General features: G+C 37.1%; 13 protein-coding genes across 19 annotated transcripts; 5 read left to right on the top strand and 8 right to left on the bottom strand.

The window, feature by feature from the left end:
- Nucleotides 1-14,191: 14,191 nt before the first annotated feature.
- Nucleotides 14,192-16,864, bottom strand: LOC132798120 (cell division cycle 7-related protein kinase). The gene has a single exon (XM_060809847.1). The coding sequence runs from the start codon at nt 16,602-16,604 to the stop codon at nt 14,337-14,339; it is 2,268 nt and encodes a 755-aa protein (XP_060665830.1). The 5' UTR covers nt 16,605-16,864; the 3' UTR covers nt 14,192-14,336.
- A 10,083-nt stretch (nt 16,865-26,947) lies between these two features.
- On the bottom strand, nt 26,948-27,822 carry LOC132794364 (transmembrane emp24 domain-containing protein 1). The gene has a single exon (XM_060804774.1). The coding sequence runs from the start codon at nt 27,743-27,745 to the stop codon at nt 27,056-27,058; it is 690 nt and encodes a 229-aa protein (XP_060660757.1). The 5' UTR covers nt 27,746-27,822; the 3' UTR covers nt 26,948-27,055.
- Nucleotides 27,823-41,806: 13,984 nt separating this feature from the next.
- LOC132788337 (uncharacterized) lies at nt 41,807-199,938 on the top strand. 3 transcript variants are annotated; one of them, XR_009632626.1, is made up of 15 exons: nt 41,807-42,274; nt 46,613-47,707; nt 77,870-77,966; nt 131,395-131,469; nt 137,458-138,790; nt 145,930-147,202; nt 149,350-149,448; nt 149,717-149,843; nt 149,936-150,032; nt 159,026-159,158; nt 165,382-165,602; nt 193,637-193,898; nt 195,363-195,438; nt 197,939-198,358; nt 198,415-199,938. XR_009632626.1 is itself a non-coding variant. In XM_060795845.1 (15 exons), the coding sequence occupies exons 6-15, from the start codon at nt 138,074-138,076 to the stop codon at nt 198,165-198,167; spliced, it is 3,234 nt and encodes a 1,077-aa protein (XP_060651828.1). In that variant the 5' UTR covers nt 41,807-42,274; nt 46,613-47,104; nt 47,166-47,707; nt 77,870-77,966; nt 131,395-131,469; nt 137,458-138,073; the 3' UTR covers nt 198,168-199,938. The 3 variants fall into 3 exon arrangements, 2 of the variants coding, with proteins under 2 accessions (XP_060651828.1, XP_060651699.1); XM_060795845.1 differs by having other exon boundaries at nt 46,613-47,104; nt 47,166-47,707; nt 197,939-199,938; XM_060795716.1 differs by having other exon boundaries at nt 197,939-199,938.
- On the bottom strand, nt 105,892-108,685 carry LOC132788763 (aminoacylase-1-like). 3 transcript variants are annotated; one of them, XM_060796362.1, is made up of 7 exons: nt 108,421-108,685; nt 108,175-108,356; nt 107,754-108,098; nt 106,760-106,906; nt 106,415-106,698; nt 106,221-106,357; nt 105,892-106,155 (listed from the first exon to the last, which is right to left on the bottom strand). In XM_060796362.1, exons 2-7 carry the CDS (start codon nt 108,263-108,265, stop codon nt 105,945-105,947), a joined length of 1,215 nt encoding a protein of 404 aa, XP_060652345.1. In that variant the 5' UTR covers nt 108,266-108,356; nt 108,421-108,685; the 3' UTR covers nt 105,892-105,944. The 3 variants fall into 3 exon arrangements, with proteins under 3 accessions (XP_060652345.1, XP_060652516.1, XP_060652433.1); XM_060796533.1 differs by having other exon boundaries at nt 108,175-108,328; XM_060796450.1 differs by having other exon boundaries at nt 108,175-108,275.
- Nucleotides 139,815-140,719, top strand: LOC132789929 (uncharacterized). Its single transcript, XM_060798279.1, has one exon. The coding sequence runs from the start codon at nt 139,992-139,994 to the stop codon at nt 140,544-140,546; it is 555 nt and encodes a 184-aa protein (XP_060654262.1). The 5' UTR covers nt 139,815-139,991; the 3' UTR covers nt 140,547-140,719.
- On the top strand, nt 168,665-172,569 carry LOC132788485 (receptor-type tyrosine-protein phosphatase kappa). 3 transcript variants are annotated; one of them, XM_060796122.1, is made up of 2 exons: nt 168,665-168,970; nt 169,277-172,569. In XM_060796122.1, the coding sequence occupies exon 2, from the start codon at nt 169,385-169,387 to the stop codon at nt 171,473-171,475; it is 2,091 nt and encodes a 696-aa protein (XP_060652105.1). In that variant the 5' UTR covers nt 168,665-168,970; nt 169,277-169,384; the 3' UTR covers nt 171,476-172,569. The 3 variants fall into 3 exon arrangements, with proteins under 3 accessions (XP_060652105.1, XP_060652030.1, XP_060651947.1); XM_060796047.1 differs by having other exon boundaries at nt 169,274-172,569; XM_060795964.1 differs by having other exon boundaries at nt 168,665-172,569.
- A 429-nt stretch (nt 199,939-200,367) lies between the features above and the next one.
- On the top strand, nt 200,368-202,012 carry LOC132788684 (2-oxoglutarate and iron-dependent oxygenase JMJD4 homolog). The gene is made up of 2 exons (XM_060796240.1): nt 200,368-201,132; nt 201,191-202,012. The coding sequence occupies exons 1-2, from the start codon at nt 200,495-200,497 to the stop codon at nt 201,876-201,878; spliced, it is 1,326 nt and encodes a 441-aa protein (XP_060652223.1). The 5' UTR covers nt 200,368-200,494; the 3' UTR covers nt 201,879-202,012.
- A 72-nt stretch (nt 202,013-202,084) lies between these two features.
- LOC132788930 (uncharacterized) lies at nt 202,085-203,198 on the bottom strand. Its single transcript, XM_060796655.1, has 4 exons — nt 202,926-203,198; nt 202,635-202,861; nt 202,403-202,579; nt 202,085-202,350 (listed from the first exon to the last, which is right to left on the bottom strand). The coding sequence occupies exons 1-4, from the start codon at nt 203,190-203,192 to the stop codon at nt 202,098-202,100; spliced, it is 924 nt and encodes a 307-aa protein (XP_060652638.1). The 5' UTR covers nt 203,193-203,198; the 3' UTR covers nt 202,085-202,097.
- A 1,462-nt stretch (nt 203,199-204,660) lies between these two features.
- On the bottom strand, nt 204,661-206,010 carry LOC132789010 (uncharacterized). Its single transcript, XM_060796778.1, has 4 exons — nt 205,683-206,010; nt 205,398-205,624; nt 205,168-205,344; nt 204,661-205,109 (listed from the first exon to the last, which is right to left on the bottom strand). Exons 1-4 carry the CDS (start codon nt 205,884-205,886, stop codon nt 204,857-204,859), a joined length of 861 nt encoding a protein of 286 aa, XP_060652761.1. The 5' UTR covers nt 205,887-206,010; the 3' UTR covers nt 204,661-204,856.
- Nucleotides 206,011-207,622: 1,612 nt separating this feature from the next.
- Nucleotides 207,623-208,983, bottom strand: LOC132795591 (uncharacterized). Its single transcript, XM_060806389.1, has 4 exons — nt 208,644-208,983; nt 208,359-208,585; nt 208,129-208,305; nt 207,623-208,067 (listed from the first exon to the last, which is right to left on the bottom strand). Exons 1-4 carry the CDS (start codon nt 208,845-208,847, stop codon nt 207,815-207,817), a joined length of 861 nt encoding a protein of 286 aa, XP_060662372.1. The 5' UTR covers nt 208,848-208,983; the 3' UTR covers nt 207,623-207,814.
- LOC132795580 (uncharacterized) lies at nt 208,968-210,428 on the bottom strand. The gene is made up of 3 exons (XM_060806379.1): nt 209,815-210,428; nt 209,346-209,752; nt 208,968-209,277 (listed from the first exon to the last, which is right to left on the bottom strand). The coding sequence occupies exons 1-3, from the start codon at nt 210,019-210,021 to the stop codon at nt 209,013-209,015; spliced, it is 879 nt and encodes a 292-aa protein (XP_060662362.1). The 5' UTR covers nt 210,022-210,428; the 3' UTR covers nt 208,968-209,012.
- A 288-nt stretch (nt 210,429-210,716) lies between these two features.
- LOC132795570 (MDS1 and EVI1 complex locus protein EVI1-A) lies at nt 210,717-234,750 on the bottom strand. Its single transcript, XM_060806369.1, has 2 exons — nt 232,669-234,750; nt 210,717-213,066 (listed from the first exon to the last, which is right to left on the bottom strand). The coding sequence occupies exon 2, from the start codon at nt 212,855-212,857 to the stop codon at nt 211,073-211,075; it is 1,785 nt and encodes a 594-aa protein (XP_060662352.1). The 5' UTR covers nt 212,858-213,066; nt 232,669-234,750; the 3' UTR covers nt 210,717-211,072.
- A 10,262-nt stretch (nt 234,751-245,012) lies between these two features.
- On the top strand, nt 245,013-245,492 carry LOC132797769 (uncharacterized). The gene has a single exon (XM_060809551.1). It carries the CDS (start codon nt 245,128-245,130, stop codon nt 245,428-245,430), a length of 303 nt encoding a protein of 100 aa, XP_060665534.1. The 5' UTR covers nt 245,013-245,127; the 3' UTR covers nt 245,431-245,492.
- Nucleotides 245,493-250,924: the final 5,432 nt, after the last annotated feature.

The following is a 250,924-nucleotide window of genomic DNA, read 5'->3' as shown; positions in this document are numbered from 1 at the left end:
ATAATAAATTAATTACTATATTACACATCAATAAAATTATAATGAAAATTTTGAATCTATTAAAATTCTTTTGATGATTTATTTTTCGTTTTTAGAAATTATGATTTTTTTAAAATTAAATTTTCAATATTTAAAAACCACTTAAATGCTTTTTGTGATTTCTTTTTCTTTTTAATAAATAACGATTTTTTTAATAATACCTATTGCATTAATTAGAAAGAATTCGCATTATATATTATTAATTACGCATAAAAAAGCATTCTTATCAAATTTAAAATTTCCCCACATCGCCTTTGATTTCTTTTTTTTATATTTTTGTATTTGTTGAGTATCAAACATTCAATAGTTAACAAAACATTAATTAGGATCATTTCCTTATAAAGTAATATTACATTTTCAATACTCAATCAATTTCTCTTTAGGTGCTGCTTATTAATAAATTTGTCTATTACATATAAAGTTATTTATGCTCTTCCAATATTCCTATTCAATACTCACAGTATTTTCAAGTCGACTCTCTTCTTTTCACGCAGCTGTTTTAGCTTGTTTAAAACTTGGATTTGTATCTAACAGATTGTCACACAGTTGCTGTCAGAGAGCAAAGATTGAACAACAATTCGCATAAATAATTAAACGATGTACTTCTCTATCAGACGTATTTCATAATCAAATTTAATTCAAACTACAATTCAAATTGCATTTTTCTGAAACATTTATATGTTATATGTCCGTTGTCTTCCCATCTGTCTGTCTGGCTAACTGACTGTGAATAACCAAATTAAATTCCCAGCAGAATAGAGTTTGGATTTGATTTCATTCAGAACCTACGAAAAAATTTGCTGCATCAGCATTGAAAAATTTAAAAGTTCCCCACCAAAAAAATAAAGAAAAACACACACAAACAAGGAAAAAGAAAAGCAAACAATCAATTATAAAACTCAGATTGTAAGAAAAACGTTAAAAAACACAAATGGGGAAGTACTAAATGTATATAGAGGTTCACACCTATAGAGTAAGAAAAAAGACACAACTCATGAAAATTAATGAAATTAAGCATTTTCCAAAAGTTTTTTCCACTTTTTTTTTCTTTAACTGAACGAACATAACTGAAAAAGTGAATCAAGTGAATCGGCACTACTTGGATGTGCATTCAATTAGAAGAAATATGTGTGGACGTTGAGAAGAAGCAGAAAATGTTGGCAAAATGATGTGTGGGAAAATACACAACACAGCAGACACAAATCAAAGAAAATTGTGCCACACACACACTCACACAATTCCGACTACTTATTTCCTATTGCTTTACCTATGCCACTTGTTTTCCAACTATTTTAATATGGAAATTGATATGGTTTATACGGACACGGACACGGAGACGGACAGACAAACGACGGAGAGACTCACACATATGAAGCTAAAGCTGAAGCTGAAGCTAGTTGCCTCAGTCAACGGGGCGCGCGCTTATTTATGCATGAAGATGACTTTACATTCCATTGCAAAGGCAACACTTTTACGGTTGTCAGTCCCAACCCGTCTCCGTCCCCATCCCCAGACCCATTCCTGACCGTTCCTCCGCTCGTCTATCTTTCTAGTTTGTTACGGGCTGCTGGACAGCCCTTAAGAGTAAGACTTGTCGATGGGAAAAGAGAAAAAGCGTTAGAGGGGAATCGAGTAAGGGGAATGAGAAAATGGAAAATACCCTGTTAAATATATGTAATAACCAAAGAAACTAATATAAGAAGATATTTTGAAAATAGTTTATAGTAGTTTTTATTTATACATAAAGTTAATACTGAAAATATATATATTTCAACAAAATTAAAAATACATTTTAGGAACATTATTATAAACAGTATACAAAAATGCTTTAAAGTTTAATGAAATAAAGTTAACTACTAATTTTAATATTTATGAAAATAAACGTTAAAGCCCAAAAATGTGATTTCCCTAAAAGAATTGCACTTGAACTAAAATTTTATGGAAATTTTAAAATATATTTAATGTAAAACTATATTTTATGAACATTATTTTAAACAATATTCAAACATACTTTAAAGTTTTATCAAATAAATTGAACTAATTTAAATATATAATGAAAACAAACGTTAAAGCCCAAAAATCTGAATTCTTTAAAAGAATTGCACATAAACTAAAATTTTATTGAAATTTAGAAATATATTTTCTTTAAAAAGATGTATAATGAACAGTATTTTAAACAATATACAAACATACTTTAAAGGTGACTTTACAAATATGTATTCTTATCGTTATTTTAAACAATATACAAACATACTTTAAAGTTTGATCAAACATATTGAACTAATTTAAATATTTTATGAAAATAAACGTTAAAGCCCAAAAATGTGCTTTCCCTAAAAGAATTGCACTTGAACTTAAATTTTATGGAAATTTTAAAATATATTTAATGTAAAACTATATTTTATGAACATTATTTTAAACAATATACAAGCATATTTTAAAGTTTGATCAAACAAATTGAACTAATTTGAATTTTTTGTTAAATATACATCACAAACTTCAAGCATATGCATTATTAAAAGTGATTGCACATAAACTAAAATTATATTGAAATGTGCTATACCCAATTGGCATATTTGTATTATGGGGTATATAAATATTTGACTAGCTTGTTTGTCTTTTCACTGTGTATGCATATATATTTTTGTATATGTTTGTCTGTTTATATCTTTGGGAGCGTCTTGACCTTTTTGTGGTCAAAGTGCACACAAGCATGAATCCCAACTCTATCGTTTGCCTCTTTGACTTTACCTTTACCATGACTACTCTGACTACTCTGACTATGACTATTACTATTACTTTTACCTGTCTATGTTGTAGCTGTATCTGTTTACTCTTGCACTTGGCTCTCTGTTATAACAGGTTTCCTTCATCTTCAATTCGGGTTGCTCAATTTGTTGTGTTCTTTGCTGCATTTTCGACTCTTGTGATAGATGAGTTTAGTTTTCTTTTTCTTCTGTATTTCTTCTTTTCTTTTTTTTTTTTGTTTATGGCTGCCATAAATATTGATTAATATATAGTTTTACATTCGTTGGAATGGGAAGGGGAAGGGGAAAAATGCACTGAGGCAGCTGTCTGTGGCTTCATCAAAACAACTTCATTGCTGCAATTGGCTCACTGTGTGTTTCTTGAATCTAATATCCTTCGTGTCGATGCCTTAGATGTGTTGACCTTTCGACATGGGGGATGTTCCAGTATTTACCCATTTACAGGTGTTTCTACATTTCACACGCTTAAGCCAACATACACTATTGAGGGTCTTCATTTCGGCCTATTTATTGCCTTTCTTAGGACTTCCTTTTTTTGTCTGCCGATCTTTCACAATGAACATTGAACTCTTCATTATACCCCGCAATGATCACCAGCGCAACGAAGGGACTTCGATGTGTATTAAGCCACTTTGCGAGTTATATTTTTGAGGTTTTCATTAATAGTTTTCGTTGGGTTTCCTAATCTTCTTCGTCTTGAAACCTTTTTGGGTCGAGCAGCGTTTGCTGTTAAGCTTCTGGCATAACTCACACTCGACATTCGAGTGCATTTTAATGTTCTTCCTTTGTTTGCTCATTAAATTTCTGAGCTGTAGTTTATTATAAGGATAGTTTCATGTCCAGGGGGGAAGGGGAGTGTGCACTCGAGCATGCACAGCACTTCAAGAGTAATTTAAAATGGTGTGTGTTGATGAAGTCGAATATTAAATATAGTTTACGGTTTCGTCATAAAATAAAATAATTATAATTGCTTGAAATATATGGGTGGCTTAATTGAGAACTGGCGAGAAAATATTATAAATACTCAGCGAAAAATTTATATTTTATGTAGAAAATTTTACAGCTGGTATGAAATGCGTTAACATTTATTTTTTTAAATCTTGTCCAAGCTTCAGTCAGCTTAAATTGTATGTAAATTTCTCAAATTATTTCAGTCTCTGGTTGATTAATTGAGAGAGAGAAGAGTTGAGAAGAGAAGAGAAATAATCAACGGATGATTCATCTTTTATGCAACCAACTTGACAATCATAGTGTTAAATATAATGAATAATTTATATAAATATAAAATGCGTTAATATTATTTATAAGTTTTGTACAACTTCTAATTAGCTTTCCTAATTTATTTCATTTTCTTGTAACTAAATTAACTGTGAGACTTATGTAGAAAGAATTCTAATATACAGCAAAAAATCAATTTGTATACAATTCACTTGACAAAATGCTTTTAAATTATTTAGAAATCATGTCCAACTTTCAGTTTGCATGATTTCCCAAACTATTTCGTTCTTTGGTAGCTTAATTGATAATGAAAAGTGTCGAGAAAGTATTATAAATAGACGCGAGCCTAAGTATTTGCATGAATTATTTTAAATATAATATATGTATAATATATTATGTTGGTACATGTGGTAAAATTATATCGAAATTTATTTCAAATTGAAGTCAGGTTAACTTGTATATAAAATTTCCAAACTATTTCATTCTCTGGTAGCTAAATTTAGAGTGAGAATTGTCAAGAAAATATTACAAATACTTGATAAACATAATATTAAACATAATATAAATTTAATATATGATGGACATATATAAAACTAAAATGATTAAATTAAATTATTAGAAACCATGTCCAAATATTATATAATATAATGTTAAAAATGATACAAATATATAAAATAAAATATATATATTTAGAACATTTAGTCAAGCCGACTTCTATGTAAATTTCTTAAACAATTTTAGTAGTACCTTAATTGACAGAACTATCAAGAAAATGTATAAATAGTTAGCCCTAATTTTATGCTGTCAACTTGACAAGCATAATATTCAACATGACCAATTATAAAATAGGTTCACATTATTTTACAATCATGTTCAAGTTGCAGTCAACTTGTGAGTAATAATAAATTACACAAGCTCGTGGACAATTGGCTTGCTCCACTGTTAATTAATGGCAGACTTGCTTGCAGCTGTCTGTTCATCGATTAGCGGCATGTTCGCGACTTGATCCTTGCCACAGAGCGCGGCCCGAGGACATTTCAGTTAAGCATCATTTGAATTTCAACTGCTATTTGAACTGCTAATTTCAAGCAGCGAGCATATAATTAGTCTGACTCTCTCTCTCTCTGTCTTTCTCTGTACATTATCCTCCCTGGACACGCCCCCTCGCCTAGGCCATGATAAATGAATGTGAGCGGCATTTGCCTTGTTGGCAGCTGCAATCCGGCAGCAGAGACCAAAATTCCAGAGTGCAGAACGCTGCAACTCAATTAAATTGGACGGCATTGGCAGCGGTGTCGTAAATATCCGCTGTTGCATAATTTTCCAACCCCCCCAACCTCCACCCACCCACGCACACACACACAAACACAGTGCTGGCAGAAGTCAGGCGTTTTATAAAATATATTACGCTTGGCATAATAATTCACGCTGGGCACAGGAGCTCGCCTCGACTCTCTCTTGGCTCTTGGACCGTTGCGAAAACTAATTAAAATGGAATGGCCACTGCCAATTAATGTGACTATAAGGTGGCAACAATATGTGGGAAAGTCCTGTGTCCTGTATGGAGGCAGAGGCAGAGGCAGAGGCACACACACCCACACTCACGCTGACGTCAGAGACTATGTACATGAAATGCCCATAATAAATAGTGCGACAGTCTGCCGAATATGGCTCCACTATTTGGGCTCCACTCTTGGCGATGTGTTACACCTGAGTCCTGGCTGGCTAATTTACATGTCGCCCTAATTAAAGTCCGGCCGAAAAAAAAGAAGCTTTATGACTTTTGTGTCGGCCACAAAAGAGGCGTTTTGGATTTCAATAGCACCATTCGGCATATTCACATCCGTTGGGCATTGCTGCTGCACTTGCTCGACTCTAATTAATTGTCTCTCGACTAGCAACCAAAAACGACACCAGCAGACAGAGATACACAGAGATAGAGAGAGAGAGAGAGAGAGAGAGAGAGCGGGGCGATGTGTAGTTGAAGATAGCCAGACAAAAACACAGACACACTGACCCTAATTACGTGTAACGAGTTCATAAATGCGAACCACACGCACCTGTGGCCCACACACACCTGAGAGAGAGAGAGAGAGATGGAGAGAAGGGTGCAGCGTGTTAGCCGGGCCATAAGGAAGCACTGTACACTATGCCACTTGCGGCAAGGATGCGTCAAAGTGACAGAAATTATATTTTGACGCCTTTGTATGGCTCACAAAAAGTGCGTGTTGTTGTTGGCTAATTAAAATTAGATAAGCCAAAAGAATGACAACAAGATGTGATAGTCTAAAATGATGCCATGCAAATGATATTCTCATAAAATATACTCAACAATGAGATTTATATTTTATTTCTGTGGCTCATCATAGCCAACAGCATGAATTCATATTTTACAGGGCATCAACTCGCTTTGTCATTATATATACGTGTGTGTGTGTGTGTGTGTGTGTGTGTGACTGTGACGTGTCGCCAGCTATTGTGATTTAACAGACGCTCCTGCTACCTCGGGTTGTTGTCCTTTTTGGGTTTGTCCAGTTCAGTTAATTAATCTTGCTGTTTGTCCTGTTTGTCACTTGCAGCTCTGGATTACTTTTAATGTTGTTACTGCCACTGTTGTTGTCAATGTTTTGCTGTTGCTTCTGCTGCTGCTATTGTTGTTGTTGTTGCTACTGCTGCCACTATCTCCTGCCTCTTGTCGCTTAATAACAGCTGACGTCATACTGCTTCGCACCCAACACTGACCTCATTTCGAGTCTGTCGAATTAAGCACACAGCAACAGAGGTTTTCGCCTAAAGAACTTTGTGAACTTGCATGACATTTAATAAGGTTGGGTTATCATCTAAATTATAGTCTAAATAATCATCCACTTAGTGTCGGATTTTCGGTAGTGAAATTTCGTTTGCATTTTGTTTACGCAGAAATTCTAATAGGTTTCACTAATCAGCATTTAAGTTCAGTTTGCCATTTACTATAATCATTCATATTTATACAATATAATAAAAGTGCAAATCATATTATTAAATAGTTTGATAATTAATTTGAAAGCAACGTTTGCTTTTTAATATTATGTATAACTATTTTGGGGCATTTCTTTGAATATTTTTGTGAAGCAAATGTTTCAATATTTAATATTTATAACAATAATTTGTAGTTCATTTTTGAGGTTCACACGTAAATATTTGAATCAAGTAAGAAAGCTACAGTGTAATCGACTATGAGATACCCTCTACTCATTTGTACCAAGACCATATGCCAAAAATATACCACAAATCCTAAAATATACCAAAATCTATTTGTGGTTTATTGTACTACATTCAAAATATGCCGTACAGTAGAAAATTGATCAGATTTTCATCTAAATAAAAAAGACCCAATAGCATTTGACGTTTTTAGCCATAAGAAGATAAATAGTTCTAAAACTTTGATCTGATTGCAATGATCAGGAATCATAAATACAGTAGTTTTTATTTTATGTTCCAAAAATAGTGGCTCTAGTTTCAATTTATGCTTGCAATTTGATTTTTGTCGGGTAGCGAAAAATAGGTACCAAATAAAAATAAAAAATAAAACTTTTACCATGTATAAAATTAAATTAAGAATTCATTTTACAGTAATTTAATCTTTAAAAAAGTATTCAACAAAGTTAATAAATTTAATTGTTACTTTAAAAATCCATTCTCTAATCAAAATATAAAAACTTAAATAAATATCAAATATAGATTCATCCGAATTCACTTGGCATCTATTTAAATATTTGGATAAATTACAATTAAATTGTTTTTAAAGATTTGTTAAAGTTCTAGGAGAGTGTGTAAACGTTGTCCTGGCAACAAACACTTTCTTGTCATTCAAGCCAAGTAATTGTTGTTGTTGTTCTCTGTTGCTGATGGCTTAACCGTGGCCCAGCAAGTGTTCTTGCCACTGTTGCTGCACATGCTTTTACACATCAAAGTCACAAATACAAAAAAAAAGAGGAACAAAATAGCGGCAAAAAATGAAAATCGCCAACGTTTCCATTTCATTGCAGCTGTTGGCAATGTTCTCGTTGTTCTTGTTCATGCTTCTGCTGTTCTGTTGTTGTTGTTGTTGCTTTCAACAACAATCACCAAATCTGCCAGCGGAGCGCTTCACCACCTCTGCGCTATCGCAGCTATTGGCAGTGTGTGTGTGTGTGTGTGTGTTGCAGGTGGCAAAGCATAAAACTTCATCATTGTCGCCTTGGCTCACGTGCTCATGTGATGATGTTGCTACTGCTGACTATGATGACTACGCTGATCATGATGATGATGATGGTGATGAGGATGATGGCTATGATACCACAAAAACAGCAGCAGCAGTAGCAACAAAAGCAATATATCATGAGTCCAGCTTTTAGCAAGCTTTTCATAATCAGTGATGCATTGCCAACAGCTCGCAGCTGACAATGTCGACACAACAACGACGACGACGATGCAGGAAAAGCGCGAAAAATGACTGCAATGTTGCCAGCATGACGTTGCTGTAGTTGTTGCTATTGTTGCTGTTGTTGCTGCTGCTGCTGTTGACATAAATCCATATTTTGTACAGCAAATTTCACAATTGGCCACAACAACAGCATGAACACAAGACAAGGGACAGGCAGATAGCAGGCAGATCAGGTGGAAAGTGAGGAAATTGCTAAAAATTTCCAATTAACGTTTAAGTTCAAGAAGTGCATTGCAATGACAGGCAGCAAAACAATCCACAGCACAAATAGACAATAACAACAACAACAACAGCAGCAGCAAAACACAGAGCAAGAGCTTCTAGTGCCATTGCACAAAAGTCGCATAAATCCCATTTGATGCAACAGCGCGTCACGTGAAAGATGACAAAATATTTTGCAGCCGTTTGTGCAACCAACTATGTCTGTGTGGGTGTACATGTATGTGTGTGTGTGTGGATAGTAGAGTGTATGTGCTTGGTTGGTCCATCATTCTTCATTTACTGACCCGACACCAATAACGTTGTCAGCAGCTGGCGCTGGCATCAGCATCAGCAGCATCATCATCAGGTTCATCATCGTTATTATCATCGTTGTCCTCACATCATCATTATCCTACTCATCGATGAATGCTTTTGCCATCGTTGTTGCTGGTGCTCCTTTTGTTGCTCTCCCCGTGGCCAGGGTGATGCTGGTGATGAGCGTGCAAAGATAACCATGACGCATTAACTTGCCTTAACATGGGGTCAGGCCAACGCATGTGGATGGCAAACAAAACGCGACAGGCGGGCAAAAACAAACAGACAAACAAAACGACGGCAAAAGACACAACGCGACAGTCAGATAGATGAACAGTTAGACAGCGCAACAGACAGACTAAGAGAGGGAAAGAGAGAGAGAGTAGAGAGAGATATGAGAGCATGAGCAATGGATAAGTCAACAGTTCAGCGATGTTTTTGGGGTCAGGACATTGCACCGCATGAGCACTTTAAAAGGCTTTTGAATCACAATTGAAGTGTTGCACAACTTGCAGTTGTGGGGAACGCCAAGTCGTGTTGGATAGTTCTCTGATGACACTTTAAGCTAATCGATGACGACTTATGAGCAATCGATTGTAGTTTGAAAAGTTAAGTGGGTTAAGTTGCAGCTTGGACCTCAAAGACTCTTGAGTGATGTGGAGAATAATTGAATACGAGAATACTTAAAAGAATGTAGATATTTAGACTCCATTTAGGGTCATCATAGATAAAAAAACTTAAATAATTATAAATGTAATAATTGATAAATTAATGATTCATTGAAAAAATTCTTTAAAGCAACCAAGTTTATTGATTTTTCTCTACTTTAAAATAAAATAATTGTAGAAGTTTGAATATCTAGTAAACTAAATAAAAAATCATTTAGTATTATATATTGAAAAATTTGGTTTCCTTTGAAATAAAATACTTGCAAAAATAATAATATCTAATAAACTAAATTTATGATTTATTTATGTATTGAAGAATGCAAATTATATAATAATAATAACAAGTTAATGTTAAAGTTACTTGAACTCATATTTTAAGCAATTGGTACAACTTCAACTTGTCTGTGCAAAACAGTTCAAAACAAGTGATAGCTTAAACTTTTAGTAAGTTCTAAAAGTATTGTATAACTAAAATGAAATGAATTTTTTAATTAAAGTGCCTTTTTCAATTGATGACGCTTTAATTATTTGATATGAATTCGTAAACCTTTTTGACTTTAACCCGAAAGTCTTTAAAAAAACAAAGTATTGCCTACATTAGAGCGCAACTAATTACTTAATTACTGTTATCTGCTAGTAAGCGTCTAACAAAACCTCAAAAAAGAGATCCGAGCAAAACCAAAACCACAAAAACAAAAAAAAAAAACGTAAAAATAAATGAGGTAGCCATAGACTGAGGTTACAATAAGCCGCACACACCTGTGGCCAGACTAATCTATCATGTGCCATAAAGCGGCATCCAACGGCGTCGTTGGCCATTTTGAAGCCACAGTCAGCAGCGGAAAGGCGGTAGAGATGACGGTGCCTGTAGCATGAAGGATACACATACATACATATAACACGAGAGGTGGCCACAGTTTTTTGTTACTTTGCTCGGCTGCCTGATAAGCCGCATTGTGTCCGGTGAGCTGCGCACGCGGCTTTTGTGGCTGTGACGCTGCCACAGTATGTGCGAGCAGTGTGTGTGTGTGTGTGTGTGTGTGAGAAATGTTTATGACTCCACGGGGAGCTCGAGAGTCCAGTGAGCACAGATGCTGTGAAAGAATATGAAACTGCTGCTATAAGATGGGAATGGGCAACTGAGACTAAGCCTCAAACGAACTGCTGAAAGCCTTTTGGGCGTGCACACTGTAAGCGTTTGGAAGCGTAGCGTGTGAGTGAGCTGGCGAGTGTTAAAATCCCCGCAAATGGAATTCAGGTGGCGTCTACTTTATTTACGTCACATTGCACAGATAACATGTTGCACAATGTTAAGCGTATGTTAGACGTCATCACAAATGTTAAAAGTGAAGAGCTTTAAAATTCTGATTCTTCATTAGCTTTAAACAGGGACTAAAATCTGAATCATTAGCATAAAATTGTTATAAACTTATTGTAATTTGTATTACTTTTAGTTTTAGAAAAAATTACCAAATTATATATACACAAGTTTTATTCAATCTCTGAATAAAAATCTATTATTAATTTGATTCAAATTATTATTTTACTGAAATAATAAATTGAAATAAATCATAAAGCAATGATTATGGGTTTGTACAGAAGAAGAAAAGAAAAAGCTGCTTACTACCAGCAGCGAAAAGTATACAATATTATTTAATTTCAATATTCCACAGCATCCTTAAAAGTATGCAATAGTTTTATTCGTTAATCGACAAGCAGCTTAACATAATAACATGTTAAAGTATGCAATGATTTTTAATGTATAAGACATTCGAAATTGAACTAATGTAAATATGTAAATATGGTACATATGACTCATATGATATATATAATATATGATTCAGATGTGTTTAATAAAGCCTTGGATTCCTCTGACCCACTATAAATCTAAAGGGACGCTAAAAAGCCTACTAAGAGATGTTGTAGCTCCTGAAATTGAGCTTCCAATAACAGGGGCGTGTGTAGACAATAATGATAATCAGATAGAAGAAGGCGGAGATAATGAATTCGAAATTTTCGGGCAGAGTTCCCCTGGAGTTGTAGAAAGAAGTTTGTGAAGAATAAATTATTAACTGGGCATCAAGGTAGGGAGTTACTAAATAATTTAATTAATTTTGCAGAGATCCAAATCAAATGCGAACTTGCTAAATATATATTTATTAAATAAATTTAACCCAATTTTATGAAATAGAATATTATAATTATTTATTTATTAGTTTTGCAAAAAAATTAAAAAAACAAATAGAAATTTCCGAAACGAATTGAAAAAGACGCAAGAAAGGATGCGCATAAAAACTCGTAAATTACAACGTTGTTAAAATTTGAGGAAGCAAAAAAAAATGTTTTCGTAAAATATTCTAATAAGTAAATAATCGTTTAGCAAAACGATTCGTAGAGTTGCTGCTCGCCTTCTGCTGTTTCACAAATCTTTGATCTCTGTCACGCTGCAGCTCATACGAGTGTTTGTCCTTTAGAAGCGTATCCGTTTGCGATTGCCAAGCTCCTTTCTCCTTGCGCAGTGTATCCAGCTTCCTCTGCATTGTCTGCTTGAAGGTCACCAGTTCCTTCTGCAACGTATCCTTTCTATTCTGCAAGGTCATTCAGCTTCTGCAAGCCATGTGGTTAGCTACATAAGTAAAAGAGCGAAATCAAAGCGGAAAATAAGGCGCAAATTAAAGATTTTGCAAGCCAATATTCATCTTCTGCAGAAGCTAAATGTTGGCTTACAATATCTTTAATTTTCGCCTCATTTTCTGTTTCAAGTTCGCCCTTGCTTATTCAGCTTCAGCTCTTTGTGGTGTTCCTCCTTCAGGTTTTCCAATTGTGCTTGAAGCTCTTCCAATTGTTGCTTGCCAAGTTCTTATCTTTTCTGCGCCAATTTCAGCTTACTTTCGGCATATTTTTGTTTGTTTTTTTCTGTGACTTTTCACAATATTTTCATGTTTATCCAAATCATTTCTATCCACTTTACGTCATTTTTGGCAGCAATTAGTAATAGATCGCCTGGAATATCGCCAAGATTTGTATAGTTATTTGTTGCTAAACTCGTTATGAAAGCTAAAAAGTTTTAAACAATCATTTTACGAGCTAGTAATAATGTCACTCTAAGCAACCCATATTTTACTTTCTTTAGCTCTTTCTGTCTTTCAAAAGTGTCATCGGTGCTATTAAAAATTATGTGCGAATTGACTACAGCATAACTTGGAAGTGAAGAAAAAAAAAATTATTTTGATTTTGTGCTTTTTTTGGGTTAACGCACTTTCAAAACATCCCGCATCGTCACCGTTGACTTTGATATCGTCCTCATCTTTTATCCGACAGACAGACGGACATGGCTATATCGCCTCGGCACTGATCAAGAATATATGTATACTCTTTATAGCGTCATCTACACTATGTAGTTGATGGTGATAATGCATCAATCTATGCATACTATTTACTTTTAATTCGCTGCTTACCGTTGCTAATTTTTTAGGAACACGTTATTTTGGTTAAAATTTTAGATGTTATGCGTAATTTGTTAGTATAAAATAAATTAATAAAAGTAAAAGCGCGTTTAAAGGTAACGCAAATATAATTGTAAAAAATTTTAATGTTAAAATTATTCTAGCGATGTTGCCGGCACAAAATATTGTTTTCGAATGAATGTTGAAAAGTTAGCTTCAGCTTATGGAAAGGAGTCTCATGTTTGACACTAAATTCAAAGGTAAAATGATTGCAAGTTGAAGCTCAAATTTGTGATAGAGTAAACTGAAACTAGACTCAAGTCACTTTGATACTCTTTTGTCTCTTACTCGATGCATATTTCTCTCATGTTCGATAATCTAACGGCGAATGAAGCCGATATAATTTAAGTGCGTCCTATAAGTATCCAATTTATATTGGTAGCTAAAGTTCTTAGAATAAATATCGTAAAAGTATGCTATTATTTTTTCTCAGTTAAAGTTCTGTAACAGAACGGTAGTGTAAGTATGTAAATATGATACATATGAGTATGAAGTTTGGTCTGAATGAGTTCTCCCTAAAATGTTTAACTACTTAATAAATAAAAAAAAATTGTAAATTAATCTCTATTCAATTACACCACACAAAAACATTCAAAACGTCACAACATTCCAGTGCAATAGATGAAAGACCTTTGGGTCAATATTTTGCTGGAACTGTCAACACGATTTATTTTTCGACTTGAATTTGGACCCAAGATTGCACACAAAATCGGCCATAGCTAAGTCGGCCAATTGTGCATTGAGTCATGCACGATGACAACAACAAATATTTGGCTGTCAATAAATGCAAAATTGATAAGAAAACGAAGAAAAATGTGAACAGCCAAGGGGATGAAAGGGGAAAAAACCAATTGGGAAATTGATGTTTGTAAAATATTGTCATAAATATGATAAATCCACAATGAAATTGATTGGCTAAAGGCAAGATTAGAAGACGAGAAAATTCATGACGTCTTATTTTATGGCAAATTTTTTATCAGACAAACGTGAACAGAAAATAATAATCGAAGGTAAAAGAACAAAGCCACCAAATACTCTATTTATATGTATGTAAATGGTATGTTGATGCAAAATTTGAAGAGTTTTGCACTTTACAATAGAATTTTTTGCATTTTTTGGTTGCACACTAGACGATAAACCAATTGTTGTACTAAACTCAAACATTTCCAGCTGTTGTTGCTGCTCCTGCTGTTGCTGTTGCAGCTACTTGTGTTGCGGTACTAGCTGAGGCTGCGACACCTGTGCGGCTGGCCAACTCCGACAGATTGGTTGACTTGGTGCCATTCGGATAGCAGACATATGGCGTCAATGTGCGTGATCCGGCGGATGGCAGCGAGTCCCGTGAACGCTGCTGCTGCTGCTGCTGTTGTTGCTGTTGCTGCTGCCTCTGCTGTTGCAGCTGATGCAATGGCACGCCGCTGGCAATGCGACGATGTTCACCGAAGAACGGATGCTTCAGGGCCTCCTCGGCTGTGATGCGTTTCTGTGGATTCACCTCGAGTAGACGACTCAACAGATCGTAGGCATGATGCGGAAACATATCCAGTTCGTTGTATGTCTCAAGCGCATGACAACTGTGCTTGCAAATGCAATTGAAAGTCGACTGTTCGCAAAGGCGACACAACTCCGTGCTGCCATCGGAGCGACGATGGCGTCGCTGCATTTCCGGTGAGAGGAAATGATTGGCATAGCGGAAGCGCATGCAAACGCGTCGCAAATCGAGGGCCGTCACCTTTTGGGTGATCAACACCAAGCGATCGAGCATAAAAGCGGTTTTGCGCACCTGCAAATCCCCGAAGAGATTCATAATCTCCGAGAGGGCGGCACAATCGTTGGGCGCCTTGAAAAACGGATGCAACGAGGACAGCATTGAGAGCATTATCACACCGGCGGCCCAAACATCAACGGCCGTCGTCTGGTATGGATAACGCAGCAGCACCTCAGGCGGTCGATAGCCTGGTGTGCCTGCCCTGGATGCATGCATCTCCTTTCTGCTGCTATTCGTCGATACCACATAGTTATTGGGATCCACATTACTGTTCATATACCGCAGTCGATTGATCAGCCGCTGCGTGTCCGCCTTCTGGGCAGCCAACTCCCTTTTGGTGGGCTCCGTCAGCAGCAATGTGGACGCCGTCGACGTCATCGACGACTCACCGAAAGCCGCTGTGCCACCGCCTGCGGCACGTATGCGACGCTCTGCATCTGCCTCGTCCTGCAGACTGTTGCCCTCGCGTTGCATCAACTGCTGTTGCGCCGCATCCATGTCACGCATCAGCGCAGCAGCGCCACTCAAATCGGAGGCTTGTATCAGGCTGCCATCGTCGGCCAGTCGTTGGGCCAAACCAAAATCACAGAGGAGAAATTTACCAGTGCGACGATTATACAAAATATTGCTCGGCTTCACATCCCGATGAATGACTTTGAATTTGTGGACATGCTGCAGAGCAACCAGAAGATTGCGCAAATAATCCTTGATCTCGAGCAAACTTAGATTGCGATAGATGTCGTGAAAGCGATCGTGACTCATAAACGGCATCACAAAGGCGACATTATCGTTGTAGCGTATGCAGCAATTGATGCCAATCACATTGTGATCGCCGCCCATGCGAAACATGCATTCCAATTCCCGCAGTATGCGCTCCGGATGATTGGTCGGATTGTGATGCTTGATGGCAAATCGACGACGTTGCGCCTCGGGCAGTTGACGTTCGCGTTGCAAGGTGCCCAGCAGCACGGTGCTAAAGGTGCCGCTGCCAATGCGACAATGCACATCAAAGATTTTGCTAATTTCCGGTATCGATGTCTGCAACTCTTGCAACGCCTCCGTGTTCTTGTCGTGCCCCTGCAACGCGGTCAGCTCCTTGAATTTGATCGTATTGCGTCGCGCCAGACGATTGAGTTTATCGGCTAAATCGTGATTGACACGCTGCACTTGACTCAGCAGCGGCACAATGGACTGAGCTTGTGGTTGCTGCTGTTGTGGCTGCTGCTGCTGCCCAGTTTGTGGCACACAATAACGATTAAAGCCAGCTGCATTTGTGCTTCTGCCGCCCTCGTGGCGTTCGCGCTCTCGATGTGCTCCTGGGTCCTTGAGCGTCACCTGACGCAGTCCAAAATGTTGGCTTGATTTGTTCAAACTCCGGTTATTCGTGTGACTTGTGGTGGCTCCCACAGCTGTTTCCATTCCCACTCCCACTCCAGTTGTTGCAGTTGCCACATTTGAGATCGAACCGTGCTTTAACTTGCTCTCCATTGCCACAAGCTTGGCTTGCAATGGATTCGATAGCGATTTTGTTGACTGATTGTTATTAAAGAGATACGAGGCATGTGTATGACTATGATGCTGTTGCTGTTGTTTTTGTTGGTGATGTGAATGCTGCAACTTCTTGTCCATCTTATCAAAGAAGAATTTTGTTAACATTTGCTCGTTCCATCTACAGCGTCTTGCGTCTTTTTTCCCACCCCTGAGCTGAGGAGGGACTCTATTCCACTAATTTCTTTGACGAGAACGGCAATAAATCGATTTTTGTTTTTTTTGTGGATGGGTTTAGATAAGCAACTTGGCGCTTACCACCAAAAAAACAAAAACACGTTAATTTCGTACTGAATTTGTGTGTTCAATTTTGTGCTAGAAAATGTAGTTTTTTTTTAAATGGTCAAGGAATTGATTCAGAAAACAAATACTACACTTTAATGTTTTTGACAAGAAATACAGAGGCAGCATATGAAATTTATCTGATTGAGAGTGATGAGCTACACTTAAATCTATTGCAAAAACAAAGCTATTGCTAAATTTTTTAATCATATTGTCATTTAACTATATTTTTCGGAGTTTAAAAGTCAACAAATTACAGCTTAAATTACAACTTTTATTCTTAGTAAAGCTTAAAAGTTGGGAACGTTAATTTATAGGAGATTGAAGTTTTATAATTTTCGATAAAAATAAAAATCGTGCTAAGATCAAGAAAAACTTCTTGGATCTAACAAAAATAATGTCAAAGTTGAAACTAAAAGATAAATTCTTAAATCAAAAAACCTACAATATTTCTAGACTAGTTCTTCTCAAAATTGAAAATTATATTTTTAGTTCTAGAACAAAAAATATCATAATTAAACATAGAAACCTAAATCTCAAATCAAGATCTACCGTTGATTAACAATTTTTATAAATATTAATATTAAATCTTGCCTTTTTATTTTCCTAATCTATAACTTAAAAAAAGTGATTATAATCTATCAATAAATTGAAGCACCATATATTCAGTCAATAAATTAATTTCATATCTGATCAATCGATAAATTCTCAGGGGAATTTCCCACAATTTATTTGCTGCACATCTCGCTTTCTATAGCACTTTTTTTCCTCGACATCTCTATGTCCGTTCTGTGTCGGTGTCCTTTATCAATATAGTCCCTGTCCATTCCTCACTGTACTATATTTAAGTACTTTTACGACAACTGTTCGCATTCTGTCATTTAAGAAGAGTCCACATACAAAAAGAAAGAGAGAGAGAGAGATGTGCCATCAAAATGGGCAACGATTGCGGCAGCTGTGTGCTGTGAATGACGCCATCTCGCGGCAACTTTTGCATGCAATTTACCGTTACAGAGAGACGACACTTAAACTGTCGCCAGTTCCCTGAAAAGTTCCTCACTTCCTTTCCTCTCTCTCGTTGTTTCCCTTGGTGTCCATGTCAACATCAGATGCCAGCCCACTTGTTATTCACTTGATGCTCAAACTTTCAGAGCGGCAACAGCTGCCGTTTTGTTTGCCACGCCCCCATGCATCGTCGCCGCCCTTCTTCGCCCAGGACTATGTAGTTTCCCTTTGCCACGTTTTTTTTGCCGTGTGCCGTTTATTAGTTTTCTTGATTATTTTGTTTTCTTTATTCCAGCCAAGTTTGCGCAATGAATATATTAAAATATCGTTTCAATAAAGAAACTGTTTGATAAAAGGTGACAGGGCAAAAGCCATTGGCAAGCTTATTAAATTTCTATTAATCAAAATGGCCAAAAAGCACTTTTTTCCCGCACTTAATGCGAATTCAATGAAAGTTTGAAGTGCAAATTGCAAAACTGAAGGGAATTACGACTTCATTCTATTGCCTTGTTTATGCCTTAACACTGAATTCCACCAAGTGCTCGAGAAGCTTCAGCTTCAGCTTCAAATTCAACTTCAGCTTCAGTTTCGACTTCAAGTCAAGTTTCTGCTTGAAAACAATTGTCGATTGCGCTTGGCTGCGTTTGCCGAAGAGACCATAGAGCACAATCCCGGCAAAGAGGAACACTTGACTGCGACTTTTGACTGCCACTTCCGAGGCGACTGCTCGACTTGGCCGCAACCCGAAAAAGGCAAACTTCATCAAAGTCTTTTGACCAAATTTCCTTGGCGTCCTCTCAGCAACAACAACAACGAAGTTTTGCGCGAACTAGTAAACAGAAAGTTTTTGGGCCAATTGTGAATTGGATTTGTACAACAGACACTGGGCGCTATAATAGACACGCCCCCGAAAACTGCACAAATTGAGAAACAGCAACTTAGAAATACAATTAAGCCGAAAACGAATTAGCCAAGCGCTGACCTACGAAAAACAAATGGCAAGTGTGGGCGAACTGTCTGAAAGTTGAAGTTTTCTCAAGCTCAAGTTTCGTGATTGTTTTGTGGCTTTATATATGTGGGAATATACAATTAAATGCAGTCATTAACAATTTGTGCTCTATGTTTTAATTAGTTTAAATAGACAAAAGTTTAGATAAGATAGGAGATAAGTGTGTGCAACAAATTTATATAGATATTAGGTTGGCCAAAAAGTCTTGCGGTATTTCCGATAGGTGTCTTTGCAAGCGCGTAGTTCTAGTTCTATTTATCGAATCGGTTCATGCGATACCTTTTTGGAAAGCTCTTTTCCCGCGCTAACACGTGTTTGATTTATTGTTGTTTGTCTTGAGTCGTTCGTGAGTTATAGCGTCACAAACATGGAGCAAAATAAAGAGAAAATACGGCATATTTTACAGTACTACTACGATAAAGGCAAAAATGCAACTCATGCTGCCAATAAAATTTGTGCAGTTTATGGACCCGATACAGTTTCCATTTCCACCGCACAACGATGGTTTCAACGTTTTCGTTCTGGTGCGGAGGTGGTCGAAGATGCGCCACGGTCCGGAAGGTCTGTCGTCGAAAATTGCGATAAAATCGCCGAATTGATCGAAAGAGATCGGCATAGTAGCACCCGTAGCATCGGCCAAGAGCTTGGCATGAGTCATCAAACCGTTTTAAACCATTTGAAGAAGCTTGGATAAAAAAAAAAAAAAGCTAGATGTATGGGTGCCACACGACTTGACGCAAAAAAAAACATTTTTGGCCGTATGGATGCATGCGAATCGCTTCTGAATCGCAATAAAATCGACCCGTTTTTGAAGCGGATGGTGACTGGCGATGAAAAGTGGATCACTTTCGATAACGTGAAGCGCAAACGGTCGTGGTCGAAAAGCGGTGAAGCTGCCCAGACGGTGGCCAAGCTTGGATTGACGGCCAGGAAGGTTCTTCTGTGTGTTTGGTGGGATTGGCAGGGAATCATCCACTATGAGCTGCTCTCCTATGGCCAAACGCTCAATTCGGATCTGTACTGCCAACAACTGGACCGCTTGAATGCAGCACTCAAGCAGAAGAGGCCATCTTTGGTCAACAGAGGCCGAATTGTCTTCCATCAGGACAACGCCAGGCCACACACATCTTTGGTGACGCGCCAGAAGCTCCGGGAGTTCGGATGGGAGGTTCTATTGCATCCACCGTATAGTCCGGATCTCGCACCAAGTGATTACCACCTATTTCTGTCCATGGCGAACGACCTTGGTAGTCGGAAATTGGCCACAAGAGAGTCCTGTGAAAATTGGCTCTCCGAATTTTTTGCCAATAGAAAAGCGAGCTTCTATAAGAGGGGCATTATGAAGTTGGCATCTCGTTGGGAACTCGTCATCGAACAAAACGGCGCATATTTGACTTAAATCGCATTATTCTAACCAATTTTATGAACAATTGAAAATTCAATAAAAATACCGCAAGACTTTTTGGCCAACCTAATATAAGATATTTACACTTTGATTTAAATAGCTTAGATTTTAAAGATACAAGCTACCTACAGAATAGAACTTTATAACTTTATGTCTGCAAGAAATGAATGTAACAGGCAGAAGGAGCCATCTCCCCCATAAAATATTACATATATATTATTGATCGACGTCTGTCCGTCTGAAATACTTTATCTCAGTGACTGTTAGAGATGTAACGCAAATTCGAATAACATGCGTAATTTCTTTGCAAACATTAGAAGCAACATAATTATTGTAACTTTTGTTTATTGTTATGTAACATTAGATTTATATGAAAAGCGACGGAGGCATATTTGTAGGACATACGATTTAAACTAGATGATTTATGTAATAGGCAAAGTGAGTCAATAACTTTCACTATACCTTTGATAACTTCATTGGCAACTTGTTCCATTTATGTTTAAATTTCTGCAATACTTATTAATGAACATGAGTTGAAGTCAAGTTTTCATGATTATATTCTAAAGGTACTGTCCGCAATTAACTCCAATAAACACTACATACAATGCTTGTGTCTTCTCTGCATGTAGTCTTAATTTGTCAGGAAGTCCTTTTTAAAGCACAACTGAGCCACTTTTCTAGTTTCTCTCCATGGATATTTGACTGACCAAAAAAGTCGGTCAGCCTTTTGTCCACCCAACATTACACTTGTCAATCACAATCTGCATTTTGTGTGGCGTTCTTTGGCAGTTTCTTGTACTTTCTCTGTTTCTTTGCCTTAAGCCAACACATCCTGCGCTCAGCCATGTGTGGCTGCCACATTCGACTCGTTGCATGTTGATTGTTTTGCCATTTTGTGGTTGCCTTCGAGTAACCGAACCTGCCACGTCAGGGGTGGACAGCAAAGTCGAAGTGGGGAGATTGTGTTATTGTTGGTTGCGGTGTCCATTGCCTCGACCGCAGGCAAAACCAAAAAAGGAGAGGAGATTTGACCACGCGACGTTCACGTGCTCGGTGCATTAAAGACTCAAGGATATTTGGTAAACTGGCTCTGTGGACAATTCATGCCTTTGGCTAAGCACTTTGTAGTCAGACCGTCAGTCAGTCTTTCATTCGCTGGGCTTCTTTTGCCGCTGTCTTTCATTTCCTGTGCACACCTTTAATTGTAGCAAGACTTTACAGCGGCTTCCAGGGATAATCTCGTACAAATCGCGCTCAAATTTGCTGCTCACACACACACACACACACACACACACACACAGACATTAAACAAGCCACACAAATGCGCCGCGAAAGGAAACTTTATTTTATCGTCAAACGAAGCAACTTTTAAGCGGCACAATGGCAGGACATTGGCAGCTATAAAGCACCGAGATAAACAGATTTATTGTACTTAAGTACGCACAAGGACGAAGGACAAAGGACACTCCCGACTGGTAGCTTTCGTGTTTATAGATTTTCGACGACACTAAGCGACCTCAATTAGCGGCCGGATGCGGGTGTGCAACGGAAATTAGGCGAATAAAAGGCTAGACAAGGACACAGCAACGACTACGACTACGACTACAATCAAGGACCCAAAAGCTGCACTAAGCCAACACAACTTTTCGGGAGACTGCACTACAAGTTGTCGCGTTCCACAGTCGTTTACTCCCTCCAGCACATTGTGGCAAGGATAACGGCGGCAGTGGCGTCGCCACTAAGACGAAATTAACCGCAAATGAAGACAACGTCGAGATGAGTTTGAGTATTTACCTCCTTCAAATGGCACTCATCGAAGTTCCTTGACTCGCGGGACAGGTGAAAAGTTCATTTTGCTTTTTGCTCGCGAATTCGAATTGCCGCTTGGCGGGAAGGCGGAAAGGCGAAGAGTACAGCAAGAAAGTCGCGACGACACTCTGTGCAAGTGGTGGCCATGGGCAACCGCAATGCGCTTAGCTTTCCACAGTTACTTGGCTTGGCTTGGTCTCTCCCCTTCCAAAATAGTACTATAAGTATAGCTAGCTAGTGCACCCTTCGCCAATGTGGCCTTGGTTAAGCTGGTCGCTCGGTTGGAGCTTAAGCAAAGCAAGTCTTTATGGCTTTATTTGTTGTAAGCACTGTTTTGTGGCTTATTAAATTGGTACACCATCCGGTTTGATTGGATTTGCAGCTGGCATTCACTTTCTATCCATGGTTTTCAGTTTGCTCCTCTTTTCGTTGTATTCAATTTAGCCGAGATGATTGAGATCTTAATCAGGTCATGTTTTAATATGAAGCATTTGCTAAAATAGCGCATTTTTATTTCCCTTCAAAAATAATTTATAAAAAAACAATAATAAAAAATTAATTAAAATTTCGATTAAAATAAAATTAAATAAGAAAAATAAAACTAAATAAAATGAAATAAAATAAAATAAAATAACATATAGCATCAGTTTTCATATTCCATTTGTTTAAAAGCGTATAATCGTATTAAAAACAAGTTAGAACCTTACGAATATAACAAAACTATACTAAACAAGTAAGAAAGCTACAGTCGAGTGTACTCGACTGTGAGATACCCGCTACCCAATTTGAATAAAATCAATATGTTTTGCGGTATTAATCTCAAAATATACCGAATATACTGCAAAAATATTAAAAAATATACCAAATGGTATATTCGATATAGTACCGCATTCAAAATATACCATAGACAGCACAATATACCAGATTGTCAGCCAAAGCAACTAAGACCCCTAGTAAGTAGGCGTTTTTGCCCATACAAAAGTATTTCTTTAATAAAATATAATATAGACTATATTTGGTATATTAATATACAATAGAGAGTAAAATATACTAGATTGTCAGCCAATGACCCTTTGCCATACAAAAGTATTTCTTAAATAACTTATACAATTTTTATCTGATCGCAACCAATTTTTCAGGAATCACAAATATTACATTTATTATAGTATTTCTCTTAACTAGCTTTTAAGTTACGCTTGTTATTCAATTTTTGGCGATTTGCGGAAAAGTGACCCTGGCAAAAGTTTGAAACAAACATAACAAGTGTTGTCGAAAAATAGCTCTATCTCTTATAATATAATGTAAGAAAAAATAAAAAGGAAGAATACTTGAAAGTTGCTATTATTCTATTTTCAATTCTTTAAAGATGTTTTTAGATGCTGTTTTCAAGCCTGAAAGTATTTGTTCAAAAATTCTTAATTATCTTTATTAAACATTTTATTATATTATTTATTTATTATACATATGTTATTTTAAGCATCGCTGCAGGGCATCGTTACTTCGACTTGTCCTGCCACTTTTTAATTATTAAAATGTGTCAATTTGTAGTAGCCGAAGCAGCGCCTCGACTGCGAGTTGTAAACGTAATATCTATCTTAACCCGCAAGTTGCCACCGCGCATAAACTTAATCTGCTGGAATTCGCAGCACAACCTTTGAGCAACCTTTTGCAAACCATTTAATGGCCGCAACGACGACAACTTTGCCACACTTCACTGGGCAGCAGTGGCAATAACAACGACAACGACAGCAGCAATAAGAACAACAATCTTACTGAAAAGTTGTCCAGCGAATCGAAGCTGCAGCAGTTGTTGTTGTTGTTGTTGTTGTTGTTGTTGTTGCTGTTGCTGCTGTCACTGTTTGGGTTTGCTTTTAAGCTTAGTTAAGACGTACTTTGAAGCGCTTTGGCCAAAGCTGCGCTAAATGTCCTTGCAACAGGAGCCACCGCAACCGCAGAGCTATGAACCAAAAATTGTTGCTTAATTACGCTTACTATGCGTATGTACATGTGTGTGTGTGATGTTGTTGCTGTTGCAAATTGCTTATTTATTTGCATTGTTTGAATGCAAAACTTTGCGAGTCCGATTCTAATAACATAACAACTGCATAGTCCACGTTGTTTCAAGTCAGTTCTCAAGTCTGATCTCCGAGCATTTGATTGGAATTTATATTAAGCAGTTCATGCATGCAACTTGGTGTAATAAATTTGTTGCTGCTCAACAGCTTGGATTTGGCTTTTAAATACACTTTTCATTTAGAGTACAATGCATTACACAACTCGTCGGAAAAACTTTTTACAATATTTTAAGTGGCACATTATATATCTCTACAAAAAACTATTGCATAAATTTTTTATTTATTAAATAAACATTTTTTCTTTGAAGGAATAAATGAAATAAAAACTATTGCTTAAATTTTGTACCTATTAAATAAAATATAATTAATAAATTGTCGTTGAAGGAATTTTAGAAAATTTTTAAAAAATAATAGTAAGTTTTGTGCAAAAATAATTGAATAGATTGCATTGTAATTATTGATAACATAAATGTGTATTCGATGCATCAATGCATCAATGCAATGATATCCATATTTCTACATAAAAGTGACACTACTTTCAAAGTCATATTTCTATCACCACAACAGCTACAACAACATCTTACAAGTATCACACCTTGGAATTGAAATCAATATTTCTTCTACAAAGTAAGCTGCATCAGAAGTATTCAATTGCTTTTGGCAAGAGTATCAACTTCTCGCCATTGCCCAATGCGATAGAATGCCACATTTTTGGGCGCCTGACTGACATCTTGTCGTTTGTCACTTGGGAAATTCAATGAATATTTTCTGTAGCATGTGGAAAGTACAACATACAGAATACCAACAACAACAAAAATAAAAGAAAAAACGAAAAAAAGGCAAAAGAAATTGACAGAGAAATTTACAATTGGCTGCAGTGAGCGCACATGAGATTCGAATCGAAGTGAAAGTGGGAAGGGGGAAGGGGGGAAAACCCGTAGCTGGAAAACAAGAAAACAGTCACAGGGGAAAATGCAATGCAAAATTCATTTTTAACTCGAGTTGCAGTATATTTTTGCTTGCCAATAGCGCTGACAACCTTCCTGGAAAATGTCGAAGTTGCAAGTAGCTTCGTATGTTGCTGTTGCAACTTTCTGTGGCCACGTCTTGCTCTTAAATTCTTAATTGCAAGTTTTGTGTGTCCCTCTCTCTCTCTCTCTCCGTTGCTCAGTCTCTATTTGTGTGGAAAATCTTTACACAAATATCAATAACAATAAATTGTACATTTATTTTGAGGGCAGCAAAATGGGCGACGGCAAACAAAATAATAAATTCCTTTGGCCCAAGTGAAAAACAATTTGCCTTTATAGAATATTTTTCAGTAAAGGAAACAACAATTTGTCTTGCTTAATCTCAGTTCATTAATTTAAAGTGCTACTTGTGTGTGTGTGTGTGTGTGGAGTGCAGAAAGAACTTTTTTGGGGCCAAATACTTTTCGAACAGGCTTTTGGTCAGTTGTGCTAGAGAGGAGAGAACTGCATAATACATTTATGCATTTAAAAATCAAATGTTTAACATGGAAAAAAGCTGGACAAAAAAATGAATAAATCTTGAATTTCGATGAAATATTTTTGTGTGTTAATTGCAAAGCAATTTCCTTTTAATTGTCACGTACCCATCTCTAGCAGATGTTGAATAGAATCTCTCAGCCTCTCTCTCTCTCTAAGCATTGTTGGCATGTCAAAACATTTTTGGGTCTTGCGGCTTTTAGCTGTGAAGTGAACAGAGGACAAGAGCAACAAGAATTGAGAGCAAGAGGACATTGTCTTGCTACAAATTTCATTCCATTTGGCTTAGCATTTCGCAATCATTGGCGAAGGAGTCAGGCCAGGCATCTTTTTCTGCCAGGATTAGGGTCAAGTGTAGTGGCAACTTTGACCACACACTTTCGGACTCGACTCGATTTTAATAATTCATGAGACATTTCTGTGGCTGACCTTCACAATTTTCGGCTTAATTTTCATTGTTTAGCGCCCACCAAGCAGCCAAGCAGCTGTCAGTTGTCAGTGTAGTAGCTAAAAGTGGAGCGTAGGTGCTGCTTTTGTCAGAGACTTGACACTGATTTGATGTTGCTGTGACACAAGCTGTGTTCGTTCATCGCAAATTTACTCTGACTGATTAAGAGCAAGTAGCCAAGAGGGAATCACATATGGGTAGTTAAAATTGTTGAGCGTAAAGTTCTAAATGAGAAAAGGTCAGTTCGTTATTCACTACGTGACCAAATAAATAAAAGCATAAATACCTAATATGGCAAATTTTCAAAAAATTATTCGGAAAGTTATTTAAGAAATAATTTTATATGAAAAAAAGGAACTGTAGTCGGATATTGGTATCTTTGGTAGACAATCTGGTATTTTTGTATGTATATCGATATACTAAATTATTTTATATGGAAAAAATGGCCGCTCCAGTCGGGTTTTTTTGGTAGGCAATCAGTTATATTTTGAATGAATGCATACTAAATATAGGTTTTGGTATATTTGAGTATTTTCGGTAAATTCATTTTACCTCTTTTAAGAATATATAATATATTTTAAATGAATTAGTACATAAATATATAATACTAAATATGAATGAATACTAAATATAAATTTTGGTATATTTTAGTATTTTTGGTATATTAATTTTGCCTCTTTTAAGATTATATAATATATTTTAGATGTAGTATATATATATATATGTATATTAAATATAGCCGTTGGTATATTTCAGTATTTTTTGGTATATTAATTTGGCCTACCGCACAGTTTTGCTTTTATTAGAAATAGGTAGCGGGTATCTCATTTCACTATGAGAGACTCTCGACTGCAGCTTTTTTACATGTTTATAAATTAATTAAATCTTAATCCAAAATTTCTAGAATCTATTATCAGTCTTGAAAGAAGCCGCGAGATTTCTTGATTGCCTATTAAATTCTCAATGAGAAACATTCAATGTACTAATTTATATTCTTTATTATCCCATTAAGACACATTTAAATCTTTTTCCAAAACTTGTAGAATCTGCCGTCAGTATTGAAGATGCTGCGCAGCATAAACACCTGCAGCATACCAACAATAATCATGGCTATAAACTGAGCAGCAGACCAATTATTGACCAATGTGAAATTCGATTCGGCCACTTTACGATCCTTGGCCTCCAAAGTGCGTATGTAATCCTGACTCTGACGCGAACGCATCAAGTTCACCGTAATCTTAGTCACATAGTCATCAATGTGCGAATATGTTCGATCGAATTGATAGTCAGTGTTCATCTCTTTGATGGTCTTTTGGCGCTCCAGTTCTTCATGATTGGCGGCCAATATCTCCAGGTTGAATACGACAATCTTCTGATTAAACGAACTGATGGTATTGTCAAAGCACAACTTGTAAATGCCCGTCTCATTGGCCACCAGTTGATATTTGCCCTGGCCTTGTTTGTGATCCGTGATGAGGAGACGACGCAATGGATCCATTAGATTGCAATTGATGTGCGCTTCGCCTTGTCCGCCATAGATCACCTGATACTCAAGCATAATGTGCTCTGTGGCAGCCACAGCTTGATGATAGCATTCCATGCGACCCGCCTCCGCAAATATGGTTAAACGATGTCGCGATATTTCTGCCTGGCCACCCGCTGCCATCAGCATCAATAGCAATAGCAGCATTCCAACGATTTGGAGCATTTTGTTTGTTCAAAATTGTAAAGGGAAATCGTTTCAGTGATTGTCAATTCACACACAGATCCCCTAAGCAGTGCCTATTACATACATATGTATCCATATATCTATCTATCTACATATGTACGACAGCAATCGAGCGGCACACTTGATAGCCGCACAGTGGCTGCTGTCAGTTTGCGAGCCATACATTAAATACCATAAAGTTGCAGCAACCCTGTTTGCAACACTGTCTGCTTGCAACGCTGCTTCCAACTAAAAGCAACTGCATCAAAAGGAATATGAATTGAGGTCGATGTGTAAATATTTGTCAACGGTAATGGAAATTTATGCTGCCGCGACTGCCACCGCTGCCGCTGCTGCTGTTGCTGCTGTTGCTGCTGCCACCGCGTCTGTGGCAGCCGCATGTCTCGTGTGAGTGGGCGTGGCACGCAAAGCCAACCAGGCAACCAGGCAAACGGGTGTAAGCTTTCATTTTTTAAAACTGTTGGCGACGCTGCCTGCAGTTTAGTCACAAAAAATGCATACAACGGAGTAAGCACAGTGGTTAAAGCTCGAGCAAATTACTATAGAGAAAATTTTATAAATTTTATTTACGTTAAGAAAATTTTACCATAAATTTCTACAATTTTTCCTATTACTTTTGTCTCAACTGTCCACAAGGTGCTTCAAAAGTTTCAAAAAGTACTAAAATATACCTATTTTGGTATATGGATATAGTACTGCATTTAAAATATACCATAGAGTCCAAAATATACCAGATTGTGAATCAAAGTAACTTAGAACCAAATTAAGTAGGCAGTCTTTTCCATATGAAACTATATCTTAAATTATTTCAAAATTTTTTTAGCTAATCGCGACAAAATGTTCCGAAATCCTAAATACTGTAGTTCTTAATGTATGAATACTGCTTCAAAATCACTAAAGAAATTAGAATAGAAAATTTTAAAAGAAAATTAAGAAGAAAGAATTTTGTGTTAAACTTCTTTTAACCTGTTATTAATTTCAATAATTTTGCCATAAGTTAAGCTCAACTGTGCGCAGCGGGTACAAAAGGGAGTTGCCCAAAGAAACTTTACAAATAGACGCGTACATGCAAACACACACCTCTACACCTGCACCTCACACCCACTGACACACACACACACACACACACACACATACGCAGACGTATGCACTCGCATACATTTTTATGAGCACGTGTGCAGTGGTTTTTCCTGCTCCTTTTTTATAGTTTTGATTTTTTTTTCGTTTGTTGGCTGCGCATAAAAATTGCAACCGCAGCGCTGCACTTCAGTTGGGTTATTTACTTAAAAAAAGAAAACAAAAAAATAATGATAAAAAAAAGAGCGTTGCCCCTTCGCCCGCTAGAAAAAAAAGGGCACAAACTTGCCTTCGGCTGAAATACGCAGTCGATGCATGAAAGCTGCAAATAACAACAACAGGAAGAGGAACAGAGGGACTGTGAGGGGAGGAAATGAGAAAAAAAGTGTTTGTTGGGTTCTAGGTGGCAACTCGGTTGGCAGTTTTGCAGGTGGCAAGTTGATGTGGGGCACGCAAAGGGGCAAGCAAGCTGCTGCTGCTGCTCCTGCAACAGGAGGGCGCCAAGTTTGCCACATGCCACGCAATGTTCTAGGTGTAGACACCACCTATGCATCTGTGTGTGTGTGTGTGTGTGTGTTACTTTAGTTGATTGTTTGCCTGCGGCACGACAGGTGCAAGAACAGCAACAGCAGCGGAGCGACGTTTCCCGTCTCCGGGGGAGGATAGAACGGGGCTGAGGTCTGTCAGCAAGCCAGCCAATTTATTCTTATGAAATTATGAAAATTGATTGCTGAGCTGCAAATGATTTTATTGAGAGATTATCACCCGGAAATGTATATATAATATATATTATGTAGAGAGGCAGAGAGTGTGTCGCCTGTAATCGAGTTTGGGAAACGGTGGAGCGAAGCAGCGGCAGAGAAAGTGATTGCGACAGGTTTGAGCGAAGTTTGAAGAGCAATCAGTACATATTTTCGTGAAGGTGAAGATTAAAGCTGACTAGGCGAGTGAAGAAAAGAAGGAGAAAATAATTCGCAATGTCTAATATTATTTATGCGACTTCGATAAAGTACATAAAGTAAAAGTAAAACACTAAAACACAAAATATTCCAAATAAATATTCAGAAAAATATTAAAATATACCAAGGTCTATTTCAAAATATTCGGAATTATACTAAAATATACGAAAAAATACAAAAATATGCCAGAGGATATATTTGGTTGAGCTTAACAAATTTACAAACTATTAATTGTTGTCATTTTTTTTTTAAGCACTAATAAATAGTTAAAATTTCTTTTATCGTATTATCACCACAATTATATGTAAAGACAGCATTTAAATGTCTTCAAGGTGACCCCAATAAAACACAAAAGTAGTTAAAAAAATGGAGCCGTGTATTATCATGCGTTTGTGAAATTTCCTTTTCATAACTCAAGGTTTCCTTAGTCCTTGCCACTAAACTAGCCCTTTTGACCACGCCCACGGAGTAATGCAGCTGGCGGTGATAATTAACAACTGCATCAGGTTCACATTGTTTACTCAGCGGCAGAAACGACGCAGTGTTAATTACTCCCCGGAGGAAGAGAGAAACACAACGAGAGCATGAGAGAGAGAGAGTGGGAATTGTGATGCCGTGGACGTTGCCAGCTTTTGTTGGCGTGTCTGTGTCAGTTGGCGATCTGGGCTCTGCTTTGCCGTGTTGCAACAGCGGTAGCGGCAAATGCTGCAGGTTCCTGGGCATGTTCGTGGCATGCTGACATAGTGGCTCACTTAGCTGCGAGCTGGAGACAACGAAAATGACAAGCGACCCAGGCGCGTGAAAGTTGCAAATTAAAGCGCCACCTGTGGACAGTTGGGCCCCCTTGTGTATATACGGGTGTACCAGTGTGTGTGTGTGTAAGAGTGTTTACCAGAGTGATAATAACAAAATGGCGCTTGACGCTGCCGGCAATTATGGCTGCCATCGAGAGGTTGTCACGCCCCGCCACTCGAAGGCAATGACAAAAAAGGAAGGCAATGATGAAAAAAAAACCAAAACAAAAAAAAGATATTTTCTTGGGCATTTAACGCCCAACAAGCATTTCACGGCAGTTACTCGTAAGTGGCATTTTAAAGCTGGCAATGGGCGATCGTTTATCACAGCCCGGCACCCAGCACATCGCAAGGACAACGACAAGGCAGACTACAACAAGGCTGTAGTCCTTGGTAGTCGCAACGATGCTGCTCGTTGTTAATTTCATTACCAGGCGGACGCACTGCAAATGCTGCACAATCGTAAAAATACATTTAATTGCAGTCAGGCAGCAAATGAAATGCGTGCAAACTGGCCAAAGTCATGGACACAACACAAGAGGATAAGAGAGGAGGGGGGTTCAAAGGAGGCAGGTGCACGCAAACCATTAAAAGGCAGTGTCCATTTTAACGATCAAATTATTGCTGCAATATTATAGGGAAGAAGATGAACCAACAACGTACAAGACAGAGAGAAAGAGAGAGAGAGAGAGGGAAAGAAAAGTCAGTCAGTATGTTGCTTGCACAGTTTCCCATTTTCCAGTTCCCTGTTGCCAGTTGCTGAGGTCGACCCAGAGACCGATAATGCGACATCCGCGGCGGGTGGTCAGCTTGTGTGTCCTGGCTGTATCCTGCTGCTCGAAGCCCGTTTGATGCATTAATATGGCGCCAGCTGTCGTCGCATTTACTCAGCGCTCCAGCGTAATGAGCAAGAAACGCAGCAACGTCCAAGCTGCTTTTAAAGTACAAGTAAATCTGCCTTAAACAGCATTCGCGGTTTGAGCGAAAATACGGCTTTACGGCTCAAGCATTTATTGTAATAACAATAAACGAATTCTTTTCATAGCCACAGCAAGCGAAACCATTATCAATCAATATAAAAGTCTGAGGCGGATCTTAAAATATTTACAAATATTTATTAAATTTCAATAGCTTGTTTGTAAATTAAGCTTCATAACTTTATAATTCACTGAATGTGCACAGTTCATGGAACGATTATACTGAAGTACAAAGGAGCTCGCAAAGGTTCTTATTTGCCATGAATATCTGCATGTTGAATGCAGTGAATGAAACACGTTCAGATTGTTGGCAAAAAGATGCCAAGTCTGTGGCTTTCTATATGCAGCTTGCGGCTTTTCATTTTCATTCAGATATGGCTTGCTCTTTATGGTAGAGTGCTTTGAGTCGTGACTGGCTTATGATATTAATCTTGCAAAGACAGAAAAGTAAGCAGAAAAGTGACTTGCCGAGTCACTTACAAAGCTGTCGATTTAGAAAAAGTGAGGAATTTTTGTAGAAAATAAGAACCGATTTTGTAAATGCTGACAAATTTTAACTTCTACTTATTAAGTTCAATTAAAATTGACAGCAGATACAAATACATTACTATACATTCAATTTCTAATTTCGAATTTTATAATAGGACATTTTTCGTGTAGAAAAATTCTCTTTTTTACAATTCAATGCAATGAAAACTGAAACTAAATTACACTTATAATATTATTAATAAAGTTCAATCATACTTTTATAACTCTACCTCAACCTCTGCAATCTAATTTCAAATATTACGTATACGTAATACACACTCCGTACTAAGAAATATTTATTTCTACCTATTTAGTTCGATTGAAATTCTAGACAGATTACGCACACATTACTATTTGTCTAGTTTAATCATTCATTTATTTCTGTACCTCAAATTCCACGCTCTAATTTCAAATATTACGTATACGTACTAAACCTCTACTCGTAAGACATTTTCGTGGTGACAAATTATATTCTTCAATTCAAATTAAATGCGAAATTCACACACATTAAATCATCATACATTTATTTCTCTTGCTCTCTAATTTTGAATATTACGTATACGTAATTTTCTATTTATTGAAACTAAACGCAGATTACACATACATTACTATTCATTTGGTTTAATCATACATTTATTTCTCTACCTTATAGTCTTCTCTCTAATTTCAAATATTACGTATACGTAATGAACGCCCAGTCGTAAGACAATTTCCGTGCTGATGCAATCGGCGTAGCAGCTTTGTGCCAAACGCTACTCATAATTTAGCTGTTACTAGCTTGAAAGGTTGCCACAATCCAGCTGAAATGTGTAATCAGCTTAGCGATGTGTCAAACATTGCATGCGGCAAGGGATTATTTCTGCTTGTGTCATAGTTCATATGGTCAAAGTGAGTTTAGAGGGAGTTCATGTGTGTTGAAAACTGATATGCTAAAGAGGTACTTGTTGTTGTTGTTGTTGTTGTCGATGTTGGTTAGCCCTATTTCAAATAAGCCACTATTTTGAGTGAGGACACAGGATACCAATCAAAATAATTTTGATATGTGGTTAACCGAAAACTTCTTGGCAAATGTCTTAAGCTCACTCACTGCCTAGAATTTAATGTCTGTCGTATGTTGGTTACCTTTTCTGCACCTGGCACGACAAATATTGCTCAAGTTATTTTGTTGACCTAAGAGAAAAGACATTATCATCATTACGAATGCAAGTTGTGTGTGTGTTTCGTACCCAAAACCGAAACCCTGTTTAATTATGTATGACAACTGGCATATAGAGACATACGACTACTGTTGGGGTAATTCGCACAAACTTTAACACTCATGCGTTTCCGTTAGGCAGCGCCCTTCGCCCTTCTCTTGGGCAACATTTTCTTTTATTTTCGGTAGCATCTTAATTGCAAAATGGCACACAATGCCAGGACGCTGGACAGTGTGAACTGTGGCGGACAGGTTTCACAAGACAGCCAACAGCTGCTTTTGCTTGCTCGCCTCGTCTTCGGTCGCTATTGCGAAGCCATTAAGGCTGGTCAGGCACTCCCTTTCTCCCCCAACTCCTCCTCCTCCTTGTAGTGGACAGAGTGGGGCAACAATCAAGCGAACAAATTGGGTTACTGCTCAACTGTCTGGTTAATGGCTACAATGACACAATTAATTGCATGTCGGCTGGCCAGCTGGCTCTCAAGTCAGTTTCTCCCTTTCGTACTCTCTTTACCCTCTTTTAGAGGGAGGTTGTGGCTGCTCTGGATGCCAACTTGAATTAATTTTTTGTACAAAAATTTAATATGCTTAATATATATTAGTAATTAGAAATGCCCAGATATTGCCACCAGCAGTCGATAAATTTTAACTCAAATACAATGAATTTGGCTTAATGGAAATATGAAATTTTGTCAAGGAGCTTATACATATAATGATGACTAATTAGTTGAATTTATTGAGCATAAATAACTGTAGTTTGAAATTTAATTGAATTTGTTCAATGAAACGTCTTTGCATTCAAATGTGCTGAATATATTATTGGCTTTAAAGTTAAGGATTGGCAAAATTTTGTTTATTGAACTATCAATGCTACTTTAATAAATATGATAGTTAAATTTGAAAATTGTTTGAGATGGTGAATTATAACATAACATTATAGTTGAACTGTTAATTTTCTTTGAATAAAGAATTTAAATGATTTTCTTATTGTGATGCTATGTGAACTATTCTATTAAATTTACACATGGCAAATATTTCTAGAATTGAAATTGAACTTTAAATTGTTATGTTAATAAATTAACATTATAAATATTTTCTCAATAGGTGGTTTTTAATTGTAGTACTATTGCTAGCTGAGGCAGTTGAATGGCGTCCGAATGTCCTGTCCAGCTTGGTTCTGGGTCAAAAGCATATTTCGTTGCATTGTATGAGCGTTTCTGTATTGGCCATGACCATTACAATGGTTAAAGCCAGATGATGCAGAGCGTAACGCTTTAAACTACAAAAAGCTTTTTGCTATCGTTCTGTTTCTCTCTGTCTTCCTCTCTCTTTTCCCACATTCACATTGTCGTTTGGAACTTTGACTTTAGCGCAAAAGGGAACTCATAACAATGAAACTTTTGCACACTTTACAATTATGCCAGTGTGTGAGTGTGTGTGTGTGATTGTGTGTGCATAGCTATTGGTATTTCACACTCACACTCACACACGCACACACATGCTCGCACATACTCGTATAGACCTGCAGGTTTTTTGCAAATTAACCCACATTTGCCGGTACTTTCTTCAGTTTGCCGGTTCACTGCTCTATGTAAAAGTGAAAATTTTTCATTTGCCCTAATGGAAAATGCGTTGCACATTTTCTTTGCAGAAACTTTTCATGTAAAGGTCTCCACGTTTATCGTTTTGCCAGCACTTTTTTGCTTCACAAATTGCCAAAGTTTTGTTTAGTTTTCATTGTGCTTTAATGAGATTTGCCATCTACGCCATTTCAAACTATCAATGGGAATTTTATGCTGCTGACAAGGTTCTTCGATAGAGGCTTTCACGCCACATAAGCATTTGCTTATAAATTAAGAAATGACAAATTGTTGGAAAAATTCTTAAGAGTCATGTTGTGTATGCCAAAGTGCAGGAAAGATTGTTTGAAGCTAGACAAGTGACGTATTTATTATCTTTAAGCAAAGTGCATTTCGTTGTTAGCCAATTTAATATTCGCATAAATTGTCGTATGCAAATTCACAATTTTTTTCTTTGTAGTATTTCTTGTGCATGCAAAATGCATCAAAGTCACATTACCTGCTGTTGGCCATATTTTAACATTAATATGCGAACTGCACTGGTTCATGCAATTTGCATGTGGCCAGGCCAAAAAATTGGCCCACTTCGTGAAGCGCCATGGCCAAAGCCAACGACGCTTTCGTCAATGATGTGGAGGGAAAGCGGAGGAGTAGTGAGGTTTGTTGGGCTCATTAAAATACTACCGTGCAAAAGAGTGGAAAACAAAAGCCGAGGCAGCGACGCCTTCACTTCCGCTTCCGCTTCATGCGTCGACGCTGCGTTAATGGTCCGGCTTATATACAATATACATACTATACACGTCGAGAGCCCGAAAATGGTTAGAGGCGTGGCCAAGTGGAGTGGTTGCTAATGCTGGCGTCGAAGGCAAACGCTACTTACAAATTGTGCAGCCACAACAACAAACTATGCAAAAAAAAAACAAAAAAAATTAGCTCCAACAACAACAACTTGCTGACCACAAGCAAAGCCAGTTCAGCGAAGCGGACGACTGAGCGCGCTAAGCAAATTACAATAGCAATAAAAAATTCGCGGCCATTGTGTGTGTGCGAAAAATAAACGAAGAAAATTGCGTTGAAAAAAAGCGACAGAGCTGAAGTGAAGCGAAGGGAGCGATAATGACAGAGAAATGCTTTGTCGCACTTATTAAAAATGTCTGCGAAAGTTGAAACTACTAAAATTTGTGTTCAATTTAATATAATTGGCTTTAATTAAAAGTTGTAGCAAAGTTTGTATCGCATGCATAATTTTGGTCTTCGTTGACTTTAAGAAATCTTAATAATGTGAAAAGAAAGTTGATTGAGAGTTTAAATTCGATGCTTCCATGTAGTAATTTGATACAGCTCCAACATCTAGTTATTTTTGCATAGAGAGCTTCGATATGATTTATGCAGAATTTAAAAGAGTCTAACGATTGTATTACCTTTAACATTTATGTGGGTATAAAGGAAAAAAAACATTACTGGTTTATTATATGTATGCCACATATAACATAAACTACTCCTTTGATTATTAAACAACATTATTTTAAATATAGTTTGCTTTAATTAAAAGTTGTAGACATGCTTCTTAAGGTTTGCATTATTCTTGCTCTTTTAATAGTTTTAATTTTAATAAATTTTAATGATGTAATGTTGTCATTCCATGGTAAGTAATTTAACAATTCATTTAAAAATGGAATAATTATGCATTTCTATTAATATTTTCATAAATAACTCAACTCGATATTAAATGTATCTATTAAACTTTAAAATAACCTATCAACTCACTTAATTATTATTACATTAAATATTTTTACTTTGAATTTTTTTAAAAATATTTTCATAGAGCACAATACGATAGCTATTAAATTTAAACAAACTTCTCACTGCATTTCCCATAGTGTAACTATCGCAAATAATGCCCTGGCTTAAAGTCACCCATGCTGACAATCTCAGCGTTCGCTTGCAAATCCAAGCAAGCTGTTGACAAAGTACGTATACGCAGCGTTGTGTCTTTGGTGCGCCTAATGAAACGTGTTGCCAAAGCCAAATTGTGCAGCATACTTACAAGGCAGCTCGGGCTTTTTATGTCACTTCGGCAGCTGGGGAGCTATTTAGCGCACATTTAAGCCAAACACCCGGGACACCGAGTCACAGACAGCTCGCTACATCGTTTTGCCTCCCACGCTAAAAGGACAATGTCGAAGTCGAACTAAGATGGCAGTGTGGCAACGACGACAACGACAGCTACAACGGCAACAAGGAAACGAGGATGTAGCCCAGTGACAATAATTTAATTTAATGTGTTTGCATGCAACGATGGCAGCGACAAAAGGCAGCAAAACGATGCGACGAGCGAGGAGATGGAAGGGCAGTGCACAAGCTGGCATCGAAAACTCGCGTCGTCGCGCACAAAGATAACTCACAATTTGTGGCCGTTGCGTGCGCGTTGCTTCGCATCTTGCATCTTGCAATGCAACCGACGCCAGAAATTTATGGCGCTTCCGTACGCCGTTCGCTGGTCGCCACGCAAAGGGCGCGATACTCGGGGGGAATTTATGTTGAAATTATTAGTGTAAACATTTTGTATTTAATTAATATGGTGCAACCAGAGCGGGTAGCAACAACACACACAGAGAGAAAGAGAGAGAGCAAGCGTCCGGCAACGGTGTTGACAATGCAGCCCACAAAAGTATGCAATGAAATTTTTCTGTTGCGATAGTCAATTTTTTATAGTTTACTTTGCTTTCGGGTTGCCCGCGTAATGCGATAATAATGATGTGTGTTATTTATGGCCTCGGCAGCAGAACAAATGCAATGACTGAGAAAAGCTGTGCTAAATTATGAATGGCGATGCAATTGGAGAACAATGCAAGAACATGTATTGCACAAAAGCTCACAATAAATTGTGCGAATAAAAGTATTACAAATAAAACAAATCGTAACTAGCGAAGTTATAAAATAAATTTTACTCTGCACTCTATGAAAACCTTCAATATTTATTAATCAAAGTCGCACCTTAAAAAAAATAAATAATAATAATAAAAATTTATTTACTGTAAAACGTACTGTTTAATAGAGGGTAGAGTGTTGAATTATCAGAGGGCGCTCTGTAAGGCTGCATACAAAGAGAGACTTTGATTTTCATATTGTTGTATGAAGAGCTCAATCCAATAATATGTCCATTGCACATTAAAAAACAGTGTGTAGTTAAAAAAACAAAAGCTACTGAACCACAGGCGATCATACGGACAAATAACAGAATTATTCACGTTCATGAATAAAAACAGGTAATAAGGCTTCGGCAGAGTATGCTGGTCTGTGAGATACCCTACAGTGTCATTTTCATTAAAGGCTAAACAGTTCGGTTTATTCTTAAAATGTAGTAAAACCATTTTATACAATAGAAAGTATTTGTCCAAAATGTTTTCACGATAGAGTGTTGAATTGTCAGCGGGTAACCGTATGAGAATTCAATCAGTATTGAAAAGGAATCAAACAATTTGTCATTGGCATATAAAAAATCCAACTACACTTAAAAAACCAAAGGAAACTGCACCACAAGCGATGTAATGGGTAAATAATCGAAGTATTCATCTATATGAATAAATACAAGTAAGAAAGCTATACAGTTTGCTCGTCTGTGAGATACTCGTTGTCTATTTTCTGTTCGGACTTATTAAAATTAACCCAAACAATATACCAAAATATATAATATACCAATATATACATAAATATACCATTACTTGCAATATACTTTTACATTCAAAATATTACCAAAGAATACACCAGATACCAGATTAATAACCCAATCAACTCAGGCCCGCCTGCTGAAGCAGTTTTTTTTCTGAAGAAAATATTTGCGCAGAATGTTTTCTACTGAAAAGTGTCAGCGGGGAACTGTATGAGGATTCAACCCTGCTTGAAATGGAAGACTTGCATTTTCATAAGACAATACGAGCTCAATCAAAGAATTTGATAAACCAACTACAGTCAGAAAACAAATGCAACTGCACCACAGGTGACACTACGTACTTGTAATATAAGCATTTCCATAATAAAAATAAACAAAACATGAATAAATAAATTACATCCATACAGAGTTCAGATTGCCGTTCAATAAAATTCATAAAATTTCCAATAATTTTCATTCGATTTTATACGGACATTATCAATGACAAGCAAAGCACTTACAGGTAAATATTGTCTTAATGGGACGACCATTTGTAGTACTTCTGATGGGTGGTACTTATGCGTATCATAAATTGTCTGCAGCATTTCTAGACATCATAATACAAAGTGTAATAAATATGCGACAAGGCGACTGCAAACAGAGACACAAAAATAGAAATCAAAATAAGCTTCAACAACAATAAAACGCAGTGCTATACCTGCTGTTGCTGCTGCTGTTGTTGTTGCTGCTATTGTAAATTGAAAGTAAGGACAGGCTGAAGCTGAATCTAAAGCGGCACCAAATGCCAAGTAATGAGCGTAAAAATGACAGAGAAAATAAAACCACAGAATGCCAGTGAGAATGAGATAGCTAGACACTAAGAGAGCAAGAGAGATGGTGGATAATGGGGATGAGAGGTGCCAGGCTGACCGTAAATCTTTTTTGTAGCGCTTTCAAGGTGAAATAACAATTTAAGTTTACGAGTACAACGGCGACCAAATTGAAGAAAATAAGTAAAACAAAACAAAAGAGAAAAAAGAAACCAAGACTGTGGCCAGCCCACACATACACACACACACACACACGCACTCAGATAAAGCGTGACAGCATGACAATACACATACATATAAACACACTACGACAAAAAAGAAAGAAAAATCTATGATATATGACAGAGCTGTGCGTCAGTTGCCAGGACAACTGGAGATGTGTGTGTTGCCTTGTCTCCTTTCTCGCTCTCTTTTTTTTTTTGTTTTTGTTTTACTGTTCGCATTTTATTCCTCATTGCACGCAGCTCACAGGTGGGGAAGGAAGATGGCCATTATGAGTTCTTCAGCTTCATATATCATGCTTTAATAATCTGCAGAGTGTTCCACAGAATTCTCTTATGTCTCCATTTACGTGCAGTTAATATATGAGTACTATTTTAATTTTTTTATTTTACTTTTTTGGAATGCAACAAAAACTGTTTTGCGAATTAATTGGTGAAATTGGTGGAGAATGTTTTTGAACACACAAAGCTTTGCTTAATCATAACATAATACTTTTTTTTTTGTTATTTTCACTTTTTTTTGCAAGTGACAAAAATAGAAAATTGTGACGACAAAATGCAAAGAAAACTAAATTGAGAATTAATTGACAAATCATGTCGCATTTGTAGTAGAAGGAGTTTTTGGGGACAGAAAACTTTGAGCAAACATATCCCAGCATTAGAGAAGATGACCATAATATTAGTATTACATTTTCCTTGTTTTTGGTAAGTAATAAAATGAAAACCAAATAGAGCATTGTCGAATTTTGTGGAATTTGTAGTAGAAACGTTTTTGGGAACACGAAATTTACGCAATCATTTCCCAGCGATTAGATCAACAATTATTTATGCAAGCTTTACATATTTTCACATTTTGTCATTGGTCATATTCTGAGAAACATTGTCACAGCTAATGAGCATTGAAATTATCCACGAAATTTATCAAAATGATACGCTACATTTCATGACAGGGTTTGAGTAGACACCTGAATATATACATATGCGAATGCGAATGTGGATGTGGATGGATTTTGAGTGGCATGTGGCATGGCAACATATGCTGCCACTTAATGGCCATACAACACACAGTCCAGAAAGAAGCTGCCTGCCACTTTGACTGAGTGCTTGGACTCCAGCTCTACTCTTGATTCGTTTGATTCCCTTGTGCTGATAGTACGAAAGCTTTACTAGCTTTACATTCACTTTGAGTTGCCAGTTTCGTACAAATCACAATTCGATTGCCTCTACGTGTCAATCACAGGACATGGGGCTGCAGCATTTAAGCAGAGTTTCCCTGGCATTATACAATCATTTGTGATCGCCTCCTCCCACTCAGAACTCGCCACTCCCCTCTACTCTATACCCATCTGAGGGGCAAACAAGGTAGTTAATGGTGCCGGAGCTCAGCACGTTGATTTTGCCATGGACTTATATCACTTTCGGCCACTGCTGTTACTGTCACATCAGTTTAATTAGCGTGGCCTGCCAGTCAGCCAAGTGGACAAATTTGGTTGGCTACCAAACGCTGACCATTTAGCTGATAAATGTAAGTCTCGCCTCCTCTCTCTGCATCTCTGTGTTGTGTGTGCATTGATTGCCATTTCTAGCTGATTGTCTGCTGCAAGGTATTTTGTGATTAGACCTTGGCCTCAGCCATTGACAAGCGCACAAATTGCTTGCCTCATCTCTGCAAATTCGAAATGAAGCTAAAAATACTTTCACGAGACCACCTGTTAAATAATGTGCAAGAGAACTGCACACACACACACATGCAAAGCAATACAAATGAAGCTTAAAACTGCACAGCTGTGCACGGTCACAACAAACGGGCGATTTTTTTGTGTGTGTGTGTGTTGATAAAAAAGCCTAAACAAGCGTATAAAAATAAATCGTCAAGCAGCACGCAAATTGGGCTTGCAAGAAAGCTTCGAAAGCTCGCTCTCTCAGCAGCTGCTGAATGTGGACTGTAAGCTTTGCAAACACTCTTAAGCTCAGGATATGCTCTTTGGGAAATAAGCTTTCGCTGGCCGAAAGCTATCTCAGGGATGCTGTAATGTGCTGAAGAGACACGCAGCAGCAATCAACGGCAACGGCATCGGCGTTGCTTGCATCCTTCGTGTCCTGTTTGGCCAGCTTTTGGTTCGGCAGCCGATGCCGTAGTAGTATTATATTGTAGTAGGTTCTGTGACCGATGATGCCGATGTATGCGCTGGCAAGGTAAACGGCGATTCAGTCAAGCTCCAGCATCCGTTCAAGCAGGGAGCACATTGCACGCGTTTCGTTCCCATCGAGAGAGAGACACACACACATATGTATACTTAGCGCGTCGACTGACTCTGTGTGTGTCTGTTTTCCCCCTTTAATTGTACGTCTTCATACGCGCGCGTCTCTCTGTGTGTGTGTGTGTGTGTACGTGCGTGCGTGTGCGTGCGAAGCGTGGCGTGAGTGTTCATTGGTGTGTGTAAATTTTTGGGCAAAAGCGAAAGAAAGCAAACAGAAACACAGAGCCCCAGTGACAGGTTCAGGTTACGCGAACGCCTTGCGAACCGGTTAAACTTAAAGTTATTCCTGCAAACTCCTTTTGGAGCTGCCGCAGGACATCGCAAAACTTTACGCTTATCTCGCGTAAACAAAATTAAACGAGCAAAGAATTTCGGTCAAAGTAACGTAACGTCGAAAGAATAAAGCTTAAACTCAACACTTGCTACACAAAAATGTAAGCCTGCAGAAAAAAATATACAAAAATAAATAAATCTTGAAATAAAGAACTGTAAACTGTATGAAATGAAAATGAAAATGAAAAGGAAGCCACTTCAAGTTTTTGATAAACTTGCAATTTCGTAAAAAAAACAAATTTTTATCCAATTGCCAGCAATAAATTGCCGAAAAACCATAATATTGTTTTGGGCCAGAAATATATATTGTATATTTTCGTAATAAATATTGGCAACATATCAAATGGCAAGGTTCTTTTACCTTTGGCCTACTGCGCACAGTTTGGCAAAACGAAACAAACAAAATCCAGCTAAATCCAATTCGACCAATAAATCACTTGAGCCAAACTTGTGAGCAAATTGTAAACTGTAAACTGTGAACTCAAGAGCCGAAATTGACATAGAAATGCCACCCGGCGTATGAGTAATGTTTACAAGCAAGCAGTTGCAAAGCAAATAAATGGACACAAATAGGATTATTGTACAAATAACAAGTTGAACAAAATTTGATATCTGAAATAATAATAATAATTGATAATCACAAAACAAAAGAAAATCAAAAGAAATAATAACCAGTTCAATATTATTTGAATTTCATTTGTGTTTGAAATTCGAAATAAACGAAAACAAAAGAGAATGAAATACTTGTGTAAATTAAATTGAATATGCTGTTGAATGTAGGCGTTCGTATGCTTTGTATTTTGTGGCCATTAGTCTAAAATGTCGCCAGATTTTCATAAATAAATCAAATCAAATGGAAAAGCATCCTCCGCTTTCCTTGTTTTCTAATCACAACACATTCACAAAGCAATCTGAGTGAAGTGATATATACAGCTGTAGTCCGGCCCACACATAAAATATCCATTGCAATAAAAAACGAAAAGTTAAATCAAAGCGTGGCCGGAATTAACTGACAGACTGAATAGTCCAACCATCTGGCTGACTGACTGACTGACTGACTTGACTAACTGACGACTTAGACTTCGTGGCGATGGCTACCGTTTTTCCATTGTTCAATTTGAAATTTCTGTGCTCATCAACTTAAATTGTGAAAATTAATCAAGTTGAAAAGGTTGCCCTGTGGCCATTTTTGTTAGCAGTTCCGCACAAGGGCCCGACAAAACAAAACTGAAACTGAAATGTATGGAGTGTCTTTTGTTTTGCTTGGCTTGGCTGAGTCTCACTTGGCTTCGCTATGGCACGGTCCAGGTCGAGACAAGTCAACATGCAAGCCCAGAGTGATGGAGTGTGGGAACCTTTCACGAGGTCCTGCCTCAAAAAAAGGAAGTCAGCAACCTTTTGCTTTGCATTCAAGCGGAAATTAAAGCGTCGTAGCACAATGAAAGAGACCAAAAGATAAAGAGAGAATGTGAGAAGACGATGTGCCTCACACACGAGGCTCCAAAAAAAAAAAATTGAAATTGTGTCCTTAGGCCTGAGGTTGACAACAACAACTGCAAACCAAACACAAAAAAAAGGTCATCAACAACACGTGCGATGCGTGTCCTTAAAGCGTTTTCATTGAGTTTCACTTTTTTGTGTTAGTAAATATATCTCTCTCTCTCTCTTAGTTTTCTTTGCAATTCCTTTGCTGCTCTTTTTGTTTTTTTGTTGGGTATGTTCTGAGGTCAAAGGTTGAGTGACAGTTTCATGATGCCGCGAATGGAAACCCTTTTTAATTAATGCACAGTGCTCTCAACATTTCCCACCTCACACAATCTCGCACCTCATTAAAATCTGTGTGTGTGTGTGTGTGTGTGTATTTCGCTTTGGAAAATGAAAACATAAAAGAGTTTATGATTTTCATAATTTCGTATTTTGACTACGACTCGACAGATTTATAATTAATTTAATTAGCACCCGTTTCGCACCGTGAGCAAAGCGCAGAGCACAGCAACGTGGGCTAATAAAATGTGTCCACATTAAACTAATTAGCCAGGCTCATAAAGCGAAACGCGGAGTCGTCCTGATTTTTCTTTGCGGTCGCAAATGATTTTATTGAAACACACTTCAGTTTGAAGCGTTTTTACCATCAAGAGCATTGCAAATAAATTGAAAATAGCAATTAACCGAAAGGCAGATGCATTTCTTTGATATTTTGCTATCAATTTGATTATAAAAAGATTATTAAAGTGATTGGCACACAACAATATGTAAGCTCTTTAATTAAAAGTTCTCATAATTCGCAATTGTTAAGATCATCTTTTGAATAAAAATTATTTTAATTATGTTAAAAATAAATATAAATTAAATAGGAATTGAGAACATTCAGCGTAAAAAACTGTTTAACAAGTTTAAATGTAATTTTGACTAATTTTATAAAAAAAAAATAGATAAATATACAAAACAACAAAAAAGCTTAGGCAAACTTATAAAACAAGTATATTAATACATTATAAATAAATAAAAATTGGCGATACAGCATAAACCCTATTTTAGTTTATCACAAATTTTACAAACAAAATAATTGCTTCGTAAAATAAACTAATAATAAACAATAAATATAAATTGATGAAACCGGATTCAAAACTTTTTTTACTATATGAAAAGTTTTGCGAATAAATAAATTGCTTCGCAAAATTGACAATGTAAATGGATAAGAATGTAACACAAATCAACTTTAATATTAAAAATAAATGTTTTTAATATACAAGAAATTTAATAAACACATAACTAAATTTTTAATACAAATCAACTATTATATGAAAAATAAATATAAATTGATGGTACAGCATAAAAACTTTCTACCATATTCCAAATTATGCAAATAAGCACTTCGCAAAATTGACAATGAATTTATACCACAAATCAATTTATATATTAACAATAAATTCTTCTAGTATATAACAATTTTAATAAATACATAAATAAATCGTTTTGCAATATAGACAATTAAAATAAGCAAATATATAAATGTTAAGTGTAGATAATTTTAGTTGATGTTAAATAATTCAAATGGAAATGAGTGGAAAAATGAAAAAAAAAAAAAACGCAAATCTTCAAGAAATTTTAATGTGCTTCACGATTATAATTTTTGTTTAAGCAAAATGCTTGTAACAATTCTCTGTGCTCGATGCCCACACCACATTTGTGACAAAATTCGAGTGGAAAGTGGATAAAAACCATCAAAAGTAAATGAAGCATAAATGCCAGAAACACATCATATTCCTAGCTGGGGGTCTCTCTCTACCCCCTGAACAGAAAAGTGATTTCTATTTATTTTTTTTTAACAGAAATTTTGTACATTTTTTAGGGGGGAGGAATTGAAGAAAATGGCCCCTGGTGTATATTGGCCATGCGGAAGTTGTGGCTAAATAGGTTTTTTTCACGAATTAGAAACACGATGCGGCACTTGGAGAGCAAAAAAAAAATAAATAAATAAATATAATAAAAATAAGAAAAAATGAGAAAAAAAATATCCGGAAGGAATTACATCAACCTCAGACGCGAAAAGGAAATTAAATATTTTATAGTCTGCGGCAAGCGACGAATATACAATTATAATTTCTTGCAGGGGGCCTCCAAAAATTCTTCGAATGAAATCAACGGAAAAAAACTGGAGAGAAATTCATACTTTTTGTTGCTCTTTTTGTGATACATATATAATGTGTATTGGTGTGTGTGTGTGTGCTTTTGGAAGTGCGGTGTGCTGTTAATGCTGTGGTGTTGCATTTTGGGGTATTACGAAAACAGGCTAAGAGCAAGAGGGAGCAGCAAGGGCAAGAGCCACACGTTAAGAGGATCTCGCGGTTGGGTGTAGGGGAAAATAAGGAAATAAGGGGGGAAAATAAGAAATAAGAATACAAAATAAATTAAAAACAGTTACTGGAATATACACAAATACGGCAGGCATAAAAATTAAGTGAGAGCAAGCGCAAAATGCGACATGCTAAAAGCGACGAATTAAATTTAAAAGGAAATGAGATTGCCATAAGCTGATTTCCATTTGCCAGAAATGCTTCGCTTACTCGCATTTGTGGTATCTTTTCTGATTAGAGTCGCAGATGTGCATTGAAAAGAAGCTACGAAGCTTCATTTTGAACAATTTTCAAGCTGGCGAATTTAACAAAATAACAAATTCCATTTGATCAGCGTGTGACAATATTTTGAATATACAATTCTTAATATGTACAAATTATTTAGAGTTCCTTTCATATTTCATTGCATTCGCAATGCTTCCAAATAATCGCAATAAAAATTGGAATAAAAAAAATGTTATAAATTCACATATTGACATTTATATTGTAAAATTCTTACTAATAAAAACTTTTTCTGCTTTTCTTTTGCTCACTTTGACACAAATACACACCCACACCCCTCACACACACACACACACGCAGGTCTACAGTAGCAAGCAGCAACAGGAAATCAACGAAATTGTCGTCACTCTAATCAAGTGGAAATTTGATTAAAGAAGAGAAAAGCGAATTTAATAAATTTGAAAAACTCAATAGCCGAGAAACGAACGGCAGGAAAAAGAGAGAAAGAAAAGCTGCTGCTGTACACAAAAAAAACGAAAACGAAGAAGAAAAATTAAGTGCGAGTATATCAAAAGGTAACAGCAAAGGAAATCAACACGCACGCACATGAGCGAACCTGTTGTATGTTGTATGTTGCTGCTGCTTTTGCAACGAAAACGTAGCAAACATTAAAAGTCAGCGAAGTGTGAAACTCCAAAACGAGAGGAGAAAAGCGAAAAAGGTTTGCCAAAACGAATACAAAACAAGACAGAGCTGAACATAAACCAATAATAATACTCTGACGCATTATATAAAAGGAGTAACGAAGTGAATAAAATGCTCAAAACCTCGAAATAGAAACCACAAAACGAAGTAACTAAAATTACACTCTACGATTATTATTTAGTACAACTAAAGCAACAACTGATTGCAGCTGACGAGGACTTGCCACACGGGGCAAGGACATTCCATATATACTTCTGGGCGCTGTGCTTGCTTCGACCAAAGCACGAAATTAAGTGGAGATTATCAGAAGATTATATTTTAATAGCATTTCAAGCTGTTGCCTTTCACGGCGAACACAATCCACAGAAGAAGGACAGCGACAGGACTTCAACACGGCAAACGGAAACGGACACCGCAAAAAAAAGAACTGAAAGGGAGACTACAATAGCGCAACAAAAATACATTATAACCATGTGCTAGTGTCCAAGTGTGTGTGTGTGTGAGTGAGTTTCCACAAGTGCGGCTTATTACACAGGCCTCCGACCATTCCAGGAATTTTTTGTCGGCCAACAACTAAAGCGAAACATAAACGCGTTTAGAAATTGAAATAAAGCAAGCAAACGTTGTGTGTGCTGTGTGTTGTGCTGTGTATCTTAGGCAAGTGTTGTAACCGTGTGTGTGTAGAAGCATAATATATAATTAAAACATTAAGCATACGTCGTGTGGCCGAACGAGGAGAAATGGCAACAGGTAAGTCGACCATTTTTATGATATATGCCAGTAAATAATTTAAGTGGAGCTTACAACTATTTTTGCTTGGTTGGAATTCCCAAAATGAATAATGGAATTCTGAGAAATCGACTTAGAAATTATGTGATCTCAAAATATATATTAGAGATTCTTTTCTGAAACTTTTAATATATAAAAAGAATATATTAAATTGCTAATTAAACTAATTTCTGTAAATTTAGTTGCTTTTCTGCCCACACTTAGTGTGCTATACATTTAGCTAAGCGTTGTCCCTTGACGCTCTTGCAGCGTTTTCAAAAGTCATCACAATAAGCGCTCCGAGTGCTGACTGTTAATTAATGCCAACCGAGCATCCGCTGCAGCATATTTAAAAACGCATTAGCTTTCGGCTTTAGAGCCGCAACCAACACCAACCAACAAGTAGAAGCCCCAAAAACCGAATCCGAGTGTCATAATTTCATCTTTTTTCACCCTGCCTCTCTCTCTCTCTCTCTCTTCCCTTTGTTGCTCTGTTTTTTAGAGCAGCAACAACATTTGTGCAGAAGCTTAAAAACATTAGCGTAATGCATATAAAACGAAAAGGCACATAAGAATTATATCCATATATGCGAAAAGAAATGTTGTAATTACTTCAAATGCTGCAATGCTCACTTTGTTTTTTTTTTACATCATTTTTGAAAGGACTCGCATGTGTTGCTAATTTCAGTTTTTTTTTACTCTGCAGTCTTTTTTTTTTGCACAAACAAAGAGATGATGGCAACACTTGCTGAGACATTAAAATGAAACTTTTGTGCGTTGTGAGACTAGCAGATAGGTGCAGAAAGAGAGAGAAAGAGAAAAGAGGAGCACATCCCACCTGCATCATCAGCATCCCCAACATCCTCAGCATTCTCAACATCCTGGGCATCCTTAGTGGATGTTGCTGTTGCTGTTTGTTGTTTTAATGGTATTTGCCTGCCTCTGCCTGGCTGTTGGAATCTGTCACCAAGCTACGTGACAATACATAGATGTGTGTCGGTGTCTTGGTGTGTTGGTGTGTGCGTGTGTGCGTGGGTGTCCTGGTGTGTGACTGCGGTAGACCGCTACTTTGCTGGCTGACCTAAGCCAGGTTGTTCGCATCGCCCGTTCGTCGGGCCCAGTCGGGCGCAACTTGCCTGACAAAACTTTAACGCAAAAATTTCATTTAAAAGTTTTCGCTGTCGTTTCGACTCGCAACTCGGAAGTGGACCGACTTCGACACTGCACTCTCCTTCTCTTTCTCTTGGTGTCTCGGCTAGTCTAACCTGGGTCACCTTTAGACGCACGCCAGCTGCTTAAAACTTTTACCTTCCTCTTCCTCGAATAGCCATCAGTTTCTTGGGGACAACTTTCACAAATGGACATTGACGTTGTATGGCTTTGGTTATTTTATTTCATTTTTCGTTCCTTTTGTGCATCATAAACATTCACGCAATTTGAACGATCCATGGCATCAGGCCATGGCCTGGATTCTCAGTCGCAGTCGCGACTGGAGTCTGACTTTGACTCTGACTCTGGGCACTCCATTAGCATTAGCAAGTTGTCAAGGCATCAGGCTGGATTTATGCAACAATTTAATATCTTTCATGGATTCCGTTTGTCAACAATTTCACCCAAAATTCTGACAGAAGATAACAATAAGTTGGGTAGAATATTTTTGGGTTGATTTTCGCAGTTATGCCACAGGAATTTATCGCTTTAAAGCACATTACACGCAAAGCGCAAAATAGTTGTGCTGCAAACTCATATAAGTTTTTAAATATTCAACGAAACTAATTTGTTCATCTCTGAACAACTTTGCTTGGTTAGCTTTAAAACTATTTCTAAACACTTTCAATGAAATTGTTTGAAACAGAAATCAAAAATCAACGAAATTGCTAAGAAATCATGAAAAATTGTTTGTTCTTTTACTTATTTCAAATATGTCATGCAAATTGAGGAAATAAAACCAATAACCCAACAACAAAAAATCAATGCTTATACCTAGAAAACAATTCTCAAATTAAGCTATAAAAAAACTCAATATTTATTGATAATTGCTTATCAATTTTTATTTATTTTTTCTTTTGTTAATTTCTCATAAGTTTTTAACATTCTTCAACAGAAACTTTACTTTCGTGCAAATTAAATTGGCTTTTCGTTGCACTGTAAAGAAAAAAGAAAAATTATTCTTGGAGCAAATGATGGAAATGTTTTTCATATTCCACGAATGTTCTGTTTATTTTTCTGTGTTTTGCAGCTGTCGTTCTTATTCAATGCTTTTGTTATTCTTTGTAATTATTATGTTTTGAGCAAGTAAAGCAATTTTAATGCATAAATTAAAAATAAGAAAATAATGTTAAAATTTGGGTATTTATTTAATGTGCCACTTAAACAAATAAACAATTCTTATTTTTAAGCAATGCATAACGCTGAGATAAGCTAATTATGAGTAGCATTTGTAACATGAATTCATTCACTTATATAATGCATTTGTCAGTTTGTGTTTTTTAATATCAATTCACTAATGTTTTTTGTCAGCCAGTAAATTTATTTTAAGTTTAAGCAATTTCGTTAGGAAGGGCAAATAAAAACAAAGTGTAAAAAAGTGAATCGCGCACAATTTGTTCTTTCTTTATCGACTGGGAAACTGGGAATATGCGAGGCGTCTTCTATATAAGTGGGGACCAGCATCGAGCATCTAACATAGTATCCAGCAGGGCAGCAAATTGTAACAGGCAAACACACGCGCGCACTCCCCATGATGTTTTAAAGCACTGGAAAAAGGCATCCTCATTGGGTAGTAAACACTTATTAGATGTCACACAGCCCAGGGCGAAGCTGAAGACTCCCAAAGCAGGGCAGTTTGAAGCTCTCTCACTCTCTTTCTCTGAGTGCGTCAGCAATGGAGCGTGCTGCTAAGGAGTATTCAACTAATAAAAATGTCAAAACGCATGAAGTTGATGACAAGTAACGCAGAATGACAGCAGTGCCAGAGTCGACAGGACGACAGAGGACGAAGACGAGGACGATGATCAGGAACACGTTGCCATTGCGTAGGTTGTAGGTTGTTGGTTGCCCCTTAATGTGAGACACAATTTGCCACACCTGCTGTGTGAGTGCTGAAAGCTCTCACTGGCTGCTCTCCCTCTCTCTGTGAGTTACGAGCTTACTTACGAATGTGGAAGTGCGTGCCCTGGACTGCATTTTCTTCTCCATCTTCTCTCGTTCTATCTTTGATTCCCATTCCTATGTCATTTCCCATTCCTTTGCTCAATTTCAGCTAAACTTTCACAATTAAAACTTGGCAATTTTCCTGCGTGTGCACGCACGCACGCATCGTTTCAATTCTGTTTGTTGGATTGGATTAAGTGGATTTATCATATCAGACGACCAGCCAAAAGTTGGTCTAAAAATATATATATATATATGTGTATTAAACATATTTGCTTGGCTTTTAATTACGCCATTTTTCAGTGCGATCACGTACGTCTAACATCGTCGTGGTAAAAAAGTTTTATTCCTTTTGCTTTTGCTACGTGTCCTGCACAAAGCATTTTCAATAAACGTCCTGCTGCTGCCGTCGTCTGCCTGAGGGAATTGATAAACTTTTACACTTGGCCTTGGCCAGTCAAAGGTTAAGCCATAGACTTCTATAGCTAAAACACACACACACACACAGACAAGCATATTATATGTATTTAAAATATTATCACATTTCACTTTACAATTTCATTTTGAAGACGAAACACACACAAACACTTTCTACTATTGTATTTCACTTTGACATCGCCTTGGGCCGAAGTTTCCAATTCAACGCGCTGCACAAAAACAAAAACAAGTAAGAAAGCTACAGTCGAGTGTACTCGACTGTGAGATACCCGCTACCCATTTTGAATGAAAGCAATATATTTTGCGGTATATTTCTCAAAATATACCAAATATACTACAAAAATACTAAAAAATATACCAAATGGTATATGTGGTATATCGATATAGTACCGCATTCAAAATATACCATAGACGGCACAATATACCAGATTGTCAGCCAAAGCAACTCAGACCCTAGTAAGTAGCCGTTTTTGCCCATACAAAAGTATTTCTTTAATAACTTCGACAATTTTTATCTGATCGCAACCAAATTTTCAGGAATCATAACTAATATAGTAGTTATCATACATAGCAAAATTCGTAACTCTAGCTTTAAAATTACGCTTGTTAATCGATTTTTTTGATTTGCAGGGGCGGAAGTGGGCGTGGCAAAAATTTGAAACAAACTTGATCTGCGTGCAAACATAACAAATGCTGTCGAAAAAAAATTATTGCTCTATCTCTTATAGTCTCTGAGATCTAGGTGTTCATACGGACAGACGGACAGACGGACAGACGGACAGACGGACGGACGGACAGACGGACATGGCTATATCGTCTCGGCTGTTGACGCTGATCAAGAATATATATACTTTATAGGGTCGGAGATGCCTCCTTCTACCTGTTACATACATTTCCTGCCGGCACAAAGTTATAATACCCTTCTACCCTATGGGTAGCGGGTATAATAACAACTATAATAATAATTTACTAAATAGGTAAATGCGACAATGTGGCGACTCTTAAAGTTCACTTCACAGAACAAAGAACAATCAGCGCTTTTTCTTTAAATTAAATTGGAAACAAACAGGTTTAAAGAACTTTTCTTATTCTTAAGCACTTTCTCTAATTATAGTTAATGCTATTCAAGTATATTTAGCATTATTTTGATTGTCTGATTTTGTGTAATGAATACAAATAATTATTTGGGACAATTATTCACTGGCATGCTCAGATTCTTGACATAGTTTACGTACCCTAAATTGTAACTGTTACGTGACACGTTTGCCGTATATACCAAGAAATTAAGGAAGCCTACATTCGTGCACAACAAGAACACGCTTGGTACACCCATAGATAGATACAGCATACAATCATACTCGTACATACTGGCACACGTGGCGTATGAGCCATATTAAGTATACGCCTACAAGACACACGCTGTGGCACTGGTTTTCTGCCTTGCCTGCCAGCTCTGTGTCTGTTATTTAAACAAAACAATTAAAATGATTTTCCAAGCGCGTTCTCAACAACAACAAGAACACGAAGACAACAGCAAAGGCAAAGGCAGAAGCAAAAAAAAACTAAACGAGCAGAGAAGAGAAAGGCAACAACAGTCGTCAGCACAGCATGAGCACTTCATGTGTTGTTTTGCCCTTGTTGCTATATTGTTGTGTTTGTTGTTTATTTAGACGCAGGCATGTATACATAACATTTACAACAGCAGCAGCAGCAAACTGGCTCGACAACAAAAACAACAAACAAATTGAATGAACACGCGCCCCGAAAACGTTTAATAAACACAAAAGCAGCAGCAGCAGCATCAGCAACAGCAGCAGAAATGACGCCAGGCTCAACACGCCGACTCCCGACTGCCTTTGAAACTTAATGAAATGTAATGATGAGAGACGGTATAGAAACGACGAGGGGGAGAGACGGGGATGGGACACGCATAAAAAAGGAATGAGGTTGCCGACGCCTAGCCAGCAGTCAGACATAGACATCGCAATTTTGATGTAAAATGGAAACGAAACTAACAATGCTAAAACTACTGAGCACACAACAACAACATCAGAAATAGTTAAGGGATATTTACGAATTTTGAGAATGGAAAACGAAAACGAAATGGAAGCAAACAAAACAACACACAAGAAGCAACGCTCTCTGCATGTTGTGTAATACAATAGCAAACAACTTGAGCAAATTAAAGCAAGAGCAAGAAATGTTTTGTGATGTGGGAAAGTGTGACTTCGAAATACTCTAAGAAAGGGAATAATTCAAGGATTATAATAAATTATTATACTTAAAAATAAAACAAAAAAATATGTGGTGTACAAAATTCTTCTTTTATTTTCGATCTATAAAAAATCACAACAAATATTTGTTTTAGAAAGTAAATTCTTGTATTATTATTATCTACAATAAGAAAGAAAAATTTTTACAAAATTATAAAATTGTGACTTCGGAATACTCTAAGAGAAAAGTTCAAGGATTATAAAAATTATTATACTTAAAAATAAAACAAAAAAATATGTTGAGTAAAAAATTTTTTTTTTATTTTCCATTCCTAAAAAACCACAACAAATATTTGTTTTCTAAAGTGCACTCTTTTATTAGAGAGGAATTTTTAGAGAATTATAAAAGTTATTTTATATAAAAATAAGTCATCAATAAATACTATTTTTAAAAAATACATTCGTTTATTATTTTGTATGTTTAATTTATTTTGTTATTAATAGTTTACTATATTTATCCATTTCCCTACCTCTAAAATGCATGTCATACTTCCTGACATTTTCACTATGATCTCTAATTCGTCTATGAAAATGCCACCACAACTAAAACCAGCAATGTTTAACCTTTAACAAGCACTCTAAAGGCAGACTCAGACTCGGTTGCTGTCTATTCATTTTGTGGTTAAGCAATTAATCCTTTGCCGCCTCACAGCGCTCAGAATCCAAAGCACACGAAAATTTCACACACACTTATTCCATGCCAAAGGCAAAAGTTTAAATTTGGCCGCAAATTTTTGAAAGGACTGCGTCGCTGTTGGATGATGGCTGTGGGGGGAAATACTGGTCTGTAGCTCTGAATGAAGTGGCATTTAGTTAAGCAATTTAATGCGTGCACAATTAAGTCAACAACAGGCAACTCTCGACTCCTCCGTCTAAAACTTTTCTGCTAGTTAACTTTTTTTTTTTTAATTTTGCACTAATTTGCATATATAACAGTTTTTCAGTTTTTTTTTCTCTCTCTGGTTTCGTTTGTAAATATGTCTAAAATGAGTTAGAGCTTGGGTAGATTTGAGGCTACCATCAACAAAAAGTTGCCACAGTTAATGTCAATTGCAGCCACTCAACTGCACTTGTCCTACTTGTAATTGTTGTTGTTGTTGTTGTCGCTGACATCAATTGCCAGAGAGAGAGAAAGAGAGAGAGGGGGAAAAAGTTGTAAATGCTTCTCGCAGGCTTCCCATATGTGCATCACATTAATCTGTGCACATTTTTCCCCTTCGTACCGAAACAACAGCGAAATCATGTTAAACTCCAACATCAGCAGGAAAAAATACATCGTAATTAACGTTAAGTGCTGATTTGAGAGATCTGCGTATGCGCGATTTTTTTTGCTCTTCAATACGGCAACTGCATTTGAATAGAGTTAATATTGATAGCGCATTGAGGCTTTTAGATACATTTGCCTGATGATGTCTGATAATGTATGTGTATCTTTTGCATGCAAAGTGGTTTAATGCAACGCTCTGCAATTTGTTCAAGGGCTTTTTGGATTATGCAGCAAATGCAAAAAAAAAGAGAAAAAAAACACAACATATTTTCCATTTATGCAATCATATTTTATGGATTTTGCTTTCCGTTTCGATTCGATTTATTTATTTGATTTAAAAAATTTGCATGTTTTTATCGCATTTGATTATTAATTCGCTGAAGTTGTTTGATCTAGAACTATGGCATATTTATGTAATTTATTTGTGTCAACAATTTCTATGAAATTGTAATCCGATTTATCACAACATTTTATGCTGGAAACTGTTGCATTTGTTGCAACTATCTTTAAATTGTCGAGTGACACACATTTTGAGGTGGAATCGCGCAGTTGAACCAAAATGCTCTCTACATACATTTTACTTAAATGCCAGCCATATACAATCGTTGTTTGTCTTGCTGTCTGACAGTGCCAACCTCGCTCTCTCTCTCTTTCTCTGTCTCTCTGCACAGTGAAATTACGTGACACATTTAAAAGAAAGCAGAACTAATGTCAGACCCAGGGAATTACATGTGCGGGGGAAGGGAGGTGGGGGGATAAAAATGCCAGCCCAAACACTTTAAATGTCATTGTACCGCATTTAGATTGAGTTGCTCTCAGCAGCCAAAACATAACACGCAAGAGGAAACCTCGTTTCGTTTCGTTTTCTCCATCCTGGACCTGCTGAATCATCCTCACCACTCAACCACTGTGCTTCGCTTCAATCTACACACACACACACACACATTTTGTTCTCCTCTCTCTTGGTCATATGCTGCTTGCCTTCGCCTGAGTTGTTAGTGTCACTTAAGCTCGAGTCTTTGGCACTCACACATGCAGATGGAGAAGAAGATTTCTGGCTGGGATTCCGTGGCTGTGGCTGTGGCTCTGGCTGTGCACTTCTAAATAATTGTCTATGTAAAGTTATACAACATATGAGTATTCTCTTACCAGATTTTTATCCTCCCTCCCCATCCTTAGCTGGCTGCTTGTGGCGCCTCTCATGCGTTATGCATAATTTGAGTGCCAGTCAGCGGAGAGTTCTTCAAATAAACATACATTTATGTATAAGTACAGGAGAGAGAGCCGAGCATATACAAATTTAACAGAAGGCCTCATAAAATATTTATAAGCCATGGCCAAATATTTAATTGTCAAACACTCACTTACTCACTCAGACACTCAGTCAAGCAGTCAAGCAGTCAGTCACAGACAGGTTTTATTGAAGCCATGTTTGCTGGCAAAATTCATTTGCAAATATTGATATCCAGTGACCTGTCTCTCTCTTCTCTAACATCGGTAGTCGTTATGCGTGTCAACAATATTATCAATTAAATTTATGACCAGCACTAGGCCAAAGCCAACGATTTGTTTGCACAATTGGGGTCCACATCATCAAATGCAGTTGCTTGTTGCTGTGTTCATACCGATTACGTAACTGCCTCCTCCGCAGTGTTGCAGAATTTTGCAAATTTAATAGTTTAATCGCTCGGAAATCAACAAGCAAATAAGCTCTTAATGCATGCACATACACACACAGCCACACACATGCGTGTTGATCTAACAAATGAAACACAAATTGTGCATTTCCGACCTGACGCTCTCCCCCGCCTGCCTTCCTTCCATCCCCCACCCACTTTCGGTGTTTCAGCAACTAACGCCATCATAACTGATTAGCGTTTGAAATTGTTATCAATTTGCAATTAGACAGCGGTGCCCAGCTGCTTGTCTGTTGCACAAAAAGCTTCTGTGGTTTTGTTTTCCACGCTGCGGTTTTCACCCATCTCACAGCTCTCTCAGTTTGTTGCCATGTGACTGACAGCCAACGAGATGTTCATATCCCTTGCTTTAGTATTTTGAAATATCCACACAGAAAGAAAAAAGTGCTGAAATGAGATTAAAATCTTGAATTAAGATTATAAATGTACGGTTTACTCTTAAATCAAAATCAAACTCAAAATTCTACAACAATTCTAGAATGCCCAATCTTGAAATTGAAGATTATAATCTTAAAATTGAACCAAGAAGTCAACATTTTAAATCAAACAATCTTAAATTTAGATTATTTAAAATAAAACAAAAAAAATTGTTTGCGAGTGTTTTGTTTTCATATATATCGATTTAAGGATTCCCAATCTTCTTTTCAGTGTACAATAAAACAATGTTGAATCAAGATTTTAATCTTTTAAAATCATAAAATGTTAATTTAGCATACAAATCTTAAACATTTTTCAATCTAATAATCTTTTTTCATATACTTTTTTGCAATATACTTTTCAATCTAAATTTTTTCTCTGTGTGTTCGCATCTTACAAATTATTTTAAAATAGTTTTCATTATTTTGCTTGACTTGAGAACATCTTTGACGAAGCAAAATTGATATCAATTTATTAAAAAGGATGCATACCTCAATTAAAAGAAATTTTGTTTATATAAGAAAAAAGTTGATAAGGCGCTTTTTGAGTCAATTCTGAGGGGCATACTTGAAAACTTATGCATATCATACAAATACAATAACTGGAGAAAGATAAAAAAGCTGACAATAAAATCAGACAAATAAGCAAATCAAAATGATGCCACTGTGGCAGCAGCAGCAGCAAAAAAATGGAATAAGAATCCAAGTGAAATCAAATTGAAATTGAAACTAGACAAAGCGAAGTGCATGACAGAGAAAGCAGGAAAAAACGATGGAAAAGGGGGAAGGAGAAGGAGAAGAAGCACAAGCAGGCACAGAAGTGCTGTTGTCATTGTAGCTGTGAAAGAAGTCAGTGTTATACAATATTATCATGCTCATATAATTTGCACACACACATAAACAAGTAGACAGAGAGATATATTAATACTTGTATAAGCATGCGATAAAGCTCGAGTAACAAAGCTGACTGGCTGTCTCCATATCTATATACATCGAGCCAACACTGAGATGAGACCATGAGGATAAGGCTAACGAGTGTGAGAGTACGCTGCCGTATCAAAAGTTATATTCGACATGTGCAGCTGAAGCTCAAGTTGGCGTTAGAGACGTAGCCGAAGCCGAAGGATTCAAGGATTATCAAAGTATTAGACTCGAAACTGAACTGGTTGAGATGAGATGAAGCCGTGCTAAAGGCTGAAGATGTAACCAGGATGAGTACAAAGAGTACGAGGAGTAGTTGTAGCTTTTGATTGTAACTTTGCGCCACTTTATGACGCCCGTTGTCTTTGCCAAATGCCTTGGGGGCTCATATGACTTGGACCGAGGACCGAGGACCGAGGCTCGGCAAGTTGGCGCGTCATAAAAGCTCTAGGACGACTTTGCCAGCCAAAAAGGAAACGCACATGCATAACTGAAAGACAAAAGGCGCAAAAGACAAAAGATGGGCAGAAAGCAAGAAAAAAAAAAAAAAGCAAAAAGCGAACACAACGAAAAGAGGGGCAAAACTACAAGCCACGACACTTGAGCAATGACAACGTTTGTTGATAACAAGACTAGCAAGTAAAGACCTCTCCTCTATCTCTCTCTCTCTCTCACACACTATTGCTGTCTAGCCACAGGAAGTGCTTGGGCGTGTTGCTTGATAAGGAAACTGGCGAAAAGGGCCAGCGAGTGGCCAAGAACTCGTCGCAACTCTGCGACATGTAAGAATTATTATCTGCTCGTGCACTTTCGAGTGGTCCCAAAGCGCTAGCCTGGCACTCGTTGCCAGGCACAATGAATAATGTCCTTGGTGCGCAATGCGGAAATGCAGCAGCACAAGTAGCACAAGTAGCTTCTGCAACTGCAACTCCAACGCTCTGCTGCCGCAGCTGCAACCAAAGGCGCAGACGTAAATAAAATAAAGCCATAAAGGAAATATGCTTTCAGTGAACGTTTCAATTGACATCAAATTTTATAACCTGTCGTTTCGCTGCTGCTACTGTTTTTTCTTTCACTCAGCTAGCAAATAAACAACAAAAAAATACGAGCACTAGAAAAACGAATCCTTTAAATAACATGCTCATATAAAAACAAAATTGTTGCGAGCAAAAAAAAAAACAAAAACGGAGTTCGAACAAAATAAAGTTTTCATCTTCGGCTTTGGCCAATTGCCAGCCATTGCATTGGAGGAAGTTTTGGAATTTAGAGAGTTCTAAAAAGTTGCCATAAACGTCAGTCACGCATTGATTTCTATACGTGCAACCATTAGAGCTGGTATTTGTAACGATATTTTGCTTGCCTTTGGACGTTTGGTTTCAAATATGTTTTGCGTTTTGGTATTTGGTATTCGGTATTTGTTATTTGGCATTTGTTTGGCCTGTGGCCAAAAATTTTCCACCTCCACGTATACGCTGCGTATGCGTTATATATATACGTATATATATGTGTGTGTGTGTGGGTGAATCTCCAATTTCACTGACAATGCCACGTGTGCTCTTCGTTAGCACAAAAATGGAACTTGAAACGTGCTAATTTCACTGTTACACATAATTATAATTTGATGAGTTCGCTTAATTGAATCTGAAGTTGATAAGGGCCAATGATAAAGGTCAGACACATACGAAAAGATAAAGTACACGATATAAAGTAAACTATGTCGTTTATATACATTTTAAATGCTTACACAATGTTAACAAAATAATGAAGTAAACTCGATTACATTGAATGAAGCTAAAAGAAAAAGTAAATAGTTACAAATTATTATTTAAGAACATGTTTTTTTGTTGGTCAACTCTCGCGCATATTGATTGATGTTGTAAATTTCTAATTAATGTTCGTGCTCAAACAAATTGAAATAAATTCCGCGTAATATAAATATTTTATTTATTCGCGTATTATATTTATATTTTATCTGCATTAGCCTTTCGGCTATTTGATGTCAATTCATTAGAACTATAGTAGAACTGATGATCTGAATGATTTCCGTAAACATTCGCAAACAAATAATGAAGCAAACGGAAAATTGGAATTCACAACAACAGCAAAAAAAAAGTTTGGCGACAAAAAACTCGTAGATTATTATTTTTTTTTTTTTTTCGCTGTCGTATTTTATGTCTCACTTTAAGCAGCAGCGGAAATAGTACAAAAAAAAGTAAAAAATAAGAAATACAAGAAACAAAAAATGCCAAAGGAGCAGAGCACGATTTTTTTAACGTGTTAATGTCGAGGCAACTGCTAACAAGTAGACAAACAAAGCAAAAGGCACTCGAATAGAGGAGAGGAGAAAAGCAGAAGCAGAAGAACAAATGATGACTGGGATTGAGAAATGAAATGAAATCAACGCCATTATTATTTTTGTGCCCCGCCCATTTGTGTTGTTGCCCGCCTCGCTTTTGCTTTCATTTTCGACAGCCTCTTCGACGCCTTTGGATTTTTGCGTTTCTCGGAAATGAAATTTAATTGCCAAAAATAAGAAGAAAAATACAAAATGAGACGGAGATGGAGGCGGCGATGGAGACGGAAAACAATGACAGGCAAAGGCAACATTTAATTCATTTGCATTGCTCTCCCATGGCTGTCATCATCAAATGAATAAATAAAATGAGAATGTATATCATCTGGCAATGGTTTATGGGGGGGGAGGCGAGGCGGGAGTTGGTAATTGGACTGAGATTTCACAATGTTAAGATGCAAAGTACATGGCAAGTGCGTGGGCAGTTGAAATTGAGTTGAATTACACGTGGGTTAAGCATGCAAGAGCCATAAAAAATGCTCTCAATGAATGCGAATCAGAAAAGTAATGATGACTTAAAAAAAACATATATGCATATATACATATTCATTGCAAGGCTTGAATGCATGAAGTAACTATTTTAATTACAGCTTAAACATGTGGAAAATTGTATACATTTTTTAAATTCTCACAAGCAGAATATTAAATCCATAAAAAGATATTTAGTTTTTTTTTTATTATCAGAAAATTGCCTCTAGCGTAGATTGACTAAAGGCGCTTATTGCAGACATCAAATTGAAAATGCTTTTGCGAACTACCTGAGGGCTTAAAAACAGACATATGAATGTATATAATTTTTTTTCTTTCTCGGAAATGGAAACACGAAATTTCGGTTTATGTTTAAAGCTTTCTGTGGAAAAACGAGATGAACTCAGTGATGCGGATTTTCTTTATTTGAACTATTTTGTTCTTTTTGAGCCAGGTGATTATGCTCGCTGATTATTTGCTTTGCTTCACTTTAGCTTACCTCAAAGTATGCCACAAATGAGGCCATGCCCTCCCGCCCATTCTCTTCGCACTGCACTCAACTTTTCACTTTCAATTTGCGTGGCTCTGTGGGTCATAAAGCCAGGCGTTTATGGCCAACACGCGTGGCTGGCGCAACCAAAACTTTCATAATTCATAAGGCTCAGCCTCGCCTCTGTGACAAGAGGCGGGGTGTTGGGGGGGCAGCAATACACAAAAGCAACACTTGGATTTGCAGCTGGCAAACAGAAAATTATGCTTTAATAGCTTAATAAGTGGGCCAGTGGTCGAGAGCATTCAGCATTTGAATATTGACCACAACTTGGAGGCGGGTTGGGGTCTCCACAAACGGTTTGTGAAATGTGCCACATGTGTCTCTCTGTCCATCCATATGGCCATCCATTTTGCCGCAGCTTTCACTGATGGCCGACCAATGAAGCGCGCCGTTTGCGTCATCATCAACAAAATCCGGCCAGAACTCGCTTTTTATTTGACTTCAGGTTTTTTTTATGACATTTCAGGGGCATGGAGGCATGGACTGGTGGTTGCCACAGGTCAGGATGGGCGGCCAGCAGATTTATATAATAATCATAAAAGCTGAAGAACATGAGCATTGCGGAAATGCTGCGATTTATTTGTATTTGTAGAGTGTTGTTTGTGTTTGTGTGTCTGTACTCGTATTTGCTTTCATTTCTTCGCTTTGTGCTTTTATTTTTTATTTTCCGCCAATTGATTTGACTGTCGCTCGTCCGTGAGTCAATGAGGAGCAGGGGCGAGGGAGAGGGAGGGACGTGCTAGTTGATGTCTGGGAGGTATTGTTTGTTGTTGTGAGAGGATGGCGGGCATAAAACTGAAACACTCGCAGCTGCAGTGCATGACTTGCGATGCTGCGCCACATTTTATGATATTTTTTTATGACCCAAACACACACATCACACTCACACACACACACACGCACGAGATAAATGATAATGGAAATACGCGGCAATGGAGAAGAAAGTGCTATCAAATCAGGAAATTGTTGCAATTAAAGAGCAAATAATGAGCGAACATTCAATGAATTAGCCAAGGGCAACTGGCGCAAGTCTCTGAGCTATGAGAATCACGTAGAGCGGTCACAGATTTATGTGTAGTACATGAGAAGCGCAGAGAGAGGCGCATGCATGGACTACAAGAAGAGTAGAAGAGTTAGGCTAAAAGGAAAGTGTAAGCAGCTTATGCAATGTATTTTTTTCAAATTGTATATTCTCAAGCCTGAAGCAGGCTCTGCAACAGTGTTTAGTCGTAGCTTGTTGTACATATTATTCAGATTGTGTTGAAATATCGAACAATTCGATTCTCGGAATTTTTCGGTTTAATTTTTGTCGCAAAATGTCCTCAAAGTGAGTAAAGCTCATACTTTTTCCACATAATTCTAACCATGCAGTGAAGTATTTATTTTGTTAGAGTAAAAAACTGGTTCAACGACAAACTTGAGGTAACTCGCATCTCGTGTCATGACGGTAAGAATCACGTGGAGAAGACTCTCAATAAATTGAAAACCACCAAAGCGTTGATAACTTTACGTTATGGAAGACTGTTTCATGGTCGTGAGAATCCTGACAAGTTTGTCGACTTTATGTGCAGATGCCTTTAATAACAAATCAAATCAAAAGTGTGACAAAAGATAGATCCGGATGAGAGAGGGGAGTATAAACTATGTGTAAAATTTGTCACTTTGAACGAAGCTCATGTAAAATTTTCCTACATTAAGTGCAATTTTTAATTTGTTTTGCTCACTCTACGAATGTTTTAAAATATATTTTTTTTTTTTTTTGAATTGTACCTTAATTATCAAAATATAGCAACACACATACTACTTATTCATGCAATATAGTTTCTCTTTTGGGCTTTCATATCTCAATTAATGACTTTGGCCAGGGTTCTCGCTTAGTTTGCTGTCCTGGCAACGAATCAACCGCAAAAAAATGGATAAAATGAAATTTTCCGCAAAGCAACCAAGTGAAACATTTGACAGTCGAATAGGAAAAAAAGTGAAACACGCGCTGGAAAATTGCCTTCAAAAAAAAGACTATTATTTTAATGCCAGGCAGGGAAAAGACTGCGATGAGTGTCACAGGAGGAAAAAACCGTCGAATTTTTTACAAAGATAATTTAATTTTTTTTTGTACTCTTAATAAAAATGATTTTGCGCTTGTATTGCAGCGTTTTCATTGGCGTTTGCCCACGCTTCTGTGTATCTGTTGTGGAAACCCTTTGGGCTATGCTAAGTAGCACCAACAGCAGCAGCTGGGAGAGTGCTTCATGCCTCATGCCACACTGTCTCATACTGGAGAACTGTCAATTACATTTGCGGACGCCAAACGCGTCTCCACATCCACATCAGCCACCCATATCAAATTTATTTTCATGTGCATGCATGCGAAATGCTCGCCTTCTCTTCAATTTCATCTTGTTATACCCTATAATCGATGGCATATTAATGCTTACTTCTGGATGCGACATTTTCGTTTATTCTAATTGAAATTTTATATTGAAAGTAATTAGTTTTAAACATCTAACATTGGACAAATGTTGAATAGTATATCAACAAAACTAATTTAAATTTAACTTGTTAGACGTTGCTTACTATAGTTTTGCACAGGGTATTCTATAGCTGCGAGCATGTCGAATGCAATGATATTTTTTTTCTTTTTCTTTCGGCAGTTGATTAACATTTAAATTTGCTTTCGGACAATTCGAGACAGGGTCGAGTGTAGCTCAGCTATTCGCTGCATTTGACAGTTGTGTATGTGTGTGTATGAGTGTGTGTGTGTGTTTGGTTTGTGGCACCAAAAATTTTCTTCTTTTCTCTACTCGAGCGTAGAGTGTTTCGTCCTGGTTCTGGTTTCGGTTCTGAGCCTTGGGTTCAGTGTTTATGACACACAATAATCAATTGTTTCTAGCTATGTGCCTTGGCTTACTTAAATCGAGTGGCAGTTGATGTGCTTGTGTGTATGTGTGTAAGTGTATTTCTGCTGGAAAGTGAAGCACTTTTTGTTATTGATAGCCTGTTATTATGCTGCAGAAAATTGTTTATTGTTTATTGAAATAAAATAATATAGAATCGTCTCAGCATTCCATCGATGCAATTTGCATCTGTGTTGATTGCTGAAATTAAGTGCTGCTCTCTCTCTTACTCTCAAATCACAAACAGACTGACAAAAATTACTTAGAAATGTGATATTGACTTTTCGTAAAGCTAACAAATTGATTATCATATTTATGCTATTAAAATATTTGAATTTTCAAATTGAAGTCTTTTGTAATGAAATGCGCAAAATGTAATTTCAATATTCTTTTTGCTTTGCATATTTCATAACGTTAATATGAATACGAAAATCATACTAATAACAATTTAATTTAGACTTAATTTGACGAATAAACTTTATATTTGGATAGCTACACAGCTTTTTCCTCTGCTCTGCAGTTGTTCTATAATCCCAACACCTTGTGAACTCCTAGTCTGAGCTTAAGTTCTTCAGTTTCCAGTTGCATTTGGCTATCAAGTGCAGCTCAGAAACGCAAATCGAATGCAAATTCCAGATGATATTTTAAACAAAATCGGATTTGTCTGATGGCTCTTTGGCTCTTTGGCTCGTTCGCACTAACGACATGTCAATTCAATTTGAAAATAATAAAGTAAGAAAAATATCTATTCAACGATTTGATGCTGTTCGCCTGTTGATTATGATTCTTATGATTCCATACTCTTGACTTCTGTCGATGGCGACGGCGACGGAGACTCCCTCGGTTGACTCTGACTCTGACTCTGACTTTGATTATGATTACGATTATGATTATGGCTTTAGCAGCGGGTACGTCGTTGCCCTGTGTCGTGTTTTGATGTCCTTACCAGACATTGAACCGCATTAAACTATGCATAAATACACATTGCGACGACGGTTGAGAGCAAAAGGCGATGACGACGACGACGACGACGACGTCACATATGCCGCCCCCAAAGGCACTTGAGGCGTGGCCGGGAGAGAGGCGAGGTACATACACGATGTTGAGGGGGGTTGGGTTTGGCAAATGCAATTTGATGCAGACATTACGACTACATGACGATTTTATCGTCGAGTGTTGTGCACACGCACATACATAAACACATCTATCTACATATGGCTTACAGCTGCCGGGACTCTTCAGACAGCCGTAGATAACACACACACACACTAACACACACTATTGCAGACATAGCATTATTGCAACTGCACTGCTTTGGTGCACTCTTCGCCCTCTGCTTCGATGATGCTCTTAAATATTTGCATAAAAAACTACGTTTGCTTATATTGTGGAATATGGTAAATGGTCTAGAAGTTTGCCTCGCTTCTGCTCAGTTCAGTTCAGCTCAGCTCAGTTGTGTGTAGTTTCTGTCGCCATTAACACTACTAGCACTAGCAACAAAATCACCACCACCAACAACAACAATAATAACAGCAACAACAACAACTACAAGAACAAAATCCACGCCATAATCAACACGTACTTAAGTCTGCCCCTTGGGCGGAGACAGAGAACTAGACAAGTGAAAGACAGAGAGAGAGAGAGGGGTAGAGGGAATAGTTTCTGCTGAACAACTCTGACAGAGATTTAAGTGAGAAGAGAGAAGCACTCAGACCAGAAGCCGCTTTGCGTGCTCAGATGCATTTAAAAAGCCAAGTTATAGATTACTCTCTAAGCAACAGATTAAAATTTCAGCTTAGTTGCAGTTTTCTGCTGCTATTTGCGCAATACTTTCACCATTTATGAGGTTTGCATTTTACAAATTGATTTTTAGTTTAGATGCGCACACACAGATTAGCATTTGAAATTATGTGGCAAAAGATTGAGCTACGATTTAGATGAACTAAAAAGTAGAAAACTTTGTTGCTATTATAAATCTGTGCTTTCGCTCTTTATACCCGATACCCAGAGTATAAAGGGTATTATAACTTTGTGCTATTAAAACTATAGTCTTTATCGCGAACAAAAGAAAATGAAAATATAGATGAAATACTTTTGGATGGGCAAGAAGGTCTACTTACTACAAGTCTAAGTTTCTTAGGCTAACAATCTGGTATATTATACCAAATAATAATAATGGTATATTATTATTAATATATTATATTAAATAAAAATAATGGTATATTATAATAAATATACAAATTAAATTTTGAATGTACTACTATATCAAATGTAGCCCTTGGTATATTTGAGTATTAGTGCGGTATATTAATTTGGTATATTTTTTCTTTTTTGTCTATGGTATATTTTGAATGGAGTACTATTAATAATATATATTAAATACAGCACTTGGTATATTTGAATTTTTATGCGGTATATTAATTTGGTATATTTTAAAAAACCGCTCTGTTTTTTTTCTTTTTTGTCTACTTTGAATGGAGTACTATTAATATATCAAATATAGCACTTGGTATATTTGAGTATTATTACGGTATATTAATTTTGTATATTTTTCCTTTTTTCTTTTTGTGTATAGTATATTTTAAATTTGATGAATACTATTAGTATATCAAATCTAGCACTTGGTATATTTGAGTTTTTTGCGGTATATTAATTTGGTATATTTTAAAACACCGCACTGTGATTCTTTTCATTGTTGTCTATGGTATATTTTAAATGTGATTAATATATCAAATATATCACTTGGTATATTTTCACTATATTTCTGGTATATTAATTTGATAGATGTTAAAATAAATACCGCACTGTTTTATTCAAAACGTTTCTCAAAGTCAGTGGGTACATTCAATAATAATTATTTAATTTCAAATGCAATGATTGAAGATAAAATTATGTGTCAACACATCTTCACCTGGCGAAACGTAGAGTGGCCACAATTTATCGGCAATGTCAAAAATAAAAACCAAATGAGCTTACCGCAGTTAAATCATATACTTAAGGCTACTCCGCAAGCAAAGCATAAACAGAAATAAGATACTTTTGTGAAAAACTAAGCATAAACATATATGCGGCTCTTATATCTTTTATATAGTCCATATATATGCACGTTTAAATGCGAATTCTCTCGTAGGCATGACAGATTCAGTGTCTGGCAACGACCTTGGCCAGTATATTTCATTTTCGCTTGTCGTCGTGTGTGTGTCTCGAGGCATTTTATCATTTTGCTGTTTTGTTTCAAGTACCAGATGAGTTCGTATTTCCAGGGCTTTGGTCATTCGAATCTCTAGTTTTTCTTATTATTTTTTTGTGTTTTTGTTTTTTTGGCTTTGCTGTCGACTATTTCAAGATGCAAATGTCCATTTAACTGAGATTTATGGCACATGGCCAGATTATTTATTGCAATTTATTTTATTTACACGCTATCTGCTCGTGACCACAAGCACAAAACGTCCATCCATTCGACTGGATCGGTGGCGTATGCGTGATGTTGATTTTCTATAGAGTTGTTGAACAAATGTGCGGCGTGTGGCGTGTGTGTCATGTGTGTCGCGCGGCATCGTTTACTAAGCACTGGCAAATAAATTTACACAAATTATTATGGGTCATTGGATTAAAAGCGTGCGCCTACAGCTGATAAAATGGCCCAAAAAACGTTGAGAACGAAACGAAACATTTTGTAATGGGCTTCGATTTTGTTTGCTGCCACTGCTGGGATTTGTTTGTAACCTGCGGGCCAATTTATCGTATTTATTGGCGTGTCTCTCTCTCTCTCTCTCGCTCTCAATATTAAACACATAAATTCTCCGCGTGAAGTGCAGGTGCAGCTGCACACGCTCACATTAAAATAACAAACACGAAATAAAAAATGAAAAAGAAAAAAAAACCGGGGGGAAAAAAATAACAAAATCTCCCTCTGGTTGGTAAATAGCTTAATAAATATTTTGAGCTGACCAAATTGAAACACACAAAATGTACAATAAATAAATTGTCGATATCGAAAAGACTAGCAGATACTCTAAATATTTTGACAGTATAACAATTTACAAATTTATGTGTGCTTGGAATTAAATTTTGTTTTATTTTTCACAGATTTTGCTTTAGTTTTGTGAACTAAAAAACCTTTGCATTCACCTGTTCATTTAAATTTGAATACATATTTACGAAGGGTATTAAGCTAGTTCCGTTCTATGTGTACGTTTTTTGTATAGAATACAATTATATAAGCCTCTGTGCATAATGAATGCTGTGTATACGTGCTCCGGGCTTTTCGTAGCTATGATTTTGTAATAAAAATGCATTTTTATTACGAAAATAAATTGCATTGAATGCTGTTTTTTTTGTGTTTACCATTGTCGAGTTGTTTGCATAACTAGCGCCGTGGGATAGACGACGGGAGTTAAAAAAGGGGATCGACCCGAGTTGAAAAGCTTCAATGGAACAACTCCCTTCCTTGTGGGAAGAGAGAGGCGAAGTGTGAAGGAAAATTCCGGTGAATTTAAAGTGCATAATTTTAGTTTAAATCTTGCATTTAAATACTCGAATTCTCTTTCAAATAATTAATTATTTGAATAATCTACGAAAATCTGTGGGAAAGTAAAACGTAAACATAAATATAAATTAGTTAATTAAGACTCATTGACTACGAAATGTACAGAATAATATTGTGTTGGCTTTGGCTAATTACCTAATGGCTAATGCTGCGTATGCGTAATGTGAATTAATTGCACAGATAACTATGAGTTGCAGGCTGCAAATCACTCGCACATAATTATAATTACAAGTTTAACGACTTGAAGTAAATAAAGATAACACAAATTAAATTAGGTGATAGTTTTGGCTACGTTTTATGTTCGTTCTTGGCATTTAACGATGAAATTCAAGCACTGAGTCAATAAAGTTATTCCTGTCTAATTACTGAACATACATGGTCATATAATTGCTTTGCTTGTGAAGCTTGTAGCACTTTTTTATATAGTACATATATATTCCGATACAGAATACAGAATTGACTTACTTCAATGGAAATACACAGTTTTCAATTTGCACAAATAAATAAGCACAATATTGCGTATACGCAATGTCACCGCAGCTTTTGGCAAAAACTGTTGCATGCTTATTGGCATCGTAAAATAAAATCCCCAACAATCGCGTCAATGCAAAATACAAAATACTCAATACAAAATGGTGGACAACTGAGCAGAAACGACAAGAACAAGAACGATAGCAACAAAAAGCACGTCAATCCTTTAAAACTTTTATTGTTCATTCGAGCGTAAACAAAAACGTACCGAAATAAATAAAAATACACACACGCAAACAGACAGGACACAAACACACACGCATTGTGAGTGGAGACACACAGCAACGAGGCAAAAACTAATATGCTTTAATGGCTTAGACTTTCAGCACTTTGAATGGCTGCCTCAATGCTTGGCATGTAGCCACAGGACAATGTTATCCTTTTTGCCTTGTCTGCGCAAACAAGTCAAATGGATAAAAGCCCCACACATACAGATACAGAGTACTGGCCATAACACAACCCCCTCTTCCCCTCTTCCACCCCTCGTCAGGCTGCTGCTGCTGGCTGCATATGTTTGGCTTGACTTGCGCCTGCTTAATGCCCAAAATATTGCGATGATCAATAACAATCGCTGAGCCCCATCCACCCACTTTGTATTTCCATTCTCTGTAGCAAGAATCACAGTCGCATTATGCTCGCTTCCTCTCCCCCCCGCCTCCACCATCACTCCATCTATCAGGCATGTTGTTATCATGTTTGGCGTCATTATTGTTGTAATTTATTAACGCACACAACATTTTTCGCTTACGCCTTCGTTTGTCCTCCTCTCTCGCAGTGTATGTGTGTGTGTATATGTATTTTTATCATCCACAGACTGAAAGCTGCGACAAATGCGCAGCAGATATACCCACACACACATGCACACTCGCACACACTCACACAGATGAGCATGGCTCAAATACATGTTCCAGTTTTGTGCGTTTGATCTTTCAATTATGGTTTATGCTTGATTTATAATTGAATGCCGAATGTGGGCAGAAGCAACACACACACACTCACACACAGACACAAAGAAATACCCCAAAATCCAAGCAAAGCGGTTTAGGAAACGAATTGTATCGGCATGCCCAGAGATAGCGATGCATAGCTCACATAAAAGAAAAAGCTTACCAAAGTGTTTGCGTTTCTTTAGCACTTTCACATTGAAAGAAAACTTTTCAGATGAACAAAAACAATAATGGATCTTATATTAATGTATATTTTAATGCGATCAGATACAAATTGTAGAAGTAAAATACTTTTGTATGGCTAAAAACGCCTACTGCAATGGGGTATTACTTGTTTTGGCAGACAAACTGGTATATTTTGTATTCTTTGGTATATTTAGAATGTATTAATATAAATATATAGCAAATGTAACCTTCGGTATAATAATTTCGTATATTTTAAGAATAATACCAAACTGTTCGGCTTTTATTCAAAATGTGTAGAAGGAATCTCACACTCAAGCCTACTCGACTGTAGCTTTCTTATACCAAATACAGCCTTCGGTATATTAATTTGGTATATTTTAAGAATAATACCGCCCTATTTAGCTTTTATTCAAAAAGGGTAGCGGGAGTCTCACATTTAAGTGTAGCTTTCTTATACCAAATATAGCCTTCGGTATATTAATTTGGTATATTTTAAGAGTAATACCAAACTGTTCGGCTTTTATTCAAAATGCGTAGAAGGAATCTCACACTCAAGCCCACTCGACTGTAGCTTTCTTATACCAAATACAGCCTTCGGTATATCAATTTGGTATATTTTAAGAACAATACCAAACTGTTTTCTTCTTATTCAAAAAGGGTAGTGGGTATTTCACAATCAAGCACACTCGAGTGTAGCTTTCTTACTTGATATTAATTCTGCGAAATTTTATCATTGTCTTTGTCAATTTAAGTTTAATTGAAATATGCAAAAATATGCTTTGTTAGCAGCCATCGCATGCTTCAATTAGCCATGCACAAAGATGCCAGAAAAGTCTTTCTCAAAAATCTCAATTCTCTTGGCGATTAATTCGGTCAGATGCTGCTTGCCGCTTGCGCGCTTGTTACCTGTCAATTGCAATGTTGCCGCTTCGTTTCTTATGCCGCATACCGCATGCAGATGCTGCCACTTACGACCTCAATGGATAACTCCCAAAAAAGTGAAGTCGATGCTGCAGTATTCGCCAAATTGCAACACTTGATTGACTTTCACAGCACATTTATTTTCGGCAAACGGAGCAACGTTGCAGCAGCAGCAACTGCAGTAGCCAAGTTTTCAACGACTTTGCCCAAGTTTAGAATTGAAAGTAATTTCAGCTAAAAACTTTGCAGCCTCAACGTAAAGTTTAGCGCTGGCAAAAAAACAAGAAAAAGATAAGAAATAAAAGTAAAAGCTTGTGCAGGCAACTCAGCAGCCTCACACGTGTGCGCTTAGTAATTTAGTGAGGCTTTTATCCGAGCGTCGTCTCTCGTTGTTTTTTTTCTGTCTGGCTTTACTTTCGTTTTGCTATCAATAAAATGTAATTTCATGAGATTTCTCTTTTGTCTGCGCGAGTGTAAGTTTTGTGCAATTGCAAATTGATAAATAGATGGCATGCAGCTCGATGCTTGCAACACTTGTTCATTCCATTCACCTTGCCACGGCGCTAACACAATTTGTAGGCAACCACTCGATGCCTGCCACGCTTCAGATATTTATTGTGCCACAAAAGCGGCGTGGGTCGCAACTAACCACACAGTCTCTCATGTCTGTAGCAATATCATTCGGTGTATTGAGAACTCCCATTTAGGATATCTAGGCATTCATCAGCAGCAGCCTTAGTTTGAACTTTCTCAGTTTGTTTCTTTTCGCTGCAGTTGTCTTTGATTTCAGACCTCAGCTCGCTGTGGCTGTCTGACCCAATTTACGGCACTTTCAATTGGTTTACAGCACATGTGGCTTTCTACATACGCAAACGAATACGAATACGACTATATATAGTATATATAGTATATGTGCGGCGCCCTCTATGGCATCGCTTTATCCTTGTCTCCTGGCCTGCGACAATTTTTTATTGCCCGCAATGTTGCTGCGGCTTTGCCAATGCTCGACTCGACCTGCGCGACCCTCCGTCAAGTTTCCCCTCGCAGATCCCTTAACCCTCTACGACGATTGCTGTAACTGCGCCTCGACAGTTGTTTTTGAAGTTTTGCATAGCCATCTTTTGGGGTTTCAGGGTTTTGTGCACTTCTCTATAACTTTGAGCACATAAATCACTAGCGCATAGTTTTCATTCGTTCACCACCCAAAAACTCACTCACTCTCTCTCTATGTGTGTGTGTGTGTGTGTGACTGCTTTCACTACAGACTGTCTTTAAATTTATTGTTGTGCTTCAAGTGTCAAGTGCAGGCGTTAAAATTGCAAACAGTTTCAGTATCGCCTCACTCTCTTTACTTACTTTACTCGGCAATTATGCAGGATCATTATTAACCAAGGTGTCAGGTGAATGACCAAGCAAGAGGACAGAAAAACCAAACATTTGCACAAAATGACTCTCAACTCACTCACTTGCATACATTTTGATAGACAGCTTTTCCATTTGCAACATGCTTTTGTCATTTGCACAAATTAATGCCCCACGGAACCAAAAGAACCTGAGTTTGAATCAAGTGCAGGGATGATTGAAGAATGATTGACAGCAGTTGCTGCACAGTTAATTAGATAACATGCAGAAAGACATTGCAATCTAGCGTTAAATACGATTTGGAATTTATGCAAAACATATTATATTTGTTTAGATAATACTATATAAAGAAAGCCGACAATAAATAAAACCAAAATTAAATATTCAACAGATAATATTCAATTTATTTTGAAACTACTTTATAATGAATTTTTATTTCTTTCTGTTTTAAATTTATTGATTTTCCGTCATTTAACCTTCTGTTTTAATACTTCAAATACCAGAACACATAATACTATATAATAAAAATAAACTTTCATGTTGATGTTACTTATCAGCCAAATCTTCTTTGACTTTTTTTAAATAGAATTTGTAATGTCGCAGTGTACATTATTAATTTAATTAATTCAATTTATTTCAATCCTATTTTATAATTAAAACAGAAACTATTCAATTAATTCCACATGAAATTTATTTAAGTAATAGTCTATATTAAACACCTATAGTTTTATATTTTTCGTGTTCATTATTTTTTTTATAGATTTTCTTTCACCTAATCGTCTGTTCAAATTTGTAAAAATAATACCTGGAGTTTACATTATTTTCATCAATTTATTTCAATAATATTTTATAATAAAAACAGAAACTACTCAATTAATATTAAATTAATATTAAATTTATTTTTATAGTTTTAAATGAAAACTATAGATTTCTATTCTTATTTTATTTTAAATTTTTCTTTATTGTTTCACTTGGTATTAATATAATCTATTTTTTCAAAATGATACTAAGAAAGTCTCTATGTTGATTTTATTTTATTGAACTTATTTCAATAATACTTTATAATGAAAACCGTAAACATTCAATGCATACAAAATTAAATTTATATCAATATTTTATTGATAAAATCTATATTGAATAGATTTGACTTTAATTTGTGCTGACTTCTCAGTTAATTTTTCATAAATTTTCTTTCAATTAATCTTCTATTGAAATACTTTAACTGTGTGTGTACAATATTAAATAAGTGCCAAAAGCAATTTAAAATAAAAATCTATATTATTTTGTTTATAATGAACTTTGAACTTTAAAGAGAATTATAATGCAAACAGTGAAAATCTATATTCTCATGTATATATTTTACTTTAAACTTTTCACTGACTTCTCAGTCAGTTCTTGATAGTTTTTCTTTCAACTAATCTACTGTTCAAATACTTGAAAATATTACAAGAAAATGCAGTGTGTTGACTTTATTTGATGTTTGTTTATTTCGGTAACGCCAATGTACAATGTCTGATAAGAAATACAATTTGTTTACCATTTGCCAAAAGCTCAGCCAACACACGCAACCAAAAATACACACATAACATACAATCTAGGACATAGAATATCCTTAGCAAATGCTCACGAATTTCTATTTGTATTGTTTTTAGCGTTTTCTCTGATTCTGAAAGCTTTAAGATTTTCGTTTTCCGCTTTTGGCTCGATTTCGCTATTTTCGCTGTAGTCTTGTTTTTGTGTATTTCTTTTGCTACTCGTTGCTTTATTTACTTTCACTATGTTTTTATAGTTTGTGCCACAGTCTTTTGGCCTGCAAACTGTGTGCGTGTTCATATATGGAAAAAAAAGTGGCATAGTGTGTGTGTGTGTGTTTGTTGGGTATAGTTTTGTATCTGTGTGTGCGCTATTTTCATGATGCTGACATAAATCTGTGATATATTGCCTTGCAGCTGGCGGGCCGATAAATTTGTACCGAGCGTTGCCAACGCTTAGTTTTATTTAGCAAAAGGCTTTCACCTCTGCACTCAGTTCTGTTTTCTGTCGCTCTCGCTCTCGTTGTCGTTGTCGCTCTCTCTCGCTCTTTTTTTTTGCCGTGTCGCTTTAAACTGCTGCACACAAATTCCCAGTTGGCCGCCAACAGTTGGCAGAATCAAATCAAAAACTTGTCCAACTCAACGCGACGCTGATGACAGAATGCCACGCCTCCGCCTCCTCCGGCCCGCTCTGTTCCCAGCCCAACAAAAGTCATTACATAACAAGTGTTGGCCACATTCCCAGCGGACACTTGAGCATAATTAATGCGATGCCCGCGAAATGGGCACAGCCCAGCATTAGATGTGATGGAGGTGCCCAGGCAAAGGCAAAGGCAAAGGGCAAAGGGAATCCGGAAACGGAAACGTGATGGCGCCCCTTTTGGCAAAAACTCCACAATTGTCGCTCCCAAATTAATTTGTATAATTTTACACACAAAAAAAAGAAAGAGAGACTGAGGGGCAACAAAATTTGTGCGCTCCCACGGGGAAATCCTTGCATTCAAATGAAGTTTTCAGCGCCCTCGGAAAAGTAGGCAATTATTTTGTGGCACAGCAATTGCTGTGCGCAATACGGTGGCAGGTAGAAGGTGGCAAGTGAAACTCTAATGAAAGCCAAGTGGTTATATATGTAAGTAGATTGTAAAAGCCAAAACCAGTTGGAGGGAGTCGTGGAAGTAGGGAACCCAAAAATAGATAGTAATTGATGAGCACATAACTCTGGAAATAGAAAGAGCTGAGCTCTAAAGATGTATCTGAGGCCAAATGAAAAGGACACACAGAATGAAGTAGTTACGCATAGTCGTAAGTCGTAAAGTAAATTCAGTAAAGACAGAATTGTTAAATGGCGTGAAAGTATTTGCAAATAGATTTATTGGACAAACTGCATTGCAAGACAGCAAACGAGGCTTTAAATTAAATTGGAATTCGCATTTTCGTGAAATATATTTTTGCCTACTGTCGTTTTTAGCATTCAGAAAAGTTTAATAAGCACCATAAATCTATGTGTACAATATTCTTATTACAAACCTTTCGCCATTGTCCACTCTTGACCCACATTTTTCTCAGGTTTTTCGCATTATCAGCTTTAGCCAACTCTCAACCTAATTTCTCAGCATCTGCTCACACTGTTGCTGCAGCTTGTTTGTATTTGTTCGCAATTATTTGCCACCTTAACACCGACAAACAGAAAACCAAAAAAAAAAGTGAAACAATGAGAAAGAGAGAGGGAAAGCTGCAGAGAAATCGCCGGGAGGATAACACAACAACAACATTTTAAAGCTTAACAAATTTTTCACGCTCTGCTTGTAACCAAAATAATAAATAAAACTTTTTTACGCTTCTCTTCTGTTTTCGTTTTTTTTTTTTTTTTTTCAATTTTTGTGCCCATTTCTGTTTCTCATTTGTTATTGTTACATTTTTAGATTTTTTCCCCTGGAAATTTGTTGTTGCTGCTGTTGCTTGTGTTTGTTGTGGCCAGCAAAAAGTTGAAGTTAATTTATTCTGTTGGCCACGCGAATCCAGCAAAAGCCACCTGCACTTTTTCTTTCACGTGCCAACGACCACGAGCCACACTCAACAGCAGTGGCAGTGAGCAGGACGGAGATAAATGAATAGAGAATGAGCTAGGTACAACGGAATGCCTGTGAAAGAAAGAGATAGAGAGAGCGAGAAGGGAGATAGATGATGGGAGATGGGAAAATTGCCTGTAAAACGCAGAAAACTTTTCACTTTTTGGCCAGCGGCAGCTTTCTGGTGGTTTTTCTGCTCGAGCTGCAGGTATTTATATTTAAATGCTGCTTGTGGCACGCCATTGCGCCTATTGTTATGCAATGAAAGTTTTGTTTTCGCATTGTTCTGCCCCAACAGATAGACAAGAGACAGAAGTACAGACTACCGAGCCTTCAGGCTAGCATTTCACAATCAAACCTTCAAGTTTGGCATAGACAACAATCTCTACGCATTTCTCTGTTGTTTTTTTTTGTTGCCATCTCTCAGCAGCTGTTTCGCTGATGCGTGCGACCTTCAAAGGCAACGTTTTTATTATGTTATTGACTCCGAACCGCATTTTCACACCGCATAAATAAGAGGCTCGTCCTTGGCGACAGACAACACACAAAGAATGCAGAAGAACGAGAGCTAAAAGCCACAAGAACCACAAAGTAGCAAACACAAAAAAAAATTCTAGTTCTGTGCTGCATTTGATTGACTTTAAGATACCCAAAAAGCAGCAATTTTTTGCTTGAATAACGCAAATAAAATAGTTTTGACAACTTGACAGTATTCCATGCTCCATCAGTTTTTCTCGCATAGGGTATAAAAATCGCTTATAAAATCGGTGAACCATAATTTGTTGTCGCTTCTATTTCGCTGTTTGCTTTTCCTTCATTCTTCTTAGTTTTTTTTTTCCTCTGTATAGTTTTGTCCTAACGCAATTTCCAATAAGCCAACATAACAAGAACCCTCTTTACACCGATTTACATAGATATATATGTACTATATATATATTGTATATTGTGTTTGTGTGTGCTGCCATGATATAAATATAAATTTTAATATTTTCTTGTCTGGGCAAAAAGCTTTTGCCTTTTTAGCCCTCATTGCCAATCTTCTTTTTTGTTGCATATTTATTCATTTTTTTTTTTCGTTGCTGGTTGCTGGTTGCCTTTTTTTTTCGTGGTTACTCGCAAAGTGAAATTTATTAGAAACGCAAAATCTGTTTGCAGATTGTGTATAAGATTTGATTATTTATGGTCAGCTGCGAGCTGTTGCGGTTGCCACGTTCAAGACACAAAAAGTATCGGAAGGTCTTAAACAAGAGTTTTTAAATTTAAGTGTATTTCTTATTATTAGTCAAAATTCGAATTTAGCAATTGATTCATGCGTTCTTCTTATTCCACATTGTTGCAAAACTAAACTTCTTGATTTTTGTGTTGTATTTAGCCCAAAGTTGAAACTAAAGTTCAACTATGAAATTCCTGAACGTTCTGCAAACTCTGAAGCTTAACTCAGGCTAATTAACTTAAGGCTCTTTGCACGCAACAGCTAAACAACAAAAGCAACAAACAGCAAAGCAAATAATTTGCAAACAAATTTAACTAACGCCGAAAAAAAATAAAACAACAACACGTACAACAGCAACCAAAAAAAAAAAAAAAAAAAAAACTTTTGCTCTCTGCTTTCAGTTTTTGCCAGGACTGAACTGAACCAACTTGATCTGTGAACTGAGTTGAGCTGAAGAACTGGAGCGTGAGCGTGGCTCCCAAACTGAATACTTAACAGGTAAGTTGTGCAAATAGCCGGACTTGTAATTAGAACTAAGAGTGAAACACTTTAAACAGCCTCTCAATTTAATAGTATTTATACACAAAAAAAAGTAAATAATAAATAACAAAATATTTGTAATATTTTGTGGAAATTTAATTAAATAGCTGAAAATAGATCACACAAAAAAATTCTGATTTGCATTTTACGATTCAAAGTAAAACTAACAAGTAAGAAAGCTACAGTCGAGTGTGATCGACTGTGAGATACTCGCTACTTATTTTTAATTTAAGAGCAAAACAGGCGGTACTATTTTTAAAATATACCTAATTAATATACCACAAAAATACTAAAATATACCGAAGTTCATATTTGGTAAATTGATTTATTTTAAATAGGAATAAAGCAGGGCGGTATTATACTTAAAATAAACCACATTAATACGGAATTTTTTTATAATCATCGGTATATTTTAGTATTCGGAAAATGCTACATTATGCCAAACGCTATATAAAAATACTAGAATACATCGAACGTTATTTTGAGTGTATGGCAAAAATACTAAAATATACCAAAGTATGTATTTGGTATATTTATATAGTACTACATTCAAAATATACCAAAGAGTACTAAACATACTAGATTGTCAGCGAAATAAGCTATGTAAGCACCTATTGCAGAAGTCGGTTTTTCCAAACATTTTCTGTATTATTTATTTGATCAGATCTAAATTTATAATACTCTTCTGCCCTTTGGGTAGCGGGTAAAAAAATGTATATAAAAAATTGCAAAGTCAACGTTTCAAGAGTTATTAAATGTTTTCAACTTTGGCTTTTTTCATAAGCACTCATTTAATAGAAATAGTTTTTTAATGGAATTTTGCAGCAATTAACATAGTTGTTTGTGGCATATAATTATATATTAGATAACGTGTTGGCTGTTTTCAACTTTCACAACACACTTTTTCTATGTTCATATCAGCTATGAGCAAATTAAAGACGAACCACAACAAAAGTGAACACATGCAGCCATTTGACAGCTGTCACAACTGTTGCTCGTGTGTGCACAGCGTATATAGGGTATATATATACGGTATATATATGTATTTATATCGTATATATATATTGCTAAAGTGGGCAGCCTTTGCAAACACAGCTCTAAAGTTTCCTGCTTCCTGCTCTCTGCACAATCCAAAAAGCAAAACAAACTACAGACCACATCGTATGGCATGCAATATAGAGCCAAGAGAAAGAGAGAGAAAGAGGGAAAAAAAGAAGGGAATAAGTTTGGGCCAACAACCATTAAGGGGTTAAATAGATTTTTTCATTATTTTGCTTTAGCTGGCGTCGCTGCGACAGCGCTGCGAAAAGTTTTGCGCTGAGTTTTCATTTTTATTTCGTGCGTCCGCAAATATTGACCGAATTAACAAAGCTGGGCAAAAAGTTGTACCGCAAACAATGTGAGAGAGGCAAATGTCGGCAGTCGCTAGTTGCCAGTTCGTATCTGCAACAACACACAACGATTTCCCCTAGTCACGACAATTGGGCTTTAAATGGTTTACTTGGCTCTGGCTCAACAGTGTCAACACAGTGCAACAATTAAGGCACCCCATAATAACTGATTTTCTTCCAACACACACACACACACACATTGGCCAAATGCACGAGATTGCCAACACAAAATGGCAAAATGACCAAAAACACAAGTCGTAAGAGCGAATTATATATCGAATTTAAGATTCGATCGCAAAAGTGGTCAACAAATAAAACCGACAACACAATTTATTGAGACTGCAACGGAACAACAGAAAATCCAGCCAAGCTGATGGGGTTAAGAACGGGTGGGGGGAGAGCGGGCAGCGGGGGGCGGGAGCTTATGGCCCAAAGGGTGTATAGTTAAGTAAGTGGGTGGCAACTACAAAATGCGGCCATGTATTTGTATTTGGAAATGCCGCGCACGTTTGGCCATGCAGCTACGTGTCGGGTACAGAAACAGGATCAGCACAGCTTCAGGCCAGTCAGAGTCCAGTCCAGTTGCAAGGGGTTAGGGACGAAGAAGGGAACTGACCAACACACTAGAAATGTTTGCAAGAGCGCAATAGCAAAAATGTTAAAAGCAAAAAGTCATGCAACTAAATCCTGTCGAAAACGTTTTAAACTACAAAAAAGGATTTGTGCTAAAAAGCAGCTAAAGATGTTGCGGGCAAAACGGAGGGGAAATTGTTGGCCACTGTCAGTGGGGTAAAAAGTCAGGCGACAGCTTGTAGTTGGCTATAAAAAGAATGTATAAAAAACTATTGTCGTAAGTGAGATCGAAACGAAGTTTCAACGCGCTACAAAATATTAGAAAATAAAGTCAATTAAGTGTAAATAAAATAAAAATAGAAAAATATACATAAAATGTGAACTGAATATTATATATTGAGAGTAGCAAAAAGAATGTAAATATTGCAAATTTAATTGGGGTCTAATTACATTCTAAATTTTAAAATATTGCTGTTGCCGAAAAGTAGGCAACACTTTTTATAACTCAAATCGAACTGAGCAGTCCAGTCGAAAAACGCTACAAAATGAAAGAAAATAAAGTCAATAATGTGTAAATAAAATAAAAATAGAAAAACGTACATAAAAAGTGAACTGAATATTACATATAAAATGTAAATATTCCAAATTTAATTGCGGTCTAATTACATTCTAAATTTTAAAATATTGCTGCTGCCGAAAAGTAGGCAACACTTTTTATAACTCAACTTCAACTGAGCAGTCCAGTCGAAAAACGCTACAAAGTGATAGAAAATAAAGTCAATTATATGCAAATAAAATAAAATTAGAAAAATATAATATCTGAATATTATAATTTGAAAGTAGTAAATAAAATGTAAATATTGCAAATTGTATTGCGTTCTAATTACATTCTAAATTTTAAAATATTGCTGCTGCCGAAACGTAGGCAACACTTTTTATAACTCAAATCCAACTATGCAAAACGTGATTTCAAAGCCTTATCCCTGCCTGCTATGACCGATGTAGGGTGCAAATTAAGTTGCACGAGTTGCGCTGCGAAGCGAAAGTATCGAAACAGGGCAAAGTCAAGAGATGCCAAGTCGCCTGGCAAATAAGAACTTATATAGCGTTGAGTCAGCATTAAGTGCAGCTCGGCATGCAACATTGCCTGCCTGCAATGTGGCATCCACACCAAAAAAAAACCCCCCAAAAACTCCCTTGCACCCCTCTTTTACACCCCTTACAGCGACCTCTTAAAATCGTCCTCGCTCTCGTTCTCGTCGCTGCTGCTGCTGCTGGCTGTCAATGACTGTCAACGGCAGACAAGCAGCAAAAGCGAACCACGACATGGCATGCATGAGATTGAGCGAGAAGTACAGCGGCAGAGAGGCAGAGAGTGTGAGATGTGTGGAGACGGTTGTATGGGTGACATTTCAATTTTCACACACGCCTTGCGGTTGCACAAGCATTGAAGAGTGTATCTGGATGTGTGTATGTGTGTGTGTGTGTGTGTTACCTTGAAGGCTGCAACAACGGAAATTAAATCCCAATAAAATGCAGCACATCCCAGCAAAAAACTTTCGCTTTAATTAGATCACTCTGAAATTAATTTAAAATCGTCTCAATCCCAATTGTCATTTGCCATTTCCGTTTAAGCATTTCAACTGCCATTTAATATGCCCATTGTCATTCCCAGAGCTCTGACATTGGCCCATTGCCCATTGCTAATTAGCCACAGAAATTGTCACCGAAAATTGCAATGACAGCGAAGAGGCGTTGTCATGGACGCTGTTGAATTAGCCACAGACTCTCTAGCTCTCTCTCTCTCGCTCTAACTTGTTCGGTTCAAGGTCTACAACAACAACAAGGTCATCGCTGCTACAAGAAAATGTTGAATTCGGTTTCGCCTGCCTAATGAATACACGAACAACTGAAACGCCTCTATTCATCTTTTGCTGTTTTGTTTCCACATCTTCGGCTTGCCAGTCAAAATTACATGTAAATTTCATAGGCTGCAGCATGTAGTGGCCATTAGCAGTGGCACGAACGAGCAGCAGCCTACAGCCTGCAACATGGGCATTTTTAATACCCTGCACATGGGTATCAAGGGCATAATAAAGTTATGCAATTGCATACATTAACCGAGAAGAAGACTCCGCCTTTATGCCTTCAGAGAAGTATCTCTAACAAATTGAGATGCAAAGAGAGCGAGCAAAAGAGATTTTGGTCGCATTCGAGTGCATGTTTTATATACCTGGTCCCCAAAGGCAGCTAAAGGTATAATTTATGGTATCAAGTTGTATAATAATACAAACAAAAACAAATAATTAAAATAGTGAACATATAATTTAAATTATAAAAACAAACAAAGTATAAAAAAACCAATTAATGTAAAAACTTTAAGCTCTTAATAAAGTGACGAAAATAAAATAATACATAAAGAAAATAAAAGAAATTTGAAATAAATAAAAATTTATAAATATAACAAAAATATAAACAAAACCCATTCATTTAGGCAATTTTAAAACTAAATAAAGTGACGAAAGTAAAAAAAAAATAATAATACAAAAAGTAAAGTAAATAAGTATTTTATTCAATCACTATTTCAAAAATTAAAAATTACAACTTTCTTAAAATAAAAAAAAATTAAAGCAAGTCCCATTTCAAATGAATGAAAACCAATTAAATATACAAATAGAAATATAATATTAAATTATACCAAGGAAGAATAAATATTCTAATGACAACAATTAAAATGTTATAGATTAAATATAATAATGGTTATAATTGAAATGTTATGTATGTACCAAAAGAATGGCACATAATAATATAAAATCAACTGATGACAATAACATCAAACGTTATATATAAATATCAAAATAATTATACCAAAGAACAAAAAATATACTAAAGGCAATAAAATAAAATGTTATGTATAAATGTCATATATAAAAACCAAAACAATTATACCAAAGAAGATTAAATATACTAATAACATTAATAAAAAAAAAATACCAAAAGAATTATACCAAAAAAATAATAATGATATGTATAAATACCAAAAGAATGATATATAATAAAATAAAATATACTAATGAAAATAACATCAACATTTATATATAAATACCAAAAGAATTATACCAAAGAAGATTAAATATACTAATAATATTAATAGAAATTTCAAATATTAAAATCAAAAGAATTATACCAAAAAAAATACCAATGTTATGTATAAATACCAAAAGACAATGTGGAATGTCTCCTGCCAGAAAGTGGAAGTCATCCTAACAAATGAAAAGTCTGCATTTTATCGTTGAATGTTATTAAGATTTTCTTCATGTATATAAATAAATGTATGCAACATAAGTATTTTCCTTATCTGTATTCATTCTCTACGAACTGTACCGGGTGCATTACCGTTGAGTACACTCGATTTCAGACATCTGGCTTGTTTTTTTCTTGCCACTCTCGTTGACATTGCAAATAAATGGGTGTGGTAGAGAACTGTGTCAAGCTGCAAGTGCAGCACACAACGCAATATGAAATACAGCAACGACGATATGAACAACACAGGAGCAGCAACAACAACAACAGCAATCACAATGGGCAGCAGGAAATGTGCAAAAATTTGTTTAAATTTTCAGGCAGCGCCCCCTTGTGGTGCATTGTGTCCATTGTGTTCGCTTGTTGTCCTGTTTTAAATGGGTCCTTTCTCCCCATATGCCGCGTATATATATTTTAATATATTTTATTGTTTATGACATGTGGGTCAAGCAATTGCAATGCAATCGTTACTAGCGCGTAAATTGCCGGAAGGGTCGAAGGGAGAAGGGAAAACACACACACATACACCAACGAACACACATACAAACACTCAAATTGTGAAGGGAAAAATCGTGTGAATTGGTCGTGTATTGTGTTGAGATGGCGAGTACAAGTGGATGGACGGGTTTTGCTGCTGAATATTGTAGAAACTGCGAAATACGAAAACGAAATATTTGCTGAAATTGTACAATTGGTTTTGGCTCAACAACTTTTGAATTAACTGCGCTCTCAATAAAAAATAAATGTTATTGCAGGTGACTGAATTGTTATTGGAATTTTGATCGAATTAAACAAACATCAGAAAAAAACATTTCATATGGCGTGTTAATGTATTATTAATAGAAATTAATCAACAACAATTCCACATTCAAAATAATAGGTTAATGACTTAGAATTTCAGCATATGTGAACAGTTAACAATAAAGTATTTCAGCATATGTAAACAGGAATCAAAGAAAATGAATATAAGAACACCATTTAAATTCAATAATAAAACTACATTAAATTAAAGAAACACCATGAAAACAAGTAAGAAAGCTACAGTCGAGTGTACTCGACTGTGAGATACCCGCTACCCATTTTGAATAAAAGCAATATATTTTGCGATATTTTTCTCAAAATATACCGAATATACTGCGAAAATACTAAAAATTATACCAAATGGTATGTTTGGTATATCGATATATATAAAATATACCATAGACGGCTCAATATACCAGATTGTCAGACAAAGCAACTAAGACCCCTAGTAAGTAGGCGTTTTTGCCCATACAAAAGTACTTATTTAATAACTTCGACAGTTTCTATCCGATCGCAGCCATGTAGGAATAATAACTACTATAGTTATTACTGTATATACCGAAATTCGTAACTCTAGCTTTAAAATTACGCTTGTTATTCGATTTCCGGGGGCGGATGTGGGCGTGGCAAAAATTTGAAACAAACTTGATCTGCGTGCAAACATAACAAATGCTGTCGAAAAAAATTATAGCTCTATCTCTTATAGAGTCTGAGATCCAGTGTTTTAAGTGGACAGACGGACAGACACACAGACGGACATGGCTAGATCGTCTTGGCTGTCAACGTTGATCAAGAATATATATACTTTATAGGGTCGGAGATGCCTCCTTCTACCTGTTACACACATTTCCTGTCGGCACAAAGTTATAATACCCTTCTACCCTATGGGTAGCGGGTATAAAAATATGGTAAACACTGTCAGTAGCTGTGATAGATTAATGTTAATAAATGAGTCAATAAAAAAATCAATATTTTCGGGGGTGAAAAAAATCGAATGAGTAGATTTCGTAATACTTTTATCAATCAACAAAGATTGTAAAATAGTAAATAAAAGCATAAGAAAACAATCATTTTAAATGTACTCGCAATAATGCAACTAATTTAAAAAATAAATATTAACGAAGGTGTCGCATATAAATTATCAGGCTTCATTAAAAAAAAAATTAAAAAACAATTCTGTCTATTAATTGTCGAATTTTCCAACAAGTAATAAACTTATAATCGCATTATGCGTATAACGATTAAAGCAAGTAACTAATTGAAGAGAATTCGAAATGTAGCAAAAAAAAAATTCAGAAAATGGACTAGAATTAAATTGCCAAAGTTTTTAGACTTTCAAGTTGTCAGGAAATTAGATAAAAGAGTTGAGCAACAGATGGCGAATTCATTTCATTCGAAGGCGATATAAGTTTCTCAGTTTATTGGATTGGCAATTTGATGGCTGATGAATCTCTCGTCATTAAAAATAAACGATGAGCAACTTTCGCAAGATTAAGCCAAGTTGAAAACCCATTTTTTAAGTGCTTTTTGCTTTCGCATGAAAAGTGAAGAGAGCGGGAAAGATAGGTGAGGTAGGTTGGTAAATGGAACTGCCAATAAGCCAAGTTTCTAGGCCAAGTTGCAGTTTATACTGTCTGTATGTGTGTGTGTGTGGCGCCACCTGGTTGCATGCCACTTATTGCCACTCCAGTTGACATGCGGCACACAGTCGGCTAATGGCGAAGAGTTCATGTCTTCATGCCCTTAACCCCGCTGCCCCCGAAAGCGAGTGCTGGAAAAATAGCTGTTGCAGCTGCAGTTGCACAATTTTTATTTGCTCAAGCGAAAGTTTAACAGCACTTTTTTGGATGGTTGTTTTTATGCGGCCCCCTGCAGAAAAATCTTGGCAAAGAATTCACAAGAGTTGCATAAAAACGGGGCACAAAATGTGGCCATAAGTTGGCGTTGAGGTATGCGCCGCATGTCCAAAAATCTCAGCAGGTGCAACACACAAACACACACATGTTGCATGTGTTGCACATTAAAGTTGCTTTGCTTGTTCTCTCTGCTAAAAATTCTGTGTATGTGTGCAATGTCAGCTTGTATTTCTCTGTGTGTGTGTGTTTGTTTTTGTCTATATGTGTATGTGAGAATTTGCAGGCTGCTGGAGCATCATAACCCTAGGTAAATGCTCAAAATTTATGCACTTGTGGGATTTTACATTGCGTTTGGCTTTTGGCATTTGTTGGTCCCCTTTTGCTCCCCCTCCCTCTCTATATCCTGTTCTCGACCTGATTTATGCATTCGCTTTTACTGCAATGTTTTTATTAGATTTGGGTTAAGAATAAATATGCAAATGACACAAACTGAGAGAGCTGCAACGGTGCAGCAAATGAATGTTAACACAATGCATGACAAAATGTTGATTGCGTCGCCTCCCCTTCTCCCTCTTCGTCCCTCTATCAACTGGGGAGCGGACAAATGATTGCGATTGTTTTTGTCATATGATGTGATGCATTTCATATCCGCACAATGAATTGAATCAGCATATAAAACAAGCTTAGATATCAAACTCTAAAATTTATGTCACTTGAAAACGCAAAGAGAAATATTTCGCATTTCCATCCAAACGTTACGATATTTTTAAAAGGTTCAATACCGTAAATCAAATTGAGTATACTCTTTTTAATTTCAATTAAAATCAAGCAAATGCAACGACAACAAAATGTGGCCAACAATTTATAGGAGTTGAAATCCTTGCTGCATTTATACTAAATACGAATGCATAAGCTGGTATTATTTTCAGTATTTTATTGAAATTATCGATTTCACTGGTCACTTTGCGTCGCTTAACGGTGCTTAGAAAATTAGTTTTGTATAATAATTAGTAAAAAGTGAAGCTCACCCAGTACGTTTTAAACAATATGCGTCATTATTAAGCACTTTGCACATTCAACACTTAAAAAAAACAAACAAAAACCACATTTGCATACAGCTAAAAACTTCACTTCACTTTTTCCTGCATTTTGCGACACCTCTTGTCTCTTTCTAACATATGCATTTTTTGGCGCAGAATTTAACCGCTACAATTTTGCAAATTTTATGCTGCAAATTAAAACCACCGAAAATATTGCTGATTTTCAAACATAAAACACTGCCTTAACAATTGCACCTTTTATATTGCATATTATTTTCACTTAAACGCAAAAAAAACAAACAACAAAAACTATAAATACACACAAAATAATTTAGCTGCAATTTTTCTGCAACGATCCTGTTGAACTCGCGACAAAAACTGACGCCTATCGCTTTGTCCTTTTCTGTCGCTTTGTCGCTTGCTTTGTTATTGCTGCGTTTGTAGCTTAAGAGCAAATTGCTGCGCTCTGCTTATTCGAACTTGCTAGTTCTTAAGAGATATATTTAAGCTGTTGGAGCAATTCACACGTCTGCGTGATTTGCTTAAGAGAAATTATTGCAATGCAGTTTGATGCAAGGTGCGTTTGTCAAATTTGTTCTATTTGCAGCAGAGTTTGTATATTTTATGAGTGCTGTACATTTTTTTAAGTTTTGTATACGATTTTAATCATTTAATACTACTATTACTATTTAATACTACTTTTCATGATGAAACAGCATTACAATTAAATTTTCTCGGTACAATTCATTTATTTGCTCAGTACAGAAGAGTGTTAGGTCATTATTTTGTGTGCTGAGTCTCTTAATTGTTTACTTGAAAGCTTGAAAAAGCTGTACCTGAAAATCACAGGTGCCTATGAAATGTTTAAAGAGAGCCCATATCAATTTGCAAATGAACAAATGTTATCAGAAGTTAACAAATGGACTTTGACCTTTGCAGGCTTAACAAACAGTTCAAACTGTTCGATGCTGAATGGATTCTCTTTTTCGGGACATTTTGAATTGTTGAGGTTACGTCTGTTTTGTACTTGACTCGTAAGTGGTTATCCATGTCAATGTTGACGTCGACAGCCGTGTTTTTTTTTTGCCGTGGTAAAGGTAAAGGGAGAGGTCAGAGGTCAAAGAGGAGTTAGCAGTTGGCAGTCAACGCGTTAGCGAATCGCGTCAACGCATGCAAAGTGGAGTCTCGTTCAAAGGTCAACACAGAGCACAAAATACAACAACAATAGCAACAACATGAAAAAAAGGTCAAGCAATTAGTGTCGATCCGTTTGGTCGTCGAGTGGAAAACCCGGCGCCTGTCAAGGGGAGACAGATAACCAGACAGCCCAGAGATAGAAGGGGCAGACAAGAGCGGGACAGACAGACAGACTGGCAGTTGTTGATATTTACACACGCAGAGAAAAGAACGGGAAGGCAACAACAACAACGACTCCAATAACAAAACAGAGACAGGACAACGCATAAGATAACAACAGTCAAGGGTAGACAGTGCAGCTTTGAGATTGATTTGGACTCCTGAAGGACTTTTTGCGCATGCAAAACGAATTCCATGCATGCTTGCTTGAACTTTCAACCTGTCACTCAAAACAAGGGAAAAGGGAAGCTATCGGGAAGGGAAGCTTTCCGAACTGTTAACTTTTTACTGTTTAAATTACTGCTCAACAACTAATAGAGGGCTCTGTGTTGTGCTGTGATGCTTGCCCGCATCAAAGCGTGTTTACGCCAACAGCCAACTGGCAACTGGCAACTGCAACACGATGATGACGCTCAGACAACCTGGTTTCATTCGTGTGGCACATGAAATTTAATTACGCATACGCCGTGTTGTCGGCTGCATTAAAATAAACACAACTTTAGCGCTCGACTAATGAGTGAGCGATGAGACAGTGCCACATTTTACAGATAGTCCAGCCCAACACCCAACAGAGCTACCTTTATACACACATACACAGACAGAGAGAAAGAAAGAAAGAGAGAGAGAGAGAGAGAGAGAGACGCCCACATAACAACGGTGTAATGGGCGTCGCAAACTGCTTGCCACATGTTACTCCACACTCGACTGGGTTACCAGTTGACAGCTCTAGGACTTTAACAAAAACCAAGCATATTAGCTAGGTGAAGCAATTTGCTAGACTTGAAAAAATGCTGAATTTATAGTAGACTTAGATTTAGTTAAGATTTCTAAATTTATCATAATTTTGACATTATTTTCTTATAAATAAATATATTTATTTCAAATGAAAAAACTATACCATCTTTTGGTCAGTCTTTTCTATATGTTCCTAAATCTCTTAACTGTTTACTTAAAAGATCTATTTCAAAATCACAAGTGACTATGAAATGTTTAAAGAGAACCAGTATCAATTTGAAAATGAAGAAATGTTATCAGAAGTTTAGCATATTAGCTAAGTTAAGCAACTTGTTAGACTTTAAAAGATGTTGATTATGTTATATTGTAGATTTAGAGTTTAAATTTATACTGTTAGATTTATACTATATCTGACAAAATTATTCTTTAAAAATATTAATATCTCATATTATTTTTTACAATTTACAATTTATTTGGACTGTATTTTAAAAGTTATTTTCTATCAATAAAAATTATAAATATACATTCTTTATATAAAAGGAATTATTTTCCATATATTTTCTTATTTGATTTTAAAAAGCAATATTTTTAAAGTTCTGTACATAAATTTTATAAATATATATTCTTTATACCTAAAGAATTATTTTCCACATATTTTCTAATTTGATTTTAAAAAGCAATATTTTTAAAGTTTTTTTGTGATAATAATTGTATATTATTTTTTTCTAATTTGTAAAATTTTTTCAAATTCATAACTTTATTTCTAATTTGTTTTCTTTCTTTTTTCAAATTCTAAAATTTTTAAGTGTAATAAATTTGTTTATGTAATTAAAGTTCTTTTCATATATTTCCAAAAGTCTTAAACTTTATTTTTAAATACTCGAATTTTAAGAATTCTTATGTTTTTAATGTTTGTCTTTAAATTGTTTATTCTTTAGTTCTTTAAAATACATAGTTTATTTCTTTCTTTTTAATCAAGCGCTTGGGGTTTTATTAAAATCATCCCCCCAACGCTAGATGGCGCTATCAGCAATTTGCAAATTATGCGTGTCGGTTTAATTCTAATGTAATTTTGCCTTTTTCCCCGAACTATGCTAGAATTTTATTATTTTAAATGTGCAGTTTTCATTTTATTTAACATACTTAAATTTATCGCGCACTTGTCGTCGCTAGATGGCGCTGTGCCCAGAGCTTATTAGAATATCATGTTGCCTGCGCCACGCTTTTTGGAGAGTTTACAACGTTGTTTTTGCTAGCCAAATTGCTATGAACATTAAACGCAGCGCATCTCGTAGTCGAGCACCCTTAACTTCCTCTTCCTCTTCCCCTTTGGCAGCCTAGCCCAGCCTCGCCCTTGTTTGCCACTCCCCCTAGTTACATATTCATTGTGCTTCACTCCTTGTCCCCTTTCTACGTTGCCTCTTCAGTCTACACACACCTCCATTCCATTCCTCTTTTTTTTTTGAGGCTACATTTTATTTTCATTTTACTTTTGGCACACGGAACTATTTTGTTGTTCCTGTTGTTGTTGTTGTTGCTGTTGGCTGCAGTTAATGTAATATAACCATCATCAGAGGCTCCATCTATGGCTGGCTGGCAGAACGACAGCAGGATGGCAAGGAAGGCAAAAGCAGGGTTGCCTTTAATGGCATGGCGCCGTAAGATATGCTACACTTTATTTTTTTTTGTTGAGGGGCCGTCGTGACTTGCACGAAAATGAAATGATTTGTATTCGCGAGAAAATAAATTATGTGCAAGTATTTTAAATACGAATTCTGACTCCGTTTCTTTCTTTTTTTTTTGCTGTTCGTACAAAATGAGAGCGCAATTTTTCACAAGAAGAGCAAGACATTGTCTCCCGCTTTCGACATAATGAAAATGTCGAAGTGAAAGTAGTAAAATTTACATAATCTATGCGCACGAAAATAAATGAGAAAAATCACATAAAAAAAAAAACAAAATAGTTCAGTGGAAGGAAAAGCGCAGGAAAATTGTAAGACGTCAGCGAAAGAGTGTGTGTGTGCGAGAGGGAGAGGTAAAGAAGAAGGTAAAGCAACACTGCCAACTGAAAGATAAACATTTGATTAAGCGCATTAGACTGATACCAAGAAAAGGGAACGAAACGGATGCCTGACTATTGCAGGTAAAATACTCTTTACTTAACTTGGCGATGGAATAACTTTTGATGGCACGCGAAAACTTTATTAGATGCTAGAAATATTAACATAGCAGGGGAAAGCGGAAAGTGGGGGGCAATAATGATGCGATATTCAAATACATTTAAATGGAGCAACTGCAGCAAGGATGAAGAGAGGTCAAACAAAGAGAAACTGGCGAGCAATTAATAACTGAGCAAACAGCAAATGTCATTTAATGCAGTAAGTCAAAGTGATAAAGAGCTTGCACACAAAGCTTTTGCCTGCAGGCAGCTCACATCGAAAGCTCTGCCGATCAATGCACAGGCAGCGCAGCAGCGATGCTAAGCACGTGCCTATTTATGCATGAAAGCTTCACTTATGTTATGCAGCTTTGTTATGAACTACTCTCAATAGCACTCACTTTATCGGCACGTACGCCAATTGTCAGTCTCTTTCATGGCTGTCTCTCTCTCTCTCTCTCTCTGTATCTTTTCTCTTTGGCCACAATGGAGCTAGCTCAGATAAGCTCAATAAAACTGTCGCCGTGGCACTTGGCAAAAATTCATTTGCATACTTCTTTCCCCCTCTTCTCTATTGAACAAAGCATAGAAAAAATGTGCAACTTCAGCGCAAATAAAGCGTTGGACTTAGTCTTGCCTGCAATCGCTCTGTCACTGTCGCACACACTTTACTCTAAATATTCATACATATGTGCAAAGTATTCATTTATATATGTATATATGCATAGTATATGAATGAAATGCGCACACACTAGAAAGATGATAACAGAAAACTCCCCAACTTTGATGTAGCGTTTAAATTGCTTTAACCTTTCAATAGGTTTTGCAGCGTGACATCTTTCGGCATCAGCAGCTGGCGATTTGTTTGTTTTAAACTGCTCTGCTGTTGTTATTGTTGTTGTCATTATAGTGTGCCTTGTCGCACACAGCGTCTTGAGGAACATTAGCAAAAAGCTGCATTTAGTCACACAGCCATGCGTGTGTGAGTGGGATGGAGTGCCAACAACAAACAGCATTTAATATTCTCTTTCTGTAGCATTTATTTAAAATTTATGCTGATGTCTGTTCTCTCTGGACTGTGCTTGTATGTTTACTCCAGCTAAAATGATACATACATACAAAGATATATACTTGGCTGCCATTTTGACGCAGTCTCTCACAATATGCTACATTTCCATAAATATTTTAGAAAATTTACATAAAATGTTGTGGAGCGCGTCTTCTCTACACTTCTGTGTATGTGTATGTGTATGTGTGTTGTGTGCTGCCTTCAACATGAAGAGAAAAGAATTTAATTCATGACGACAAAAGTCGATTTTCTAAATCCACAAAACATATGGTACAACAACAATTGCACCACACGAACACATGAAATGAAAATGTAATGCAAACGATGTGCGATGCTGTACGTATATACATATGTATGTATGGTTGTATATGTCTGTATGTATGTTTTTGTAAGCATGTGCGCTCTCACTCTCTTTCACATTCTCTTCCTTCCCTACCTCCCACCACCTAAATTTTAATGCCTTCTCGTTCTGTGGACATTTACGCGTGGCAAAAATTGAGGCGCGTTGAGCCGCATGAAATTGCATTAAAAGCTAATGAGCTTGAAATAAAAGACAATTTGCTTTTGCTCTTGCTCTTGCTCTTGCTTTTGAATTGAATATTTTTGTCTTCATTTTTGTGGCCAAACGCAGAAGAGCATCAACCAAAGCAACCGCGAAAGTTTTTAATTTGCCGCACAAAAACAACAAAAACTCCTGCAAAACCATGCGCACGGGAAACAATCATCCAGATGGGGCAAAATGTTGAAACATTAAAGCTGAGTTTGCAACAAAATAAATAAGAAATATTATTAATTTCGCTCTAATGTTCACAGCAATTTTACGCTCAATTAAAAACGATGGTCATCGTGCTCTTTACAGTGGCCAATTACTAAGAGAGCGCAAAAACTGTGCACTCATCTGCTAAGCAAAGGCAATGATCAAAAAAAAAGTTAATGCAGCGCAGAAAGCGCGCTTACAATTTTCAGCATTTCTCTTTTCACTTCGCGATAGAAAAAAAAGAGAGAGAGCATGCTTTTTGGCTGTCCTTGCGCTTTGCACTGTTGTGCAGTCTCCTTTAAGCAGTGCGTGCGTATAGAAGTTCGTGTGTGATCCCAATGCAGTTAAATAAGCAAATAAACTGAGCGTGCACAGTTTTGCATTGTTCTAAGCTCATCAATCGTCTACTTTATGGCTCTGCTTTCGTAATGTAACAACAACAACTCGACTTACTCACATCGCATGCTGTTTATTTGCAAGCTGTGTGAAAAAAAAAAAGCAAAACGGCAAAAATCTCATCAAGCCTCCATTCGTGCTTCTCTGTATTGTGTATTTCTGATTGCAGTTGACGCTGCACACTGTTGCCGTCTCACTCTTGCCCTTGCGGAGAAGACGTGGGCGACTCAAATCTGGCCATAGAAAGTAATCTTAATGGGTTTTTTTTCGCTTTTTGTGTAAGTGTGTGTGTGTGTGTGTGAGTGTGTGAGTGTTGCTGCCAGCCCTGGCAACGGAGGCAAAAAAATGGCTGGCAGCCCATGAAAATTGTAAAATGCATTCAGCGTCGGGGCCAACGCATAAATTGCGAACCCATTCCTAGGACCTTAACTCGTGTGCAGCAGCAGCAGCAACAGTAACAGTAAGAGAAGGAAGAGGAAGAGCCAGAGCAGAGGGTAAGTTGTCTGCGGATTTGAATAGCCAATTTGTTTGGCATTGTTTGCACAGATACTTTGCCCACAGTGGGCGGAGAAGGAGGAGGAGGAGGAGGAGTGAAGCATTTGCATTTCTAAGATAAAATGCAAATATTTCAATTTGTAACTTAAGCAAATTGCCTCAATGAGTGCAGCTGTCAGTCAGGAGCAGTTTCTTCTTCTTGGGCTAGCACTTTTATGGCTACGTTACGTTACGTTAAGCTAACGTTACGTGAGGCCCAGTCTAGCATATCCAACAACAACATCAACAACAACAAAATGCACATTGTGCAAAATTTACAAGCCAAAACAATATTTAAGGCTGATTGCTTCTTGTAATTGGCCGTAACATCGACTCAAATTTTGTTTTCTATCAATTTCTATTTAAGTTCATTCAAGCGGCAATTAGCAAAAACAAAAACAAATGCAAAAATTTGTTGATGTATTTTGCTGCTGTCTCCTTGACTTTTTCATCTAACCATCTAATGGAGCATTTGCAATGTATTAAAATGCATTTAGAATTTCTAATTGAGAGCTGTCGAAGCTGTCAATTCCCAGTAGTTAACAAACACATGCCACAGTGTTGGATAATACTGAAATAAATAAAATTTCCTTAAGAAAATGTTGCAAAAATTTACTCAGAAATAATAAACTGTGAAATAAATCCCTTTGGAATATGCAAAAATTATCGAAATATTTGAAAATGCATTTAAAAATTGGAAGCTGTCGCATCAATTCCCAATAGTTAAAATGTCACAGTAATTCTGTAAAGTGTTATATAAGTATTAAGCATTATTCAAATAGTACAAATAACCTTCAATAATAAAAAGGTGATATTTATGTTGGGGAGACTGAAATGAACATCATTTGTAATAAACAGAATTTCAATAAAATAAGTTTACTTTAGAGTAGAGTTAAATTCTTGACAAAAGTCCGTCAGATTGTTTCCTAAGCAAATAAGTTGTCAAATAAATCTTGTAATCCACAAGCACACAAATTAACCTCATTTACAAGTGGCATAATTATCTAAATATGCTGCACATAAACCAAGTTTCTCATTGCTACGAAAAGTTTAAATTGTATTTGTTGCATATGTACATGTGTTTGGCTCGCACAAACTTACCGACTTTTCCAACTTGTCAATTGAAGTTTTCCTTACTCAACCATCCACGCTGAGGGCAAACTTTTCATCTCAATACACCAATGAGCGAGAGCCAATAGTCCATGTTTATTCTTATCTTCAATTGTTAACTCAATAAAATTACTTGGAACAGAAAGGAACTTGCTTTATTAGCTAGCTAAACCGAAATCCTTTTGCACATCCTTTTTGCTTGTCCTTCTTCGCTATCTACACAATTGTTGTTGTCGACATCTCTCAGTTCTAATTGCAATAACAACAATTTGCAACAAGTATGTGTAAATAGCGAGCGCCATGTTAAGTATTTGTGAACAGACTTCAATGTCGACAACTGCAACAGTAGCAACGGCAAGAGTTAAAGCAACAACAACACAAACAACAACAACAACAACAACAACAGCAGCAACACATACAACAAACAACGTGAGAACAACAAGAGCCTAACCAAACAAGCGCCCAACAAGTTTTTGAACATCGTCGTCAGCGCGCCTTGTAAGCGCTATTTCAATACCCTTCCGAAATTGGGGTATATACGTTTGTAGGACATCTTTGTTGAGAATTAGTTCAAAATGAGTTGCATTCATTTTGATTGAGTAAATTTGTATTTTATTTTACCTTTTAACTGAAAGTTAGCAAATTAATTGATTTTATCAGATTACAAAATTAACAGAATAATCATAATAGAATTTCAAAATTCATATGACAACAGTTTTAAAGGAACACCTAACATTAAATACAAATAAAAATTCGACTTATGATTTACAAATAATTAATTTGCTATGTTTGCCATATTTTTGTATGATTAATAATAAATATTTATAAATTTAAAATTTTAATAAAATTAAAAATTTAATATTTTTTTATGATGCGAATTTTAATATAAAGTTTGCAATTATTATTTGCATTTTATAATTTTGGTTTATATTAAAAAATAAAGAATCGAATTTTAAATCTTGTAAAAGTAATAAAATGTATTCTTTTTATTTTATGAAATTATTTTTTCTTTTTTTTTTTGCAAATTTTCTCACTTTCAAAGTATTTTTTCTTTATTTTTTTACAATAAAAATAAAAATAAACTTTAAAAGTATGCAACTATTTTTTTCTGACTTAATTTATATTAAATTTCATTTAATTGTTTCACTTTATTTTATATTTATTTTAAATTAGTTTCGAATAATTGTTTCCACTTTGAAATTTTGTTATGAATAATCAGAATCTAAGTTTTAACGTTTTACTTACTTTTACTTACTTACTTTTTATACACATTTTCAATCTATAATATGCTCTTAATTTAATGGAATATGCTGCAATAGATTCTTTGGTAGAGTATACTTTAGTTGAGTGTATGATATTATCTTAGAGAACTTGTAGTTTGTATTTTGTTGCTAGCACTTTCGCTGTGCGTTTTTTCTTTGCTCTTTCTCTCTCTCTCTCTCTCTCTCTCTCTCTCTCTTAATCCACTGTCCAACTGTCTTTGGGCCTCTGTTACTGTTGCGTCTGTCAGTCAAAATGTCATTATTGTTGTTGCAAGCTGTTGCAAGTTGTTGCCGCTGTTGCCGTTGCCATTGCTGCTGTTGTTGTTGTTGCTGTTGATGTTGAAGCCACTGTTGGTTTTCTTGTACAAGCTCGTGTTATTTGAACAAAAACTGTGTACACACACACATGGGGGAGGAGATTTCAATGGGCTCAAGCAGCCCGTGCATGTGTTTTGCGGTGAAGGGTGCTGCAACGAGTGGGTGGCAAGGAGAGGAGGGGAGGGGCGAGGTAAGGTCCTGACACTCTTGTTTGCTAAACAATGCAATGTATGTCAAGGCAAAATATGTTCATTCAACTCAAAACAACGAGAGCATCAATAATGCAACACGATTCTACAGTTTTTCTTTGCGTACCCGTGTAAACTAATGTAGGTGTGTGTGTGCGAGTGTGTGCGAGTGTGTGTATGGAGGTCTTACACTGTTTGTTGATAACATAAATGCAATTGCAATGCACTTGCGTTGAATTGAAATCGAAATTGAAATTGCGTATGCCAAACAAATTCTTTGGCACTGCCAAACGAAAGGGCTGCCAACTCGTTCAGTTTTCTGAAATTTATAACCTTGAAAGCAATTCGTTGAAAATTTATGTTTTTGCAGTAATAAGGAATAATGTACTTCATCATCATTCATTCATTATACATAGTTTAAGTAAAGTTAAAGAGTAAATATATTATAGGTACTAATCTATTAAGTCATTTTTAATGATTTTTTTTAATTGTTCTATAAATTTGAATTTAATAAATGTATTAAAAAACTTCAAATCACATTTAGTTTTATAAACGATCTATTATAAATTAGTTAATCAGATAGTTTCCTGATTTCAGCCATATTTAGTGTAATAAATTTATCTATATCAAATACAAAATGTTTCTGGGAAACTGATTAGTTAAATCTATCCATTCTTTTCTCTATTTTTAATTGAATTATTTTATTTTAGCCTATGGCTACCGATGTCTTTAGTTGCTGTCTTCAGTCACTTGACTTTGCACTACTGTAAAAAATTTTTGTCAATTAATAGGCTGATTTAAATCCAATTTCATCTTTTATTTCACATTTTATTCAGCTCAGCTTGCTTTAATGCACTTTTCCAAATGTTTGGCTTAAATTCGTGTCACTTTTTACTTAACTGTAAGTGACTCTTACTAAAAAACTTTGTTCGCTGCTCCTGCAATTTTATTTTTGTCTCGCATTACCAAATTTAAATGTCGAAAAAAATCACTTGAGGATTTCCATATTTTTAATTACTTTGTGCTTATATTTCGTACGCTTAAGTGAAAAACAAAAGCACAAAAAATGCAATTGAAGTTTTGCTGCTTTTCAATGCAGACACCGTGCAAAGTAAAAAACAAAAATGCAAACTGCATAAGAAGAGCCATTAAAAAAAGGCAGACAAGCAAATTAAAACTCCAAGCAAGAGACGAATCTGAAGGAAGGGAATACCCCTAAGAATAACAAGATGCGGAACAACAAAGCAGTCGGGGAATATAAAGAATCGTTACGGACTGTATAAAAGTTATAAACTTTGTTTAAAAAACAATTACAAGGCTGCAAAGTAACAACAACAGCAAGCGTAAAGGAAAAGCATAAAGAAAATATTAAAAATATAAAGTTTACAGTCAATAAAAGGCAGCAAAGGCAATGCAAGAAAACTCTTTATGACAAAAGGAAAAATAATAATAAACAAGGGGGTGGAAAAGCAAATGAGACAGAGAGGGGAAAGAAGGGAGTGTGCGTGTGTGTGTGTGTGTGTGTGTGTGTGTGTGGGAGGTAACATAGGCACTAAACGGCCACTTAAACGTTAACTTGATTTAGCACCTCGTAACGAACATGGCTAAGAAACAACAACACAACAATGGGGAGAACAAGAGAAACAGGATGGAGGAGCAGGACTCAGGGCTGCACTGAAGGCGCAACGCTATAAAAACAGATCAACAGAAAGAGAGAGAATGCAATAAAAAGCGAATATTTATACCAAAACGGAAATGAAAGAAATGAATCTGATAGCTCCTAAAAGCCAACAATGCCATAAAGTAATCCATATGGAGACAAAGAAAGATATAAAAAAAGAGAGAGAGAGAGAGAGAGAGAGAGAGAAGGAAAGATGCAATGGATTTGATAATTGCCAAAACATAAAGCATTGTGAAAACGCATTGTGATTGTTCTATGAGCTATATCATTTTTGATTGTCTGTTAAAATTCTTTGTAATCTCGATATCCTTAAGGTGTTTTATAATACTGATTACATAGAATATTTCAAGACGAGTCAATATATTCTATAAAGACATTCAACATATTTAAATAAATATAAATTCCATCAATCACTTACGCATAAAAACAGCATATTTTTGGGATTGATTTACTCAACAATATTTATCAAATATTTGGCAATTTCTTTTATATTTATGAAGTGATTCATATTTCGCAATGACTAATTACACTAATCTGAAGTTTGATGAGTTATGTGCCCCTTAAAGTTTATCGCTTAACTCAAGGCAAATGCAACAGAAAGCGATTAAACAGAAGAAGCATCTACCAAAAAAAAAAGTAGATAAAAGGGAAGGTGCACGCAGTGTGGGACATTCATGGCAATGGCCTGACATGCCGTAAGGGCATCTAAATCGTGGCGGGAAAGGGGCGTAGAATGAGGCTACAAAAGAAATAATGTCCTGCGGCCACGTTGGGAAATGAAAACTTCTTTGTAATGCAGGCAGCGCATGGTGAAAGTCTCTTTCTCTCTTTGCAACTCTTTTATACACTTTGTTTGGCGGTCTTATTATCATCAAGTTCTGTCATATAATGTTCAACTCTTTGATGAGCGGAAAGATCACAAAATATATTTCAAAGTAAAGTTTAATCTAAGTTGGAGAATTCAAATGAAATGAAATTTGTGTGCTCTGATTTATAAAAAAAATTACTTTGGATTGAAATGGGATATTTCATTTATTTTTCAATATTTTAAAGTATTTAATATTTTTATATAAGATTTAATTTCTTTTATTTTTTTTGTAAACACACATTTATTTTTACTCACATCACATTTATGAAATTTGCCTTTCAGCATTTTTCTCTTTGTAATCAATCATTACACATTTATTTTTATTATATTACTTGCAGTTTATCAAAGGCAAGATTTATTTATATATTGCCAAGGTAATATTATCTGGCTACCAGCTTAACACATGCTCTGATTCTTATTCTAAATAAAAGATTATTGTATAGAATATACTCCTAACTCTTTTTGCACTTTCTAAAATTCGATCTATTGAAAGAAATGTACCCATTCAGTTGAGTGTATTTCACTTTCGTCAGAGTCCAAAAGTTGCTGTTTCATCTTTTTTTTTTTTTGCGAGTTGGATTGAAGGGGTTCGAGTTGGAGGGTCGACGAAAGTTACGCGAAACGCTCGCAGCTGATGATGAGTGGCGTGTCAGTCAAAAGAGGAGCCTGAGCATCAGCTTCAGAGTCAGACTCAGCCTCAGCTTCAGCTTCAGCTTGGTGGCAGCTTTAGGGACAAGTCCTCAAAGCAGTCGGCGCGTGGAAGATGAAACTATATGTGAGAAAGAGAGTTTAACGTACATGAAAGTAAACGCAAAAAGTGTGCCTTCTTTTTTGTTCCGAGTTGTTTTCTGCTTCGTGGCAAATTTATCGCTGGGCATAGAGGAAACCGCAAAGGCAAAAGGCAAGGAATTCATCATCATTGCTCATCATCACGTAGCTGTAGTACAGTGGAAGTAGAAGTGGATGGAGAAGTAGATGTGGCAAGCTGTCAGTGGGCGTGGCTCACATCAGCAGGCACATCGGTTCCCAGCGGTGTGATCCGCTGTTTGTTTGATGTGCCCCACAGCCAAACAGACACACAGAGAAGGAAAGCCAGGAGAGATGGGGAGAAGGATGGCAAACAAACTTGCGAACGACCGCAGTCAAAATATGTCCTTTATTATATTTCCTTTACTTTTTTTTTGCTTTTCGTGTTTTCTGCTCTTTTTGTCTGTAGCAAAGTTAATCCTTGGGCATCAATTTCCCGAAATAATTTGAGCAACATCAAAACTTTTAATACGACCAATGATAATGGGACGCGTTCCGAGTTTGTCCAGAAAAAAAACAACAAACTTTTTTTATTGCCCTCGCACCGTAATTTCTTTGTCATGAGCTATGGGGTTCAAGCAGCGTTTGTGGCGACCTTTGACCCCCCCTCAACCACACCTTTGCGTTGCCCCCTGCTGCTCATCGTCTGTCCCTGCGGTCAGTTCTGGTCATTATGTTGTTTATTGAGTGCCACACCTGAGCTGAACGCCGCGGGTGTCCTTGCAACCAACCAGAAAAGGACTCACAACAGTTGAGCGACAAAAGGGGGAGGATGCGGGGATCAAACTAGCGCCCTTCTTCTTGATGCATTGTGAAGCAAATTGGCGGCAGACAAAGGCTCGGCATGCTATCGCTATTCGGCCATCGCCTCTTTACATGGCAATTTCTGCCACTTTTCTCAGCTTTACCTCTGCTCTACACTCAACGGCATAATGGGGAAATTGTGAATGAGAGTGAACAATGCTTTTCACAGAGAGAGAGAGAGAGAGAGAGAGAGAACTGCTTGCAGACAAAGGCGCGTCGATGAGCAAGAAAATATGCGAATATTAACATTTAATTGCTTCAATTATGAGTCAACTCTTTAAGCGCATTTTATTTGCCCAATTTATGTTGGCTTTACTACCAGTAAAATTCAATAGAATGTTATTAAAGTGCAAAGGACAAAACTACTTAAATTTTTAAGAAAATCAATCTATAAATTTCATTTCATTAAAACGAGTAATAATAGTTGAAAATATACAAAAAAATTCATTTCATCAATTTAGCATTTGACTCTAATTGAAAAATATCTTTTGTAATCTACCTTCTTCATTTATTACTGAATAAATATATAAAATATTGTTTATAAACGTTCTTTTTCAATAATTCCGGAGTTCAATTTATTAAAAATATGTAGAAAATTGTGCAATACATTTGAGCCATTCAAAAAGACAAAATTTATTTGACTAATTAGTCATTTAATATAAAATGCTTTGCAAATGAAAAAATGTTGTTTACAATCATATCTTGTTTATTTATCATAAAGTTATATTAAGTAAAAGTCACAAAAAATGAGAACAGAAATGAAAATGTATTTTATAAAATATTTGCCTTTCGTTGGTTAATATTGTAACATATCTTTTTCAATGTTATATTTATGGCTTTTTATGGAATATGTTAAAATGTCAATAAAAGCCATTACAAAAAGAGAAAATGTATTTCATCAATGAGTCTTTTAATTAATTGGCTTGCAGTTGAAAAGTATCCATTACATAGAATTTTTTACAATTATTATTTTCTAAAATGTCACACCTTTTTTTAGATTTTCAACTTACATAATGGAAATATATTTCTACATCTATATATTTAATTAAAAATGCAATTCAATTGCAAAATAAATATTCCAAATTTTATTTGTTCTTTAAAATATACAAATAATTGTCGAAGTTTAAGGACTACGACTCTTTATATGCCACACAAGTTGCAGAGCTGCCAACTTGTTGCAAAAGTTACACAATATTTATATTTCCTCAACTAATCATTTAATTAAAAAATGCTTTTTAATGACAAAATATATATTCCAAACTTTATTTCTTCATATAATAATTTAATATAATTGTCAAAATAGCTGCTGAGCTGCCAACTTGTTGCAACATAGTGTTTTTTATGGTACAAAAAAAGAAAATATAGTATTTAATTAAAAACTGCAATATATATATTCCAAACTTTATTTCTTCAAATAATAAACAAATATAATTGTCAAAATAAATTATAAATACACTGCCAAGTTGAAGGACTAACTCTTTAAATGCTACACAAGCTGCAGAGCTGCCAACTTGTTGGAACAGTGTTTTCAATGTGCACAGATTAAAAGAAAATATATTATTTAAATAAAAATTGCAATTCAATTGCACGAAACTTTATTTCTTCATTTAATAAATAAACATCATTGTCAAAATAAATTATAAGTACACTGCGAAGTTCATGGTCTAACTCTTTATATGCCACACAAGCTGCAGAGCTGCCAACTTGTTGCAACAATGTCGTCAAATAGCACGTTGCAAACATTACCCAAAAATTCGCAAATAAGCCGAATTGCAATTTTGGCCGTGCAAGCCGTAAAATGTAATTGATGTTCGTGTAAGCGGGCAAAAAGTACGCGAGAATTTCGAAGGTGCTGCCAACTTGCAGTTGTTGTGCAGTTCGATAAATGCAGAAAGAGAAACAGAAACAGTAATAATCGCATTTGATGCGCTATTCAATGTCGTCGCCGTAATATGCAAAAAAGGTAAAAGTCAGTGGAGCAAACACAGAGCGAACGCAAACAACGCAACGTTGTGGCAGCAACGTTCGGCAATTAGGCCAGCGCACAAGGACAATGCCACACTGGCAGTGAGTGCTGCAAGGTAACAGGATGTGGCAGCATCAGTTGATGACACCAGCGTGTGCACGAAATTATGCAACAAAAGTAGGAGAAGGTTGCTGCTGCTGCTGCTGTTGCTGCTGCTTTTTTGCCAATTAAACGCATTTGCTAAAAAACAAATTTGCCCCGGTGCAATGGCAATAATGTCAGAATGGCACAACGACGCCAATGATGAGGCAGACAACAATAAGCGCCCAGGCAGGATAACAACAACAACAGCAACGTCAGCAGCAGCAGCAGCAGCAGCAGCCTGGAGGCAACAGCTGGTGGCAGGCTGAACTTGCAGCACGTTTGACTACTGCGACTGTTCAACGTTGAAACAAGTTTATCAACGTGTGAAAATTGCACAAACAACAACAACAAGCAATAGCAAGAACAACAACAGCAATCAAGTAACCCGCCTCTGCGTTATGAGGGCTGCATATTCAAATGCAAATCACGTCATCAATATGCAGCTGCAACCATGCTGCAACCTACCATCCACCCACCCACATAAAGCTGCCACAAAACTTCCAATTCATCCCGATCCGAACCGAACCGAAAAAAGGCAAGCCCCACAAAACTCTCAAGTACATATTGGTCTCCGTTTCATATCGAACATTGCGTTTTGACAAAATTATCCCATGGACAAAGTTAAATTTTGTGGCCAAAATGGAAACTTTTTCATGAACAGATAGATCCCCTCCCTTCCCTTCCCTTCCCTTCCCCACAGAGATGCCTTGATACCTACCTCTATAAAATAGACTTCTGTCGAATAGCAGGACCACCAGGAGGGGGGAAGGTGGTAAATGAGGGAGAACAAGTCCTTGGATGCTGGGCAACATTTTTGTTGCCGAAACTTACACGTGTCAGTTGCCTTGTCATTATGAACTTCTAATGATGGACAGTAAAAACTTGCAGGTTTTTAATTATAATGCATCGGTGCAGCGCTCAGTATTTCCAAGTATTTCACGAGGGTTGCTCGAAAGCTTTTCATTTGGCTTTTAAAATATAATTTTTTGAAGTGTGATGTAATTTGTTTAATTCAGAGTTTTATTGATGTATTTAAAGTATATAAAGCAATTGCAATTAATTTACCTTAAAAAAAAAACTCACTACATAAAGGACATACATATATTGAACTATTGACAACTATTGAACAATAAAATAAAATATCTAAAAAAATTTAAAAAATATGAATTTCAATCATATTTTATGTAATCAATAAATCAACAAAATTATTGTAATATAAATTAAATACTCTTCATATGTAGTAAAACTTATGTTCTATTTTAAAATAACAAAATAATTGTTTATGACATAGTAATAATTAAATTGTATTGTATACAACAAATACGATAAATCAGGGAAATGAATAATAATAATTATAATGAATAATTTGAGTGGACAAATTATAATACAAGCAAGTGTATTATTAATAATTGATTCAATTGACTTAGACCAAAATGTGAAAATGTGGAATTATTTTTTCAAATATAAAACATATAATATCTTGTATTTAAACATAAAAAACATAGAAAAGTGATTTTATTATAAGATTGTTTAATTTAAATGTGGAAATGTTAAAATTAAATAAGTTTAATATATAATAACTATTTCAACTATTAAAAAAATGATGTAAAAATCTTTGATCATTTTGATTGTTGCTGAGGAATAGCAGATCGATTGGCTAGATCCATTTCGATTAGAAAGCCCTTTTGAAAACTCGATGTGGCTTAAAGCCTAACCAAGTGCTCGACACTTTTTGTTGAGTGACCCTCTTTGGCCTCTTGGTCACCTCAATTAAGTTGAGGCCTTGTGTTTGTATTTTGTCAAAGGCAGCAGATGATGACGACACTTTCGGCTGCCTGGCATCGATATAAAGTTGCTTTTTTCTCCGTATTCTTTTTTTGATAGTGCCCAACTATGTATCTACATTCGCAAACTCATCATTGAGACCACGCCCCCGCCTCCGCCTCCGCTCAACTCTTGCACTCTGCCATTCTTGTCATGCTGTCTGGCAACTGGCAGGAGGAAAAAATAAGTCACTCACTTAAAAGTTCAGCGGCTGCAACGTTGCAAAAGTTTGCTAACGGTCCATGTCCTTGTGCAGCTGAAACTGCATGTCCTGGGTGGCTACTGGTGGACCTTCGAGCTGGTCAGTTAGTTTCAATTTTAGTTTTTAGCTTTCGAGTTTGGGTGCCTCCTTTGCCCACAAAATGCTGCCATTTTTTTTTTGCTGCCCTTCTATTTTATTTGGACAAACTGTACGCTGATTACATGTGACAACTTAATGAGTTTGCGGCCAAACATGGCTTGTTAAGCAAATAAATTAATTAGCGCTCTAATTGAGTTTTTTTTCTCACCCCCTCTCCTCCTATTTTCCCCGCCTTTTGCTGGGGGCGGTAATTGATGAGCACTCAAGCTGGCTGCTGGCGGGTGCTTTAAATAATTCCAAAGAATTTAACTATAATTCACATTTCAAACGAATGCAAACGTCGGAAAACTGAGTTCAGAGTTCAGATTTCACAATTTCACAATTCATTTCAATTTGTTGGCTTGGTCGTCAGCTAATGGGAATCGAAATGAATTTTAAATATCGAAAGCTGAATAAATAACACGTATTTCACAACAGAATGCAATCGAGCAGTATTTTAATTTAAAACATTATTTCAAGATTATTATTTAAAGCTGTCTCTTTACTGTCATGTAGGAAAGCTGGCTTTATTTAATAAACAAGCAATGCACAAAGTAAAATGCCTGTTGTAAGTCACTTGCAATGAATATACATACATCAAATATATTTCTTACTCATTTCATTTATTCATTTCTGTATGTTCTCAAACTTTAACTCAACCGTCTACATTAGCCAAATCGCTAATAATACGTTTATAAATTTCGATTCCTTTCAGGTAAACATTTGCATTAATGAACTCATTGTGATCGTGCAACAAGACGGGATGATGGTGCAACGGAGAGAATCCATAGGCCGGAATTCCCACTCTACGCAAATAGCGACTGTCTGTGCCTCCATTGAAAATCTGCGGTTCAATTGTTAGACCTCTGCAAACATAAAAAGTTGTTTTCATTCGATTGTAATTCACAAAAATTGAGCAATGTCAACTTACAAATCCGTTGTGGCCTTCTTGAAAGTTGCCCAGAAGGGATTATTAGAACAACAAATGCTTGAGGGTTTCACAAATGGATGTTTCTGATCAAATTCTATCTCAATACCGCCGCCTGCCTCTGCGCACCACTTTTGAAACTAAGGTAAACATGTATTTTCATTAAATTATCATTTAAATGATTCACGGGGACTTACTTGATCCTCTTGCTTTTCCAAATCGACATCGATTGCGAGCCTTGTATCGAAGCCAGCTGTTAACATTGGCGGTATCACATTGCTCTGTACGCCGCCGCCAAGTCGAGTTAAATTCACCGTCGTCACATCGCCAATTCTGAGATTTTTGTCGCTCCTCAAACGATCCACTTGTGACTGACGTAATGCCATCATTTTGTTTATTATATATTGAATCTTTTCGCCCGCTGTGTTACCCAACAACAGCGAGCCATGACCAGCTTGTCCCGAGGCCTTAAAAGTCATTCCTATTTCCAATTGAAATGATTAATAATTTCATATAAATTAGCTTTCAATTTTTGTACTTACGCCACACGGTGCGTTCGCCATAGTAAACTGGAATTGCTTCGCCGGTGGAAGCCATGCCCTCATCAAGTCCACAACCCACATTCAGTTTGCGAAAGTCTTCGGTATCAATAAATGGTCGCATGCCACGGCGACCTCCCATTTCCTCATCTAAATATTGAATACAATTTTAGCAAGAAATCACATTAGGAAATTGATTATGGTTTCAATGGGAATCAGCTTGAATTAATTATAAATGAGTTATAATTAATCGTATATGGGCATGTTTATGAAAATGTCAAGAGCCACTGGAATAATATATTTAATTTGTTTTTAATATGCCTGTATTTATACACTTGTTATAATTTTATTTCTCTCCATATGAGGGAAATATGCTTTCATATCAGAAGAGAGCTACAGTCGAGTATACTCGACTATGGGATACCGACATTTTAATTTATATAATAGCATTATTATGATTATTGGTATTAAAATATTATATATCGAAAAATTTACGTATAATAAATTGAAAAATATACGAAAAAAATATAGGTTGTATTCTACTACACTTAAATTAGACCATAGGTAATAAAATATACCGATTACTACCCGACAGGTCATTAAATATACCAAATGTATATACTGTAAAAAGTGAAAAAATATATTAAAAGATATACGGGGTATACCTACAATCTACTACATTTGAGATATACCATAGATTAAAAACCAGATACATCCGGATTTTTTAATAACTTTTAAATTTTGCATAAAAACAATATTTTTGTGCATTTAGCTAACATCACTTTCTCAATACCTAGAATCCATTTACTCATCAATTATAATTAATAAGTATCGTCTTGTGTCAAAACAAAATATTGTTTTTTTTTGCACTCTACATTCTACATCTCGTACCGACAAAACGTACACTTATTAATAACGATTAAGCTAATTGTCATTAAAAAAGCTTTAGATATATTTACGAGATCTGAAAGCTTCACTCATTTAATTTATCACCTACCTGGTACAAAGCAGATGTGGATGGTGCGCTTGAATCTCAATCCGTTGCATTTCAATGCCCTTATAGCCGCCATATACCAAGCGCCCACACATTTCATATCCTGTGCACCGCGAGCGTAAATGTTGCCACACACATCCATATCGGCGCTAAATGGGGCACGCGACCAGTTCTCGGGGAAAACGGGGACCACATCCATATGTGAATTGAGGAAGATCGAAGGCAGCTCCGGCTGATCACCCTCCCAGGTGATGATCACTATGGGATTTTTACCATCGAAGGGATGGAAGATAGAAACGGGCAACTGCAACTCCTCGGCCTGACGTTTTATAAACTCCACAGCGGGCGCTAAAAAGTAAAGAAATTCCAATATTATTAACAAAATATTTGGAAATATTATTCAATATTTGAATTGATAGTTCACCATAGTCAGGATCTGGATGCACTGTCGGTATCCGAAGATAATCGCGTAGATATTGTATCTCTTCATTTGCGCTCCACTCTTCGTAGCTCATTTTTGACGATCTGAAATGCTCAACAGCTGAAACAACACTGTTGACGATCTGTTGCTGCTTCGACTGTCGTCGCACAGTTTGTGTTTTGTCTCTGGTTATCAAAACCAAACAGCTGAGTGTGAGTATCTTATAAGCTACTTATGTACTTTACTTACTGATTCAAGAGATTGCGATTAATGCAATTTGTGGCGGATACAAACAATTTACTTTAATTTAGACGTTGCTCTCGCTCTCTGGTTTTCATCAAAGATTCGTTACTTAATACTCGACCCTCTGGTTAAGCTTTGTACACAAATCTGCGAACCAGTCTGAAAACTCTTATGTTACATCGTTAAACTAGTTTCTCGAGTTTCCAAAAATTTCGTAAGAAAAACAAGAAAGAAAAAAAATAGAAAAAATTTTAAAACCACATCTTGGAAAATATTGTTCAACTGCTCGTCACCTGACAACTAAGTCCATGATAATTTATAATCGGTTTTTGTTTTGTTGATTTTCGTCAAGCTGTGGTTGCTGATAGCTTATCTGAAAAACTCGCTGCGTTGTTCATGTTGATGTTAGACCAAATGCAACACGATAAGACTGTTCTCATTGCGATCCAGGGTAATGACATCAAATTAACACGCACTATCTCTTGGTTAAAGTGCCGTTGATCGACTCTCTAATACTCTGTAATTTAGCAAATATTTTTGGTTTATTCTATTATTCTATTATTTTATTATTCTATTATCTATTGTATTATTCTACTATTCTATTATTCTATTATTTTATTATTCTACTATTCTATTATTTTATTATTCTACTATTCTATTATTCTATTATTTTATTATTCTAATATTTTATTATTCTGTTATTCTATTATGCTATTATTCTAATATTCTATTTTTCTGTTATTCTATTATGCTATTATTCTATTATTTTATTATTCCATTATTATATTATTTTGTTATTCTATTATTCTTTATCATAATAACAAACTATCCTGAACATTTCATAGAGATTGCATCTTAAAAAATTCCAAATAAAACAATTTTAAGAAAATATCTTCATTATTATATCAAAGTTGTCTCCACAGAGCATCTTTTAGCAGAATACTTAATTTACATGTCTCCAAGACTTATCTTATTTAGTTTATCCATACAAAGCTGAGCAGTTTTTAATGTAATATACTTTTTTCTGATTAATTGTAGATAAAAAATAATTTCATGTGTGAACAGAAAAGAATGCTATAATTGTGCATAAAAGGCTGCTTCAAATTAAATGCAATTCTAGGCCAAAAACTAGACACACGTCATTTGCATCAAATATTATAATTAATATACCCCCAAAACGGAAGTGTATGAAAAGTAATTTGCAGCCAAATCGCTTTAGCGGCAGTTCGTTGAACTGATTTACGAGATGCAAAGGGTTGGGCAAAAGGGAAAAGTTTTCAGCCAGTGCCAAGAGCAGAAAATTTATGTAGAGTTGCTGCAGTTGATGTTGTTGTAGTTGTTGTTGTAGTGGTTGTTGTGCCTGTGCACATCATTAAGCGATAATTATTTGGAGGGGCAGCGAAATAAATGCAGAAAAATATTGCCATTTGAAGAACGGAAATAAATTTCAGATTTTAACAAAATGGGAAACTTTAAGTTTTGATAAGGCGCACAAAAGTTTGCACCTTTATAATTAACATGCTGATACCTTATAAACATCGTGCAGGGATTCTTTTCAATCAGGTCCAACACATTATTAGCATTTCGTAGTCAATGAAAAGCGGATAGAAGCCGCTTAAGTCTCACATGTCGTAACAAAAGGTCAAAGGCTCGGTTTTTGGCAAGGTCCGGTTTTTTTTTTTGGTCCATTTCGATTGAACTTTCGTTTTAATACTTTGCAAATTAATTCTCTCTGGCCGATTCGGACAACATCTTAAATGCAGTGGACAACACACAAAGCCAGACAAATGTGAAACGAATCTCTGAAGCCAGAGGACTGACCTAAGGTATCCCACCGCAGAAGCAGAAGCAGAAGAAGTTGTAGTCAAGCAATTGACTTGAGGGCAACATCGACAACAAAACTGAGGAATACTGACAAAGCGACAAAGCGAGCGACCGTCTATTTATTTGACAATTTGCAAAAGGCAAGCCAAAAAGCGACTTAGAGGCAAATAAATATCTTATTTCACAAAAAAATTCTAAATAAAATGAAATCATTTTCTAAAGAAAAAGGCCAGGCAAACGTTGGTTCGTTCGTTCTCGAGCCGAAAAGTAACGAAATCCCATAAACACGACATGTCACAACACACAGTTCTTCTCTACATATCTCTTTTCCTCCGCGTTGTCATCTCTTTTCGTCTTGCGCCTAATTTAAGGAAAATCCAGGGAAAAAACATACACAGAGAATAAAGCTGCAGCAGATGAAGGCGAATGCTGGCTTTGAATTACGTCAGAAATAAAAGCAAAGAAGCATGCCGCAAAAAAAGAAAAAGAAAAACATATCCTGAAGTCGAAGAATATTTTCACATATTGAACAAATGTTGGCACTGGCTCTCTGGACCCCGAGTGGATTTCCCCAATGACTTTGTCGTTTTGCATTTGCATTTCAAATTCGATTCGATGGCTTTTTGGCCTTTTTCCGTTGGACACGAGACAGACAGACAAGTGGACAAATGGACAGAGAGTCTACAGTTAATTGGAAAATCACAAAAGCCCAGCTAGCTAATCAGACGGCATTCCAATGCTCTTTTAACCCAACCAACCAATTTACCCAACTGTATATTCAACCAGCCCTAGTTGCTTTTTGTTCTGAGTTGTTTTAGCTACTTGACCAACATTTGCTAATTAATTGTTCTACCATATGCCGCAGACGGGGACTAAACATATGTAATTGAATTGCCGTTAATTGAAAGGCGGCCTCACCATCATCATCATCATCATCATTTCATCGTCTCATAGGCATCATCATGACGTTGTTGATGATGTAGAGATTGGGACAACTTTTGTGTCGCCTGGCATAATAATTATATTTGTTATTTTGGCAACGAAGCAAAACAGAAACCACACACCACACACTTTCACATTCACATTCGCATTCACAAAATAACCAAGACTAACAAGAAACACAACAACGACGACAACTTGAACAACAAATTGGCAGGAAAACAAATGCAAAGAAATGCTTTACAGCGAAGCAATTCAAAATGCTTGTAAACATCAGTTTCGAAGTCAATTCAGTGGAAATTTGATTTAATTTATTTGAAAATATAGGAATAAAATATCCTTGATTAAATCTTGAATTGTTGCAGAAGGATCCATGCAAATTTTATGTTTAATATAAATGTAACATATTTTAGTTTACTTACTCATTTTTTTTTAATAAATGTATATTTATACATAATTTTGCTGCAATTTATGTAGTTTTTTTCTTATATACTAGTTTTCGTTTATTTGAATTGTCGAAATGCTTAGATATACTTAAAGATCTTGATTAAATATTGTATATTTTGTTTGTTGGACAGTATTAAGTATTTAAAGTATTAGTATTTATAAAATTTATAGCAATATACAACATACAACAACAATATACATATACAACAAAATACATTTCGATATATTATTTAAGTATTTCCTATGCGAGATGCTTAAGTTTATTGTTTATTAAGCAAGACTATGTAAAGATGAAAAATTTAAGACGAATACTTTAATTTTATGGTTGATTATTTATTATAAGTTTCCTAAGTTTATTTATATACAATTTATTTAAATAATGAATATTTATTTATTACCTTTTCAATAAAAGCCCAAATATTTTTCGAAATTAAATATTTTTTGAATGAATTGTTAATCATTAGAATATTTTATGTATTAATACGTATTGCATTAAAATAAATTGCTTGAGCAATTTATTAATGTTCATTATTACTACCATATGTTATTCCGCAATTTGATATATTATGAGGTCATTCGGTATAGAAACTTCTGCTGCCCTCTCATCTATCTTACTCACAGTGGGCTGCTTGAATAAAATACGCTTAAAATGTTCGACACTTTTGTGCCGAGTTTGGGAAAAATCCGTTGAGTGTTTTGTCATGCTTTGGCTTTGGCCTTTTGACTTCAAAATGCGGCCCACAAAATATGCAAAACGAAATTGTGATGGCGGCACACGCAGCGCATTTTTGTGGGCCAAGTTTAGACGACATTCAGCTGGTAGTAGGCTGACTGACTGACTGACTGTGTGTGTGTGGCACATTTGCATAATTATAAGATAAATAACAAAAATTTACAACAATAACAAACGGAGCTAAGGCGACGAGGAATGATGATGATGCAGCCTCCTGTGACAACTGCTTCTTCTACTTTCGACTTCTACTTCTTCTTTTCCAAGCTGGTCGAGAGTTTTTGTTTTATTTGATTTGTGAATGTAGCAAGAAAAGCAACAAGAACAACATTGTACTTTATGCAAATGAATGTGGGCGAGAGGGCGTGGCAGCGGTCGCCTTATCTCATAGTTGAAATAATAAACAATTGTGGAGCGCAGAGAGAGTGAGAGAGAGAGAGGGAAGCGAGTTGAGAGTGTGACAAGCGGATGTCGTGTGTGTGGCACACATATTTCACAAAAGTGCCAAACAGGAAACACAACACGATGACATTTTGTTAAATTTATTACAAAATGGCCGCCGCCGTGGACAACGTGGCCAATTTGTGCAATTCGTTTTTTTTCTGTATTTTCTGCCATTCTGCTGACATCGTGGCTGTCGGCTTAAGTGCCTCCTCCTCCTCCTCCCACAGTCCCCCAACGAAATGCAGATCCAAAGTTCGACCTCGAGAGTTGCATTAACTTTTGACACATTGATTGCCAAGTGTCTCAGCCAACTAGCGGTTACTGTTTTAACTTAATTGATAGGCTCTGTGGGGGGTTAAATTCACACAGTATTTTATTCCACTTTTTCTCTTTACTCTACTCTGATTGTCGACAATAGTAGTATAAAAATATTTAATTGCATTTATTACATTTTTGATTGGCAGTTTGGCAGCTCACATTAAATGTGCTTCTCGTGTTTCCATTTGGGGTTTATGCAATTTTAATGGCAACGTTGAAAATATTCTAGGAATTGCTGCTGTCTTCATTTTTCGGCAAATTGCGACTTTTCTTCGCCGTGTGCCGTGAATTGAGGTCAGCTGTGAGATGGCTTATTAATTTTTCAATGTGTTAATTAGAAGTGACAAGGTATCGAGAAAGGGTTTTAAGATAACTGAATGTGTGAGTGGGGCATATGAATGTCGAATGAATAGAACGAGCGTTGAATATTTAAACGTTTTTTTAAAGCAATTGCTCATTCTTCAATATTTGTATCTTAAAGACTGCAGTGAAATATTTGCCTAAAATGTGACTCCTTTAATGATCCAGTCAAGCAATGTTGCGCTATTAATTTACATGTAATCTTATTAGCAAACAGCAATTGACTGCATAATCATATCACACGCCCCTTTGCTTTCGGTGGTCCGACATAAACTATGCGAATACTCGAGTACTCATTGATTTCGGCTTGCCACGCCCATTAATTAAACACAAACAGTGGCAACAAGAAGAACAAACACACACTTTGGGCGAACAAAACGCGCAATTAAGTAGACGCCGTGTTGTCGAGTTGAGTTGAGTTGAATGCTGACAATTAAATGCCACGCCTACGAACTTTCACGAAAATAAAATTAAAAACAATAAGCGCTTTCTGAGCTCAAGAGGCGACTACAAAAATCAGCGTATTTAATTGAAACTTGCAACGCAGCCGCCACAATCACCGACAGCAGCTCTTCTTTCAGCTTCATTCGAGATGTTGGGCTCATAAATAAAATATGCCAAAGGGAAAAGAGAAAAGCAGAGGGAGTCAGTGAAGTTGACAGCGAATGAAACTGTGCCTTAATTCCCTTAGCGTCCTTGGCGTTCTCACTCACTCTCTCCCTCTCTCCCACTCTCTCGCGACTGTCGCTGTCAATCACGCCTTCTCGCTGCTGATTACACGAACGCGGCCATTTAGGGTCCAGCCTGACATATTAATGAAGTAGCCCGGGCAGCTGGTTAAATGAATGCCAAGCCAAACGAGAGAGAGAGAGAGCGCATTGTGATGCGGCAGCATTTTAAATCAATTCGTGAAACAATTAAAACTTGACTTTGGTGTCTGCTCTTCCCGCTGACATTGCGCATACGTCGTGTGGTTTTTGGCTGTTCTCTTCTGTGGTTGTTGTCGCTGCAAAGTTTGTTTGGCCTCATTTGGATATTTTTTCTTAGTGGCCTCCCGTTTGGCACATTTGCCAAATGAGAAAAGTGACGCAAAAGCTTGTGTAAAAAAACACACATTTGAATGCACGCTTTGTGTTTTACGCCAGACTCACTCAAATGCACTCACTCAGCACTCAGGACTCAGCCGAGTCAGAGCACTCAACGCAACGCATAACGCACTCAGCGTTTTGTCTGCGGGCCAAAGTTGCCTCTAGTTATATGACTTTTGCCATCTGTCTGTCTGTCTGTCTGTCACTTTTGTGCTCTCTGTCTGCGCTTTGCATAATTAATTTTTTAATGTCAATCATACGCACTGTGTGCCGTGAAATATATGCGCACTGTTTATCCCATTTTCAATTTAAGCACATAAAACGCTTTCTGTTTTTCCTTTTGCTGACGCTGTCTCCGCCGCTGGTGTCTCTTTTGTCTCTCTTCCAGAAGAAGTTGCTAAAAACTTTCTCATGTAATTGAATTTGTAATACACAGATTTTAATTTCGTTTTTCGTTTTTTTTTTTTGGTGCCGTAATGTTTGGCGCATAATTTGCTCAAATTGTTGGATAATTGAGACAGCAGTTTGACATTGACAGTGTAAACCAGTTATTATGCTCAAGGTTGAAACTTTTGCCCCAATTATGATTAAAGATTGAGCTTCAGCTTGCGGTGACTGAGCAAAATTGATAGTTTAAGAAGTTTTCAGCTGCCTTTCTTGGGTTCTGATTTTCGCAGCCAAATTGAGAGTGGCATTCGAGACAAAGCTTTGACATTACAAAGGATTTAAATTTATGGTAATAAATCAATTAAATTGCAAATTGATTATATTAAATTATACAATATTTACTTCAGGATTCTCCTTTTAAACTTATTTGGATTACATACTTTTAATTGCATTACTTAAAGCAGGAAACGCAAATACTAATTATAAACTTCAACAAGTTAGAAAGCTACAGTTGAGTGGGATCGACTGTAAGATACTTTCTATCATTTTTAATAAAAGCAACACAGTGCAATATTCTTCTTAAAATATAACAAATTAATATACCAAAAAATACTTAAAATGAAAATATGCCAAAAAAAAACGATATTAGATATATTTGTATGGTGTCACATTTTAAATATACTGCATCTATAATGTAAGATATACCAAGCCCGTAGTAAGGAAGAGTTTTTATGCATCCAAAAAAATGTCTTAAATGAGAAATAAGAAATAAATAAAAAATACTATTGTATGGCAAAAACGACTTTGCAAATGAGACCCGATTAGTTGCTATAGCTGACAATCTGGTATGTTGTATACTTTTAATGGAGTGCTGGAGTCAATACACCAAATATTGCCCTAGGTATGTTTTTGTGCTTTTGCGGTATATTAATTTGGTATATTTTAAGAATAATGCCGCATTATATCTCTTTGTTATTATCTTGGTATTATAAAAATCTATAATATATAAAGATTATACTTTAATCGACATTTTAAATGCATTAAATTCTATATATATATATATATATATATTAAGAATAATGCCGCATTATATCTCTTTGTTATTAACTTGGTATTATGAAAGTCTATAATATATAATACTTTAATCGACATTTTAAATGCATCAAAAAATGCCACAATAGTTTTCCCTAATCGATTAAGCAATTGGGTATTCTGAGCTGCGTAAATTGTCGATGCCTTTTTGTGACTCTGCTCTTTGAAGTTTTTGACATTCTGTTTTGTTTTTGTCGTTGTTGTCCCTTTGATGTTTTGAGTCAACTTGCAGATCACAAGTCAAAAGAGTAGAAATGTTGTATATCTACTCTCAACAGTTTTTACACCTGGGGCTACGAATATATACCTTGACAAACTATACTACGAACTGTCGGCGCTTTTCTAACAGCAGCTGCACACAAATGGCTGGAAAATTGATTACACATGACACGCCTCCTCCTACATACACACACACACACGCCCACACAACGAACACCTAGCTAGCGACAGTGCTAATGGGCAAAAGCAAAGAAAGGAAAACATCCACAACCATCACACACAGAGATGGAGCAGAAAAGTGGAAAGAAAACTTTGCACACACATACACATAAGATGAAAAATTACAACAAATATTAACAACAAGAACAAGAAGAAGAAGCAGAAGAAGCAGAAGACGAATAGCAATGACAATAGCAAATAGTAATGGCATTGACAATAACAACGCTTACAATAGCTACCACTATTTGTAAGCACAAGCAACAATAGCAACAACAACATCAACAGCAACAGCGAAGGGCAAAGATTTTGAGCTCACGAAAAATCCTTGCGAACAATGTGACAAACGATGTGTGAAGCAGTTCACTGGGATAGCTCTGGATAGCTAGCTGAAAGCGTGAAGTGCTCGCTCGCCTCGCTCTGAAGTACCGCACAAAGGAGCCGAAGGGGAGCGGGGGCAGCAAAGTGCTGGATGAGTGCGATGCGGGAGAGAGGGGAGGGAGGGAGGTAGCCAAATCTAACCATACAGTTATCACAGGACTTACAAGACAAGCAAGATACTCACACACACACACACACAGTCGCATTACGTATACGCAACGTGAAGCAACTTGGTCATTTTTCATGGCAAACGACAACGACGACGACGATGACTACAAATCGTGACAAATTCTTGATGCGGGTTAAGTTACACATTTCTTTTGCCCAATTTCCTTATTTTTCTTATTCATTTTTTTTTGCTGCGCTCTGCTTTAGTCAACTTTTTGGCATTTGGCTTAAAACACATTTTCAAATTTTTGCCGCTTGCATACGCAAATCTTTCGACCCACGCACAGATCAAAAAAGAGAAAGAGAGAGAGAGCTTTCTAGCCTTTTGCATTAAGTTGTCAGTTTGGCATTTGCTTATTCAATTCATCTGCCTGGAAAGCCATTAGCATTGCTCAGCCATAAAACTCCAAAAAAAAGGGATTCTCACGCTTACAACTCCACTCTCCATCCCTCGCATTATGCTTTTGCACACGACAAATAATAAAACAAGCAAATACCATGCAGCAGAAAGAGTGCAAAAAGAGAGGATATATTATATATATACATATATTTTAAATATTTCCCCATTCATTTTTTACTCCATTTCATTCTGTCATCATCATCATCATGCGCGTCGTCGTTCTCGTTCTCGTTGTCGTCGTCTATTTTCGCTGTGTTTTTACATCAATTTCAAATACAATATAAAAACGTTGGCACCCGCATGAAGCAAAACGCTGTTTGCTTTTAGTAATATAAATTAAATATATAGCAAGATGTCCAAGCGTACAGTAGCTACTGGCTACGAGGTCTCATAGATTTTAATTTAATAGAAAAATGTATAGAAATTAATAATTTGTACTAAAGATGCATTTTTAATAATTCCTAATTCTATTCCTAACTATAATGTTAATCTATTTTAGAATTACAATTTTAGATTATAAATTTTCAAAATTTTTAGCACACATTTTTGTATTATAACTATTTTACTATTTGCATAAATATTTACTTGACTTTATAGTCGGTATTTATGTGACTTTTTACAACCTTGCAATTATTTGCCAATATTCCACCGATAAATGGCGCATTAACCGGATGTCTGAGGTCTTACTGTAGCGGTCCATTGGCACGTTACACCTGCACCTCCATTATCATCTGAGGCCATATTCAATGACAGCATTTTTAATGCAATTTATGGTCGTTAAGGCGACAAAATATAATAAAAATGAATAATATTCCAACTGCTGCTGTGTGTGGCAATGTACGACGCAATGCGACCAACAAAAACCGCGTGCCAACACGAATGAGTTTGTGTGTGTGTGTGCCATATGCAACACGTGACGTGAGTCCTGCCACAGAGACCACGGGTACCCAGAGTTGCGTAGCACACAGAACAACGCAGAGTCGCAAGCGCGAGACAAATTTATGAGTGCCACAAAATAAATCGGCGCACCAAATGTGCGAAACAATGCATAACTCAAAGGCTGACAACAAGAAGAACAACAGACAACGGGAACAGCAACAGCAACAGCCATAACAATATTATTATTATGATTTTTTATGATTGCATGCAATCTCCATTAATAGAATTCACCACAATTATGCGCTTAACTGAGACAGACCGTTGATCCATGTGAAATGTTACCAAACATTGGTTAAACAAAAAAAAATCGCTATGAAGATGGCATCGCAATTTCTACATTTTTTTAATGGCAGACTCAAAACGAAATTAATTCCAATTGAAAGGGCAAATGCAATCAAATTTGTATGATATAGAATGGAGATAAGAGATTTCATTCATTATATTAATATATTATTATTTCATAACATTATTATTTTTATTTATATTATGAATATTTAAGTTAATCTTAATTGATTGTTTTCCAAAAGATTAAAAGCAAAATCTGCCTTTGGTATATTTTTGGTATTTTTGCATTATATTTGCTTGGTGTATTTTCTAATTAAAACCACATTGTTATGCTTTCATTAAAAATGGATAGAGGGTATCTTACAGTCGATCACACTCGACTGCAGCTCCCAAACTTGTTAAAAATGCAACAAAATTTTTAAACTTTACCGTTAATTGAATTTTGCTAGAGAAATAACTAAAATGCTGTGGTATTTCCAGTTAAGATACTAAATCAAAAAAAACTACAATTTGGGAATTTATTTGAAATCCAAATTTAAAGCACACGCTGACCACAAATCTGATCAATATTGCATGTGCTTTAAAGACGCATCATATAAGCCATAAGCCAAACATTATTAATGGGATAAAAGTGAATATTATGAACACGTCAGGTAAACATTAGCCAACTTGTGTGCCAGCAAAATATCAGCACCTGCAGCAGCTCGCAGCAACAGCAGAAGCAGCAGCAACTGTAAACAATTCAATTAATCAAAGTAAAGCGAGATGAAGCATAATGAAAGGTATGCATCAAGTTTAGTTACTCTTTAGAAATAAGTTATGCTAAAGATATGATGAAAATAATCTAGATAATAACTGTAAAATCAGTCAGTTTTAATCTTCTCATAATAAATATCAATTTTAATCTCTTTGCAAACCAAAAAAGATATATTCAAATATTGCAATCAAGTTGCAAGCAGGCAACTGTCTATATACATTGTAAATCTCTATAGGGCAAACACTTTTCCATCACACACACACACATACACTCATTCTTCAATACAAACACAGTCACTCACACACACACACACAGAGAGACGTTTATATGCATACTGAAACGCTCACATTTATTTCAATATACGCTTCGAACATTTCGAAGCAGTGGGGAAAAACGCTCATAAAAAATTCAAAACGCCCTAAGTACCTTGAAAGTAGCAACAACAACAACAACAACAACGGAAGTGCACACATCCAGGATAGTAAAGAGATGTGTTGGGAGGTATTGGGTTGAATCAACTGAAACAACTTCACCAGCAGATCTTCAACTCTCCAACACTCTAACTTCAACTCCAACCTTTAGCTTGTTGTTCAAACTGACCCGACACGCATGTTTATGCGCTTTTTACAGCTGCTCCACGCTTATCTTTTGCCCCAAAAACTTTCTACGAGTGTGTGTGTGTGTGTGTGCGTTTGAGTATGGGGGTGCGTCTGTTTGAAAATGTTTTTTAAAATAACTTTTGTGGTCATTTTGCTAAATACTTGGGGTACATCAAGCAGCTGGCAGCAGGTGAGGTGGGGCGACAGCTCGTTAAAGGCTGTCCAAAATTTATGGGTCAGCTTAGCGTCGCCTATCAAGGGCACCATCAGAGCCGTGGAGCGGGAGCAGGATGAAGCTAACGTCGCCATCACGAAACTGTAAAGCGGTCACAACTTGTTTTTAGCTTTTTTTGAATACCGAGTGAATTCAAAGCAGAAAGGGTATACTAACTTATGTATGTAATAATGATACTTAAAATTATATATAAAATAAATTTTAAAAAGTAGGAAAGATATAGTTAACTTAGCTCATTTGTGTGATACCCGCTATCCATAATCAACAACATAAATACAATGCAAAAACGTAATTTCATAAAAATATACCAAATTAATATACCGAGAAAATACTAAAATATACCGAACCTCATATTTGGTATATAGACATACCACTGCATTCAAAATTTGTCATATATTGCATAATAAACATAAATCCATATTTGGTATATCGACATACTAGTACATTCAAAATATACCATATACATATGTTATTACCAAATATATCAGATTGCCCAACCAAAGAAATTAGCACCGCACAGGTGCAGTCGCGCCTTGCTATATAAACTTATTATTACTCGTATGATGTCCATATTCTTCCAATTTGTCTTTCACAATTGAGAATTTTACATAAATAGTAATGCAAAAAGTATTTTTTTAGCAAGCTGCAGTCTATCGCAGTTTCGACTGCTCAACTTAAAAAATATACCTGGTATTTTCTTGTCACGCACTCCACCATTCGTTCACCTGCCTTGTTTGCTTTTCATCATTGTTGCTGCTATTTTTAAGCTTGAACTGCTTTCGGCTCCATGAACGCGTGAAAATTTTGGTGTATCGAGCTTACTTGCTTTTTGGGTCGCGGCCTTTTTTTCAAAAGTTATTTATGTCCTGATGGCCACGCTGATGTCGCTGATGAATCGAGGCGTGAATTTAAAATAACCAATAGCTAATAATATCAAGCTAGAAATTTAAACTGTGAAACAAGAGAAAAAACAATAGAGAGGAGAAAAAAATCACTACTGAAAAAAGGTAAACTACAAATGTTGCGAGCTTAACCTCAAATCAAAGCAATCATCAATCATATTTTTTGGGTCACAAATCTTGCTGAAGGCACTTTGCAAAGCCAAAAAGTAAATGTTGCCAGCATTAACTATTTAAACAATGTCAGGGGTGATGCGCAGCTGTTTCAAAGTTTAGTTGAATGTTAATATAAATACACCATTTAAAGAGAAAACTTATAAAACTAGTCAAAGATTATTTTCTTGATAGGTCTGCCCAAAAGTATATTGTTGCTCCTTCTTAGTGCTAAACAAGCACATGTCATAATGAAAACTCAAATGTGTGCCCACTTCGAAGGAAGAAAACTCAAAACTCGAAAGAATCTACTATATATAGAGATTGAATGGCGTTCCAGTAAATGAAATGGCGGCCACAGGAAACGGAAATTTCATTGCAGAGAGCAGCAGAGTTGTCCATAAAACTCGCAACGCGCTAAGAAATTGGCCGTTGGCAAACAAAAAAAAAGTTGGTGAGAAATGTTCGGCCATTCCCCTCACCGCCCTTTCCACTCCACTTCGCCTCACTTTATAACGCACCACCTGCCAAAAGATAAAACGCACTTTACAGTGAGAGGCAGACGGCACTCAGAATGAGACGAGAAAATTCACATGCGATGTTTTTCTTTTATTATATTTGAACTTTAACACAGCTACAATATAAATTAAAATGGCGGGCACTTTGCCAAGCACAAAAAAGGAGAAAGAGAGATAGAGAGAGAGAGAGAGAGAGAGAGAGAAAGACAGAGAACAAATGTGAGCGTACTACCAATTCCCTTTGCCTCCCTCTCAACCACTTCTACGCTCTCTTGTTCATTGTCTGTCTCAGTGTCTTGCACTTAGCCCTCTGGCAGCTGTCATATGAAATTTTTGGTAGTGTACACATATGTATATATATATATGTTACACACACAGTCACACTTTCATATATACAGTTGGGCCTACGACTGCGTTGTCAGTCGTCGAGGCGCGCAGGATGTAGAAACAGATTCGACTCTTAATAATTTCCGCACTCGAGTTGATCGAAATCATAAAATTTTATGAGCATGCCAAGAGCGCGTAAGTGCCAACTGTGCGACTGTATTGGTGTGTGTGTGAGTGTGTGTGTGTGTGTTGTGCCAAAATGGCTGCCAGACAGACACAATGAACCAAACGCAAGCAAAAGGCAACAATGCGACAGACAAATGGACAGACAGAGAGACAGACACATCAGTCCAGGATTCGTTCGCTCTCCGCAAAAAAGTAAAAACCTTTTTTAAAGCCGCAGGGCAAGTGAGCATAAAGTTTGCCTTTTTTACTTCTGTCCCCGCTCTTTCTGCCACTTTTCTGAAATGAATGATAGATACAGAGTGAGAAAGACTGTAAGTGAGTGAATGGAAGAGATAGCTGAAAGAGAGTGTATATGAATAATGGAACTTGTTTCATATCAGCAGCCAAAACTAAAGTTGACTTTTTTTCCTGGCGTTGATTGAACGCTTTCCCATGCACTGTAAGACAAAGAGCCAAATGTGTGGATACAGCCATCATCACATCAAAGGTAGAGATTCTTTCCACTCATTGTAATTTAACTAGACGTTTGTGTTACGCTTCGTATTTAATATCTACCTCGATCTGCAATTCAGAATTTCACTATAATTCGCTAGCCGTTTGTTGGCTTTTCATTTTGATTTGCCTTCTATACTTTTCGTTTCTCTTGTCCCTCATTTCGTTCCGTTTCGTTTTTGTTTGCCAAACCATAAAGTCATTCAATCTCATTTCATGCAATTTCTGCGCTTTCATTTTTCATCATTTTATTCCTCAAACTTTTCTTTTCTCTCTCATTTTTTTTCTACAATTTGCCATTGCCTCAATTTATGCGCTGCCAGCACTGACATGACCCAATGATATAATTTTCGCACCATCGCGCTGCTCGAACAATGCACTTGGGAAATTAATTTCCAGTCCTGCACGTTGAGAAAGTAGCAAGCATTTATTTTTCCTTTTTTTGTTGCGTATACAGAACCCATCAGATTGCGTGCTGGTTGTTCATTAGATTCGAAGCTAATTACAGGCTGATAATCGAATAGAATTGTATAATTTAATTGCTTGAAATCCATTTAAACATTATTTCTAAACATGAAAAAGAATAGTTCTAAATAAGATCTCATATATCAGCTTTTGCCCAATTGATTTAAACGCCAACTTTTATTATTTTCTTCTATCGGATGTTATATCATAATTTCACTTGGCTCAGATTGTGTTGCAGTGTGCCAGTAATGCCAAGGGAAGGAAAAAGAGTAATAAGAAAAGCGAAGAACTAGCTAAAAGCGAGGGCAAAAAAAGAAAAATTGGCACGCATTAAGTGGTTAAGCAAATAAAACAATTTAATTGGTATTCTTATGAGAGGCATTGCTCATACGCCGCGTTGCCCATCTATGGCCTCTCAATTAGCCGAGCAGCAAAAGCCTTTGAGCTCTGCCACACTAATTGCGAGTGTGTTGTTGGCCATGCAACAGTCGTTGCTGCAGCCAAAGAACTTGAGCTTTGTTAGAAACATCTGCGTCTCTCGCTCTCCATCTTGGCTTCGCTTGTGGTCTTGGGTTCGAGTCGAGCTGAGTTCAGTTGAGTTGAGTCGAAAAGGCTACAAGTTTTTGCCATTTTCTTGCATGTATTGCGCCCCAAGGCGACATGCTAGCTTGTCTGCATGTTAACAGCCCGCGCGACTTCGAGCAAATAAATCTAAAGGCAAAGGAGCAACAGACAAAGCAGCGGCAAAACAACATAAAAAAAAATAGCAGAAAAGAAAACAAAAGCCTGCACCGTTATGTTTATTATGCCAAGCATGCGAGTTAATTCCTGGCATTGTTTTAACTCCCCCATTCCTGCCGGTGACAGGCAACAGTAAAGAGAAGTAAAAGGGCTACCTTCCCCCCTATTCTCCTTTCTTCTTTCCCGTAACTCTCTCTCTTTTTGTATTATCTTTCATCTCCTCAACTCATTATTTTTATGTTAGTCGCGTGCAACACAAGAAAGAACGTTAATATAGATATTGGGCGAGGGAACTACATACAAATATATATGAGAAGGAACCGATTGAACAAATTTGTGTAGATAAAGTTCATAGCTAAAGGATTATATGGCGTTGCAGATAACTAGCTAACCAGGTTAAATGTGAGCTTTACGTGTGGAAGCAAAAATGAGCATGACAAGCCAAACAGCAGTCTCCCTGTTAGACTGTTGTTAAAATTGGTATCAGCGTGATATTATTATATTACATTTATATTTAAAGCTGCAAAAATGTGATACATAAAATGCAGGGTCTGAGAAATTGAAGATAAATCTTTTAAAATAAATTTCGGTTTATGGAATTTAGAAAAAGTTTACGGATATGATTTTAACTTTAACCTTTTAATCATATAAAATATATAAAATAGTATTTTCAATTACTTTTCTGTTTATAATCTTAGCAATGGGTGTAATACTATTGGTTGTTTATAAATATATTTGATTTCTCCATTCAATGTCTTTATCCTTCTTTTAATATATGATCTTAAAGCCTTGCTTAACAATTTTGAAATTTATAAGAAATAAATAATCTTTAATAAAACCTTGATTAACTATTTTTAAGAGTATAATAAATAAATAATGTTATGCCTTATCGAGCTGCATTAAATACATTCAATTTAATCAAATTCTGATTATCTAAATGTATGTTATGCTTTATAAATATTTAATATCGAAATTCAATAGCTTAATCATTTCTGTTGCATATTTGATTCATAAATTGACTGCCCTAAAAATCATTCGAGCAAAAGGTTCAATGAATTGGCATCACAATAAATGTGCGATGGGCAAAGCAATGCGAGCTGTAATGGCATTTTAATCATCGCATGGTTAAGGGAACTTCTTCAAAGTTTTTGGTAAACATTTGCACAGTAATAACCACAAATCACTTGTCTGGGCGTGAAACTTAACATGAATTGCCAGCTAGTAGCAGTTTGGTTAGCAATGCTCTAAAGTACTGAGCGGGTGAAAGAGAGAGAGAGAGAGAGCATTAAATGCTAACGGGCACATCATTAACCCCAACATCAAGAAGAGGTAGAAAACCCGAGAGCGAAGGAATCTCATTAGTTGTATGGCCAAAGTCGACTTATCGACACGACGTCCTAGAACCAAAAATTCAGGCCAACTGATACATTTAATTTTATTTATAACGCACGCATGGTCTCGACACCCACCAACAACAACAAGATTGGAGACTGGCAACTTGAAGTCTATGCCACAATCAAGCGTAATACACTCCTGCCCAAAATTATACGACACCTCTAAATTTTTTTGTTTCGGCGCTCGTAGCAGAATGCGAAAACGAAAACGATCAAAACAAAGTATGAAGACTAATAGCACAAAGCGTAATGCACAAAATGTGCTATTCTTATCTCTGTTTGGATCTCTCTTTTTCAAGTAACGGTAAAAAAAGCACACACGCTTCAATTTTAGCTACGCTGCACATGTATCAAAACTATACGACACATTTCGATTTTTGCTGCTGGCGCGAAAGATTTGGTGCGAATTTGTTTTTTTTTTTTAAGTTCTGTTAAACATTTGATTAGTTTTCAATAAAATGCCGCGTGGTTGCTTATTAAGCGAAGAAGAAAAGGGAAGAATTAAAGCTTACAACGATGCCGGATTCAATATTAGCAAAATATCGCGGATAATGGGTCGAACACGCTGTGTTATCACTAAATTTTTAAGCGATTCGGATGGATATGGTGTTAAACGTAGCTCCGGCAGAAAACCCAAGCTGTCCGATCGTGATAAACGACGGATATTAAAAAGCAAGCAATTCTTTTCTATCATGCGCCTCTCTTGCTGCGTCTTGCAGTCATCCTGTGTCTCGGATGACTGTCTGGCGAACGTTGCAAGCCTCGGAATTTATTGTAAGGGGAGTTTTAAAAAAGGCTCCATTCCTAAAACCCCAACACAAAGAAGCACGCCTTCAGTTTGCTGAAAAAAATTTGGAAACCAACTGGGCCTCGGTATGGAATTTCAACTTCATTTTGTTTATACAAATTTAATCAATATTTTCACTTAGATCATTTTTCTGATGAGAAAAATTTAATCTGGATGGCCCAGATGGGTTTCGTCATTATTGGCGAGATTTGCGTAAGGATCCCTCATGTTTTCAAAGCGCAATTTCGGAGGTGGATCCGCAATGGTTTGGGGAGCCTTCCATGCGTCTGGAACGCTCAATCTGTGCTTTACAAGCTCTCGCATGAACAGCACAGAATACAAAAAAGTATTAGAGGATCGTCTTCTACCATTTTTGAACCAAAATGAGGAGAAAAATTATGTTTTTATGCAGGATAATGCATCAATACATAAAAGCAAAGAAACGCAAAGGTTTTTAAACGACCATTCCGTAAATGTTTTAGATTGGCCAGCTTGCTCTCCTGACCTTAATCCTATAGAGAACATATGGGGTATCCTAGCCAGGCGAGTTTACGCCAACAACACTAAATTTGACACCGTCAATAGTCTCAAACGGGAAATTTTGGCACAATGGTCTCTCCTAGACCAAAATATACTAAAAACTTTAATAAAATCAATGACTAAAAGAATGTTTGAGGTTGGAAAAGCTCAAGGAGGTGTTATTAACTATTAATCTTTCATAAATAATTACAAATAAAATAAAATATTCATTGTAGCTATAAATATTGAAATGTGTCGTATAGTTTTGATACACTTGCAGCGTAGCTAAAATTAAAGCGTGTGTGCTTTTTTTTTACCGTTACTTGAAAACGGGAGATGCAAACAAAGTCAAAAATATCTCATTTTGTGGATTACTCTTTGTGCTATCATTCCTCATACTTTGTTTTGATAGTTTTCGTTTTCGCATTCTGCTACGAGCGCCGAAACAAAAAATTTAGAGGTGTCGTATAATTTTGGGCAGGAGTGTACGAGCATAAATATTAATGCACTGCCGCCTTTTGAGGCAGCAGAAGGCAGCAACAAGGACAGCGAACGACGCACCTGAGCGCAAACTTATTGGCTTATTAAAGTCTAATGCCGTTTTTTTGTCTCCTTTGTGGCTGCGTGTGGGCGATGGGCGATGGTGTAGGCGTTCGGTGTAATAATGGACTCCCCGCTGCCCTAATTGTCTCACCATCTCACCTTATCGAGTGGCAAGGTGATAGACAGAGTCACCAAGTTCAATGTTGCATATTAATGTTACTTACTACAACAGGCAATATTGAACTACATACCTTTTGCCCTCATTCCACAGTCTCTGCATTCGTGATGCGAGATATCTGTTTTTGTGGCCATTTAATATCAATGTGGATTATTACATGACGCTCGGAAATATCGAAGTTTTGTGCTCGGCAAATGGTCAAACTGCTTAAGCCTGGGCCAATATGGGGCATTAAGTGAGCTTTGATGAATGCTCATGAATAAGCAAGCGTGGCAACTTGCTCAACTTGCGACTGCTCGTATACCCTGTACATGGAGTTGAGGTCTTAATGGGTAGCTTGCTAGCTATCTTGAACCTTAAACATTAAATTAGTTTTCAATTATTCTAATTGCTTATCAATGTTAGACGACTTGATTCAAGTTAATTGAATTTATTCAGAAAGATTTAAAAACTAATAAAATAAATCATATTAATCACGTTAAAAACAGCCAAAATATACTGCAATCTTTTTTATGCATTTATAAAATCATAAAGTGTTTCTTGTGCATCAATCGTCAGAGTATCAAAATATATTCGATTAACAATCCGTCCGAAGATAGTAAAAAATTATGGAGGAAATTACTTTGGATTACGAACTAAAGTTGAACACTTTTATAATATTTTCGCTAATATTTTAAAGATTGCCTTCAAATTTCATTCTATTAAATCCAATAACTATAGAGTAACACCTCGTCGTGTGGGCTCAATCGCAACTTAGCTCAACAGTTATTGCTATTCTCTTTTATGAAGCTGAAAAATCAAGTCGATAACATTGTAGACCTCATGAACGATACGCCAAGCACGCACCGAAAGAAAACAGAAAAAAAATAAATAAAAATGTACGTAGGAAGAACGAAGAAGACAAGGCAAAAGTTTTCAACTCAATTTTCTCGGGCATTTTGCTTAGCAATTTTTCTTTTTGGTTTGCATCTTTTAAATATTTATGCTATTATGATGTGCCTCAATTTATGAATTTGCCAAAGTATTTAGTCAATAGCTTAAAAAACAAAAAGTTGGCAATTTTTCGGCCAGAACTCTTACTGCCATCTGCCTCTGCCCAATGTCTCCTCATGGAGATGGAGATGGAGATGGTGCTGCTGCATATTTTATGCTCTCATCTTTCCAGGAACAGCAGAAGCAGCAGCAGAAGCAGCTCTGCTAGGAGTTTTGTTGGGCCTCTCTCTTATCGATGTAAGGCATGGTCATATTTATGGGTATGAGTATGAGAAGGTCTTGAATTTATGTTAAAAGTTTTTGCTTAATGTGCACAACTGCAGGGTAGTGAGATCTTAATGGAAACAATTTTAGCCAAAGCACTTGAATTTTGTGGCGAAAACTTTTAGTCGGCACTGTGTTGTTTGCCAAAAGTTATATTATTAATATCGAAAAATGATATTCGACTTTTAAGCACACACATTGTTCAAGTAATTTCATTTAATAGCCATGCAAATAACTATATTGACTTTGCTTTAACCAGATGCATCGATGATTAAATTTGATTTCAATTAATTGAATTAAATTTATGTTGATTTGATTCTCAGCTATTTGCACACACATGCTGTGATTTTAGTTTTTTTGTGCTCTGCTGTTTACGTGTCTAGCATAAAAACTCCATTAAAGTTAAACAAATAAAATTTATGACTTTTCAGCACAAACATTAAATAAAGTAGCAAAAAAAAAAAAAAAAAATACGACAAGCGTCAACAATTGTAATTTGCGTATGTTAAAGATTCGTAAAATTAAATTATATTATATATGCGTGTATATGCCAAATGTATGTAGGAAATCAAACAAAAATTTTCGCAGGCAGTGTGTAAAAATAAAATTCGAAGCCAACTCAAAGGGAGCTTCAATTAAATTAATGATGGCTTTGATGTTGACATAAGCAAACGCAAACAAATGCGTTTGGCTGCGCCAAAACCAAAAAAGAAAAAAAATACAACCGAAAACGACAAGAGAAGCAAAACCAACAGAAAACCGACAAAAAATAATACGAAAAGCAAATGTGGAAAATGTGTGTCTAAAGTGGAAATTTGAAGCAAATGCTGAGCTCCCATTTGGGCTGCACAAATTCCATTACACAAAATGCCGCGAGGCTGCGACCATTCTGACCCGAAATTATTTAGACGGCACACCAAAAAGTCGACAAACACATAGACACAAACACACGCACACACACCCACGCACATATTACGTATACGTATTATTTTATTTTTTTGTGTCCTGCAGCAAATGCACTGAGGCCAGTCCATTGTTTTAATGCCCAACTGTTGTTGTTTTTTTTTTGTTAGCCTACTCTATACCCTATGTCGAATTATTTGGAGGAAAGTTGTTAAGTTTTATATATAATATTTTACATTTATTTTTATGAAGTTGCTTGCTTTGGCTAAAATTCCATCATGCTTTGCACTCTGTGGTGTATTTTGAATGTCATACTTTATCAATATACCAAATATGGCATATGGTATATTTTAAGTATGTTGTGGTATATTTATTTTGTATATTTTAATTGATTAATTTTTTTTATATATAATAATTGTTGTGGATAACAATCTGGTAGATTTTGCACTTTATGGCATATTTTTAATGTACTACCATATAAATATACCAAATATATCATATTTCGTATTTTAGTATTTTTAGAGTATATTAATTTGATATATACCAATTGATCCGTTTTTGAGCTAAATAAAATTAAAATGCTTTGATTTCTTCCTCTAAGACAATGAATTTTAAACTATGTAATTTTGTTAGATTTTCATTAGAGTTTGGGAACATTATTTAAGAATAATAGATAAATACAAAAATGTAAAAAAGTTGTCCGCTTTCCTCTATGTGTAACACATACATATGTATGTTCTTTAAATTTTATGCTCTAAAATTCGATAACCTACCGTTAGGCTTTGTTTATTGCTTTGAATCATATTGTTATCATAATTATTATAGTTTGATACAGGGTAAATGTGCTTCTGGCACTCGCTAATTGAGCGAATTGTACTTTGTTTTATTATTGCTGCTGCTGCTGCTGTGGCATCGTTGCCCTGACTCGAGTCTACTCTTCGACTCGAGAAGCAGCAATTTCCGCTCCAAATACTCGGCACACTCAGTGTGCTTGCGTTGCCGAGGGAAATTATTAAAAGCGAAAACGGGCGCGCTATTATTTTTGACACTGATAAATTTACAGCACACTGAGACCTTGGAGTTTGTAACCTCCGGTACACTCGACACTACATTCTACATTCTAGCACATGCATCTGTTTTTCTCTAACTGTGCCAACTGGGCCTCGGCCACGCCCCCCACTCGCAATGCTGTGGGCGGTGTGGCACATGGCCATGCTTACGGGAAAGTAATATAAATCGGACCCAAGGGATAAATAAGTTTGTGTTAGTTATGACAATTGTGGATGGACTTACATACAAGCTCTAGAGCTCTAGAAATGCATTCAATGTAAAAGTTCTCATATATCGTTTATACATATATCTGTGTAGTTGCTGTGCTTAATTATGCAAAATATTTTTATGTGAATGCCAAAATGGTAATGGCAGCTTTATGAATTATTAAGCTGCCTGCTGAACACATTAGAAGTTAAATAAATATTTCGTTTGCTAAATACTGAAATTATGCAGCTTATGGTTTATACTTATTCGGACTTGAGTTTTTTGTTGGTGAATTGTGATTGTTGGACATATTTTTGGGAAAACAGTTTGTCATTTAAATAAATCTTTATATTGCGATCAATGTAAGAAGGTACTGAACACTATTTTCCCCAATGTGAAATTCACTTCCAGACAAAAATATTTATATAGTTTATCCACAGCACTTGCAAAAACCAAAGTGCATGGAAACCCTCCGTAAAAGCTAAAGTTCCTTCAAAAAATATATATTCTCTTTTGTCTTTTTTCACTTGCAGCTCGTGCATTTGGCTACTTTCTTGAACGGCGAAGGTTGTTAGACAAACGAAGACAGGTGGCACGGAAGCGACAAGGTACGTAAATAAGTCAAAATGCAGTTGAAATGCGTGAGCCATAAATAAAAGAACAACAATGTCTAAAAGACAAGCTAAGCTGCTTGGCCCGAAGCTGAAGCCAAAGCCAAAAGGCAATGGACAAAAGCCAAAAGACGAAGACAACAACAAAGTCAACCAAAAAAAAATAGTAGAAATATATTAAGTGCTAAAGTTTTGGTGCTGCCTGTCAAAAAGGACAACGACAACGACGGTATAAAAACGACAGCTAGAGAAACTCGCTGCAGTAGAAAGGGGCGACTGAAAAAAATGAAAAAAAACTTGTACGCAGAGCGGCTGGCATTGTTAGTGAAGTGAATGCCACGCCCATGGAGAAAGATAGAGAATAACGCCCACGCCTCATAGAGTAATATATAAAAGCGTATCCATGTTAAATTCTTAGCGCAACGTCGCGCATTGTTTGACTTGAACTATGCGCAAGTTATTTCTTTATTTAAAGTCACGAGCGCCATTGTTAACTTGTTTTTTGACCCACTCACCCACACACACACACACACATACACATACACACACACATACACACACACATACACATACGCACAATTTTCATGCGGGCGGTTTTTGTGCAAATTGTTGGCCAAAGTCAAAGCAGGAAACCCTTTTTTGGACGACATGCTTAAGCTCAAGCTTTATGAGGCTACTAAAGCCAAGTGAGGAAGCGGCGCGGAGGCAATGGAATGGTTGCAACAACGATGGCGACGGCGACGTTGGCAATATATTAGAGTGTGTGTCCTGGCTGGTGTTAAGTCAGCTAAAAGCCTTTTGCTCCTCCCCCCCGCCGAACCACTTGAATTCGCTAGCTGGGCGCAACTTTTTAGAAACGGATGCAAGCTGAATTACCAGCTACTAAAACAGAGAACGATGAAAAGCGAAAAAAAAGAATGTGTGCAAATGGGAGGAATGAGAATGGCAATGAGATAGACGGAGGAGGGGGGCACTTCCCGTACACATAGATGACTATTTTTGTGGTGCCCTGAGACTTCCAGCACTTGTCGTGGCTAAGTTGAAAAGGGGAGAGCGGACGCAAAGCGTGGCAAAAGTTTTATGCGCGACACCAAAAGTGCAGTCAACGCACTTGAAGTCCACAGAAATATGACTTGCGAATGGTTTTGGGATTGAAATTGCAATTGGTCTGCATTCCATGGCACAAATCCATGCCACAGTGTTTAGTTTAAGCAGTTGGCGGGTGGCGAACAAAAAAAAACAAAAAAGAAAATAATTCGAGCCAGCTGACGCACTTGGCTGGCAGTAGAAAAGTCGTAAAAATAGTTGTGATTCAATTGGAATTTTGTAGAAATTTAAATATGCCAGCAATAAAATGAAATTTATGAGAAAAATTTGTTGAGTTAAATTAAATTTTAAAACATATTTTCGAGCATGGGAAATTAAAAGTGAAAAAAGTATGATTGAAGTCAGGCAATCTGGCATATTTTGACATTTATGGTATATTTCGAATTTAGTACGTTATCATTGGTATTATTTTAGTATTTTTGTGGTATATGGTTTGGTATTTTTTAAGAATAATACCGCACTATTAGCTTATATTTAAAATAGGTAGCGAGTATGTCATAATCGAGTACACTCGACTTTCCTACTTGTTTAAATATGCTAGCAAAGAATTTAAATTTACATGCAAAATTGGTAAAATTAGTTTGGAATTTTTAAACATATATCAATATATAACAAATATAAATCATATTTAAATTGTCGTTCAAAAAATAGAACACAAAATTTAAAATATAAATGACAGTTAGGAAACACTCGAAAAACTTGTCATTAAATGCATAAATTTTGGTTTATTGTTAGCTGCAAATGTCATTAAGCCGCACCACACGATTTTAATTATATAATTGCCAGCATGACTTTTGATTTGCACATAACATATGATCACATTAAATGGCAATCATATAATTTACTGGTCAAATGCAGTATTTTTTTTTACGTTGCTGTATTTATATTGTTAATAATTTATGTTTTTTTCCTTCGTTGCCTGATTTTTGGTTTGCTTATTTGTTGTTGCATATTTCTTACATTTATTTCGCATATTTTTATTTGTTTAACATATTTGCAGAGCGCTTTTATTCGCTTTGCCAATGATTTATTGCGCAAATTTCATTAATTTGCTGTGCTGTCATAAAACGACATTGGCAACAAAACAACAACCAAAAAAAAATGTTGCAACAGAGTCAGAATAAAAAAACGTAGAATGAAATAAAATAAATTTGATTGGCGCGTGTGTGCGTGCGCCGCATTGGTGTTAAACAAATTTTATAGCCCACCTATGGGGCGCACTTATATACGTATATATACAGGAATATAACCGAATATACGACTCGACGAATGTATTTATGACCCGCCGCTAGAAAACTCATTATACCACCGCCGCTGCTTGTTGGAATTTTAAAATATGTGTATTTGGGCGTGTGCTTGTTTCGGTTTGTTACAATGTCAAAGAGCATGTTCTTCGGCTACGTGTCAAAAATTAAAAGTGAAGAGAGTTGCAAGTGAAAGCGGTGAATAGCCAATCCCATAGATTGTGTTTAATTTATTAGCAAGTGAAAATCGCGTACAACTTATTACACATACGCAGCGTTGGCCCTCATAAGTCTGCTATAGGAAATTCACTTTTTTCTAATTTGCGACTTGCGTGACTCCCTCTTTCCCTCAGTCTTTCTCTCTCTCTTTGGCTGCTTGCGAAAGCAGAGTATTTTCCATTAAGTCTGCAGCTGCTTTCGTCATAATTCATGGCACTCGCTGGGACACACACACACACACACACTCATACACACTTGCTCACAGTTAGAGAGCCACAGATTGGGGGCATGTTAATTTGTAGGCCGCTGCAGGCGGAAGTCCTTTTGGGTCTTTAAACGCAAATGAAAGGCGAACCGAAGCTTTTACTGCCGCCATGAGCTCATGTATCATTTGAGTGTGTATATGTACATATCTCTTCTTCTTTCCTTCTTCTTTCTATGTGTGTCTGCCATGTTTGTTCGCTCTTTCTCTCACTTTCTCTCTCTGTCTCTGTGTGCGTGTTGCTCTAAATTAGATTTTCATTTGCGTGGGCGCTCTGTGTGTGTGCTGCTGATGTCGTTGTCCTTTCGTTGTACCAACAGCATCCTTTTTGTTATTGGGCCAACTTTAAGCACTGTCACTACTTAGACTTTACGACCTGACACATAAAACCCTTTTTGAACCTGACCCGCACATACTCGCCAGCAAAATCAATGCTAAAATTAATTAATCCAAATTAGAGCACAGCTGCCATAAACTTCATATATGGCCATACTATAAACTTCTTTAGTTGAATTCCTTACGTTCTTTTCACATTCTTTTCTTTGTGATGTTTTAAAGGAAACAAATATACTATTGTGGTATATTATATAAACTAAATCAAATGTTTGAATTCCTGAAGCTCTATTAGCATTTTTCTCTTTGATGTTAAGAACTAAATTTTTAAGAAGATATTATGTGGTATTATAAATACTGAATTTTGAAAGAGAAAAAATATGGCTATTATATATGTATATTCAATATTGAAGGATAAATGATATGCTATATTTTATATACTAAATTTGAAAGGAGAAATAATATGGTCTATTATATATACTTGACTTTGAGGGAGAAATACCACATATACTACATTTTCAAGGATGTTAATATATAATATAAGGTATTTCATAAAATTTTATTCCTTACTGATAACTTTCTAATAAACCATATTTCAAATAACATAGAATCTTCAATGTTTCGTAATAAATTTAAAGAAAAACTTTAAGAGTTGCTATAATTTTTGCATTACTTTTCTAAAAAGAGTAAACTATCCAGTTTACTGTAATAATTTTTTTTTATTTTGTTTCTTTTTGTGGGCTTTTATAAATTTTTCTTGTCGAAATTTAAACATTAATTTCCTTGAAAATACTAATATTATTATTGTGTGGCACGCGTGTGTCAAAGCCAAGCTAAGTGAGACATCTCCAAGTCTCGGCCTTGGCCTGTCAATGACTGTCAATTGACATTTTTTCTTTTTTTTTTATTGATTGCAGACGCTTGTGTTGGTTTTGTTAACCTCACAGCAACAACAGCCGGGTATAATCAAGTTGTGTGGCAAGTGGAGGCAATTTCAAGGCAATAAAATGGGGGGGGAAAATACTTTAGCCAAGGCTTCGAATTTATTACATCATTCGATGTGATAGTAAGAGTCAAGTATATGTATATGATTTGACAATTGAAGAGTCAATTGAGTGCGAACCAAGGGTAACTTTTAGTCGACTCTCTCTCTTCCTCTTATCCCGATTTCGATTTCGTTATTTTCTATTTTTTCTTTTTAATTTTCCAATCGTACATTGGAGAATGGCAGCTGCGTTGGCAGTTACCTTTTATTGATTGACAGACAAATTCATTTGAATTCATCTGAAATTGTTGGAATTTATGTGAATTTGTGCGAATTTGTTAAGGCCATTTTTCTATGATTTCAAAGCATCGAATCTGAGTCGAAGCAAGCAAAACAATTTGGCATAAACGATGGCAACTTTTTAATAAGCAAACCAAATAGCAAAATGCCAACAGCAACAAATACGAAATTCATATAATTGAACAGCTGCCTAGGCTAAAAAGTTTTGTAAATAGGAATTTTAAGGTATTTGCTTAAAGCTGCCAAAGCCGACAACACAAAATTGGGAAGAACAGTAACGATAACAACAACAACTTGCGACTGCTGTCAACTTTGGCAAGCTCCACAAAGTATGTAACATAATAATAACGTTAAAAGATAATGAGTATGGCAACAACAATAGCAAATTTGTCGCATTGCGAGTATTTTGTGTGTAGGAGACGACGGCAGGCGGAAAGACAGAAGGCGTGGCAGACGCTATCAATGGCACACGCCCCATGGCCAACAACGCCAACAACAAGTCGAAGAAGCGAGCAACACGCCGAGTAACAAATAGGCAACTTGAGCAAACTTTCAAGAGTCAAAACATTTGCCACTCCCCATGCGCCCCTTTCCCCAACCCCACCCCAAAGACACATTAAGTATATCATATGTGCGATTCTCTCTGTGTCTGTATGTGTGTGTACTTTGTGATATTTATCGTTTCTTAAGTATTTTTAAGAAGTTTGCCACGGCAACTTTTGCTTTCGCCCCGGCGACAACAAACATTTTGTCCTGGGCATTTTTCGAGTGGCACTTCAAGTTGTCAGACTCTTGTCTCTTCTCAGCTGCCTGTCTCCCTGCCTGCCTGCTGGGAGCAAAGATTCCTTCCCCAGCAACTTCCGACATCCGTTCCTGGGCAGAGACAAGTGCAGGGCATGTTGTTCCTGCCAAGGACATTCTTCTCAAGAACTTTTTCAAGGCCTTAATCAACTTTGGATATAGCTTAATGAGCGCGTGTAATGAGTTAATTCATTTGGTCTGCTGCTAAACGCTTTAAATAGTTGATAAACTTCAGCTGCAAAGTGCGCAAAACATCTCTGTAAATTCTTGAAGTAAATAAAATATATATATAATTGAAAATAAATCTAAATAAATATTAAAAAACATTGTTATTATTAAAAACCTTTCTGCTGAATATTTATTGTAATTTCAAAAACGAATATTAATTTTCATTGACATCAAATAAATACTTCCCTTCCCTACAGTCAATTTTAAAAGATGTAAAGCAGTTAAGAAATTAAGCACTGCAAGAGGAAGTTAGGAATTGAATTTACTGCACATTAACAGATTAGAAGAAATCCAAAACCAATTAGGCTATGTACATCACACACAAATACACACTCTTATACTCTTGAGTGGAAGATTTTGCACACTTGTATACTTATCGTGTTTGTACGGCCATAAAGCACACAATGAAAATCCAAAAAAGAACACACACACACACACACTTACACACACATTTTTGGCACTCACTTCTAACGCATTCACAATCTCTCTTTTTCGTCTCTTTGCAGTTATTAGGACAAAAGCAGCAACCAAACGAGAAAAGCCGACTCTATTAACAGAGCAAAGAGGCAACACCAAAACAAAAAAAGCAAAGAGAAATAGGGAAATGCTAAAGCGAGTAACTCAAGTGGGAGGCAAATCGAATCGTTAAGCGGCTGGCTGCCAATGAGACGGCAGCAAGGAGCTGTAACTGGCACTTGACTGGGCCACAACAAACACACACAGATCCACACACAACTCACAACATCGAAAGCGGATTGCGAATTTGCGATATTGACACAAGGAAATCGTTAGCCGGCTTAGCCTTTAGCTGGCAACCGAAGGCGACGAGGCGCATTTAAAATTAAAAATAAAATATATATATATACTAGTATACTAGATCAATCTAGAGGACAAAGTGTTATGCTAATGCCAACGACAGCGACAGCACCATGAATATTACATGAGCCGGGCAGCTAAGCCAGCCAAAGTGATGACAATAAGCACCAAGATGACGCCAGTCATTGACTAAAACCTCATCAAAAAACAAAAGAAAGCAAAGGAGAAATACAAAACGAGCAGCTGCTGCAACACTTTGAAGCCGACAGTCAAGAGTCGAGATTGAGTGTCGTGCATTCCATCAAGATGACGGAACTGCGTCGTACAAATGGCCACGATGCCTCCTCCGCAGCACCTCGACTGCATAAACAGCATTCGCTGCGCGATCGTCCATCGTCGACGCATCCATTGTTGCTGCACTCGCTGGCGGATCATGGTTGCAACTTGAGCAGCGGTGGCAACAGCGCCGCCAGCACCAGCAGCAGCACAGCGACTGCGACGACAGCTCTAGGATTGGGATTGAATTCAACTGGTGGCGGGCGATTGAATAGCGTTGAGTTTGATGAGCATGACATTTATTATGTGTCGCCATCGAAGCGAAAAGCTGGCGTTGCACCTGTGGCCACCGCATTGCGTCCGTCTGCTGCCTACGATGGCAACATTAACAGCAGCGGCGGTGGCAACAACAACAATCACAATGTGGTCACATTTTCGGATTATGTGAGCGAACGCGGTGTCTCCAATAGCTGTTCGACAGCCTCGTTTGCCACATCGCATCGCGGCTCCTTGAAGCGTGCCAAGGGACGCAGCAATCAATCGCTGTGCAGCTGCGATGCCGGCGACGAGGCGCAACTGCAACCGGATGCGGCACGGCCACTGTACGAGTACAGTTTGGAGCGGCGACGCAAGACGCACACCTACACGTGTGAGCAGAATGCACAGATACTCATGAGACTGGAGCGCGAACGTAATCGTAAATTATCGCTGACTTCGCTGGGCGGCAGCATTGGAGTTGAGCTGCAGGTGAGTTTGCGACTTGTGGGGCAAACATACAAAAGCGTATGTTTATATAATTGGAATCATGAGCGGCATTCATGAGTTGCAATCGTAACCGTCCCTCCTCCTTAGTTTACTCTTTCTGTGTGTGTGTTGGGCACGTGCCACGCATTGCGAACTATGCGAAGGAGAAGGAGAAGAAGGCAGGTTGAACTCAGGTTCAGCCAACGTTTGTTTTGGCCTGTTGCAGGCAAATTTGATAGGCAAACAATTCGCGGCACGTAGCGCGACGGACGGCAACAACAACCAAAAGCTTTGACTGACGCCACGACTTGTGGCACATGGCACCTGAAATTTGCTGTCTGGGTGTCTGTTTATTCAAGTCGCTTTTGTTACTCAGCCATGCTTGCCACATTCTTGCTAATATTCATTGACAGTTAACACAAGGTTTTCTTTTTTTTTTGTGCAAGTGTAGAAAAATTAAATGCAAAATAATGAAAACACTGCTGGGTCTGGAATTTCGAGTTTATGGTCTGTGAAAGCGATTAGCTTCAGTTGAGACAAAAATCTAATTATAGCTAGAGCACAAAGTGTCGTTGGATATGTTTATTACTTTAATTAGTTTTACTCTAGCCTGCCTTTTACCTCTAACCATGCCGAAGAAATCAAGGAAAAATGATTAGAGCAATTGTATACTATAAACACTCTAAAGAAACAATTGGTAGAAAAATTTTGGGGCATTACTCTACATACAAATATATAATTAAAACTTAAAAAGGTGGAAATGAATAGATAATATAAAACCGATAATATCAAAGTTCAACTTAATATTGTGTAATAATTTATTGCCAAATATAAAAGTTAAAAAAATTCAAACGCGAAAAAGCAAATTGAATTTTTGTAAAATAAGTTAATTTAAAATGTTATCAAATTTAAAATACAAAATCTACACTTTTCGTCGTCTGTTAGCATTGATAGAGAATAACCTGTTGAATCGCAGTAACCTCTGTACTAGATTCACATTTGTTGATTTACTTGAGTTCTCGTTGTTGAACAACACAACTTCATTCTCCCGTAGTCAGGAGTGTAAACAACTACACATTTTTAAATGCAAATACTATTGTTATTTACATATTGTGAAAAGGCAAACAACAATAAATAACACAAGAGTTTTTCGTTGATGTTAATTTGATACAAAACAAAAGAATAAAAAAAATTAAAATACAAAATGGATTCGGGCAACATAAGCAAAGCAGTTTCGACGGCCACGATTTCATCGGGTTCGATGATACGCGGTCGCAAGCTGAAAAACAAACGTCAATTGCCAACCTTTGATCTATCGCTGGCCCAGAAGGTGGACATTAAGAAGGCCTTCGATCTGTTCGATACGGAATGCACTGGTTTCATTGAAGTGAAAGAGCTAAGGGTGGCAATACGTGCGTTGGGCTTTGAGCCGGATAAGGAGGAGATTAAAAATATGATGGATGAGATCGATAAGGATAAGACGGGGCGCATTGCGTTCAATGACTTCTTGACCTTGATGCGCTTAAAAATGGCTGCCAAGGATAGCAAACAGGACCTCATGAAAGCGTTCTCATTCTTTGATGACGATCATTCTGGTAAAATTTCATTCGACAATTTAAAGCGTGTCTCTATCGAATTGGGCGAGAGCCTGACCGATGAAGAGCTGCAGGAAATGATCGATGAGGCCGATCTGGATGGCGATGGTGAAGTGGGACGTGATGAGTTCTTAACGGTCTTGAGGAAAACCAACTTAATCTAAAAGAAGGAACATCCGACGATGATGTCTGGCTAGGCAGGGCTTAATTTAGTTCCCCCCTCATTTATTCATTTCATTTCAGGTATAAAAACGGCTTACAAACACCATCAAATAATTTTTGAAGAAGTTTGGATATGCTTCGGTTAAATAAAGCATTTCGAAATGCAAAAAACAAATTTGATTTATTTTTAACCTTGAAAAGCGAGACTGAATATTGATAGCGAGCGAACAGCAAGAGAGCTGGCTTTGAGCTGACATTTGTCATTTGTCACAATTAGCACGCAGCTCGAAGCGGAACTTCAATTACGAGCAAATGGCCCTGCGCCACCTCCATGTTCACATTATCTCGTATCTCTCTGGCCTTCTTTTTTTTTGCTCTTTCTCTCTGCTGTCATGCATAACAAATCTCTTTGACACATTTGATGTATGCGTTTGCGCTCCAAGGGCTCTGTGTGTGTGGACTGCTGCTGCTGCTGCTGTGTGTATGTGTGCAACAACAGCAGCTGCTCCAGTTTCGAGTTGTTGCAACTGTGACTGCAATTTGGTTGCATGCGTGGGCGCTTTTGCAAACGGATGTTGCCTACTCTCTCTCTCACTCTGTCTGGCAAATATACTCGTTATTTAGTAGCATCGTTTAGCTTTTTATTTACGCCATGCATTGCATTTAGCGCCATTTAGTTGTTTCAAGCTGACTGCAAGACTGACTACACACTCACTAGGCTTTAAATTCATCAACTGTTTCGTTTGCAAAACGCCAGGCCACGTGACGTATGTGCAATTTATGTGACAGCTCAGTCGACTAACGCTGAATGAAGGGACAGCAACAACTGCATGCAAATCTTCTGCACCAACAATGTTTCAGCCCATGCATAAGAGATCAGCACATGCTTTTAAAGTTCATTTTATTTTATACACCAAAAATATACCAAAATAGATTTTATTAAATATTAAAACGGAACAATCAAGTAAAGTATTTCAAACTTTCACAAATTTGTTTGAGGGCATTAAGTTGGCACATAACATTTCAAACTTCATTCACAAGTTGACCCACATGTTGTATGCGTAACTTTTGTAGTTTTTAACACTCAATTAAATTTTTTATTGCCTACTTATGAGTAGGCCCTAAACAAAGTTTCTCTGTCAAATAATTACAACTTCAGTCCACACCAAATGACCATTGATAAAGTCATAAAGCTAAAAAAGGCTCCAGGATAATTACGACTCTGGCCGAGATAGTAGTAATAAACTACAACAGCAACAAACAAAAGGAAATAAGGGCAAATTAAATAAAATAAAATAAGAGTGCAAAACAAACTTAAGGCATTTATAAAAGTTTTGGCTTATTGCTTTTGGTAAATCGATTAAAGGCAATACTGATGAGGCGCAAAGGGAGCGACTTCAAGTGAAACATATAACCAACACTCAATTTTACGAACATTTAACTAAATACCCAAGCAGTGCAGCCTGTACAGTTAAATACAAAAAAACGAGAAAAAAATTGAAGTGAGTGAGTGGAACTCTGCATGGAAGTTGAAGCGAAAGACGAGCGTAAAAAAGTTTTGCGCAAACTACAAAACTGCCATAACTCAACATTACACGCACAAACACACACACACACACACACACACATATACAAGCACTCACACATTCACATGGGGCAAAGCATATTCGAAACGCTGAGCTGCAAAAATATCGTTAACTGTTGCAAGAAAGTTGAAAAAAAAGAAGCGAGCTCGAGATGAATCCTTACGCGCAGAGTGAGAGAGAGAGAGAGAGAGGTACACTTATATAAATTATGGTAAAAGATTGCACAAAATTGCAGCAAAGTAGACGAAAAATTATTATAAAATGTGCATTATGAAATTTAAGACGGGAGACAAAGACGCGCATAATTCAAAACGAACGAAAAATGCATGCAAAAAGAAAAAGCTGCAAAATGCGAGAGCTAAAAGTCGCGAGAGATTTGCAAAACAACACACAGAAAAAAAAAAACAGAATGAATAAAGGAAATAAATATGCTTGCTATATGATACTTGCATATAAGGGTTTCTGCCAAACAATATATCAAGCAATTTAATGCTCAAAAACGCAGCACACACTGTGGTTAGCCACGTCCTGCGGTTGTTCCCCCACGTTCCCCTCCTCAGCACTCCTTTTTCGTCTACCCGCCATTAGTTGCCCCACAGCTCATAAACATGGCGTCCAATTTGTGGCATAAACGCCAAATAAGCATACTCTATACACATATACACACACACACACACATCGGTTATGCAGCATACTGTTGCACTATACGTTGTTGCATACTTTGGGGCGCAGTTAACTAACAGCTCAGGGGAGTTATGCATATGCATATGCAAGAATGCTTACTACTTAAAGCATGCAAAACGAGCAACGTGAGAAACACTCAGATATCCCCCACCAGAGTGACAGAGACAGCAACATATAGAGTGGAGATGGCAGAAGAGTTCAAAGTGCATATGCAAGCATATTTATGATGTCTGGGACCTTTTGCTGTCTGCCTTTAATTAGTGAAAACTTGCAAAACTTCCTGTCGCCGTTATCAGGGGAGCTGCGGAGTCAGAGACAGAGACAGAGAGAAACAGATTAACAGCAGCAAGCACTGAGAAGATAAGGAAAGAAGGCAGGAAAGAAAAAGTGGAACAAAATAAATTACGCTTGCTATGATATTGCAACTATGCGATGCTTGAACTTCTTTTATTTTTTTGAGAAACATAAATTCGTTAACTGAAATTATGTCATAATCTGCTGCTATGGTAGTTAGGAATTACAAATTATGAAGGAAATATGAAAACAAAACATATGCGTATATTATATTATTTTGTAGAAATAGTTTCGTATTTCAGGTAGTAAACTTTTATGTGATACAAGTTTTAAACTGGCTTTATTCCATAAACATTACAAACATAATTCTGAAGCATTATATGTTAAGACAATATAAATTTGCTTATTAGGAAATATGAAGAGTATTTTAAATTAGAAAGATCGGGCAGTTAAGCCTTATTTACTTAAACAGTTTAAATAAATAACAAATGATGTAATTAACTGGATTAAATATATCTCAGTATTAAATTTAGCAAATATTTTCAACACTATTCAATTTTATTCATCAAATTTTATTATGAGGAATCTGGTTTTTCTAAAGTATTTATTTTATTACGTAATTTATGAGATATTTGTTTTATTATTATTATTTTTTTCTTGATTTACTTTTCTATCTATTCAACTCACACTAAGAATATTAATTATTGCATAAATATTTCATAGTATTACAATTCTGTTTTGTTTTACTATTTATTTTACTATATGATTTATGATTTATTTTTGTTATTTTCTCACTTTTTCCTTATTTACTAATGCTGCCAAGCATCTCAAACCGCTTACAATCCTTTTAATGCACTCGTAGTAAGCACAATGTATAGAAAATTGCAATTTCTGATAGTCTGCTTATTTGCAATTATTAAGCTAATAGTCCTTAAGTAGTTAGTTAAATGCACATTGAAAAAAAAGTCGGTGCGATTTAATTGCCCAGCTGGTAGTAAAGAGGGACTGACTGGCCTTATTAAATCAGCGTGGAAACCGAATTGGCCAGGCTGTTAAGAGGCAACGAGCAAAAAAAAAAAAAGAAAAGTTGCGGTTGGGCGAGCAGACGGCACCGCAAAATATTTGCATAAATTATTTAAGTTTAGCCCGTGACAGGCGAAGAAAATTACCATGGCCGTGTAATGAAAATATGAAAATTTTCAATTTCCACTTAAGCAACGCGAACGCGAGCCTGTCTTGGACATTTTACGGGGGGAGCCCTGGAACAAGGCTAAGTAAATAATAAAAATAATCAGCAATGGCACGAACAAGACAGGCGACAACAATAACAAGCTATGCATAAGGGAATCGAAGGTGTGGCCGTAAAGTTGAGAGCGAGATGAAGAGAAAGACAGAGAGAGAAAGCGACAGAGAGGGACAACATAAAGCAATCAAAATTCAAAGGAAATTTTTATTAATGTCAATGCGTTTCGTTTTCGGCCAGACGCATAAAAATAAAAAGCAAATCAATGCAAATGTATTTCCCGTAACTGAATTCAATTTCAAATCCCCCAGGCGGCCGTCGGTCAATTGTCGGTGTATGTGTGTGTGTGTGAGTGTTTTTGCCGATGAGCTTGATGAAGTTTATGATGATGCCATGACGGTAATGATGATGGCGATGATTATTACGTTGCCTGACCGTAGCAAATTCAATTAGGATGCCGACAACGCACTGCGCACTTAGATGGCTAACTGGGAACCGGGCTGGCAGCAAAACCGGACAAGTCCGGACATCGGACATCGGACAACCGGGAGTAACTTTCAACTGCTTTTCTGGCCAAGGGATAAACCTTTTTCTTTGCCCTTTTCGCACGTCTTTTATGCTCTTCTCGTTCGCTCTATCTGTGTGTGTGTTTTCTGCAAGTGTGTGTGTGTTTGTTTGTGTATGTGTGTGGTTGTGTGTTCTTAGTGTCTATGGCATAATTAAATTTCATGTTGCCGAGGGCCAGCTAAAAACGCATGTGTTGCTCCAAATCTTTTCATATACAATTTCGCCAATTTGCAAATGTATAGCATACTTTTTGGGGACCGAAAGCGGAGTGTGGTCAAAATAGATTGAATATTATTCAAAGGAAAACTGTGAAATGTACACAAATTTAATAGAGCGATATTTAATAAGCTAGGGAAATGAAAGCGAGGAGAATGAACTCGGAGTTGACGACTTGGAGATGGGAATATGAATGAATTGCGAATTGCGAAACTAACAAAGTGAAAAAACATTTATTTATTTTATCTTACAAAACCAAGTCTTTGAAATCGATATGGAATCGCAATTTAACTATAAAGTAGGGTATAAATACGTAATAAACAGATTCAAAAATATTATAAAAAAGCTGTAAATATTTCAATAAATATATAACGACATATTTATCTGTCAAAATGGCAATATAATATTACAATTTTGAATTTTTTCGGGTAACCCAGCAAAAAGTATCTTATGCTTTGAGCTTGAGCTTGAGAGTTCAGAGTTGTTAAAATATATATTTGTATAAGCAAAAATGAAGAGCGAAATCTGCACAAATATTAAAGATAAATAAAGATTTAAAGAACTTATCTCTTCTTAAATTACTGATCATTTAATGTTCTGACAGAATGCAAAACACTTTAAGCTGTGCCTTTGGGGCAGCATCTTGTGTCTTGTTTGGGGCACCGGAAGTTGCCCATGTCGATTGATTTAATATGATATATTCTTCTGCCTCCGGTTTGAGTGCAACAGCTGCAGGCTTATCAATTTGTTTTCTGTCGTGTTCTTATGCCGCTTCTTCTTCAACTTCACTTGCAGAGCGACACGCCCAGCTTGTCGGATGTGGATGTCATACCGCCAGTGCCGCCTCCGCCAACCCTCAAGCGCAACGGCAGCGTGCGCAGCTTGCGACTGCTGCAGCAGCTGCAACAACAGCAACAGCAGCAACAACAACAACAACTGCACAATGGCAGCCAGAAGGGCAACAACAACAGCATGGCGTTGGGCATGGCGCAGCTGTGCAGCAGCGATTTGCTTGAGGATTGCACCAAATCGGCGCTGGATGAATGCGCTGCAACATTGCTGAAGTGCACGACGAATAGCAACGGCAGCAGCATAAATGCCAAGCCCGATGTCTGCCAGCCCACGGGCCACGCCCACAGTAAGCCACAGTATAAGCATAAAGCATCCCCGCCCTTTGCCGCACACGAGGAGGATAACATCTTTACGCCACACTCACAGAAATCGGATCCCAGTTTGTGCTTTGTCCCAGCCACAGCGGCAGCAACTGTTGTTGGCGCTGCAACTGCAACAGGAACGGGAACGGGATCGGGATCGGGAACGGGAGTGGCAACTGTTGCTGCTTCAAGCAAATATAACACCATCGGGCCGAGCAGCGATTATGCACGTCATCTGGCCCACTACAGTCGCTACCTGCAGAAGCAGCATCAGCAGCAGCAATTGGCTCACTTTCAGCAGCAGCGTTGTCGCTGCTTCTCCCAATCGCTGCTCAATTTTCCCAGCAACAATCAGCAACAGTCGCTGCAGCAGCAGCCGATGCAACAGCAGCAACATGTGCAACTGCAGCCACATGACTCGAAGCATAGCCTTGGCGTGTTGCAACAACTGGGACAACCGGCGCACATCTTTCATACGAACAGCATGGACTGGACACTGCCAATGAATAGTCGCAGTTTTGGCAATTTGGTTGATATTGATGGCAGCGTTAACGGTTGCCGTGTGCCATATCAGAAAATGCAGCAATCATCGGCGCTGGCCTCCTCCAGTTTCACCATGAATTCCTTCGACAGTGCCCATAGCAGCGGCATGCTTGGCAAAGAGCGCGAGTCGCAAACATTACCAACCTCCCAATCGCAACTTCATTCACATTCGCATCCACATTCGCATCATTATCATGCGCACGATGTGGCACATTCTCTCCTGCATCATGCCACTGTTGGGCCAGGCGGCGCCATTCCGGCCACACCGCAGAAACATCATCAGCTGCACTCGAGCGTCACGAGCATCATGCCATGGAAGCATCGACAGTGTCCTAGTCGCGGCTCATCCAGTTCGGGCACAAATTCATTCCGTAAGTTCGCAAGGGCTGCAACATGCTGCCAAGGACTACTTTGTAAATAACTTTTTTTGTTTACCAGATGAAATATTTAAGATATTTTACTTATATTATATATACCATTTTAATAACATTTCTTCATTATGTTGAATATACAAAACGTTATTATTTGCATAGTTTTCCAATAAGTATATTTCTTTTATTTGTATACATTTTTGATAGTTTTCTAAACACACTTTGTTGACTTTTTAAACTTATATTATTCATTTTTGATACATATATATATTATTAACTACAGTATTCATGATTCTTGAAAATTTAGTTGCAATCAGATTAACATTGTAGAAGTCATTTAAGATTTGTGTTCTTTTGTATTCTTTATCTGACAATTTTCTATATTTTGTACTCTATGGTACATATATTTGAAATGTTGTACTTTATCAATATACCAAATATGACCACAAGTATATTTTAGTGTTTTCATAGTATTTAATAAAAAAAACCGCACTGTTCTGTTATTAATCAAGCACCCTCGACATTCTTACTTGTTTTATAAGAATTTACTTATATTTTAATTGTTTATTTCGTGCATTTACTTAGGTGATCTTAAATTGTATATGTATATAACTACTACTGCTTTATTTAATTCAGAAAACCTTGTTTCTAGAACAAAAGTGAAATTTATAATTTTAAATGTGTGAAATTGGCTTCGATGCAGAATAATAATTCCAATTCAAAGTAAGCAATGAGCTAGACGAGTTTAAGTGCAACTTCAATCAAACCGAGTTCAGTAAATGCGTCAAGTTTTCTCATTTCCCCGACAATCATGTAGTCTAGTCAAATTGCAGTTGCTGCAATTTTAGTAAATCTGATTGGCAATCTATGTCCCTGCAGACGACTATTAATCACAAGGGGTCAAGCGGACAGTGCAATCAGGAAGAGTTGCCATGACTTTTGAGAGGAGTGCAACCCTGGTTCTCTCAGCACACCTGAAGAGGACAGATGAAGAGGAGAGGAGAAGAGGGAGACGAATAATCCCCCTGAGCGCAATTCTATTTAGTCGTTAGCCGTTTGATTGCACTCCGTGTACGACGCGTAACTTTTGGCCGCTTAATGTTAAACGTTGCCAATGCCCGTCAGACTTCAACGTGCTCATCACGTACATCAGCGAGAGCCATGTGGCATGAATAGACAGCAGGAGTGGTAGCTGAGGGAGATGTGGCAACAGTAACTGCAACTGCAGTTCGTTAGCAGCCCCTCCAAAAACTGCGTGGCGACGCGCATCGAGCGTTGGCATCACGGACGTTGTCCTGTCATGTTAAATTTATGCAAATCGCTGACGCTCAGCTCAACTCGGTGGTTTAGTGTAGTTACAGCCAACATTTGGTTGCCAGCAGCGTTGCACATGCTTTCCATTTGCCAACTTGCTTAACGGTAATTCACTTTCAGCTCAAAGAGTGAGAGAGAGAGAGAGAGAGATAGCCGTAGACGAAGAGAGAAAGAGGAGAACGGGTTGAAGTCGAGTGTTGAGCTCTGTAATCAGATGGATTACGTTACTTCTTGTGCTGTGCAAAATAGCCAGCTAGTTTTTCGCCTCACTTGACTTATTTACTTACGAATCGAAACGGTTAAGTTGCACAATCAAATTTGGCTATGCAATTAGAATTGATATCGAGCTACGAACTACGAAGCGTGCAAATAAAATGTCCAATAATGAGATTTGCAATTTGCACTCGAAACACACTCAAACTCACATTTCATTCGTATGCTTTTGTTAAGTACTTAAAACGAAGCAAGCAAAATTCAATTTGAAGCGTTTAACTAACCATATTCCCTTTATTATTCGCATTTCGTTTCATGCTGATGCTGATGTTGATGCTGTTGCTGTTGCTGATGCTGATGTTGTTGCTGTAATCAATGCCACTGTCACGGCAATTTGCACACACACAAAATGCAACACACACACACATACACACAAAACAACCGACAACCCAACAATGTTTTTGCCTCCTGCCGCCTTTGCTGCCTGCACAACAAACGACTTGGCATTGAACTGCCAATAAAAACAACAACAACAACGATAACACCAACAACTACAATTCTTGGCCCTGGACAACGTGGATGCTGTTGCTGCTCATGGCGTATACGTAACCTGTGCTCAGGCTTCGATGCAGCCAAGCATTGGCTGGCAGTCAGCTCAATACTCTTGATAATTGGCGCTGCCAGTGTTGCTGTGCCCCTGGCGCTACGTGTTGCAGCAAGTGAGTAGTCGTAGTTGTAGTTCTAGTCGGTGTTGTACTATTTAGCAGTCGTTGTATTTGCACTGGCTTCCAAGCAGTTAGAGCCATGCCTATGGACAATAAATCAATTACCATAACGCATACGACACGTAGCCAAAGCTCGAATTGTCTCTAGTGTGTGCGTCGTGTCTTTGTGTCGTGTTAATGCACCTAAGTTAGTTAGTAGCTGCTGTTAACTCACTTTTATGACCCTCTCCTTCTCTCTCTCTCTCCCTATCTCGTGTGTCAGGTGCACCATTTGAGGAGCGTCTACGCGTTGCCGTACAACTGTTGGATCAAGTGCCTTTAATCGATGGGCATAACGACTTACCTTGGAATATACGCAAGTTCCTGCACAACAAACTCAACGACTTCAAGTGAGTAGCAAATAGCAAATACAATTAATATTTTCTTCAATACTCGTATAAACTTTTCATTTTCATGCTCCGTGTTTTGCCTGGCAAAGCAGCTTTGATGAGGATTTGCGCAACGTGGCGCCCTGGGCACGCAGCCAATGGAGTCACACGGATCTAACACGACTGAAGAAGGGACGCATATCAGCGCAGGTGAGTGCTGCTCTCTCATAATTACTATATTTTCCACGTTAATTGGCAGACAACTGGCTAATAAAATTCATCTCAAAACTGTGGAAATCTTTAGCCATAAATTTTTTCAGTTCTCTATTGTCTACTGCTTCATTATATTATTAAACAATAGATAGTGTATACAGCTTTCGTATTGACCTGCTTTCATCTGCTGTTGCTGTTGCTTCTCCTGCTGCTTAGCTCGTTGTCTGGGCAACCTTTATGCTGCTTGCTTTTTGCTCATCTCTCAGCCAACTGCTGCTGGTCAGCTTCAGGTTCTCTAAAACGCTAAAAAAAAAAGGAAAAATTAATTATGGCCCTCTTATGAAGACCTACGTTGACCTGGCAAGCTTCTGCTGCTGGTGTTTTTTTCTTTTTCTCTTTTTTTTTGCGTTCTGCTGCTGCTACTTTGGGTGCTACGACTACTGATGCGTTAATTATTTTTTCCATGCAATACCCTCATGGAAGCTCTTTGGAACGTCTCTGCTAATTGGTCATCATTGATTCTTTTAGCTCGATTTTAGCAGCATTTCTTGCATCGTCTTCATCTCCTCCGTCTTCTAGCTTTTTAATGGCTTATTAGGTACTTGATATTAATGCCATAAGCGCAGCTCCTTCTTAGTCTTAAGTGCCTTAATGTAAGCCTAATTTGGACTCAAACGCTTTGTCGTATAAGAACTTTAAGAAATGTTTTTGTGCAGCTTACTTAATTTGCCTCCAATTTAAACTACTTTTCATCTTAGTTCGCCTTTGCTTTTGGCTTATTTACGGCCTTAGCAGAAGTTTAGTTATTGCTTACACTTGACATCAATTAACACCTCTTTCGCAATACTTTACACTGAAATATGTGTGTGCATTTTGAAAATGCAAAGCTGCTGCCTGAAGCTGCTGCCGACGCCGTTGGCAACATTTACCGGCATCGTCAATAAGTTCAATTAGCCGAGGCTGCTTCTCATTCCTTTCCTTTCGCTGCATAGTAAGTTCTGGCGCCACTCATCGAACATGAAAATCTAGAAGTTTTCATTCCAACAACTTGCAAGGAACACACGATGCAGTGTGGCATCGAAAGCAGTTAACTAAAACAAGTTGCGGTTGCCGGCGGCGTGGCACGAGTCGGAAAGTGTTAAGTTTTAATAAGCATCGACTTTGGGCGCCATAAAAGCCACTGAACGACCCAAACAGAGAGCGAGAGAGAGAAAGAGAGAGAGAAAGTGACTGCTTGAAGTCACGCCATTTGCCAGCGTAATTAAATTGAGTGCAGCATAATTATACCCTGCGTATGTGAATGAAGGGAATAATAACTGCAATCTTTTTGCTCAAGAAATATACAAAGGCATTGATTTAATATGAGGTTGAGGAACATAAACCTTTAGAATATAGTAAAACGGATAATATTTTATAAAATTGCTATGAAGATAAAAGTAACATCAGAAGTATTAAAATATATATATGGTATATATAATATAAGACTATAAGGAATGCGATTTTAAGTATTAAAGTCTTATAGCCTTATAGTAGTCTTATAGTAGAATTGTTTAACATATAAAATAGTTTGTGTAAGGAAGCAGATCTTTGTGGTATTGTCAACTGTCATATTCTACAATTATCAATCTTGTAAAGTTTAAAATATAAATTAATTTTTAGTTAAATTAGCAGCTATCTAGTGTTTTAATTCAAGAACTACCCTATTATTATGCTATGCAGAAAGAATGTTAAATTGTAACATCATAAATATAAAAAAATATCAAAAGAAAGGGATTGCAAATATAATAAAAATAAAGTACTACATTTGCGGAATTAAGTAGCAGATGTTTAATTTTCAAATTCAGTATTTGGTTATATTTTAGTATAGTTTACTACTCAAATTTCTGTCATTCAACTGTCATATTCCTAAGTTATCATCCAATTAAAGTCTAGAACGCACCTTTATTTAAAGGATATCTCTGCGCTCTCAATTACGCACTTCAAAACACTTTCTGACTTATGCCAAGTTTGTGGCCTTTCACGTTTATTGCCGCTCTCCAAGTTTTGCAATATGGCACCGCAAACTGCAATTACCTGTTAACTGTTAACGGTGCGACAAGCAAAAAAAAAAACATTTGCAACTGCAACTGCAGCTGCAAAAAAGAACCGTTTTCAACATCAAATTTATGGCAAACGAGAGCACGAAATCGCGTGAACGAATGCTAAAATTGCAACAGTCGTGTGGGGGCATGCTTCATGTGGCATGTGCCAGGAGCAAGCGCGTGTGAAAATGCATTGGAAAAGTTAATTTTCATTATGGTTAAAGCCTCTCCTCAAAATGGCTACACAGCAAAGAAGTCAGCCGCGTCTATCGCGTTACTTTGTGTGCCAACAAAACTCGCTTCCTTTTTTTTATTATTCTTTTGCATTTTGCTTTGTTTTTCGGCTGCGGCGCAACGTGAAAAATCGACATTGTGGTTCGGAAAATGAATGGAACGTGGCGTGTGTGGGTGAAATTGCTGGCAATGCAGTATTGCCTGAACCCAATTTGATATATTGAAGTGGTTTTTGGGCTAAAACTGTTTATTTCAGCTTGATTTATGAACTTTCCACGCGTTTCGCTTGCACTTTTCATTCACCACGAAAATAACTCTAGGTGCGTTCCTTAAGTTTCCCAATTAGGCAAACAGTTTTAAAGGCTTTGGATGCGACCTATGAATTGTCTTATGTGAATTAGGAAAGTTACCTTAATCTATTGAAATCAATTCAATTTACAATAATATATGCTACTCCTAAAATTTATTTATAATCTTATGAAATTACTTCAAGATTTTCAAATTTTTTTGAATGGTATATTACGTTAATCTATTTTGAATTTTTTGGTATATTCATTTGGTAAGGGTAGTAGTATTTTTAGTATTATTTGGTATATTAGTTCATTTTGAACCCATTTTATTTAAAATGGACTCTTCACTGTAGCTTTCTTACTTGTCGTATTTTATGTTTAAAAACAAAAAACATATATAATAGGATTTTCAAGTGCACTTTTTTTCTACCATTTTATAAATAATGGTGTGCAATGTGTGCCTGCTTTGCATAGTTAAGCATTCTCTACATTCATTGTTTGTAATTTGCATTTGCCACTCAGAATTCCTGAGCACGCAACGTTTGTGCAAAAGTTTGAAACGCTTTTTGCTAACTGCAACATTTCACACTTAATTCGTGACGAAAAACTAAACTCAATAACAGTTGAGAGCAAGAAGTAAAACAGTAAAACAGAACCAAAAAAAAAAAAATACAAATACAATGGCAACTCTGGCAAACTAACTAACTGGATGACAACATGTTTCAACAATTGTTGCCCAAAATGCCAAACGTGCAGCGACTGCGTGTTGTCAACATCAAGAAAGAGGGAACAGTGGGGCAAAAGTAACATAGCTTAGCAAAAAATGAAAAAGAAAAGACAAATGTTTAATAGACAAGCAGAAAATCACGTTTAGGCCATAAAGTACTCAAAAGCGTAAAGCACGGCAACAGTTGCAGTCTTTTTAGCGCCCAAGCAGCAGCAGCAGGCAAGAAGCAGCCGGAAATCTGGGGATCAGCTGTAGTTGCTGCGCCTAAGGAGTTGCTTACAGAAAAAACCAATGGCAAAAAGTGTTTAAATTTTTGGCCAACATTGTTGTTGTTGTTGTTGGCGCAGGTAACAAAACAGTAGGTAACAACAATGTGCAGACGAAAAGTTGGCTTCAAACTGGATGGCGTTGGCTGTTCCCATTGCCAGGACATGAACACGAACGCAGACACAGACACAGACACAGACACGGACACGGAAACGTCATGTTACGGTTGTCCGCCAGCATGGCTGGCTGCATTCTGGTTGCTCCTCGCTTGGCTCCAGCCTAATAGAAAGCACACATTGGGAGTGCAAGAGAATGAAGAGCGGAGGCGAAGACGGATGTGGCCGCAACGAACTGCGCTGCCTGATGCCAGCCTGGCCGCCATTTGGTGTTGTTATCTGCAGCACGGACACGGAGCCCACATTGCATGTAGCGAAGGGATTTCTAAAGTGGTTGCTGTTATTCTCATTGTTGTTGTTGCTGTTGTTGTTGCTGGTTGGGCAATTGGACTGCGCTTATCTTGTTGGCTTGAAAATTTATATTTACTTTTAAAAAGTATTTAGTGTTGTTGGTTAGACAACAACGGAAGCACAGACAAGCAAAAGATACACACAGCACATTTCACATTTTAACATAGTTGCTCTTTCGACACTGCCAAATGATTATGGCTAGACTGCTGTCGGAAAATATTGCATTAAGAAGCATAAAGTGACTGTATTAAATTATGCTGCTTATGCTTGCAAATCAAATGCATGCACATAACTCAATAATTCCAAAAATATTGCAAATCAATTATCTATGATAGATATGAGAGATAAGCTCATTTTGTGTAAATTTCATTTTGATAAAGTCAAATTCAGTTTGAACTCTTCTATCATTGTAATTCAGCAGCAGAGATAATAGTATGAATAGCAAAAATGAAATTCACTTTCAAGTACTTTTGTCTGACTAAACGGAGAATTAGAAATACATTCGATTGCAAAAACTATTGATGTCAAGTGCGTTATAGTTGCAAATTAAACCAATTAAGCATACAAAGCCAATCAAATGAAGCACAAATAATTTGATTTATTCAACTATTGAACTCATAAAATCGAATTTAAAGTAAAATAACAATAATTTTAGTATTTCGAGAACATTTGTTATAAATCTTTTTGTCATGCTGTTTGCCATTTTGACCGCAAACAACAGCTGCGTTTATGTCCGTGTGTGTCTCAGCATTTAATAAATGTCAGCGTCAACATGCTTGCCACAACCACAAGGATACACACACACATACACACACACCTAAACACGCTCACGTGCAACCCATTCACAACAAATCACGCGCACACAACAACATTTTGCTCAAGCATTCACAATTAACTTGAAGCCAAAATGTTGTCCTTGGGGAGCAACGTTGTCCTCGTTGTCGTTGTCGTTGTGTTTCCTTTTCTTTGTTGTTGTTGCTGTTGTTGATGTTGTTGTTGTGCTCGGTGCTGGAGCCAAACAACTTTAAATATTAATATGCTTGGAGCCAACAAAGCTGATGATGATGACAATAATGGTGTACTCCATGCGGATGCTGCTGATAGGACAAAGCCACCGCAGCCAACAAGGACACCAATAATGGGACAGCAGCGTTGCCATTGAGACGTTCACGACACTTTCGCCGCTGCTGCTGTTGCAGGTGGGCGTCTAATGGCAAAGTGCCATGCTTAAGCACACTTCAAACGCTCGCAAAAGCAAATATACAAAACATTCTAGCACACACACACACACACAAGGACACGGGTAGAAAACAAAGGTGGGCAACAGGTGGAGACTTTGCCTTGCATAAGCGAAATATTTTGCAAATGGAAGCGAATGGCAGCAAATTGCTGCCAGCTGTCGCTGTAGAACAATGCCAGACTCTCTCTCTCTCGCTTGCTGAGCTAAACATTGCGCATACGCCGCGTTACCTGTTGCCGCCTGCGGTTTCAATCAAGCAACAAAATCCTCACACCGCCGTCCGCATACCTCAAGCCGCTCAACTCTTGCTCACCGCTTTTTTAATGCCTACGAAAATGTTTTAAGCGGATTTGCGGGCAGAGCAAAAAATTAAACAACAAAGCTGAAGGCAGCAGCAGCAGCAGCCTCATAAAAAAAGGGACAGAAAAAAGAAGAGAGAGTGCAAAACCGAAAAAAAGAAACGTAAAGTGCGCGTCATAATGACGCAGACAAAAGCGACCAAATTGTAAAGAGTAAACTCAGTGGCTATCTCTAAACTTCATCTCTGTCTCTGAGTTCTCAGCTTTGTCCCAGTTTTCAGACTCTTTCGCAATCCCAGTCAATGTGTGTATTTGTGTGTGTGTGTGCCTTTTCAATTGTTATTTGTCTGTCTTAAAGTGCAAGTGTCGGCATTTTGCTTATCTGCATCGCAATGTTAATACAAAATCCCAAAGAAAAACATTTACTTCAAATTGCTTTCGCTTCGCATAAAGTCTCCTTTGAGGTTGTCCCAGTCCCAATCGATATTATGACTCAACGAATTGGGTCAAAAGTCATCGAGTTGTAGTTTGGCAAAACTTTAAAGAGTTTTTCTATCACACAAAAAACAATTGGTGACTATTAATTTGCCTACAGAGAACAATTATAATATAGCAATAATCTTATTAATCTTCATAATTTGAATGTATCTCAAGAGCAATAAAATTTCGAAATTAATAATAATATTGAAACATCATTTGAGCAAATATTGCTCTTCTGTGAAACCTGATCCCCCATTAAAACATTTTCCTTGAACAATTGCATAATTTTGGAAGCATTAAAACAGAAAATTCTATACTCAAATATAAAGTGAACTAGTTTTCATTTTCAATATGCTCTTTGCAAATAATATTCTGGTGAAGAAGCCTTGAATAAAGGATGTGAATTAAATGCAAATGTTTTTATGCTGTTAAGCTCGTATAACTCTCTCAACAATATTTAAATCCAGCTGAAAGCAGTTTTCAGAATTTCTTCAGGTTCCTTTTTGGTTAATTGCACATTTAGCCAGCTAATGCTTATATATAAACACTGCCCAAAATTCGTTCCTCTAGCTCTTCCCCTCTGTATACACACATAAACAGACACTTCTTCAGCCGTAAAATGAATCCAAGCCATTAGATCACGTTATATCATTAGGGAAAAATAAAAGCACGTACGTGTCTCCATCGAACAGGAAGCATTCAAAGTGCCAAAAAACGAGAAAAAACAATTCTAAACACATACACACAACAACAAAAACAAGAGCAACTGAAAACGACAAGAACAAAAAAGAGCAATTAAAAAGTTTTGGCTTTTTGCTTGACTCACAACAAACAGGAGGAAGAACCCCCAAACTAGGACCAAAACAGCAAATGCAATAAATAATTTTTAATATAAATTCGTGAGCAGGCTGGACGAGTGCCAGCATAACTCAGAGAGGAGAGAAAGAGAGAGAGGGACGTAGCTGAGAGAGATGATGTTGAGACAGAAACATCGAGCGGAGAGTTCGCCAAGCACGTAGACCCCAAAAAGTATTCCAAGGCAGTAAATTAAAAGCAAAATACTAAAAATGTTCATTTGCCAGTTGCCATAAGCATCATTATCATCACCAGCATTATCATCATCGTGTTCAGAATAATCATGATGATAAAGTGCATACATTGAAGCGACGTAACTCATATAGAACATTTTACGTTAGCTCAGGTTAGAAGTACAACTTTTCAATAAGCGAGTCGAGTCGAGTCGAGTGCTGTGGTCAAAAAAACAATTTAGCACAAGTTGACAGAGAGAGAGAGGGGAAGACAAGTGGCAGCAGCGTATTCTGTATATGTGAGGCAAGAGTTGCCTGGTTAGCTATACAATTGAATTTGTATGCCTAGGTCAAGCCAGCGCTTCAAATTTGCGTAATTTTAATTGTTCAACTAGTAAATTTGCACTCTTTCACCCAGCACACATACTGCAGTGACTGTCCTCCCCCCCCCCCTTCCACCTCCCACCGCCCCCTTTTGGCACTCTTCAACCTGCCCTGTCGGCAACAAAAATAATGGCACAACTGCAAATTCCATTTGTGCAGAGCGCAAAAGTTTATCCACCTGGACTGAACGATTGGACGACTCCCACATGTTTTACTATAGAGCTGCTGCAGGTGGCCATTGTTGATTTTTAGTTTGGTTTTTATATTCCCCTTGCCGATTGGATATGTGTAATGCTTCAGACAAATCATAACGAATATCCAGAACATTCGAGCATTGCTGTAGAATTTATCAAACAGATAAGAGGGCGTTTTTGTTAAAGAATATAAAGCTTAGTTGTACTTTAAGTAATTTTATTTGAATGCGTTATTTAGAAAAACTTCTAAAAGCAATTTTATTGAAATTAAACATTAATTTTACGATGATATAATAATGCTAATTTATACCTAAATAACTTGTATTTTAATATTTTATTTTGAAATACTTCTACATCTGCAATGGTAATCGTACTTTAGTTTAATTTAATATTTATTTCTCATATAGTACTAAACTTAATATACACATTTTTAATGATATTTTTAAATTATTTTCACTTTTACTTAAATAACATCCTTTAATAGGAAACATCAATTACACTGTTTTTTATACAGTCTATAAAATTGTTTATTTTTGACACTATTTTATAGAATAGTATGTTACAATTAAATATATTTTTTAGATTGTTCTTTACTTAAGACAATTTCTAAGTTAAGTTTAAATTATTTTTAATATTTTAGTATTCCATTTTCATGCTCTATAATCTTGTTATAAATTTATTGATGAAAATGTTTATGACATTAAATTAATTGAAAGTCTCTTTAAACATAGTTGAAAAACAAACAAGAAAGTTAGAGTAATATACAAGGTATCTAAAAGCGTCACAATCCCAATCCAAAAAATTGTTGCGGCACGGAATAGTGTCGAGTTTATCGGTGACAAAAGTGCATGAACATTTTGCTCAATTCGGGTTAATTGTATGGCCATTGGCGAGGTATGCAGCTGAGGTGAGCTTAAGAGGAGAGAGATGCCCTGTAGAATGTTCATTACTGTTGCACACACAGACGAGCATTTACATAAGGAATTTGTGAAAATTGTGTTGGCTAGCCATTGTTACAGTCACATGTCATTAGGAGTCGAGTGTGTGCGGCACCCTCAACTAAGGCGAAAGTAATGAAGAGCTGCAATAAACGATAACTGCGGCAATAATAACTGTGTGCATTTCGATTATACCAGAAAGGGAAAAGTATGTTCATGGTTGCGTTCACATTTTTGGGGGGCATCATTTAATGGTGTGTAAACGAAGTAATTGCACCTTTATGTTGCATAAACGAGCATTTTACTGCGCACACAATAATAATCGAATTAATATTGTTTCCATTTCCTTTCTCATTTGCAGTTCTGGGCCGCTTATGTGCCCTGTGAAGCGCAGCATCGGGATGCGGTTCAGCTGACGCTGGAACAGATTGATGTGATTAAAAGACTTACCGATCGATATTCACCGCAGCTAACCACCTGCACATCAGCACAGGGTAAGTACCAGAAAATAACAAGAATACCGAAAAATATTACACATACGCCGCATAAGCCAGACATACCAGCAAAGTTTTTGGAAGCCGCGCTAAATCAACAAGAGGAATGTGCTCAAAACTCGCCCGAAAACCCACGCATTCAATTTGCTGCTATGCCGGAAACTTTTCGCGAGTTCTTCAAAAGTATCTTGGCTGGCACAAAAAGCACAAATAAAACAAAATTTAGAAAACCCAAAAATAAAAAAAAATGAAAGTATGAGCAATAATAACAAGTAGTGGGAGTCTAAAGAGCGGCAGCAGTTTCAGTTGTTGTAGTCGCAATCGCAATCGCAGTTGCATTTGCAGTGCTCAGACCTGGCAGCACTTGAAGCAACTGCTTACCGCGTGCCATATTTTTGCGCCATTTCCTTTGATATTCTGCACTCACCTAGTTACCAGCAGGTGGCAGCTGCAACGTTCTGCAACTGCCACAAGAGGTCGCAACTGATGTTGCTGCAAGCGCTAAGCTACAAGCTGCAAGCTTTGACTTATGTTCAAGTCCGCTTTCCTCGCTTCCCTTGCAGTCCCCCTCTTCCCTAGAGAACATTTGAGTTTCCTTCGCAGTCTTGCTCTTATTGTTGCTCTTCGTTTTCCGTTTTGCATTTTGATTTGCTGCCGAGAGAGAGAGAGACTAGAGACTTGGCAATCTTGTTGTAGCAAATTTTCGTTGCTTCACCCGCCGCGAAAAAGGAAAAGCCAACAAGATGAGAAATCGACAAACAAGAAATCACTTCCGGCATTTTGCGTTGAAACATTTATACAGCCGTAAATGGAGATGTCAATAAATCATATGGCTATAAAAATCATATACAGGATACACAACTTTTTGCACCCAAAAACTAAAAAGAATGCAGAAGGAAATGCAGCAACAGCAATTTGTGATAAAAGCTACCCACATATGTTTATCTACAATAAGAAGTGTGGAAAGCACACACTCTCTGTACATGCTGTTGACTGTTTTGACTTTTGACTAAAGGTTGTTGATACATAGCAACAACCGCAACAAAAAAAATGGGTAAATTCAGCAATTTTTCCAGCTGCCAGAGAATCAAACAGAATGCGAACAATTTGCGTAGATAGAGAATGCAAAAAAAAAACGGAAACCTTTTAAGCAAATAGACAATTTTTAATTGCTTAACTCATGTCCCGAACTCTCACCCAAAGCAGAATAGAGAACAAGAAAATTTCAAGTGTAAACTGAAAACCTATTCTGAAAAAATGTTACAGAGTAAGCCTGAGGTGTTCATTAAAGTGTGCTCAGTTTGATAGACAGATGGTATCAACTTGTTGTTGTTGTTGTTGATACAATTGGCCGACGCTAGCCCAGTTTTATTACTGGTAAATTGAAGCACAAAAATAAAACAACTGAAATTTTGCCTAGTGGAACTAATATTTCAACTTGATTAAACTGAAGCAAGAATGTTGTCTATTTTGATGATGGATTTAACACCCAGTAAATTGGGCAGAAAAGTTGAAAATGTAAAACTTTGTTAACGATTTGTGGTCTTTGCTTTTTACTTATGTGATAAATGTGGGTTAGGGATGTTAAAGTTTAATATTGATGATATTCATTTTTTAATATTGATTGCAATTTGTCTTTACACAACCAAATGAATAATTTGTAATTTGATTTGGATTTAATAAGCCCAACAACAATCCGTTGTATAAGCATCCTTTGAGACACCATAAACATGGCCAAATCAAAGATGCAAGCACGAATTGAAACTCCCAAACTGACTCACTTGGCCGGCAAACTAAATCACCCCGTTTCGTTGTGTGCTCCCCGTTTTGGCACGTGAAATTTTGCAGCTGCTGTTGCATAAAATAAAAACCAACATTTTATTTGAAGTACAGCAAATAAATTCGGTTGGTTGAAATTGTAGTTGAGCTCCACATGTCGTGTAAATAAAATGCGAATGCAAGTGACCATTGAACGAGTGCAGCTAGGCGTAGCCACGCCCCTCCCCTTACCCTGTCCATTCCTATTCCCATTCCATCCGACCAGATGTTGAGCGCTGCCAAAGTGATTGTAAAAAATGCAAAGCTAACGAACCGAAACACAACGCGACGACTGACGTCCCACGTCCTGCCTGCCAGTCTGTCTGTCCGTCTCTCTGTCTGCCTGTCGGCCTGTCAGTCACCAGGTCCCTGGGCTGTTAGCCCGACCTCGCTTAGAGCTCCTTCAAAAATCCAGGCTGCTTAGTTACAGCCCGACAGGATGCACAAATGAGCATTGCATGCCATTCGCGTTGCATAAACACAATAAATAGAACAGCACAGCCAGACAGAGAGAGAGAGAGAGAGAGAGAGAGAGTGAGAGAGGAGGAAAGAAGGAAAGCATAGAAAAAACTGAAACCTGGATTTAACCAGAAGTATATTTTCTTTTGTGCCAATTCTGTCACTTGCCTGCATTCTGCTACTTTGCATTTCTCTTCAGCTCTCACTGTTGTTATTCGATGTGTCGATGTGCGAATGCTTTCCATTCGCAATTTTCAATTTCCACCTTTCGTCGAAATGTGTAAACTTCAATTTACACTGAGATGCCAAGCGTGAGAGAAGAAGATCTCTGTGCAGCAAAATTGCATTCTGCTTAGATAGATTTCTTATGCCCTTACACTGGGCAAAATGGGTGTTGCTATGAAGTTTACACTCCTTAACTCCAAAATATGCAAATATTTAAAATGCATAAATAAATAATATAATCGTTATGCAATAAAAAAGTAGTAAAATTGTAGGAATTAAAGTCAAGTTTTGTTTGCTTCTCAAGCACATAAATATGAATAATAATAATTTATATTTTCTTTTGAATGCAGCAATTAAATAATCTAAGCTTTTTCTTCTTCGTAAAAATATCTTTTACTTTCAACAAAAGTGCATAAGCTATACAATAAGTGCCATTTGAATCACTTTTGGTGTATCATGTGAATATCTGCAAAGTGTATTTCAGTAGCGATCCATAAAAGCTGACTATCCTCTTATGCCCAACTGCGATTACAACTACATTTGGTTTATTGCGTCAAGTGGCTTTTGGTTTGGGGATTTCACATTTTGAAATGTGTTGGAGCATTCGTTTCTCTCTTGCCTCAAATCGCATCCAATACATGGGCCATATATTATACATTACGTTTGGGCCATGGTCGTCGCCATCGTCGACCCACAGTCACAGACAATTACATGCCGGACCAAGGATTCTTCTGCTTCTTCTTCGGGGCACAAAAATTGAGCTTCAGCTCACGTGGCACATTTTAGTGCCTTTACCTGTTCTCGTTCGACTGTCACAACAATGGCAACAGCAATAGCATTGGCAATGGCAACTGCAGTAAAGGTCCTGCCAGAATATTTGTTTATTTGCTCCATATTTTAGGGTTTTACGGCAACGACGACATCGAGCAGGTTTTGTGGCAGGTATTTGCCTTGCCTTTGCCTTGCCACAACAATGGCAGCAGCAGCAAGCAGAAGGAGTCTGCAACACAGCAGCAGCAGAAGCTACTTCTGAACATCCTCAGCTGGCAGCTCCTACAAGTGCGCCCTTTTGATTTTACGCAGCTTATTTACTTATTGCCTGAAAACTTGCAAGCGTAGTCCCTATGCTCCGGTGTGTCCTGCTCCTGGAGTCCTTTTGCCCCTCGCGTCTTCTTTGCCAACGTTTCCTTTGTGGCAATTTATTGACTCGTTTTCTCTCTCTTGTGTGTGCGTGTGACATTTGAAATGTTATTACAATGCTTGATTTGAATGCAGCGACAAATTATTGAATCGTTTCTATTCCAGCAAAAGGTTATTTTACTACACCACAATTCAAGAGTCACATTAATCAGAATTCAAATCTCCACACACACAGAGCATTCATTGTTGTACTATATGTGGTAGGTAAAACCCGATTGCATTTCGCTTTACATAACTTTACAGAAGCAGAGAGTAGCCACAGCCGCATTTCCTCAGAGTATTTCCATTTTGCCATTATTAAATGCAGCTGCCATAAATTTAGCAAATCTGCAATTGAAGTTCACATGATTGCACTCTCAGCTAGATCTGCATGAGTTACGCTCTAATTATGCTATTAACTACACTCCAGACTGAGCAGCGCAATTAATCCTGCATAGTCTGCAATTTCAGCACAGTGCAGTCATTGTAATTATATATAGCATATGTATGAATATATTCATTTATGCATATTTAGTAATGCAAACATACTTTGTACTGAACAGAATGCTTGTTGTGATCAATTAAAAAGATTTGCCTAGACGTCACTGCGAAGTTAAGGTAGCAGTCTCTAAGGAAGGAAATAACGTAAAACTTATATATTATATACACATATCTTATTGCCCTGCCCGAACTATCCACTAACTGTTATTTGCGGCATTGTAAAACAAGCAAGAAGTCTACAGTCAAGTGTGCTCGACTGTGAGATACACATTGTGATTAAAAGCAAAACAGTGCGGCATTCGTTTTAAAATATACTAAATAAATATATCTCAAAAATACTGAAATAGTACTACATTCAATATATACAAAATAGTAAAAAATATACCAGATTTTCAGCCAAATCAACTACAACAAGACAAATTAAGAAAATACATACTTTTTAGGGTAGAAGACGACTCATTTTGCCTAATACTAAATTTCTTGGAGGCACAAACTTATAATACGTTATAGGTAGTGGTTATAAAAAAATAATTTTCATAGCAAGCCAAAGCTAATCGCATAGTGAAGCTTATCACATACTCATCTAACAATCAATGCAAAGATTTAATCATCGATTGAAATCAGTTGCTTACAGATAAAGACAAGTAAAAAAGGTACAGTACATTATGCAAAGCAAAACAGTGCGGTATTCGTTTTAAAATATACCAAATTAATATACCTTAAGTATACTAAAAAATGCCAAATTCTAAATTTAATATTCAAATATACCATAGAGTGCAATATATACCAAATTGTCAGAGCAACTACGACCAAGACACCAAGACGGACATGGCTATGGCTACCGCTGATCAAGAATAGATTATATATCATATATATATCATATGTACTATATATACTTAATAGCGTCGGACGCACGGAGATATAATACTCTTCTTCCCTATGGTCAATAAATACAAAGATTCAATCATTGATCGATATCTATGGCTAACAGACAAAAAGAATCATCTAACAAGTTACAAAATAAAACAACTAAAATCAAAAATAGTTAGAAAAACAACTTATAAATAAATTCAGAATAATTAAATGATCTTTGAAACTTGTTTATTGATTTATTCCCTTAATTTATATATGTGAATTTTCTACATTATAACGAAAACTTAATAAGTTGTTTTCCTAACTATATACTCTCTAAACAAAGCAGTGACAATAAAAGTGTGTAAACACTACGGACGACTTGAAATATTTATTTTGTCAATCGGACAAGTTGACATGCAATTACAGAACTTTCGACGCCCAGCAAATGCTTGATAAGAACTGCAGCTGCAAAACTGTAGAAAATTAGAGCTAAAAGCCACCTGGACTAAGAAGTTGGCTTTGTAAACGGAACGTGCTTGACAGCGAGTGCAAAACAATTAATTCGTACATTTGTTGAAGAAATCATTTAAATTGTGTAGGAAGAAATATTTAATGACTCGCTTTCCCCCTTCTCTATCGCTGGTTGAGGAATGTCATTGGAAAGTTTGCTCAACCAGGCGAACTGCAGAAACAAAAACTCAACTTGTATAACAACTTTATGCAAACATTGCTCAACTTGCTGGCTAAAAACAAAACAGCATCAGGAAAAAAACCAAAAAAAGAAAAAAAATAAGAAAAGAATATGGAGAAAAACAATGAACAATAAGCAAGTATTTTGACAAGTGCTTGGCAAGAGAACAAAATAGAATATCACGAAAGAGATCAAAGCTGCTGGCCAAGACAAGCGTAAATATTGCATAACACAGTACAGCACAAATGCCATGTTAGGGATAAACTGACAGATAGACAGACCGACAGAGAGACAGACGGACAGACAGACAGACGGAGACCACAATGAACAGAGAGCTCAACGGGGCAGCAAAGCAAATGACAGACCAGAACAACAATTGTTACTTATGCTTTAGTTGGCAAAAACAATGTCTTGTGCGAAAAGCAGACAAGTTTAAACTCAAAATTCAACTAATTCAACTTACTCACTCAACTCTTCTCTCTCTCTGTGTTTTAGAAATCATCGATGCACACAAGAACCAACAACTCTGCTCGCTAACTGGCGTCGAAGGCGGCCATTCATTGGGTGGCTCGTTGGCTGTGCTTCGCACTCTGTATGCAATTGGGGTCCGTTATATGACACTCACGTCCACATGCCACACACCGTGGGCCGACTCAAGTTCAGCGGATGCGCCGACCTTCAACATGAAGCATGGCGGACTCACCATATTTGGCAAGGTAAGTGCTACGTTTGCCTTTGCTTGCTTAGCTCCCTTCACAGCCGATTTAATGCTAATTAGTCGAACGGTTATCCGACCTTAGCTTAGTTCAAGCTTAAATTTCGCGTGGTGTGAGATGCGTAGTTGTTCGCCTCACAAGTTCTCTCTCTCTCTGCAACCTGCCGTCAACCACAGTCAACGCTTTGTTGGCTTAGCCATAAATGTGTGTGTGTGTGTGTACGTTGGGGTGTGTATCTCAGTCTAAGTGTGTGTGAGTAGCCGTTTTGTATGATGGGTAGTTTTCAGAGTCCGGGCCATATTTAAGTGCTTGAGCTGCGTGCCCGGCGCCATTTCAGCCAGCGCCATCGCCATGGAGGCACTTTGTGTGCCTCTAATGGGTCAACAGCTCTCTCAAATTAGGTGGGTACAGCAATTTACAAGAGCCACGCGGCTTTACGCCAGATTATCGTCTGGCTGGAAGGTACGCAAATATCTTAAATTAACTGCCACACCCAGTCCAGCATTTTGGCAGACCATTTTGGGTTGCTAGGTGACCAATATGATGGTGGATTTTCTACTAAGTACTTAATATTGATTAAATAGCCTACTTACAAAATATCAAAGCATCTTTGAATGGCTCTTTAGAGCATATTACACAGACTCACTAATATAATGCCTTTACACATTATTAAAAAGTCGAGATATTTACTCTGCTTAACATTGACAATACTTGTTATATTTGTTTTACATTTTAAATTTAATAAAAATGCAAATGATGTTGATCTTTTGGCAATTAAAGTGGACTACTCAAACAAGTTGAACATAGTCCACTACTTTGTGTATTAATAAGTATTTACTTTAAACGAATTCTCAAAAATAAATTGACATTACTGTCGGTAAAGCAACTAATATATGTATATGTATATAATACATATACTATAGCAATACTGTTGAATTCTATTTTTATAATTCTTTGTTTTCAAAAATAACATAGTATTTAAGATTAACTATGCAAAACAAAAAGTCTTAGATCAAAAGAGACAATAAATTTCAATAATACTCTCATTGAACTAAATTTCCATTCATTATTTACTTAATTAAATTCAGAACAATACTTTTGGAACAACATTTTAATGCCGCAATTTATTTTTTAAAACAATATTCAACCTTTATTGTCTATAATAAAAAAACCCGCAATGAATTTCAATCATTTTATAATTGAGCCAAATTGCATTAAGATTGCACATAAGAAATAGGTAAACAATAGCATTTTTATAAATATTTAAGTTAGAAAAAAGAATCGTTGCTCGTGAGTCATTCGCGCAATGTGTGTCGAATGCGACCCACTGTGCATATAGACAAAACATTTGTTTACATTTAAGAATTCTTTGACATACGTTCGTGTAATTATTTCGAAATTCGAAATTACCTCGAGAGCGCCAGCCAAAGCCAAAGCCAACAGCCGCCAACCACTTTAGCAGCAACAGCAGCAGCATCATAATGATTATCAAATAAATGATCAAACATCATTACGATCGCAACACATGTCGAATACTATTGTTGTTGTTGTTGTTCTAGCTGTTGTTGTTCTAGTTGTTGTTTATTGTTCATGGCATGCCTCGAGGGGTCGCGTCGCGCTTCCTCTTTGGCGATGGGCTCTTGCCAAATGCTATTTTAGAGGAGGTGCACACGGAAATGAAATGTGTGTAAATGTGAAAATGTGAAAATGTGAGAAAACCCACAAGAACAAAACAAATACTATGCAAACAAAACACATTAATACAGCAGCTAGCCATAACAGGAAATGTACAAATTTACTGCACAATCATTCGGTCAATATCAAACTCTTGTCATATAAATCATAATTTCATTTTTTGTTTATGCCAATTAAATATGGAAATTAAAATGCCAAACATCAAAAATAACAACAAAATATGGACAACGATAAATAAGTAAATCAACAAAATCAACGTCACTTCCTCATTTAAATAACGGAATTTTCAATTACACAGCCCAAAACAATAGGCGAAAACAAAATACGTAATGAAAAGTGAAAATCACGCATTGCGCAGGCGCCAAGAGAAGAAATGCTGTGAGCAAAAGAGAACGAGAGCGAGAGCGAGAAATATTTAGGAGAGTTGGTTTAAGGCGAAATCATGTGGTAAATGGAAATTTTCGCTGTAACGAAAATGAGCGTGCAATGGGAAAATCGAAATTTTCATTCATACTATAAGGTGAATTGCACAGTGTGCGAAAAAATTTATGATGAAAAGCAAGCTAATAAATTAAATGATAAATACCCCCATATGTATATTTAAAAATTATAAACAAAGCTAACATATAGTTCTTATACAATACGCTGTGCTACAAATATAGACGAAAATATGAGAAAGCTCAAATGGATAAACCCCAAAAAAAATATATAAACATAATTTTCAAAATTTTTCTCAAATATATATTATTATTAAAACAAAAGTAAAAAACAATAGATGCTAAAATGCTAATTGCTATATTACACTGAGCGCAAATAACGTATACGACATGTGAAAAGTGACAGGTGATTTATTGGTTTCTAAAATAAATCATGAAATTTAAGTAGGTAGAGCAAATATTATTTGAATTATGAAAGCAGAGTTTAAAATAAACATAAATTATAAAAATTATTTTTAAATTAGTTAAAGTTATGATGTTTTGAATTGTATTCAAATTTTTTACAAAATTTTGTAAGAATTTTTAAAAAGATTTCTTCTTTGCGTATTGTCATTTACACTGACTTGAACAAGTGCAATAAATTGAAATATTGCTTCATTATATAATATCCGACGTGGTTGTTCATATTGCACTCTTTTCAAATGCATTTCATGCCACTGTTTAGTGTTAACATTCCGTTCCACCCGCATCGCTAAAAATACCCGTCACGCACCCACGAAGCGCCAGTCACATGGGCCATGGTGAAAATGTTGCCAGGCACTGTGCTCTCGCTCTTGGTGTCTCTCTCAAATCTCCAGTTCTCTCGCTCTCGGTGTTGGTCGGTTCTGTGTGTAGAGGTGAAAGCGCAAAACATCGCCCAATGTTCGGACAGTCGCAATCGAAATTCGCCCCAACGAGGCAGCCAGCTGCAAATGGTAGAGACAAAAGGAAAACACACGCCAGTCAGCCAGCAGTCGTGTAGTGAAGTGAAGAAAAGCGATACACGAAAGGCATACAGCAAATAGAGAATCCGAACAACAACAACAACAACAAAACACATAGCGAATCGACCAACAAAATAGAGGAAAAAAAAAGAAAATATACACGACACATGAAAATTAGCCAAGACAAAAACAGAAAAGTTCGTGTGCATTATATATTTATAACGAATTCCGTTTAGCGCGTCGCATACAAAAGGTGAACAAAATACACAGAATTAAATTACTAACAAGAATAACAGAAAGCAAAGCAACAACAACAAGCAACAATAACAACAAACAGCACAAAACCATATGCAATGCAAAAAAAAGAAAAATACTAATCCCAGAGCAAAATGCTGAGCCAAGTGAACAAATACTAATCGGTTACTTCCTCCTCCTACTATACTATATACATATATACGCAACGCACGAAACAACGCACACCTCACGCACACTTTCGCACAAACACACACACACACACACCCTCACTCCCCCCCTGTGATTGATGATGACAACACAGCAGCAACTTGCGGCAGCAGCAGCGTCGACTGAGTCGGCGGCAGCGGCAGCAGCAGCAGCAGCGACGACGCCAGAGGCAGAGGCAGAGGCAGAGAACGGCAACAGCAACAACATGACAGCAGCCACAACAACAGCTGGCAATGGCAGTGCGAGTGGCGGTGGCGGTGGCGGTGGCGTTGGTGGTGCCACAAAGCAGGGCAACAAACACAGGTCGAGGTCATCTGCACGCTACGATGACGTGGAGCGACAACAGCGCAAAAGTCGCGCCATCGTCTCCATACCGAACACCATCAAGCTGAGCATGCTCAACAGCGGTCTGCTCTCCTTCGAACGGATCAAACTCGAGGCGAGGGACGAGAACAATTCCCTCTCGAAGACCATACCCAATGGACCCATCGATGTGCGGCATTTTCTCAAGCTATGCGATCTGCGACGCAAATTCCCGGTGCTCTACAAACTGGAGTTTCAAACGGCCGCCAAGGTGGAGACAAACACTTGTCGGCATGCGATGAAGAAGAACAATCAGGAGAAGAATCAGAATCCCAAGTGCATTCCATATGATTACAATCGTGTTGTCCTACAGAAGCTAACGGGTGTCGCCGACTCCGACTATGTGAATGCCTCCTACGTGGACAGTCTGCTCAAACCCAATGCATACATTGTGACCCAAGGTCCCGTCGAGGAGACTGTCAACGCCTATTGGCGCATGGTGTGGCAGGAGAACATCAGTGCCATTGTGATGCTAACGAAGACCTTTGATTTCGCCAAAGTGATGTGTGTGCAGTATTGGCCACCCAACATGGAGGTGCATGAGACCTATGGCGACATACACATCAATATTGTGCGCGAAGAGCAGTTGGCCAACTTTCACATACGCACCTTTCGGCTGTACAAGAAGGGCGAACAGGGCGAAGTGACCGATGAGCGTTTGATCCTGCAATTTCACTACACCGAATGGTATTCTCATTCGTGTCCCTTTTCGAATGCCCTGCTCGAGTTTCGGCGTCGCGTCCGTTTGGTTGTGGGCAACATAATCAAGGACGAGGACGATGTGGATATGCGTGGCCCGATCCTAGTGCATTGCAGTGATGGTGGCGGTCGTTCCGGTGTCTATATGTCCATCGATGCCAACTTGGAGTTGGCCGAGGAGGAGGAATCCTTCAACGTTTTCGGCTACCTCAAGAAGTTGCGGCAATCGCGCAAAGGACTCGTCGAGAATGTGGAACAATACAAGTTCATTTACGACACGCTCGAGGAGCATATCATATGCGGCAAGACCTGGTTTCCCGTCTCCGAGCTCTCCGATCGCCTCAAGGCGAAGGCGCGTCGCAATTCGGGCACCAAGATGAACGAATACCAAGCCGAATACGATCAGATCTGCAAGCAGACGCCGCGTTTCACCATCGGCGATTGTGCGGGCGGACATCGAGCCGATAATCGCGAAAAGAATCGCGATGTCCTCTGCGTGCCGCCCGACAATTTCCGACCGTATCTGACCAGTTTCCAGGGCAACGCCTTCACCGACTACATCAATTCGGTGTTTGTCGATGGCTATACGAAGCCACGCGAATACATCGTCACCGAGTGGCCCATGAAGCATACGCTCGGTGAATTCTGGTCCCTGGTCTATGATCACGAATGCTCCGCCGTTGTCGTGCTGTGTCAGCCCCCATCGCAGTCACAGCAGTATCCATCGTTCTGGCCGAACAAGTCGAAAATGGAGAAATATGGACCCGTGTTTAGTGTACACTATGTGATGTCCAAGAGCTATACGAACATCAAGCAATGGGAATTCAAGATCAATAAGAAGATCGTCTCGCTAACGGAAATGATGGCGGGCGTCAAGGCGCCGACACGAACGGTGCAGCTCTTTCAGCTGACATGCTGGCCGATGGGGCATAAGGTGCCAAGCTCAACCAATTCGCTGGTGTATCTAATGAATATGGTCGAGATCTGGCGCAACAAGGTCGACTATGGACCCGTCTGTGTTGTCTCGCCCGATGGTCGCAGTCGTGCCGGCGTTTATTGTGCGGCAAATGCGTGCATCGAGCAGGTCATACAGCACGGCGAAGTCGATGTCTTTCAGGCGGTCAAGACCGTCCGGCGACACCGTCCACAGCTCGTCGAGAATATGACCGAGTACAAGTACTGCTACGATCTCGTGCTCCACTACGTTCTCCACTTTCTCAACAAAAAGGATTGAGCAGGAGGATTGATTGTTTGATTATTTGATTTTGATTTGTTGTTTTTGCAGTCGAAATGCAGTCCATTGAGGGAGATTCCCATTTCCCATTTCGACGACTGCTTTATGGTTAACAAACATTTTAGTATGTCCAAGTGGTCCACTTTTGATGCCTATACATCTATGGAACTGTAGAGCTGAGAGGGCTGAGAAGAAGGGCTTGGCACACACACACACACACACACAGCCTTAAAGCAATAATACTGAGTATTTTTGTTGTGCACAAACACACACACACACAAACACACACACAATTTGTGGAAATGTAATTTCCGAAACCGATTTTTGTAGATCCAACAATTGGAGTTGGATCATAGAGATTTTTAGATATATACCTTAGATGTACGATTATTGATCTGTAACTGAATCTGAACTGTACTATGTGCCATGTCGAATGCCCTAATTGTTGTTGTTATTATATACTTATTATATATACATATGAAACTCTTAACTATTAAAATTACGAATGAAGAAACAAAAAACCTGTATGATTATGTTTACGATATAAATATATATATATATATATGGTATGATATACTTATGTGTACGTTAACTCTTAAAAACTTGCTACCTTATACAAAAATTGTTGATATATATCTAACTATTACTATACGATAATATTACTATATATATATGACAAAAACAAAAAATGGAAATATATTTATTATGAATGTTATGTTTCTGTATAATGAAAAAAAAGTCGTCGACCACTTTGAAAAACGCTGTTGATAATTGTATTTTTTATTCATGTTACTTAGACCAAAGACCGAAACAAACCAAACTCGATACGAACTATTTGTTTATTTATAAACAATTTATACACACACACACAGACACACTCATCACACACACACTTCTGTATCTGTTATACATAAGTATAAAATTGTATATTTTCGCATTTCTGCATATTTGTCTAACAATTCAAGTGCATATAATACAAACACACACTGACACACTCATACAACAATATCTATATTTATATACATACATATATATTCTTGTAAATGTATTGAATTTATTTTTTTAAATGTGAATAAATCTGCATATGAATTTTGGATCGATTCCGTACGATACTTTGGAGTAGGTTACAAAACGAAAACCAAACAAGAACTAAAAAAAAAACAAAACCGAAAAACTAATTGAATTGTGTTTTATTTTTCAACAGACTCTTGGGAAGGGTTTAAATTTAGCAAATTCCTAAAGAAACTGAATGATTTATGATGCGAGGCAAAGCATGCGAAAAGTTAATTGGATCGAAGACGAAACAAAACATTTGAGAATGTATCTAGCATGTAGTTTTCTTACTTTTCTATAAGTCAGAAAACTATTAATTCTTTAAGCACTCAGTATAATTTTTCTATTTGTTTCTAAACAAATTTAAATTTAAAAAATGAAATGACTGCAAACAGTGGACTATATTTACTTTGTATGTAAATACTGTGTGCACACTTTTAACTTCCGGCAACTCAACTGCATTTTGACTGCATTCAGACAGAGATTTCCCCGAAGTCATACCATAATCATTTTGTGTATTTATACGAAAATCATATATCCCCATGCGAATTACTTACAATGCCATAGCACAGATCCATTTGGCAGGCCGCCTTTACACATCTTTTGATCTTGCATTCCGCAGGCTGAGTCATGAAGCCACCACCAACAACAACAACAACGGAGGCAGATAAAAGAAAAACACAAAAAAATCAATCAAAATATTTTTTGCGCATTAATGGAAAATATATATTTTGCGATGGGCAAATTGAAAGGCGTACGTACATAGCGTTAAGTAAAGCCACATGAGATGATGATAAACAAAACAAGATGCTTCCCACAAATAATCGCGATTCGATAAAAACCTTGACCAGATTACAGTTTAATGCGTACAAATCAAACAGAGGCCTCCATTTATGTATATAGAGATATCGCTTGGCAATAAAGTGATGGATGCGTCCATCGAATGTGGGGGAGAGTGTGAAATGGAAATGGGGGAAAAGTGAAAAGAGGTAGAGTTGGGGATGGGGGTGCACTAAAGGTGTGGCTGCTATAAAATCGATAAATGACAGCACAGCTCTTTGGCTTTGGCTTTAGCGAGCAATAAAAGCCAACAACAATAATAACAACGGCCAGAGCAATAATAGTAAAACTTGAGCGCTCGCCATGACATCAGCAAAACTACGCGAAAAACAAAACGAAAAGTGTAGAGGAGAACAACTAAATGATACCCTAAGAATACATTTTCAGTTCACTAAATAATACAGTATAATTTCGGTTAGTTTAAACTCCATCAAGTATACGCAGTGTTCATCATATCCAAAATAAATTGAATAGAGGATGGAAATTGGGTAAAATTGAGTAAAAACTGGTTAAACTGATTTAAGGCAGCTGAGAAAGTTTCGCATATTTTGATTATTTCCTATATTGTTGTTGTTTTTTTTTTGTTTTCGTGTTTTGTTTTGATTTTGCGCTTAGCTCATGTGGCGAGCAAAAATTGCCATTGTGTTTTTGTTGCCAAGCGGCATGCTTAAATTTTTACCCAAATGCAAAACGAACAAATAGAGCAATACGTTTTGCTTTCCCCTTCCCCTTCCGCCCGCCGTGTCTTTCGACATTTTTTTTTGGAAAATTTATTTATGAGCTATTAATACAAAACATGCGCGTGGCAAATTAATTCCTATGGCCATAAGAGGCGGTAAAATATGAGAAGTGTTATGGCAAATTGAACAGTGGGAGGGAGACTAGGGATACAAATTAGTCACTGTTTGGTTTTTAGGCGCTCTTTTTAGTTTAAGTTAATTAAAAAGTCAGTGGCAATTAATTTTGAGGGGGGCATATGAAAATTGATGGCATTGTAAGCTCAACATGGTCATAAAACTAAATCACATATTTTTAATTGCCCATTGCCGAAGTAAGTGTGCGTGTATGTGTGTGTGTGTGTGTGTGTGTGTGATTTATCTATATGTGTGTGCTTTGGTTTATGTTGTGTCCATGTTTACCTAAACATAATATTTTGCAAATTTGACAAATGCATTGAATAAATCATTTAATTAATTTCGATTACATGCAAAATTGAAAAACGGTGGCAAAAGCTTAAAGTAGCATAAAACAAGTAAGAAAAGTACAGTGAAGTGTGCTCGACTGTGAGATACCTGTCATCCAATTTGGAATAAAAGCAAAACAGTGCGGTATTAATTTTAAAATATATCAAATCAATATACCACAAAAATATGTCTAAGGCTAAATTTTATATATGTATTTATATAGTACTACATTAAAAATATACCATAGAGTACAAAATAAAACATATTATTAGCCAAAGCAACTAAGATGCGTAGTATTATTATTCTTGTTGTCTATATCTCTTATAGTCTCTAAGATCTAGGTGTTCATACACACAGACGAATTAGACTAAATTGCCTTGGGTGTTGATCAAGAATAAATATAGTTTATAGGGTCGGAGATGCCTCCTTTTGCCTGTTCCATACAGGAGCACAAGGTTATAATACCCTTCTACCCTATGGGTAGCGGGTATAAAAAACATATTGGCGAGTAGATTTTTATAAATTCAGATACAAATTGTTAAGCTCTACTTATTTATGGTTATAAATATGGGTATAGTTGAAAATGTTAAAGAATTGTTAATACAAATGTGTTGAAAAACTGTTTTATACTTTTTTAGTTAGTTGTTGTTGTTTAAAATTTAAAGGCTATGCCTTTACATTGTGGCTTCAATATGTGTAGAAAAAACAGTCTTGCAAAGCTTAGTTAGCTAGCCATGAACGGTGTGTAATCTTACACCAATTACACACTGTTTACACGTTTTCCCCCAGGAATTTTCAACTGAAGTCTCGCATTGTGCAAACACAGTGAGAATCAGAGAGAGAGAGAGAGAGAAAGAGCGAGGGGATTGAAAGAGAAGGAGCTAAACTATACGTACTTATTGTTCATTTCCCCAATGTGGCAGGAGGCATTTCCCATGACTATTGCATACACAATTTCATACACCCTCATATACACAATTGCCCTGCACCCTTCGCATTCCTTTTGGCCTGCCATTCACATTGCATTATTAGCCTTTGTTTGAGGCATTTTGTTGCATGGCCGCCGGCTGCGTTGTTTGGCTAATTCAATTATGCAACGTCTACGTGAGTTTAGCGAGTGTGTTATGAGAGGCTGCACAAGTGAGTGTGTGTATTTGTGTGTGTGTATGTGTGTGTGTGTGTGAGTGCAATTGAAGCCTGGCATGCACACGTCTATTACACACCTTTATGCACACACTTCAGTCACGCATTTAGCCTGACCTGACCTCTGCCTCACACTCCACCTTGTCCACTCTGTCACGATGTCATTAACATTAACAGGCAGCCGACGAATTATGCACAATAATAATTATAATAATGTGGAATGTGAATGAGAATGAGATGGTGAATGTGGAGGAAATGTATAAACATTATGACATTTATTTACGCCAGCGACAACAAGCCAAGGCAAGCTAAGGGGCACATAATGGAAAAAAAGAGTTCAAAACACACACGTGTCACAGTTTCACATGTTTCACGTGCTTGGGATGAAAACGAGTGGCACTAATTTGATATGACATGAAATTAAATTTAAATAATTAAACAAATGCCTTTTGTGCGGCGCAGCGCGCAATCGCTGCCTCAGATTCTGTTGCCTGTTGCCTTCAGGGGCATAGCATACTTTTGAGCGCCCACACATTTTAATTAAGTATTTATTTACCAGACTGGCTGAGAGCTACACGCAAAGTCAAAGCCGGGCCAAGTGCATGAGATTCGTGTTGCGCAGCACACAGAAACCCAAAGAAAAAAACAAAAACCTGAGACATAGATCAAAGGTGCGATTTCGCCTTATGATACTCATTTGTGCTGCGTGGGCAGAAATTGGATCAAAGAATTAAAATACAAATTAAAAACCAGAGATATGCAAAACACATACCAACGTTGAGAATAAAAGAGGCCAGTTTACGCCTTTAAGTTTCAGATAAAAAATGGAGAGAGTTCCGGTATTTTTGTAGTTCATTATTATTAAATTATATTCTTAGGTAAACAGGTAAAAAAAAAACAACAGCAGAGTTTGCACAACTGTGAAGCTAAACAGTGCCGAATATCACAAAAATATTAAAACTATACCGAATGTTATACTGGTATATCGATAAAGTACTACATTCAAAACATACCATCAAGGTGAAAACAATTAAGATCCCGATTGCTTAAGGTGTAATGAGCCATTCACAAGTATTTCTGACGGCACAAAGTCATTATACCCTTCTACCCTGGTAGCGGATATATAAAACTAGAATAACATAATAACGTCTTGTTTCTTATAACAGTTAATAAATGCTCTTTCTTTCAACACTTAATAATTGATGCATTAGCTTCAAAACTAACTTGTTATTGTTGTTCCACATTTCTGTCTGGTTTAATAAGTACATAACTATTCGACACACTGGAAGTTATTAAATTTTCTATTGCATACATTTGGGCGCTTGTTAAATTTCAATCGAAACAAATATTTACGCAGTGAGCATATGTTCAAGTTTAATTAGTTTGACAAATGCCTGTCGAAGTATGCTCAATGGCAGCATGCAGAGTGCAAGACTGAAAAATTCGAATCAAAACCAATATATAACTGAGAGGAAGAGAGAGGGAGAGAGAGACGAGTAAGAGTCTAGGGTAGAGAGAGAGTCAAGGCAGAGTAGAGGCAAGGACAATAGTAAATGCCAAGCGAGACTATAGATTTAATTAATGTTAACACGACGACTTTGACATGCACACAATACAAATAGCACACACACACACACACACACATTCACACACACACACAGTGCACTTGGCACTGCTGATGACTGACAAATTGAAACGAGCGGCCGTTTGACTAAGTGACTAAGTGACTGACTTTCCTCATGCGGTTCCAACCATACAACCAGAATGTATTGTGTGTGTCTGTGTGGGTCTTCTATGTGTGCTATTTGACGCGCATTGTCTTTGCTTTCTATATGTGTATGTGTGGGTGTACGTCATGTCGAGGCTGCACAGCTGCCATTTGGTTTGCTGGCTCTCAAGTTGACTGCCTTGGTTTATTGTAAACATGTGTGCTAACAACTTCAGACTGTCCGTTTGTCCAATTGAGCTCTACTTTCCACATGCAAGACAATAAAACACGCTCTCAACTCACACACAAAAGCACAAAGACAGTCTTCTATTTGTATATAACATATTATATTTCCAAGTGCACTCACATTAAAGTGTTAATTTAGTGAGAATTTCACATCAAATTACACTTTATGGCAAAGGTTTTTAAATTAAAAGCAAATTATAATATGAATATGCAATTAGCTACTCAAATCTACATTTAATAAGGAAATTGTTAATTGTTAAATTACTAGTGAATAAGAGATTTTTTTCTTATTTAACTGTCGAAGTATTTCTTGTTTGACACAACTCTTAGTTAATTAAATCGCGTGCTAGATCAAAGCTTTTGCTTTTAAAAAGGGTTTGTCAAAGTGTCTCACATAACATACATGTCATTTGCGTTGAACTTTTAACTCCACACATGTTTTTATATCACATTTCAGTCAATCTAATTAACGTTGCTGATGCAACCAAGCAAGTTTTACGTAAAGCAATTCCAACTAATAAGTTTTAATCATTTTCATTTGAAATGAAAGTTCATTTTTTACGCAGTTTCATTTAAACAACAAACAGCAAAAAGAAAAAAGAAGTCACTCTATGCACAATTTCATGCAACTAATTTAAAACGAAATGCATGAAAAAGCAGTTGTTGTTGTTGTTGCGAGTTATAATGAGCTATACACAAATAAAAAGCTCGACAAATTTTATAAAGCCTTTTACACTACGCTACAAAATTGTGAGATATGAGCGCGGTCTGCCTGTGTGTGTGTGTATGTGTGTGTGTTCATATTGTTGCCTTGTTCATTATGTATTTAATTATGCTTTTGTGCATTTTACAACATACACATACACACACACACACACACATACGTTGTACATATAGACAAGCTAAGCCACGTAAAGTTTTATGCAGCTAGTGAAAAAGTTTTGACAATGCCACGCCCCTTGCCCTTGCCCACGACCCGCTTTCCCTGCGCCACTTCCATGGTTAAATGTCATTAACAATTTTTGTGAGCTCCGCTGCTTCAACAGCTCTGGCAACTTGAAACTTTATGCGTTTTATAACAAAATTATAGTTTAATATTTAATTAAATATTTTTCAGCTTAGCAGCGCTTATGTGGCTACCCCTTCACCTCTCTCTGTCTACCCCCCTCTCCTTCTCTAGGCCAGCTGACAAGAGCAGAGCAAAAAACAAAAGGTTTATAATTTAATTATGCGCTGCTGGCTACAGCTGCAATTTTTGAAGCCGCCATGTTTTGTGGTGCACGTTCATCTGTCTATGTGTGTGTGTGTGTTCGTGTGTGTGTGTGGTGCGTGGTGGTGCAATTGCATTACATAATTAGTTGCCAGCTTTTAGTGTTGTTGTTGTTGTTGTTGTTATTGCCGCAGCTGGCGCATTGTCAGTAGCGTATGCCATTAGCCAAATCAATAAATATTTGATTATAATTGTTGATTTACAATTATTTGTCCAAATATCCTGCATAAATTATACATATGACAGCAACAAACCGAATGCACCCAGGTAATAAAATCAGATTTCTATAATTTATAGACTCCTCTGCACTACTTCACTAAAAGGCCAGAATATTAAATTATATTTTACACATTTGTGTATAGACTTCTTCTCTCTATTGTCTTGACCGAATTGATTGATTGCTCTCAATTATTCTTACAATAAACTTGTACACAGCTGAATATTAAAGTGGAATATTGCGATTAATTATTAGCCAAATGCAGTGTATTAAATTATCAATTCTATTTGATTTTATATTCATAAATTTTCATTATTAAATTTATCACTAGTTTTGAAAATGAAACTATTCGCCATATTTTGCTCAACTATGGTATATTGTTCATTAATTTTAGTCACCGCACACAGCAGACCACAAAAATCCATATTTGATATCAACCTTATTAAATTTCCTCTCACAAATTATATTGTTAATGGTCTCGTCCTTGACCAAACAAACCGAACTGTGCAATTAGAAACATTCACAACACTCCAGAGCATAAATTGACCACACACAGAAATCACTCCTCTCACTCCTCTCCCGCCCCCTCCACTTCATGTGTCTCGATTGGTTAGAGGAATATGAGAGACTCTTGTAATGTTTCCAAATACACTTCATTAAATATCGAATATACAAATAACCATTTACCAGAAATAATTTAATAGCATTTATGCATATTATTTGACAATAGAAACTCATTCCCCCCCGCTGCCCTTGTCTCTACCTTGTTTCAACTGCTGATACCTCTTCAGCATAATTGATAAGCCTCATGACAATGGTAATATAATTATGCAATGGAAATGATGGCACTGAAGAGACTGTTTGGACAACTTTAGCATATTGCAAAATACAATAATGTTCAATTAAAATCCAGAGTGCTTTGATATGTGATACAAAAGGTAGCAATAACAACAATATCAACTGTGGCAATTTAAGACTCATGCCTCAACAGCTACGAAAGCAAAGTAAATTTAATTAAGTGGGTGATTCAGGTGTTGCCATTTCCCACTCATGTAATATACAATGTACGACTCTGATTACCATGATTGATAGTGCAGCCTGACAGCAGGCTCTGACTAATGTACATGAGAGAAGTCGTCGCAATACATACACACAACAAACACACAACTTACATATAATTCCAGCTTCCACTTCTTTAGAAAGTTGTGAATCAAGTGACAAGCTGCAAGATTGATATGCGAAAGCTTTGCTCTCAATCACAGTTTGTTCTACAACTGTTGGCAACATTTTAAATGCCACCGAATTAAACTTGGATCAATCAAAGCAATGAAAATGTAAATCTTAAAAAGAATATTTTCATTTTTATATTTATACCTTGAATAATTAAATTAAACTCAAATCAATTGGAGCAATACAAACGCAATAGTTGAAAAGAAACAAATATTACACAGAAGGACAAAATATTTTAAATATTTTCGATATCCACTTTGAAATGTTTGTTACCTTTTGTGGTAGGCATTTCTTCCAAATATTTTAATCGATGCAAAGAATTAGAAACTAAGCGAGCAACAATTTCATTTAATTGCAACAAATGCGAGTAACTTTCACCATCTTTTTGTAAAAGGCTTCGAAATTCCTTTCAGGTGAAATACGCAACAAAATAAGCAAATATTTATTTGCAATTTAAATGCATAGCTGAGTGTGAGCATTACGGTCAACTATGGGAATTACAAAATGATTACGTTTTTGTTATGTAAATTCCCAAAAAATGTCAGCATTTAAACTTCGATCGGTGCAAATTGATGCCCACCTGTTATACGCCCCATTTTGTTGCATGTTTATGTGTCTGTAGGTATGTATGTGTGTGTGCGGCACAAATAAACGCCTCTGCATATTCTGCATACACAATTAAATCGAGACAAAAGTGCAGCAAAAATTGAAAATGCACACGACAGAGAAAAGAGAAGAAGTGAAGTAGGATGGAAAATGGTAAACGCATTTAATTGAAAATATTTGCAAGTTTGACACTGCAATTGACCGCAATGCAACAGCAACTGCAACTGCAACTGCAACTGAAACTGAAACGAGCTGCAAGCATTCAAGATAACCAATTCAAAATACAAAATAAAAACGAGATAAACATGAACGGTATTATGGACTATGATACACCCTAAGAAATGACAATTTTATTGAAAATCACTACAAATTCTCGCCAAGCAAAATGCAATTCTATTTCAAAAATTCTTATAAAATAAAACTTTATTTGATTGTACATATCTTATTTAATTAATTTAGATTATGGTATATTTCTTTAATACAATTTCTTTCACTTTTTCATTAGCCGTTGAAACTTCGATGAAATTTTATAGGTAAAACCAAAAAGTGCAACAGAGTAAAAGTTTCTGTAGCACAAATTGCTGTATAACAAAATTTGTGTGCCGTTTATTGATTGTGCATTTGAATATTTTATTGCATTTTCTGTCCGACACATTTGCCATGACGGCAAGTGCCAAAAACAGAAAAACATCCAGACATCCAGGCAAGCTGACATCTTGTGCACCTGGTGAGCAGCTTGGGGAATTTTTAAGCAATAATTTGTCAGGCAGTTGTATAGTTTAATTAAAATTCCTATTCAGTCAGCTGCAGTTGAAATGCAGTTGAATACATCAACCCGAAAAATTGTCTTGTGACCAACACATTTTTCGCATTTCATTTGAGTATATTTTTATACTCATTTAGCACATTGTGGGTCATAGTTTTCTCCCCCCAAACTGTAATCAAATGCGGTGCGCAAATTTCGCACGATGGAAATTTCGCTTGATTGTGGCTTCATTGTGTGTTGAATGTTCAGTGTGAAAAGTTTTGATCGCAATTAAATCAGTTTGCGCAAAGAAAAAACAGTTAAAAACCACGTCATTTCGTATGCATGTATACAATATTTTGTGAGCATTACGTACGCTTCACATATGTGTGTAGTCTGCAATTCTCGGTACTAAAATTGTAGCATACTTTGCGTATACTTAATATCATGTACGAGTAGAGTTGATGTCATTGCTGGGCTCACCCAATTCATTTGCCAAACTTTGCACAATGTTTGCTCAAGTGTGTCAGAATTTTTTGGTTCATTTCGGAAAATTAAATTTCATCCATTTTCAAATTACGCATGCACACATAGCCTGCAAGTGAAATCGTTTTACCTGTGTGCTAGTAATTGGATAAATTTCTGGCATGCTTAAAGCTGGGCAATAAGAGATTGCTTTAAGAAATTCATTCGTGACTATGAGTTTGTCGTAGGCTGACTCCATTGTGGCCTGGCAATTAATTAATGCTCATCAGACAGTGTGTGAGAGATGCGGGAGTAAGAAAGCGCATTAAATTTGATAAGCATTTAAGCATGTTACTCGGCACTTCCGTTGGGAGATAAAGAGAGTCCAAGGCACACATGAGTGCGAGTGCGAGTGCGACTGCGAGTGTATATGAGAGCGACAGTGAACTAATGCAGAGGCTGCAATGATTTATTATTAGGTAGCTAAATTATTCACGCGTTCGTCGTTGGCGCAAATAAAGATTAATGACGGCATTTCAGAATTTTGCACGCCCAGCGACGCCTGTCAGCCTGTCTGTTTAACTGTCGCTCCGCTGCTTCACACACACACACACACACACACACACACACACCCACACACCTTCCCTCCTTTTTGTGGTGTGGTTTTCAGAACGCGTTCCAGTGCCTCTTTTGTGCAGATTTCCGCACCCAAATCGTTGCATGCCACCATTCTGTCCAGCTAAAATCCAAAAACCACACAACGTGCGCCGCATCCGCACTCACTCACACTATGTCACTCACACTCACACTCACACACACACACACGCCTTTGGCATCGCAATTCAGTTGTGCGTAAAATTTATGCATATGTATGTAGACGCGTGTTGTTTTACTTCCTCCTTTTTTTCTCTCTATTTTGCAACTAGACTCGCTCGCCTTATATGTGAAGCATGATATGTAAATTGTGTACAGTGCCCACTGTGGCAGCTTAACCTTTGATGACAAGAATAAAAATACACACAACACTCATTAGAGGGGCGACATTAAAGGGCAACAGGTTCTGCAAAACCACGAACGAGTTGATTGTATTTCATCTTTAAAGTGCGCAGTTGATTTTTCACTGTTGTCGCTGACAACTTGAAGCTGTGCTCTTCAGCAGCAACCGCTATATTTGTATTGGCATACAAGCCTATTCCATTTGGCTTTCTATTTATATAAAGCCTTGTCTCTTACTCGAATATCTGACAAGCTAAATGTGTGGCTGCCCCGACTGACTAACTGAGGCGAACCCAAAGAATACCTGGGATTTAAATGCTATTTACACAGCTTTCGGCTGTCCAACAAACACGCGCCACACACTCTAAGCCAAACGCAGCAGCCACAACAGCTGCCTAGCTGCTTTGCTGCTGGGTGGCCAAATCCCCCACAGCCTCTAAACTCGTTGTCTTCTTCGACTATAGCAACACACACACAAGCACACACATAACGACCCCAAAGCGACAACTCCTACCCAAACAACAGAAGCAACAGCAGCTAATGCCCAACTAGTGTTGACCTTTTTGCCATTGTCTGGGCACGTATGAAAGGGCTAAAAATGTGACACTACGCTCGCTCTCTTTTCTCCATTTGTGCCCAAAAGCTGGCCGACATTCAACTGGAAATGTTGTGCACCTGTCGTCAGACATGGCAGAACTGAGATTGAAGCTCAGCCTGACTTTGACTCTACCTCCAACTGTCGACTGGGGACTGGGATTGAAGCTGGCACTGAGTGGAAAAGAATGGGACAGCGACAGCAGCAGCAACAGCAACAACAGAGACTGAGCCATCGACTGCGGCTCAGGGAGAGGTTATTATCTTGACACATGTGTAACGGCTTTTGTATTCGCCATTTGAAACACACAACACACAGAGCAACACAACAAAAGTCTACAACTGTGTGCGTGTGTGTGTAGCAACAATGAGAGCAAAGCGGCTTGTTGTTTTTTCGTTGCGTGCTACTAATGCATGTTGAGTCTAGCTTAAGACACAATTCGAGTCGTTTATGCCATGAATTTTTGTTTGATGTTTGCCCAAGCAGCACTTCAACTCGTTCGCATTTACTCATCTGGCAAAATCGAATATCCGTCTAAGCGTCTTCTTTCTTTCGGTGTTTTGCCAAGTCTTGCTCTGACTTCAATGAAAAGAATCACAAACAAAAATTTGTGGTTAAACATTAACAAATACATCGATTAAGCAATTAGTCCAAATAGATATTTCTTTAATGAATTATTGCTGAATTTAAGATACTAAATACATAGAAAAGAATATTATTAAAATAATCGTAATAAACTGAAAAGATTTGTATCTGCTAAACCTCAATCACGGCTCCTTATATAAAATCAATTCATCACGATCAAGCGGTTAGCTCACATATTTATTTCTTTAAAGTATTATTGTTGAATTTTATAAAGCAATTAATTTCAATAAAATGATTCGAATCAATCTGTATTCTTTCACTAAAATCATTTAAAAGAACTTTATTGTTTAGTCTAGAATATTATTGAAATAATGTTCACATTGAGTAGAATAGCTTTTGTAGAATGCTCAAACTAAGCAGATTTCTATACTCAATTTCAATTTCAATTCTTACTTTACAAAATCCCTACTTCCATTTCACCAAGAGGAAATCTCATCGATGGTCAACAACCAAGATGAAACCATAGAGATTTGTATTTAATCTTTTGATGCTCAATACTCTATGACTTGAAAATCCCACTGCGAACTCTTTCGCCCGTTCGTCTTTAATCTAATGCAGCGAACTTACCATTTCGTCCGCTGGGAGTAGCGAAAATTGATGAAATTGATTTCCACATTGGTAATTTTGTAACGTGTGTGTGGCACAAAGTTTTGCAGCTGGCTAACAGCTAGCTGTCTGACCTCCCACTAAATATTTGGCCATCCATCTTTGGTCGTAGTCGTAGTCGAAGTCGAGGCAAGGCAAACGTACTTACTGTAGCTGTCTTTCTGCCACTCTGCCTCCGCCTGTGGCACATTGTTGTTGCTGTCCCTGCGGGCGCAGACGTCGCCATCAACACGAGGCAGCCATTTTGCAGTCTCAGTCCCAGTCTCAGAGAGAGATTTTCATTTTTTCACAGCACGTTATTTTGCTTTTTTTTTTGCCCTGGTTCTTGCAACAAATTGTATGACCTGGCAAACGCTGCCGTGTGCTGAGAGCTGCGAGCTGAGAGCTGGAGGAGTCGCAGGTAGAGGCGTGGCGTCATGCACACTAACGACAGTTTATAAAATATTCAGCTTGGCTGCTTACGAGGGCTTCAGCGACAGCGACAGCTACAGCTTTGGCTTCAGCTTTGGCCTCCTCCTCAGGTTGTCTGACTGTTTTGTTGGCTTGTCTGCCTTTCGTGCCTGTCGCTCGCTAAAAGTTTTTAATGAATTTTTTAGCAAGCTAATCGAAGTCACTTCCAGTTGAAAAATGCATTAACTAACGGCGAGCTACACGCGGCGTATGCGCAATGTGGCCACCAGCTGCCAGTTGCTTATCATTTGGCGAAAAGAGAAATATTGCGTTGTACTTATTTCACTTCTATTTACGATTGATATTTCACTTTGCATGGCCTATCGGACAAATCATGACGGAAATTTAATTTCCTTAAAAAATATTGCACATCCTCGTATTCCGTTGGCTTTCATAGAACTGAACGCGTGTCATGAAAAACGTGACAGCACGAACGACATGCATAAAATGTGCTGCGATTTATATTTTATTGAAGTTGATATTGAATGCAATCGATGATGTTGAACGTGGCACAAAGATAGTAAAGTTATTGTTATTATTATTTGTTTTTTATTGAAATAACTAATACAATTTCTTATTGCAATGAGATGAGCCAGAGCGCTTAAAAGAATTAGCAGCACGTATTGCCAATTTTTAATAATAAAAGAACTTTTAGCTGATCTTCTTATTTATTTGTAATATGTAAAGTATTCTCTCAATTCTTCTATAACTTAACAATTGAACACCAATTCGTTGTTAAAGCATTCTTGCTTACTTTTCTTAAGCCCCACTTGTGCCTTGTGGCAGCTTGTTAACAAAGTGAATTAATTTTTGGCCACCTTGTCCAGCCAGTTTGTTGTACTACGAAGTGTCAACTGTCGTTTACTTATGGCAAACAGGCAACGGCAAACAGGAAGTTGGACGCCCGCTCTTAGAGGTGTGTGGCCAATGACTGTCAAGTGACAGTTTGTGTTGCTGGAGCCGAGAAACATGTGACGGTTCGCTGGCTTGGCGCGCGTGTCACACACGGCGTATGCATAATTTAGTACGAAATTGTTTGAAGGCACTTGAATAATGAAGCAAGCGATTATTGACTAAAGCAACGTTGAACCTTTAATTTTGGCCAAAGCAATTTCTGGCAACAAGTTCTTTGCATACAAGTGTAATTAAGTTTCTTTGGGGGAAACGCGTGAAAGCAGCTAAAATAGCTGAAATATTTTTCCAATTAATTTCACCTGGGCTAGAAGCAATTTATAGCAACATTTGTGCAGAGCAGCAACGGAGTGCACATATTTTGCTTGGGTTACTTTTGCTTTGCTTTGCCTTGGCGTTTTTGCCGCGCTTTACTTTGCTCTCGAGTGTATCTTGGCTCTTATATCTTATTTCAAGCAATTGCAGCTGCAGTTACAGCTGCAGCAACTCCTTGCCAAATGCCCTGGGTTGTAATTTCAGTTGCAGTTTTCTCTGCTATTTGATTGTTGCTCCTCCACTTTCCTCTGACTCATGCCTTGCCCTCGGTGGGTCTTTCTTCCATTCATCCGTTCCGACAACTAAGAGCTTCAATTATAGACTCTGACAGACATGAGGCACGGAAAGGGAAGGGGAAAGGGAATGGGCAACATTTTTGTGCTATTTCAAGCGCGCAATGCGTTTTTAGCTTGGCAAGTTGTAACTTGTAAGTTGCAACATCGTCTTCAAGCAAACAGCAAACGTATCTGCTCTGCGAGTGTGTAATTGTGAGTGTTTGAGTACCAACTATGAGTGGCAAACATGGGTGTGCGTGTTTGTGAATTCCTTATACCAAGCACTTCCACTTGTTGTTGTTGTGTGTGTACCCTGCAATTGAGCTTAGGTAAATAGTCAGTTGCAGTTGACTGCAACGTCGTCGTCTGATTGCTAATCAATGCCAGCGGGCATCACTTGTTAGCTGCAACTGATAGATGGATGAATAGATGGATAATTGCCACTGAAATCGCAAACTTATTTATTTAGCGCCACACAGAAAAAAAAATAAAGCTCAATCCGCAATGCAATTGGATTTCTGTGAATGCTGAAACTGAACTAAAATCTCTATCAATAATCAAAATGAATTTCATCAGTTTATGAGCACTTTTTGAGTGAAAACTTTAACTAATAATCGATTTGCTTAATGTCAGCTTAGCAAAATCCATTAAAATTATTTGATTTACTAAGCGAATTTAAAGAAGAAAACCATTTTCGAAATTAGCCTCACTTCGAATGAACTTTTTCTTTAATTGTTTACATATTCAACTGAGCTCTAACTCCAGCTATTGAAGCCAACTCAAATTGAATCCTTTTGTTAAGTGAAAGGGCATTGATTAGACATTGCAGACACCAAATTCAAATCACACAAATTACATTGGATCTATTTGTGTTTATGAAATGCGTAAATGTGCCTAATGCATTTGGACTGCAGCTGAAAGGCTGAAGCTATAGCTGAGACTGAGACTGAGCTAATGGCAGGACATTCAGCAGAAGCAGCTGGAAAAGCAGACACGAATGTGAATGGGAAGAATGGAAAAGCGGGCCACCGCAAGGTTGTCGATTGTCGGTTGTCGGTCTGTTTAAATATTTGAAAATCCATTAAGCATATTGACAATGCCGATGTGAATGTGTATTTGTGTTTGTGTGCGTGTCTGGTGCACACTTTGCCCTCGGCTCCGGCTCTGGCTCTGATTCTGACTTGGAGTCTGGATTTCCCTTATTCTCTTAGCAGCCGCCTTAGCTTCGTTGCGAATTTGAATATGGGGTCGCTTTGGGTTTCTTTTCCTGCTCCAGTTGCCTCTGAATGGATCATTAGTGCAGCTAATGGCGCAGTCAATAAATGACGGCTCACGACCACAACGACGTCGGCGACCACGCCCACTATTTGAATTTGAATATGAATCGCGTGGGAGCAGCAGCTGAATAGCATGACACAAAAGTCAGCATTGGAGTCGAGAGTGCCAAGAGTGCCAGCCACACAAACTGAAGAGCCACCAACATTTCCGGGGCAGCAGTCGGAAAGGGCGGCGCCAAGGCAAGACATAAAACGGATTTATTAGGTCATTGCTGGAGGCGAATCTGGAGGCGCATATTGGTCTTGTATATCCTCAGTGTATGCTTGGATGCTGCGTAAGCACTTGATAGATAACAAAACTCGCTCCCTCGCTACCTCCATCGCTCCATATCGCTCTCATTATTCTTAATATTTTCTTTTTTTGCGCCAAATGATAAACCAACTTGCTGACAATGAAATTGTTATTTGTGAAATTGAAAACTAAGGCGACAGCAGAACGCAAACCGCAGATTAAATGAATATTGAACTGCTTAAATATTTCGGAAATTAAATTTGAAAAGTAAGAAAACTACAGTCGAGTGTGCTCGACTCTAAAAAACTTTCTACTCATTTTAAATAAGAGTAAAACAGTGCCGTATTATAAATATATACCGCTAAAATACTAAAATATACTGAAGACTATATTTGGTATATTGATTAATATATAAATATATAACGCTAAAATACTAAAATATACTAAAGACTATATTTGGAATATTGATTAATATTATATCATTCAAAACATATATGTACCATAGACACAAAATGTACTAGATTGGATTGTCGTATATACCGCAAAAATACTAAAATATACCGAAGGTTATATTTGGTATATTGATTAATATTATATCATTCAAAACATATACCATAGACACAAAATATACTAGATTGAATTGTCGTATATACCGCAAAAATACTATAATATACCGAAGGTTATATTTGGTATATTGATTAATATTAAATCATTCAAAACATAAATCATAACATAGACAAAAATATACTAGATTGAATTGTTGTATATACCGCAAAAATACTAAAATATACCGAAGTCTATATTTGGTATATTGATATAATATTACATTCAAAACATAGACACAAAATATACCAGATTAGATGTTTGCCAAATCAACTAACTTGACAAGCACAAAATTATAATACCCTTTTACCCTATGGGTAGATGGTATAAAAATTTCATAAATTGATGTTTTGTTTTCAAAATTGTCACAGTTGCCCAAAAACTTTACAGTTTATTTGCACAACTTTACAAAGCGGTATTTTCCTTCTTTTCACTTTATTTTTGTCTTCATTAGAAGCAGCTGAAATAATATCGTGTGTGTTTATTATATTGGGAATTTATAATAAACATGTGGCCAAATTGGTTTTGCGTTTGCACTCCAATTAACTAAAATATATGCCATAGAAAACATACGTATTGCCAATAAATAGAAACTTATGTCAGCCTTTTATGAACTGATATTTCCATTGAATATTTGAATGCAATTTGAAAAGCTTTTTGCAGATATTAGTGCTGCTTCGCTTGTGCCTGTCAGAGCTTGCAACTTTTTCACTTTTTCACTTTACCAATTTGCCACAATTTTTCCCGTCCTGTTTCCCTCCTTCATCCCTCACACACACACACACACACACACATATATATACGTTTAACGCATATTGTCGCGAAATTGTAAAATGCAGTCGGGGCATTTATAAGTAAATAAAATATAAATAAATGTATATGCATTTTATTTTATTTCAATTTAAAGTTTTTAATGAGTTTTTGTTAATGCCATCACGTGTATAAGTTTCGCATGCATTTCCCAAGCCCTTCCACCAACTTTTTCCCTCTGTGTTTGTGGCAACTCGTTTGATGCTATGTGGAACTTGGCATTTGTTTTGCTTTTGGCAATTTATTTGTGTTGCACACAATTTTTGCGCAGATTTCAACAAAAATTGTAAATTAATTTTGGCACAAAACTAAATTCAATTCACAAATAAAAGGACGCGAGGGGATTTATTGTTATTGGCTGCGATTATGTTTGCAACGAATCTGTGCCCGGAAAATAAATGTGCATTTGCGATGTGCCACTAATTGGATATTACACAAATATCGAAGCATTCTTTTTCGCTCTATCACCAAAAATTTGAATTTAATTACGGCTATAAAATAAAATTGCAATCGTGGCTAATCTACACAAAATCATGCGATGCCTTCAAAAAAATTAATAACAATTTTGTAGTCTGTGCGAAAGTCACCCGCAGAGAGCGTGAAGAGAGCGAAGTGGGAAGGTGAAGCCATTGAAATGGCTAACAAAGGACGTCAAAGCAGCCATAAATGGACAACGGCTGCAGCAACAGTAGGAGAAGCAAATGAAAGGTTGGTCTGTTGACTAGAATGGACAACGTCCACTCTTTGTGTGGCCATGACAGAATTATATTGTCCGCTCGCTGGTCCGCTGGACTGAATTTGATGGCAACACCACCCGCTGACAGTCATATCGATACAAAACGTTTCATATTCCCTGAAAAGAAGTGAGACAGCCTGACATTAATGAGCATTGCGGAAAGTTGTTCCTCAATTTGCTCGTCACTCTCGTCACAGAGAGATCTCAGTGATTCATATTGTGCTGCCATTCATAGCGCATTATTTGTGACTTGCGGCAATTTAAATGCTTCCATTCTCTCTGGCTTAATAACCTTGCAACGAGTGCTTTACAGCTACTTATATAGATAAATCACAGTTATCAACGAGTATATATCGGACAAGCCATTGCGAATGGTTCAATTAGGTTCACTTTTGAGCTGATTGTAATACATTTTTATTGATGCAGTATACGCCCCGTTGCACCGTTGCAATAGCACCAATTAAATGTGCAATTATTTGTGGAAGAAATAAATAAATAAACATACAAAATTAAATACAATATATGTATGTATGTGTATGTGCATGCTGAATGGCAATTGCATTGTATTGATTGCATTCATTGTTGTTAAATTAAATGTATATTATGCTGCGAGGCGTGAAATTAATTGCACATTCGGCATATTTAATATCATAAATATAAATAACGTTTGGCAAATTATTTGGCCATAGCAATTAATCACCAAATAATTTGGTAATTTTAATTTACTGTTTCGAGTAATGTAAATAGTTCATTGCACACACACACACACCCGCACACACACTCTGACAGTTGCATAAGCCGTTCTGTGTGTGTGCACCGTTAATTAAGATTTAATGCCCGTCGAACTTGCTCTCAACCACGCCCCGGCTCTTATGCCAAACTACGCCCCTCCCACATGACCATTTTACGTATATATGTGAATGTGAGTACGTAATTAGGCGACAATAAGCATTTAATACACATTTTGTGGAACACACACAGAGAATGAACCACATTCGCATGATTCCAATTAGTTTTGGTTCTGTTTACGCTCGGCTTTAATGCCACGCCCGTTAAGTGCACAGGCAACGCATCGACACCGACATCAGCATCAGCATCAGCATCAGCATCAGCATTGGCAACAGCATCATGGCAATTGAGCATTTCGGCCAATTGCAATTTGTTAGCTAATTTAAGGCCAACAACCGCCTCGCTGTCTGTCCCAAATAAACACACTCGACACTCTGTCTCCACTTAAATACATCGCCCTAGCTATTGACTCTACTACCAACATACAAATATATATATATATATATTTGTGTATATACATGTTTACTATGTTGTGTCGTCTATATGGCGCAAACTGCAATTAAAAATTATCTCCGAAATGGCATCGCCCATAAAATACACTGACAAATCCAATTCACAACTCTGCTACAGTTAAATTCCTCTCTCTCTATATGATAGTATGAAACACACAACACGAATGCCAATTGTGTTATCATTCGGGCAGACCACAAAAAAATGTTGGTTAACCTTTTGTAAAAGAATTCGCAAAAATTGTGAAAAATGTGTAAAGCCAGTTAAATAAATAAATTGGGTGTGTGTCAAGTTTAAAACTACGTGAAATTCTTTTGCCGCTCACAATTAATTAATTGAGCTTTTAAATTGTGAAAACTGCTTTCAAGTTGTGCAATTCATTATCAGATTTCATAAAATAACCATGATAAAATTTTTAGGCTGAAATTTGAAATGTAAACTTTATAAATCACAATTGATTCTTCAAAGCATCAGATTTCATAATATGAACTAAATTAAATGTCAATGTTGAAAGTCAAAAATTAGCTTTTAAATTCTGCAAATCAGATTTCATAAAATAACCAAGATTAAATTTCAATGTAAACTATATAAATTTCAATTGATTCTTGAAAACATCAGATTTCACAATATGAACAAAATTAAATGTAAATGTTTAAATTAAAAAATTAAGAACTAAATTCAATTGCAATTGTAAAATTTGAATGTAAACTAAATTACAACTTTTTGAACGAATATTAAAAGGTAATTTTTATCAATATGCTCATTTTATACATATCAGAATTAGCATAAAAAAACGTGACCGTATTTAGTATTTAATATCCTTCACAATATATAAATTCATTATATATATTTAAATCAAAATCGAGTACGAATGTATTTAAATTTATATAACGAACAATCGAAATTAAATCTCCTTAACAATTTGGTATTCAACACAATTTAAATACACCAACTATGTCTTGAGGCTTATTTCCATTATTGTTTACTGAATCGAATTTGCAGACTTGACTTGCAATCAGATACAATATTATATCTTAAGCAGACAGGCTGTTCCTGGGATTAAGACCAAAAGCCACACGAATGCCATTACATCGAGTAGATATATTCAAGTGTATTATTCTAGGTTGTCTATTGAGCAGCTCATCGGCTTGGCTTGAATTAATCTCTCGCAGTGTAATTAATTTGCTCATAATTTGTGCCACGAAATGTAACTCCACACAAACTTGCATCAGATTAGTAATTACGTAGGCTGTGCCCACGCACACACACAAGCACACACAACTACATACGCAACCATAAATCCGCGCATAAATACAAATTACAGCGAGACAAAGAGAGTTAAGGAGACATACTCACATATATAGTATATCCTTTGAAAGCAATATCAATTTACTTAGCGACATCGTGACAGTCAAAGGTTAAATAAAAGTACATGCATAATGAAACTGTATTTAGATGTCCTTTTTGGCTCTCTTCACGCAATGTCCGCTCATTACTTATGTTTTATGACATGGGCGGCTTAGTTTATGGCATTGGCATTTTGATGCGAAAGCCATTTAAGACTCCCCCCACCCCGCCACACATTTCTAATCACTGTGACTAACGAACTTTCTTTCCCTCTACTCTTTTTCTGTGTGTTGCAGACAATCATACGCGAGATGAATCGACTGGGCATGATGGTGGATTTGTCACACGTCTCCAAAGGAACGATGCGCGATGCTCTGGAAGTGAGCGAGGCACCCGTCATATTCTCCCACTCATCCGCCTACGAGCTGTGCAACACAAGTCGCAATGTCCAGGACGATATCCTGCAAGCGTTGGCCAAAAATGGCGGACTCGTCATGGTCAACTTTTACTCCAAGTTCTTGTCGTGCAGCGACAACTCAACTGTACAGGATGCAGTCGGTAAGTAATCATGTTTTGATTATTTCTTCAACCCAAACATTAATTAGCATTTTGAAAAATTATTAGAGGGGATGGGAAATGTTTCAATAAATCAATAAATTCCATAGTTTTTAGTGCAAAATTCATTTGTGTCCAAAAGCGAATCGAGTGAAAAGCTTTTTGCATTTTGTTCGTCACATCGAAATCAATCAACGCCACTGATTTGCTGCGGTCTTTGTGGCACCAACGAAACACCACATTTCCATCACTGACTAACTGAGTGACTGACTGACTGAGTGACTGACTGACTGGCTGGCTGGCTATTGTTTCAGCTAGTTCATTATTGCCTCTCAGCTGGTTCTGGCGGCTTTTCTTTTCCTCCCAATGCTTTTGACATGCCATCAAAATGACGGACGTAATCACTTCCTGTTTCGCTGGTTTTCACACAATTCTCTTTCTTATACCCTAGCTTAAGGGTATTGGAAGTTTTCTAGCAAAATGTGTAGCACGAAAATAATTTAAGAAGATAGTCTTGAAAGAAATAGCTAAAGTTTTATAATTTAAAATAAATACCTAGTAATTGAAAAATATAGACTGTTCATTAAAACTTATTAAGATTAAAATTTGAAATTAAGTCATTGCCGAAAGTAATTTTATGCGATAATCGTCAGAGAAATAATGCTCAGTACTCTAATATTTTATTTTAGCATAGTCCCTTCTATCAACAAAGTTTGTAATAAAATAAATTCAAAATTTCGTTAAGGTGTCACCAAATAGTTAATGATTATTTTAAACTACTTTAATGATTAAACTAATTTGATGATTTAGAAGACATGCGAGTATTTTTATAATCTTTATATCTTAAACTTACTTTATATTTTAAATTATATTCTACTAAAACTAAACTAAGGCCGCTAGCCTTATATTTATTTATAAATTATTGTGTTGCATTTTAAGTGAAATAATCAGAAAATAAAATAAATAAATTACTTATCATCTAAGAGTCTCATAAGAAAGTATTTTTCTATGAACACAGTTTTCTTAATTTGTGCATATTTTTTTAATAATTTTATGGAATACTCTTTTTATAATGTTATTAGAATTGCTGATGGAAGTATGCTAGAGTATTGAAGTATAGACCTAATAGAGTTGCTATTTTATCTCAATTTTTTGGAGCATTTGTCTAATGCCACGTAATTTGACGTCTACTCTCTTTCTTTCTCTGATCTCTTTTCATGCTATTGTCTCTGGCTGGACACATTTCAAATTTGCGAAAATTTTAATACCGTCGACTTATGACGACGATGATGATGATGATGGCAACAACAACAACTCAAACCACATTGCGCTCACTTAACAATGGCTTTTAATGAACTTGACAACAACATCAACAACGATGGCGAATTCTACCATTCGATATGCTGCTGACCAACAACAAATGCAAACGACACACATACACGGACACACACACACATGCATCTACAGCGCATATTAATCACATTAAGCGAGTCGCTGGCATCGATCACGTTGGCCTCGGCGCCGGCTACGACGGCATTAATTAGTAAGTAAAAGTCATTTATTTCACTTAAATGCGCATTTTCCTCGGCCACAAGAGCTCAACGGTTTACAGCCTCCTCCCACTTGCGAGACAGCCATTGCCACGCCCATTCCAGTCCACTCTACTCCCTCAGCTGTCTCTCTCTCTCTCAGTCTCTGCCTCTGCCCAGGTGGTTTTTAAGTTATTAATTGATTCTATTTAAGTACTGCAGCTTAACATTGGCATATTGCGGGAGGCGATTCATATTGCGGCTCGTTACGGCCATTGATTCGCGAAAGGGAAGGGAAGAGAAGGGAAGGGAAGGGAAAGGGGTGGCAAATAGGGGAGGCAAACAACTAGGGGGGCGGACATCATCATTATGCTGTCATGTGCCCAAGGCTGATGAGTTTTCTAGCTGTGAAATTTTGGTGCTCAAAGTTCGCTAGTTGTCGTCACAATCTCAAGACCGTTTTTAAACAATATTAATTAATTATTAAATCGCCAATAGTCACAGAAACGTTTTTAATTAAAAAACTTAATTGACAATGAAGTAAAGGTTACAAGATTTTAAAGGTGGCTGGACATCTGCTTATTCTCAACAAATATTTTCAGCACTTAACATTATTCAAGTGCTTTGCTTAGATTTTCGTTTCATTGGTTCTCATTTAGAAGGTCGAAGATAAACAAACAAACTGACAGGCTCGAAACTACAGTTAGGGCAAAGTTCAGTTCGATATGGATGTTGGTTCGAGTGCATAATTTAAACAGTATGCGACAGGAGTAGAAAGACAGAAAGAGATAGAGAGAGCTGAGTTCAGTTCAGCCTGTTTTCGCCCTTTAGCCCGTTTGTTGTGTGTTTTTCAATTAAATATTTTTACTACATACCGCATTTATGCATGTAGCATGCCGCACTTTGTGTTGTTATTGTCACTACAACTCGTCGTACACATGCATATGAGCATTTTCAACAGCAATTTTCATGTAAATCAATTTCCCAACGAAACGAACTTCATTTTATTCGTTTCGCAACGCGCTGTGCAGCTACGGCTACAATAAAAAAAAAAAAAATAAAAACAACATCCACACACATACATCTAACCGAAATTGAGCTTATGAATATTTATAGGCCACTTTTCCAGCACACATACACTCACTCACACACTCACTCACACCTAGAGACCTGGTGACACGACACGAAACAATAAATAATCTAAAATTCTATGAAATTACAAAATTCCAAATGGTGTTTTTCCGCATCTCTCGCTCTGCTCAATTTTCGACATTGACTGACATTCAGTGCGTTAAACAAGCGACAATTGCAATTCCAGCTGCCGTTGTTATTGTTGTTATTATCGTTGCACCAGCTGCAATTGTTGTTGCTAAAGTTGCAGTTGCCTCCTGCCACAGAAATTTAATTCATGCCTCATCACTGAAGTATGCTCATTTATCCAATATAAACATTTAACTATGTACTTCCATACATTTTTGTTAGTCTCACATATAATTTAAACAATTTATTTGGCTTGCAGCGTATTTCATGTTTAACACGCAAAAGTCAAAACAATTCAAATCGTTTTGTTAATTTACCTTTAATGTGTGATTATTTGTTTTGAAACTGCGGAATGTTGAAAATGCTAAATGCAAAATGAATTTAAAGTGCCTGCCGCAGCCACAAATGATTAATATTAATTTGCGCAAAACAATGTCGAAATGCCATTTAGCAAATACTGAAATATGTATGAGCACTTGTTGTATGTATATAGGCCAAAGCCGCAAAAGGAATCCCAACTAATATAATAACAACAACAACAAAGGCACAAGAATGAACAGAAATTACAAAGGAAAGGCAAATGACATGAATTGTTTTTGTTATGGCTTTTTCAAGCATACTTCAAATATATTTGATACCAATAAAATGCGAATAAACAGGGTGTCACAAAAGCAAAAAGGAAATTAAGTACCAATTACTCAACTAATGAAAAACTACTTTAATGTTCAGCAATAAACACTTGACAAACAAAACTATTATTCAACTTTCAGACTTACATAGTAAAAAAAGAAAAAAAACACCCTGTAATTGGCAATTTTCGTACATGTATTATGTAATATTTCCATGTCATTTAAAAGCTAAACGCTGTAGCACACATAAAAGTAAATTATTATTTATTTGTACTTCCTTTCAAACGGGGCCTGAAATATTAATTTATTATTTATTTGCCTTTTGTTTTGCCTGTTGTTTATTTATTTTGTGGTTGTGACTTACATAAATTCTCTCTTCTTTATTATCCATACAAAGCACATATCACATTTCACATTTCATATTTCGTCTTCGCATTTGCCTTTTTCGTTTTTCCTTTTTAAATTGCGACAATCGTATTTGCTGGTGCATAAAGTCCGATTAGTTTGGGATTTATTTTATGAAAGCTCTTTTGACTATGTGAATATTACGTATACGAAACTCAATTATATCGTTGTGAAATGAAATTATAATCATAACTAATATTTTGTATTCACCAATATTCAGTACACCCAAAGGCCTAGAGGATGTTTCATCGTATCCGACGCTGTTCGCCGAACTTTTGGGAGGCGGTTGGACCATCGATGAGCTGACCAAATTGGCAGGAGGCAACTTTCTGCGTGTCATGCAGCAAGTGGAGAAGCTGCGGGATGATAAGAAGGCTGCCGGTATCAAACCCTATGAAGATCATCCCAACTTTCGCACTGACGATCCATATAATTGTACTTCCAGCTAATTAAATCTAAGCGCTATCTTTAGAGAGGTTGTTTAATAGGCCAACCTGGCTGAAAATGCAACGAAAACATTTTGGTGCATATAAAAACAAAAGAAAAACAAAACAAAGAACAGTAATTGAAAGTAAATTAATGAATGAATATATGATATTTAAATTAATTACATTCTAGTTAAATAAGTGGCCTAGCTATGGTTTGTATAAGCTTTAAGTATATATAATAGTACTAATATAAAGTCTACTACCTAAGTCTTTGGCTAAATTCCTTCTCGGTTCTATGGACAATTTTGCGAATTTCGTTTTGGTTTTTATGACAATCTACAGACTGCCAAGAAATGCACCCACTTACCGCAAATTTATAAATTTATAAAGCAATTATTTCAAATTCCAACGGTTTTATCTCCTACCTATTCTACAACTAAACTCCCATATGAAAATTCTGACTTCAAACTGGACCAACACAGAAATAGAAGAGTACACGACTAAAGGAGCAGAAGATGATGCAAAAAACAAATAAACAAACTTGTATTTACAATTTCCGTTTTCCAATGTGAATTAATTTCATTGTTTTTTATATGAAAACTACATATCAATCAAGCATGTAATAAAAAATATATAAAAAGAAATAAATCATTTTCGTAGATTAATGTTTAAATGCAAATAATATTTGAAAAGTGGGAAAGCATACACTTAAATTAAATAATCTACTATAAATTATAAAGTAAATATACATATATATATATATAAATATTTAGAAAATTATTGGGCATTGATTCAATGTTAATTAAACAATTAGTTCAATTTTTCTAAGCAGTTTGCGAGCAGTTGTGTATTATGAAATGCACAAATACTGAGGGAAAAGTAAATAGCGTAACAGACACTAAATTAGTTGGTAAGCAAAGTGGGCGTGGCACAAGCTTCAAGTGCATGCCACCTACTATATATACCCAGTATAGAGCTGTACATAGGTTGGGTTGGACAATTTCTATAGCATAAGTATGTCAAATATGCGTATTCTCTATATATATATATAAATTTACTGTTAGACAAACAACACAAACTCAAACAATTTCTCCCTGCATTTCCGTAGCCTACGCCCCTTCTATACAAAAATATGAGAAAAACAATAATTAAAAAAGCCACTCTGTCAGTATCTCTGTACCTTCTAAACCTAAAAAAAAGAAAAAGTGAAAAAAATCTAGTCAAATGTGCGTAGTCTTAAGTAAATAAATTCAATAATTGTACATTTTCTACGCAAATGAAAACAAACACTATTGTTACAATTTTTTTATGACGTATTTTATACGAATTTTTGTATGTGTACATAGCGTTTTTACCTATACCGTTTTGCTATAATTTATAAACCTATAGTTTTCTAGCAAAAATTAAATATATGTATGAATATTACAATTATAATTACATTGTACTTAAATATAATATTAGTAAGTTGTTAGTCAAGCGTTAGTTCTTAGGCTAAACGCTTGCCTCGAAGGCGAGCCATAAAATATCTGTAAAGTTTATACATGCATATAGTACATACATACATACAAAACATATATAGGAACTTGATTCAAATTACACATACACCAACAACTCACAAAGCAAATGTAAAATGAAACTTAAATTTAAATTTTCAACCATACTGTGTCATACGTTGTTGTGTACGTTAAAACACACACATGAAATGCGCATATGTATGTAAATCCAAATTGTAGTTAAATCTTGAAAATGGTAAAATGTTTAGCGAATAAATTCCAATAAAATGACAAACAGATTGCAGTATAATAAAATTCACAAAATGACTTTCATTTCATTACATGCAGGCTCATTTCTTAAATTTTGTACTCAAAAATGTATAAGTTCAGTACAGTATAATTTACGATTGCATATTATAAGATAAGTATAAGACAATTCTGTTACTTTCAGTTTGCTGTTACGCGCCATTCAGCGAGCATTCTGTCCGCTGTTAACGCTCGACTTTCGTGCTCCACGTCGTAACAGAATTGCTCCTCAATGACATATTGAAGCGCAGCTATTGCGGGATAGTGACTGTGACGTCACAGTTGACTGAAATAACTACAATTTAATACATAAAAAACAAGCAATATTTCTACAAAATGCAAAGCTACTAATTAACTTACAATTTTTTCAAATCGTACATTTACTTTTTATTAAAGTCCCTTAGATATAAAAATTAAATGCCAACGAGAGAGTTTGACAGAACGATAGCGAGAGCGAAAAGTGCCGAAATCGATGTGACGTGACCTCGTATTATTATCCCCTCAAAGTCACACTTTTGTTTACATTTTTTTTTTTTTTGTTTTTCTGGCATGGAGTCAGATAAAGCGGCGCCACAAATATTGGCGCTGCAACCACAAATTAATACTCAACTGCACCCGCATCAAGATAACATTATCCAACGATGCGCCGCCAAGGAGCTGAGCTACAACGATTTCTACTGGCGTTTCATGCACGCCAACTGGCCGGTGATTATAACAGATGTCTCCAATGCCTGGGAATGTCGCAACTGGGCGAAATGCGACAGCGATAACAATACGACTAAACTGGACAACGAAAATGCCAACAATAACAACAACAACAACAATGCTAACGAAACTGGCCAAGAACAACACATTAATTTCGACTACCTCAGGAGCCGCATCGGCAACTTTGCTGTGCCTGTTGCCGACTGCAATGCAACATATTTCGATAGCCATGCCAAACTGGAACTGAAGTTCCATGACTACCTGGAGCGATGGCAACGTAACGCAACTGATCAAAGGGAGACCAACTGCAATGTGGCCAAGGACAACCTCTACCTCAAGGACTGGCATCTGGCTGCCCAGATGCCCACGTATGAGTTCTATCAAGTGCCCAAGTATTTTGCCTCCGATTGGCTGAACGAACAGCTGATTGCCGAGCAACGGGATGATTATCGCTTTGTCTACATGGGACCCAAGGGATCCTGGTGAGTAGCTTAATGTGTAAGAGTTGCTTATTGATAATTACACTGTGTGCGCTTGCAGGACTTCTTTTCATGCGGATGTATTTGGCTCATTCAGCTGGTCCACCAACATTGTGGGCCACAAAAAGTGGCTAATAATGGCACCCGGCGAGGAACGCAAGTTGGCCGATCGACTGGGAAATCTGCCATTTAGCATTGATGAAAACCAACTGGATGAGCATCAAGTGCATTATTTTACCATCAATCAGACGGCCAATGAGGCGGTGTTTGTGCCCAGCGGCTGGTATCATCAGGTGTGGAATGTAAGCGATACCATCTCAGTGAATCACAACTGGTTCAATGCCTGCAACGTGGCCACTGTGTGGCGCAATCTGCTGAGCAACTGGAAGGCTGTGTGCAACGAGATCGCCGATTGCCAGCAGATGGACAACTTTGAGGCCCATTGCCAAACGATGTTGCGAGCCAGTTTTGGCATCAACTACCTCGATTTTGTGGAACTTTTGGAATTCATTGCCACCCGCCGATTAGCAGCAGCTGCACTCAAGGACCAACAAACATCAACAACAGCAACAACAACGACCGCAACCAGCTTATTACTTTTCAATAGATATCAAATGAATGATCATCATCTGCAAACCGATCTCGAGTGCATTCGACAGTTGCTCATCGACATGCTGCAGGAGCCAAGTGTCCTTGAGTGTCCTGCCCAACTGCACGAGCGTTGCGAACACCTCAAGCAGCAATTGTAGCTGCAATCCTAATCACATAGCATACTATAGATATACATATATATGCAAGAATTGGCATATTTTTATACCAAAGTTGTATTCATATACAATATACAATAGTTGTAAAATTTTACTATGTACAGACAACAATGCATAGACATTTGTTACATGTGTATGCATTTATTTACTAACAACATAATGTAATGTATACATATTTAAAACTGTAAGTAGTAACTTTGTTTACTCCCCTTCGGGCCAGGTAATTTCTCCGTGGAGAGGTCGAGTTCGCAGCCAATGACATTGATCGATTACCTTGAAGCCGAGCTTATCGAACATCACCCTCGATGGAGTATTCTGTGGATTGACCAGCGCCATCACATCCTGTCCCAGGCAGCCTATGCGACGTGCTATCTCCTTGGTGACGAGGCTGCCAAATCCTCGTCGCTGGTGCGAACTTCTCACCTGCAGTGCACCCAAATAGCCTCCTTGCAGTCTGAATGGATTAGAATTGTTATATATGAAGCTGCCTAAGTGAAGCTACTCACCTGATACACCAGGCCACCAGTTGCTTGGAATCCTCCGCATAGAGTCCAACACTTGGACACAACTTAATCTGTCGTTGTACAAAGTACAAGGAGCCTTCGTGATGATTTGGCCATTCCTCGTTAACCAATTCCGCATCACTTTCCCTCAACGTATCCAGATAAAATCCAGGTGGTGCTCTATGTAGATAAGATAATTGTATGAAATGCGAAGCACTTCTTAAATGGAACTTACTCAACACATAACTGACGCGCCTTCTCTGCTGGCAAATAATGCAGATTTGTTAAATCTTTGAACAATAACTGCAGCTGTTTCTCCTCGATCACGCTCTCCAGCGCCGCAATGTGTCGAGCTGGTATCGAACTACATTTGAGGCCAGTTGACCAATCGAGTAAGGTTAAAGCTGCTTCGACAAGTCCAAGCGAGTTATTTAGGCAGCCCACAAACAGCTGATAACGATCCTAACTTAACAATTAGATATTTAATTGTGTGTATTAGTTTATTTATATCTGTGTTTTTGCTAACCACAATCACAAAGAGAGCTTCGTCTTTGGCTCTCTCATCGCTCAGTGTGTAGGCTTTTAAGTTTTTGATCTGCGGATCTTTTTTCAGAAATCCAATGAAGTTATCCAGGCAATAGAACTCTGGACAATATTTAGGCCAATTTTGTCTATAACACTTTTGAAATTCCTGCATAATTTCAAGACTAATCGGTTCCAGTTGCTGCGACATGTTGCTAAGCGATCTATTAACTTGACCACTCACGAACAACTTATCAACTGAGTTGTACATTCGCAAGTTGTGTTGTATTTTTCGCATTAAATGCTGACTAATCTGAGAGATAGAGAAGGAAACTTCTCAGCCAATGTTACACTAGCAAAACACCCTATAAAGTATAAAGTATAAACAGATTTCTGAATTTGTATTAATATGAACATAATTTAGCATTGAAATTTATGCTATATAATTTATAGTAATAATGCGAAAACAGTCTCAGATCTTTCCTTCAAGAAGCTGTCACTCCCGCTTCATTCGCAGTGTAGGGTATCAGGTTTAGAAAGTCAGAGAGCGAGAGAAAGACTAATTCTATCAGTCGATTGCTCTCAAATTACACTCTGATTCTCGGTAGTCAACATGCATAGAAGACTTTTTAAGAGATTGGCATTAATCAATCTATCTTATCACATCCTATAATTTAATGAAAATGGCTAATTAATACAAATTCATTAATTATTCACTTTTTTCATTTAGAGGCCGAGATAATCAAAGACTTATTGTAGGTATAGCTTGGGTATATCCTGTCTGGTCCTTCAGAGTCTTGGGACAAATAATAGGTTGTGGTGAGCTTAAGCATCCTGCCAAAGTACAATCAAATTGTTATTGTAGTTTACCTCTTATCTCTCTTGAGCCGTGTATAAAAAAATTACAAGTGCTTGATTTTTAGATGACCCCATATTTTTTAAATGCAAAAAAATTGGTCCTGGCGATCCTAGCAATACATGTCTATTGAAAATATAACTGGATACGATCAAGATATAGCTTGTTTTTAAAAAAGGACATTAGTTTTCAGATCATAAGTAGGCCAAATCTCTAAGGATATCGCAAGAACCTACTTTTTGTGCTCAGGATAACCAATATTTTCGATTGGCATTCAAGGAATTCACGAACATTGTCAACAATTTCAGATGAAATTTTTTCAAGGGGTAGGTATAGAAAAAATGGCAAAAAGTTCGAAAATCAGACGTATCTCGGCCATTTCAAGGACTATCGTAATGTCCTTTGACACAAGAACATCTTTTAACAATACAAATTGATTGACATACTAAAAAGGACGAATGTCCTGTAAACGGCCAAGTTAGAAGGACTTTTTTGTTTTGAGAAAATAGCGTATTACTCGGCCGTATCCTTTCTGATCCTTGCGTGTCGTGTGTCAAACCAAAGTTATTGATTAGCTCTATCATCCTACCAAAGGACATTCAAATCGTCCTTGTGGTTCTCGAGATATCCTGAAATTTTCAAAATTTCACCTTTTCACTTGAGCTGTGCACCAAAAAATTTCGAGTGTTGGTTTCTTAGATGACCCCATACTTTTTTGATGCCAATCGATAGCTTATCAGCATAGGAGTTTATTGCGCATAAGGTCCTTGAAATCCGTCAGGATATACAGAAGTTATATCCTTTTTTCTTTTCAAATAATATAGCAACTTGTTAAAAATGCCAGTGCATACTTTTAGGAGGCACATATTAAAGTATTTGACAAAAATAATTGAGTATATAATGTGATTTATTGCATACTTTTAGGAGGCCAATTTTAAACAAGATGCAAATTAGTTTGCTTCCTATTGGAAATATGAAGGTGACAAAAATGGAAATGCATACTTTTTGGATGACAAAATACTAATAATCATAAATATTGACTTTTTGACAAGACATCTTGTTTTTGAACAGGAACAACATTACTGGCCATGTGGCCACGTTAATTTGCCATTTTCAGGTGCAGTGAAACGCCAATAGCATTGATCACTCACACGGAATCCCAATTTATTGAATATGCTACTAGAGATAATATTCTCCGGATGTATCTCAGCGCCAACATCGTCGCCTAAAGCACCGATCTCTCGAGATAAAGCAGCAACGACGATAGTACCAAATCCACGCCTTTTGTACGCGTTATCAACTTGCAAGGCGGCTAACAAACCATCCATTGTTCTTAGCCAAAATATATATCCATTAATTATTTTAAATTCTATTTAATCTGAGTGCTTACCTGACGCACCAGGCAACCAGCTTGTTAGATTGCATATCGTATAATCCCATGCTGGGGCACAGACGAATCTGCCGTTGAAAAAAGTACAAGGTACCCGTATCACTGTAGGTCCACATTTTGTCTATTAACTGGGCATCTGCTTCCACCAAAGGCCTCAGCTGGAATCCTTCTGGGCAGCTATAGAGTTTACACAATAAATATAAAATATTAAAGATGATTAAAAAACCTACTCCACCCTCAGTTGCATGGCTTCTTGTGCTGGTAGAATGTATAGATTGGCGTCATATTCTAAAGTGATCGTCAATTGCTTGGCTTCTATAACCTTCGAGATGGTGGCTAGATATCGTGCTGCAAATGTGGTGCATTGAAAGCCCCGTGACCAGTCCAGTTGGTGCAGAGCGTGTTCCAATAAGTCAAACTTGTTCCCCAGACAGCCGACAAATAGTTGATAGCGATCCTAATAAAAATTGTTTATTTTGTTAATATCCGTAAATAAATAAACACTAAAAACCTACCACAAGTAAAAAGAGTCCAAGCTCTTGGGCATGTGAATCTGCCAAAGTGTAGGCATTGAGATGCTTCAGTCCTGGTTCAGTCTTGATAAATTTAATGACGGTGCTGAGTACATAATATTCCTTGAAATATTTGGGCCACTCTCTTTTATAGAGTGCCTGTAGTTCTGATAGATCGTGGATGCTAATCGGTTGAAGCTGCGCCATTAGTAGACTTGTTCAAGACACTCCCTACCACAATTTAATTAAGTTGTGCAATTTGTCTGAGCTTATATAGCGACGATTTGCAATGATAATAGTGCAATCTCTATAGCGGATTTTGGAGTATTTTGTATTTACATTAGCTTTCGCTGTGTGCTCAGAGATTAGATGGCCAATTAATAGGGCTTTCCTTCTCGGGCAAGCACATGCTCCAGCAGTAGTGTTCTCCCTCTACGAGTGTAAAACCCAGTCTATCAGTCTATCCAGTCTAACTAGCTCATTGGCAATCCGTCTGGCGATGACTGCTGCCACGACAAGGCCAAGTTCTAAGTACTAAGTACTAAGTTTATGGTATAAAAAGAATTCTAAATTAATATTAATATGAACATATAACTTGGCATTGAAATAATATTAATAGAAAAATAGTCTTTAAGTAGGTTTCAGGGCCAATAATCGATTAATTCAGATTTCCGTGCACTATTAATCTTTACTCTAAAAAGTCGTCGTTCCCACCTCATTCACAGTGTAGGGTATACATTCTAGAAAGTCAGAGAGACCATGAGAAAGCTCTCACAGTGCACTCTCGATAGCCAACGTGCTTTGAAGTGTTTTGAAGAGAGGTTGATATTAATCTATTCATCTTATCATGCTATTGTTTATTGTGCCTATATGGACGTAGCAACGACTATTTAATTTTTGGGAATAGTAAAAGAAATCCGACATGTCTCAGCCATTTGAAGAACGTGATATGTAGTTTTCAATACAAACTAAAAAAGACAAATATTCTGGTGACAGTAGAGTTACAACGTTTTTTTTTTTTGGAAACAGAAAATCGCTTAAAACTTGTGTATGTCCTGTCTGATCCTTGTCACTTCTCAGCCAAATAATAAGTGGTGGTGAGAGATAACATCCTGAAACGGACTATTTTGTTTTAGGCAAATCAAAAGAGTTGGTCCTAGCGATCCTATCAAACACGTCCTTTGAAAATTTGAGAATATATGATCAAGATATAGCTTTAAAAAAAAATTAGTTTTAAGGCCATAACTCGGCCAAATCCTGAAGGACCTAGCAAGGAACTACTTTTTTGTGATCAGGGTAAGCCATATTATCGATTGGCATTCAGGAAATTCACGGACATTGCAAAAAATTTCGGTTGAAATTTTTTCAAGGGGTAGGTATAGAAAAAATGGCAAAAAGTTCGAAAATCAGCTGTATCTCGGTCATTTGAAGGACGGTCGTAATGTCCTTTGGCACAAGGATAGCTTTTAACAATACAAACTGAGTGACATACTAAAAAGGACGAATGTCCTTCAAACAGCCAAGTTACAAGGACTTTTTTGATTTGAGAAAATAGCGTATTTCTCGTCCGTATCCTGTCGGATCCTTGCGAGTCCTGTTTCAAATTGAAGTTATTGATTAGCTCTATCATCCTACCAAAGGACATTCAAATCGTCCTTGTGGTTCTCGAGATATCCTGAAATTTTCAAAATTTCACCTTTTCACTTGAGCCGCGGACCAAAAAATTACAAGTGTTGTTTCTTAGATGACCCCATACTTTTTTGATGCCAATCGATAGCTTATCAGCATAGGAGTTTATTGCGCATAAAGTCCTTGAAATCCGTCAGGATATACAGAAGTTATATCCCTTTTTCTTTTCAAATAATATAGCAACTTGTTTAAAATGCCAGTGCATACTTTTAGGAGGCATATATTAAAGTATTCGACAAAAATCGTTGCCTAGCTGCTGAGTATATAATGAGATTTATTGCATACTTTTAGGATGGTGATTTTAAACTGACGGCGCAAATTAGTTTGGTTCGTATTAGATATATAAAAGTGACAAAAATGGAAAGGCATACTTTTAGGATGACAATGGTAATAATATTAGGTATTGACTTTTAGTCAGGACATCTTGCTTTTTATCACAAGCAACATTACTGGCCATGAGGCCACGTAAATTTGCCATTTCCAGGTGCAGTGTAACGCCAAAAGCATTGATCACTCACACGGAATCCCAATTTATTGAATATGCTACTGGAGGGTATATTTTCCGGATGTACCTCAGCTCCAACATCGTCACCCAAAGCACCGATCTCTCGAGATAAAGCAGCAACGACGATAGTACCAAATCCACGCCTTTTGTACGCGTTATCAACTTGCAAAGCGGCCAACAAACCGTCCATTGTTCTAAGCCAAAATATGTTATGTCCATTAATTAGTTTAAATTCTATTTAATCTGAGTGCTTACCTGACGCACCAGGCAACCAGCTTGTTAGTTTGCATATCGTATAATCCCATGCTGGGGCACAGACGAATCTGTCGTTGAATAAAGTACAAAGAACCCGTATCACTATAGGGCCACATTTTGTCTATTAACTGGGCATCTGCTTCAACTAAGGGCTTCAGTTGGAATCCTTCTGGGCACCTGTTGAATTTACACATTAAACATAAATTATTAAAGTTGATTAAAAAACCTACTCCACCCTCAGTTGCATGGCTTCTTGTGCTGGTAGAGTGTATAGATTGGCGTCATATTCAAAGGTGATCTTCAATTGCTTGGCTTCTATAACCTTCGAGATGGTGGCTAGGTATCGTGTTGCAAATGTGGTGCATTGAAAGCCCCGTGACCAGTCCAGTTGGTGCAGAGCGTGTTCCAACAAGTCAAACGTGTCGCCCAGACAGCCGACAAAGAGTTGATAGCGATCCTAATAAAAATTGTTTGTTTTGTTAATATCCGTAAATAAATAAACACTAAAAACCTACCACAAGTAAAAAGAGTCCAAGCTTTTGGGCATGTGAATCTGCCAAAGTGTAGGCATTAAGATGCTTCAGTCCTGGTTCAGTCTTGATAAATTTAATGACAGTGCTGAGTACATAATATTCCTTGAAATATTTGGGCCACTCTCGTCTATAGAGTGCCTGTAGTTCTGGCAGATCGTGGATGCTAATCGGTTGAAGCTGCGCCATTAGTAGACTTGTTCAAGACACTCCCTACCACAATTTAATCAACTTGTGCAATTTGTCTGAGCTTATATAGCGACGATTTGCAATGATAATAGTGCAATCTCTATAGCGGATTTTGGAATATTTTGTATTTACATTAGCTTTCTCTCGTCTCTGTGTACTCTGAGATTAGAGATTAGATGGCCAATTAATAGGGCTTTCCTTCTCGGGCAAGCACATGCTCCAGCAGTAGTGTTCTCCCTCTACGAGTGTAAAGCCCAGTCTATCAAAAACTTTACAAGCAGCTATATTATTCATATTCACTAAGGCAGTGACATCGTGATTTAGATCATTGGCAATCCGTCTGGCGATGGCTGCTGCCACAACAAGGCCAAGTCCGCGACGCTGGTGAGTCTGAAGGACTTCAAGGGCGCCTAGGAAACCGCTCTGCAGTCTGGCAATCAAATTAAGAAAATAGCTGCTATTAGCTGATAACAAATTAGCATATTACAATTCGTCTACCTTAAGCACCAGGCACAAAGTTCTCCCGTCGAGCGCTCATAGAGACCCACATTCGTATTGTTCTCGATCAGCAGCTGGATGAGCTTCAATGAACCCGAGTGACGTGCCGACCAGAGATCGTTGATTAGCTCGGCATGCTCGAGTCGTACACTATCCAAGTAGTATTCAGGCGGACAGGTGACCCTCAATTCCTTAGCCTGGTTGCAGGACAAGCTGTACATGATCGTGTTCATCTCACGATCCAAACAGAGTTGGCGCTTTGCTACCAGTTGCTTGTAGATGGCATGATGAGATTCATGAATCGCACTAACTTTATAGGCCTTTGTCCAGTCTAAGAGTTGCAGTGCTGTTTGCAATTCCATTGTCTTCTGTCTACTCAGATTGCAAAAGAACAGCTGATAGCGGTGCTACGAATACAAATGGTTTAAGTACTTGATCTATATCTATTTTAGATATTACGAGTGCTAACCACCAAGATAAAGAGGCCATCCGTACGCCAGTCTCCGTTTAGTGTGTAGAACTTTAGATTCTTTAATGCAGGATCTTTGGCCAACCAGCGTAGATAGTTGTCCAGCCAAAAGTAGCCAACGCAATGTTTAGGCCATTCCTTCAGATACAAAGCTTGCAATTTCATCAGCTCTGCTACGTCAGATATTGTTGTCAGCTGTGTTGCCATGACCTTTATATGTATGAATGAATTTTACTTCTTATCAGACAGGCGTCGAAATTCGAATGCCGGTCAGATGACAATACTAAATTTGAGATTGTCGCGCACCCCGGCAATACACTTATCTTTTATAAACAAAGCCACAAAGTCAGCTGTGTTTAGCAGCGCGCTGTTTGTAACATAAACGTCAGCTGTTAAGTTTTCGAAGCTTTTGAACATCAGTCTCACTGCTTGCTTTAATTTGGAGACCGAATTTAAATTCTTTTACTATTTTCGCAACCATAACTATGCCGTACAAGTAGATCGATCACGTGTTGCAGTTAATTAATATACACACTTCAATATAAACTATGTATCACTACATTTATACTTTTAGATGAAATGAGCCAATTCTTTTCTTAGAAAATAAGCTTTTCTTCTAAATGCCTACTCGCGGTGTGACCTTATGCAAAATGTATAAAATATACCCCTGGTTACACTTCACATAGATCTTTGGTATATTTCCAAAGCGCGACACTTTGAACATCTGGTTATTGGCAAATAATTTGCGTCTTGCGCATTTTTGCGCAAAATGAAGTTGGCTGCGCAATTTTGCGCTCAAATGAAAAAATTTGTATGCTAGATGGCGCTAGCACGAATTTCCCTACTCACACAAAAATAAATGTATTTCCCAGGTTTTTTTAGTAAATTTCAAAAAACTTGTAACTTTTTATTAAACAGTGGACGCTTGTTGTCGTTTTGTCGCTTTGTATATATACAAAAAATACCAATGCTTAAATTAATACGCACATAAAATGATATACAGTTGCCAATCTTCTGTTTTGTACAATTCGATTTACACATTAACATTTAACATACAAATTACAAATTACAAAATACAAAATATATATTTACAGCTAGACAAAAATATAATATATAAGGTCTGCAAATTGTTTGTGTTGTTGCCGTTGCTCTTTCTCTCTCTCTCTTTCTCTTTTCTCTCTTTCTCTCGGTTGTACCATACGAGTATAGGAAATGTTTTTCATTCAGGGTCAGGATTGGGTTTTAAGGTTGTTGTCCATTAGGATTCCTGTTTCGGTGTAGGCGTTTCTCTTCTTGTCGATGGTAGCGTCGCAATGGATTCCTTGGAATCCTTCTCCTCCTGCTCCAGTTCCTCCTCCTCATCTTCCTCGGGCGCCTCCTGCTTCAGCTGAATGGGCGGCAGCTCGTCGCCGCTGTCGTCGCCCGTCTTGTCGCGCTCCGCCTGCAGTCGACGCAGCTCCTGTGCCAGCGTCTCCGATGACTCCGATTGCGTGGGCGTGTGCGAGGATGTGGGCGTGTGCGAGGCGGAGCAACTGGACGATGCGGAGCTTCGCGATGTTGCCAATGGCAGTGACTGTTGCTGATGCTGTTGCTGCTGCAGCTGTTGTTGTTGTTGCTGCTGCTGTTGTTGTTGCTGCTGCTGCTGTTGCTGCTGCTGCTGCTGTTGCGTCACCTTGCCCATGAAGGTGCGTATCTCCTCGAAGTAGGACTCCTCGCTGGGATTCTCGCAGAAGCGTCGTATGCAATGCATTCGCTCACTAACGCCACTCAAGGCGCTCAGCGATACCGCATCCGATTCATGCTTCTTCAGATGCCGATCGAGATTCGTTTGCTGGCCAAAGCAGCGCTCACAGATCTCGCACTTGAAGGGTCGCTCCTTGTTGTGGATGTTACGTACATGACGCTGCAGATTCGAGGAGATGCTAAAGGAACGTTCGCAGTACTTGCACTTGTAAGGTTGCTCCCCGGTGTGCGTGCGCAGATGTCGCGTGAGATTCGCGGAACGCGGAAACACTTTCCCACAAAACTTGCAGGTGTAGCGATCCTTGTTGCGTTGCTGTTGCGTTGGCAGCGTCGCCGCTCCCGCTCCCGCTGACTGCGCCTGCGATTGGGATTGTGCTTGGGCTTGTGCCTGTTGACGCTGCTTTGCCTTGCGCGAATGCTGACGTGATTGGAATTCCTGCAGCTGTGGATGCGGCGTGGGTGTGGGCACAACTGTCGCTGGCGTTGGCAGCTCCAATTTAAGATGTTGCTGCTGCTGCTGTGACTGCTGCTCCAGTTGCTCGTTGGGTGGCCAGCTGAGGTCGCTCTTCTTGAGCGGATGCCGAAAGGCAAAGTCTGGAGTTGCGGCGCCAGCTTGTGACGGTGTTGGTGGCGCAAACACGTTGCGATATTGCAGTGGCAGCGTCTTTGTCATCGCCTCGAGCAGCGTCGAGTGCACGCCGGGCACAACGGCAGGCGTTGGTGGCGCTGGCGGCGTTGCCACGCCCTCTCGCAGTGCCCGCAGCATCTTGCGGCTCATATCGAAGCCAAGATCCGCCAGCGAGGCGGCAATGTGATTGTTGTTCATCTCCTTCTCCTTACGTTGGGCGGCCAACTCGTTGGCAAACATGATGAGATTGCTATTCTCATCCTCCAGCGGCTGTGGCGACTGTCGCTCCATCTCCATCTCCAACTCCATCTCCATCTCCACCTCCAACTTGCCAGGCTGACGTCGCTTGTGCGCCAATCGCAGATCCAATGGCTGATCGTAGCTGCTGCGTCGCTTCGCCTTGTTGCCATGATGTTGCTGCTGCTGTTGATGATGATGTTGCTGCTGCTGGTGTTGCTGATGATGTGGATGCTGATGATGATGATGATGATGCTGGTGTCGCGCTGTTGTCGTCGTCATGCTGCTGGTAGCTGTGGCCGCCGTCGTTGAGGCGGACAGATCATAAGGTACATGTGATATATACGATGTGGGTATTAATCCTAAGGCAGGGTAAACACAGCCCTGTTTTGGGCTAGGAAGCATCTTTCTTGGTGAGTGGTCTTTCTCTCTCATAACTGTTAGCTGCACTGCTTTCTCCTCTGAGTTGCTCAGTTGCGGTTGCTATCGTTGCTCTGGTTGCTCTTGTTGCTATGGTTGCTGCTGCTCAATTGTTGTCTTCTTATTAATGCTACTTCTTTCTCGCTGTGCTCTTTAATGCTAGACTTTGTTGTTATTGCAGTTGCCTTGGCGTTTTCAAATTGTTGTACGCAGGAGTTACATACCTAAAAAAAAGGATAAAGAAACAACTTATTAGTACAGTATAGTTTTAAAACACTTCAAGTACAAATAGCAAAACATTTATTATAATATGTTCCAATACATAATGTTAATTTATGTTAAAGAAAACAATCCAAATATTCAATGAAGTATGTTCTAAGATTTTACTTAAAATTTAATTTGTAAGTTTATCTGAAAACTAATATTTTAAAAAGACAACTTTAACAAGTATTAAAATTTGTTTTAATTTTATTTTCATTCAATTTCAATTTCAAAATTAACATATTAATTGCTTACAAATACTTATATAAACAACTTTCAAAATTGAGATAAAGTGAACTGCAAGCTTTTAAAAATATTCATCAATTCTTAAAATGACATAAAAATCGCAAAGGAAATGCAATGGATATTTTATTAGTAAATTACCAAGCTTAAATTCGCTCTCGCTGTAGAGTTCCCTTCCTATCAAGTATACATCCCGTTGGCCAATCGAATATCAACAATCCGCCGCGTAAACACTCTAAGTACAACATACAGGGTGACTGACAGTTGAACAATTCGTTGTTGGGAACAACCCCCTGACAAAAAGTGATCTAAATTCTGTCTCATTGTGTCTGCGATCTATAGTTTCAGGTGCGTCACAACTTCATTCTCACAGCTGTGCTAGTTATTATTTGTTGTATTCATTTTCAGTTGGCTTCGCTTCATTTGTTATGTTGTTTGTGTTCTTGTTCTTGTACTTGCTATTATTGCCTTTGATGGCTGCATAGCTCAGAGGGTAATTCCCATCGACGTCATGTATTGCCTTTTGGCAAACTAAGAAGAGTGAGAGCCGAAATTTTGAATTGTTTAGAACAGCAACTGGCGGCTGCTGGCAAAAGTGAAATAAAAACTTAATTGCCTTGCTTAAATAGAACTTTTAACTTATTTTGGTTTTGGTTTTCAGTTATTTGGTGTGCGGTGTTGTTATTATTGTTATTGTTTTTTTTTTTGGCGCAATGCCAAAAGCCTCGACGAGCGAGCGTTAGAAAAGTTTAAACAATTGTTCTATTGTATTGTGTGCTTTAGGACGGAAAAGCCGAAGACGACAACGAGAATAATGTTAACGGTATCTAGAGTGACGATTATGTAAGACAAACAGACAAAAAACGACTCTGACAAACATCTAAGTACACACAAATACAGCAGAGGTGGAAGAGAGGGAGGTAGGGAGGGGGCGGTGCCCTCATGGAGGTCGTCACTTAGAGGTGCGTGCAAGGCAATTGCGTAGGTTGTCAGCTGCCACACAGTTTGCCAGTTGCCAGTTGCCAGTTGTTGGTTGCCAGTTGTCAGTTGACTTTGTGCGCTGCTTTGGCTGCTTTTTGGCCTCTTGGCAGATGGCACGCAAGTCATGTGAACGAAGCCAACAGCAGCGACAACAACAACCACAACTAACAAAGCCACTAACAGTCAGCAGATTCAGCTAACAACTGGCAACTTGCAACTGGCAACTTGCAACAAGTGGGCGATCTATGATGCTGCTGCTGCTGCGGCAGTTGCAACTCGAGTTGCTGTTACTGCTATCTAGAACAGAATTTTCCGTGGGTTTGCTGCAGCATTTAGCGACTGTTGCATACAACAAATTGCCTTTTGTTACTCTTATTGTTGTTGTTGGCCTAAAAGTTAATTAGCCGCATTTGCTGCTTTGATTTACTGCTTTCAGTCAAGTGTATGACTTGAATTATTTCCACCAAAAAAAATTGCTGGCAACGAAAACGAAAATAATAGAAATATTTGGAGCTTGAGAACTTTTGCGTTGGCTGTTGTTGCCTTCTCTGATGATGACATAAGCGTTTCAAGATCGTATCAGTTTCGATATTAATGAGATACTAGCAGCTGCTAAACTACACAAAAAACAACAACTAAGCAATTGCAATTCAATCGCGATCGTTTTACTCTGACTAATCGATACGATTATTGGGATGATCTTGAGTGCAAATAGTTTAAAGTCTGTGTGTGTGCATCTTGCATGGAATTCACTTGTATTACAATCGATTTGTTTCTACTGTTCAACTCGCTGTGCACATTTTTAATTAAGTTATTTCCATCGCTAGGGCATAGATTATTTTCAGACTGGGATTTATCTACGCTAATTGCGCTGGCAATTTCTCCCTCAATTAGACTTGATTACTAGGAAAAAGTTTAAGTGATTTTTTTTATTAAGAGTACTGAGAGTACAAAATCGAAAAAGAGATGAGCAGTGAAATATTTTCATTCTATAAAACAGGATACAAATATTATAAAGAGTTAAGCTGCGCAACTTTCTATGATGTCTAAAAAACTAATAATACTATATGGATGGCAGTGAGAAAGTTCAATTCTAATGCTAACATTTAAAAGAGAATAAGGAAAAGCTATATAGAGAAAAACGAAATTTATAAAATAAATTATTATATTTTTAAAACATGTCAAGTTCTGAAAAATTGACAAATGTTATGAAGAGAAGAGAAGAGAACAATTAACTTTTTCTGACCAACATTTTTTATTAGTTATTTTAATAATATCAACATTATTCACATTGTTTTTTATCTTCAAATTTGTTATTCTGTTTTTTTATTAAATTATTATGAAATTGAATTAATTGAATAACAAATCTTCAATATAATAAATTAAATATAAATTCATATTTAATTTTATGATTTATTTAAATTTTTGGGGTATTCTTAATTTCACTATTTTATGTAAACACATTTCATAAAATCATATTTTATTTATTTTACATGTTAAAGTATTCTACGTAAATGTTCTTTTTGTATCCGATACCTATAAGGTATATGTGGTACAATATTGATATACCAAATCTAGCTTTTTTTATATTTTAATATTTTTTGTGGCATATTTTTGGTATATTTATAGAATACGGTTTAAATGAAAATTGTTAAGTCGAGCACACTCGACTGTAACCTTCATATTTGTTCTTTTAATATATTTAGCACTTCAATTTCCACCAACTTTTTTAGTAAGTTTTAGTCATCTGCTGATTGCTTAATAGACTTCAATAGATCCGCTCATCTCTGCATTAAAATGCAGACGTTTTAATGACATGCCTTTTAAGAGGCCAGCTAAGTTAGCTGGTAAAAAAAAAGGCATCTATGCAGATCTGTTGCTAATTTTGCCCCCCTCACAAAATTTCACAAGCGTGGTGTGGAAAAGTGTACAGAAAATGCAGTTGCGAATCCATGTGTTTATAATTTGTGGCTAACGGTGCAAAAGTGGTTGACAATTATGGCCAACACTGGCCACTGCATCATCATTAAAAAAAAACAGATGCCTAAAGAAGAAGATGATGGAGGCAAGAGCAAAAATGAAAATGAAAAAAAAGAAGGCAAAAAAAAAACAAAACCAATTAAAGAGTAACAAAGTTTAAGCGGACCGACAGCGACGACAACGAGAGCAATGAAGCAAACAGTTCAAAAAACGGACAGTGAAGGTACAACAACAACAACAACAGCAAATAGCAAGAGTAGAAAAAACAACAACAACAAGAGCAACAACAACAACAACGTCGCATGTTGCAAAGAAAAGTGAAATCAAAGTTGTAAAACCGCGAAAAACGCAGTCAGGCAGACAAACAGACAACGAGACACATAACAGCAACAACCACAGCAACAGCAACAACCAAAGCAACAGCAACTCAAGCGCTCCAGATTGGAAAATGTCCAGTGGAAGATGTCGACAGCAAATGCCGCAAATGTTGCTATCTTAGGAGCTGCAAACGCTGCAAAGATGGAGCCGAGAGAGAGGAGGCTAAGCCTGCATAATCAGCCAGAGCCAAAGAGCAGCCTCCAACGAACAAAAGCTGTTGACAATACTTGGCTTGAGATTAACTTGGTCATGGCTCAAAATGGATCACACCGCCGAGCCCATCATCAAAGCCGGCTAAAGTTGCCCCCAGCTAAACAACAACGTCATTAGTTTACCCTCTAATAAAGCCATGACAATGGAGTATGCTCATCGTTTGCCTTTTGGTAATCAATTACAAGCGGAATACAGAGCATCTGCTAGTCGAGCATTGCTTGAGTTGGGGAAGAGCACTCTTACTTGTTATTAGCCACTGCAGCTGCATAATTATAACGCCAACAGCATAATCATCGTCATCATCATCATCATCATCATCATCGTTGTCATCCGCATAATCAGCGAGTGGCTTCAACTTCAGCTACAGCTTCGGTTACGGTTACGGTTGTGGTCCGAGTGTCGCACGAGGAGCATAATCAACCGCAACCAGCAACTAGCAACCAACAACTAGCAACCAGCAACCAGCTCTGACTAACTGTTAAGACAAAGCGCAAATCGAGTGACGACGACATCTAAACTAAAGCAAACGTTCGCACAATGAAAAACGAGAGTACAATTCCAAAGCGCAGCCGCCGCATCGCATCGCATCGCATCGCGCATTGAAATGGAAAATTAAACCTTGTTACATCAGTGGCAAAGCAAAATGCAACAACAACAACAACAACAGCAACAATTGACAAGCGAAATGCGGCGACAAAGTTTGTTGGCAGGATCAACACACACACACACACACACACACACATACACATACATACACACTCCACACACACACACTACAACAAACACACACACACTCGCACACACGCATCTCAAACTCAACACGCAGACGGCGCTCATTCACTCTCTCAACTCTAACGAGGCAACCTGATACCAACAAAATACGATAAAAACAACAACAAATGAACACGCAAAGACACACACTCAAACACACACACTCAAACACTCATTCACACTCATTCACATTGATTTAAGCTCGCATGAAGTCAAGCGCAAAGTTGAGGCAGGTAATGAAAATAGTCGTAAGTAGAATTTCAAATGTTCACACACAAAATCACTCATACGTAATTTGCGACAATTAGAAAACACAATTTGGCAAAGAACTGGAAAATAATTACCTAATAACTTAATTAAGAAAACCATCAACAAACTAATAATATAATAACAAAAACTTAACTGTTTCGAACTTCGATTCTTATTCTAGTTTGCAAACACATAAAATAATAGCAATTTAAATTTTATTGAGACCGGAATCTTACTTCCGATTATTACTAGAAGTCAAGGTTTATAGGCAATAAGATAAATATAGTTTTTTGAACAAATTCAAACAATCAGACAAGTGTTTTATACCATAGTCAAATGAACACATACTTATGTTACATTTTCAGACTATTTTAATAGTTTTTAAGTGAAATCTGAGAAGTAATCACAATGTTATTAGCTTTGATTGCTCATGCTCATTTTGAAATGTTGACAATTGATGTGTTTAGGTGATGTAAGCTCTAGAAATTCGATACCTAAGCCACATTTATTACCTCATTTGACTAAGAACCATTTAAAAAGTGACATGAACAAATTAGTAATCGAAAATGGCAATCATATTCATATATTTTTTTGATCAGTTCCTATTGATTTTAATTGACTTGGCTGTAAATAACAAATTTTGTATGCACTTTTTATTAAAACAAATAAATTGATTTAACAAATTTGTTTTGGTCAAACGATAAAAATGCCTTTTTTTTGCGAGTCATAATTAATTTGAGCAAGTTTCACCTTTAGGTGTGCCTACTCAACTGTGAATGATCACAAAAATATGGTTGCAGATTAAAAGTTGTTGAAAACAGCAGCGGCAGTAAATGCAACACATCAACAGCAGCAGCGACGACACCGACAACAGCAACTGCAACTGCAATAGAGTACAATGTTGCAAGTTGGATGCGTTTGGCTGCTGCTCTTGGTGATGATGATGATGCTGTTGATGATGCTGCAGCGCAATCTGTACCACTTTTTCCTCAGCTGGACACAACAAGTGTAGCAGCAGTAGTCGAAGCAGCAATGTGCAATGTGCAACGACAACGACAACAACAACTGTTGTTGCTGTTGCAGTTACAGTTGCAACACACTCTGAATGCAAGCAAACACATCTCCAAATCACGTCTTTGCAGCGTTGTCGTCTGCGTTACATATCTCGTTGTCTAGATTGGCTGCCCGACTGCCTGCCTAGCTGCCTGACAACGTATCTACGTATCTTTTGCCATAGCAATAGCTATAGCTACAACTGCAGCGCATGGCGATGGCCTGGACGGTCGTCAGTGAAATAAAAAGTGAGAGTGACATCGGAAATTGTTTCAATTTTCCCAAAAACGAAACCAACACAAGTTGCCGCATTTGTGTGGCAGCCAGCCTCCTTCGGTCGCCGTTTGCAATTTTCAGTTTCAGTTTCAGTTTCAGTTGAAGTCTCAGCATCAGTTTAACTCTTCGGTCGTTGGTCGCTAAATGAATGAATGTCGAAAACTGTATCAGCAACAATTTTTCTACAGACTCCTCAGCTGCGGCAAGTGCTTTCCCAAGTGTTGCAAGTATTGCTGTATTTGCTGTTGCCGTTGCTGTTGCTGCATCCTGTTGTTTGTTATAGTTTTCGACGTTTTATTTCTTACTTTAGGCTTTTATATAACTAGCACACATGCAGACGACCAGTCCAGGCAACAACACAACAGCCACAGGCTGTTGCAAGTTACCTGCTTGGCAAATGCTTAAATAATTGAAATTTTTCACCACATTTCAAAGGTGCAAAATTGGTTTAGTTTAGTTCGCTGCCCACAGGCTCTCTCTCTCTCTCTCACTGTCTCTCTCTCTCTCTTTCTAGTATTTGTTAAGCAATGCTTGTGGCGCATTTTTCTATGCAGCCGCTATTTAAAGCGCTCATTTGTTAATGACAATCCGGCCAAAGACTCGAGCGCATTTTTGGCCACAACTGATGCACATGCAATTTATTGGGCTACAAGAGTTTACCAGCAGCAGCTGCACTTTTTTTTTGACAGCCTTCCTAATGCCAAAACTATAACATATACGATCCGTCTGGTCTGGTCTGGTCTGGCCAACTTTAACTGGACTTGTGGGCGGTTTAGCTGCCAGTCATCCATTTGGAGTCAGCCATTTGGCCAACTACAACTAACCAAACCATTTGAGCCAAGCAACTAAAGCAGCCTAAAACTCAAACTCAAACTCAAAACTCCAACTCGAACTCGTATACTCGATTTATAGTCGACTTTATGTGCTATTACATCTCCATTATATTTATTATACGCCATCACGATGCTTGTAAATGCTTTGAGTCTAACAAGGCTTTTAATAAAATAAATTAGCTGCTCTATATATCACAAAATGTATATTCAAAACTATATATTCGCATTTCCCCCCAAGGTTATTTGCCTTAATTAAACTCGAGTGCAATACGAAGCCAATAAATGTTTTGCAAGTTTTACAATTTCGACTAGACATTTAATGGATTTCTTTTAGAGACAGTGCAAGTAATTCTTGTATGGTGCATTAAAGAGCTAAATAATCGAATTAAATATATACATACAAATATAATAACGGCAAGCAAATTGTTATTAAGCCTATTATAAGAGAGCAGAATCATAAATTTTGTTTGAAACATTGTGGAATGGAGATTGAATATAAGGAAGAACATCATACTAATACATATATTTTGTATATTTTGTAGTTTATGGTATATTTTGAAACTACTACAATATCAATATACCACATATACCAATATTATTGTGTTTTTGGTATATTTGTGGAATATGGTTTTATTGAAAATGGATAGCTGGTGTCTCATATATATCATATATAAGAAATATATATGATTGTCTTCCTTCTTTATGGAAAACTTTGAGTGCTTTTATCAAGAGTCATAAGTAATCATAATTTTTAAGAAATAAAAACATGTAAAAAACAGTTTCAGTAGGTTCATATTCTAATAATACCAATATGCCACAAATATGGTAAAAATATATCAGATGCTATATTCGGTATATTGATATATTGATCGATTCTACATTTAAAATAATCCAAATTGTCAACCAAAGAATTTAAGACCCGATTGTAGTCGTCGTTTTTAGTCATACAAAAGTAAATAACTTCAACAATTTTTTCTGATGGCAACCCAATTAAAATGGATAGTGCACAATCAATAAGATATAGATATGTTTACATCTTGTGGTTCTGCATCAATTTTATTTACCTATTTTTATATTTCTATTTTATTTGTGTGCCTAACTGATCAACAATAAATACAAGTGTTTAACTCGCATAATATTACGTATACGCACACCAAACGTACGGCTGTCAGTTAAACGAAAGGCTTTTCTTTTCATTTGGACTTTTCTTTTCTGAAGAAGCAAAGAATTGTTGCGCTCAGTTTCAAATGACAGATCATTTATTTAACTGGACACGCGAATAAATGGCATGAGGATCCGTGTGGCACCCACTTGTGGCTGGTGAATGTATTCGAAGCGAAATTTGAAAGTATTTACGAGTCCACTCGTCAAGAGCAACATCAGTAACAACAGTAACAACAACAACAACAACAACAGCAGCGAACTTAACCTGAACTTTATTCATATAGTTAATTGAGCAAACACTTTAAAAGTGCCCAAAAAATAATTGTGAATTTCACGACTTCATCCAAACAGCAGCCGCAAAGTCGGCAAAAAAGCTGCTCCATTTGATTGCCTAAACGTTTCAACAGCTCAGCATTTTTGATGCAATTAATTAAATTTTTATTTCTTCATTGAGCCTCGTGTGTGTGTGTGTGTGTGTGTGTTGGTGTGTGTGTGGAAGCAGCTCATTTGATTTCGATTTATTACCACACAATTTAGGTGAGCTCGGAGTTCAGCTTTGAGGCGAGTGATACAATTATTTCAATAGCCAACTCACTTGTCGGGGAGCCAGTTAAGCTTGTTCTAGCTGAAAGCGATAGCCCGACAGCCTCCCCTTCTTTCCTTCCCCCCACAGCTCCCCTCATCAATGCTTTTGCTGGCCAGTTTTGTCGCCAGCTTTAATAACGAAATAGAAGCAGAGCGCGCACAAAAAAAGAGCAGCAGCAGAAAAGTAAAAAAAAAAAACAGCGAAATAAATAAAATTGAAAAGAAACCGTATCAACATTCACATCATAAGTAAACCAGTTTGCACCTGAGAGAGGAAGAAGAAAGTTGTCTTGGCCATTTTGGTGGTACACTCGGCAAAACTTTATAACTGCATCGGGTGCATACCTCTCTGCCTACATATGAATCTGAATTCCCCCCTCCAAAAACTCAACCTGCACCTATGTATCTAACTAGCTGGCTGCGGGCGTCGAACAATGGCCAAAAAGCTAACTGTAACATGCCAGGCTTTTCCAAGGCTTTTCTTTTTATCTTATGTGTTCATTTTTGTTGTTTTTTTGTGTGCTGCTCTCTGTGGTCATAAGCATAAAATATTGCGCACATCCCGAGCGACAAAAAAAAACGACAATCGTATGATACAAACAACAACAACGGCAACAACAACAACAAACGTCGCATGTCCGAGTGCCTGCCTCTCGCTGCAGGCCTAATTATATTGCAGCACGGGGGCAGGCAATTGTGACCCCCTCATCCGTCAATCCCTCCACTCCCCAGCCTGCCATGGCTGCTACATACTCCCCCAACAACATCAACCTATCATTGCCTGACACATGCTGCAGCAACAAGCGCAACTAGGCAGCATTCAACAGGCAGCAGGCAACAGGCAGCAGGCAACAAGCAACTTGCAACAGTAGTAGACACTCTGCTACCGTTCGGGCCACGTGCGCTGCCAACGTCAGCCAATGGACAATGGAAGTGCGACAATAACAAGCTTGCTGCTTGTGACAGACGCAATGATACCCTGTTCAAGTTGAACATTATTATTATTTAAAAGATGCGTTATAATTAAAATTAATTCTAACACTATTGGTAAAGCAATGGCAATGAAGGCATTCAGCTTAAGGTTGAACATTACAATCAATTGAAATGGAGAAAATGCTTCGTAAATTACAAATTTTTTAGGCATATAAAAATAGTATAATTTTTGGATTTCATCAGAATCTACATAATTGGAACTTAATAAACATAAACTAATTTAGATTCAACTATGACAATTTAACATTGTAAAACTAAAGGGATTCTTAATTCCTGCCCAAGTTAATAATCAATTGTAATAGAGTAAATGCTTGTTGCTAAATTGTGAATTGTTTAGTCAAATAAACTTGGTATAATTTTTTAATTTAAAAAAAAGAAATAACTAAAATGTTATATTAAAAATATATATATATGGGTAATTCCAAAACGGAATTTGTACCGTGCGAGACTCTTTACATTGAAAATAACATAGTCTGAAACAATTTTGAAAATAAGAAAAGTTTATTTTTATAGCTCTAGATAAGTACTTTAATTAGAGCTAAGAATAGTTTTGGAATTTTCTTTCTGTTTTGATTTCTGTTGTGACAATTGCAAAAATTAACCAATTCGTACGCAAAACCAAAAAATGAACGAAATTGTAAATTTTAAAATCAATCTTAGCTCTAAATATAGTGCCTACCTAGAGCTTTAAGAAAAACAATAATTTTTTATATTGTTTCAGTTTATTATTTTCACTGCAGTGCACTGTAAAAAGTCTCGCACGGGACAAATTTCGCCATGGAATTACCCATATAATGAATTTAACCATTCATGAACAATATTCTATAACTATTTAATATAGATGTTAAGAATCAATAGGCAAAAAAAAAATTTTATATAAGATTCTTAGGCTTCTGGAAATCGGCGGTTAACAACTAGGTTCCAAAACGGAGATATTTATAGAACCTGAATCAAAGGTTGATGATTTTTATAGAAACTTTTGCTGCAAGCTCAATATAAAAACGCACTCACAAGAAAATACAATTGGAATGAGTTTTCTTAATTTAAAGTACAAAGACAAGTGTACCCATGTTATGAATAAGGTTCTTTAAAGAATACATTTATATAGGGCAAAAAAGTAAAATAAAAACCAATAATCTTTATAGAAATTTATAACATAAAGATAGGAAAAACAAATATTTCTAGAAACTTACAAAGAAAATAAAAATTGCAATATAAAGAATATATTCATTAAGGCTCGCAAGGAAAAGACAAACGTATGATTTTTATAGAAACTTATAATACTAATAATAACATATATGTCTTATAATTAATTAGGATCGAAAAAGCAAATATTTCTATAAACTTCCAAAAATAAATAGACATGATTTTTATAAAAAATTAAATTGAAGCTTCCAATAGAATATATTATGTTAAAAGAATGTAATATCTTTTAACCTATAGGCTTTCAATTGAATTCAAATTATGATATGTAGCATTAATAACACATCACTCTGCCATTTAATTGAATTCAAAATATTCAAATTATGAAATTTAGCATTTATAACACATCACTCTGAGTACAAGGAAGGAAGCTGAATGGTATTTATAATTATATCAATACGAATATACCCCCAGCTGGAAGAGTAGTCTCTACATTACAGCGTATACTAAAGATGGCAAACAATCAATGAGCGAATTCCATTTGTAGCTGCCGCTTGGCATAAAGTGAAAGTGCTCCAGTTGCTGCATCCGCGGATGTTGTTGCCAGCAGAAATGGCCAAGTGCTTTGACTCCTCCTCACAGTGGTTGTTACCCCAGAGCACCCATGCAGCGATCAGCGATCAGTGATCAACTCTATTATGGTATATATATACATATATACAGTGGCAGCCCATCCCGATCCCATTCGATCCGATGCGATGCGATTCGAAGGCAGCGCTGCGCACTTGCTGACAAGTTGTTAGTGTCGCACCCTCTTGGCTCTTGAATGCCAAGCGAGGCAACTGCCACGCCCCGCGCCCGCCCGCCTTTCTCACGTTTGGACGAGGCTGAAGCTGAGTCTGACTCTGAGGCTGAGGCTGTTGCCATGTTTATGTGCACATTGCAGAATAATTGGCCCCGACTGGGAGCTCAATTAGCGCTGCCTGGGCAATTACATTTGACGGCTTTGCACACATGTTTTCAGTTTTCAGTTTTCTGTTTTACTGTTTTGCTGTTTGATGTATTTACTGTTTGCCTGCCAGTGTTGGTAAATTGCCCAAAAGCATTAGCCACATTCGTCGCATTTGGCTTAAATGGCTTTTCCTTCCGGTCACCCCATGTAAAATTGTCAGCACCTCGCCACGATCGCTTAATCCTCAATCCTCAATCCGCTTTGTCGATTCTCTTTTGCTCGTACTCTTCAATTGATTGGGACATTTTAATTGCATACATTCGGGCATCAACTCCAAAGGCTATATAGCTATAGTGTATTACTCATTTTCGTATACGATCTTGTTCATTTTGCCATCATAATTAACTTTGTTTTCACAGTTTTTCTTTTATTAGTTTTGCTGAGAGGCACAGCGAAATGTTAACTACAAATATTTTATGTTTAGAGTTTTCAGAGGTAAAGTTAAAGCAATAAATGTTTAAGATGTGGAGTAAAGGCTTAGTGGATAAATAATTTAGTAATATTTCGAAGAGTTTTTTCTCCCTTGAGTAAATAAACTATGTACTTTACTGAAAGCACCCTTGATTCCTTGTTTAGATAATAAATATTTTTATTGATTGAATTTTTATTAAAGAAACGAATAATTTGAGTTTGTTAAATTATTTTTTGCATTTCCCATTTATTTCCTATTTCAAGCTTAGAGTTCCATCTATTACAATGCTTGTCACTTGAATAGGACACCGTGAAAGCTTTCTTTATAACTGCTTATATTTATTCTTGATTAGCGTCAACAGCCGACACAACCTAGCCATGTCTGTCTGTCTGTCTGTCCGTCTGTCCATATGAATCGCTGGATCTCAGAGACTATAAGAGATAGAGCTGCAATTTTTTTCCACAGCATTTGTTATGTTTGCACGCAGATCAAGTTTGATTGAAATGTTTGCCACGCCCACTTCTGCCCCCACAAATCGACAAAAATCGAATAATAAACGTCATTTTAAAGCTAGAGTCTCATATATTATAGTATATTTTTGGTATAAGAATAATACCGTAATATTTTGGTTTTATTCAAAATGGATAGCGGGTATCTTGCTTTTAATTAAGAACTTTATAAGTCATAAGTAACTTTTGTAAATATCTTTAAAGTCAATAAGTAACTAGCCATCTCTGCAGATATCTTTCTCGTGTTTGCCATTCAATAAACACTCTTGAACTTCCGTTCTTTCGTTTCATGCTCAATACTAGTTACAAATTGCCTCTTTTAACATATATATCGACAAAGAGTAACCTAGTTAACCATTTCTCAGCTTGGCTTGCATAACTCCGATGCTGAAGTTCCATATTTTACAGCTAGTCGTGGTTAACGACTGGCCAAATGAGCCAGTGTCATGTGAAGCTACCATTTTGGCCGCACACACAACCCACATAATACCCATACCCATATCCATATAATGTGGGCAAATTCTTCAAAATTGCCCACAAACTAGCCCACTTAGGGAGTCCGACAAAGAGACGAGACAAAGGCAACAGCAAAGGCAAAGGCAAAGGCATAAATTGCCAGCTACTCCAAGTACACCTGCTCTCTGTGGTTTCTTCCATCGCTCTCTCTCTCTCGCTCTTCTATCTCATGCTCTTTGTCTCTCTGGCAATGGTCATATATCATGCGGCAAAGCAGGCAGCAGACAATATGCCATGCTAAATGCGATACAATTAGAGGAGAGACCCGACATTATAGTATCAAAAATGCGAAAAAATCTACACACACATGGATGATGGGGGAGGAGGTGGGAGAGAAGCGCGTTGGAAGTTCAGATTCAATGCGATGATTACATATTACTTGGCTTGACTTGTTGTTGTTGACTGGCTTTGTTGTTGCCTGCAGAGTTTTATGGTCCAAGGTTAAATGCTTTGACTTGAAAATGGGAAGCGGCAAAAAAAAAAAAACGAGCAACTTTTGCGACTTTTGTTGTCGCTTGAATATTTCGTCCATTGTGAGGCGCAAAGCTTGCGGCACAACTTCATTTGATTTGCAGTGAATATTAAAGCAATTTGTGGGATTATTTCCTATTGTAATCAACTCTCGGACTCGTATGCGACTATGTCTGTTTACTCATCAGTGCTGTTGCTGTGACGGAGTTGTTGTCTTTCGGCCAACTCATTTTCAAGTACAAATCTCAAGCGACAACGACCAACGACAACGATGACGTCTCGTCTCTTTACTTACGATCTTCGTCTCTGTCTCTATTTTATTTTTTGTTATTTCTGTCGCCCTTTGGCAAAATGACGTTTATTTATTTATGTGTAGTTAGCGTGAAAATTGCTCCAGTTTTTTTTTTTTTATCTCCTCTAGACTCTGATTTTTTTTCAAAGCCGATCGATGATGAGGCGTATTTATTATTCAATCTGGGGGACATAGAACATTTTTTTCATTTTATTTCATTTTTTTTGCCTAGACCGGCTTCAGTTGTTGTTTTTGTGTTGCTTTTTACACCTCTTTAATTGTGTGCACACACTCACATACACGCACACACACACACACACACATAATTAATTAAAGCTCTCTCATTGCATTCAAGGTTATCAAAGGCCTGAGGCGCTCTTTTTGTATTGTTGTTGAGAGATGTTGCTGTTGTTGTTGTTGTTGTCGCTGTTTAGTTGGTTAATTTACAGCTTAAAATTAGTGTAGTTTACTTTCAAAACACTTTACTTTTGCTTTCAAAATACGCGTACGTTGGCTTCATTGTTATTCTTTTTTTTTATTGTTATTGTTGCTGTTGTTGCTGTTGCTGTTGTTGCTATAAATGGGTGGGGCAATCATTAGGTCCAGTTTTTTTTTAAGTAGATTCGCTCTTTTAACTTTAATTGTTAATTGATGATGGTTCAGTTAGAAAACGCGACTGCAGAATCTCAGCAATTTGCTAATGATTGTGTTAAACGCATAAACAAAAAACAAGAAAAAATACAACAAAAAGAGGAAATAATTATGGCAATAACGATGCTCGTAATGAGGTGTGTCAGCTCGTCTTGAATTCAGATTGGATGAGTATGCAAATTGTTGTTTTTTATAGACTGCAGCCTAAGTGCTGCGAATTGTTTGCAGAATAAATCAGAGAAATCCACAGAAATTGCATTAAAAATAGTTCGAAATGAATATCAATTAAAAGTCCATTCTTTCGAAATCATCTGCTTATATCATCGGATAGTAAAGCATTTAAAAAATCATAAATTACTTGGCAGACAACTCAGCTGGTTAGCTTAATTACTTAATTCATAATTAACAAAATAATTGAGTAGAAAAACTTATTAAATGGAATTTGATTCGCATTATCTGCGTAACATCCGCATTAGCTGCAAATTTGATGAAGCATTCAACTTGGTCTGAATTCATTTAGATCAAATGATAAAAAGAAGCTCCCTCAGTGTCTTAGATATAATTAACTGCAAATTAAAGAACATATTTGATACTTGAGTATCTCAAATTTTTAAATGATAAAATGATTGTCGGCAATAATTAAAAGAAGATCTCTAACAATTTATAAAATAAATGTATATGTGAAGTCAGTCACAAAGAAATAACAATTAATCTCTGCTGTTGAAAATGTGTCGTATGTATTTCATCTGAATAGATGAAGTATTGCTTTTGGATTAGAATAAAGTGCATTTGCAATCGGGATTGCTGACAGCATTTATTTGCATTGCATTTTTGCTGTGTTTTCCCAACGCTCCTGTATGAATAAATAATAATAACGACAAATGCATTCTCCGTAGAGACAATCAATCAATCGCAAGAGAGCGAGAGAGGAAGTTGTAGTTGTAGTTGTAGTTGTTGCATTGTGTTTAATGGAGGATGCTCATCATTATCGATCGACAACACTCTCTATTTATCTAAATAGAACGTCGTAACATTTACGTAGAGATAGAGAGAAGATTGCTAGCAAAGTATCTGCGTTGTGTATCTGTCGCTCCAATTAAAATACAACTCATCTCCTGTGCTGCATTGCAAATGATCTTACATAAGGCCAAAGCGAGGGCACCTACAAACGTATATATATATCGTATTCGATCGATCGGGATAGCGAATGCTTTTCATTTAATCGATTTGCGTATTTCGAGCAGCGGTAATTGCAGGCAAACTCGGCAAACTCGGGCAACTTTCATTACGAGGCCATTTCGTCTACGTCTAGAGTTCCTCTCTGGCCACTCCCCAGCAGCAACAGTTGCAGCTTCAATCTCTCAGCTGAATGTGGATTAAGTGTATGCCAAGGCATTAAGGCATTCGCTGCTGCTGCTGTTGTTGTTGTTGTTATTATTTTTGTTGCTGCTGCTGTCTGTCTGTTGATTTTGCAGTTGCGCTGCGTAGCCTAAAGTGATTTGTTTTTTTAGATTTTCAAAGTGATTGCGGTTATCGAGAGAGTCGCAGTCATCGTCATTGCTCTGCTTACAACATCAAACAAAAACAACAACGACATCGACATCGACATCGACAACTACAACAATAATAATAATACAATGAAGTTGAAATTGAAATCGAGAGAAGCGCGAAGAGAAGAAGAAGAAGAAAAAAATCAGCGCACATTCCAGCACACAAAATGTGTAACGCAATCAAATCCATCGCTTCCGGTTTAAAGGCGCAATTAACTGCCTTGGATTACGTACAGCAACAGCAACAGCAACAACAACAGTGGGCACATCTTAACATCATCTCAATGCCTCTCACCTTGCAGCAGCCGTTTCCCCTCTGCTTCTTTCCTCTCCCTCTCTTGTGGAGCACTTGGCACTCAAAAGCCTTTTTAGACTGCCGCCACAACTGAATCTATCTATCTATCTCCCTCTCTCTCTCTCTATCTCTCTCTCTCTATATCTCTCTCTCTCTCTATACGACTATATGACAGTCATCAATTCGCAGATTATCTACAACATTTCACTTACTTTTCCAAGACTTCAAACTCTTCGTAATTGGCATTTTGGATGTTGTAAACAAATTTTGTTCGATAGTTAACATGATGAAATGTCATAATTTCGATGCGTGTGATTTTTCCCAAAAGCAAAAAAAAAATAACAACGGTTAGAAAGTTGCTCGATTTTCACAAAGCACAGAGCCATTTAATAAATCACCTTAAAACTTTTGAATGTTTCACGGCAAAAGTGTGCAAAAGCCTTAAACAGCGCAATTTAAAAGGATTTCTTTAATCGCATTTTTTTGCATTGTCATAAAGTTTGAAGCTTAGTTGTAAATTTGAGAATCGCAGAGAGAGGCGGGATATTTTATAGGTTACATACTTCACTTGCAAAAGGATTGCAATATTATTAATGATAAACATGGAAAATATAAAAAAAGAGAACAATAATTATAAGAATTTAATTGATGGAAATTGCATGAATCAATAATTGCTTTGAAAATGGCTGATCACTTTTATTTTTTCTACATTCTATATTATATTTTATAGCTAATTTATATTCTTTTATTTTCAATGGTTCCATATGAAAGGAAGACAATCAGCTGTGAATTGAAATGAATTTTTCTACACTCTATATTATATTTTATAGCTAACTTATATTCTTTTATTTTCAATAGTTCAATATGAAAGGAAGACAACACCTCTTTGAATCAGCTGTGAATTGAAAGTATCTTCCAGCGGAGGAAGCGCACATTCTAAAATGTATTAAACTGTTTATATGCAGCTAATTAATTTCTTAGTTCTCTTCGTACACTTAATGATGCTTTAGCATCCCAGCTTCTACCATGTCGATCCATTCATTTAGCGGAACCTGTCTGGGTGAGCCACTCACTCACTCATTCGTTCATTCACTCACTCACTCACTCACTAACCTCCAAGATCATAAAATTAATGATCTGTTTTTATTTTGGCGCTTCTTCTACGCCCATCTGCCACTTGAGATTGCCACTGCCACCGCATGACCAAGACCAAGACAAATCAAGACAATTCCGAGACAACCATCAACTTCTATTAAAAATTAAATTAACCTGCTTAATTTGCCCCCACCCCTTTACCATCCCATCCCACCTCTTGCTTCCAACCCATTCCATTCGAAGAGACGCGCCCAAAACATTCACTCGACACAAATGAAAATCGAAAGGCGCTACTAATCGCTTCAATGCCTACAAAAGTGAGTAAATCTACAGCCGAGTAAATCTAAAGCAGCTCACAGTTGTATCTGCATCTGCTGGATACATATGCTTATTGTATCTAAACTGTGGCACGTTCGAAAATTTCGTGCATTTAACGCATAAATGAACTCTTTGGTTACGGCTCGTTTTTTTTTCATTTTTCTGCCTTCTTTCGGATTGAATTCGAATTGGAAGGCAAAGCTGATGTTGTTGCCACTGCCACTGCCACAGCCAACTGCCACTGCCCATTGTCGACCCTTTCACCCTTCACCGTGAAGGCTGCTGTGATGGCCAGCTGGCTGCCAAATTTAGCAAATTCGATTTGATTTTGATCGCTCAATTAGCGTAAAAGTAACATGTCAAACCTATTAATCACTTTCGAAAATAAAACAAAAATCCGTCAAATCAATGGAGGAAAAACGAAAGAAAAAATACATTTCAGAAGCGCGGCTTCACAATTCAAGAAAAGGTAATAACAAAGGTAATAAACATATTTTAAAATGCTGCGCTTTTCAAATACCCTACAAAGCCACTTAATGTGGGCAATATAAGTGAATGATTAAGTCATTTATGATAATAGAATTATGAATTTATACTTTAATATCTTTAGTCATTTAAAATGTGAAGAATATAATATCTTTAACCATTTGAAATGTGAAAGATATTAATTGCAAATTAGATACTTGGTTTCTTTAATCTCTTGATTATTCTTATTAATTACTGCTCTCTCAACTTGAACATATTTATTTATAGTCACAAATACTAAATACAAATTTAACCATTTGAAATGTGAAAGATATTAAGTGCAAATTAAAGTACATACTAAATACTTGATTTCTGAAATCTCTTAATATGCTTAATAATTACTTCTCTCTCATACTAGATACTTGATTTCTCGAATCTCTTGATTATTCTTATTAATTACTACTCTCTCAACTTGAACATATTTATTTATAGTCACAAATACCTGCAGTTGTCTAATGTTTTGCCCTTTATTGAAGTGGTAAAGGGTTCGAAGAGGAATTGGCAAACAAAACAAAACAAAAAAAAAAATGTTTGCTCGTGCCGTTGGCAAAAAGTGCGTAAATTTAGGCGTAACCCAAAAAATTATATAATTTATTATTTCTTTTGATTGGCAAAAATTAAAAAGTAACTTTAGCATTAGATGTGTATTTGTGTTTGTAATTGTATCTCCATCGCCGTTCGTTCATTTGGTTCGTTCAACAACTCAATTCGAGCGCTGTGTTTTTTTTTCTATTTTTTTATTTTTTGCAACGAAAACGCTGCGTCATTACTCGAACTTCAATTTCATTCATTCATCAATTACAATACACAAAAGTCGAACGAATGAACGAACGCGCGATGAAGCCTTGAATCTTGAATCTTGCAGATACATTTTGTCTATCTACATATGTAACTGTATCTGCGAGTGAATATGTATGTGTCTGTGTGTGTGTGTGTAATGTGGTATAAAATGCTTGTGGATGACATTAAGTTTAATATTTGTCGAGATCCTGTGATTGCGCTTATTAAATGTGAGCTTAAGTACGCGTATCTTTGAGATACTTTGCTAGCTACTTACATGCTTGTTGCTGTTTCTGTTGTTTGTGCTCGTTGCTTCGGCATCAATTTGTTAGCCTCTTCTAGTTTAATTGTAAAACGTTGTCTTGTTGCCGCTGTTGCTGTTGTGTCTGCTGCTGTTGCTGCTGCTGCTGTTGCTGTTGCTGCTGCTATAAAATCCGCACGGATATCCGTTGGCCGGCAGGAAGAAATCAACATTTGAACACCGTTGGCTATTGCAGCGTTTTACGGATGTTGATAACTTGCATTGGCATTGGCTAAAGCTGAGCGCAGTTGATCTTGTTAATGTTGTTGTTGTTGTTGTTGTGGTTGTTGCTGTTGTTCCCGATGTTGTTGTTGCTGTTGTCATTCTGCCACAACAAGTTGCCAAGCCGACGGCGCGTGTGAAATTTTCTTTTGCAACTATTTTTGTGTGTGTGTGTGTTTTTTTTAAGGATTATTTTGCAACGGTTTTTCAATTTCGATTTGGTTTTCAATTGAGATTGATGAATAGAGAGCTTAGATAATTGAACACGACGAATCAGTATCAACTTTTTTTTTAATTAATGTAATAACGGTAGATCGATTTTAAACGTATAGCACAGTGTAATGCATTTCGATAAGATTATAATACAAAATGATATAATTTAATTTGATTATTTTCGTTTTTTCGTTTTTTTCGTTTTTACGATTATATTTAAGTGTGTTGCAATTTATTTATAATAGTTAGGAGCTGTTGTTGTTGTTGCTTTTGTTGTTTGATAGTAGGATTGTAGCAGTATCTATATAAAGTATAGGAGCTAGAGTTATGAACAGTTATTTATAGAGTGCACTTAGATAGTCAGTAGTTTAATTAGGATCGTTTTAGTTTTATATTTAACATTTATTGATTATAGTTATTTTTTTTACACTTTGTACAATCTGTGGACTTTCTTTGTGGCTGATTTATGGGATTTAGTTATTCATACTAATTAACTGTAATTGTCGTATTATTCTAGTTAGACGCGTTGACACCAATCCCGAGCTGAGAACTTCCCAGTTGTGTTTAATCGGTTTATACAACGATCTATGCAATTATAGTATGCGATCAGTGTGTGTGTGTGCATATGGAAATGGTGCATTTCTTGGCCATTATATTTTATAATTTCATTATGGATTGTCTGATTAATGCCTGCCCATCATCAGCCTGTGCACATGTGGCTCAAGTTGTTGTTATTATTATTATTATTTGTTGTTGTTGTTGTTGTTGTTGCTTTTACACAGCTTAACTCACTTTGCATTTGCGGCTGTCACAATTTGCATTAATTGCATTTAAGTATGCAGTTATCATTGATTTAGCACCGATATTATATATATAGTTCGGATATAGTATCTCTTACAGCTACTGGGAGCGTCTGAAACTTGTTAAACTTTAGCGATAAAGATTTATGAGGACACGAGGATAGGAAATTGTTGTATTAAATGTTTGCTGGAATTTTGCAATCCATGTTTAATAAGAAAGTTTCATTTGGTTTTATTTATAATGTTTAATTTTAGTAATTTATTGATTATCATTGTGAGGAAATGTTTAAAATTGCACATCTTCAAATAAGTTTATTCGTAAACGATTTCAATTGATGTGTTAAAGAAGTATTTTTGTGCATCACTTGGGAATTATAATCCTTTTAGAGGAGGCTTCACTCCGGATGAGTTTTACCGTTGCGTATTACGCGCGCGTTCATCGATCGCGTAAGAGATTGCGTTACGTTACGTTGCGATACGACGTAATGACGATGGGCTGCTTTGCAGTTAGTAGTACTGTGGTGGCTCTTTTTTTGTGTGTGGCAGAGAGCTGGTGGTGGCGACCGACAAGCGACAACACGACCAATAGCTTTGAGACCGTCTCACGGACTGATGATAGGCGGCCAGCGAGCAGCTTCACAGTCAGCGTCAGAGGCAACGCCAGCGCCACAGTCGGAGCCACAGTCAGAGCTTCACAGTCAGAGTCAGAGTCAGAGCTAGAGCTAGAGATAGAGCCACAGTGCAAAGCGTTTTCGATTTCCTAATAATAAACGCAAAATAGTTATACGGGGCCGCAGCGACGTCTTCTGTCTATGTATGGGTGCTCTGAATGAATACACAACGAGTCCGCAAGACGAGCGCAGACGATGAGATCCACACACAGAGTTACATCGGACATCGGAGATCGCACGAAGCACGAAGCGAAGCTAAAGCAGAGCTCACAAGAGCAGAGCAGAGCAGAGCAGCGCAGAGTTAGCGCAGTGCAGCGCTGAGCTGAGCGCAGAAGCAGCGACGCCGAACAGAGCCGAGCCGAGCCAAGTCGAGCGCATTTTGAGGAAGTCTAGAGACGATGCAATAAATCGAAGCTAATACACTTCTTTCTTAATGTAGAGCACACACCACACACACACACAGCTCGTGCGATCCACAACTCACACACACACACAGACACACTCAGCAATTGCTGCCTAGACAAGTTTAGCGGCAGCGACGTCGCGTCGTTGGCAGACAAACAGAAAACGGTAAATGAGGCAGCCGCTGCTGCGACGCGTGCATCCTGCACACACAGCTGCGACTCTTTTTTACTCAATGAAAATTGCAGTCGACAGCGCAGTCGACGCTGAACAGCATTCCAATTGCATCCGAAACTGGGTGGAGATCTTCCGCCCCAGCACGACGACGAGCACGACGCGAGCGCGCTTCGTAAATGCCGAACATAGACAAAGCACGAACAACCAGCCAGCCAGCCAGCCAGCCGAAGCTTTATTGTTCCACATGCGTTCCACACACAGTACGAACAAAACAAAAATGAAGAAAAATAAAAGTGAGCGTGGTTTCAGTCTTGACTCTGGTCGAGTGCGGGCAACAGTCGCTGTCGCAGTCGCCGCGTGCAGTCCGCAGTGGCAACAACAACAAGAGTAATAGTAATAGCAATAGCTATTGACCATGTCCGATAGAGCGAACGAACGAACGAGCAAGAAGAAGAAGAGCAAGTCCAGGGCAGCTGGAGCTCGTAATTAAGCGGCAGCTTAAGATAAGTCTTAACTGACTGACATGGAGAATGGAAAGTTCAACAAAGTCTTTCACTCAGTTGCTGCTGCTGCCGCTGCTGCTGCTGATGGCGATTAACATACGACACACATGCGGCAGCAAATGGGAGAAGGGTTTGGTAGGCTGTCCTACTTCTGCAATAGCCATTGCTCTATAGCTATACATACATAGTATAGTATAGTGTGGCATGTCCCTGTCCATGTTCAAGTCCATGTCATGTGCCTTCTTTTCAAAGCACTTCATGTCTGTTCGCTTGTGGCATGCCACATCTTCAACTTTGTCTTCTTCTGCTGCTGCTGCACGAAATCGATCAAATCAAAAATGACTTTGTGAAGTGACTAACTGCCTAACTGCCAGCTGCCTGCTGCCTGCCGCCAGCTGCCAGCCTTGCTAGCCTTGCAGCCTGTGTGTGTTGCATGCAACCACAGTATGCTGTCTAACAGTAGCTAACAGCGCTCGCCTCTCAGATTTTGGTCGCTTGCGCTGTTTAGATTTTTGAATGAGTTGAAGTCCAAGTCCATGGCTGAGGCTGCAACTGAGGTTGCAACGGAGGTTGCAACTGAGGCTGAGGCCGTTTGCAAGCACAACACTTCAAAATGAAAGCACATTCCCTTGTAGAAATTGTACCGTTAAGCGAGTAACTATGGCTAACAACGGCTATAGCTATGGCAAGCTACCTGCTGCCAGATCGTTTGTCCGTTTTTTATGGCCAAGCAAACCAAAACTGAAAGAGACTGAGGGACAGCGAGACAGCGAGAGACCTCTACTCGCATCATCGTCCTCCTCATCACCAGTGGCAGCAGTCATCATCATGATGATCGCGGTGCAACATCGTCATCATCAGCAACAGCAGCAGCAGCAGCGTGCAACATCATCCAACATCATCCGACACTTGGCAGCTTATGGCATAGATTTGCAAATCGCGGTTCCTCTATTATTGTAGCTGTTTGTTGTGGTTGTTAGTGTTGCCACTGCTGCTGTTGTTATTGTTGCTGATGATCTCTTGCAGCTTGGCCGCGTGCCATGCCGTCCTCTTATTTATTTGAGTCAATGAGTTCACAACTATTTTGATTTTCCTCTTTCTCTCTTTCACTCTTTCACTCTGCTGCTGCTCTCTTTCACTCTTCGGTTAATAGCTTTTAGTTTTTTTCTGTTTTTGGTGTGCTGCCTCCTTGAAATGAGATTTTGAGGCTGAGGCAAGGAAGCCTCTTGTTGCACTCTTGCACTGATTGATGGTCTGATATTGTCTTAAGTGGCAAGATGCTGATATGTGGCTATGACTTTTCCCTTGCCTCGTGGCATCGCAAACAGTTTTTACTGCACACAACTTTTAATGAGTTTGCAACTCACTGCAACGCAAGCTATAATTAATTTTCGCAGCAATACCACAATCAACAGAACTAGCCAAAAAAAATACCAAACTCAACTGCTTTCTTATTGGCATTGGCATTAAAAAACAATTTTCCTTAATTTCGACCATAAACGCAAACCTTGTTCAACATTCAAGTCATAAATAAGTTATTTAAAGTATTTTGAGAAGGAGGCTTTAACAACTTAAGCAATACTTTGAGAGAAAGAATAGAAATATAATATAAATGAATAACATTAATTTGTAAAATAAATATTTTTTAAGTGATAAGTGGTAACTGGTAAATATAGTTGTGAAGACAAATTTCTTATTTTTTAATAGGTAAAAATTTAGTTGGCGTAAATATTTACTATTAGTATTATTATTATCTATTATCTATTTACTTTATTCGCTTTAATTTATTTTATTAAATTACTCTTAAGTTCAAAGCTGTTGTCTTCTCATAACCATGTCGATTCAATTTAATAAAATTCTTGAATTTAAATTCCTTTAAAAATAATTTAATAAAAAAAATCGAAATTTACTGACAATACTTTTAATTATTTCAAATTGCATGCACTTTAAAAATATAGAAGTTTATTTTAAATCTAAATATTGAAGAATATATAATAATGTTTTCCCAATTTTCGTATTTCAATAATTATATTATTACGATAACTATTTTCTATTAAGGAAATGTAAGAAAACCCTGAGTTAAATGTTATTTTGTAATTTATAGAAATTCCTTCAAACTATGTTCTTCTGATCTATTTATAATCATAGGTAGGGCAATCACGCAGAGTAGCAAAAGATTTCTATAGCATATATGAGGTAATTGTCAGACATCCCATTGAACTGACAATAATGATCTATTTAATGACAGCTCAGTGGTTAAAGTGAGTTGCCAATTTTCACGCCATCCTTTCGAATCACGCTATAGACATTCATTGTGTATACAACAGACAATACTATATAGTATATATATGTATATTCAGACGCTCAAGATCGAGGTCATGTCAATATAAATCATGTGTGGAGATATGCGAATGATAAAAATTTCCTGAATGCAATAAAAAATCGCTTAAATATGGGATTGTTAAACTACGAGTAACGAGTGGCGAATGAAGTGAATAAAAACTACAAAAAAAACAAAACTTAAAAAAAAACAACGATATAAATTAGCATAAAAACGCGACTTGCAAATCCCATTCAAATACTTATAGTATTATGTACAATGTGTAGTATGCATAATTGATATGTTCAATATAATTAGCTATACAAACTAACTAACAAACAATAACAACAACAACAAGCAGCAGCAAGTTGAACAGCTTCAAAATCGTTTAGTTTATGTCTGAAGCCTTTTACTAAACGAGCCGCAGCAACAACAACAGAAACAACAACATGCAAATAAACAATTTCGATAAATTTATGCACAACAAAACTAACAACAACAACTCGACATTAGCAATGGCCGGCAACAACAACAACAACTATGACAACGTTTAGGAGCCTTAACACCTCTGTCACTTTGTGCTCCCCCCTCCGCTCAACGGCAGCTGCTGCACATAATTGGCTCAAAAAAAATAAAAATATAAAAAAGAGAAGCTGAAAAAAAAGACAGCAACAAAATACATAATAAAAAGCTCGTAAAGTTTTTGTTGGGTTTTGTGTGTGCGCGCAGAAGACCCGCCCGCCAGCAGTTGTTGTTGTTGTTGTGGTTGTTGTTGTTGATGTTGTTGTTGGTGCTTGTTATTTAAACGTTTTCAAATCGCACAGCGAATGAAAACGAAAGAAAAAATGAAATACATCGAAAGTGAGCATATGTACAAGTATGCGATATACATACAAACACACTCACACATACTGTATACATACATACATACATAGCTAACTTACGCGATGTTGTCGACGTATCAGCGACGCGCGCTTCGATTACTTTGCATGGGGCCGGCAAAGCTCGCAGTTCGAGAGAACCGAGCCACTCGGCTCTGACAGTGTCTCTCGGCTCTGTCTGTCTGTCTTTCGTTTTTGTCTGTGTGACAGCCGAGGGGAAGATATACAGCGAGAGTGAGAGCAAGAGCGAGATAGAGCATGCTAGTCGCATAGTATGTGGCGGAGGGCAGAGGGAGCGAAAGAGTTTTAGTTGGGGTCGCTGTTTCGAATATTTCTACCGAATGAGAGTGCGAGAGTGCGAGTGCGAATGTGTGTGCGAGTGCGATATGCCCACTGCTCACCACTGTTAAGTGCCCACTGTATCTAGCATCGCAAACATCATCTCATATGCCAAGCATTGCGATGTTGTCGTCTTAGTTACAATCGCTCAAAGTCTGGCCCCCAAGCTATATAGTACTATATACTTACATGTAGGAGAGCATTTTTTTGATTTTGAATAAGCGAAGCGTGGCGTAATATGCAATTTATGCTGTTCTGGAATACTCTCACACTACAGGCAATATTGGTATCTGAATAAAAAAATAGTTAAACAAAAGATAAATGAAATAAATGATGCCAAAAATTTTTTATCATGAAATTCCTTATGTGAATATCATTGTCATATTTAAACATAATATACATTTTAGCAAAAAATATTAATATAATGGAATTATATTGTGGAATATTGGAATATAATTTCATTTATTTTATATACATATGTATTTATTAAATGTAATTAAAAACTAAACTTAAAACCTGAAATAAAATATAATGCATTTGACTCAATATTTATCAATAACTAACTATATTATTATAAATTATATTGAATAAAAGACTAAACTTAAAACCAGAAATGAAAAGTGGTGCTTTCGATCCAACATTTTTTAATAACTATAAATATTTTACATTCAATTTAGTTTTAATTATGAAATTAAAAAACATTTTTTTCTGAAGAAGCAAAAAAAAAATGAACTTGTAGTAGCTCAAAAACAAACTTTTTATATGAAAAATAATTAAAAATAAATTTTTTTCTTTGGTAACTTAAAAAAAAACATAAAAAATGTATTGAAACAAAATTAAGTTCATTAAAAAAGTGAGTAAAACTAATAACAATGGGAAATTGATATTAAAATAATATCATTGATTATTTTTTGAAAGATCATTTGTACAGAGTATTTAAAATTCGCTGCCGCGCAGATTCTTTAATCGTGAAGCTTAAGTTACGAGTATTGTTATTGTTTTACTGGTGAGCTTTATTGTTTATTACAGCATGTACACTAAGTACACCCGTTGCCCCTATAGCTATGTTTGTATCTGTTCTCTATCTGTATCTGCATCTCTAGCTCTCTTATGTAGAGCGCTAAACATTCTACAATTGGCTCATTTAGCGGCCGTCGCGACGACTGCGTAGCACAACGCTCTGACGAACACACACACACAGACAGACACACACACACACACACACACACACACACACACACATCACTGACTATCGTGTTGTCGTCGTTCGTTTCTAATTATACGATAGGTGCGCTACGAGCCATGAAACGTGCGGGGTCTGACCTTCTCTCCAATGTTTAGAGGAGCTGCCCAACGTTGCCTCTGATTCGGCATCTATATATACTATATGTTATGTATGTCTGTCTGTGTGTGAGTTTGCCTGCAACTGCAACAGTGTTGCCTTTGTTAATGCCTCGGGGGCATGGCGTCTGAAAATAGTTGGTGTGCTTTTTTTTCAATATTCCGCTAGGGGATTATTAAATATTAGTTGGTTCAAAAAAAAAAAGAAGGCTTCTGTGACGGCAGCTGTTATTAACCTCAAGTACAGAGGCGATTTAATTATTGCATTTAGCTGCCTGCAAATGGCGTAAACGGAATTCTAAATGTTGGTCACACAATTTCCTTGAGCTAGCGATAGTTCTCAACCATATATATCTGATCCGGGGCGTGTTCCAACACTTGGCTGTGATGGATTCGTAATAGAGGTCACTCACTCAGTAGCTCAGTCAGTCTGTCAATCGCGTCTTTGCCAATAGCAATAACATCTCTGACATAAGCATGTGCAATTCTATTCTAATTGATTGTGATTAAGTGCAGAAAACAATCTATTAACTATTAACTGCTACTTAATTATGTGGTACGAACCAATGGCTTTAGTCATTACTCTGACTTCAAGTGGGTTGAGCCAACAGTCATTGGCGACATTGCTGATGATTGATGTAATGCTCTTAGCGTTAGTATTTAAATAAAATATATTTTAAGTATCTACCACTTATTCTGGATTGAGAATGTTTCCTCTTCCTATTCGAGTTAAAAACAATCTTATGGCAAGAATAACCAATCTAGAATTGTTGTAAAATTTGTGTTTAGATTTTGGATTCTAAATTCTAGTATTTTAGTCATTTTAATAAAATACATTTAAGTGTCTACAACTAAATTGAGAATGTTTTTATTTTAGTCATTTAAATAAAATATATTTTAAGTGTCTGCAACTTATTCTGGATTGAGAATGTTTCCTCTTCCTATTCGAGTTAAAAATAATCTTATGGCAAAAATAACCAATCTAGAATTGATTCTGAAGCAATTGTTTAGATTTTTGATTCTAAATTTGATGAAAATTGTAAAAGCTTGTTAAGAAATACTTTTCTATTGCAAATTACGTCTACTGCAATCGAGTCTTAGCTGCTTTGGCTATCAATCTGGTATATTTTGTGTTGTATGGTATATTTTTAATGTAGTACTACATCGATATACCAAATACATTCTTTAGTATATTTTAGTATTATTTCGGCATATTTTAAGTATAGTTGTAAAATATGGGGAAGTATTAAATTAATATACCAAATATAACCATTGGAATATTTTTGTTTTTTGTGGTATATTTTTAGTAAATTTGTAGAATATGGTTTTATTGAAATGACTGTAGTTTTCTTACTTTTTAAGAATTATTGTAGAACTTCGTTCTATATTAAAAAATCCCTTTTCAGGGATCAATATCGACTTCACTTTATCATAAAATTTAGCTAAACAATTTTGTAGATAGATTCTTTTTGCATTAACTAGTTAGTTCTAATCTCCATTTTTGTTTATTATAAATTTGGAAAGTCTCTTTGTTAAGAAAATTATATAGCTGTCTCTTACCAGATCCCTTATATCTTTCATTAAAGCACCATTTACTATAGTTGAAACTCTTACAAAGTGCTTATCTCAAGCTCTGTAAGTCCATCAGGTTGTTTCATCTGCCTACTCGATTGAGTATGATTTCTATTTGTTTTCTTTTTTGTTGTCTGATTTGTGAGTGAAGTAACCAAAACAAGTACGCGTAATCTGATATATTTATTTTTGTCGAACATCGTTGGCATTAAGCTCTGGCAACATTTCCGCATTTGAAATGATTTTTAATTATTATTTTTGTTGTGGGACGCCTACACATCAATGGATGCTCTCTCGTCGTTTGCTGGATGCTCGATGTGAGCTCAAATGTCAGGCTTAAGACGAGACGAGTTCAATTTCCGAGCGCACAAGAAAAGCCCACTACAAACGAAAAAAAAAATAGCAAACAGCCTTATCAAGTGGATTTGGATTTGTGTGTAGTTCAAGTACTCTGTGTGTGTGTGTGTGTGTGTGTGTGTGCATCTTTATGTGGGTGCCTAAGCTCCATTGATGACACGTCATTTCTGGCATAGACATCTTCGTCAAAAAAGTGTTAAGTCGAGTGAGAAACTAAGACCAAAAATAAAAAAAAACAGGTCTGGAGAGCCAACAAAAAAAGTGTCAATAAAATGTCATGGAAAGCCACTTAGTTGTTAAGAGTGTGTGTGTGTGTTGAAGTGAAGCCAAAGCTGGAGACGAGGAGGCCTCACCCAGGGCACTTTAAACTTTGTGCCACATCCGTTGTGCCAGGTGGGGCATTTGCTTGGGTGGTGTTGGTGGTGCAACCCACCAAACATTTGTCAATTTTTATCGTCTACGCTTTATTTTTTGTTCGTTTTTTGGTATTTGCGGTTCTCCAAGTCTTTTTTTTTTCTGCACAATTATTATTGCTTTGATTTAAATCAGTCTACTGACCCAAAAGTTCAGCTACGGAAATTGCAAATTTAATAATTGACTAGACGCCAAAAAGCCAGAGCCGGAGTCAGAGTCGCAGTCGAAGTCGAAGTTGGAGGCAGCTGCGGAGCTCCAAAGTAAACCAAACCAAAGCAAACCAGGGGGCTTATTAATGCGATAACCTTGGCTGATTTAATTTCTTGTTCGCGAGCTGTGATTACCAGCAAACGACAACAACAGCAGCCGTAACAATAACAATAAAGTATAAAACACAGCAGCAGCAGCAGCAGCAACAACAACAACAACAACGGCATGAAAATCAAAAACTTGCACAATTTCGACACTAAACGACGATCTTTGGTATCTTGTTATTGTTGTTATTGTTGTTTCTTTGTAGTTCAAAGCCCAAGTTGGACTGTTAGTTAGTTAGTCGCATATTTAATTAAGAGATTGAGCCCCAAATAGTGTTGAACAATGGTACACGTTGTTGGCAGCACGAGCTCTGCTTTTTTGCCTCTCTTTACACTGCAAAAAACCAAATCATTGCTGCGTTATTTCGGCTCTTTTTGCACCTCAGCAAATTGCAATTTCGTTGGATTTGTTGCAATCATTATCAGCGAAAAGTGAACATTGTCTTCAATGGGTTTTTCTATCAATTTATCTTGCTGCTTTATCCAATCCATTGCCTCATTTAGCTGCCAAGTGTTTCCCTCCATGATGCCATGAGCAGCATCTCCTTTTTCGCCAATTATTATGTAGCCATCAATTGAATTGCTTCTACAATAATCTTGCAGAATTTCGTATAAATAATCGTTCTCAATATTTTTCAAATCAAATTCAATCTTGAACACGGTTTTCGAGTTAATAACGAGCTTTCTGCGCGACAAACACTTTTCGCAGTTGCACAATAATATAGGATTCTCTGTTGATGGATTTTCCGCATCAACAATGTCTTTGGGTATGTTTAAACATGTTTGTTTCCTTTCAAGTCCTTGCTTTGAGAGATTTCCTTCTTCTGATGAACGCAGCTCGTTCAAATGTCGAAAGGAATGCATTGGACTTGGACTATCCATTGTATAAAGTCTTCAAAGATTTATTCAAATAAAAATGTATTTTTTTTTTGAGAACTGTTGACGTATTATTCAGCAAAATGTTTTGTTGGTTATAAAATTGAAAATATTTCAATTGAAACATAAACACAATTAATCAGACATTAAAATTAGGAAAAGCTAAAATTTTCTATTAAAAAATAATTTATTTAATTAAACATTAGAAGAAATGGGATACTTAACTAGAAACAAATAATTTAATATTTAAAACCATAAAAAAAATTTAAATTAGAAAAAAAAATCAACAAAAATAATAATTTAAAAAATAAAAATTTATTTTTGAAATGTAATATTGAATTATTAATACGAATGCTTAAGCATATTTAAAAAAATACTTAATACTAAATAACTTAATTGTAGAAAATTAATTTTAGCTATAAAATTCGATGTCAACATTTTTATTGTACACAGAATTAACTTATTATCTTTAGATAGATAGATTGAAAAAAAATAAAGAATAAAAAAAAAAAATTTTTTTTTACCTACAGACAGACTACATTAAACTATTAAAAACATTGAAGCATTATTAAAGATTCTTAAAACTAATTTAACTAAAATGAGAGTTTTCCAAATGTTATTCCTAAAAATTGGTTATAGATTCTCTAACTTTTGATACAAAATTCGATATCAATACATATTTTTATTTATATGCAGAGAGATAATATTAAACTATAAAAAATATTTAACCACTCAAAAAAAAAAAATAATACTTTACCCCAAATTAACTAAATTTAAATTGTTCTAAACGTAAAATTAAATTTCTGAAAATAAATTATAGATACTGATTTTTGCTATATACATTTGGAAATCAAATATTTGTACTCAAAAAATTAGAATTAATAACTGAATATGAATTGTATGAATTGAACTTTTAAACAGTTTCATTTGGATTGTAACTCAAGCATAAATTCCAGTCTAGTAGTCTAACCATTTGGTTAGATTATTGCTCTATTCACTTTCAAGGAAATCATCATAAGAACACACTACAAATATGTCGAATAAAAACTACGAGATAAGCACACCGATTGCGATTTACCGCTTGTCCTACGTGTTGCAAGTGGCAGACGACAAGAACTTGCTGCCACGTGCTGCCCAAAAGGCGAAAGAAGTGAACGTATGTGGCTATATGATGTATACGCACAGTGGACACGCTGTCAGTGGTGAACTGGAGGGCACTCGGGATGATCTGCAGCAGATGCTGTACTGGCTTCAACTGGAGGGCGGGGAGAAGCCACGCCTTGGTCGATATCAACAGCAGCTGAAGGCCAAGTATGATGATTTCTTTTGCTGTTAAAAGAACTGTTCTGAGTTGCTTCTGCTGCTTCTGCTGTGGCTGCTGTTGAGAGTTTTGCTTGATTAAAATTGTAGCTATAACCACGAAAATTTGTTTCGAGTGCATTTGCAATAACTCTGCCATAAACAATAACAATCAGCCAGAGAGTGCAACACAACAATATTGAACAATGGATCACTGACGATCCAACTTCAAACTCTGCCTGACTTTTTCAAAGTCAAAATCGCGATTGTATCATCAGTTGCAGTTGCTGTCGGTGTTGTTGTTGTTGGGGGGTTGAATGACTGTGATTTTTGTTGGCCAAAGTTGGCAGATAAAATGGTCGCAACAAACAATGAGCTGAAGCTGAAGCTTTGGCCTACTGAGCCACGGCAGCGTTAGCGGCAGCCGCATCGAGACAATCGAATCAATTCATTTTTCTAGGGCGTACTATGCCACTTGAACGTTGAACTGCAGACGCCCCAATGCTGACTACTGTGAAGGCCCCCAGATTGCAACTCCCCAAACGTTCCATTGTTATGGTTAACGGCAACAGCCAACTGCCAACTGCAACTGCAACAGCAGCAACGACAGCAGCAACGACAGAGCAATCGCTGCTGCAAGTTGGTCTTGATCGTGCCATAGCACTAGTCATTTTAATTTTTCGCTATTTTAGTCGAAGTTTGCAGCTCTTTTGATGGCGCTACTTGCTGCATTTCGCAACACTGGTTTGTGTCTTGCCTGCCACACCGTTTGTGTGTTGTGTTGTGTGCCCCCGCCATAACTCATGCTGTGTGCAGCTGGAGATTTATGTGCTTTGTTCAAAATGGGAGCAAAAAGCAAGCAACAACAAAATGTTCTTGCCAAGACTGGATGTCAACAGGATTAGGTCGTAACATTTTTTTTTTGTTGTTGTCGTTTTAGCAGGCCATGGCAATTCAATTAGACCTAAATGCTGTCAACAAGCAGGCACTAATAACCAACAATGCAATGGAGTGAGAGAGATTGCCAAGTGTCGTCAGTGTCTGCCTTGTGTATCTCTCTCTCTCTCTGTCTCTTTCTTGATCTCAGTCTCTGTCTCTGTCTGCGTCTGTTGCATAATACATATTTTATGCATGCAGAGCGCTCTGGCAATATTGCAACATGCTCGCCATGCTCTGTTGTTGTTGATGATGATGCATAGCCTCCAGAATTGCAAAGTCGCAAGCAACATCGTCGTCGTCGCCCCTCCCTGAAACTGAAACTGAAGCTGAAACGACAGCCAGACCAAGTCAGACCCGACCAGGCCAACACCGCACTCGTAGAGTCAGAGTTGCGAATCGACCCGGCCAGACTAAAGCGCGACAGTCCTGCGCCAAAAAGCATCCAGCTGTGAGCCGGCGTCGCCTGCCCTCCCTCTGTCTTTGTCCCTCTCCTGCCGTAAGTGTGTCGAATATTCAAGTGAAAATTTCCCGCATAGATCTCAAGTCAGTCACTCAGTCAAGGCGCAAAAAAAAAAACACACAAAAAATCGCGAGTGCGGCGCTTGTCTTTGGCCACAGTGTGGAGCACAACCCAAGCCAATATCATAGCCACAGCAACCTCTGTCTCTGTCTCTGCCAAACTCTCAGCTGTAGCTTTTGTTGTTGTTGTTGCAGCGTATGCACATGGCTTTTATAGGTGGGTAGCTCGCCTGCCTGCCTGCCTAACAGCCTAACTGCCTTTCGACTGGTATTCCACTCGCATTTGATTAGAGACTTGGGCGCTGAGCCAAACTTGTCGTTACAGTTGTTCTTATTGTCGACGTCGTTGTTGTTGTTATTGTTGCTGTTATTCTCTTTAAGTCGAACAATTACATTTTAAGCGTAGCACAACCTTGGATACCGTTAGATTTTTGCAGTCGTTGGGCGTGTGTTACGTCTAGTGCATAACACAGCAAACATATTTCGCATGAGAATGTGAATATGGATGGAAATATGCACAAAATTTATTAGACTTTATATCGTGACAAATAATACAATGATATAGCAGCGTGTTTAATTCAATTGTTGATGTTAAATAAATGAATTAAATGACGGTAACTTAAAATTGAGAAGTCATATCAATAAAGTTAAGCAAGAACACGACACTAACTTAAATTTGACCATATGAACCCTTAGATCTAAGAGACTATAAGAGATAGAGATATAATATGGTATATTTGACACTCTGTGGTATATTTTGAATATAACATATATTGATTTAGTATAATTTTAAATAAAGAAATACTCTACTGCTCTTTTATTCACAATGTGTTGCAGGTATTTCACGGTCGAGCACACTCGTCTGTAGTTTTCTCACTTGTAATATAAGGTTGATATGGTATATAAAAAAACCTGAGTGTTAAAATATGAATACAAAAGTGTAAATTCTTTCATTTTGTCTTTGTGAAATCAACATCAAAATAAAATCATATTTAATTAAACAGTTTAAAGGAAAAAAGAACGGATCGTCTTTGTTTTGACTTTAATTTAATATAAATAAAATCACAATTGGTATGCATAAGATTCATATTATAAGGGAAACATGATTGATATAAGCAGACCTGTAAAAATTCAGCATCTTAGGTTTAGAAATGCACATTAATGTTTCAAATTTACAACTAAAATAGTTCTTATGCTAAAGTGAATTTTCATAAATCACGTATCATACTTTAAACTGAAGATAATAAAGTTTTCTACATTTATATAGTCACATTAGTCGCATTCTAGAGACTAGCGTAAATGTTCATTGGGTTGGATGGCAAGCACACCGCTGGGCTAAACACGATTCAGCAATCTGGAAAACGTCTCGTTGACTTCGACGTCTCTTTGGCAAGAGTCTCAACGGCAACAGCAACAGAAACAGAAACAGATCGCCAGCTCTCAGCTTGGGCCACAAAACAGACCCGACCAGACCACAGTCTTCTATCCCCTGTCCCATCTCCTTCTCCTTCTTAGCCTGCCACACAATTCCGAGCTGACTGTCAGACGGGGCCAGCTAAAAGCGAATCGACCACACCCGCACACTTCATTATTTTTATGTCGCCTGTGGTGGTACGATTTAAACGACAACGACGACGGCTCTGGAGACTGTTTTTGAGACCGTTGAGACTGGGTTACAGATACAGAGTTGAAGCTAAAGCTAAAGCTGAAGCCGTGGCACGACATTCGGCGCTGTGTTGAAGAGAACCCCAAAAGCAAACTCAAGAAATTAGACGCATTCGACGTTTTGGAGCGAGCGACAAGTCAAAGAGTAGCGCCTTAAAAATGCCCCAAAATGCCCGATTCCGATCCCCAGACACAGACACAGACCCAGACCCGGACCCAGACCCAGGCACGGGGCTTCGACGTTTGCTGCGCTGCTAGTCAGGGTCTGTTTGGGCATGGGCACATCTCATGTTGATGTTACAATTGCTGGTTGTGCTGCTTGTAACTTCTTTTCGGTTGGGTTGGGGATCGGGATCGGGATCGGGATCGTGCGCCAGCCTCAAATGTGCCTGGTGGGGCTTGGAAATTTGTTTGGAGCAGCTGCAACGCCAAAGCAAAAACAACAACAATTATCTACAATTACAACAACGGCAGTCGGCCAAAAAGTCGTTACTGTGTTGCTGTCCAAAGATTGCTTGTTGCTGTTGTTGTTGTTGCTTATTGTACGCCTTCTAATGCGATCGCTGACTCTTTGGTCTTGGTCTTGGTATTGGTATTGGTCTAAGGCAGACTTCAATGCAATTTATCTTGATGTTTAAATCAATAATACGCGAGTAACGTCATCAAAGCAAACTTCGCTATTTTAACTGCAAATACATGTAGAAGTATATTTAATAGTTGCTCTCGCTCTTGCTATTGCTGTTGCTGTTGTGTCTCGATTATTATTGAAATTTGCAATATGCAGCAGCCGCTTGCAGAGTTTATTAAGGCACGAACAGAGCTCAGAGCATTTGACGACAACAGCGACGGCGGTGGCTTCATAATTATTGCTATGGGCTTTGATCTGGTTTCGTTCTCGCAGCTTGAGATACATTTGTATCTGTGAGTTTGGCATGCGCTTCGCTGGCGTCTGCGCCTCAGTTTCAGCCTCTGTCTGAGGGTTCGGCTCTGCCTCGGCTCCGATTCTATTGTGTTCAGCGTGTGGCCTGAAGAGTTGCTGCTGTCGCTGCTATTGCTGTCGCTGCTGCTGCCGGGTTTCTCTATTTAGCAGTGGGCGGAATTGTTTCGTAATTGTAAAATATGTTGTCATGCTGTAAGTTATGATCGTTGCTCATTTAAAAGCAGCAAATGCGGTATAGTTTTCGATTTGCTGCACTTATTAGCAGCTATAAATGTGGCTAATTGTCATTGCCAAATGACTTAAAAAGTTTGTGCACTTTGTAGACTTTATTTTTGCAAAACTTTACAAAACTGTGGACTTACTTTGCGCAATAAAAAGAAGTTCATTAACTATTGGAACTTCATTTGCTTATTGGAGACTTCTTGCATAAGTCTACAAAATTGGAGAGTTGCGACAGACACTTAAGAATAAAGCCCTCAACTGGCTTTAGTTGTTGCAGAGCTTCTGGTGTAATTATGTTCAAGTTTTTGGCAACTCTACAAATTTGGAGACTTGAAATAAGTATTTACAATGCTGCTAAAAAAAAGAAGTTCATTAACTATCAGACCCAATTTTGTTTATTGCACAATTTTTTTGCAAAAAGTCTACAAAATGGGAGAGTTGGTGTTGGCATTTAAAAGCAAACGTTAAAAAGACTATAACAACGAGTATTGCAGGGCTAGTTGGGGAATTATACTTAGGTCTTTGACAACTCTACAAATTTGGAGACTTCAAATAAGTATTTACAATGCTGCTAAACAAAAATAAGTTCATTAACTATCAGAACAGACGTTGTTAATTCCATACTTTTCTTGCAAAAAGTCTACAAAATTGGAGAGTTGGTGTTGGCATTTGAAAGCAAACCCTAAAAAGACTATAACTATTGCAGGGCTAGTTGGGCGATCATGCTTAAGTCTTTGACAACTCTACAAATTTGGAGACTTGAAATAAGTATTTACAATGCTGCTAAAAAACAAGAAGTTAATCAGAACAGATTTGCACACTTTTTTGCAAAAAGTCTACAAAATTGGAGAGTTGGTGCTGACACTTAAAAGTAAACGCTAAAAAGATTAGAACTATTGCAGGGCTAGTTGGGCAATTATGCTTAAGTCTTTGACAACTCTACAATTTTGGAGACTTAAAATAATGCTGCTAAAAAAATAAGTTTATTAACTATCATAGCCGATTTTATTTATGGCACACTTTTTTTGCAAAAAGTCTACAAAATTGGAGAGTGGTGTAGGCATTTAAGAGCAAACGTTAAAAAGACTTTAACTATTGCAGGGCTAGTTGGGCAATTATGCTTAAGTTTTTGTTAACTCTACAAATTTGGAGACTTGCTCAAATAATTATTTACAATGCAGCCTAGTAATGATGTGTTAGTTGAGGCCATTAAACGTATCCTATTTAGACAGTTTTATAATTTAAG

The sequence above is a fragment of the Drosophila nasuta genome, chromosome 2L (genome assembly GCF_023558535.2).
Source record: "Drosophila nasuta strain 15112-1781.00 chromosome 2L, ASM2355853v1, whole genome shotgun sequence".
In the NCBI taxonomy this organism is placed as follows: Eukaryota; Metazoa; Arthropoda; class Insecta; order Diptera; family Drosophilidae; genus Drosophila; species Drosophila nasuta.
The sequence above is the reverse complement of the archived record's forward strand: the minus strand, read 5'-3'. Positions and strand labels throughout refer to the sequence as shown.

Bases quoted from the DNA above. Each gene is read 5' to 3' on its own strand.
- LOC132788930 (XM_060796655.1), bottom strand. From the start codon at position 203,192: ATGTACAACTCAGTTGATAAGTTGTTCGTGAGTGGTCAAGTTAATAGA. The intron at 202,862-202,925 runs GTTAGCAAAAAC...TTGTTAAGTTAG, and splicing joins AAGCTCTCTTTGTGATTGTG to GATCGTTATCAGCTGTTTGT. The intron at 202,580-202,634 runs GTAAGTTCCATT...TTATCTACATAG, and splicing joins GCGCGTCAGTTATGTGTTGA to AGCACCACCTGGATTTTATC.
- LOC132795570 (XM_060806369.1), bottom strand. From the start codon at position 212,857: ATGAGAGAGAAAGACCACTCACCAAGAAAGATGCTTCCTAGCCCAAAA.
- LOC132789010 (XM_060796778.1), bottom strand. From the start codon at position 205,886: ATGGCGCAGCTTCAACCGATTAGCATCCACGATCTATCAGAACTACAG. The intron at 205,625-205,682 runs GTAGGTTTTTAG...AATTTTTATTAG, and splicing joins TTGGACTCTTTTTACTTGTG to GATCGCTATCAACTATTTGT. The intron at 205,345-205,397 runs GTAGGTTTTTTA...TAAACTCTATAG, and splicing joins GCCATGCAACTGAGGGTGGA to CTGCCCAGAAGGATTCCAGC.
- LOC132795580 (XM_060806379.1), bottom strand. From the start codon at position 210,021: ATGGCAACACAGCTGACAACAATATCTGACGTAGCAGAGCTGATGAAA. The intron at 209,753-209,814 runs GTTAGCACTCGT...TTGTATTCGTAG, and splicing joins ATGGCCTCTTTATCTTGGTG to CACCGCTATCAGCTGTTCTT. The intron at 209,278-209,345 runs GTAGACGAATTG...TTTGATTGCCAG, and splicing joins CTTTGTGCCTGGTGCTTAAG to ACTGCAGAGCGGTTTCCTAG.
- LOC132788684 (XM_060796240.1), top strand. From the start codon at position 200,495: ATGGAGTCAGATAAAGCGGCGCCACAAATATTGGCGCTGCAACCACAA. The intron at 201,133-201,190 runs GTGAGTAGCTTA...GTGCGCTTGCAG, and splicing joins ATGGGACCCAAGGGATCCTG to GACTTCTTTTCATGCGGATG.
- LOC132797769 (XM_060809551.1), top strand. From the start codon at position 245,128: ATGTCGAATAAAAACTACGAGATAAGCACACCGATTGCGATTTACCGC.
- LOC132794364 (XM_060804774.1), bottom strand. From the start codon at position 27,745: ATGCTCCAAATCGTTGGAATGCTGCTATTGCTATTGATGCTGATGGCA.
- LOC132795591 (XM_060806389.1), bottom strand. From the start codon at position 208,847: ATGGCGCAGCTTCAACCGATTAGCATCCACGATCTGCCAGAACTACAG. The intron at 208,586-208,643 runs GTAGGTTTTTAG...AATTTTTATTAG, and splicing joins TTGGACTCTTTTTACTTGTG to GATCGCTATCAACTCTTTGT. The intron at 208,306-208,358 runs GTAGGTTTTTTA...TAAATTCAACAG, and splicing joins GCCATGCAACTGAGGGTGGA to GTGCCCAGAAGGATTCCAAC.
- LOC132789929 (XM_060798279.1), top strand. From the start codon at position 139,992: ATGGATTCGGGCAACATAAGCAAAGCAGTTTCGACGGCCACGATTTCA.
- LOC132788337 (XM_060795845.1), top strand. From the start codon at position 138,074: ATGACGGAACTGCGTCGTACAAATGGCCACGATGCCTCCTCCGCAGCA. The intron at 138,791-145,929 runs GTGAGTTTGCGA...CTTCACTTGCAG, and splicing joins GCATTGGAGTTGAGCTGCAG to AGCGACACGCCCAGCTTGTC. The intron at 150,033-159,025 runs GTGAGTGCTGCT...TCTCATTTGCAG, and splicing joins AGGGACGCATATCAGCGCAG to TTCTGGGCCGCTTATGTGCC.
- LOC132788485 (XM_060795964.1), top strand. From the start codon at position 169,259: ATGATGACAACACAGCAGCAACTTGCGGCAGCAGCAGCGTCGACTGAG.
- LOC132798120 (XM_060809847.1), bottom strand. From the start codon at position 16,604: ATGTTAACAAAATTCTTCTTTGATAAGATGGACAAGAAGTTGCAGCAT.
- LOC132788763 (XM_060796362.1), bottom strand. From the start codon at position 108,265: ATGAGCTACGAAGAGTGGAGCGCAAATGAAGAGATACAATATCTACGC. The intron at 108,099-108,174 runs GTGAACTATCAA...TTTACTTTTTAG, and splicing joins GCATCCAGATCCTGACTATG to CGCCCGCTGTGGAGTTTATA. The intron at 106,156-106,220 runs GTAAGTTGACAT...TTATGTTTGCAG, and splicing joins AAGAAGGCCACAACGGATTT to AGGTCTAACAATTGAACCGC.